The following is a 263,908-nucleotide window of genomic DNA, read 5'->3' as shown; positions in this document are numbered from 1 at the left end:
GATTTAGAAAAATCTTGCAACCCTTAATGTAATTAAATCAGGCATGTTCAATGGATGGGAAAACCCTATTAGGTGAAAAAAAAAATTAACAAACATTATTTACATGATGTCAAAAGATCATGGATACCAATTGCAAAGGAAAGATATGCCTTTATAATGGAGAGATCTGGCTGTCAAACTGAGTTTCTCTACTAGTGGGACAACCTGATATGTGACTCGTGACAAGATGCAGTATGAAGTACACATGATCATTGTGATGTATTCTTGCCAAAAAAATTTTGATGAAAATCTAATTAAATCTCTTATCTAGACTGATCTTCCTGTTTACAAGAAATACAAGGAATAGAGGAACAAGTTGAATTACATAGTAAGGAATTAAACCCAGAATTTGAGTTACTGTACATGACAGCTTGTCTGGACTTTTCAAAAAGCCAATGTAATAAAACAAAAAATGGAGTCTTCTAGATTAAGACACTCGAAATATAACCAAATGCAAGGTGTGATTCTTATTTGGGATCTGATTGAGAAAAAACAACTGTAAGGACATTTGGGGGGACACTTGGGGAAATACGAGGATAGAATTGGTATTAGATAATGTGGTATGTTTAATTTTCCTAGATATGTTGGGGGTATTGAGGTATAAAGGACAATATCCTTATTCTTAGGAGATGCATGCAAAAGTTTTCAAGTTTGTAGAGTCATGATGTTTGCAGCATATTTTCAAATAAATATGTCAAAAATTGGTCAACTGTTGTTGACTCTTCATGGAGGATATAGTTATGTTCATTGGTCATTCTCTAAACTTTTCTCTATGTTAAAATTTTAATAAAAAATTGAGGCAAAATGTGATTGGAAAAGTGATGAATATGAAACTTCCAGTCAATATTCTTCCTTTGTACTTATAAATTTCCTGTTTGAGAGTTTATCCCATATGGATATAATCATTGGAAATAACTTTGGTTGGTTCTGGTTCCACCTTATGGAATAAGCACACACCACCTTATATCTCCCACTAAATCTGACTAAAAATCCTAGAGAATGCATGGAGCCGCTGCCTGAGGATCCTGAAAAGTAATGATAGCAGGCAGATTTGGGAAGGAAACCAGATTTTGAAATAAGACCAATCTGGCACTCCCAGACATTCCTGTGGTGAGGACACTGGTGTTAGAACAGTCATCTAAACCTCTGAGAGAGGAGAACCCTTATCTCTGGTCAGAGGAACTGTGGGCCAAAAGGTTGGAAGAATCCCCACTGCTTTTCTTCTCTCATTATCTTTTTGCTACTTGGACCTGGAGGTAGATATATCCGTTAGGTGTGTACCAGAGAGGAGAACCTAAAGCCTTGGTATTTTAACCAGAAGACCAGGAATAGAAGTGGCCCCTGGGAGCTGGAATGTGTCAGGGTGGTGATAGAAAAGAAAACTCAGGAAAGCCATCTCATAAAGTTGTGTATATAATCCCAGACTCACCCCTGATCTGGACCCAGAGTCTCATTCAAAACACACAGGATATAATGCAGAATTGCACAAAGTATAAAAATCAGGAAAATTTCAACAATTCATAAGGAAAAAGAAAACAGGCACTGCCCCAAGATGACACAAATGTTGGAATTATAAAGTAGGTGTTACAAAAATGTTTCCAAAAATGTGGCCATTCTTGAATGGAAACTTCAAAATTCTCAGCAGGAAAATAGATAATATATTAAAAGGAAACAAATGGAAATTTTAGAACTGAAAACTACAGTCACAAAATTTACCAAAAAAAAAAAAATAATAATAATAATAATTGGAAGGACTTAGTAGCAGAATAGGGATGACAGGGAAAAGAGTCAGTAAACTGAAGATAGGTTGACATATATCCAAACTGAACTAGAAAGAGAAAAAAATACATGATCATATCAATTGATGCAGACAAAAATTTTGACAAAAGTATCCATTTATGATAAAAACTCAGAAAATTACAAATAAAAGAGAAATTAACCTAATAAAGGACATCTACAAAAAACTCACAACTAACATCATGCTTAATGGTGATCAAGTGAATGATGTTAAGATCAGGAACAAGTCATGATGTCCACTCTAAACACTCCTAACTGACTTCATACTGGAAGTCCTTGTAATGCAATCAGGCAAAAAAAAGGGCATTCAGGTTATAAAGGAAGAAATTAAATGGCCTCTATTCAAAGATGACATGATTGTCCACTTAGAAAATCCCAAGGAATCAACAAAAAAAGCTCTTAGAACTAATGAGTTTAACAAGGTCACAAGATGCTAGAATAACATGTAAAAATTTTTGTATTTGTGTACTAGCAATGAACAATTAGAAAATGAATTTAAACAAGATACTGCATTTGCAGTAACTCTGAAAGGAAAAGAGTGGAAAGTAAAGAAATATTGTATACAGATAAAAATACTGCAAACTACAAAATGTTGATGAATGACAAAGATCTAAATAAATGGAAAGACATACCATGTTTACAAGTTGGAAGACAATATAGTTAGTATGGCAGTTTTCATCAATTTATTCTACAGATTTAACACAATTTGAATAAAAATTTCAGTAGAATTTTTTTATAGATACAGACAAGCTGATTCTAAAATTTAAGTGGAGAGGCAAAGGAAGTAGGGTAGCCAAAACAATTTCGAAAAAGAATAAAGTTGAAGGACTCAAAATACTCAACTTTAAGTCTTACTACAAAGCTACAGTAATAAAGACACTGGTATTGGTGAAAGAATAGACATGTAGATTAATGGGACAGAAAGCGAGTCCAGAAATAGACTGGTTAAACAGACTGTGGTACATCCATATATTAGAATACCACTTAGCAATAAAAAGGTATGAACTGTTGATACATTCTACATGGATGAGTGTCAAAGGCATTATGCTATGTGAAAGAAGCCTGTCACAAAGCTTATATGCTATATGATTTCATTTATATGGCACTATGTAAAAGGCAAAAACTATAGGCACAGAGACTAGATCTGTGGTTGCCAGGGACTAGGGGTGAAGAGAGGGTTTGACTAGAAAACAATAGCACAAGAGAGTTTTCTGGGGGATAGAACTGTTATATATCCTGGTTAGTAGTACTTACACGGATCTATAGTGTGAAAGTGTTAAAACTCATAGAACTCTAAGAAAATGCAAATTTATTGTATGTAAATTTTAAACATAGTTTTTAAAAACAAGAAAAACATTTGTGTCTGTTCAGAACCTGTGCGTTTGTGTGTGTCTGCATGATGTTGCATTATACTGTGGGTGAACAATGGAGGAGCTAGGCATTTCAAGACCAAAGAGGTGAATCTTGTGCCTTAGTTAATATGACAAAAGCAACCAAGAGAAAAAAACATGAGTCTGAATTTATATCAAAATTCACAGCTAATGGAAAAGTGAAGTTGGTATAGAGTTCACTTGTAACCCTGCAAGGCCACACCTAATGAGGAAAAGTGAAGGTAGAATAGAAATCTTACAAGCGAAGGATATCACGGCCCATATGGGAAAATGGTAGGGTTTACAAGTGAAGCCACAGAAAAACTTTGTGAAGATGTTTTGGTTTCAAACACAATTCTAAGATATAGAAGGAAAATTGGTTTCAGAATCAAAAGACTTGAGTTAAAAGAGCTAGTTTTTACCACTTACTGTTGTGAACTTGGGAAAGTTTGATACCCTTTCTGGATCCTAGTTTTATATATCTGTAAAAATAACTATATAGACATATAGATATGTAGATATATAGGTATGGACCAGATGAGTTGACAGAATATTTTCATTTATGTCACTGAAATATCCTAAACCAAAGAAAACTGCCTCACCTGTCTATGTTTCTGCTGAGTGATTTTCACTCATTATTGTACCAAGAAGTTCCTACATTGAATCCCCAGCAATTAGTTACTTAATGCAAGAAGCTTTCTCACTTTTATTGATCTACATCCTGTGTCCTCTAGTGAATTCGTTCTCCCATTCCCTATCCCAACCCTTGCTCTTCCCTCTTATAAGAAAGATCTTTAAAGAAGACTGTGGCAGGATAAGTGAAAATAAACCTTGTCAGAATGAATGCAGGATGAAAATAACGCTTTCTCTCAACCCTATAATTAGTACTTAGGAGGTCCTGGTGTAAAAGATAAAGAGTTGTATGATGTCCACCAAACAAGGTGCTGGTGGCCTTTTTATGTCTTGTTGGGAGAGTAACTTGTAGAGAGATTAGTTTGCGTCATATGATTACTTGTAACACTGTTTGCTATGATAGCTTTGTACTGTTCTCCACTGCTCCACCCACTTCCCCCAGTTATTTCTTCCTTCAACCACAGAAGTCACATTTACCACACCAGAATTAACAGATATTTTAAAGGGCTTTCTTTGATAAATATAAGTTATACTTAATAACATATAGTTTTATAACTATAACAAAATTATAATATTGCTATATTATATAAATTATATTGATACTTAACAAAGTTAATGAAGGTGCTGAAACTGGAGATACACTCTGAAAACCTAGACTGGGATAAAAGTTGAACTACCTTTAAAAGGCAGGAGAAACCATGCTTATCTTGGAAAAAGCTGCTCCCTCTGGAAGGAAAATTGGTATCTTAGGGTCAGCATAACACTGCCCCTATAAGACAAAGAGGCAATCTGCTCCCACCTACAACCAGTGAAGAGATGAAAGATAGCAAGTGTAATGAAACCGAGGGAAGAATTTGCTCCCAGAGAAAAAGAAAGGCAATATCACTCTCCTTGGGTCCGGGATCCCAGCACAGCAAAAAGTTTATAAGGTGAAAGGCTATCCCAAGCAGTGCAACTGCCTATTGGTCCTCAACCTAGCATCAATATGAAATATCCTTCTCTTGATCTAGAATGTGTATGGCTCTGCAACTTGAGCTCCAAAACAGTATTGGTGATAGCTGTGCTGTAATGAACTGCATGTATATCATACTAAGCATTTATTAGTGTTGTAGATACGAGTTGTTTCTGAAATGTCATAAGTCATTCAATAGTGACTTAAAAGTTATACATTAATTTGAGTCCTGTAGCATGTAGCTGGTCTAAGATTCACCGTGGAAGACATTGTATCAGGAATCAGAAGTCAGCAAACTTCTGGGGCTAGATACTAAATATTCTAGGTTTTGTGGACCAAGAGGCAAAATCAAGGATGTTATGTAGATACTTATATTTATTGTATTGCAAGAAAGAAATTTCCACAAATTTTTAATGATGAAATTCAAAACACAACAATTGAGTACAGTTATATTTTACAAATCTTTTGTGGGAGGGGATAACTGTTTTGCTTAAAGTTAGTATTCCCTATCATTAAAATTGACTATACCAAGATAATCCAATGGGAATAGTCTTTCAACAAATGGTGCTGGGACAACTGGATGCAAAAGAATAAAGTTGGATCCCTACCTCACCATATATGAAAATTAACTCAAAATGTATCAAAGACCTAAATGTAAGAGCCAAAATGATAGAACTCTTAGAAGAAAATATAGGCATTAATCTTTGTGACCTTGGATTAGGCAATGGTTTCATAGATATGACACCAAAACCACAAAAACAAAAGAAAAATTGCATAAATTGAATATCACCAAAATTTAAAATGTCTGTGGACCAAAGGACACCATCAAGAAAGTACAAATATAGTCCATAGAATGGAAGAGAAATTTTGCAAATTATATTATCTGGTAATGTACTGTCTAGAATATATAAAGAACTACTACAACTCAATAATAAGACAAATAACTCAAATAAAAGTGGGCAAAGGATCTGAAAAGATAATTCTCCAAAGAAGATATTCAAATGGCCAAAAACACATGAAAATATACTTAACCTCATTAGCCATCAAGGAAATGTAAGTCAAAACTACAAGGAGATTCCACTTCGCACCCATGAGGATGGTTAGAATAAAAGAGAGATAATAGAAAGTGTTGACAATCATGTAGAAAAATTGGAACTCTCATACACTTCTGGTTGGAGTATAACATGGTGTTACCTCTTTGGAAAATAATTTGACATTTCCGCGAAAGCTTAAATATAGAGTTACCATATGACTCAGCAATTCCACAGCTAAGTATATACCCAAGAGAAATGAAAACATACATCCACTGAAAAATTTGTACATATATACTCATTATTCATAATAGTCAATAAATGGAAACAACCCAGTATTCACCAACTGATGAATGAATAAGTGAAATGTGGTATATTCATGCAATGGAATATTATTTGGCAAGAAAAAGAAGTGAAACACTGATATATTCTACAATATGGACCGACCTTGAAAACATTGTATTAAGTGAAGGAAGCCAGTCACAAAGGATCACGTATTGTATAGTTCCATTTATATTTGATGATAAGAATAAGCAAATCCATAGAAACAGAAAATAGGTTATTGGTTGCCAAGGGGTTGGATGGTTGGAAAAATATGAGGTGACTGCTAATGGATATGGAGTACCTTTTTGGATGATGAAAATGTTCCACAATTGATTGTACTAATGGTTGCACAACTCTGCAAATATACTAAAGAGCATTGGATTGTACACTTTAAACGGATGAATTGCATGGCATGTGAATTCTATCTTAGTAAAGTTGTAAAAAATTGATTGCAAATGCTTATCTGTTAATGTTGATCTGTAATGAAATTTTATGTATTTCATCTTTGAAAATGTTCTTTCATGTTTAGGTATTGCCAAATACAGATATCAGTCCATCAGCACATGATTTTATTTTTTTAAATTTTTTAAATTAATTTTTATTGGAGTATGGTTGCTTTACAATGTTGTGTTAGCCTCCACTGGACAGCAAAATGTATCAGCCATGCACATACAGATATCCCCTCCCTTTTGGACTTCCCTCCCATTTAGGTTACCACACTGCACTAGGTGAGTTCCCTGTGCAATACAGCATGTTCCCATCAGTTGTCCATTTTATATATAGTATCAATAATGTATATGTGTCAATCCCAGTCTCCCAATTCGAGCATATGATCTTTTTTTTTTTTTTAATTTATTAATTAATTTATTTATTTATTTTTGGCTGTGTTGGTTCTTCGTTTCTGTGCGAGGGCTTTCTCTAGTTGTGGCAAGCGGGGGCCACTCTTCATCGCGGTGCGCGGGCCTCTCACTGTCGCGGCCTCTCTTGTTGCAGAGCACAGGCTCCAGTCGCGCAGGCTCAGTACTTGTGGCTCACGGGTCTAGTTGCTCCGCGGCATGTGGGATCTTCCCAGACCAGGGCTCGAACCCGTGTCCCCTGCATTGGCAGGCAGATTCTCAACCACTGCGCCACCAGGGAAGCCCCGAGCATATGATCTTAATTGCACATATTTATTGCTTGAAAGTCATTTATAATCCATTAGATTATTCGTTTGATATTTTCCTTTTAACGTATCATTACATTGCAAATTATTTCCAATAAAAGATTAGGTGGATGCTCCTCCATTGTACTGTTAAGTGGATTTTGAAATACAGAAATTTCCTTTGCACCTGCACTGAGATAAAAAAAAAAAAGCACTGCTGAACTGAAGTTTGTGCTCAGAAACTATATCTGCAGAGAATATTTGTGGGAGTGGAGATATCACTTTTTCTTTTAAATTTTGACAGCATGGAACATGTATAAAGCACCTTAACATTACGTGTGATTCAAATATTAATTGTTGTTGAAATGACTTTACAGCAGAATAAATTTTTTTTAACATCTTTATAGGAGTATAATTGCTTTACAATGGTGTGTTAGTTTCTGCTGTATAACAAAGTGAATCAGCTATACATACGCATACATCCCCATATCTCCCCCCTTTTGCGTCTCCCTCCCACCCTCCCTATCCCACCCTCTCTAGGTGGACACAAAGCACTGCGCTGATCTCCCTGTGCTATGCGGCTACAGCAGAATAAGTTTTATATATTTTTACATATAAGCTCTCACTTGCCTTGTCATTTTAGGCAATTGAATTCATTGAGGAACATTTATTAAGTTTGCAGCAAAAGCTAATTTCCAAAGCCACGCCATGTTTAAAATAGTGAGCGAATACAATTCTCTTTCAGAAAAATTTCATCCCCAGACTTGAGGTGAAAAAAACTGCAATAAAACTTCACTACTGCTGACATTTAACTGCTATGTAGCAGAGCAAGACAGGATATTCAGCTTCTATTTCTGGAAAAAAAAAAATCACGGAACTGACAATAGTTAAGTCCACAAGAGCAAGTAAAGTTCAGTGTTGCCACTACTTGTTCAATAAGACATGATAAGCTCAAATATTTTCTGCATGTTACCTGCTGATGAATATCCACAGGTTTAAAAAAACCTTACATTTTCACAAGCTTTGTAAATTTGTTCAACTAAGCCTCCTTCTGCTCTTTACATATTTTTACTATCATCAGCTGGAACACAGCAGATTCCACTTCAGGTTATCCTGAGTATTTTTTCAACTTTAAAAATATTCTGGTTTGTTTGTAGTTGTTCCACACAGACTATAGAGGCTGATTCTTCAGTTGTTTTAAACGCAATAGTGACTCATCAAATAAACAACAATCAAGCAGTGTCATTGACACCTGTTGACTCATCAAGAGCCAAGGAAAACCACTTAAAACCATATGCCTTGGGACTTCTCTGGTGGTGCAGTGGTTAAGAATCTGCCTGCCAATGCAGGGGACACGGGTTCAATCCCTGGTGCAGGAAGATCCCACATGCTGCGGAGCAACTAAGCCCGTGTGCCACAACTACTGAGCTAGTGCCCTAGAGCCCGCGAGCCACAACTACTGAGCCTGTGTGTCACAACTACTGAGCCCGTGCACCTAGTGTTCCACAAGAAGAGAAGCCACTGCAATGAGAAGCCCGCACACCACAACGAAGAGTAGCCCCCTCTTGCCACAACTAGAGAAAGCCCACATGCAACAACGAAGACTCAATGCAGCCATAAATCAATAAATCAATAAATCAGTTTATTTTAAAAAAACCATATGCCTTATTCTTTAACTGACTATTGACATTGCTCACAATGCCCTCAACTTTTTGAACAATTGTTCTCACTGAAAGGCTTAAACAAGTTTATTTTCTCTGGACATATTTCTTTCTTTTTTTTTTTTTTAAACATCTTTATGGGAGTATAATTGCTTTACAATGGTGTGTTAGTTTCTGCTTTATAACAAAGTGAATCAGTTATACATATACATATGTTCCCGTATCTCTTCCCTCTTGCGTCTCCCTCCCTCCCACCCTCCCTATCTCACCCCTCTAGGTGGTCACAAAGCACCGACCTGATCTCCCTGTGCTATGCGGCTGCTTCACACTAGCTATCTATTTTACATTTGGTAGTGTATATATGTCCATGCCACTCTCTCACCCTGTCACATCTTACCCCTCCCCCTCCCCATATCCTCAAGTCCATTCTCTAGTAGGTCTGTGTCTTTATTCCCGTCTTGCCATTAGGTTCTTCATGACCTTTTCTTTTTTTTCCCTTAGATTCCATATATATGTGTTAGCATACTGTATTTGTTTTTCTCTTTTTGACTTACTTCACTCTGTATGACAGACTCTAACTCCATCCACCTCACTACAAATACCTCCATTTCATTTCTTTTTATGGCTGAGTAATATTCCATTGTATATATGTGCCACATCTTCTTTATCCATTCATCCGATGATGGACACTTAGGTTGCTTCCATGTCCTGGCTATTGTAAATAGAGCTGCAATGAACATTTTGGTACATGACTCTTTTTGAATTATGGTTTTCTCAGGGTATATGCCCAGTAGTGGGATTGCTGGGTCGTATGGTAGTTCTATTTTTAGTTTTTTAAGGAACCTCCATACTGTTCTCCATAGTGGCTGTATCAATTTACATTCCCACCAACAGTGCAAGAGTGTTCCCTTTTCTCCACACCCTCTCCAGCATTTATTGTTTCTAGATTTTTTGATGATGGCCATTCTGACCGGTGTGAGATGATACCTCATTGTAGTTTTGATTTGCATTTCTCTAATGATTAATGATGTTGAGCATTCTTTCATGTGTTTGTTGGCAATCTGTATATCTTCTTTGGAGAAATGTCTATTTAGGTCTTCTGCCCATTTTTGGATTGGGTTGTTTGTTTTTTTGTTATTGAGCTGCATGAGCTGCTTGTAAATCTTGGAGATTAATCCTTTGTCAGTTGCTTCATTTGCAAATATTTTCTCCCATTCTGAGGGTTGTCTTTTGGTCTTGTTTATGGTTTCCTTTGCTGTACAAAAGCTTTTACGTTTCATTATTTCTTTAGCTGCTGCAATCAAATGTGATTTAATTAACTTATCATCAGTAAACAGATTTCCTTGATTAGCTGACAAATGATCCATTCAGAAACTTACTTATGTTGCAGCCTCATTTTCAATTTTTAATTATCATGAAGAAATTATGCTGTGATGAGATATTCCATGTCAGAAATTCTTCTCTTCATTATTTCCTGGTGAGCAAGAATACTGTGTCTTCTCTATTTTTTTTCTTGCTCAGCCTGGCTAGAGGTTTATTAATTTTATTGAGCTTTTCAAAGAACCAGCTTTTGGTTTTGTTGATTTTCTTTACTGATTTCCTGTTTTCAATCTTACTGACTTCTGCTCCAGTTTTTATTATTTATTTTTCCTCTTATTTCTTTCCTTCTGCAATAAAAGTTTATATTGCTCTGTTTTCTAGTTTCCTCAGGTGAAACCTTGAATTATTGAATTATTAAACTTTCTTCTCTTGTAATATATGCATTGAAAGGTATAATTTTCCCTCTAAACACTTCTTTCACTGCATCCCACAAATTGGGTAACTTGTATTTTCACTTTCATTTAGTTCAAAGTACTTTTATTTTCTTTTGAGACTTTTCCTTTGACCCATATGCTCTTTATAGAAGTGCACTGTTTAATCTCCAAATACTTGGGGGAATTTCCAGCTGTCTTTCTATTATCAATTTCTAGTTTAATTAAGTTTTGCATGAGGGCATACTTTGTATGATTTCTATTTTTTTTTTAATTTGTCAAGGTGCATTTTATGGCTCAGAATGTGGTCCATCTTGGTGACTATTTCATGTGAGCTAGAGAAGAGTATGTATTCTGTGTTTTTGAATGAAGTATTTTATAGTGTCCATAAGATCCAGTTGATTGATGGTGCTGTTGAGTTGAACTATGTGCACACTGAATTTCTGTCTGTTGGATCTATCATTTGCTGTTGTTGAGGTCTGCAACTGTAATAGTATATATGTCTATTTCTCTTTGCAGTTCTATCAGTTTTTGCCTCACCTGTTTTGATGCTCTATTGTTAGGTGCATACACATTAAGGATTGTTATGTTTTCTTTGAGAATTTATCCCTTTATCGTTATGTAATACCCCTCTGTGTTCCTGATAATTTTCTTTGTTCTGAAGTTTGCTTTGTCTGAAATTAATATGGCTACTCCAGCTTTCTTTTGATTAGTGTTAGCATGTATATCATGCTTCATCCTTTTATTTTTATTCTGTGTGTTTATAATTAAAGTGGGTTTCTTGTAGACAATGTATAGTTGGGTCTTGTTTTTTATCCATTTGCAGTCTCTGTCTTTTAGTTGGTAGATTTAGACTATTCTCATTGAAAGTGATTATTGATATCATTGGATTAATATCTACCATGTTTGTAACTGTCTGCTATTTATTGCACTTGTTCTTTATTTCTTATTTTCCCCTCTTTTCTGCCTTTTCTGAATTTAATTGAGCATTTTATATGATTCCATTTTCTGTCCTTTTTTAGCATATCAATTGTACTACTTTTAAAAAAATTTTAGAGGTTGCCCTAGAGTTTGCAATATAGGTTTACAACTAATGTTATGTTCACTTTCAAATAATACTATACTACTACTTCACAATGTAGTACTAAAACAATATTCTCGCATCCCTAATTACATTGCTGCCATTTATTTCACTTATCCATATGCTATAATCACTCAATACATTGTTGCTCTTATTACTTCGGACAAACAGTTATCTGTTGGATCAATTAAGAATGAGAAGAATAGAAGATTTTATTTTACCTTCATCTATTCCTTCTCTGATGCTCTGCCTTTTGTTATGTAGATCTGAGTTTCTGACCTATATCATTTTCTTTCTCCTCAAAGAACTTCTTTTAACATTTTGCTCAAGGAAGGTCTTCTGGTGAAAAATCATCTCAATTTTTGTTTGTCTGAGTAACTCTGTATTTCTCCTTCACTTTTAAATAAGAATTTTACTGAATACAGAATTCTAGATTGGTGGTTTTTTTTCTTTCAGCACTTTGAATATTTCACTCCACTCTCCATGCTTTCATGGTTTGTTGTGAGAAGCTGATATCATTTTTCTTGTTCTTCTATAAATAATGTGTTTTTGCCTCTGGCATTTTTCCCTTTTTTTGTTGGTTTTCTGCAGTTTGAATGCCTAGGTAGGTGTTAGATTTGGGGGTATTGATCCTGCCTGTTCTCTGAGCTTCCTTGGTCTATGATTTAGTGTCTGTCATTTGATTTTGGAAAATTCTCAGCCACCATTACTTCAAATATTTCTTCTGCTCCATTCTCCCTTTCTTCTTCTGGTATTTCCATTATGCATATATTATACTTTTCATCTTAGATCTTCTTAGTCTTAGATCTCCTGTTCTATTGTGTGTGTGTGTGTGTGTGTGTGTGTGTGAGAGAGAGAGAGAGAGAGAGAGAGAGAGGTTATTTTTATTTTTATTGGGTAACTGTCTAGGAATAGGATTGCTAGGTCATGTTGGAAATGAATGTTTAACCTAACAGGAGGCTGCCAAACTGCTTGTCAACTAGTCATTCCATTTTGCATTATCACTCCATATCCTTACCAGCACTTGGTAATGTCTGGGTGTATTTGTTTTGCTTATTTGTTTGTTTTTCATTTTAATCATACTAATAGGTTGGTAATATTATCTCATTGTAGTTTTAAAATACATTTCTCTAATGACTAATGACTTTGATTATTTTTCACGTACTTATTTGCCATCCATTCATCTTCTTTAGTGACGAGTCTGTTCAAATCTTTGCCCAGTTTGTGGGTTTCTTTGTTTAATGCTGAGGCTGGAGAGTTTGTACATAGTCTGCAAACAAATCGCTTGTCAAATAATTGATTTGCAAATATCTTATCCCAGTTATGCAGCTTCACTTTTTATTTTTAAAGTGTCTCTAGCAAAGCAAAAGTAATCCACTGATTATATTAGAAGATCCAAGAACATTTCATAATAAGTAATAATAACCATCTTTTCCAATGCTCCAGATTACTACATCTAAAATATAGTGTGCCATGTGACAAATATGGAGCCGATATTAGAAGTCCATAAATCCTTTAAAAAATTTTATAAATCATATCTAAGGAATTTTTACCTAACCCAATGCTACAAAGATTTTCTCCTATGCTTTCTTCTAGCAGTTTTATAACTATGTGTTTTATATTTAAGTCTATGATCCACCTTGAGTTAATTTCTATATAGGGTGTGAGGTATAAGGCTTTTTTTGTTTGTTTATTGCTTCATTGATTTTTAAAATTGAGGTATAAGACATATAATGCTTTATTGTTTCTCAGTTTAGTTTAGTTTTGTTTGCACGTGGATATCCAGCTGTTTCAGCACCATTTCTTGAAAAGGACTATCCTTTCTACATTTAATTGCTTTTGTACATTTTTATTTTTTAAAATATTTATTTATTTATTTTTGGCTGTGTTGGGTCTTTGTTGCTGAACGTGGGCTTTCTCTAGTTGTGGCGAGTGGGGTCTACTCTTCATCGTGGTGCACGGGCTTCTCATTGTGGTGGCTTCTCTTGTTGTGGAAAATGGGCTCTAGGTGAGCGGGCTTCAGTGGTTGTGGCACGTGGGCTCAGTAGTTGTGGCTCGCAGGCTCAGTAGTTGTGGCGCATGAGCTTAGTTGCTCCATGGCATGTGGGATCTTCCCGGACCAGGGCTCGAACCTGTGTCCCCTGCATTGGCAGGTGGATTCTTAACCACTGCGCCACCAGGGAAGCCCGCTTTTGTACCTTTTAAAAAATCAGTTGATTATGTATGTGTGGTTCTATCTCTGGGCCCTATTCTAGTCCATTGACATACCTTTAAAGGTATGTCTTAGTTTGGGCTGCTATAACAAAACAACCACAGACTGGGCTTATAAATGGCAGACATTTATTTCTCACAGTTCTGGAGGCTGGGAGTCCAAAATCAAGGTTCCTGGCCGCTTCCAGGTTCACAGATGGCCGTCTTTTCCTTGTGTCTTCACATGGTGGGAGGTTTGAAGAAGATCCCTGGGACCTCTTTTTTTTTTTTTAACATCTTTATTGGAGTATAATTGCTTTACAATGGTGTGTTAGTTTCTACTTTATAACAAAGTGAATCAGTTATACATATACATATGTCCCCATATCTCTTCCCTCTTGCATCTCCCTCCCTCCCACCCTCCCTATCCCACCCCTCTAGGTGGCGGGACCTCTTTTATAAGGTTCCACTCATGAGGGCTCCAACCTAATGACCTAATCACCTCCCAGAGGCCTCACCTCTAAATACCATCACACTGGGGACTATGAATCTGCGGAGGGACACAAACATTCAGTCTCTAGGAGTTGGGTCTAGAGTGCCCTTTACTTAGGGCTAGAAGCTCCTGAGGCTGTCCTTCTAAGCCATCAACTGAATGCTTGGGCTTTCATCAAGGTCTCTTATCTCCAGCTGTCTGAAATTTCAGTGTCTCCCAGCTTTGTGTCAACTCCAGAATCTTCATTTATTTCACAGCTCCCAGCTACTTGATTTGCTTGTTTTCTTCAGGGACTTTTTCACCACATATCTGCAGCATATCAGCCCAAAACTCGAGAACCCTGCAGACTTCTGGAGCTACGTCTCTCTGCAGCTACCTTCTGTTCTTGTAGTTGCACCACAAATTCCTGACACCTCAGCAGCTAGCTCTGATCTTTGGTTTATGTCTTTTCAGCTCGGTAACACTGTTGTTTTCTTTTTTTTTAAATAAATAAATTATTTATTTATTTATTTTTGGCTGTGTTGGGTCTTCGTTTCTGTGTGAGGGCTTTCTCCAGTTCTGGCGAGCGGGGGCCGCTCTTCATCATGGTGCGCGGGCCTCTCACTGTCGCGGCCTCTCCCATTGCGGAGCACAGGCTCCAGACGCGCAGGCTCAGTAGTTGTGGCTCACGGGCCTAGCCGCTCTGCGGCATGTGGGATCTTCCCAGACTAGGGCTCGAACCCATGTCCCCTGCATTGGCAGGCAGATTCTTAACCACTGCACCACCAGGGAAGCCCCAACACTGTTGTTTTCTGCTTGGGCTCTTTTTCTCTTAACCATGGTCTGGAAAGTGCCTCCAGGTAAAAAGCTGGGCTATTAAGGGCTTACTTCTGTTTCCTTTCACTTAGGGATTAGAGTTCTGTGTTGCCTGTTGTCCAAAATCTGAAAAAAAAATTTTTTCTAGAGGTATAGTTTCTTTTTCTTGGAAAGCCTAGTGTAATAATACGTTCATAATTGTGGATGGTAGTGTACATGTACAGAAGTAATCCTTAAATTACAATTTTGATAAATGCTGTTAAAGAAAACCACCCACTATCACAAAAGCATTGATTAGAAAATTTTAAGTACTCCAGAGCATGGTATGAGGTCAGAGTGGGCTTCCTTGAGTAAATACTCTTAGGCAGAGATCTTGAGGCAATTGAGAAGCAGGACATGTTCTATGCAGAAAGAAGACTGTATAAGAAGGGCCTATTCCATTTTGTTCATTCTTTTTCCTCTTTGCATTTCAGTTTGGGAAGTTTCTATTCACTTATCTTCAAGCTCATTTATCTTTTCCTTGGCTCTGTCCAGTCTACTGTTGAACCCATCAAAGGCATTCTTCACTTCTGCTGCAGTGTTTTTGATTTCAGCATTTTCTTTTGATTTTTTTTTAGAGTTTCAATCTCTCTGCTTATATCATGCATCAGTTTTTACGTTGTCTACTTTCAATTTGAGTCCTTAGCATATAAATCATAGTTATTTTAAATTCCCTATGTGATAACTCCAAAATCTGTGTCCTTTCTGAGTCTGATTCTGACACTTGCTTTCTCTCTTCAGACTGTTTTCTCTTGCCTTTTAGCATGCCTTGTAATTTTTGTATCTGGTACAAAATCTGCACTTGATGTATCTGGTAAAAGGAAGTGAGGTACACAGGCTTTTGTGTTAATCTCTAGGAGCTGGGCTCCTAGACCTCTAATCCGCTGTAGCTATAGGTGCCAGAGGCTTTATTTTCCTCCAGTTTCCATGTGTGTGTGTGTGTGTGTGTGTGTGTGTGTGTGTGTGTGTGTGTGTGTTTTGTTTGTTTTTTGCTTCCCTGTTGTCTTTGGGTTTCTTCAGAATTTCTTCTTAGGGAGAGTCTGTCTTGCAGCTCTCTCAGTTGTAATCCACTATTTTTATACTGGGGCCCTAATGATGTGGTGGGAAGGTGTGGGGGAGGGGAAGCATTCTGTAATCTCATGATTAGGGACTGCCCTGGTGGTCCAGTGGGTAAAACTCCGAGCTCCCGATGCAGGGGGCCCAGGTTCAGTCCCTGGTCGGGGAACTAGATCCCGCATGCATGCTGCAACTAGTGCATGCTGCACTGCCTCTAGAAGTTTGTCAACTACCATTTAAATATTTCTATCAGTTACTGGCTCCAGAAGCTTCTGCTCCCAGTAAGCTGATCTTGGCTGCCATTCTCTGTAGTCACTTGTCACTTCAGTTTTGGGGTGACAAAATGTGCCCTCTGACCTCAATTCTCTGATGGATCTAAGAACAGTCATTGATTTTTAGACTGTTTAGCTTTTATGAGGTTGTGAGAATGGGAGTGATGGCTTCCAAACTCTTCACATGTCAGAGCTGAGACCAGAAGTCTCTCTTCTTAGCTTTCAGTCCAGCTGCCTCAGGGTTAGAAGGGAGGGGAGCTGACCAATCTGCACCTCTTTCCACCAGTTTCTCATTTTAGTTGGGTTTAAATGCTATCCTGACCTGTCACAACTGACATCATCTAGCCTGAGCTATTGCTAATAATTTCTGGGTGAATGCGGCAGAAAATGATCAGTCCAAAGCAAGGTATGGGAAGAAAGACGTAAAAGTTATAAACTCTCGCCTAACACTGTCTTCTCACTGAGGGGACTGGCTGCTCCACACCCCAAAAAGTCTTGAAAAAACAAAACAAAACAACAAAACAGAAAACAAACTAACCCTCTGCCACAGGCACACTTGTACCACTCAAAACAGCCTTCTCAGGCATTCTCATAGTATCTATGTTGATTCATCAGATCAATAATCCCGTGTCAGTTTTGTACCTACTCCAGAGTTACAGTGGGGAGGAAGCTGGAAACTCATGCTAGTTCACCATCTTGCCTGGAAATCAATAGGTTTAAAGTTAAATCATCCTTAATTTCTGGGAATAAACCTAACTTAGTCTTATAGAGCAACTTTTTGGTCCATGACTGGATATGGTCTAGTGATACTGGGGTTAGGATTTTTGCATCCATGCAATTTTCTTGTGCTTTTTTTTTTTTTTTTTTTCTGGCCCTTATCTATTTTTGGTAAGACAGTTATCTTAACTTCATGGAATAAACTGAAAAATGCTTCCTTCTGTTCCTATTACCTAGAAGAATTTGTATGATGTTAGAATTGTCTGCTTGTCTGAGCCTTGTATTTTATTTGTGGACTATTTTGAATTGCAAATTCAATACCTTTCATGATTATAATTCTAACCAGGTTTTCTATTTCTCCTTACATAAATGTTGATAAATTTTATTTTTCTAAGAATTTATTCATTTTAAATATTTTCAATTTTTTGGCATTAATTTGTTCATATTACTTATTTATAAACCTTTTAATCTCTACCTTTTCAATATTAAGTTCTGCTTTTTATTCCTAAAGTTGTTGATTTGTACGTCCTGTCTTTAATCCTTGATCATTATTACCAGAGTCGGTAAATATTAAATGAACTTTTGGCTTTGTTGATCTTTTAAAATTTCTTTTCTATTAATTAAATTCTATCCTTATAAATAATATCGGTTATTTATTTCCTTCTACTTTCTTTGGGTTTACTCTGTTACATAGTTCATTAATTTATTTTCAAACTTTTTTCTTTTCTAATTTTTGTATTTAAGACCATAAGAACCTCCAAGCACTTCCTTGACTGCATTTCACAAGTTTCGGTAAGTGGTATTCAATTATAAGTATTTCCTAATTTTCAATATGATTTTCGACCTGTGAGTTATTTAGAAGTGTGAGTTTTTGCATTTCAAATGTAGGTTTTAAATTAATTTTTAGATGTTGATTTCTAATTTAATTACCTGTATTTAGGTTAGATTAATTACTGAATCTATTCAATTTCTTATTCTTCCTTAATGGCCCTATATATCATCAATTTTCATAAATATGTCATAGTATTTGAAAAGAATGTGAGTTGTTCAATTGTTGGGAGAACAGAGATATATGTGTGTTACCTAGATCAAGCTTGTTTATTGTATTATTCAAATATTCTATATATTATTGTTTTCTTTTTACTACTGATCTATTAATTACTGAGACATGTTCAATGTTCTCCTTAGGATGGAGGCTTTGTCAATTTCTCCTTGAAGTTATGACAACTTTTGCTGTATTAACCTGGTTAATTGAAATTTTACATTTTTATAATATTTATATGATGACCTTTCTTTATCCAGTAATGTTTTTTGAAACATTAATAGTAGGAAGCCAACTATCTACATAGAATTATAATTCTTTATGTATAAAAATTTTAGTTTAAATTGATTTAGGAATAGAGAAAGAATTGTTATATTTGGGCACTTTGGTAGGAATTTAAAGGCTTTGAGTTCTCTTCTCTTTTACCAGTAAAACTTTGTGTTAAAAGTTTGCCTAATGTTATTAGAAATGGTACCTAGCCTAATCCCAACAGATAAAAATAGACAACCCTGTCTTAAAAATTGATAATGGGATTCCAGAATTGTCAGATTAGGTAATTCAGGCCAAACATCCTGTTAAAAGCAACTAAAAAGACTGAACAAGGAAAACAAAACTCTTGAAAGCATCAAATAGCTAAAAGAATATTTAGAAATTCTTAGCCAACATCAGGGAGAGGATTAGAATTCAGAGAGGTGAACCATGGCCACTGGAAAACTTAAACAACATTATCAACCAACTTGACTTGACATCAACAGAACACTCTACCCAATAATAGCAGAAAACACATTATTTTCAGACACACATGAACTATGGGTAAACCATATACAAGGCCATAAAAAAGTCTCAATACATTTAAAAAGATTGAAATAATACAAAATATGTTCTTTTTTTAACCACAGTGAAATTAAATTAGAATCAACAGAATTAAAAAATTGGGAGATACCCAAATACTTGGAAAATTTAAAACGCACTTTTAAATAATCCACAGACCAAAGAAATCACAAGTGAACTTTTAAAATATTTGAACTGAATGCAATGAAAATACAACATATCAAAATTTATGGAATGCAGCTAACATAGTTCATGAGAGAAATTTTATAACTGTAAATGCCTATATTAGAAAACAAGAAGGGTCTCAAATCAATAACATAAACATGTTATGTTAAGAAACCAGAAGAAGATAACTGCTTCTAGGTTACTGGATGACCTTGAGGCCTCGGGAGCAAGACGGTGGTTCTCTGGGGGCAGAGTGTCCTCTACGATGCCCAAGGAGACTGAGGTCTGTTCCTTCAAACCCAGTGGTCATACCTGCTCATGTCTCAGCATTTCTCCAGGACCAGCCCACCCCAGAATGTTGTGGAGCACAGCACATTCACTTGTTACCCAGCCGCCATCCTGGTTCCAAAGCTGCATCTCTACCCTGGACTGGTGAGAGGGCTGTCAGTGTTTGCTCCTGGGCCTGCTTCCAGCTGTGTATTTGAATCCTTGCTCTGCGATGGACTCCTGTCTTCAGCCCATGTTCTCCATAGTCACTGGGGCCTTGGACAAGTTGTTACTGACTCTGTCTGTTGGGTACATCGCAGAAAGCTACCAAGGCAGGCCTTTCAGACTCTCGGCTCTAAACTTTGCTGTGCCTTGTTATTTCAGCTATCATGATGTGGGCATCTGAAAGTTGTTGTCATGCTGTGGAAGCCCTGGACTTTATGACTTAATATCTTAAGAACTGGTTGTACACCTCTTTGCCTCTGCTCTGCCATGCCATTCCACTGACAATAAAGAGGAAATAACATATAAGCCATTGGTGAGACAAACCTTTATCCTAATCACATGGTTATTTTCAGAGGTTAATCTTTGAGGAAAAGGTTTGAGAGGACTTGTATCTGAGAAATTGTGAGACTGAGTTCTGCGTTCTGATGCGTTAATGGGGTTGTCTCCCAGCTTCTCACATGACTCACAGTATAACTTAACATTATATATGAGCTTTGGCCTTTTAATTTATCAACCTCTTAGAGTAAATTCAGCTTTCTTACTATCAATACATGATCAAGCTTCTATATTTGTCTTGAGAATGATGAATAAGGGAAAGACTGTTAATTCATAAGTAAAGACTTTGCAGAAAATTAAACAGTGTTTAATTTTTGAAAACTTCCTCCTCTGTTCAGTTGGTACCAGCTACTGATAGTTACATGTCCTGGGGAAACTTTAAAATTGGGAAGTGCTGATATCTCACATTACTAATTTTTAAATCATAGGAAGAAGAGTGTGGAGAGGTTCTAAATATAGGTAAGTCCCATTTAGGGAAGAGGTCCCCCTTGCTGATGTGTCAAAATACTGCAGATTCTAAACTAAGACCTGATCCTCAAATGTGTTTATTTGTCCTAAAATAACCTGTCCACAAATATAAAACTATTGGTAATAAATTATTATTTTCCCACTGTGGGACTTTCTAATGTGAAAATATGTTCTATGAAAATAAAGTTTAAAAAACGAAAATGCTGGATTAAAAAAAAGATACCAGAAGAGCAAACTAGTCTCAAGCAAGGCGAAAAAAGGAAATAGATTAGATGAAAACTGAAAATAGAAAAGCAAGAGAGAAAAATCAGTGAAACCAAAGATTGGTTCTTTGATAAGACCAACAAAATTGAAAAAGCTTGAACTAGATTAACCAAGAAAAAAAGAAAGAATACAAATTGCCAAAATAAGGAGTAAAAAGAGGATGTCATTACTGACTCTAAAACAAACAAAAAGATTATAAGGGAATACTATGAATAACTGTATGCCAACAAATTAGATAACTTAGATGAAATGGACAAATTCCTAGAAAGAAACAAACTACCAAAATTGATCCAAGAAGAAATCGACGTATAATAAGTAAAGAAACTTATTTGTAATTTAAAATCTTAGTATAAGAAAAAGCTCAGACCAGATGTCTTCACTCATGAATTCTATCAAACATAAAAATAAAAGAAATAATATCAATTCTTCACAAACTCTTCTAGAAAATAGAATAGGAGGGAACACTTCCCAACTCATTCTATGTGGCCAGCATTCTCTGATATCAAAGCCAGACATGATGAGAAAACTATGGGATATAGGTACAATCACCCTGAACAAAAAATATTAAGAAACCAAATTCAGGAATAGAGAAAAAGAATTACGGGCCATGACCAAATTGGATGTAGATCTGGAATGCAAGGTTGATTTAACATTTGAAAATCAGTTAATACAATGACAAAAGGGTAAAAGACAAAAGCCATATGATCATCTAAATAGATGCAGAAAAAGTATTTGACAAAATCCAATACCACTCATGATAAACACTCTCAGTGAACTAGGACTAGAAGGTACCTTCCTTCGTCTAAAGAAGTGTATCTACAAAAAGCCCACAGCTAGCATCATACTTCATGGTGAAAAACTGTATGCTTTTCCCATGAGATCAAGAACAAGACAAGGATACCCATTCTTGCCACTTCTATTCAGCATTGTTTGGAAGTTCTAGCCAGTCCAACGATGAAAAAAAGGAAGTCTAGCTGGAACAAGACGATGTAAAACTATATTCATAGATGGCATGATCCTGTATGTAGAAAATACTAAAGAATCCACACCAAAAACAAACAAAAGCAAAAACCAAAACTAATTAACATGTTCAGCAAGTTGGAGAACCCAAGATTAGAATAACAAAAAACTATTGTACTTCTATATACTAGTAATGAACAATCTGAAAATAAAATTAAGAAAACATATTTCTATTTACAATAGCATCGAGAGAATAAAATGCTTAGAAATAAACAAAAAATGTGCAAGACTTGTATATCAAAAACTACAAAATGTTGCTAAGAGAAATTACAGAAGATTTAAATAGACATTCTGTGTTCATGGATTGGAGGGCACAATACTGTCAAGATGTCAACTTTTCCCAAATTGATCAATAGATTCAGTGTAATCCTCTCAAATTCCAGGAGGCCTTTTTGCAAAAATTGATAAGCTGATTTAAAAATTTATGTGGGGCTTCCCTGGTGGCACAGTGGTTGAGAATCTGCCTGCCAATGCAGGGGACACGGGTTCGAGCCCTGGTCTGGGAGGATCCCACATGCCGCAGAGCAACTAGGCCCGTGAGCCACAATTGCTGAGCTTGCGCATCTGGAGCCTGTGCTCCGCAACAAGAGAGGCCGCGATAGTGAGAGGCCCGCGCACCGCGATGAAGAGTGGCCCCCACTTGCCACAACTAGAGAAAGCCCTTGCACAGAAACGAAGACCCAACACAGCCATAAATAAATAAATAAATAATTAAAATATATCATAAAAAAAAATTTATGTGGAAATATATACAAAGGACCCAGAAGAGCCAAAACAATTTTGAAAAAGAAGAACAAAGTTAAATGAGTTATACTTTCTGATTTCAAAACTTACTAAAATCCATAGTACTCAAGACAGTGTAGTACTAGTGTAAGGAAAGACATATAGATAAATGGAACAGAATTTAGAGAAAAACCTGATTTTGGAAAATATGCCAAGGAAAAGGTAGTCTTTTAACAGGGACTACAGGGAAAAGGTAGTCTTTTAACAAATGATACAGCAAGGTGGATATCCACATGCAAAAAAGATGAGTTTAGATCATAATGTCACACCACATTCAAATATTAAATCAAAATGGATCATAGCCCTAAATGTGAGAGCAAAAACTATTCAATTTTTAGGGAAAAAAAGTAAGAGGAAATTTTCATGACCTTTGGTAATTTAGTGGAGAAAGGATAATCTTTGCAAAAAACAGTGCTGCAACATTTGGATATCCATATGCAAAAAGGTGAACTTGGATCCATATTTCACTTCATATACAAAAATTAACTCAAAATATATCATAGATATAGATATAAAATCTAAGAATATAAAACTTATAGAACAAAACATATAAGAAAATCTTTGTGGCCTTAGGTTAGGCAAAGATTTCTTAGTACAACATGAAAAGTACAGTCCATGAAAGAACAAATTGATAAGTTGAACTTTATTAAAAACTTATGCTCCTCAAAATACATTGTTAAGAGAATGAGGAGATAAGCCACAAACTGGTAGAAATTTTCAAAGCATGCATCTGATAAATTACTTGTATTTATAATATATAAAGAACTCTCCAAACTAAATAAGAAAACAAATAACCCAATGAAAATTTGGCAAGATTTGACATACACCTCACTAAAGAAGATTGGTCAATCTATATCTCTCTATCATCTATCTATCTATTGATCAATCTATATCTATTTGTTGATCGAGTGATTTATCTACCTATGGCAAGTAAGGATATGAAAAGATGCTCAACATCATTATTCAGTAAGGAAATGCAAATTAAAACTACAATGAGATATCTACTAGATATCTTTTAGAATGGCTAAAATTTAAAAGATTGACCGTATCAAGTGTTGGTGACAGTGTAGATGAACTGGAAGTCTCGTATGCTGCTGGTTAAAAAGTTAGACATACACCTCCCATACGATCCAGCCATTCTACTCCTAGGTGTTTTGCTTAAAGGAATACACACACCATACAAAGACCTATACACAAATGATCATAGATCTTTGTTTGTAAAAGCCACAGTTAGAAACAACCCAAATGTCCATCAACTGCTGAATGGATAAACAAACAGTAATGTATTCATACAATGGAATACTACTCAGTAATAAAAGGGAATGAACTACTGATATATGCAATAACATGGATGAATGTAAAAAATAATTATACTGACTGGAAGCAGCAAGAGAGAGTAAATACTGTTTAATTCTATTTTTATGAAATTCTAGAAAATGAAAACTAATCTGTAGTGATACAAAGAAGATCAGTGGTTGCTTGGAGATAGGAATGAAGGGGAGGGAGATTTAAAAGGGGTGGGAAGAAACTACTGGGGGTGACGGGTATATTCACTATCTTGATTGTGGTGATAATTTCCCATTTGTATATATTTCAAAACTTGTCAAATTGTACACCTAAGTATGTGTGGTTTATTGTACATCAATTATACCTCAAAATTATTTTAAAATTAAGCTTGTATTTCCTTTTGCTTTTTTACTTATTTTTCTATTAATTCTTTTATATTTTATTAGTCCATGATGAAATGAAAGTTTTAAAAATTTATCTTTCAGCACATAGAGCTTGAGACCACTATTCTAAGGATTTGCATTGTTGGAAAGAAGGTCACTTTAAGAGGAATAATGGATTTTGGTAAATTAAGAGTGTGTGTTGAAATGTCTTGAATACTCATTAAAATAAGAGAAAAGTAGTATGTAGCTTCAAAACTAACATAGGGCTAAAATGGAATGGAAAAAAAGCACCCAATCCAAAGGAAGGCAAGAAAGAAGAGAAAAAAAATTACAGATCAGGACAAATAGCACAAAAGAAGGTAGATATAAGGACACTGGTGTCAGTGATGACATTAAATGTAATAGACTAAATGATCTAATCAAAAGATTAAAGTGTTAGATGATATTGAAAATTATATGTTTACAAAGTACAAATAGCACACATGAGATCTAGAAAATTTACAAGTAAAAGAATGGAAGAAGTTATATTGTGCAACCACTAACCAAAAAAAAAAAGCTGATATAGCTATACTAATATTAGGGGGGAAATTTTCAAATTTTTTTAAATAAAATTGATCAATTCATAAAGATGAAAGGATAATGTTACCAAAAAGAGATACAATTAGAAATTTGTATGCTCCCATTATGAGACTTCAAAATAGTAAAATAGCTTATTTTTTAAAAAGAAGGGCAAAAATGGATAAAACTGCAAGGAGAAATAGAAAAATCCACAATCAGTGGGAGGTATTAAAACAACTTTCTATCAGATTAATAGAACAAGAAGAAAACTAAGTCGAGATACAAAAGATCTGAATAATAAATTAACCAATTTGACATCACAGACATATATAGAATACTGTATTCATCAATTGCCAGTTGCAGGACTTCCCTGGTGGTCCAGTGGGTAAGACTCTGTGTTCCCAATGCAGGGGGCCCGGGTTCGATCCCTGGTCAGGGAACTAGATCCCACACTCATGCCGCAATTAAGAAGTCCGAGTGCCACAACTAAGAAGCCTGCATGCCGCAACAAAGATCCCATGTGCCACAACCAAAATAAATAAATAAATAAACAATTGCCAGTTGCATATTCTTTCAAGCACATGTGCAATAAAAACAAAAAACAAAAAAAACTGACCACATCATGGGCCATGAAGCCAGCCTCAACTAATTTCAAAGAGTTGAAATATTCCCCAAAATGTTTTCTGACCACAGTAAAATAAGCTAGAAATCTATAACAATCCATAACCAGAATACCCCCTAATGTTTGGAAATTAAGCAACATGCTTAATAACCCTTAGGTAAAAGAGGAAGTCACAATGGAAGCTAGAAACTAGTTGGAATGAAATGACAAAAAATGTATGAAATATCAAAATTTGTGGGGTGCAGCTACAACTGTATAGACAGAAATTTATAGCCATAAATGCATAGAGTTTTCAAAAAGAAAGGTGGAAAATCAGTGATCTAAGTGTTCACCTAAAGAAACTAGAAGAATCTTATTTGAACCAAGGCATTTGTTGCTTCAGTGCCCCGTGGGGCACTCACACACTGTCTTTGTGTAACTTTTATGTGTATTTGAGGTTAGTCCCTGAGGGAGCCCCCAAAGATGAAGCAAGAACAGTGTGGGGTCATGAGGTTCCGGGGGAACTGGCTACACGGCCTCTAAATGGGAGTGTACTGGGTTCCCCTGGGCTAAGAATTCACAGTGGAGTATAAACCCCTGGGTATGACCATGGCATGGCTGATCCGGGAAGATCCCACATGCCGTGGGGCAACTAAGCCCGTGTGCCACAACTACTGAGCCTGTGCTCTAGAGCCTGAGAGCCGCAACTACTGAGCCCACGTGCCGCAACTACTGAGCCCGTGCACCTACAGCCCGTGCTCCGCCACAAGAGAAGCCACCGCAATGAGAAGCCCGCGCACCGCAACAAAGAGTGGCCCCTGCTCGCCGCAACTAGAGAAAGCCCTCGTGCACCAACGAAGATGGAACGCCGCCAAAGATAAATAAATAAATAAATATTTTTTAAAAAAGGAGTCAAAACAAATTACAGCAAAGAACAAGGAGAAATACTGTGCATTCCTAAGCCACGTATAACCCCTGTACAAAGTAATAAGATTTCTGATTGTTCCCTCTCCCCGGCACTGTGTACACATTGCCTGATTCCTACTTGGTCAGGGAAGCAGAAGAAATCACCTCTTCCACCCTTCAACCTCCCTCCTCCCCAATACCTGCTAATATCAAAGAGGGCCAGAGAGCATGCACCTGTCTTTAAAAGTAGAATACTGATTGTAAGTAGGGTTACCAAATAAAATTACAAGATTCTCGGTTAAATGTGAATTTCAGAGAAACAAAAAATAACTTTTAGTATAAGTGTGTCCCATTTTCATACTCAAAAGTTATTCGCTGTTTTTCTGAATTTAAAATTTACCTCAACATCTAGTATTTTTTTCTGGAAACCCTAATTATAGGAGAGAAGGGATTGCAATCAGGGGGGAGGAGGTGTCTCCTCCTTGAGCTAAGGTTGACTTGGGAGCCTTTGGCTAAGTCGTGTTGCCTGGAGAACTGACTCCACGGGGAGCTGGGAGAGAGGTCGGTCCTTCTGCACACCTCTTGCCCATCATGGAATCCTGACTTGTGCAGCCTTGGCTCACTGCCTACTGGTGTCCCTCCACATCTCTTGGCTTTGCGAGGGAAGCATATCCTTCTGTCTGCCCAAGTTTAGGCTGGGAATGGGGGACAAGTGTAGTCAAGGTAACAAACAAACACAAGCATGATGTGCAAAAACACAGACATTTTGACTTTAATAAGTTATAAAACCAAGGAGCCAAATTTTACTATACAGAAAAACAAATGTATTGATTGCTGTCATCAGTAAGATAAAATGTTGTGATGTGAGTTCAGCACCAAGATGACCCATGTGGCAGCTGCCTGTCAGACAGGAGTACATAGTCGTAATGCTTCATATCATAAAGACTTTGCTATTGAGCACCATTATAATATACTCCAGACAAACAAACAAACAACTTTAAAGTACACATGAAAGGCTTATACATGAAATTCCATGGGTTTTCCAAAAGGAGTAGATCAGAGAGCCAGGTCCCAAAACTCCAGCACGAGTCTTCCCACGAACATGAAGTGACTCTCGGGCCCCTCAGCTGACTTTGCAGAGCAGTGGACAAAGAGGACCTATGAGTATCAACCTGGTGTTGGGAAACCTTGGCTCAAAGACATCCTCTGCCTTACCCAGGCTGCAGGAGCCTCTCAGCCAGCTCTGGAAGCTCTGGACTGTTGCTAAGCCAGCTCTCCACCTGTCTCAAGCTCAGTGGAAATTTGCAGTGTCTCAGAGTGGGTGAACACTGCCTTCATAGACAGAGAGACTTCTGAGGACCATCTAGTCTAGAGAACTCTGTGGATATATGGCCCAAGGCACTGAGTATGGCATACGGGGCCGTGGCCACCTGGCCTACAGTTTCCAGAGGGCGTCTTTCTTCCTGCAGCAGAAGACAGATCCCCCTGGGTGTGTCCCACTTGGGGCCCCTCCCTGAAGTCTTCCAGCCCCCAAGACACACAGCCCTGCTCTGCTGTGATCTGAGAAGGGAGTGTTCCCGTTCTGTGGCCCCCAAGCTGGGTAAACTGACTAATACTCTGGCTAGGGTTAGTCCGGAGCTTCCTTGACATTCTAGGACGGACCCAAGCAAGCACTGCCCAGTCCTTCAGCCCGTGAGTAGCACCAGCTGCCATGGGTTCAACCAACGAGGGAAAGCCATGGATACATTTCCTAATGATAAAGAGACAAGGGTGCAGAAGTGCTTCACACTACATCTTGTTAAAGAAGTGATACTATGAGAGAATTCAGAAAGGTTTCCTCCAGTTTGGTTCTTAGGAGCCAGCAAGCTCCTTTGAGACACCGGGATATGTATGAGCAAGTGTGGAACATGGTGGCAGAGGGGAGAGAGGTAGGCTGCGCTGGGGAGATGGGGAGGCTAGTTTTCAACCATTTGGAAGGTTAAGCATCATCCCAGATGTCCCTTCACTGTTTCTTACCCCCTTACTCTGTCCCTTAGACCACATGCAGAGGTTCACACACACACACATGCACAGGTTCCGATAAAGGTTTTTAGCACCTATCCTGAGCCTCAGTATTCTCATCCACAGAATAGGGAATGAAATAAGAAAGAGTTCTCTAAGATCTATGACTGGTGAGAATACAAAGGCTTTAGAACTTTCCTGGACATGAAAAGCTTAAGAATTACATGTCAGGCTAGGCCCAGCTAAGGAGCTAATAATGTGCTTGGGTCTTGTAATTTTGGGAAGTTTAAGCTGCATGTTCACACACACACAAAAAGTGAGCCTTGCCCACTCACTGGACTTTCCAGCAGAGTGCATGCCTCCCTCATCCTTCCAGCGCACTTGGGGAAGGGGAGAGCCTCTCTGGGGAGCCCAGGGTCTGAGGCCAGGCTGGCCAGAGGCGACAAGCAAGGCCAGGGTTAGTGAAGAAAAGAGAGGCCTGGGAGAGCCTGGGAGTGCCAGCTGGCCACCACACTCATCCTCACCACCTGCCTCACCACCTCAAAGACTGGAGTTCATGGCCTCTACTTCACTGCGCTCATCTTAGTGACTGGTCCCTTAGTAAATAAATCATCGTTTCTCCCAAGAGTCCCATGGGGCTTGTGTCTCGGTCTGCAGATTGGTAGGAAATGTCCTGCGTCTCCAGCAGGGTTGTCACCACAAGGAAAAGAAGATTCCCAATCACTTGCTCAGAAACTTGGGGCAAATGTTTTCTCCCTCCGAGTTATCCCTCCTGCCTTCCCTCATCGATGGGGGTTGTAGAACCTCTATATTCCTCTCCACCCCACACTCAACCCCAGTACAGGACATATATATATATATATATATATATATTTTTTTTTTTTTTTTTTTACATTATTCTCCCTCTTTGTTTTCCCAAAACCTTTTGGAATCAGGAATCTGACTTCATCTCCACAACACAGGAGTTGCCATCCCATGGAATATCTCTATAAGCAAGAAAAAAAAATGCTATTGATGCTATCTTTCTATTTTATTAGAACTTTCCGAGCATCTCTTTCTTCCTCATCTCATCAATGAGCTCTTGGATTCTTTGGTTCCTGGTCTTTTCGTATGGGCTCGGTCGTCGAGGGATTAGGTTGGGTGGCTGGACTTCATCCTCCAGGCCATGGATTTTGTAGGGCACATCCACAGCATTGGTTTCCGGATGGTCCTCGGTGGCACCGGTGCTGGAAGTATTGAGAGGCACCTCCAGGGGTGTGCCTGGCGGAGGCTGCACCTCCATGACTAGAGTGGGCACTGGGAGGGTGGGCATGAGCTCTTCAATGTCATTGTGCTTCCCAGAGGGTGGTTCTGTCCTGTCGTCCACATTGGTGAGGTTGTCTTGCAGGTTACAGGACTTGCAGCACAGCTTATTGTAGCCTGGGATGGAGCAATAGCGAGACAAGACTTCCATCCTACAGAACATTGACTTGTCACCTTGGCAGCGGCCCTCTGAAAGAGAAAAGTGGGACAAATAACCAAAGGACAGATAAGGGGGACCTTGTTCCCCCACAGGAAGCAGTTTTCTGGAGGAGACATTTGAAAGAGTCCAGAGACAGCACAGAGGCAAGCGAGCTCACACAGAAAGCCTGTGTGGTTTTGATATCGGGCAGCCCTTGGGCAGGGTGGATCCGGGGACTCTGCCCTTGAGTGCTGCCACACAAGCTGTGAGCAATGCTCCCCTCCTCCAAGCAGGCCCTGACTGATTGCAAATTTTTCAGTATCTCTCAAAGTTTGAGACAGAAATGAGGCCTGTCTATTCTCAGGGAGTGATTCGAAGCTCATCTTAAAGAATGGGACTTTGTCAGATCTTCCCATTTGATATCCCAGTGGTAACCCCAATGACATTCTGTGGCACAGTTTGACTCTACAGTAATTATAACAAAATTAAACCTAAAAGAACCAATTCCTAACATCCAAAAGAGCGAATCCCAGAGCCTTGGCTGTGGCCTCACCATACTCCTCCACATTTTGTTCCCATCCTCACCCAAACTCTCCAGATGATCTTTGTTTCTGAAAAGGGACTAAAGAGAAATTAAAAATCATACAGATTTATCTGGGATTTCTTCCACTTGCCTCAATTTACTTGAGAGCCTTATGTCCTGCCACTGCTGCATCCACCACATGGTCCTGCCACATTGAGCTTCTGGCCATTTTCCAAAGTGCTCCAGAACTTGATGCCTTCACATAGACTAATCCTTATGCCCATCACATCCTCCCCTTTCTTTCCCACCCAAGATCTGGTCATCCGCGGTCTGTCTTGCATGGAGAGCCCTGACTCTCTTCAGAGGCCACTGTTGTCTCTCTCTTTCCCTCTTTCCTCATGGCTGTCTTCTCCCTGGCCTGGCTCCAACCCTGGCTGCAGCTGTATTAATATGACCCATCCAACTCCTCTTGTTCTCACTCTCTGTCTTCTTCCTGAATTTCTACCCCCTTCCCTTTCCCTTAACACCTAACTCCACACACAACACAAAAATTGAGATGATTTACAAAAATTCATTCAACATAAAAGAATAAGTAATTTAACAGTATAACAGGGGATATTTGATCCATTATAAATTCCTGATCACTGACCTCAATGGGCCCAACCCTCCAACTATGTTCCCTGCTCAGTCACTCTCTATTCTTCATAATGGGCATTTCAAACTTTTCCCACATAAACCTCTGCTGTGCCCTCCTTTCCCCTCAGTCTCCCAGGTGACCTCATCTCCTACTGAAGGGAAGGAAAGAGGGGAGGTGGGAAGGAAGGTGGGAGGGAAGGGGCAGCCACTGATGGGGACCACATCTGACATGGTTACTCTGTGCACTAACACAGGGCATGTTCTACATCTGCATGTGAAGCTATGCTAGCTCACTGAAATTTCCCACAATAACAGACAGGCAGGCCCCCTCCTATTCAGGGCCTGTGGTTCTGACATCTGCCCTCTGCATGGCCATTGCTCCAGCTTATAATTTTCCCTTACAGGCTGGCAACCCACTTAGTTGGACACCAACCTCAAACTCCCGGAGCTTCAAACACTTGGATACAACAGCCTACTAGATACCCCTCAACTCCTGTGGTCCCAAAAGTGGATTCCACATGTCCGGCCCAAGCCCATGGTCTTCACTGGCGCCACCCACCTCAGAGAATGGCCCTTCATGCGCACAAGCCAGACCCCGGACATCCCCTGTCCGGTCATCTCCAGGTCTGTCAGTATTTCCCCTGATGCTCTCAGATGTGTCCACGCTCCCCTCTCTCCTGCCTCCACAGGGCCAAGCTACCTTGCCTCTTGGCTGCAACATGGTAAGAGCTTCCTTTCTGCCTGCCTGTCTCCGTTCTTCCTCCTTCTTATCTAGCTATCCTGCTGCAAGCAGAATGATGTTCTTCAGCCAGAGATGTGACCATGTCACCGTCCAGACTGAAGCCCTTGTATTGCTCCTCCATTGTTTTCAGGGCGAGGACCCGTCCCTTTCACCTCTCCAGTCTCATTCAGGCCTTGATTGCCTTGCTCTGCAGTGTGCTCTCTGTGGCCACAGGGCCTTTGCACATACTGTGCCTCCCCTCTTCCTCTTATCCCCGAGGCTCAGCTGAAACACATCTTCCTCAGGCAAGCGTCCCTTGACCTCCCTTGGAGGTTAAATCCCCCAGTATGTGGTCTTATGGTGCCATGGGTCTCCCCTTCCCAGCATTCCATCCCAGCTACCAAGTCCACATTTAGTTGTCAGATAAGGTAACTAATGCCTGACTTTTTCATTATCCTGAAAGCTCCAAAGGGCAGAGCCCCGAGCTGTATCTGGATGCTCCTTTATACCAGAGCCTAGAACAGTGAATCGAAGAATGCATAAATGTGAAAAAGACCAATGTGAATAACTGAGCAAGTCCAAAACGAGGAAATCATGGATTTTAGAATGGCAATGCTACAGGGAAGAAGAATACACAGAGGCACGTATCATCAGAGAGGGACCCAACCTGGACTCTGAGCATCTAAGTGGCCAAAATAAGGAGGAAACATGACTGGGTGCAGGACCCAGAGTATGAAGAGATAAGGACAGATAGGCTGTTTAGGAAAAGCCCTGGTCTTCCTAACCTTGAGGTGGTGAAATAGGCCCACATGTGGAGGGGAAAGGCAGATGGCCTTGTGCTGAGGGTTGATTCCAGAAATCAGACTAAAAGATGCTGAGATGTGGCTTTCAGGGTTTTAAAACCTTGGATAAAATTTTACACAGATATCCAATATCTGAGACAGATGAAACCAGAACAGTCCTGTTTGAAGCTGGGTGGGGCGTGCTCAGAGCCCCTGCTCCCTTCTCCCCTCCCGGTCCCTCTCCCCTCCCTGGCAGTCACTGAGGTAAGTGTGTGGAAACCACCATGACAGCCCTCAAGGAGACACAAGGGTGCCTTGGTAATACTAGGTGCAGCATCTCCCCCAGGCTTTGGCCATCAGCTGGGGCGGGGAGGCCAGAGGCATAGGCCTCAACAAGGATGCAGCCAGGCCTAGCCGTGCTGCTGGGACTGGGGTCACCCCTGCCACACAGACACCCTCTCCTGTCACCTGTGCCTCTTCCTTCACACAAATAACAAGCATCTCCCTCACTTGTCTTTCACCAGGCTGGGATCCGAGAAGCGGGTGTCACATCAGTCTAGGGTAAGGGTCTGCCAACCACTCTTGTGGGCCAAGTTGGTCCCTCCACCTGGTTTTGTAAACAAAGTTTCATTGGAGCAGCCCTGTTGGTGGCCTGCCCGCAGCTCTAGGCAAGGTGCCCTCAGCAGGGATTTCTCCTGATCTGTCTGGGCAAGGGGACTTAGTGGACGCAGTTCGTCAGACACAGTTGTCTTGGTCTCCTGTCTCTTGAGCTGGGAGTCTTTCAATGATCAGAGCTCTGGGCAGGCTGACCCCAGCCACAGCTACTGTGACCCCCACCCGAAGGCTGGCACCTGGAACCCGGCCCTGTGCCCTGATGCCTGTCTCCATGGTGCTGGGTGGTCGTCCTTTCTCGTGACCTCCCTCCTCCCCGGAACGGGACCCCTTCATGGGAAAGGGAGGGAGAGATGCCCCCTGGCAGGACATGGCCCAGGCTCCAGATTAGGAGGTCCCTGTTTGGACCCTGACCTGCTGTGTGGTCCTTGTCAGCAAGGGAAGTGGACACACAGGCCCTGTGGCTCCTGAGGGTAGGCCTCGGGAGACAAGGCAGGCACAGCTGAGCACACCCGTGTGTGAATGTCGCAGGCCAGGCGCTCAGACCTTCGGCTGCCCTGCCCTTCTCCCAACCCAGACTCTCCTAAGGCTAGCCCAGCCCCTACCTGGGCCAGACAGACCTGTTCCCTCCCTGAACAGGTAGCCCAAGGCTGAGAGCTGTGCCAGGAGCCAGGGCAGTGGCCTGATGGTGGCTCAGGGCACGGTGACCTGGACACTGTCTCAGCTACTAACCCCATATTCCCACTCCACAGGCTGGGATCCCAAAGACGGGGAGAAGCTCACATGGGGCCCTTTTCCCAACTGTGAGAACTTATCCACAAGGAGACAGCCAAGGTGTTCCTGCAAGGTGCTTGTTTAGCACTAAGGATTCAAAACTCAGAATGCCGGTGGGGTGTCTGCACGGGCTACTGTCACATTTTGAAAAATGCCTGAGGAGGGGGCACATGCCTCAGTGGGGGAGGGGCCCTCAGTATCTACGTTGGGCGGGTAAGGGGGACAGGAAAGTCACTGGAATCAGAAACCAAGGAAGTAATGGACCAGAACGGCACCTGCAGCCCTGCAGCGCCGTTGGTCACAGAGGTGAAGAGAAGGAGGCAGCAGCGTGCCAGACCCAAGCACCCAGTTTCACTGAACTTTTATTGAGTTTATTTGTGGGATGCATGACAGGAAGTCTTTCCACTGTTAGTAAGAGTAAAAGGTCATTATCACAGTCACTTTGGCACACACTAATGTTGTCTCATAAAAAAACCAGAAAAGCAACGACAATGGAACCTATATAATACGTCATTGAATACATACAAAACACTAATAAAATATCCCTGATAAACCAAAGTGCATATAGACAGAGAGCACGATGCTCAGGACCGTATTGCACCTTCCCAGAGTCACTCATGTCACTCGCATTGCCTAAGTCAAAGTTGGAAGTTAACAGTCATGAGAATTAGTATGTGTTACACCGAGTATTTACATAACAGTAACTAGTGCCAGGGGAGGGCTGGGCGCTGTCCAGCAGGGATGCTATGAACAGGGGACGGGGCTGGGGCGAGTGGGGGGTGACCGGCGGGAGTGCTACACTGGTCACGCCCAGGGCCAGGCCAGTCGCCCTCTGGTGTAAGGCAGCGCCGGCAGCAGAGTGCCCGAGGCTCCAACAACAGTCAGCGCCGAAGGGCCGCTGGGGCCACAGAGCGGGTCTCCTTTCCGCAGAGGTGAGCCCGTGCCTGGAGCCCTGTACAGACTGGACTGGGAAGCCTTACCCTTGACCAAAGGTGGATGAGCGGGCCGCCTCCCTCTAGATTGCACTGCCTGCCTCCTGCCTGGGTTGCTAGCAGCCAATTCTGTTACCTTTCAACTTTAAGGCATCTTCTACATAGTTTTATCTAAGCAAAAAAGCGATAAAAATTGAGGTAATTCTGTAGTTGTTCACACGGGTAGGTGGCCGCATCCACGTGAGACAGCCTTTCACTCTCTCGCGCGCCCGTGCACGGGGTCATGTGTGCACGATGACAAAGGCCATTGGAGCGAATGGACAGAGAATGGAAGTGGTGGTGTGTCCTGATGTCCCACTGTGGGGACACGACCCCTGCCTCCTCTGCTTGACCTGAACCCCCAAGGGGACAGGGTACGGGGGCCAAGGGTTGTGTGAGCTGGACACAAAGGCCACAGGAAGCAGGCCACAGTCACACGAGTCAGGAGGACACACAGCACAGGGTCAGCAGCAGCAGCAACAGCAGAGGTGGCCAGGGAGCCGCCGACACACTGCCGGAAACGGGCCGGGCGCCCAGGACGGCGACGCAAAACTGCACACCCGCGAGACCCCTCTGGCCTCGCCTCGCTGGTAGGCGGCGTTTGAAAGGGGACGGGCGGGCTCCGCCTCGACTTCCGACCCGCAGCTCCAGCCTGGAGGGATGTGGCCCCGCAAGGCGGTCACCAAATGGTCACATTCAAACTTTGGCCTCTGGCCCCTCCAGCACCGCGACAGATCTTTGCCCCTTTAAAAGCCATCACCGCGAGGTCCTGGCACCCCCACAAGAGGTCGGTGCCCCGGGCCGTGCCGCTGCAAGACTGGCCCTCCCGGCCAGGCGGCTCCAAAGGGGACAGCCGAGCACAGAGGCCGGGAGAAAACAGATTCAACCAAGAGAGTGCTCAGGAAGAATCAGGGCAGTTTTCCATAGAAAGAGAGGAGGGGAGCCCACGGCAAGCTCCACAAGGCGCAGGGCATGCACTGGAGGGCAGAGACAGAGTTATAAACGGGCCGGTTACTTGACGAGGTCTTCTGGACTGTTGAGTTGGGGTCCGGTCGGGACAGCCATTGAACTACGTAGCTCTTCTTGGAGGGATCGGAGATGTTTCCTAGAGGGAAAAGAAAGGAGTCTTGGCTGCTGGGGCACCAGGTCTGGGCACCCAACCCACCCACCCCGGGCAGAAGGGCTCCCTGGATTCTGGCATCCCAGGGAGGGGGTGACAGGAGGGCCCCAACTCCCCAGTGTGGCCTGCAAGGCCTCCCTTGGGACAGATGGGCCCCAAGCACCCTGTCCAGGCCCAGTCCTGCCTCTCCCACACCAAGCATCTGGGTCTCAGCTACGCAGAGTAGCTGCAGCTACTATCCCCACACGCAGGCCCTACCAGCGCCTCCTTATCTCTGTACTGTCCTCCAAGTCCCCACCGTGCCCTGCTCCAGGCTGAGCAGTGCCCTGACTGCTGGCTCTGGAAGTGCTGGGAACAAGTGAATCCTGGCTCTACCCCCTCCTCAGCTGGGGGAGGCACACCTGACCCCCCGAGCTCCCTGCTCCACAGAAGGGACTCATGACTGGATCTACGTCTTCAACTGTTGTGGGGACCGAAAGAGGTGACGTTTGTTCAGCACTTGGCCAGGCATCTACACGCAGCCAGCGTTCTGGTTGCTCTCCTTGCAGGGCGGCAGGCACCCCCTACTCATACAGGCACCCCCTACTCGCGTGGGCATGGGCTGAGCTCCGATGTGCAGTCACTGTGAATCCGGTTTCTGTCTCCCAGACCAAAAGGGAGTGCCAGGAAGGCAGGGATGGGCTGAGTCCATGCCATCTTTCACTAGGGTCTGGCCTGGAGATGAGCATGGCAAATGCCAGTTCCTTCCATTTCCTGCCAGAGAAAGGTCCCAGCCCAGGCCTGGGCGGGCTTAGCTTCTCCTTCAAGTTCACAGATGCTGAGTTTGACCAGTTGTGGGAAGAGCCACATTTGCCTGGACCAGCCCCCCTCCCCTGGGCTTGCTGCACACAGAAGGCTTACGGGGACAGGGGCCAAGCCTGCAGATCCTGGCCGTCTCGGGCCGCTCCTCCCGGCAGACCCCGAAGCTGTCGTCCGTGGTTCGGCAGAGCACCGGCCGTTCCTGGGTGCCGTTGCCACAGGTTACCGAACACTGCAGGCAGAGGGTTACCAGTCAGGGCCCACCTCCCACACTAGGCTGGGTCTGAAAGGGCTCCCCAAGCGGGTGACCCCACAATACGTGGGAGGTGGGGAGGCACAAAGGGTAGAGGGTGAGCTAGAGGCCTGCCCTGCCTTGCCCTAGCCCCAGGCAGCTGCCTCTATCTCCTGGGCTCTAGAGTGAGTTAGAGAGAACAAATATGCAGGGCCAGATAGGGCCTGGCACTTCTGGCTTCTCAACGAGCACCTCCCTCCTCTGGCTAGAGGAGGTCCAAGGCCCAGAAGAACTGCTATGCACTGGGGGCCACTGGGAAAGCTCTGCCTGGGTCCAGGAGGCTTCGGCAGAGGACTCTCCCTCCCTCTGGACACAAGGTTCTACACCACCAGCACCCTCACTGTGCCCTCCAGTCTCGGGCCCCCTTGGCCTCACCACATCGGGAGGGACCAGAAGGAGCAGCCATGCCCAGACTCGTGGCTCTGCTCACAACTCAGCCCAGCCCTGCCAAAGGACGATTCTCAAGTCCTCGCCTCGTGTGTGACAAAGGGTTGACTCAGCAGACCGCGTTGCTCAAAACTGCCCAGTCCCAAGAAAGGCCTATTTTCAGGACTGGCCCTTGGGCGACTCCTGGGAACCAAGTTCATGGAATGGTCTGTCTGGTAAGAGCGTTTTTGCGTGCCTGAGGCCTTGGAGCAGGCCGCACCAATTTGTTCGGTTGGTTTACACCAACAAGATGATTTATGGTGAGCATCTGCTTTCCCTCTGGGGTCTGGGGCTTCAGTAACTGATGTCAGTCACGCAGGCACCCTATGCCTACGTGACTGATCCCCAGTGAAAATCCTGGGCACCTAGACATTTGTGCCTGGTTTCCTCCAGACTTCACCGAAACACTTTTTCCCTTTGCTGATTCTACGGTGTGTGCTTTCATTGTAATAAAGCATAACCATGACTACAGCAACTTCTGAGCAAATCTTTGAGCCCAAGGCTGGTCCTGGTGACCCCTGACCCACCAGGCCCGGGGGCTGGATGTCAGTGCTCACATCAGCTCAGCCCTGCCCCCAGAATGGCTCCTCCAGCCCGAGACTATCCTTTCCAGCCCAAGTCTAAGCCCTCCCTTGCCCGTGTTTCCTCCTGCAAGTCTGACCGGCCTTCTAGCCATACCTCTGGCCCCCAGAGACAAAAGCCCAGGCTTCCCTTCATTTCCTGGAGCCCAGGCTGTCCCCAGTCTCCTGGGGGTCCAGTCCCCTGCAGTGCATGGGAGCCTCTACCCTATAGAGTAAAGATACACATTCCACTGAGTTTCCCATAGCCACGTGGAACCACGGGTGCCCTGAGACCTACGGGACATGGCCCAGGGCAAGAACTGCATCTGGGCCCAGGTGGAACGCCCTGGCCACTTCAGTCCCACCCAAGCTTGGTTTGGGGGCTGAGGACACAGGGCCGGGGCACTGCTTACCTGGGACCAGGGTCCGGCCCGCCACCGACCGGGGCAGAGCTCACGGTTGCAGGCCCGGCGGCCCTCGGGTCGGGCGTCGTTGCAGTGCTTGGTGTGCACGGAGCGGGTGGTGTTGTTGTGCAGCGGCTGAACGCAGCGCACGGAGCGAACCTGCATGCCCGTCCGCCCGCAGCTCTGACTGCATGCCTCCCACTCGCCCGTGACCCACCTGTCAGGGCAGAGCAGCACACGGTCAGCCCCCGGAGAATCAGCCTGGCTGAGGCCCTGGTGGACAGAGGCAAGGCAGCCTGCTCCTCCAGGCACATCTCTACCTACTGTCAGGAAGGCGCCCTGGAGGCTAGCTGGGCCCCTGCCTGAGGTCCTGCAGACGATGAACCCCAAGCATGCCCACGGCTGGGAGATCCTGGTTGGGGTGTGGCCATGGAGAGCCAGCCTCTGTCCCTTCTTAGGCTCCTGGCTCTGCCCTCTGACCTCAGCTTCCGCTGACATCACCAACCCTTCCGGGCAGCAGCATGGACACCCTCAGCACCTGTCCCCGAACGGCCCCCACCTGCCTTTTACCCACCATCTTCCCCACTCAGGGTCCTGCAAAAGGAACCTGGGCCCAGAAATGCAGCCCTGTCAAACCCCGGAGCCGGAGGGTCATGGCTGTGGCCATTCCAAAGCCGCAGCCTCTGGAATGAGCTGCTTGGGAAACATCTACCACAGGACCAGAAGCAAGCCCTGCACCCTCGGAGCCTCAGTTTCCCCATCTGAGCATTACCACTTGTTGTCATTTCTAAGATGCACATTATTGTTTCCGTCTAGCAGGTCTGAAGCAGGGGGGCACTGCACCGCCTGCAACTTCTTAGACTCCATAGAATGTGGTGAGTGAGAAAGAATCTGTCAAACGTCTCAGGGCATGTGAGGCCCAGAGCATCCAGGGAACCAGATCCTGCACCACCCTCCACAGGAGCCCCAGGGCTCTCCCTCCCCTCCTCTAGTGGGGCTGGGGGCCGGGGAGCCCTGGCACTCACACGGGCTGGGAGCACTCCTGCGCGTTGCAAGCCCGGCGGATGGCTTTGGGCTTCGAGAGGGAGTCGCAGAAGTCTCGGTGCACCATCTTGTGGTCCAGCCTCCGGCGGCAGCCATACTTAGTGAACTGGGACCCTGAAGACGAGAGCTCGAGGGGGCTCAGTGGGACAGTATGGGTCCTCCAGCAGGCGTGGAGGGGCGGCTCCTCAGGCCACATAGCCCCGTTCTCCCCGCCCTGCTAATGGGGTGGGGGGTCGGGCAGGGACACATCTAGCCTGGTGTTTACCCACCACCCCAGGCCAAGTGACAGTGACAGGCCAGGGAGAGTAGCCCCCTTCTCTCCTGCCCCTTGGCTGGCTTCCTGGGGCAGGAGGGAAGGTTCTATTTCCTCTCCCATTGTTTAGTCATTTACTCCACCTTGAATTAATGTGCTCTGAGGACCTGGCTAAACATGGAATACAGCCTGCAAGGCTCCTGCAGCCAGTCTAGTGTAGCAGTTCTCAACTGGTGGAGATTTTGCCCCTGGGGACATCTGGCAATGTCTGGGACACTTAGTTGTCACAACTGGGGGAGGAGATGCCACCGACATCTAACAGGTAGAGGCTGGGGATGTTGCTCAGCATCCTACAATGCACGGGACTACCCCCCACAACGGAAAATTATAGACCCCAAAATGTCAACAGTGCCAAGTCTCAAAACCTCAGCCTAGTGGGTTAGACATGAGATAATATGACTGGGCAGCCTGATCTAGCCTGGGCATCTGGGGGTGTCCCAGGAAACAGAGGATGGAGGTGCGCTGATTTAGTGGGAAAGCGGTGGAGGGGGCTCCCTGGGGAGGAGATGGCCTATGCAAAGGCCCTGAGGCAGAAGCACAGCGTGTCTAGGAAAAGCACTTAAGGCCAGTGTGGACAGGGCTGAGTGAGCAAGGGTTGGGGGTGCCAACGGCAGTGGGAGAGTCAGCAAGTTGCTTGGACCTTGGAGGCCATGAGGATAATTTTGTTTTTTATCCCAAAAGCAGAAGGAGCTTCTGAAAACTGTGATAACAGAAAGGGGTATGGTCTGATCTGCCCGTTTAATAGGTCACTCTGAGGGCAAGAGTGGACACACGGGGCCAGTTGGGTAGCGAGGATGGTGCCAGGACTGGGAAGATGGTAACAGCAGATGAGTCCAAGAGATATGCAGGAGGGAGACCCAACAGGATGTGCTGATAAAATCCAGGGGGCCGGGAGGCTCAGTGGAAGGCTGGGGTGCCATCCGCCCAGGCAGGAGAACTGGAAGAGGAGCCTTCCATCTGCCTGAGCCTGGCAGTGGGTGCCCCGCCCACTGGGCAAACTCCCTCTGTTCTCTAGGTGTGGGACCCTTCATGGCACCTGAAGGAGGTCTGTCCTGGCCACCTGCTCCTGCAGGCTGAGCTCTCTTCTCCTGCCTTTTATCTCCTCCAGCCCCCTAGGAGCAGTGACTACACTGGGCAGATCAGAACTTCCTGTCTGTCTGTTATGTCCCACCCAACTGTGGACTCTTTGAGGTCCAAGGCAGGTGGGACCTCTCTGCACCCAGCCCTGCCCCAGGGAGGAAAGGCCTTTCTGTTTTCAGAAAGGAGGGATCTTAGGAGGGATGTCTGCAGAGGGGGCCTCTTCATTGGTCTCCAGCATGGCTTGAGCCTTTCCTGTGACCTGCCTCATGATGTCACAGTAATCCATCCAAGCCAACCTCACAGCCACCTCCCGCCAGGCCAGACCTCCCTCTCACAAGGATGCAGGTGGGTGCTGGTGTCATCCAAGCCCCACACATGCCCCCTGGCTGCCCTGAGCACCTGCTCTTCCTGCCCACCCTCTGCCACCTCCCTAGTGGGGCTAGGCCCTTGTCACCCAGGCAAAGGTCACTGGCTTGGGTCTAGTGTTCTCATACCTGGCACATCCCTCATGCCAGGCAGTCAGCAGGGACCATGGGCTTAGGAAGCTCCTCATCCCGGAGACCCCTCCCGCTCGGCCCCGACCTCCTCTGGGGTCCCAACTCTGAGAAGGCCCCTCACCTCCACCGCAGGGCTTGGAGCAGGGAGACCACTTCTTCAGGGCCCACTCGTAGCCCACGGAATTGTCCTCCAGGACATTGTTGTCATCCACATTGAGCGAGTCCTCATGGATCATGTATTTGTAGGTCAGCGAGATGCGGGCGTCCCCCTGCGGGATGACCTGCCCCGGAGACGGACGTGAATGTGTCTGCCCACCACCACCCTCCCTCAGCGACCAGGTTAGGAAGGTCAGCCCGAGGAACATGCACAGCCAAGTCTCGTTATTCACGGTAGTCAGGTTCTAGAAAGTCCCGGCAAACACCGAATCTGCCAGTACTGAACTGCTGCTCGCAGGGGAACACAGCGTCAGGGCCTGCGAACCTCTGGTCGTGACAGTTTCATCAACAGTCAATGCATAAGCTTTTTCTATGTGCGTTTCTGTTTAAAGACACCTTAATTAGTACATGCCATTGATTCATTAACACTGAACTCACGGCCAGCACCCGGTTACTTGTGCCTGGACGCAGCTCATCTAACACATGCGTTCTCTCCTTAGGGCAAACCTGCAGCTTCCTGCTCAGAGGAACACCGGACCCATGCTTGGGGCCATTTTAAACAATGAGATCATCCCCCGAAAGCACGAATTGGGAGATTGGGATTGACATATATACACTAATATGTGTAAAATAGATAACTAATAAGAACCTGCTGTATAAAAAATAAATTTTTAAAATTCAAAAATAAATAAATAAAAATAATAAATAAATTAATTAATTAAAAAAATGCGAACAACATGGCAGTAAATAGAGTGTGAAAAAGACGCTTGTTTACAGTAGGAGACCTCGCCTGTTTCCGCCTCCTCACATTTTCCCCTGCTCCACTACGAGTACAGGCAGACCTCGCTTTATGGCGCTTTGTTTTACTGCGCTTCGCAGATATTACGTTTTTTTACAAATTAAACTTTTGTGGCAGCCCCACATCCAGCAAGTCTATTGGCGCCATTTGTCAACAGGATTTGCTCACTTTGTGTCTTTGGGTCACATTTTGGTAATTCCCACAATATTTCAAACTTTTTCATTATTATTACTTTTATTATGGTGATCTCTGATCAGTGATCTTTGATGTTATTATTGTAACTGATTTTTTGTTTTGTATTTTTAATCAAGGTATGTACATTGTTCTTTTTAGACCTAAGGCTATCACACACACTGAGAAACCAAAACGTTCATGTGACTTGCGTTATTGCCATATTCGCCTTACTGCAGTGGTCTGGAACCGATCCTGCAGTATCTCCTGAGGTACGCCTGTATTGATTTTGGGATTAGAAATACTTTCGGTAGGTGAATTTACCAATACAGAAATGGCAGATACTGAAGCCTGACTGTATATGCACTGACAAAGGCAGGGCACCAAAGGCGTTTCTGGGGATGAAAAGTACATGCAGCCGAGGTGAGCAGAGCAGAGCACAGCACACATGAAACACCCCGTCCCCACAGCTGCGCACCTTGGTGTGGGGCGCTGGGTCCAGATGCCTGAACCCAACCATGGTGTGCTCACCTTAACGGAGGGGCAAAAGTCACCTGAGTCTTACCTGTAGTGTTTTAACTTCTTTTACTGATAAAATATATTATGTATGCAATTAAAATTAATTTTTAAAAAGTGAATTAGGAAATCAAGCTCCCTCTGTACTTCCATCACCAGGAGCAGCCTGTGGTCCTGGACTCAGGAGACCTGGGGTCCAGTCCTGCTCAGGGACAAAGTCTAGTGTGACCTGGGTCTAGCAGTCCAATTTCCTGAGCCCCATTGGTCACCCCCAGAGAGTTGCTGGGTTTGGATACAGTGGCAGACATGAATAAGCATGATGAAAGGTGGTCATGAATGTCACCCAGAGGGGGAAACCTAATCGCTTGCAGGGGATTTTGTCTTTAGTCACCCAGGGGTTGATACAGGGCCCAGAGCCCAACTGGTGGCTCCATGTCTGTTCCTTGCTCTGACACAGAGATAGAGACCCTTGGTCCAAAAGTCAGGCCAGAGAGGCCGTTCAGAGCATGGTCCAAAGGATGCAGGGCGGCTCAGGGTTCCCAGGCACCCCTCCATCCCTTCCCTAGCAGCTACTTGCCCCCTGCCTGGGCAGCCAGGAAGCGGTGGGCCTGGCCTCTGCCTCGACTTACCAGGACAGTGATGGTCCCGTGGAGGGGGCCCATGGTCTGCAGCGTCTCCCGGCCATCCTCATCCCGGTACTCCCACTCCACACCCATGGCAATGAAGGATTTGGAGTTGGGATCCACGTCATTCTCTTCATTTAAAATGAACTTGCCTGTCTCCAGGTTCTTGATGGCTGAGAATGGCAGAAGACAGCCAGTGTCACCCAGGGGCAGAACTGCGGGAAGGCTGGCAGGGTATGCTGGTTTGAACAGGTTGGGGGAGTTACAGGGAGCAGAGCCCCTCGTCTCCCAGCTGTCTTCTGCCAGGGGCCTGTCAGTCCCACTGACAGCCCAAATCACCTTGGGAACCTGACCTGTCCTTTGTCTCTCAGCCAAAACTAGGTTTCCCTCTAACCCTGCCCTTCTGCCAGGCCCAGGGCCCTTTCCTGGATCTGTCCCTCAGGCCCTGAAGGAGATGCTACATGGCAAGGGACTCGGCAGGCATCAAGGCCACCTCCTTGCTGTCTACTTGGAACACTCAGTGGGCTCTCAGAGCCACTGCCCTCCCTGCCCCAGCCCCCTGGGTGAGGGTCATCTGCTGGACACCAGGGCACAGGGCTGGGTGAGGGCTTCCTTCCCTGGGATGAGCATACGTCCCATATGTCTCCCCACCCTGTTGGTAACTGTGGCTCGGCCTGGGTCCCCACCAGTTCCCCACAACCCAAAGAGGCCTGACCTGGCCCGGGGACCACTCAGGCCACTAGGCATCCACAAAGAATGTCTAGGAGCCGAGACTCCACTGGTCAGGAAGCCCCACGCTTCCCACAGTGGAAGGTGTCTGCTGGGGGGCTGCTGGAAGATTTTAGGTGGTGTCACAGACGGGGCACAAAATTCATGGGATCAAAGAGTGAGGAAATCATTCCCTTCACAAGTCTCCTAGAATCCCCTGAGAGTCTCAGCGGGCGCCAGGAGGTCCTCAGCTTGTCACTAACCCTCCCTCCTCTAGTGCAGGGAGAGCCCTCGGCAGGAAACAGTGTTTAGGTAGAAGTGTCTTTTTTTTCAGGGATCAACTTTTATATTTGCCTTCTACTTAAGGCAAGTGCCACTGGCTTTGCATTTTGGGATAGCAACATAAAGTCTCCTCTTAAAATAAGGAAGAAAGAAAAATTCATATTAAAAAGAGTGGTGTCTGTCTCGCGTCAGCGGCGGGGGCCAGGTGGAGGCAAGTCATGGAGCCCCTGACCCAGGCTGGCCTCCAGGGCACAGGGAGGAAGGTCGGGACCCAAATTGGGGGAAGGGACTTGTATAGGGTCCCCTCAGTGACCCCGGCATCACCTCCTACTTCAGCCTTACAACTTGGTGGGGGGCATGGATGGGTGAAGCCCCTTTGAGGAGCCCCAGGCAGCCTGGAGGAGCACAGCCCCACAGGGGCTGCCATGTGAGAAGGGGGCACTCAGAGTTGTTAGAACATCCAAATTTTCAACAGATGCCAGGAATCCCTATTCCAAAAGAATCACTTGAATTTAAAATGAAACTAAATGAAAAAATGCAAATACATCATGGGAGCCCATCTACCAGCTGGCCTTAGCAGCCACTGCTTAAGGACTTTGCCTGCCTTCCAGTGGACAGGGGGCTTTCCCCTTGGCCTCGCGATGGAGTTAGTGTGGGGAGGTGTGGCATGTCGTAAACACATGTCCCTCCACAGCTGCTGCCAGGGAAGCCCTCTGATCCCAACCCCTGGCCTCTCCATTGGGGAATGACTCCAGGAGACGTCCACCAGGTGGGCCAGGCCAGGGACAGGGGAGATGGGGCTGCAGCCACGCCTCTCAGCTGGGCCCCTGATCCCCGGAAGAGTCAGGCTGCAGATCCACCGCACTGTCTGGGCTCCGACACTCACCCAGGTGGTGGCTGGTGGTGTCTGCCTCCTGGATAAGCAGGTGTCTGGCTCCTGCCGGGATCTCAAACATCTTGATGTAACCTTTGTTGGGATGTGGGGAGACAAAGCCAAATGAGAAGGGAGAGGCCGTCGAATGCAGACAATGCCAGGAGGGCCTTGCCCTCGAAGGTGGTTCCAGAGCCCCCAATGTTTTATGGGCTCTGACTGCCCACCCAGAGAGGGGTCCACGGGAAAGGTAGCACATCCCAGCCAGCCACAGCCCTTGGCTCATCTTCAAATCCAGGCGCTCCTTCAGCCTCCTCCCTTGAAAACTTAGTGGGCATCCTCGTGAGTGTCCCTGGAGTCACACCTGGGCACGGAGCTAAGATGCCACATCCAGGAGGGAGGCCTTCAGCAAACTGCTTGCCCTCCCTGGACCTTGGCGGCTTAATCCGCAAACTGAAGACAGCCTGCTCACGTGGGGCACTGCAGAAGGCCAGCTCCTGGCACCCTGGCACCAGCTCTGAGTGGAGTCTGGCAGGTTTGTCCCATGGCCTTCTTCCAAAAGAGGTGAACCAAAGTGGCTTCTCACCATTTCGGACAGAGGCAGAGCAGTCAGCTGCTACAAGCCCACCCAGAGCACCGAAGCCAGACGGAGGTACCACTGTGGAAGGAGGCTCACCAAGCGGTCTGTTTTCCCAGAATCCACCTTGGTCAGGGACCCCAAGTTCCCCAGCCCCATCCTGTGGCCCTGTGGGGACAGGCTTACATGTCCCTAGGCCACAGGCTGCACTGACCAGCCCATCAAAGTCCTGCTGACAGGTGGCTGGGGGCAGCGAGCAAGGGAGGCCACCTGGCGACCCGAAAGCCTTGGAGGGCTGGGGAGGGTGCCCTCAAATAAAGACTTCTAAGACCCACCCTGGGCACCTATACCCCGGCATTATCCCTGTCCCCGCCCACCCTGGGGCCTGGCGCAGCTGCCCCTGACCCTCCACCTCACCCTCCCAGACTTACACCCCCTCTCCCGCAAACAGCTGAGAACCCAGTCAGAGCCACCCGGCCAGGTGCTATAGACATTCAGGCCTGGGTGCCCTGGGCAGGGGGAGGGAGGGGCGCACTCACCGAGCTTCTTGGGCGAGCGTGTGAATGTGCCCTTGACCACCTTGCAGTGGGAGTTGTCCCCTCCACACACACCACACTTGTCCTCCTGCTTGCTGGAGCCGATCACCCCATCACAGCCCACCTTCTGCAGAGGGGTGGGGAGGTGCAGTGTACACTCCAGACCCCCTCTCCCCACCTGTTCCCTCCACAGCCCAGGTCTGGGCATCCCTTCTTAGCAGTTCCTGATGCAGGGGAAGGAGAGGGGGCTTTGGAGCAAGACAGACCCTGTGTGCCCATCCAAGGACCAGCCTTTCCCCCTCACTCATCCACTCGTCTGGACAGTGTGACCTGCGGAGGGCTCTGTACAGCCTAAACAGGGCCTGGTCCTGAGGCTGTCCTGCCACAGCATGCTGGCGTCCTAATGGACATATCAGACATGGCCTCTGCTCCTTCTCCCGGCCGTCCACGCAGCGCAGCCCCAGAGGCGGTCCCTCCAGGGCTCGCACCCAAAGCTTAGGCCAAGATGTCCCTCCCTCACACTGCCCCCAGGAACAGTGTCCTCTTCAGTCTGCCTCGGGGTGTCTGGGCAGGAGGTGACAAGAGTTGGTAGGAACACTTGTGCCTTCATTCTCTCAACCAATCCTCTCAACACTGTCCACTCTAGTACCGAAAATTGTTCCACACAGAGCAGGGACGCTCCTTGCCCAGGGCCACCTGGTAGAGGCAGTAACAAATTCCGGTTCTGTAACTCTCTATAGCCCTGCCGATAGCACAGCATTCCCAGGGCCCCAGAGCTCTGCAGGGAGCAGACCCTGGGTCTGAACACACTGCCTGAGGCCACTTTCATATCCATGACCACACTCAGCAGGGAAGACAACCTCTCCTCCTAGCTGGTCTGCTCCCCGTCTGTCCTAGAGTGCACCATAGCATCACAGGTTTCCCTCTTTGCCCTGGCTGCCAGAAAGCCCAGAGCCAATTCACCCCTCAGGATCCTCCTATCCCCGCCTCTTGTGAGACTGCTTCCTTTCCCTTTGCTCTTTGATTTATTATTTTTTTTATATCTCTTTTTCGTATTTTATTTTTGCTTTTTTAAAATACTCACTTAAAAAATTTTTTTTATTGGAGTATATTTGCTTCACAATATTGTGTTAGTTTTGCTCTTTGATTTCTGACTTTTGTCTTACAAAGACCTTTGAGGGAAGGGTCTCTAGACTATGAAGGGGCTACAGAGCCACTTCCTGGCAATGCAGTCTCAGAGAAACTTCAAGTTTGTTTCCACATTTGTGACATGGAGTCAGAGCAGCAAGGCCTGCCAGGGCTGTTGATCAGATGAGAGGATATGGCCCTTGTAAACAGTCACACGTTGCCTGAAGGATGAAGCTGATGCTGAGGAGGAGGGAAGAGAAAGAGGGGAGGAGGGAGAGGAAGGGAGGGAGGGGAGAACCTCCTGTCCAGCCAGGGTGGTTGTGATATTGTGATTTATGATATATATATATATTTGGTCTTCATCCAGTTTCTGGCTAGACCTCCTAAAACCCTTGGAATTTCCTGTGGTGAGAGCCATAAAGCTGTCTTTATGGGGAGTGGGGTTGAGTAGGTGGTCAGTGACCCATTATTTAGTCAGTCATGCCTGTAATGAAGTCTCCATAACAACCCAAAAGGGTGGAGTTTGGAGAGCTTCTGGGTTGGTGAACACATGGAGATTTGGGGACAGCAGCACGCTCTGGAAGGGCCTGGAAGCTCCATTCCTTCCTACATACCTTGCCTTAAGCATCTTCCATCTGCCTGTTCCTGAGCTATATCCTTTTATAATAAACTGGTAATCCAGTAACTGTTTTTTGAGTTCTAAGAGTCACTCTAGCAAATTAATTGAACCCAAGGAGGGGGCTATTGGAACCTCCAATCTACAGCCTGTTAATCAGAAGCGCAGGTGACAACCTGGACTTGTGATTGGCATCTGAAGGCAGGGGGCCGTCTTATAGGACTGAGGCCCTAACTTGTGGCATCTGATGCTATCTCCAGGTTGGTAGTGTCAGAACTGAGTTGAATTGTAGGACACTGCCAACTAAAAATTGGCACTTGCCTTCTGCTTCTACAAGGATTAGGTCACTAGCCACTGCAGTCACTGACCTTCAACACACCTGAAAGGAGTTCAGGGTGGAGATCAGGAATGAGGCACTCTTGTGCTCTGGGAAAAACTGGCAGAACAGGCCTTCAGATAGTTAGATATTTTCAGGAGAAGATTTTATGAACCCATAAATTCTTGCATCTTCTATCTAAGAAAGCACCAAAATCATTAATGGCGACATCTGCTCCTGGTGACTAGCAGCAACCTCCTTGTGACCAGCAGCAAGCCTCTGCCACAATGTGTGCTTGACTGCACGTACCCCCTTTCACTAAAATCATGCATAATACTGACCTCCGCTTACCTCTTTGGAGCAGTTCCTCAGAGCTATAGTCCTCATTTTGCCCCAAATAAAACTTAACTAACATCTCTCACATTATGCAATTTTTTTCAGCCCACAACATCCAGCTGGTGTCAGAGAATTGCTTGTTGGACATGTGGGGGAAAATACCCCAAACTGGGATCGGAATCAGAATCTTTATGGCCTCATTTAATTCCTGATTCCCTGCTCTGTGTGTGTGTGTGTGTGTGTGTGTGTGTGTGTGTCTTTATTCTCCTGACATGTCTTTTGCTGTCATTTCGCTTTGAAACTTCCTGAGTCATTGTGTTTTGATATTCTCTCATTGACAGTGTCCACTTGGATATTAGATTCTTTTAAAAGAAGAGTTTCACATTCACATGTATTGTGAGGACTCCTACATTTCATCTTATTACTCCCATTTCCCTTGTGTGTTTTCAACCTTTCTGTCTCCTTTGTTTTCTAACTTTTGCAATGTGACCATATATAAATGTAAACATTTTCTAATTATGCAAAAATCTATCATTCTACTGTTATCTGTTCAAAATCACCATTAATGAATGAAATATCCTATTCTTCTCCAGTTGTCAATGTCAGGAGTGAAGCTCTAGACACGCCCACTAACCAAGAGGGTGAATCAGTGTTCCTACTTCCCTGTTATGTTTGTACCATACGCACAGCTGCCATCTAAAGCTACTTCCACTACTAAATGTTTCCCATGAGGGCCGTAGCCTCTCTTAATCACAGTTTTTAATATTTTCTGTGTGTTATGATGTTTTGACATCTTAAAAATCTTGCTAGTCAAGAAGAGACCGTCCCTCCCAGGGCTAGCTAGTCAGTTCTTAGGGACAGCAATGGAAGCACACCTTTCAAACACAAACCAACTGATTCCTCCCTTTATCAAACTCTCACACACTAAGCCAATATGTCTCTGCCCTAAATCATCCCAGGGTCAGATACCAGGAATCTAGAGACCACTCCTGCCAGAATTATTCAAACTGGCCAATCCCAAGCTGTTTACTCTGCCTGCCTTGCCATGGAAACCCCAATAAAAGCTTTGGCCCAGACTTTCTCCTGCTCCCTCTGCCTGCCAACTGAATCTGGTGCTTCTCCATGTGGCCCTGCACAGCATGCCATGCCCTTCCTTATTACTTAAGTAATAAGTTCTTCTTTCAATGGCACTGACTTCTCTGTGTCATCATTTGGTCACCTCCATCAATTAAAACCCCTCAGGTACAGGGGAGACACTGCTGTCTTTAAGTATTTGGTTGAGTGTTTGGAGTGTGAGCAGACTGTATGGCTTGCTCTCCCAGCTGGCTGCAGTCCTACTGAAATCACGTGCCTGGAGAGAATCCCTGAGCTTGCCTCCAGCTACTCCACACCCCACCTCCCTGCTCTTCCAGCCTCATCCGTCTCTGCCAGGGGGCCTGCAGCATTCTGCCAGGCTCTCTGCCAGGGACATCCTGAGGATGCTCGTTTCTCAGGAAGGTAAGATGAGAATCAGCCTCTTTGACACCTACAATCAGTCTCATCTACACAGAGGCTTCCAGGTGTTTCTAGGGGACGGGACAGTTCTGCACTCATGTTACTACTTTATGCCGAGTGTGCCCCACAGTTGTCTCTTGTAACAGCCTAAGATTGAAGCCAAAGACAATAAAGTAACAGAAAACACATCAGGGCATTTCTACAAAGAGCCAAACCAACGAGAGCCATGGTGGGCCACCCTGATCGAGAGTAAGCTGTCCAGTGCCCAGAGGAGTGCAAGGACATGGCAGTGCTTCACAAGGGGTCCCCCAGGGACCTTGTGCATCAAGATCACCTGGCAAAACTGGTAAAACTCATGCTCTGGGCCACAGCCTCGATCTACGTAAGCAGAATCTCTGAGGTGGAGCCCCAAGCTCCTCAGGTGGCTCCTCAGACTCAAGTCTGAGAACCCTTGTCATGGAGAGAGGCAGCAGGGAGCAGGGGGTGGGAACCAACATTTTCTGAGAGCCTGCCCTGATCTAGATGCTGTTTGCAACACTTTGCAAGCTCAACCTCAGTGAATCCTCCCAAAGCCCCAGAAAGCTGAGGCCCTGAGCTGCGGCTGCCCCTGCTCCTGTGGCACCGCACTGGCCTCGTGGCACTCACCCTGCAGTCCCCACGCACGCAGAGGCTGAAGGCGTCCTTGTAAGAACAGCGCGTCCCATCATGCACCATGCGCTTCATGGACACCACCTCCCCAGTCTCCTTGGACTCACAGTAGAGGTGGCATCTCTCTTTGGCTGGAAGGGAAGCAGAGGGGTGTTGGTGAGGAGGGCCAGCTGCACCACTCACTTTGCTTGCAGTTTCCTTCCCAAGTTTGCTAAAGGGAAGCACCCTGCAAGGAGAAACTCTCACCCAGGAGGGTCTTCTTACGATTCACCCGCCCCCCTACATGCCTGACCTGGGCCGGGAGAGAAAGCGAAAGGGGGCAGATAACTGCAACCCCCTTCGTGACCCTGTAGTGTGGGACTTAGGAAGAGCTTTTCCCAACTGAGCCAGGCTGTTGTTGGTGCAGCCAGGTCTCAGATTCCCGAGGCCCTGCCCAGAGACCCCCATATCGAGGGGAAGGGAAAATGGCTGTTTACCAGGTCTCTACCTGGAGACCCTTTTCAGTCAACCTCTGAAACACCAAATAAGATGCCCCCTGATTCAGTCTTGGGTCCCTGGCACCTTCCCTTCTCAGCATTTACCTCCGAGGTCACTATGACACCACGTCATTATTTGATTTTTCACCAGACCAAAGCCTCCCTCTGAGAGGGGGATCTGTCTGCTCTGGCACCGCCTCCTTGAATGCACACGTGGGGCTTGCAAAAGGTGCTCAGCCGGTGTGACACACATGGGGTGATGGAGGATGCTCTGCTAGCAGGCCCCAGTCCCCACTCCCCTCCTCTGCCCAATGCCTGGAAGGAACGGAAACTGTGTTTCTCCATCATTTAGTGGGAGGGGGACCCAAATGAAATACAAACACTCTCATGCTTGAAACTACCAGACTTTTCAGTTCTAGGAGCCAACAAATGCCTTTTGATGCTTAAACCAGTTCAAGTCACTTGGAACTGAGAGCGCCCACTGAAAGATGAGAGATCAGAAGTAACCTGATTCCTTGGCAGGCTCCGCCCCTGCCCTACGCCTCATGGCTGAGCCAGGGTAAAGGCGCAACGCTAGCCTTGTCCACTGGGTGGCGAGCACAGGAGCCTGGGGCCAGCTGGGCCCCGCCCTCTCCGCTACATCCTTGGCCAGGTGCAGTTGTCTGGCTCTTCTGGGATTGCAGTCCTGCTGTGAGCCCCAAGCCGGCAGCCACCCTGCCCAGGGTGGGCTCTGCTGGCATGCCCATGCAGAATCAGTGGCCCAGTGAGCCCTGGCCTGTACACTGAACGCCCACTCCCCTTAGGGCTCACCATCCCGGTGCTCATGGGGCAGCCAGTGGTGCTGGGCGTCACCATGCTCGAAGTATAGATCCCACTGCCGGCACTGCTCCTCACGGAAGTCAGCCAGGGCGTCAGGGCAGTCCTGGGAGTTGCAGAGCTGGAAATCGTAGGCAAGGCCTGAGCAGGTGCGGCCCCCATTGGCTGGGCTGGAGGAGAAAGCAGAAAGGTCTTACAGCTCGGTGCCAGGAAGAGGCCAGCACACGGGTGCCACTTGTGGGATCTGGGGGGAATCCCTGATCCTTGGGGGTCAGGGGGCAGCTCTGTTGAGTGAAGGGATGCAGCCTTGCCCTGTCCCAGCCGCAGGACCTGGGCTATCCCCCAGCCTCCAGGGCCTTGGAGCATCACTATAGAAGGCGCTGGTAATCCTCTCTCGGGGGCCCCATGGGAAGGGAGCATCTACTCAGCCCCTGTGCACCCCCCCACCCCCATCCCAGCTCCTGTAGCTGTGGCGGTGAACCAACAGTGAGCTGTAACAGGGTGTTTAGGTTCTGCTGTGCCCCCGGCCATAAGCCCCAGGGTGGTGGAGCTGGGTGAGCGTCCCCTACATCCGGGCCTGGGCCTGGGCCTCACACATGCTGGGAACTCAGAGCAATTTTGAAGTAGTGGAATCTTGCTACAAGTGTTCTTAACAAGTGTCAGGTACACAGTGGACACTCCATCTCCAGCTTTCCTCCACCTCAAGAAAACTTGGGCTGTGTTTCTGTAATTTCCTTACTTTGTTGAGAACATCAGCAGTCCACAAAGCACTAACCCCACAGGAAAGGCGCCAGCTGGTGGCCAACAGGTGCCCATGGCAGGTGGGGTGATGGGGCATGGCAGGCCAGCACCCTGGGAGGAGCTGGGGGGCTTCAGTGCTGCCATCTGCTAGGCATGGCAGAGCCAAGCAGAACCCGAGGTCCGCCCGAGACTTGGGCAAAAGTCATGTTCTGCTGTGATGATGGATGTATAGCATATAGCACTGTAGAGTGAATGATGGAAGGGGCTGGCTTCCATGAGGCTCCTTGCACAGTGCCGTGTTCTCAGGGGAAGTCGGTGGAAATAACAATCTGAGAAATTTGTGGAGAAAGAACCAAGAGGCCTCAGTGTTTGATGGGGACCATGAAAGAAAGGGTGACTTTGAGATTTACACCAGGGCCACTGATGGGACCACAGACCAATGACAACACCAACCAGGGCATCACCAGGAGGGGGTGCAGGCCTGGGTGTAGGTGTGGGGAGCCCAGGGGCATCGTGCAGCAGGAAAAAGCAGGAAGGGGTCGGACTGTCACTGGAGCCCCCGGCCAGCCCAGATGGGAGCCATACAGATTCAAATGGAAATCCATGATAATTCCAAAAGAGAATGTGAGTTGGAGAATTCAAGGGAGGCCAGGGAGGAAGAGAAATTGAAGAGCTTGAGCTCATGCTGTAGATTGTTTGCAGTTCTGCAATCAAGAGTGGCGAGGCAAAGAACACAGAGGGAACTCAATCCAGTGAGCGGGGGCCCAGTTGGGAACCTCAGGAATCTTCACACTGGCCACAGTGTCCCAGGAAAAGCTACTGAGCCAGGGAGCAGCAACTAAAGATGGGGTAGCATAAGGCCCAGCTGTCGTCTCCAGGAGGACACACGAAAGGGGAGGCCCACGGGGCGCACTGGCGTTGCTGACAAAGAGGCTGTGTGGGGCCTGTGGGCTCTGAAATGCTCTGGGCGCTGCAGCTGTGCGTATTCCCTGCGGATGCAAGTGAAGCTGGCATAAATGAACCGTGCTCAGAGCTCTGTGTGGCGCATCTGTGTTGTCTGATGGTCACTGCTGTGCACGGAATGCTGGCACTGGCCAGGGGTTAGCTACTCTCCAGGCCCAACAGTGTTTGTGAAGAGATGGAATGGCAGGCAGTTCTGACAGTTTTGCTCACGTCACTGCTGCCCCTGTCCCTTGCTGCCACCAAGAAGGCTGAACCAGCCAGAGGGGTAAGAAAATCCCTAGAGTGCGCAGGTGGGAGGGACAGAACATAGAGCACCCAGAACCTGCATGATCTCCCCCAGGGCCAGACCTGGGGGTGAGTCCCCTGTACCCCAAGAGCCCAGCATCAGGCACCACGAGGAGTCAGGGCCTGGTGGGGGGAGAGAGGGGTTGTCAGGCCAGATCTGCTCTTCTGACTGTGCACCCTGGACCAGAACCTGGAAGTCCTCACCCAGCACCCTGTAGCCTCTGAGCTTCTAACTTCTTGTCTTGTCAATCTCATCTTGAAGCAACTGTAACAGCCCCAGGGGAGCTCTGAGGATAGCACAGGGGATGGGGCCTGCCTGGGAGGCAGGATGGGGAGCATGGGTGGAGGTGGGAGTCCAGCGGGCCTTCGGGCAGCCTCTCCAGGCTGTTTCTCCCCTGGGCAGCTGGGAATGGGTGGCATGTCACTGACCCTGCCTCTTGCCTGATTGCAAACAGCTGCTCTCCTGCTCAGGCTCCCGGCATCCTGGGGCCCGAGAGAGCCCTCCTCTTTATCCCCATTGCCCCATCTCTGTTCCACCTCCTATTCTTGATGCCCTCAACCAAGAAGAGCAGAGGAGGTCGGTGTCTAGAGTAGGATGCAGGCCAAGTGGGAGGAATGGCCCTAGGCCACCAGGTCAGAAGACCAGGTTTCCAAGTCTCCAGAGCTGGCTCTGGCCCCAGCAGGCTATGTGGCATGAGCCCTCCCTTCTCTAAGTCTCAGTCCCTCCCAGGAAGATGAGACAGGGCCAGAGCTGCCTGCCCTCACACCCTCTCCAGAACTGACATCCGCAGGGGCCTTGCAGGATAGGGTTGGCTAGCAAGGGCCCTTGGGGACCGCAGCTGCCACCGAGGAAGGCTGGGAAACATCAGGGCCAACTCACTGTGGGTTGTCGCACTGACGGGTCCTGAACTTCACACCTGTGCCGCAGGTACGCGAGCAGGAGCCGAAGGGACTCCAGGCACCCCAGTTGCCATCTCGCTTGAGGATGTCAGGTGTCAGCCAGATGCAGTGTCCTTTAAAGCAGTGCTGAAAGACAGAAGGTCACATGCCCCCCACCCTTCAGCCTGCAGTGCCTGTGATGACTGCCTGGCCCTCGAGGCACAGGGAGAACAGGCCCTACTCACCCCTAGAAGCTCAGAACTTTGCTGGGAGGCATGGTAAGGTGTTGGCCCACCCAGCTTCCCCTGACCACCACCCTGGTCTCCCACCATCCTCAGTGCCTTGTTCAGCCTACTCTGTCCCCACAGCCAGAGCCCACCCCACACCGTGTCTGCAGGATGAAACCCCCAGCCTGGTGTGCCCACACAGCGCCATTCATAAAGATGTAAGCGGCACATCAACCAGTGACTCTAGAGACATGTAAGGTCTACTGTTTAAGTAAAAAAAAGCAATTTAAAAGAAATATGGAAACGAAGGATAGGTGATATGTTGACATGGTAAAAATTCATGAATATAGTAAGTAGAACACTGGAGTACAAGAAACTCAAGTCTACAACTTGAATCTATCACTCTGCTGCCCTTCCTAGTCCAGAGAGGAAGCTTATACAATTTAGGGCCCATTTGAAGAAGATTGCAAAATTAAAAATACTAAATTAGGTATAAAATGGAATATTGATTTAGAATTAGAAAATATAAAACAAAATATTTAAAAACTGACAAATACCACAAACCACCAAAAACAGAGAACAATGATTTTTTTCAAATTGATTGATGGACAGAACATTTCCTGCAGTTCTAACTATATACTCTTTCATGCCCTCTTCATATGACAATAATTTTGTAGGATTGTATTCCATAGGGAGAATAGAAAGATAATGCAGTCATTCCTCAGCAAGTTTTTTCTGTAAGGGCCAGACAGTAACTGTTTTAGTCTTTGCAGGCTACATGCTCTCTATTTCAACTATTCAACTCTGCCATTAGAGCATGAAAGTGGCTACAGACAACATATAAATGAATGGAATGGCTGCATTCCAATAAAACTTTGTTTACAAAAGCAGCAAATGGAAACTTCTAGAATGGAGCTGTAAGAAACTTGGTGAACTCTCTCCTCAGTAAAACAGCTATTTAACTGGTGAAAATTATTTTCTAAACAAACCATTTAAATTATCTGGACAACAATGACTGACTGTATAGCATAGGGAACTATATTCAATATCTTGTAATAACCTATAATGGAAAAGAATCTGAAAAAGAATATATATAACTGAATCACTTTGTTGTATACCTGAAACTAACACAATATTGTAAATCAACTATACTTCAATTAAAAAAAAATAAAGTATCTGGAAATTGTCCTAAGGTCAATACAACAAATGGAGAAAATTTACTAAATCTTGGTAAGAATAGTGAAAGTCTATACATTTGAGCCACAACCCTCTCCCATTCCTTCCCCATCTCAGTGTGATGGAGGCTTTACTGCCTAAAAGTCAGAGGTCTTTGTCTCCTCAGCTCCCAGTCTAGGGCTTTCGTTTCACCCTGGGAAAGGCAGGCCACTGGCATCTCCCATACCTCCCAACTCTGTGTTGCAGAAAATCTGTTCCAGTCAGGGAACTCCCTTTGCCCACCCAGTCCTCACTCCCAGACTGGAGGTTCTACCCCAGGTATGGCAAACCAAGAATACAGTACTCCAGTAGCCCCTTTTCTGGCTTGCTTGTAGGGCAGAGGTTCCATGCTGAAAAGGAAAAGCCAAGAAGACTAGAAGCTACTATCTCTATCCAGTGACCTATTCGTAGACCAGGAGTGTCACTCTGGAAGTGGACCACCCTGCTCCTAGCTCCAGCACAGTGGTGCAGTAGTCTTCCCAGAGGGAGAGGCAGAACTGAGAGCTCCATAGCTCACCCTAAGAGGACTAACTTTATTTGGAACAGAGCATGAGGAAGTTCATGCCTAAGGGCATTGTCAAAAACAATAGAAATCTTGGTAGTGAGCAACTAAGAGGAGGCCAGTAGCTCCACAATACTAGTAAGCAACAAGTAAAATGGTAAACCAAGGGAAAAGAAGTGTAACCAGGGAAAAGACAGCTAAGAGCCCTCCTGGAGTCTGAGCAAGCCTCAAATATTGGTAACACCCTGCCGCTGTGAAGGGTCCAGAATCTAATTGGGTCAGGCTGTAGACAAGTTGTACCCCAGGGCAACTGTATCAAAAACAATACAGCATCAGCTAGCAGCTAGTGAAAGCTAATTGGGTGTGATACCAATAGAGGCAGAACAGCCAGAAGTTTAGCTGGAAGATCAAAGAAAGAGACAAAGAGAACCTGGCTAATCCCACTGTTCTGGGGGTGGAGGTGGGAAGCTGTGTGGCCTGGGTGACTATGCATATGCCCAAGGCTGTGATCTCTGAGGGGCAATATCAGCAGCTGCATGCTGCAGGGCAAATAAAATTTATTGAAACAGTGCATCCAAGTCACTAAAGAAATAAACAGGTAAACAAGCAAACAACAGCACAACAAGGTCTAGGGGAATCAATATCCAGAGTTTCTTCAACGTATCATCTAAAATGTCCAGTTTCAACAAAAATTTCTGAGACGTGAAAAGAAACAGGAAAGTGAAATCTATACACAGGAAAGTAAGCAGGCAACAGAAGCTGCCTTTGAGGAGGCCCAAATGTTAGAATTAGCAGACAAAAATTTCAAAATAGCTATTATAAATACATTCAAAGAACAAAAGGAAACCATGTCTAAAGAACAATGCTTCACCAAATGGCATCAGGAAAGAGATAGAAACTAAAAAAACACAAACAAAAAGAAAAAAAAGAAAAAGAAATTCTGTAGTTTAAAAGTACAAAAACAAATGAAAAATTCACTAGAGGGCTTAGTAGTAGATTTGAGCTGACAGAAGACTCCATGAACTTGAATATAGATCAATAGAAATTATGCAATCTGAAGAGAAGAGGGGGAAAAAAATAAAGAAAAATGAACAGAGCCTCTGAGAAACATGGAAGACCATAAGTTCACTGAAATGTGCACAGTAAAAGTGCCAGAAGGAGAGGACACAGAGAAAGGAGTAGAAAATATTCAAAGAAATAATGGCTGAAAACTTCCAAAATTTGACTAAAAACATTAACATACACATCCAAGAAATTTAACCAAGTAAAGTAAATGCAAAGAAATCCACACCCAGACACAATATAGTCAAATATAGAAAGACAAAGGTAAAATGTCAAAAGAAGCAAAAGAAAAATGACTCACTGGAAGCCCAATAAGATTAACAGTTTGGGATTAGCAGATGCAAACTGGTATATATAGAATGGATAAACAACAAGATCCTATTGTATAGCACAGGGAGCTATATTCAATATCTGTGATAAACCATAATGGAAAAGAGTATGAAAAAGAATATATATATATATATTTGTATAACTGAGTCACTTTGCAGTACAGCAGTAACACAACATTGTAATTCAACTAAGAAATTAGAAGTATTTTGAGTTAAAAAAAGAAAACAATTCTATTTACAATAGCATGAAAAAAAAAAGAAAGAAAGAAAAAGAAAAAAACCTTAGGAATAAATTGAAGAAAAAAATGCAAAACTAGTACACTGAAAACTACAAAACATTGTTGAAAGAAACCAAAGATCTAAGGAAATGGAAAGACATCCCATGTTCATGGATCAGAGTTTAATATGGAAGCACAGTCATACCTCAGAGATACTGCTGGTTAGGTTCCAGACCACCACAATTAAGCAAATATCAAAATAAGGAGGGTCACATGAATTTTTTTGGTTTCCCATTGCATGTAAAAGTTATGTTTACACTATACTGTAGTCTATTAAGTGTGCCATTATGTCTTAAAAAAACAATGTAATATCTTAATTGAAAATATTTTATCGTTAAAAAATGCTAACCATCAACTGATAATGCAGGGCTGCCACAAACTTTCAATTTGTTAAAAAAGAAAAAAAAAAAGTAATGTCTGCAAAGCACAGTAAAGCAAAGTCCAATAAAACGAGGGATGCCTGTACTCCCCAAATTGATCTGTAGATTCAATGCAACACTTATGCTGGAATTTTGCAGAAATTGAGAAACATCTCCTAAAATTCATATCAAATGTCAAAGGATCAGAAATAGCCAAAACAATCTTTAAAAACAACAAAGTGGAAGGACTCAGACTTCCCTATTTCAAAGCTTACCACAAAACTAGAATAATCAAGACAGTGTGGCCCTGCCATAAGGACAGACAATATTATTCATGGAACAGAATGCAGAGTCCCTAAAAGAACCTTTACATATGATCAACTGATTTTTAACAAAGGTACCAAGTGATTCAATGGAAAAAGAATAGCCTCTTCAACAAATGGTGCTGAGACAACTGGATATTCACATGCAAAAGAATAACGCTGGACTCCTTTCTCACACCTTACACAAATATTAACTGAAAATGGATCATAGATCCAAATGTAAGAGCAGGAATACATCTTCTTGACCTAATGGCAATGGTTTCTTAGTTACAACACCAAAACACGAGTGACAAAAGAAAGAATATCTAAATTGGACTTCACCAAAGTTAAAAGCTTTTGTACATCAAATGATACGATCATGAAAGTGAAAAGACAACCCACATAATGGGAGAAAATATTTGCAAACCATATATCTGAGCAGTCTGATAAGGGATTTGTAACCAGAATGTATAAAGAATGATTATAACTTGATAATAAAAAGATACCTCAATTAAAAAATAAGCAAAGGATAATGAATAGACATTTATCCAAAAAAGATATATACAAGTTGCTATTAAGCCCATGAAAAGGTGCTCAAAACCACAATGAGATAACACTTCACATCCACTGGGATGGTTATAATAAAAACACAGGTAATAAGTTTTGGTGAGGATGTGGAGAAATTGTTAGTAGGAATGTAAAAAGGTACAGCTGCCTGCTTTGGGAACGAGTTTGGCAGTTTCTCAAAATGTTAAAAATAGAGTTACTATAAGAGCCAACAATTCCACTCCTAGACACATATTCAAGAAAAGTGATACATCCATGCAATAACTTGTACACGAATGTTCATAGCGGCATTTCTCATAATAGCTGAAAAGAGGTAGCAGCTCAAATGTCCATCAACTAATAAATGGATAAATAAAAAACAGTATATGTATACAATGGATTATTATAGAGCAACGAAAAGGAATAAAGTACTGACACATAATACAACCTGGATGAACCATGAAAACATTATGCTAACTGAATGAAGCTAGTCACAGAAGGATGCACATTGTACAATTCCATTTGTATGAAATGTTCAGAAGAGGCAAATCTAAGGAGACAGAAAGTAGATTAGTGATTGCCGAGGATTAAGGGGGAGGGGGGATGAATCAGAGTGACTACTAATGGTTACGGGGCTTCTCTTTGGAGTGACAAATATGTTCTAAAATTTGATTGTTGTGATGGTTTTACAACTCTGTGAATATACTGAAAACCATTGAATTGTACATTTTAAATGGATGAATTTAAATGTGAGTCACATCTTAATGAAACTGTTAGGGGAAAATAAAACAGGTGGCAGGTGGAGTTGGTATGTGTGCTCTAGCCTGCTCTGGAAGGTTGAGCGAAATATTTTTAAATTTTCAGTAATTTAGAGATGTTATTGGTGATGTTATGTGAATGTGTAGATGATCAAATTTGCTATCCAGTGTGCTTCCGGATATGGATTTCAGGGTATTTCAGGTTTTCTTGGTCAGAGCCTGATTTAAAATGCTTTTTGGATTAGCAACTCAGTAACTGTTGCTGTCAACATTCTTATTGTAGGGGCAATATTCTGAGCTTTACATTGCCTTTGATGTTGTCAACATTTCATGTCAAAATCAGAAAGAAGTTTAAATGCTTTTCCAATGTGTTCATCTGATTCCCTCCTCTTCATTAACAGCATTGTCAAACGTTTCAAGAGCCTGTTACTTATTTCTCTTTGATATTTATCTCTTCTCCTAATGAATGACTGCTTTAGTTTGATCTGAAAACTTTTTTCGTTATAATTAAATTTTTGAAGTCAGATTTATTGCTACTGATTTCTTTACTCATTTTAAACTTTTATTTATTTTCCACTGATTTTTATCTGAATTTTCTTTAATAAATATATTTGAAAATGCTAAAAGAAGGTATCTTTATACATATATCTAAATCAGAAGTCTGTCGTTTCTCCCTTACTTTATTGAAGCATTCTGAAACAAATTTCAAAATTGCAGTTAAACTAGTAACAGCTTTATCAACATTTTGAATAAACTTTTTGCATCCCATCTGCATTCAGGTTTCTCTCCTGGACTTTGAAAATTATTTTTAGTGCCCCTTGTGTTTTGTAATGTGTATGTTTGGACGTCTGGACAGTTTTTAAATAAGCGAACCATCTTATTACACTTAGCATTTCCAAAGAAGTATCCAAGTTGGATCTGTGTTAGTGCCCCATCTACAAGACAAACCCCCAAAGAAAACAAACTATTGCAAAGATAGAAGTAATCACAACCTCTAGTATATGTGAGGCCTTTTTTCTCCAATCAGTTGAGGAGACTGTGCTGAACACAGCACAGATTCCGCAACAACCCTGGGTGAGTTGGCACAGAGGCAGTAAGAATATTTCTAGAAGCTATTCTTACACCTGGATAGAAACAACAACCTAACCGTACACATAAGGTACTAAAAACCATGTAAATACACCAGTAAATATACCCCAAATACAATTTCTCCTTAGCCAAAGCCACAAAGCACCCACGGCCCCTCTAATGTCAACAGGAGAAGTGTATCAGAGGGGAAGGAGGAGTGATCCTAATTGATTATGGTCAGTGAAAATATATGACTATGTGAACACATTGTGAGGCCTGTCCCAGGGCCCTGGAAGGGGCTTATGCAAGTATGGGGCCCTGAAGCTTATACATCGTCAGCTTCATGGTAAACCCATCTCTGCTTCCTTCTCAAAACCTTCTGGGGTTCCCCACTGCTGCAGGATTTAGACTAGCCCTGTGGCCTGGCTCCTACACACCAACCCTGCTCCATCTCCCACTGCCACACCAGGCACCGGAGCGCTGACTGCTCTCTGAACAGACCACACTGTCTTTGTGAGCTCCTCTGCGAAAGAAGCCTGTAGCTCCATTTCCTTCCCCACCCCTGGAGTAATGCAGGGATCCCCCTGCAGAACAGAGACGCTCACTCCCCCAGCTGTGGAGAGCTGCTTGTTGCTCATGGCTGACAGTTGAGTCCCTTTATAGGAAATGCCCTCAGCCAAAGACAGCTGCCTAGCCCGGAGTCATGCCCTTTCCCTGGGGACAGCCATGGCCAGAGGTCAAGGTGGGGGACAACTCTGAAAAGCCAGCCCGGAGCTCTGGGCAGGGTAGGCTGAACCCACGTTGTGACCACACCACTGTTCAATGACTCTCTCTCTCTGCAGGTGTTAATCCTGACCATGCTCCTCAGGAAACACCTTGCCATCAGCTCTCTGTCTCAGAGCCCATTTCCAGGGCAGCCAAGCTCCCGTCTCCATGCCACGTTGCTCCCATGTATCCCTCCTGGTTCTCGGCTCTTGTCTCCCTAGATTTGTGCACATCTCTGCTTGGGAGCCCACCTTGCCTCTTCTTCCTTACACAGGCCTCTCACTCCTCCCAAACAGCTGAAGCACTCCCAGGCCTGCCTTTGCACCAGTCTGAGCCCATACGAGGCTCTGCAGAGGCTGCCACTCCCTGGATTCTCCTTCCCGGGCTCTGGGCAAGTGATCGAGGGCTCCACCACCACCAGGTTGGGCACCCGGCCACATGGCCAACAAGCACAGTCATGAGCTACCTGGGGTCCAGCAGGCCTGACTCCAGGTCACCAGTGATGCTGTTCACATCCTTCCCGGGCCACAGTTACCTCATCTCTCACCTCAGAGCTCCCCTCACTCAACCAGGGAAGGGAAAGACCCACAGAAATGCTTGCTAGTGTCCCCCTCAGCTGGTGGAGCAAGGGGAGGGCTGGCAGGAAAGGAGGAGGGCCCAGGCAGGGGAATGCTATGGACTGAATATTTGTGTGCCCCAAAATTCACATGTTGAAGCCTAACCCCAATGTGATGGTATTAGAATGTGGTGCCTTTGGGAGGTGATTAGGGTGGAGCCCTCATGAATGAGATTAGTGCCTTTAAAAGAAGACAAGAGAGAGATGATTTCCCTCTCCAAAATGTGAGGACAGGGAGAGAAGATGGCAGTCTGCAACCCTCACCAGAATCCGACCATGCCGACACCCTGATCTTGGATTTCCAGCCTCCAGAAGTGTAAGGAATAAGTGCCTGTTGTTTAAGCCACCCTAGTCTCTGGCTTTTTGTTATAGCAGCCCCTGTTGACTAAGACAAAGAGGATGGGAAGGGTCCTGGCACCTCTGAAGGTTGTGACGGGGCCCAGCCTCTAAATCACTGGTGGGCATGGGAACCAAGGGCCAGGGGGATGGAGGAGGCCACATAGTGGTCCCCCTGTCCCCAGTGAACAAATTGGTCCCCAGTTTGTAAATGGGGAGCTGGGCATGGGACAACTCAGGACACTCCGCAGGCCCATGGTGTGATGGATCACCTCCTCCACAGACTTGGGTCCAACCAAATGCACAGAGGCAACACACACGCACTGTAGAAAATATGAAAACAAGGCAAAGCAGAAAGACAGGAAAATCACCCTTAATTCCACCACTCAGAAGGTGTCCCTCTAATATTTGGTTTATTTCCTCCTGGATGACTATGAGCATTTATTTAAAAGAGTGCAATTATCCCAAATGAACAATTTTATACTCTGATGCTTCAGTGTTATTATAAAAGAAACATGTTTAATATTATTAAAATGCTTTATAAATGTATGTTTAAATGCCTACAAATATTTCATCCAATAGAGAGGTTTAAAAATTTTAAAGCACAAAGTCACATGTCATGCATGAGTGAATTCAGAGCCCACACGTACCCATGGACAATCCTGACCAGGGCTGCCTCTCAGGATAACTACCACGGAGAGCGCTGGTGCACCTAAGCAGGGCTGGGAACACTGCCAGGTTGGTCTGAAAGCCTGAAAGGCAGACTGTTCTTTTCAGGAAGTGCACATTTACATTTCTGAACCACTGTGGTCCTGGGTTTCCGTTCTCCACCCCCCAGCATGTCCCAAGCTGGTACCATGTGCCAGGAGCCTGGGCTGTGAGGATAACTGAGTTGGACACTTAGGTGACTCACCCGAGGGGTAAAGGATGGCTCAAGGTCACACAATGAGGAGGGAGGGAGGGACCCAGGGCTTAAACTCCCATGCCCAGACCATGGGCTGTCCCTGTTGCTAGGCCTGCCTGCCAGTTCTCGACTATGCAGCAAAACATGGGGCATCACAGGGCCTCTGCACTCTGGATAAGCACCGTGGCACATGTTTCTGAAACAGTCCTTTTGAATTCATGAAAACTTAGGGTAAGCGTTGCTTCCCCAAGACACTGTAGGTGAATGTGAGACACATGAAGGACTCCTTCCTGCCAAGACACACTGACGCAGGAGCCATCCTGACCCAGCTGGATCTGCACCCCGCCCGTGACCCTGACCCTGGCTCAGGCAAGGAGGGCAAGGTAAGCCCACAAGCCCAGCCTGCAGGGTAGAGGCACCTGGGGGGACCCTCTGTGCTTGGCCTGACCCTGCCTCCAGGGTAAACAGGGCATACACTGTGTGGCCACAGGGCACACCTGTCTGAGAGCAGATCTGAGCCATGTCCCCAGCACCCTGGACAGGGCAGGTCATGAAGCAGGCTCAGGAACAGCCATCATCAGTTCAATCAGTCCTTCCCTCTCTCCCACCATCACCCAGTCTCCTAGGGAGCCATGTGTGTTAATCAGGTCTTTTGTTTTCTGGATTCTGATGCTTTGACTTCTGGGCCTTGCTGACCCTGGGGGGACTGTCCCTCCCAGGGTTAGCCAGTTCCTAGAAATAGTAAACAACTCATCCACTAGTGCAATTTTCAAGTGCAAACCAATCAATCCAGAGCACACAGAGCCACCTCCTTCATCAGGGCTCCTAAATTCCAGGCCACCATCCTCCAGCCTAATCACTCCAGGGCCAGTCAGGTGCCAGACAACTAGGGGCAGCCCCTATGCCCCAGAGCCCACTGAAATTATTCACACCGGCCAATCCTAAGCCTGCTTACCTTGCCTTGCCATTCCTTTCTGCAGAAACTGCAGTTCCTGCCGCCCTCTGCTCTCCAACTGATCCTGATGCTTCCCTGTGTGCCCGACCGCCCCCCCTTGCCCCCCTGCCACGGTGTGGTGTGGCCCCTCCCTTTGGGATCTGTGAGGAACAAACTATCTTTTCAATGGCAATTGTCTTGATCTGTTGGCCCTACTGTACCTCAACTTTTCTACTAATACATTATACTTTAAAACATCATGCTCCTCTCATCCACCCTCCCCAGCCATCCTCACTGTGCTCCCACCCAATGAGGTCCCCCCGCCTGGAGCACTGGTCCCACTTCTCTCCACCCTTTGGGATTTGGCTGGGGTCACTGACCAGGAAGCCTCTCTGAGCTCCCGACAGGTCCCTCCCCATCCCGCTCCTCACCACCATGTCATGGCTGCCTCGTCACATTCATGGCCGACCCCCACAGACAGCGAGGTCTGATGGAGGCAGAGGGAGCCTGACACATGGATGGATGGATGAATGTGAAGCTGAGGTGACTAATCCTCAGGTCCACTGCCCACATCCATGTCCAAGATCAACAAGCTCACCTCTCCCCTCTCAGCCAAACACGCCTGCCCAAAACTCCTGATTCCATGAGAAAGCTGTGTGCCCACTGGCCCTCATTCCTCACCGACCATCCTCGCCACTTGATCTCACCAACACATGCACTCTGCACCCTTCCCACCCCATTGTGGGAACCCAGGCAGACAATGAAAAAGCCATCAAACTGAGGGGCAGGCAGTGGAGGTGGCTCATCTGTAGTCTTGTTCCTTCTCTCCAGGTCATCTCTGCGGATGGAATATAGATACATTGTTCCATCTCTGGGAAATGGTGGGTGTAGGAAACTGTGAGTAAGCAGGGGTATAATCCAGTGATGGAGGCCAAGAGGGGAGAATGCTCTTGGGATGACCCACTGTGGACATGAGGACCCCAATCAGAGCCTGAGTGCTGTGTGACCCCCTGCCAGGGGTCTTGCAACAGGGGCAGAGAGGGACGGAAAGGGACAGCTGAGCTTGGCAAAGCCCTGGTCCCTGAGATGACCTGCTATTTCTCCAACCTGCCTAGACTTTCCCCCTGTTCCCTTCTGCCTCTCCTCTCTCCTGGGCCCTGTGGCTGTTCTTGCAGGAAAGGGAGAGACAAAGGATGATTGCTTTCCAAATATAAGATTACATTGCAATAAGTAACTCATAGAGGCAGAGGATTCTGATAGGCCCCCGGGAGGTGCCCTTCCCCTCCTCCTCTCTCCCTTTGCCACTCCAGCCCCACTCCACACACACACCAGGAATCCCTCACCTAGGTTAGCTTTCTACCTATGCTCCTTGTGAACGAGGGCAGGCTGAGCTAAGCCCCAGCTCCACCCCCTCAATCAGCACAAGACTGATTTTTAATACATAAAATGATGGGGTTTTTATTGGGCTAAATGAACTAAGGGTACTACCACCAAAAAGAGTGAAAGGTCATCACCGAGTCAGTGCTTTCTGTGAGAAAGGGTACTTTGGCCATATCTGCCCACCATCCTCACCAGACCCCACGCCCACTCCCACCTCCCGCCCAGGAGAAGCGGGCCAATCAGCTGGCGGTCAGGCACTCTTTGGCCCACATTTTGTAGTGGTCAGTGTTCCTGTGGGTGAAGGCCAGCCACACACACCCCTGGGCGAGCACACTGTGCAGGGGCTGCTCCCACTCTTTCTCTCCACCCAGGGCTGGACTTGGAGGGGCAGACTGGGGAAGGAGGCCATGCTGAGCTAGTCCCATTCTCCAGTTTAGCACTTACTGGGCTCCCCACTGGGGTTATGGCAAATGTTTTGGGGCCCCGTTCCCTCCCTCGAGCTCCTGTGGGGAGCAGGGCTACGAGGTCAGCTCTGGCATTACTAAGTCCCTGGAGTATTACTAACAACATTTCATTTCCAACTTCTGACAGTCCATTAAGTCTAGGGGCACAGCTAAATCACCTGGGGCACCTCTTAAAAATACCGTTTCCCACATCTAACAGAAACATACACGTGTATGTTCATTAGCAGCACTATTCACAAATACCAAGAGGTGGAAAAAACCCAAATGTCCATCAAATGATAAACAAATGTGGTATATCCATACAGTGGAATGTTATTTGGCCATAAAAAGGAATGAAGCACTGATATCTGCTACAACACAGATGAACCTTGAAGTTATTATACTAAGTGAAAAAGGCACATATTATATCATTCCACTTATATGAAATTCCAAAATAAGCAAACCCATAGACAGAGAAAGCAGATTAGTGGTTGCCAGGAACTGGAGAGAGGAGAGAAATGGGAAGTCACTGCTTAATGAAGTCTCTTTTTGGCGTGATGAAAAGTTTTGGAAACTAGATAGTGGTGATGGTTGCACAACATTATGAATGTACTAAAAGCCACTGAAAGTGGTTAAAGTGATGAATTTTAAGTTATGTGAATTTTACCATAATTTTACAAATAAAGAACCAAACAAAACAATTCTCAGTCCTTATCCCAAATCAAAATCTTCAGGGTGGACCTGGAAATCCATATCTTTAAGAAGCTCTGCCAGGGCTTTTAAAATAAAGCAGAATTTAAGACCTGTGGTGTAGGAACCTCAGGCTCAGGTGGTTTGGGTGCCTTTCTAGGCCTGACTCTGGGGGACGTGTGCTGGAGTCCTCTCCTGGGCCTCACTGGATGCTGCTGGGTCTGCGTGTCTTCCCTGGGCTGAATCCTCCTGGGCTAGGCTTAGGCTCATCTGCATAAGCCAGCCCCCTAGCAAGTGCTTGGCCAAGGAGTGGGAGTGTGATTTCATCTGAACCAATGAGAATCAGGCCCAGAGTTTGGCCTGGAGGGAGAAGCCCTTTGTTCTGCTGCTTTGGAAGTAGGAGGTGGGAAGGTGGGAAGAGGGCCTGCAGCAGCAGGCAGGCGCTGCTGGGTGGCCATCCAGCTACCTCCAGGGACAAGTCTGCCCACCAGGGACCAAACACCAAGGCACCAGAGGATAGAAAGGCCAAGCCTGATGCTGGGCCTGAGGATCCCGTGGTCACCAGAATGTTGGCCAATATTGGCCTCAAGATGAGGTGACCCAGTCACCCACAGTGTGCAGGAGGAGATGGAAGGCTGCTGGAACCCTGAAACTGGTCCTCAGAGGAGGGGATTCCTGCAGTGGGGCTTGAAGCACATTGAGGAGATCTGAGACACCAGGTTCCCTCCCATAGAAGAAAGAGTGCACAGGGCAGAAGCTGTGGAGTGTGGGGTTATTAGAAATGAGGAAGGGGTCCCCTGAGAAGACCCCTGGCCCTACTCCGAGGGCCCTGCGGGGCCTGTCCCTGGAGATCTGTGCATGTCACAGTGCCTGCCCTCTGCCCCAACTCACCTTGCCAGGTGCACACATGGTCCCATCCAGGGGAGGCCCCTTCTTCGTCTTGCAAAAGTAGGGGTTGTCAGGGTGGCTGCACCACAGCTGCTTGCAAGGGTCAAAGGTCCGGAACTGGAAGAGAGCACCAGCAGCTAGCCAGGCCACCTCCCACTTCAGGGACCCTCCAGGGGTGCCACCCTGTCGCCCAGGGTCCTCTTGCACAGCTGCAGAGCCAGAAATGACTTGTCCACCCATGACAGGCCTGTGTGGTGCCCTGAGCTCTGTGTGATTCTGGGGCTCTGAGGACCTCGAGCAGACAGCACGGTGCTTCACATCTTTGCAGGCTGGTTGGCCTCCCCAGCCTCCAGACCTTGGTGGCTGCACCTGTCACGGAGCCTGGACAGAAGGCTGGGCACAAGTGTGCTTGGCATGAAGGCTTGGTGGCCTTCCTCTGGCCCAGGCAGGAGGGGCGGTCACTGCAGGGTCCCATGAGCACCCGCTGCTCCCCTGCTGAACACTCCACTGCCTCAATCCCTCCTAAAGCCATGTCTGGACCAGCCAGGAGGGCTCTGGGTGCCGACTGGGGAAAGAGCAGTGGGTGTGGAGGGAGAGGCTGCTGTTTTGGAGGGCTGCTCCGCCCTGTGCCAGGGAGCCACCCAACACCAGCCTCCCAGGAAGCCAGGCCAATCTGGGGCAGACTCCCCCCGCCCAGCCCTCAGAGGTGTCGTGGGCTCCGACACTCACCGCGGTACACATCATGTAGCCAAGGCCGAAGTCAAAGCGGCACTGTTCGTTCATGGAGTAGTGCAGCCCCGGGAGCTGGGGCAGCGCTGGCCAGTCGTGGGTGAAGGGGTCATCCCGCAGGCAGTCATAGGAGCTGTGAGGGGACACATGGGTGCCACAAGCTGCCTTCAGCAGGACTGGCCATCCAGCCCAGGAGGCAGCTGAGGCCCCTCATGAAGCCTCGGGGGTGGGCCTGCCTGCACACCACAGCCCTAGGCTGTGCTGCCTCAGTTTCCCTGCTGCACCTGTTTTCTTTGGCATAAACTACCCAGGACCAGGCGTCCATTAAAGGTGCAGCTGTCATAACCACTTTCCATCCAAAACCTAGCCCCCAACAATGGGATCCCCCCCGTCCTATACTGCTGTCTCCCTCTCCCCTTCCCTGCACCTCAGGCTGGAGGCGCTGAGTCCGGCACTTCGGGTTCGTCCTTGGGAGACACAGGTGGTACTCACTGCAGGTAGCGGCTCAGCTCCTGCTGGCTGCAGCGGGACCAGTGGAAGCGGTGGAAGGCTGCCTGCACCAGGGGCGCCATGATGCTGCCCAACCGCACCTCGTCACCGCAGCGGTTGCCCTGCCCATCGTGCTCCATGCCCAGCCTGTGCAGGAAGACAAGGCAGCCTCACTGGACCCTCACCTGGCCCCACTCATCTGTCAGCTCCACCCCACCCTGATGCTCGGAGGGCACCCCTAACCTCCCCGAGCTGCCCCCCCGACCTTAGTTGGCTTGGTCTGCCCTGAGCAAGGTGGTACCCATTTTCTACCAGCTAACTTTAAAGTCAGGGGCACTCTGAGGTGACAGCATCCAGCAGCAGCCCCCCTCAGGTATCCTGTCCCCAAGGCAGAGCACTGTTACATGACAGTGCAGTGGAGGCAGAGGCGTCCACAGCCCTCGCTACACACCCAGCAGCATGCACACCCAGGCGGAGTAGCTTCCCCAACTCCAGCTCTCTGCTCCTGGGGAAGGCTCCCTCAGAGCCTCAAGTTACACATCTGTAAATTGGGGTAAGAAGACCCCCCCCACCCCTCCCAGGTGCTTGAATGGCATAATGGGTGGAAAGCCCCCAGCTCCTGCCTGGGGCCTTCAGCAGAAAGTGGGCCTCCCGCTTGTCCTGTGCAGCACGGGGGCAGGACATCACATCCCAAGGGCTTTTCATACAGGGCCTGTCCCTCTCAGGGCACAGAGGAGAAGTGGGGCCCCTTGAACCCCGACCTTCCTCAGACAACAAGGATGTTGAGTCCACTTACACGTGGCCAGTCTCATGGGCCACCACGAACGCTGAGGAGAAGCCGTCCTCGTGGTTCAGGGTGCAGCTGCGGACAGGGTGGCACATCCCAGTGACAGGAGCATAGCCTGGAAGGGGACAAAGGGCGGCTCCAGCTCCCAGGCTCAGAGCCCTGCCCAAATCTAGGGGCCCTGACCCCAACACCCCCGGAGCAAATGAGCAGAGCCAACTGCCCCCGTGGCTGGCATGGCTCAGGAGACCACCCGTCCCCTCCCCCAGGGCAGCGGGCCTCAGCCCTGCCCGTCTGTGGCCACACCGCAGCCAGCTCAGTTTCCCGAGTCCAGGTCTCACCTGCTAAGACTTTCTGCCACCTCGGTAACCTCCTTCCCGCTATTCCCTTTCAGGCCACCTCCCGCGTTCCTCCCCCCGCTTGGCTGAGTGGCCTTCTGGCCCCTGGGTAGCACATTGTCTCCACACCTGCCCCTGGTGCTGCAGGAACCCTGGCCCCGGTGCCTGGCATTATACCCCGAGCCCACTCCCTCGGGACCTTCCCTGGCTCCCTCGTGGTCCATAGGTCCTTCTCTGGGTCTTCAACTGGATGGATTTCCATAGTGCAGAGAAGGCTACAGTGAGGGTGGCCCTGAGCTGTTCAGGGGCAGAGTCAGGCAAGGACAGCCAAGGTGCTACGCTGCCCTGCTGAGTCATGCAGAGGGGACTGGCTGCGTGGATTGGGGGGCAGACCAGCCACAGACGACGGGGCCCTCGGAGCCCTCGGAGCCCTTGGCCCGGCAACGCTGCACTCTGACTGAGGACATTATGAGCCACATTCCTGCTGAGGGGTCCAGGGGTCTGTTCCGGGCAAGGTGGAAAATGGGGATCGGGAGTGGGAGGGGCAGCTGCAGCAGGCCAACCCCTGACATGAGATGCCAAGGGCCCTCCAGCAGGCCTGTGGGCCCACCCCACCCCTTCAAGGGCTTCTGAAGAGCCACTGAATTCACAGGTAACAGTGAGGAGACACAGTGGGTTTTGCCAGCCCAGTTACAGTGTGTGGTCCAAGGAAGCAGTCGGGAATGGAGCCTGACAGGGAATGAAGGCAGGGCTGAGGAATGAGCCTGAACCACCCAGGCAGGAAGGCCAGGAAGGCCTCCCTGTGGCATGGCTGGTCTGTGGAAGAATGATCCCCCTTGACTAGGCTGAGCCTGATCATGGGGTGTCTTAAGATGTCCCCAGGGAAGCCAATATTCCCACCCACGGGGAGGGGGAGGGTGATGGGAGGACATGATGACCCCACCCAAATCGGAGGAAATCCAGAGAACAGGGCCTAGCCACTTGCCCCTGGACAAGATACAGAAGTACATACAGAGCTTTGTGTGCCAGAGGGGGCTTCTGTTTAGGAGCCTGGGCGTCCTAGAGGCCCACCAAGTGAGAAGCCAGCCTGTCCTCTGATAAATGGAATATTTATAAATGGAATATTTCCTGCCATATCAATAAACAAAGGATGTCACAGTCACCAATGATTGCAGCCCTCCAACATGAGCTGGTGAGGCCGTGAGGAAACTCAGGGCTGAAAAGAATACCTGCCATCTAGCAGCCATCAGACTGCAGCCACCCACTTTGGTGAGCGCTGAGGAAACTCAGGATGTGAAAATACTGGCCCCAGATAGCTAAGGTGCATATCGAAGGAATGACTTCAGTGAGCCCAGACTCTTGCATCTTCCCATACATAGAAAAGCACTAAATTCCTTACCTTGAGATATGTGGTTCTCTTTATTTAACAACAATCTTTTCATGTTCCCAATTACCTGCCCTTCGTTACAAAACTCCTCTATATCCTGGCTCCTCCCCTCGTCTCCTCAGAGCAGTTTCTCAGAGTTTTCTGAAATGCTGTCTCCCAGGCTGCAGTCCTCATTTTGCCCCCAATAACACTTAACTCGCACCTCTCACGTTGTGCATATATTCTTTTTTAAGTCAACACCCCCGACTCAGTCTCACTCTTCTGAGACCCCACAGGGAGGTCCCAGGCAACGTGCTCCCAGAGAAAAGCACAGAAGGGAAGGAAGCGTGACGGGGGAGTGCTGGTTTTAGACTTGTCTGTAAAAGCATCGTATCTAACCATTGTCTTTTTCCCTTCTAATAAACAGGAAAATCTATGTCGTAAAGCATTTTTTGCGCTGTAGATTTTGAGATGATTGTTCTCCAATCAGCGCCAGAGCAAACCTTTGTGGTCTTCTCTTCGTCCTTTGCATGCAAAGCTTGCACATGAATATGTGCCTCAGTATGAGTATTTCTCATTCACCTACATTAGCATTACATGAACCTTTAGGATCTGAAGACTTGAAAATGTATCTGTATTTTTTTCTTTATATCCTTCCCCCTTATTTTATTCTGCTGCTATTTTCTTTCTGGAAATCTTTTTAGATAGATATTGTATTTCCTGGATTGAGCCTCTACATCAACTTTTCTCTCATATTTTAATCTTTTTGGATCCGTTGACTTTTTATTTCAGCTTTTGAATTTTCTATTTTACCCACTGAGAAATGGAATATTGCTTGCCACAAAGGATGTCACAGTCATCAGCGATTGCAGCCACCACCAGTGAGCTGGTGAACCCTGAGGCAAAGAATACCTGCCATCTAGCAGCCATCAGACTGCAGCCAATCCCCACTGTGAGCCCTGAGGAAACTCTGGATGTGAAAACACAGGATACTGGCCCCAGATAACTGAGGTGCATATCAAAGGAATGAATTCAGTGAGCTCAGACTCTTGCATTTTCCCATACACAGAAAAGCAGTAAATTCCTTAACTTGAGGTTTGTAGTATTCTTTAATTAACAGTAATCTTTTGTTCCTATTACCTGCCCTTTGTTGCAAAACTCCTATATATCCTAGCTCCCCTCTCGCCTCCTCGAAGTAGTTCTCTCAGGGTTACTTGAGATGCTGCCTCCCGGGCTTGAAGTCCTAAAGATTTCTGTGACTCAACTTTTAGGTTGGGCATTTAATTTTTTAGTCGACACCGTCAAATCTTTAATTTAATGAAAAGCCTTTGTTCTCTAATTCTTCCTTGCAACCTGTTCTGGGTTTACAAATGTAGTTCCTCATTCTGGGGATATTACTTTATAAACTGTGTTTTTCCCTTCTTTAAATTATGTTTCCTCCGGCATCAGTTTTATAATTTTATTTTGCATCTTGGTCCATCCTTTTCATTCTATCGTTTTTTTAATGTCTGGTAATCCTTGGCTGCACTTTCACATTTTTAAATGAAGAATGAGGTCACTTAATACAAAGGTTGTATTGGTTTCTCTCCTATGGAACAATTCTGCTCCCTATTAGAGCTCTCACTTGGACCAAGGGCAGACAGGGTGCTCTGTCCGTCAGCTGGCCACACTGGTGTAGGGCTTGAAGGGGAGCTAGCAGCCCCCTCCCAGTGGAGAGGCACCCACACCAACTAGGAGCCGTACTCTGTGCTTGGTGGGATCTGGGGTCACACTCTCTGTTCCCACCTGCTTCCCACTGTGGTGCTGATCTGCGTGGCAAAGGGGGCAACAGTAGTGCCTCAGTGGTGTTCTATTAACATGAACTAATCCTAGCTGATCAGGGGTCACTTAAGAAGTCTTTCTATTTACGTGAATATGACAAGTGGTTGGCAGAGAGAAGCTGTAGGTTAAGAGAGCAGAACGGTGCATATGAAATAAGTCATGGAATAAAGTGCTGGAAGGAATCAGCACCTATATCAGATAAATATACTTATTTTTATAAAAAGGATCACTGCAATGATCAACTAGAAACTAATAAAAATGACTATCTGTAGAGGATGGGGGTGAGGTGAAACAGGGTCCCACTCCCCTGAATATACATTTTTATATAGGTCGTTAAAGCTCTTTCTTTTGAAGTATAATATACGCCATAAGAATGCACAAATCATAAGGACACAACTAGTGAATTATCACAAAGTGATCACACCTGTGTAGCCACCTCCCTGATCAAGAAATAAAACTGTCCCCACACTGCAGAAGCCTCTTCTTTCTTCCAACAGCGACTCCCTCCCTCCTGACCATCCTCCTGACTGTTAACACCACAGATTCGTTTTGCTCACTTCCAAACTTGAAATAAATGGAATCATAAGTATATATTCTTCTCTGACTGGCTTATTTCACTCAACATTCACTGCAAGAGATCCATCACGGTGTGGTGTGCAGCCTTGCTATATATGAAAATCTTCAATGATGATTGTAGACCTTCAATTTTTTCTTTTAGATCTGTCAGTTTTATATAGTTTGAATTTTTAAGTAAAGTTTCTTAACTTTTAAAGATTGAAAACTTATTCAAATTTGTTTTGTGAAAGCTGGAGGAAGCAAAAAATTCTGAAACCCAGCCTCAGATCCTGTCTGGTCTGAGGCTGCCAGCCCCAGACTCTGCCCATTTCACTATCTTTGATCGTCCCTGTCCCTCCCGGAGATGTAGTTTCCTGGGGGAAAGTTCAGAGTTCCTGGTGGTTTGCAAGAGCTAGGAGGTCACTAGCACTTACCCTTCCCCCTCGACACAGGCCCCCTTGCCAGCCTGAGCCAAGGTTGCCAGGGGGCCCTCGCAGGGCCAGGGGCTCACCTTGCATGCCTGAAGGCCCGAAGTCCTGCCGTGTGAGGAATATGGCGTGATCGTGGTACTCATCGTGGCCGGAGTCTGGCTTCTGCTGGAGGTAGGCCCAGCGGCAAACGTTCTCCAGACTCTGAGAGGGGTTCCCAATCTCAATGAGGCTCAGGGACTGCAGGGGCAGGAGAGACAAACAGAGGGGTTGGCGTCTGGTGGTCCTGATGGGAGCTGAGCAGACCCCATCTACTGGGGACCTGGCCCAGGTGGCGCTAAGCCCAGTCACTTCTCAAGACCCCCTCCCACTTGGCTCCATTCTCCTGAGTGGATGGAAAGGCTCCCTGGCCTTTCCACACACCTGCACGAGTTTCCACACAAAGTCACTGCACAATTTCAGGTGAGACGTGGGAGCCAAGCTCTGAGGCCATCTAAAGCCTCAAAGAGTCCATTCAGCCCACCCCACCTCCAGGGCCCCTGCATCCTATTCAGCCCCTGCTCTGTGCAGGCCCTGGCCAGGAGGCAAATGCAATGAACCTCGGTCACCCTGAAGAGCTTATATTCTTGCAGGCTCCAGGACAGGGGAGGCAGAACTCCCAGTATGGCTACAAGCCCAGAGAAGGGGAAAGGAACCCTGTGCTTTCTCCTTGATAGAAGCTATTTGCAGAAAACAACACAAGGGAGGGGAAAACCCTGCAGCAGATACAGCAAAGGAGCCACATAAGGAACAGGAGCACAGGGATAATTCCCTCAGGAGCCATGGACGGGAAGCCACTGGGAGCAACCACATTCCATTTTGTGTCATGACACATACCTACTAGCCAAGGCTGGCTGCTGGACTGGCAGCACTGCAGCCTGATCTGCACCATGGCATTGGCATTCACTCTCTCATTCAGTCTTCACAACCACCCGAAGAGGCAAGAAACTGAGGCTCAGAGATGTCAAGTAACTTGCCCCAGGTCACACAGCTAGGAAGCCTGAAACCAAAGTTTATATTCAATCCACTGCCCTCAACTTCCTCCACAAATAAAACATACACCATATCATCTCAAAATCAAGTCTCCTATAAGCTGCACTTATCTCTTTTCTCTCCACAATCCTCACAGCAGACATTCCAGTTTCTGCTCTCACCACATACTCTCACCATCAAAGTGGTTCCCTCTAGGCAGAGAGTACTGGGAATGTTCTTTTCCACTTTAAGGATACATCTGTCCATAAAGTAGAACTATGCATTCTTTGGTAGACACGTAAGCAGGTGTTTTGTCTCTTCTCTTGCATAAATATATCCATCAAGCATAGCCATATATTTCTCTTTTTGTGTATAAGTAGCAGAGAGTAAGATATAGGGTATTGTTAGTAAGCCAGCATGTTGCAGAAGAAGGAAGAACGATTCAAGGCCAGGGACGACTAGTCATTGCCAGGCATCTCGTGAGTTACCCAAGTCAATGGCTTACAAGATGGCAGACCAGTTCCCAAGTCCTGAGCACAGAGCCAATTGCTCCTGAGAGATGAGATTACTTGTTTTAATAAGATATAGTTGAGGGGCTTCCCTGGTGGCACAGTGGTAAAGAATCCGCCTGCCAATGCAGGGGACACAGGTTTGAGCCCTGGTCTGGGAAGATTCCACATGCCGCAGAGCAACTAAGCCCGTGCGCCACAACTACTGAGCCTGCACTCTAGAACCCGAGAGCCACAACTACTGAGCCCACGTGCCACAACTACTGAAGCCCACGCACCTACAGCCTGTGCTCCACAACAAGAGAAGCCACCGCAATGAGAAGCCCATGTGCCTCAACGAAGAGTAGCCCCTGCTCACCGCAACTAGAGAAAGCCCGCGCACAGCAACAAAGACCCAAAACAGCCAAAAATAAATAAAATAAAATAAATAAATTTTTTAAAAAAAGAAAAGAAAAAAAAAGATGTAGTTGAGTCCTAATGAAGTCAGTCATAGACTGGAGCGAGAGGTCTGGTGGCCAGGACCTGTTGGGCATTGGCACAGAGGTGGACAGCCCAGAGGATGCTGGAAAAGGGGAAGGGAGGTACACTCCTGCCCCTCTTGTGATTCGGAGAAGCATGTGTCGAGCTCTGGCCAATTAGCTGTGAGTAAAAGTGACTTGTGTCTCTTCCCGGTCCAAGCACTTAATTGCCCACATGAGCGCCTCCAGAGATCTCTCCTTGCTGGCATGTGAACCAGCAATGTTGAGGTGGTAGCTGCTCTGTCACCTAAGCCTTGAGTGACAATGAGACCAGAGTCCTCTGCCAATTCACAATGAACATACAAGTGTGAGTGGGAAATCAATCTTTGTTGTTGTAAGCTGCGGGGACATGGAGCTTGCTTGTTCCTGCAGCATGACACGGCCCACCCCGCCTGACACAGAAAAGGCAAAGGAAGGGGACGTGGCATCTATATCTCATCCAAGCAGGTCAGCTCAAGACCCTGCCAGGTGATCACTGCCTCCAGAAAACCTTGAGAGGCCACAGCTCTGGAGAAGGAAGTGAGTGAAAGACTCTCATTTCTAGGGAAGGACCTTTGGCTGGAATGAGAAGGAAGGGACCCTCATGGGTGGATCTGATTTGGTGCTTGAGTATGGACCCCACTGGGCTTCAGATTGCCAGCCCAAGTCCTGATCAGAGGGTGATCACAAAGGCCACTGATGACCACTTGATCAAGGATGGCCGCAGAGCCCCCACTGGAGTGGACTCCCCCCACTCCACAAAGGCCAAAACGCAGTTCAGAGCCTTGTTAGTCCATCTCCAACAAAAGGGCCTTGTTTCCCTCAGGGCCATGTCTCTCAGCCCAAACATCAGGGGATTGTTCCCCTGGTAGGTTGCAGCTACTTTTGCCTGGGCTCTTCCGACAACAGCAGCCCAGTCCCCCTTTGGTAAAATATCCTCTCTGTTAATCTGGGTCTGACCCCAGGCTCAGGGGTGGGAGGGCTCAGGCCCAGCCAACCCCACCTTGCACCTTCCCAGCACCATGATGGTTGGGGCCAAGGAGTTGGAAAGGTGTGAGACTGTGAGCCTGGAGCTGCCACCAAGGGAGGAGACCCCAGGGGAGGAAGAAGCCAGCATAGATAGAGTGGGGCCTGGGGTGGAGAGAGGTTGATTCCTGGTATCTTCACACAACCACCTGGCTCCCCCAGGCCTGAGGCCAGCCTACCCCAGGCCTGTTTATCTATTGCTACAAAATGAGTTACTTCCAAACTTTATGGTCTGAAAAACCTCAAACACTTATCTCATGGTTTCTGGGTTAGGAATCCAAAGGCAATCTAGTGGGGTCTTCTGGCTCAGGGTCTCCCATGAGAGTGCTGGCAGCTGAGACTGGGGCTGCAATCTCATCCGAAGGCTCCCCTGGGGAAGACCCGCTCCCACATTCACTCACGTGGTTACTGGCAGGATCCAGTTCCTCACGGGCACATGGACCTCACCACAGACCAGTCACATGGGGCATCTTGCTTCCCCCAGCACGAGTGACCCGAGAGATAGCATGACGGTGCACATCCAAGACAGAAGTCTCAGTCCATTTAGATGCAAATCTCAGTCCTGCCCATACCCACAGGGAGGGGACCACACCGGGGAGTGAATACCAAGATGTGGGCTCACCAGGGGCCATTCTAGAAGCTGTCTGCAGCAGATATGTGTCTCATATATTGTGTGTCAGGAAATTCCTCCCATGAAAGTCAATTTGAGTTGTGTTATTGTCACTTGCAGCTGAAAGAGCATGAGCAGGGGACTTCCTCCTTGGAGGTTCGTGGGAAGCCCAGTCAAGAGCACTGGCTGGCAAAGGAAAGCCAGTGGCTGTTCTCCAGGGTCCAGCTGGTATGTCCAACACCAGTGGGAGAGAAGCTCTGGTCACATCTTTGACAAGGAGTCAAGAGCCCAGTCAGAAAGACACACTGTGTCAGGGCCAGAGAGCAGCAATAAGGCCATGGAGTTGGGGACAGAGCCAAAGGCTGAAACAGGGTGAGAACAAACAAGCTGGGGGCTCAGAGAGAGGCCTGACTGCTCAGGGGGTGGGCTCGTGGGAAGTGCTGGGTGGGTGCTGCAAGCCCAAATGCCCACAGGCCAAGGCCGGTGATGTAAGTCAGTGAGGCACGTTGGTTCTAAGAAAAACGAGTCTGCCTTTTATTTGCCAGTTCAGAAGGGGTAAGGTTACAGAAGAGTATTTCCCTGTTATGGTAAAGAAGTTGGGGGGATAAGGAGTGGCGAGGACTGTGGCCAACCAAGGAGCCCACGCCCAGCTGAAGGGGCAACAACACTCAGCGCCTGCCCCATTGGCATGGCATGCAAGGACAGAGCCCAGGGCTGCCAGATCTGACTTCTCAGGCCAATGTTCACATTTTACAAAGAAGCGTACCTCCTGGAAAACACTGACTCAAGTTAAAATAAGTTCTGTGGACAAAAGAAAACACATCTCTCAGGTCACCAGGTTGAGAACCCTGGAAAAAAAGGCCTTAGCAGGCTGGACCTGACACTGGCACACTGGCGAGTGCCTCTTGCCTCCCAGACACCAGGCTCCTGGGTTCAGCCCAGGTTCCCAGCCCCTCTCAGCAGCCACTGTGATCTCACTGCTGCGGCAGAATAATTTATTGAAATATTGATTTGCGTTTTGTTCTTGCCTTGTCTTCCTTCCTCCACTCCAAGAAACAGCCTGCCACTTCCGTTCTCCAGCCCCATGGGGGTTTGCGCTGCAGGGTCCAGAGCAGAAGTGGTCTGGGACCCCCTCCTGGCTTTTGGGTTTTGAGGAGACTCCCCAAGGGGAGGGGCAGAGAGAAGGGCTTGGAGGGGCTACACCAGGACGAGGTGGCCCCGGGGAGGCAGGTCACAGAAAACAATGGCCAGGCGCTGGGCCCTGGGAACCTGCAGCCTAGACAGGACCCCCGAGGAGGAGGGTGAATGTCAGTGTTCCGGCATCCAAGGTGCAGAGCTGCTTGTACTTCCTATTTCTCTGCTCATGTCCCAACTTTCTCAAGGATCTGACCCATCTCAGATGGCCACCAAGGAGCTAAGGGCTGGGATCCTCATAGGGTCTGGAGAGTTCAGGAGGGTGCAGTGTGCCTTGTGCTCTGTGGCAGGTGCCAGACGCATGTGCATTTTAGAAAGAGCTCTCTGAGTCAGTGAGGAGGGAGGGGCGATGGGAGGGGGACAGTGTGGCTGCTGAGATGGATGGGGGTGTTGTCTGGTGTAATGTCAGCAGAGTCAGGACCACGGGGTGGCAGGAGATGAGCAAGAGAGGTGTCTCTGCTAGGAGAGGGAGGATGGTTTCTGGCAGTGGGGCTTGCAGAGGAAGCATGGGGAGAGGACCACACACTCGCAGGGAAAGGTGGGGTCTGCAGCATGCCGGGACACAGGCCAGGGATCATCCTTTTGGGCCCAGCTTGTTTCCTCAGTAAAAGTTCAGCAGTTTTCCTTTGGGGAGCTCTCCTGCTTCTCGGGGTGCAGCTCCTGGGGGAACAGTCCAGAGCCAGCCTGGGACTCAAGTTAGGTCAGTAGAACTGAGGTTCAAAAGAACGAAAAAACGGCTGAAGCAGGCTTGCCTAGTGGCAGCCTCCAAACAACCACCCACGAGCTTCTAGGCAGAAGCCAGCACCCCAGGCTCAGCCTTTCCTCTACCTACTTCTCCTACTTCCTGAGAGCTGTCAGCCTTCCCATAGGTTCCGCCTGCCTTGAAGGGCTCCTCACAGACAGATATGTCCAGGCAGAGGGCCCAGGAGGGAGGTCTGGGCACCCACAAGGGTCACTTGGGCTCTAGTGGGATCTCCCCATACTCCTCTGCCACCCGGCCCACATCCACAGCCCTCAGACCCCTCCATCCCGTGGCTTTGCTATGTCTCACACAGCACGTGAGCTGTAGTCCTCATCTGAGCAAGGACAGGAGACGTGTCTATTTCTCCTTCAGAAGTGATGGAGAGAGGCTGAGAGAGTTGCTATTGCAGTTAAGATTCTCACACCCAGCTCACTGGAGTCATCTGCATCCTCCTGGCCCCAAAGTCGTCTATCTGCTCCTCTCTGCATTGGCTTCTCTGCCTGTTCCCACCTGTGCTGGGCTGGGGACTGCACACAGGGCCATGGTGTTCCAGGGGGCAGCACCCCAGGCCCAGCAAGGGGGTGGCCCCAGAACCAGCCGGGATCTCACAGATCAGCCTCCCTCCTCCCAAGGGAGCCAAGGGTGCCAGCTGTCCATAGTACATGGAGCTGTTTTTACAGTACACAGGGCATTTACGCACCCTGGGGCTGGGTGGTAGCCGTAGGCTCTGCGTTCACACGTATCATCTAATTTAAACTGTATAATTTCCTTAAGATATAGATGCTGTTATTGACCTATTCTCCAGATGAGAAACCGTGTCTCAGACAACTGAAGTAACTCACCCCAAGTCCTACCGCTAGAAAGAGGTGGAGGTGGGCCTGGAAGCCACGCCACCTCTGAAGGTGTTCTGTCTGTAGGGCCATCTCCCCTAGGCAGGCGGGACAGGAAAGGAAGGGCGAGAGCTGAGGTGGCCACCAGGTGGCGCTGCAGCCGCAGGAACGGCAGCGCGGGGCCTCAGCTGGTGGGACGCCTGGATCCCAGAGCGCTGCTCTGAGACGCCAGGGCGCCGGTTCAAGGGGGACCACGGAAGCCCCTGACAGCCTCTGTGGTCCCACATTAAACAAATCAGTTAAGACCTGAGCAGAAAGTTCTGTTCTGATCACTGCTCTCTGACATTTCCATTGTTTGCTCCAGAATGAGCTGAATTACAATATTTATGCTCTTACCTCCCTCAGTCAAGGAGACAGGAGAAAAGTGGGACCAGCAGCCTGGAGACTCTGCAGGCTTGGGGGCATATCAGGGAGCCCCTCAGAACACAAACCCTGCCCACCAGGGCACCTGCAAGTGACAGGTGGGGCTCACCTGGGCAGCTCAGGGCCCTGGGGTTGGAGGCCTGCTCATCTGCCATCTGCCCTGTGTTCTTGGACAAGTTACCTCACTGTCCTGGGCTTCCCATCTGCAAAGTGGGCACAACCACAGCACCAAGCTGGGAGCTCAGGCGCTTCTGTCCATGGCGATCAGCACCCACAATGTTCTTTGTCTCTGCGCCTTGGCTCATGTCCCATGGATCCAGCTGAAGCCCACCGAAGCCTTCTCAACTGCCATGACCCCAGAGGGTCTCCTGCCCAATCCGCCCTCCCAAAGATGCACAAAACAGGACAGCGTGCACAGAGTGGAGTCCAGATCTGCTGGGTTCAAGAAAGCAGAGCTCAATTCTCAACCTTGGCACTGCTGGCCCTTGGGGCCATGTAATTCTCTGCGGTGGGGACTGTCCTGTGCACTGAAGGATGCTGAGTAGCATCCCAGCCTCTACCTGCTACATGCCATGAGCACCCCCAGGGTGGGGGGCAGCAAAATGCCCTCTGTGGGGAACCACTGGCATGGGAGACCCCTAAGGGGAGCATAGCCAAAGAGCCCGGAGCTCATGTTCCCCAGCCTGTGGAATAACAGCCCAGCCCAGCCTCCCCTGAGCAAAGCTGCTCACCACTGTGTGACCTCGGTAGGCCACTCACCTGTCCTGGCAGGTGGGGGTGACGAGGTGACTGCCCCAGAGAGCTGCTGTGAGGGTGAAGTGTGTGAGGTCACATAAGGGGCTGCAGACAGGGTCTGAGCCAAAGAGGGCACTGCAGGCTGTGACTTGCATGAATACCCTTGTTCCTGTTGTCATTGCTAGTGTGCGCTCCCCTTACAGGGGACACTAAGGCTCAGTGAGAGTAAATAGCTCACTGAAGGTCCCACAAGGATCAACAGGGCCAGAATTAACACCAAGCCCCCAGATGGGTGCAGCAGGGGCTCCCCCGAGGCTGGGGGTCTTCTCCGGGCAGCTCCGGTGTGCAAGGCGATGCCTGGAGCTCAAACCTCATGACAGGCATCTGCAACCCCAACACCAGAGAGGGCTGGAAGGCGTGATCCTTATTTCTCTGCTCAGGACTCCCATATCATCAAGGAACATTCCAGACATCCTCCCAGAAGCTGGGAAGCTATTCCAAGAGAAAGCCAGCTCAGGATTCTTCACATGAACCTTCCCAGCTCAAGCCTGTGGGGCACTTCTGGCCCTAATGCTTCCTGTTCTTCTCTGGACCCTGGAGAGTCTGGCTCAGGAGGTGGGCCACAATGACCGGGGGGGGGGTGGGGAGGGGCTGGACACCATGCCTGGCCCCCATCTGATTGGAGGTTGGGACCCAGACTCTGGGGAAACCAGGGGCTGTCCCTGGGGTGTTCTGAATCCCCTACACTGCCCCTCACACAGTCAGGGAAGCGGAGGTCCAGAGCAGGTAGGCGATGGCCCAGGACATGCAGTAAGCAGATGGTGGCACTGGGCCCTTGAACACTGAGCCCTGCCCCAGCATTCTCTTCTCTTGCCTTCCACTAAGAGACTCACAGTCAGAATTTCTCAGACCCTTCCCCTCCAATGCTGAAAAATTTCTAAGAGCATTCCATATTTTGTCTTGACCTGGTCTTTCACAACAAGATACCTTATGTTCTTTGCTTGTCCCCAAGTCTCTGATTTCCATTTGCTTTGATTTCCATCATCTTAGGAAATATTTAAAATGAGAACAGTTCAGTAGCTTTGGTGCCTTCTCAAAAAAAAAAAAAAATCAATTGAAAAGCCAGTTGCTATGCAACCCTCAAGTGTTGCCGGTGTTCTGCTCCCTGGCTGATGGCATATTGTATAAAATAAGATAATCTCTTTTCTTCTGCTGTGTTTTTTTTTTTTTTTTTTTTTAAGAAATGGAGAAAAACGTTGTTTTAGGCAAAACTTGAGATAACTCAGAGGCTTCTCATAAGCTGGAAGACAAACAACATGTCACTTGCACAAGTGCTACTGATTTTATCCCCACTGGAGCCTTGGCGAGGCCTGGGGACAGGCACAGGGGGAGCGGAGGGTAGGGAAGCTGCTCTGTTTCCATCACAGCTTGGAATAAATAACAGCATCTGAATACCGGGCCACGTTCTCCCCCAAGTCTGGGTCTCGGCCTCACAGCCCCTAGAGCGCTCCCGGCCGGGCCTTGGGGGACACAGCTCAGGCCCCTCTCCTGGCAGGGCTCCTGGCTCCAGTCACCTCGGGCTTGCTATGCTTAAAGTCTTCCAGGGACAGGGCCTCCCTCACGGACAGGAAATGCGTGGCTCCTTGAGGGGCCGCTCATCAGAATCCATCCTCTCCGTGAGCCAAACTCTACTCCCCAACCCCCGTCTAGAAGCCCCTCCTGGCTTTTCCTTGAACAAGCAGAGCTCATTCCCTTTACGTGAATCCCAGCCAGGTAGTGTTCTGCTGGGTCACCCCATCCAGGGCACCCCGTGGTGCTCACCACTCCCAAACAGTCTTGTTTACTGGTGAGTTCACGGGGAGCTGGTGCTCCAGTCCTGGGAGCAAGCAGGCAGGTCCCAGGATGCACCTGCTCAGGAGACGTGCTTCCCACTTCCCTGAGGTCCCCCAGACACCTCAGAACAGGGCCTCATCCCCAGCACTGTGCCAAGTGGAGCCTGTGACCAGTGGACACAAACTTATTGCCCTCAACGAGATAAGCACAGAAATGGGAAACTTTTATAACAGTTTGATGGAGTGACTTTATGTCTGTGGAATTTAATAATAAAAAGTCGGGGCCGGTATTTTTGTATAATCTTGGTTTTTGTCACATTTCCCTTTTCTAGAAAATTCCTTTTAGATGTACTTACAGAAATATTGGTCCGTGATGTGACCTTTGGCTCTGAGGCGTTCTGTGTGTCTGGCTTGGCGCCCTTGGCCCTGACAGCTACTCTCCATGGACTGTCACGTTCAGACTTATGGTCTGATTGCTCCAGGTCGGTGCAACGACCCCTCCTTTCCCACGGGGGTTGCTCCTGAGCCCACAGCCAAACACGCCGCACTGTCCCTGGGCTCCTATGCTCTGTGCAAGGCACAGAATGCTCCATTCCAGAGACGGTGGGCCAGCAGGTGGGGCCCCAGTCCCTCTGCATCCGGATATCTGTCTAGCGCCAGCCCTCCTGGATGTGGTTGGCCAGCCATGTCCTCCTAACTCTACTCTCCCCCTACCTGTGCTTCTGCAGTGTGTCCTCCCCAGAGAAAGTGAGATTCACACCCTGGACTCCACTCCTCCCTCACAATCCTGCCACTCGCTGGAGGAGGACCAAGTCTGGCCCTATAACTTTCTGGAATCCCCCAGGACACAGAGGCCCTGATGGGCGCCAGCCTCCCCCATGGCTTCCCGAGAAGAGGTGGGGTGGGGAGGCGGGAGAAGGTGGGCAGAGTGTGGGGTGGGCTTTGCTACAGGAGACTGGTCAGCCCCGCTGCCGTCGGGGGCCGGGGGACAGCAGAGGGGTGGCAGCATGTTGTCCTTCCCGGCCAGGCTTCAGGGGCTGGGGATGGATGTGGGGTTCTAACGCCACATCCTGGTACGTCTTTTATCTTGACATCTCTGAGGTCATCGGCAGAAGTCTAAGGCTGGTCTGCTGAGCCCGGCTGGGGTGCAGTGGGTGCAGCCAGGACTCGGTTCTGAAAGCACACATCCAGCTCCACATTCTCCCTTCCTGTCGCCTCACCATCATGGATTCCCAAACTCCTTCCCAGCGGGAAGTCACGGAGGCGAGAGGGCCTTGGTCCCCCTGTGCCCTCTCACTTCTCACTGTATTGGTCCTGGTCTCGTTGAAGCTGCTCCACTGCCCAAGTGGGCTCTGGCCACACGTCTTGTTGGCCATGGGCTCCAGGCAGCCCCGTGGCCTGCCCTCCTCCCCATACTGTCCCCAGGAAGTGTAGGCCATAGCCTCACAATGGGGCCCATGCCCGCTCCCCTTACCCTCACTCTGCTTATGGGGGACTCAGAGGGTACCAACATGGCTCAGGCAAAGCAGAACCCCTCCCTACGGGGTGGAACATAAAGGACCAGACTGGCCATGGCCATGAGGGAGGTGCTTGCAACACCTGGGTAATACAGCCTCACCTGTAGGTAAGGCCACGTACTTGTGGCACCCTGCATCCTCCCTCTGGCCAAGATGGCTCGCCCAAAGTTTCCACAGACACTCAGGTGACAGAGTTCCTAGGCAGAAGAACACAGATCCCTCTCCAAGTGCCTCCAAGCCACCACAGAGAAGAGGTGCCAAGCAAAAGCATGAAGTCCTTTCTACATCCTCCTTCAAATCAGAAATAAAATGTTGGACATGACAGAGCCCTGTGGCATGCCACTGGAGACCCTTCCCCAGGTGCTAGCATTCAGTTAAACAGAATTACTTGGACTCTACCATTTTTAAATGATTTTCAAAAAATATAAACAAATTTTCCATAATTAAAAATGCACTATTTCGATTATAAAAGAAACATCCTTATCATGATAAATTAAGAAAATCCAGTAAAGTACAAAGAAGAAAATAAAAATCCATCACCTACTACCCAGAGATAAGTACTATTCACGTTTGATGTATTCCTTCAGTCCCTTCTGTGTATATATTTGTAAACAAAATTGAGATCATACTACTGTAAGCTTATATCCTTTTTCCCAAAAAGCAAACAAACTTGACTTAATACTGTAACCATTTCCCCAGGTCCTTAAACATGCTTTGAAAATGGGATTTATTGGCAGTCTAATAATCTACCACATAGACATATCGTAATTTATTTAACTAGACCCCTATTGGCGGACAATTTAGATTGTTTCCAGTTGTTTACACTTAGAAATAAGGCCATGGCCTTTGTCTTGTTCCTAAAACTTCATCCACAGCTCTGTTAACTGCTTTGGAATAGAATCATAGAAACGAATGACTGGGGGCAAACATGAAGAACATTTTTAAGGGAAATGACGAACTGTCACATTTCCTTCCAGAAATGTGTACACATTTCCTTCCAGAAATGTGTACACATTTATACTCGTACCAGAGGAGGGTACTGCTGCATTCACCCAAGCCAGCAGTAAATCCCTCGTCTTAATCTTAACACAGCTGATGCTTTTAAAATGGTAAACTGTTTTATTTCTTTGATTAATAGTAAAGTTCAATGTTTTCTCTTTTTTTGCCGTTTGTATTTTTTCTTCAGTTAATTGCTTATGTCCATTGCCAATTTTATTTTTCCTAGGGCTCTTCATATATTAGGATATCTTTTCCATATTGCAAATGCTTTTCCTGATTGTGGTTTGCCCTTTGTGTTTTTTGATGATTTTATATTTTAAGTATTCAAATATATCTATCCTCCTCTTTACAATCCCTTCTACTGTATTTATGCCTAGGAAGTCCTTGACAATGAATATTTTCTTCTTGATATGTATGGTTTAACTAGTTGAATTTTATTGGCCTATGTTTATCATCTGATATATTTAATTTGCTATATATGAAATTTATATTTGTCATAGATTTATTTATAACACTTTATAACCATTCCATTTATATTTATCGCATGTTATTTATATGAGAGGTATTTTCAGAGCTATATATTTTATTCAGTTGATCTGTTAATGCTTATGCAAATATAGTATATTTTAATTATTTTTGTTTTACAAGGTGTTTGAAGTAAATCCTTTTTATTTGCTTGGCTTTCAAGGTTTTCCCAGCCATTCTTGACTGTTTATGCTTCTAGATGAATCTTAGAATCATTTCATCAAGTTGCCAATTATTAATCTGGGAAAAGTCAACATCACTACTATACCCAGTGTTCCCATAAGGAACAGCATTTGTCTCTTCATTTATTTTTATTTTTTTCCTATCATTAACAATGTGCAATTTTCTTCCTATACATAGGTCTTATACCTGTCTTGTTAGGACTATTCCAGGTATTTTATATTTTTGGTAACTATCGTAAAGGGAACTTTTCTTTCCCTATTATCTTTACTACCAGGGCATTGTGGGTTCACACAGAAATTATTGGGTTTTGTGTAATTATCTTATATTTGGCCATGTCACTATACTCCTTGGTTTTCTGATGGATTCTTTTAGGTTTTCCAGGCACATAATTATTAGCAAACAATTATAATTTTATCTTTTCTCCTCTGATACTGGTTTCACGTCATACGACATTGTCCAGAATTCCAAAACCTCAGTAACAAAGTTATGTGTCTCTTTCTTGTTGCCAATTTTACTGTAACTGTTTCGTAAGAGCAGCATGTCCCAAAGCAAATTCTGTAGAATGTTGATTCCATGAGGAAAAGGGTTCTGTTGAGAAATAGTTTGGAGAAACCATGCATACTGATCCATCTCCTAGAGAGTCACCCTGCACATTTTCATAGTAAAGTCTCTGAGAAATTCTGCTGTCAGGAATACCTGTTTTACTTTGTTTTATAAGCATTTCCCAGACTCATTTGACCATGGAACCCCTCTATTCTCCTGTGAAAACATCTATGAACATCCTGAGAATTAGCTATGCAGAACACTTTTAGGGACAATGTGCTTCTTTTTCTACCTTTAAATAAAATTTGGGTTGTCAAGTTACCATCTGTTACTAGTTTCACAGATCTTTTAAAAACCATGAGATACCCTCTCAGTTCCTATGGAGCTGATCACACTCCTTGCCCTGCTGGTGCCTTCAGCAGAGCCCCCTGGGGCTCTTTCTCAGGTGCCCCCGACTCGGTGTGCTTCTCTGTGCACCCCCATCCATGCTTTTGCAAAGGATGCTCATCTCTTCTCTCCAGGCTCCAGCTCCCCATGCCAGCATCTCCCTGGATATCTCCACTGGGATGGCACAAAGCACCTCAAACTCAGCACGTCTCCCCTGAGCTCACCGCCTTTCTCTCCCACATGCCACTGCCCCCCGGCTCCGTGCTCTCCATTTCAGGCGTTGGCATTATCATCTACCAGGTTGCCCAAGGCACGGACTCAGTGTCCCTCCACCTTCACCCGCGTAGCACCCACCCGCTCCTGGTTTGGCCTCCTAAAGTTCTCTTTCATCTTCTCTCCTTTCTCCACCCTGTGGCCACGGTCCCAGGACAGCTCACTACCGTCCTCCCTTTGATGCCACCCACCCTCTCCTAAGCCACCGCTCCCTGTGCTGGTCCTTCCCCCTTTCACTCCCTCCCCGTGGATGAAAAGTCACTGCCTCCAGTCGCTTGCCCTAACCTCTAAATAAGATTGCCTGCCCCCCTTGCCCTGACCAAGTCCCTCAGCCCTCAGTTGTAACTGTTTCCTTGTCTGCACCTCTGCTCTAGAGCAGCCCCTGAGGTCAGGGACCACGTCAGTGACACGGCACAGTGCTTGGCACAAAAAAACCCTCAAAAAGTATTTGTTAGGGACTTCCCTAATGGTTCAGTGGCTAAGACTCTGCGCTCCCAATGCAGGAGGCCCGGGTTCGATCCCTGGTTGGGGAACTAGATCCCACATGCCTCAACTAAAGATCCCGCATGCCCGACTAAAGATCCCACATGCCGCGCATGATCCTGTGCTAAGACCCAGCGCAACCAAATAAATAAATAAATAATTTTTTAAAAAGTATTTGTTAGATGACGAGCTTTGTCATTAGGCAAATGGATGTGATGAATTATACGAACAGACTTTCTAATATTAAACAATCATCACATTCCTAGAATAAACCCTATTTTATCATGGTGAGAGTTTCTCTTTATGCATTATTGAATTAAATGCTTAAAGCCTCAGGAATTTTTACATCTATTTTTAGAAGTGAAACAGGTCTGTACTTTGTCTTAGATATGCTACCTTTGGCAACTTTGTGTGTAGGAATCATGTTGGCTATAAAGATAAATTGGGTGGATTTCAGAACATATATATATATATTCTGAAAGTTTATGTGGTATTGCATTATCTTTGCTTAATAATTCCTTGCAAATGAATAAGAACAGACTGGCAAAAACAGATTATCTGACTCTCTATTTAGAGGTAATTTTAAGATAACTTTGAAAACAGAGAAGAATTTGAGTTCCCACCATGGTTATGAGGCTTATTGTGGTATTTTCTACATTTTAGGAGTCAGCTTTGAAATATTCCCATTTCCCCAGGAAATCCTTGTTTCCCAGGATTTCCAGGTCCCTGACAGAGATTCTCAAAATCTCACCTTCAGGTTTTCTACCTGGTTTCTACCAGGTTTCTACCTGCCTATGACACTTCAGGAAAGAAGAACAAGAAGAAACAGCTTTGGGTGGGGGCAATTTAGCACAGAGCCTGTCAGGAAGTAGTTAGAATAAACAAGGCTTTGTTCCATTGAGTAATCAACACTGGGAGAAGGAGACAGACAGTTTTTAGGCGAAATAAGAGCCAAAGCTTTGCCAGTGCTGGTAAGCAATTAACCGTGCACAATTCTCCAATTTTTCTTTTTAGTGCCCAGACCACTTGGTGGCTCTCCTCCCCTTCCTACCCCACAACGTGAAGTTTCCCATGTCCCCTCTCCAGAGGTAGAAAGTGGGGAGCTGGCTGGATATAATCATGCCCATCCCTCACACTACAAACCTGCAAATTCCTCAGACCCTGGAGGATGCTAAGGGGGGGGTCTCAGGCCAGGAACGGAGGGACTGGTAGGACCCGGCCTGAGGAGGGGAAGGGATGGTGAACATGTTGATGGCTGCTCCAGTGGGGATGGGCAAAGTCCCATGGGACATTCCAAGGACGGAGGCTGGAACTATATCACTGGGCCTGGGCCACCCCAGCCTTCCCTGGCTGTGTACTGTGTCTGCATGCCTAGAGTGCACCGCCATGCCACAAACCTGCCTGCTTACCTGCAGAAGAAGGTGTGCACACTCCTCCTCCGTTGACCACCACTGGGTGTCAGAGTCGAGGGGTGGGGAGAAGGCCCAGGTGGAGATCTCCCAACAGCTGCCTAGGGCAGCAACCTCCCCCAAAGCTTTCTCTTCAGCTGGGATAAGCATCCCGCTGTGGGTTGCATTATACGCACTCTTTCTTTTAGTTTATGCTTCCTCTCTTTTCTTCTAGACTGAATATGCCAGAGATTTGCTTTTTCCAAGGTTCTCCTCTCGATTGATCCTATTGTTTCTTTCTATTTTCTAATGTATTGATTTCTGCTTTTTTCTGAACTATTTCCTTATTTTTACTTTCTTTAGGTTTTTGGTTTTGGGTGGTTGTTACCATCTGTTCTAACTTACCGAGCTGAATACAGGGTTAACTTGTTTTCATTCACTCTGTGTGATCTTGGAAAGCACCTGCCTATGAATACAGCTTTGGCCACACCCCATAGGTTTTGATCTGTAGTACTCTTGTTTTCATTAGTTTTCCCAATAGTCTGCAACTGAGGCTCTAATATTATTCTTCTTAGGAGATTTTCTTTTTTCAAAGAGACTGGATTTATTCTTTTTATATATCCCTTCCCTCCACCTAGTTTTAGAGCACTGAGTCAGAGAATAGCCCAAACCATTTTTGCTGTATAAAATTCACTAAAATTTTCTTTATGACCTAAAGTACTTCTGTAATTTTTAAATGTTCTATGATTCCTCAAAAAGAAGGCACATTTTTCCATAGGGCAAGGGGAAAAAATGATATAACTACTAATTTAACTTTATTCGTTATATTATTTGAAACTCCTATGCCTTTTTTTTAACTTTAATAAAATATTTTCTTTACTCCAATATATCCAAAACATTATTTCATTAATATCAAATTATTAAGAAAGTATTTTACATCTCTCCTTTTTTTTTTTTTTTTTTTGTACTAAGTCTTTGAAACCAGGCATATGTTTTATACTTACAGAACATCTCAGTTTGGACTAAGTACATTTCAAGTGCTCAGTAGCCACATGTGTCTAGTGCCTGCTGGACTGGACAGTGCAGCTCTAGATGGAAGATATCAATGCAGGGATACTGTCTCTTAAAAATCATGAAAATTTGTTATTGGCTATAAATGACTGAATAACTTATTAAAGAAAGCTTGAACTGAGAAGGCTTTTTTTTTTTTTAAATTAACAAGGATACTGGAGATAGGGGAAACTCCTATGCCTTTTAAAATGTAATCTGTTAAAGGGTATGAAAAGGGTATGAAAGACTCCTGCAGTTAGGTTTTTGCAAATTTCTCCCTTCATCTGACAGTCCGTTTTGGTATACTTTATGTTCTCCATGGGGCATGAAGGACCATGACTGCTATCCTCACTGTGGTCGCTTCCATCACTTTAGAGTGACACACTTCCCAGGGTAGGAAGAGTGGGCTCAAGGTCCACTGTTCCTAGAATTTGACCAGCCATAAAGTCCTTCATTGTCATTTCTGTACTGCAGGCCTTGTACATTGTGTGCAGTTCGATTTTATTTTGTGAGACTGAGATTCTCTCTCTTTGAGTAGAGGAGTTAACCCTTCGCATAATTTACTATGCCTGATGTGCCTCATCTTATTATGACTTGACTTTCTTCATACTGCATGGGGTCAGACCACGGAGTCCATGATTTGGCTTCCAGGGTGAGAAGCTGGACTCCTAAGGAGCCAAATACCACTGGCTACTCATGCCGCTGAACTGCCTTAAACCTCAGTGTCCTTATCTGGGATCTCATAGCTCCACCTCCCCATCTGTCCTTGGACTAAGTGAGATAATTTCGTGTAAAGTGTTCCCGAGCTGCCTGGCACAGGCACTTGCTCAGTCCACACTGGCCGGCACCATGGGGCTCCTTCCTTCCTCACCAGCTCTCCTTTCAGGCACCCCCTTATTTTTCCATCTCAGGTCTTTGTGTCTGGAGGCTTTCTAATCCTGGTGCATAGACCCGTGCATGCTGCTAGGAAAGACGGTTCCAAGTTTGACAGCAAAGGGAAGTAAGAAGGGCAAGACTGCTCAGTTAGAACAGCAGCTACGTGGCATGAGAAGAGGAGGACACGGGTTGTTTCTGATGTTTTGACATCCAGGGCCTTGCTGACCTGGGAGGAACTGCTCCTCCCAGGGTCAGCCAATTCCTAGAGACAGTAAACAACTCATTCTGGATCATATGCTCTTCAAATGCAAACCAACCAATTCAGAGTCCACACCCCCAGCCACCTCCTTCATTGGGGTCTCACACTCCAGCCCACTATCCCCTGTGCAAATCACTAGGGCCAGGTACCAGACAACTAGGGGCAGCCCCAATGCTCCAGAGCCCGCTGAGAATTATTCACACTGGCCAATCTTAAGCCTGCTTACCCCGCCTCACCTGGTCCTTCCTGAGGAAACCACAATAAAGGTGCTCGCCCACAGTTTCCCTCTCCTTCCCTAGGCCTCCTGACCAACCATGGTGTTTCCCCGTGCGGCCCTGCATGGCCAGAAACTGTGGGTAAAAGACCATGGCAGACACCTCCTGATCTGTTGGTGTCACCAAACTTGAATAATAACAAAATCTAAATTTTAGCCTCCAGGCAAGATAGTGGGGGGGCGGGGGGGGCGAGGGGGGGCGAGGCTGGTGTGACTTTAGGGCAGCCGCACCTTTTTCGGCAAGATCTCAACACTTTGGATGTTACCAAGTTGATGCCACTTTCACATGAAGTTATCAGCAGACAGTCCACAATTAATATAGGTACAATTGGTCATGTAGCTCATGGGAAATCTAGGGTTGTAAAAGCTATTTCTGGAGTTCACACTGTCAGGTTCAAAAATGAACTAGAAAGAAATATTACAATCAAACTTGGCTATGCTAATGCTAAGATATATAAACTTGACGACCCAAGTTGTCCTCGGCAAGAATGTTATAGATCCTGTGGAAGTAGTACACCTGATGAGTTTCCTACAGACATTCCAGGGACCAAAGGGAGCTTCAAATTATTCAGACGTGTTTCCTTTGTTGACTGTCCTGGCCACGATAGTTTGATGGCTATTCTGCTGAACGGTGCTGCAGTGATGGATGCAGCTCTTCTGTTGATAGCTGGTAACAAGTCTTGTCCTCAGCCTCAGACTTTCGAACACCTGGCTGCTATAGAAATCATGAAACTGAAGCATATTTTGATTCTACAAAATAAAATTGATTTGGTAAAAGAAAGCCAGGCTAAAGAACAGTATGAACAGATCCTTGCATTTGTACAAGGTACAGTAGCAGAAGGAGCTCCTATTATTCCAATTTCTGCTCAGCTAAAATACAATATTGAAGTTGTCTGCGAGTACATAGTAAAGAAAATTCCAGTACCCCCAAGAGACTTTACTTCAGAACCCCGACTTATTGTTATTAGATCCTTTGATGTCAACAAACCTGGCTGTGAGGTTGATGACCTTAAGGGGGGTGTAGTTGGTGGTAGTATTCTAAAAGGAGTATTAAAGGTGGGCCAGGAGATAGAAGTCAGACCTGGTATTGTTTCCAAAGATAGTGAAGGAAAACTCATGTGTAAACCCATCTTTTCCAAAATTGTATCGCTTTTTGCAGAGCATAATGATCTTCAGTATGCTGCTCCAGGAGGTCTTATTGGAGTTGGAACAAAAATTGACCCCACTTTGTGCCGGGCTGACAGAATGGCGCAGTTGGAGCTTTACCTGAAATCCTCACAGAATTGGAAATTTCCTGTTCCCTGCTTAGACGGCTTCTAGGTGTACGCACTGAAGGAGACAAGAAAGCAGCAAAAGTGCAAAAGCTGTCTAAGAATGAAGTGCTTATGGTGAACATAGGATCCCTGTCGACAGGAGGAAGAGTTAGTGCAGTCAAAGCTGATTTGGGCAAAATCGTTTTGACTAATCCTGTGTGCACAGAAGTAGGAGAAAAAAATTGCCCTTAGCCAAAGAGTTGAGAAACACTGGCGTTTAATTGGTTGGGGTCAAATAAGAAGAGGAGTGACAATCAAGCCAACAGTAGATGATGACTGAAGAATTAAATAATAGATTTGGATGGAGTTGGAATTTCTCTTAACAATCTAGGGGTATATTTTCAAAGCAATAGTGAGGAATTAGTTGCATAGCTCATTACCTTAGGAGTAGCTGTAAGGTTATTCTCATTTTTTGGTGATGAAAATTTAACCTCTAGTACTAAAATAGGGTCTACAATAAATGTAAAAATTGGCATAATGTTGGATTGAACCTACATTTTACCAGAAATTAATCATTCCCAAATAATGTCTAATTTATACATCAGCACAGGTTTGAAAGGAAACTGCTACAACCAGCCTTTGCTGTAGTGCACATACCACTGAACCTGTTTGAAATAAAATTTTTCTTCTTAAAAAAAAAACCCTAAATTTTAAAAGGAGTGAGGCTGAAAGGAGGGTAGGCGTGGCTCACAAGCTCCTTGTTTCTTGTAGGAACCACAGGGCAGCCAGGGAGAGGCAGGGTGGTTTTGGCCAACTCAAAGGCTTTTATAGGAGGCCTGCACCCCACTGGAGGGCCCAATTCATCCCACAGAGGTAGGGGCTCTGGTATGTCTGGAAGGCACCAGCCTGCAGTGCCCACTCACCTTCCCGTAGCTCAGCAGGATTATCCGCACAAGGACGACATTGATGTGGGCCCCCAAGGACTCATCGTGATAAATTTCATTGACCTGAAAGACAATCAGTGACGTGTCAGCAGAAACCACAGGCCCAAGGACCAGCTCTGGCTTTGCAAATGGCATCACCACCCAGCTAGGCCCCAGGCCAGAACCCTGGGACCCAGCCCCACTCTTTCCTCTTTGCCACACTTTATACCCAGGCATCACCATCAACTCTGAATCCATCCCTTCCTTTCCCTCTGCTCCTCCTGCCCCCCTTACAGCCAACCCAACCCCTGCCAGGATATTGCCTCTCTCTCCTCAGCAGCCCCTCCCACCAACTCAGGGATTCTCCACCTGGAGCCTACACTGGGATGGGGACCCTGACCACTGTAAATGCAACATGGCCTTTCCTTCAAGGGTGAACACAGGCCACAAACCCCAGTGGCAGGGGCAATGCCAGGACTGTCACTGGCAGAAATCACTCCTCAGTTGCTGCTGGTGGTTGTGAAATGTTGTCTACACTCATCACAGCTTGGAAAGGGGGGTCATTTTAGACACATCACCAGATCTAATTTTTAATGTGTTAATTTAAGAACAGATATTGCTATATCACAAAGGTGCTTTCTGTGTTCTGTTTTGATAACTGCGGCTCATATTAGTGGCTTCATTTGTATTTCCTCACTCTTTTATTATCATGTATTTTATTTTTTACATTTACAAACATTATTGGAGCAGGTGCCCATGGGCCTCACCAGATGTCAAAGGGGTCCACTGCACAAGAAAGGTGAGGAACCCTCCCTTCCCCACAGCACAGCCAGCATGACTTTCTGGAAACACTGGTCAGGTTAACCCTGGGCTCAGGGCCGACAAAGCCTTCCTTCCCACCCTCACACGCTCTCAGGATCTTACCTGGAGCAGCCGCCTCGTTGCCACCCACTTCATTCGTTCGCTTCCTGACAAAACCCTACTCTTCTGGAGGCCCAGCCTCGTGGCTGCTTCCTCCTGGAAGGGCCCCCAGGTCTGATCTGCTTCCCAGCGAGCACCAGGGTCCATTGCTTCCTGAGCTCTCTGTGTCCCCAACGGGACTGTGCGTTGCATGGTCACCTGTATTTTCCCTGCATGTCTCCAGCACCCAGGACGCAGCAGCTCACAGCAGATACTCAGGACACACTCGTCAAAAGAACCGATCCACTCATACCATCACTCAGTGGAGAGGCACGAACTGGCCATGCAACCCCTCCCTGTATGCAGACCGAGCCCAGGGGCTGCTGACCTACCCTTTGTGAGGGTAGACCCCGCCAAGCATGCCTCCCAGAGCTCACTCTGTCATCTCAGGCCAGTGCCATACTCCTCCTGAATCCCAGCTTTTAGAAATTCTATCTGAGCAATGGTAATTGCTACCTATAAACAGTAGGAAAACCCTTTGGGAAATCTGAGAGTTAGCAAGGAAAATCAATTCGTGATGGATGGGACAGGCAGGCACATGGGGCATGCTAGACAAGGAGCCTGGTGGCTACTGTCACCGTTGCTGTGTGTTGAGATGGCACCAATGGGAAGGCAGAGCTAATATGCACGGCAGGGTCCAGGGAGGCCACCAGCCAGCCCTAAGTGCGGCCCCTGCCGGAAGCCTCCTGCCCACAAATCTACCTTCCAATTATAATTTGTTTCTCTGCCCCGACCTGGCTTTCCTTCAGGGAAGGGACGACTGACAGCCCTATGGGATGGTCACTGTGACTCGGTGCATGAGTCTGGAGAGGGTGGACGCTGGCACTGAGAGCCACCTGCCAGACAAGGTGACACCTGCAGCTGACAAGGTGGAGCCCTGAGAGGCTCTGCCAACTCACCCCTGCCAGGCCTTCCCTTCTGTACAACAAGGATGACAGTCCCCATGTCACAAAGCTTTGTGAGGACTAGACTTCCGCACATGCATGACGGAATGATGTTGGTGAAAACAGGAAAACTGTATTAGTCACTGCTGCTAAGTCATATCGCCCCGCAGCCCCCCATGAGGTCACGGTGACCGGGTGCACACCCCCTAAACACAGAGGTCCTTGCCCACTTTTGAGGGTCAAACTAGACTTTTTGGTCCACAGTGAGACAATAGCCCTAAAAACTACTTTTTCTTAAGAGAGAGGATTTTTTTGTCTCCAAAGTATCGCTTTATCTCTCACAAGCAGAGCCTCGCCAATTTGGCTCACGGAGTTTGACTGAAAGTCGTGGTGTAGAAAGGAAGAAGGCAGTGACACAGGGAGGTCCTGCTGCATCTGGGGCTGGGTTGGGGAGGGCGGGCAGGAGAGGAGAGAGGGAAGAGAGACAGGAGTGAATGGCCAGCTTCACTTTACTCCCTTCAACTCTGACTCCCAGGTCATGCTTCGAGTGGGGGGTCGGGGGGGGGCAGAGAGTGTAAAAACAGCCCCGATGTTTGGGAAGAAGATGAAAACAGAGAGAGCTTGAACCTGCTCTCTGGGACCTGGGAGGGGACAGGTTCATGTCAAGGAGGGGTGGCTTCAGAGAGCTGAAATGGAGTCCAGCTCCCAGCTATGCCTAGGGCATCCAGGGACAGTGGCAGGATAGATTGTTATTTGGAAGGAATTCAGGGCTGAGTTCAAAGAATTACCTCATTTTATGCTCCCAACAGCCCTTTGAGGCCAGAGGAGGGGTGTCAGCCCCGCCTGAGAGATGAGGAAGCTGAGGCTGGTCCCCAAGGGAGGAAGGAGATGCAGGGCTTCTTCTCAGTTCCTGGCCCAGACCCTGCCCATCGGGGCCCAGGATCCTCCTGTTCTCCTGGTCCCACCACTGGAGCCGATGGCAGCCATTCTCATCTCGGGTAAGGGGTCTTGTGTCCTTCTTGGATGCTGGGCAGGTCTGACCCTGACTCCTGATTCGAGAGACAGGAGGGCGCCAGAACCCTAGGATCCCCACCACCAGGAGCTGGACTCTGCAAGGCAGAGGCCCATCTCCTGCTGGGGGTGAGGGCCAGGCAGTCAGAGCCAGGGGGTGTCAGGCTGCTGAGCGAGGACCCAGCTGGGGAAGCTCTGTCTTCTGAGCTGCCCATCAGCCACCAGCTCCTGTCAATTGGGCTGGGCACCCTGACTCTGGCCTCAGAGACCAACTGGGCCTCCGGGACTACTGAGGAGCTAGACAAGGCACGTCTGGAGCACGCCCAGCAGATAGCCAGCAAGGAGGCCAGACCTGCTCTCGAGATGCCCCAGCCCTGCCCTCCCTGGTAGCCTTCCACTGTGGTGCACCTTTCACTGTTTTCTCCTAGGAAGCCTCCGCCCTTCCACACAGCGACACAGCTGCACACAGTTTGCTCCTCTTAGGGAGGAAGGGCTTCGAGCTGGGTGTGCCCCAGCCTCGCCCTACAGCACAGGCACCTCTTGGCAGCTGCTGGACCTTCTGGGTGGTCCCCAACCTGGATTCCCACTCACAAGCCCTCCCGGTGGCCTCACCTGAGGCCCGGCCCCCCGCAGCCCCCTCCCAAGCAGGTGGGACCCCCACGGTGACCAGGTGGCCTGGGACGTCTTCTTGCTCATTACGGTGGTATGGTAGAATCCCCCCACCTGCAAACGGGTTCCCCTCTGGTGTCTGGCTCCCAATCCCCACGTTGCGACTCATCAGGAACAGAAAGGCCAGAATGCAGGGCTTGTGGGCCATGGAGGAGGTTGGCTCTGTTGAGGAGTGGGCCCTGTCCTGCCCCGCCAGGGCCATGCCAACTTTTCAGGGGGCTGTGAAATTGCCATAGCCCCCTGAGGCCAGCTGCATCCCACTCTCCACAGGATGCTGCCGGTGAGGCCAGAAGCCAGCAGGGCCCGCTGTGGTGTAGAGACCCCCGGGAATAAGTAAGATGCCCAGTAAAACACTTGCCTCCATAATAGGGACACAGCTACAACATTTCTGCCAAGCAGAGAGCTAACAGACATGGCACAAAGAGACACAAAGACAGAAGGCTGCTTCCAAACATCTCCCTCCCAACTTCCCTTCCTCCCCTGACTCCCATTCCATCTCCTCCACAGGCAGACAAGGAAGCAGCACCTTCCCACCTCGTGTCCCCCCACCCACGCATCATTCTTCACGATGGTCGCCACTCAGGAAAGGTCTGACCTCCTGCTTCTTCTGCCTGAAACCCTCAATGGTTCCCCGGTGCCTTCAGGAACAGGCCTCAGCCCTCAGCCTGGCACTTGGGGCCCTCTCTAAGCTGGCCCTGGCTGGCTTCTCTGAGCTCCACTTCAGCTACTTTCCTCCAGGAACCCTCACTCCTGACAGCTCTGTCTTCTCGGAAGCCAGCCGCCCTCTCCTGCTGCTTGTGCGATGGTTCATACCTGGAGTTCCCTCTCCAGCCTCTGAATTCTTGAAATACAAGAGCATTTGAAAAAACAAAGAGCAATCGATGTATTTCAAAGGAGGAGGGCAGTTACCACCTTGGTACCCTCCCCCTACCGCCACCACAGGGCCTTCCCACTGCAACTGGGATAAAATCAAAGCCCTGCTCCCTCTTCTCAGGTTGCCCTCACCTTGGTCACCATGGTCCAGTCACTGACCTGTGAGCTCCTTATGCAGGGAGCCCATCCCTACCTCAGGGCCTTTGCACTTGCTGTGCCCTAGGGTTTCTCATCCTCCTCCCCCAGCACGACTGTCCCCTGTTCAAAGTGAGCCCTCAAAGTAGTTGCTCCCAGACTGGACTATGCACTTGATGTGGAGGCACCCCTCCTCCTCGGTCACTGCTGTGTCCCTAGCAGTGTCGAGCACACAGTAGGTGCTCAGTAAAGAGTTCTGAATGGATGAATGAGTGAATAACGTTGGTAAACGTGCAACAAGAGGAAATGGGCAAAATGTGTGACAGCAGCAGGGTGCACGATGCCCTGTAATGATCAAAAACCCAGCTAAGTGCCCAAGTGCCTCCCCACCCCCACCTGCCCTCCCGAGGCCTGTGTGCTCACCTCTGCCCAGACCGCAGGAGGAGGGGAAGCAGGGACAACGTCCTTGAGCCCTGTCTGAGAAATTGATCCTGGAATCTTTAAACCTTGGGGAAAAGGTTCAAAGCCGCAGCCCTTCTCTGTGCAGAGAGAGGCCAAGAGCTCTCTTGTTTGGGGAAATACATCGTAATGCACCTTTTGCTTATGCAAAGATGCAGCCAAGTTTCTGTTCTGGAATAGACAATAAGGAAGGACACAGGCTCTGCATGATAATGTAAAAGTTTGCTTTCTTTGTGGCAGAGTTCTGCCCTGGGCGACCAGTGAGCCCTGGCAGGTGCCCTGAGGCTGCTGGGCAGAGGTGACTTTCTCCCCTGCCAGGGTAGAGGGACAGGTCAGGACAGAGGGGGCTGGTCCAGGTCGTGGGGCTCCTACTGAGGCAGGCAGGGGCAGAGAGGCTGTTTGGGTTCCCAACCCTTACGCCCAACTTTCAGGAAAGTTACCACCTCTTCCCCTGAGCCAAGCTTTGGCAACTAAGAAGGAGCCCAAGCACCCTGGGAGGAGAAGCCAGGCCTGGAGGAGTCAGTCGTGAGGCTTCAGAGAGGTAGGCACGTAGCCCGTTTTGCTTTGTGGCTTCTCCAGGAACCCTTGACATAACTGGGAAGAAGGCTGGTCTCTCTGAGCCCCCCAGGAGAAGGCTTGGACCGCCACGGTGGAGGTGGAGGTGAAGAAAGTGCTGTAGAACCTGGGGCAGAAAGTCTGCGGGCTTCCAGTGAGTATTTTCATTCGTGTGCATCTCAAGACACATAAACGGGACTGCAAAAGCCCAGTCTCATTGTGAGAATAAACATTCCCTTTGCAGATCTTCTTTACCACTCGTTTCTCAGCAAATGCTTCATAGGCAAAGCAAGAACAAACTGGCCTCTGCTCAAAATATCAAACTGTCATGAAATGCAAATGGGCAGGACAGGAATTACTAAGGTTGTACTGTGCACAAAAATGGGAGGCAGGTGGAGCCCCTTCTTCAGCCCCCAGGACCCCCACTGTGACCCCTCTCACGAAGGTGAAACCGTTCAGTCCCCAATCCTGCATGAGGCCACACTCTCCTGGGCCTGGGGACATCTCTGCAGGTCCCCAGGGTGGGGACGGGCTCCTCCACCCCCAGGCAAGTAGGTCGATGCCTAGAATCTAGGTTGGAGGCTCAACAAATGTTTACTGTGCAAATGAAGGAACAAAGCTGTCTTAAACAACTGCCCATGTTGGCACTGATTACTTCCAAGAAGCTGCCCATACCTCGTCACTTCATCAGGTTGCATGGGTTTCAGGGTGGGCTCGGCCACCATCTTACCCTGTGACTTGGGCTTGGTACTTTGCCTGTTTGAGCCTCAGTTTCCTCATCTGTGAAATGGAGGCAATACTAGTTCTAGCCCCTCAGGCAGTATCGAGGACCGACCTCAACACTATATTTAAAGCATCCAGCAAAATTCCAGGCACACAGCACAGACTCAGTAGAGCTGTCATCAACTGATAGAAGGTCAAATACCCTGAGTCCTTTCTCTGGGCCCACCCTGGGCTCTCCTCAGGGCCACCAGGAAAGGCCTGCCTGGACTGCAGTGCACAGCCAGGCTGTTTTCCAGAGCCCATGCCGGGACTCACCAGGTATCCGTGTGTGACCCAGACCTGGGGTTCTCCCTGCCAGCTCCACCACAGGGTAACCACCAGCCACACCACCACTTGGGGCCCAACCTTCCCACTCACCACCCGAGAACTCATCAGAAAGGGATAATGCCGCAGAACAGGGAAGGACGGACCCTGCTGAGGCCGCAGGACACAGAATGACTCATCTGAGGCCAAAGGCTAGAGCCCACTGTCCCCCCAAGGCCAGTTTGGAGGGCACTGACAGGAAGCAGCAGAGAGAAGGCAGGGATCTTGATTCTTGTTGGCAGCGGCCCTGGCCCTGGAGAGCCCTGGATGTCACCCATGAGCTCCTCAGCCCTCCCTGACCAGAGCCCTGAGGGCCTGGCTTGGAGTCTCCTCCAGAGGAAGCACTCCAGGGAGGCCCCTGGTGGCGACACCTCATGGCATCCTCACCGGCCCCCCACCCCATCCCTGTCTCAGAGCCTGTGAGCAAGACCCCACCCCTGTGATGTGAGCAACTGGGCACCGGCATGTCATTTGAAAAAACTATGATTTTTCGTCCCTCCTATAATTCATATTCTTCTGCTTCCCTATCACCATGTGACCCAAGGAAAGAAAGAGGGAAAATGCCACCATGTGACCCAAGGAAAGAAAGAGGGAAAATGCCACCATGGGGAGGGGGGCCATGGCACCTGGGAGGTCCCTGGGGAGGGGAACAGGGGAGAAGCAACTGCCCTGGTTGATGTAGGTTAGGGGAGGAGGCTGAGGAGAGGCAGGAAGTCAGACCCAGGGTTATGGCCCCCCACCCCTGCTGCTGCTCCTCACACACCTTTAGGGTCAAACATAGATCCTGAGAGCTACGGGCCCTGCTCCCCCCTTGGACCCTAAGATGAGACCACATCGCAAGAGCAGAGTCCGCTCCCAAGGTGGCTCTAGCAGGAGGTGAGAAATGGGAGGGGCTCCTGTGAGTAAACTGGCCTCAGTAGTGGCCTGGAACCACCCCCCCCCCAGCCCCTGAGAGGTGTGTGTGGGCTTCAGAAGCTCCTGCCTATGCTGGTTGGGGTGGGAGAGGCTTCAGAGTGGATGGGTCATCACGGCACCAGACCTGGACCAGGTGGGGCTCAGCATACCTGAGCAATCGAGGTAAAGAGTCTGGGGCCAGACCTGACAGCAAAAATGGCGAGGACTCAGGCCAGCCTCTCCCCACTACCACTAGGGCCCCAGGGTCCCCCACGTGATGAGGAAGAAAGGAGGGATCCTGCCTACCAGGCACTGACACAGAACAGACTAAGGAAACCCTGACCGTTCACACTGTCACCTGTGCCTTTGGCAAAGGCAAGGGGCTCACCAGGAAAGGTGAACCTCCCAGCAAAATTCGCAAGCTTCAGAGCAACCCTCCTTGCAGCGTCACAGCTCACTGCCAGAGTTGTCTGCTGCGAATATATCCCTCCTCCAGAGTGAAATCCCTTAGCACGATTCCTAACCCCCAGAATGTAAGGAGCCACCTCGGAACACAGTGGGAAACACTCCTGTCCTCCGTGCAGCACATGGCCCCTCGCACCACGAGATTCTGTTTGAGTCGCTGCACTCTCTTGCCAGCCTCTGTCCCCGGGCAGGGCAGTGTGTTAACCACCTGGGCCCAGGCTGGGAATGGGCGCCCGGAAGCGTGGAAGAAGAGAACAAATAGGCAGCTGAGAAGTTGGATGAACATACCCTGCTACACAGGGAGCCCAGAACCAAAGGCAGAGGGGTTGAGTTCTCGGACACGCAAGTACCTGCCCCAGGTCACTTCAGGGTCAGAAGGGCCACGGGAGCCCACAGGGCCCGTCTCATTGCTAGGCATGAGGACTGCCCCACCCCCGCACCTGGCTGCTTCCCACTCACTCTGCCGTGTACAGTGGACATTCCCCCAGAGCTTGCTAGGCTCACTTGGATGCTGCTCTCCTCCAGGCCGTTCCCTCTGCTGCACCATCACGGCCTCATATCCCTTCATTTGTTTGTTAGTCTGCTAATTGCCACCTCCCTCCACTGGGCCTGTCTGTGCCCACTGAGAGCTGGGGGCTCTTCTGCATCCTTAGCTGTTGCATCCTCAATGCCTAGAACCCAGCTGGCTGCCAAAGCTTCAGGATCAATCCAAGCTCCCCCGTTCTGGCCAGCTCTACCCTCCGAGGCCTCCCTGTCCTGCACCCCCATGACTGTCCCACTCCAGGCCTCCCGTTCCCAGGACACGCTGAAGGTCTACACAGAACTACACCCTCCCCACCTTGTCCACTTCGGAAGTGCCAGCTTGTGGTCAACCAGCTCAAGGCTCACCTCGGCTCCGACCTCCCCAGCCAGGCCCTTGTCCTTCCGGCTGCGCTAAGGCAAGCCAGTGTGTCCCCAAGAGAGCCAAGCTTCTCGAGGACAAGAGCTGGGCTGGTTTGGCAGATGACGTGGATGAAGGAACAACGGCTGCACCTCGTTGGTCAGCTCTGACCTTCCCAGACCTGTGCCAGGTGCCTTCTCACAGCACTACCTTTCACCTTCTGCACCCTGCAAGTGAGCATTACTACCTCTGTTTACCTACTGGGGAACAGAGGCTCAGAGAAACTGGGAGATTCACCCACGTGAGCATGTGTGGGAACCAGGGCAAAGGCTCTGGGGAGCAATTTGGCAAATCTGCTGAAATTAAAACTGTACATTCCTACGACCTGGTGATTCAAACTTCCAGCATCTATGGTGGAGACAAACAGCTTTGAGCATCAAGGAAGAAGGGACAAGAACACTTATGCTACTGGTACTTCTTTTCCATGGACAGATAAAGCTTATTTTTTTAAAAAATATTTATTTATTTATTATTTTGGCTGCACTGGGTCTGAGTTGCGGCATGCGGGATCTTTTAGTTGCAGCATGTGGGCTCTTAGTTGCAGCATACACGTGGGATCTAGTTCCCTGACCGGGGACTGAACCCAGGCCCCCTGCATTGGGAGCACAGAGTCTTACACACTGGACCACCAGGAAAGTCCCAGATAGAGCCTATTTTTTATGGGAGTCAGTGGGACCACAGTCACTCTATGAGAATTCATTTACTCATTGATTTGTTCATTCACAAGACATTTCCTCAACACCTACTCTGTGCCTGGCTCTTCACCAGGTGCTGAACATGCAAAACCGGGTAAGCAGACCCTCTGAATCTGACATTAAATTTCTGGCATCTTTGTGTGAACCCCTAACCCCCCTGAGACATGCCACCAAAGGGCCCCCTGGGCAGTGGAGAACTCAAGGGTCACTCAGCTACAACTCCTGCAGCACAGGGGGCAGCCAAGGAGGAGCCTGGATGGGAGGGACAGCCAGATGGGAAGTGGTGCTCTCTGCTCTTCTGGCTCGGCTGTCACCTCCTTGCTGGAGCTTGCGGGAGACAAGCTCTGCAGCTGCCCAGAGCTGTCACCAAGGAGTGACACTACCCGGCCCTCCTCGTTCGGGGGACTCTCACTCCTGCTTTGACAACTGCCAGCTCCCCCAGGGAGGCCAAGGACAGGCTGCTCTGAGGCTTCCCTCATCAGCTGTCAGGGGGCTTCCCAGAGTGGGGAGGGAGGTGTGGGGGAGTCCAGGGGGCAGGAGAGTGCTGCACACTTCAGGGAAGAAGAGGCAGAGGTAAGGACAGGCCTCGGCTCCCCCTATCAGAACGTTCTCCGCCTGCATCATCATCCCTGGGAGGAGGGGGCATCTACTGTCCACCCCCGTCCCCAATGGAATGTGACTTCATGCAGGCAGGATCTCAGGCCTGCTAACACGACATTCCCAGCACCTAGAACTGTTGTCTGGTACATAGCAGGTGTTCTAGAGACATGCACTAAGTGAATGAGTGGGTGGGTGGGTGAACAAACCCTAGAGAGAACAGGAAGACACAACAGATGAAGAAGCCAAGGGGAAAAGCCAGGAGAGTCATAGATGGAAAAGACAGTCAGGGCCGTGGGTAGCGTGGAGAGGAATGGCACCCAGGCCATACAGGTATGGGAATCCCATCTGCCACACTCTACCTGTGCCACCCAGCCTCTCTGAGCCTCAGTGACCTTACCCAGGAAAGGGAACCTCACAGGGCCACTGGGGCAACGTAGAGCCATCATATAAGTGCCTCCTTGCCTGAGGCCAGCATGTGTGAAAACTGAGCCTTGTAGGCCATAGGGAGAGGCATTTCCAATAGTAAAAGGCATGAACCCCAAAATCCCTAAGAGAGATGTTTCTGTCTCTTTAGACCCCAAAGCAAACTCATGACTCCCCTGACAGTATGTTGTTGGATCCCAGGCCACTTAGCCCAGCACAGAAGGCTTTGCCAACCTCATTCCTGCCTCTCCCCAAGCACCCTACACTCCGGTCGGGCCCAACCTTGCACTGTGATGTGGAGATGCCGCTGAGCCTTTACACCATGCTCCCCTCCTAGTCAACTCTGCCTCTGCATTAGGGGCAGCGTGAGGGGCCCTCATCTGAGGCACCCTTCCCTGTGACCCTGTGGTACTTGCATGATCAGCAGGCATATTAACCAGGATGAAATTACGTATTCCTTGCCCTGCTCCCCACCCCTCCCGTGCTCCAATCTCTCTGAGCATAGGGACACGACTGCCCGCTTCTGCACCCCAGTGCCCAGAGTGGGGCCCATTTAGACCAGGGTTCTGAGAGTGCCCAAGGAGCGAATACATGACCGGGGACAGCTCACACTTGAGGCATGCTCTCCATGTGCCCAGAGCGCCACTAAGCACTTTTCTGGTGTTTAACTCAAGCCATGCTCACAACAGCCCTAGGAGGTGGCACTAATTATCCCCTGATCACGGCATACAGCAGGGCAGGGCAGGCAGTCACTTCCTTTCTTCTAGGCCTGAAGGAACAATCCACCCGCTGACCGACCAGTCACGTTCTGATTCACTAGTGCAGTATGAGGTCTTAATTTCAATTTGTTGCCAACGTTGAAAAGTAATTAGATTTCCTGTAAAAGTTGGATTTCCAGCTTCTCGGCGGGGTGGGGTGGGGAGCTCACAAGAGTGTGCCTGTTTATTCCCAAATGACCACAAGTGAATGGAACCCAGGAGGGGATCTCCAGAGGTGTAGACTCTCCTGTCGCCCCAGTCCCCACCACTCCCTATTGTCCACAGCCTGGACACCCTGATTAGGCCTCCTGCCTGGCTCCTGTCAGCATCTGAGAGCGCCCTCTTCTAAGTACTGTATCAGCCTCACACACTGCTGGCCCTGATAGCCGTACTTCCTGGTGGCACAAGGGCCATGCTCTCAGGCCAGCGGGACAAGCATGAGCAACAGGAACAGCGCCAGGAACGTCCAGCTGTGGCCACAGCACCAGCAGACCCTGGGGCCTGGGGAGCTGCCGTATGACAGTGGGAACTTCTTCTCCCCATCCTCACATCCTTTGCTATGGCCAGACCCAAACCCAAATGTGTCCCTCTTGCCCCCGGAGCCCTGCTTGCTTCCCTTCAGCTTAAGGGAACCAAGTTTTAGTGTCCAGTTTCAGAGATGTTTTTCTCTTCCCCAGGAACCAGAGCCAGAGACACGTGAATGGGACTTGGGTCTGCATTTTCCCCCTGGCGGGTTTGCAGCTCTGTGGCCAGTTCACGAGATCACCCCCAAGACAGCAGAAAACATTCCTGTCCTGTCGCTGCCTTCCCCACTATCACTACGTGTCCCCAGCATTCTTGGAAGTTGATGAGAACTGGAGCCCATGTGCCTCTGATTGTTTGCAAATCCTGGCAAGGCTTTGGTGAGCCCAGGCCAATTTCTGGATTAAATTAGAAAAGAAAAGAGGGAAAATATCTGAATCCTGGCACAGACAGAAATCATTCAATAAAAAATGTTTAAGAACATACTGTACAGAGGACTGATCCCACACTAGGAAGGGTCAAAGGGTATGGCGTCGGCTCTGAAAGCTCAGAAGCCCCTTTGGATCCCACGTTCTCCATGAGCCTAAGGAGTGTGTCTGCCCCTGACAGAAGAGATGCTTGGGGTGGAGGGGGTGGGGCAGGAATTCTTCCAGAACATGAGCAGTTAGCCCAGGTGGGAGGGGCAGCTCTGCTGGCCCAGAAATCTTGCTCCTCCTACTATGTTGTTTTAAAATGCTCTCTCAGGTGCTTTAAAAAGAATCCCCAAAGTGACCTCACAGACCCATTCAGCTGGCAAAGCTGGGGTGGGGGTGGGCTGGGGTCTGAGCAGGCAGAGGGTGGAGCTCAGCTCAAGTGTGAGGTCCCTGCAATGGCCAGCAAGAAAGGGCTGCTCTGGCTGCAGGGGCTCAGAGGCCTGAAGAGGGAGAGAGGGAGCTTGTCTCCGGGGGGTACCTCTTGTCAGTGAGTGTGCCGGTCTTTATGGATCAGAGTGTGTGGGAGGTTTAAAGATGAAGAAACCAAGTTCAGGGCAAGGCAGGAACTTTGCCAGGTAGGTAAAAGCCAGGATTAGGATGCAACTGCTTCTGACTCCATGGCTGGTCCTCATTCTATGCTCAATGCTTCCCTAACACGTATGCCTACGTGCACTGACAACAGTGGGAGGCAAATGCAACTATAAAGTGCTGGGGCCACAGCTCAAGGTGGGCATTAAGCAAGTAGAAGATTTCTTTACACCCTGATAGCGAATACTTCTTGAGAGCCAGATAGTGGCTTTGTGGGCCGTATGGTCTCTGTCCCAACTGCTCAGCTCCACCATTGTAGTACAAAAGCAGCCATAGACAATTCATAAATGAATGGCATGGCCACGTCCCAATAAAACTTTATTTTCAAAAACAGATGATGGGCCGGATTTGGGCTATAGTTTTGGCAACCCTTCTTTAGATGCTCCAGTTTATCTTGAAAAATTCAGGCGAATTTTGCTTTAACTCAGTAATATGTCCCAGTTTACCTTCATATAAAATTGATGTTTTAAAATGCTTGCCATTCGGAAAAAGTGGCACTTTAGGGGAAGACACCTCACATCTGTACCCGTGGCCTCAGCAGCCTCTGGCAGGCCTCCTGAGGGGACGTGCTCCCAGGAGCAAAGAGCCGTCTTCTGGGGCAGGTCATCCCCCAACACACTGGCCTGCCTCATATCTAGAAGGAGTGCAAGCGGACCAACAGCTCAGTCAGGCAGCAGCGCTAGGTCTCTATGGATCCTGAGAGCCCGAGCAACCACCAAGGCCTTTGGTTGCTCAGGGAAGAGTAGGATTGAAATTAATGCTTTAGTTAAATGCTATAAGCCATATAGGAAGCACTAGTCTTGTGCCTAAGTTTTATATTTCTTGAAGTCTTGGCATGAATAGGTTTTACTTTTAAAAGTGCATTTGTAAACAAATTACTTTAATAATGGCTCTCAAGTCTTCCCCGAAGGCATTCCTCCCTGGCCTCCCATTCACCTGAGCCCAGAGAAGATCCACTGTCCACGCCTGACAAGGTAACTGGAGGTGCCGCGAACATGAGGGCTGTGTCACTGCATGGCTCCTTGGGGTGCCAGGCTCGCACTGCCACAGCACTGAGTTTGCAAGCACAGACTAGCTCAAGGGCTGGCACCAGAGTCAGCAGCAGGCACATTCAGGAGTGCTGACTGCCTCCCAGCCTGGGAGCTCCAGGCAAGGCAGGAAGCCCGTTTCCAAGGAAGAGGGGTCAACAGGACCGCAGTTCCCAGTGCAGAGGGGGGCCCAGGCAGGGGGGCGTTCCTTGTCCTCAGGGCTGAGCCTGGTGAAGGTCAGAAGATGAGCCAGAGTTGAAGACTCGGGAGGAGCAGGAACGGGATGGTGGCAGGGGGAGGCCAGCGCTGGAGAGGCACACCTAAGTAGGGGACCAAGGCGGGACCCAGCAGCAGTGTGGGGCATGGGCCTTGGAGGAGCCAGCATGGCCGGAGGGGCCGCACATCTGCCAGTGCTCCCAGCTCCATCCTCACAGCCTACTGGTGGTGGGATCGAGACCCCCTGCTCCCTCAAACATGTGGATGAGGCTCTCCGGCAGCCTTCCCCAAGGGGTCCCAGCCTCTCTGGCCAAGTTAAACGACCCTGGGCCCAGGACACAGGGCTTCATCCTGGGTTTGCCAGCAGTCTCAAGGCTATGGTGTACAAGAGGTAAAAATCAGTGCAGAGGGCCCCAAGGGATGAGGCCTCAGCCCACAGCCTGGCCTCAGTGCTCAGAAGGCACCAGCTTTCTTCATCTGGGCAGAGAGCCGAGAGCGGTAGTAGATTTGAGCTGAGCCTCCAGACGAGTAGAGGATGGGGATGGGCCATAAGAATGGGCCCTGAGGCAGGAAGCACAGGCTCAGGTTCCTGGGTTCAGGGGCAAGTGACCAGGGCCCATGCCCAGGAGGGCTCTGCACTTGGGCTTAACGCTCTGTGGTTACCATCTTGAAATTCATCATTTTACCTTTGAATTTGTGTTTTTTGAGTGAAATCCGCTGGGACAGGGAAGCCTTGTCTCACACGTGGTCCCACTTCCACAGGACAGGCTCCTGGCTTCCTACTCCCCACTCAGTGACCACTGCAGGGGCCTGCATGCAGGTGCAGAGAGGGTCAGGTGGACACATGTGCCCTGGGGCATCTTGGGGCAGGGCATGACCTGGGTTGGGGCGGCCGGCCCGTGGGAAGGGGAGATGCCCTGTGTTCTTTCAGTTGCAGCTGTCGGGAGACAGGACAGGCAGCTGTCAGGCCGCGGGGGCACACCCTGCATCGCTGGCCAGGACCGGGGCCCTCAGGGAGTGCTCCCTCATGGCTCCACTCCTGGGGGGGCCTCTCTTCCTCCTCCCAACCTTCTTAAGTCTGGCTGGTGCTTTGTTTGAACTTCTGGTCAGCCTGAGGCACCCTTCGGGCACAAGCCATAAAGTACAAATCTGTTTAATTTTGGTGATTCCCCATGCTAGTTAAATGTTCTAATATCTGCATTTAAAACAGGCCTTGTACAATATAAAGATGAATGGTAAAATGCATGATTATAATTAAAAATCCTAACTTTTCTTCAGTTAGAGTGATAATAAACAGAAAATTTTAAAATCTTGACAAGTTGAAAGACTGTATACGAAAGGAAAAGGCTTTGTATATGTACCTTTTATGACACTTTTTCCTGCTCTTTGAATAAGAGAACCACATTTTCAATTTGCACTTGGCCCAGGGAGTTTTGTACCCAGGAGACATTCTGGGTGTGGGGTTGCCGCAGATGAATGCACAGCAAGAATGGTCAGGTGGTCAGTGAGGGCTGGGGTTTGGGAAATGATGCTGCTGACAACAGGCCACGGGAGTCACTGTTGGGGGCAACCAGAAAGGAACTCCAGAAGATTAACTTCTGGAGAGGGCATGAAATGCCAAAGACAGCCCCCAAGGGAAAAACCAGGGAGGAAAAGATCTCAGGACACGACTACACACAAAAATGTAAGCAATCAACGAACCAACCCCAAACAAAATAAAACAAAAGGCAAACAACAAAACTGGGGAAAACATTTCCCACACAAACATCAGATAAAAAATTAACCTATTTCAATATAACAGTTCTTCAGATTAACACAAAAGAAGCTAAAGTCCCAGTGGAATAAAGAACATGAATAGGTCAATCATAAAAATATAAGATGATCACTGTTTTAAAAAATATATATATTTTTAAATGGGACCTCATTACCATCAAATACCTACACCTTACCACAAAAAGTATACCCCTGTTGTAGCTATCAAACTGCCGCAGCTAAAAAGGATTTGGCGGTGTGAAGAGGTGAGGAGATGGGCATTTACTCAATGGAACATGAATAGGTGAAAATGAACAGAAAACTTTCTGACATAGAAAGCTTTAAACTGCACATAACTGCTGACCAAGAATTGTACTTTTAGGAACTTAGTTTAAGGAAATAGTAAAGGATGAGTAATAGTTTCAGCTATAATGATATTCATTACTCTTAGTGGCCAAATTAAGATCTAAAAGGGAAATAAATTTTGTTACATGAGTCATATAAATAATCAATTACCTAAAAAGTATGCTACAGTCACGTGGTGCAATGTTATGCCATCATTAAAATGAAGTACTAGGCAATAATTGATAGGAGAAAACATTCACAAACCTATATGAATATATTCTAATTTTCCATCATAAATAGTATATGGTACATGTTAAATACAGCATATTTTAATAAACAAAGAATGTTACTTTTTTAGATTTGAGGAAGAAAAGAAGGAAACTGGACCTCGAAAGAGGTGCTTGAATAGGTTGGTGAGAGGGTTCTGAACACCATGAGACCCTTTCTACATCCAGATGGCTCTCTCGAAATGCTCAGCAAATATTTCCAACCCTTCTGACCCTCCAGAGTCTGAGATGGAAAGAGGGATGGATTAATTCCCATTTTCCTATGAAAAAAGGGCATTAATGTCTTGCTCATTAATGTTGGAAGGAAGTAGCACCTCTAGCAATTTCCTACTGCCCTTAGAGTCACATCCAAGTCCCTCTATTGACTGGCCTTCCTTGCCTCCAACTTCCCCTCTTACTTGGGCCCCTTGTTCCCCACATTGGCCCTATTTCACAGCTGACATAGAGTTGATGCCCAGTAAACATTTGCCGATCGTACTGTATGGGCAGGAGCTGTGTGTATTAGAATAGGACGGGCTGTGTTGCAGTTAACAGAGAATCTACCACATTTCAGTAGCTTAATACTGTGAAGGCTGGTGTGTGTTTCCTTGCACACATCACAGGCTTATGCAGGTTGGGCGGCCCTGCCCCATTTTGTGGCTGCAGCTACTGGGACATGTGACTTCCAAGGTCACTGTGGCAGGGAGAGAGAGAGAGGGAGTGGACACACTGGCTCTCAACTGCCTTGGCCAAGAGGCGACCTATGTCATTTCCTTCCACACAGGCCGTTAGCTAAAACTAGCCACACAGCCCCAAAAATGAGGTGCAAGGGAGGCTGGGAAATGGAAGGGAGGGGAGCATGTGGATATTTGATGAACCTGAAATGTCGGTGTCACACCAGGACCCACGTCCCAGCCCAGGGTCTGCCACAAAGAGACCCCAAAGGGAGTCCTGCAAGCTGAATAACTGAACGATGAGGGAGACAAAGCTGGCTTAGAACTTCCAGGGCTGAGCCACGCCGACACCTGGCCCGACACCTTGGCCTCTGCTTCTCCTTGGAGCCCACATTCCCCAGGTCTTTTGCCATCGGGACCCCCACCAGACCCTCCTCCCAGGGCCTCTGTGACCTCCCTCAGGGGACAGACTGTCCGCCCAGGGCTGGCCCCGAGCCTTGGGAGCTGGGAATACTTCCATCCTGGTCCTGGCTGTCCTCACTGCTGACCAAATGCCTCACTTGGAGTACAGTCTGGGCCGGCTGCCGCCACATCTGTCCTCCACGTTGCTGCTTTGGCTCCAAATGCTGGGAAGCCCCAAGACCAGCTGTGCGCTTATAAGAAGAGGGAGCCCTACCCTGGCCAGGCCTTGTAGGGTCACATGGGGCTCTGGCTGCGGCTTCAGGTGGGCCAGCACCTACAGGGTCTAAAGGCCCCCACACCCAGGGCCACCCACGCCGCCATTTAGCTCCATGTGCTGGTCAAGTTCAGAGGAAGGGCACAGCAGGCAGAAAGTAGAATGGTGCTTCCCAAGGGCTGGGGGGGGGGGCAATGGGAGTTATTGTTTAACGGGTACAGAGTGTCAGTTTTGTAAGATGAAGAGAGTTCTGGAGATGGGTGGTGGTGATGGGTGCATAATAATGTGAGTATACGTAATGTCACTGAACTGCTCCCTTATAAACAGTGAAGATGGTAAATTTTATATATTTTTTCATAATTAAAATTTAAAAAAAATTTTTTTAAAAATTCTATTGGAACGTAATTAAATTAAAATTTCAGTTCTTCAATTACACGCCACATTTCAAGCACTCAAGGGTCAGGGTGGCTAGCGGCTGTTGTATTGGGCACGCAGAATTAGAGCATTTCCAGCAATGCAGAAAGTTCTATTGGACAGCACTGCTAAAGAAGCTCATCTTTTCTCAAATATTCCTGCCTCCTAAATCCCCCTCCTCCCCAAGACCACCAAAGGGCTCATGTGCCTTAGATCATCCCCAGAGACTCTTCCCAGGGCATGCACGTACCCTGGATGAAGACACTGAGCCTTAGAGGGTATTGTCAAGGCAACACAGGATCCAAGCAGGAGGCCTCATCTCCCTCAACCACACTGCACTCTTACGGTGGGAGCTCAGGTTGGAGGTACAGATACCCCCCACTGCCGTGTCTCCCTGAGCCCAGGAGTGTCCACCAGGCCCTCTGCCTCTGCAGGACCAGCCGCTGTGCCTGGAACAAGCATCACTTGCCGGATGCAAAAGGGGAAAAAAGACACGGCCCAAGTACTCTTTCTCAGCTCCTCCGATTCATCTCCTAAAACCCCTTTCTGTTATGATCACATTTGTTTCAATTTAAGAATTTTTATATTTCTCATGCTTTTCAAGAAACTAACCAAACCACACCCTTATCCAAAATTGAGGTGCAGTTGGATCACGGGGGTGTAAATGAATAAATTGAAGTTAACTGGCAAAACCAAGACAAAGTTCTAGACTTCCTCCTACCAGCTCATGGGCATAAGGTGTGTGCAACAGAGGGACCCTCCACACCAGGGAAAAGACGGATTTGACCCACCAGCCTCAGGAAGACACTCAGAGTCCTTGCCATACTTGTCAAGAATAATTCTAAACCTGCTGTCGCTAAACTAAATATTGTCATCGTCACGATAGTAAAACCACATTTATTTAGAGACTGTAAAGCACGTTCACCTTCATCATCTCATTTAATCCTCACCGACAACTCAAGATGAAAATTATTGCCCATTTTAAAGATGAGAAAACCAAGGCTTAGAAGACTGAAGCCCATTCTCAGTGACATAACTGGTAGTGGTGGGGTCAGGGGTAACCCAGGTGCAAAATAATAAGAGATCTATATCTGGTCTCTGCCCCTCGTTCCTGGCACAGACCTCCTAAAACACTTGTAATTTCCTTAATGATAGGGGTGAGAGGAGCATCTTTTGTTATTCATAATGTGCCCCTTTCAACCTTACCTGAGTTTATGTTAATGAAGCGATTCTTGGTGGGTCCCTAGATAGTTCAGGATGGGGGCTGGTAGCCAGAGGAACCAACTGTGTGATTAGAGAGTTGGAACTTTCAGCCCCACCCCCAAGTTTCAGGGAGGAGAGAAAAGCTGGAGATTGAGTTCAATCACCCATGGCCAGTGATTTCACCAATCATGCCTGCAAAATAAAACCTCCATAAAAACCCTAAACAATGAAGTTCGGAGAGCTTCCAGGTTGGTGAACACATCGAGTTGCTGGGATGGTGGTGCATCCAGAGAGGCCATGGAAGCTCCATGCACCTTCCGCATGCCTTGCCCTATGCATTCTTCCATTTGGCTGTTCCTCAGTTGTGTGCTTTATAATAAACCGATGATAGTAAGTAAAGTGGTTTCCTGAGTTCTGTGAACTGTTCTAGCAAATTATTGAACCTGAGGAGCTGGTTGGTAAGAAGCACAGCTGACAACCTGGGAGTTGAGCTCGGCATTTGAAGTGGGGCCCATCTTATGAGACTGAGCTCTTACTCTGTGGGGTGTATGCTAATTCCAGTGTGAAGAAACAAGTAGTTTTCCTTTACCAGGATTCAGGACTCTCGAATTCCACAACCAGTCCTTTTGTCCACTGGGTTGGAGGGCAGTATAATACTTGGGGAAAGACATATATTTTGAAGGCAGACAAGATTTTATATCTACCAATTTTATAGAGTTAGTGTGAAGATTTCCAAAGATAATGCATGGTAAGTCACTAGCACAAGCCTGGCACACAGAGTCACATATTAAGAGCTCAATATTTGTAGTCATCATGGTATTATTATTACTATTATTATATTAAAGGTACTTTTCAAAAATAAGTGAGATTAAGTGTGACAACACTCTCCAAAATAAAATAACATCTGCAAACGTTAACAGACTTCGGCCCTGCTTTGCAGATGAGATGGCTGCATTCCAGAGGGTCAATGACTTACCTAAGGCAGGTGGAGAGGAAGACAGGCCGGCAGGCAGGGGTCTCCTGGTCCAGTGACCAGCTCACTCATATCCTCCTTCTTGCCCCTGACCTATCTCTTCACTAGGGCTCTGGGAGGTCTTGCCCAAGGACCAGCTGAGTTCCCAGGGGCTCACCATGGCCCAGGAAGCAGAGCTGAGAACCAGGCCAGGAGTAAATGTCCTGCCCCCTTACTGCTCGCCACCAGCTGGACCTCTGGAGGACCCAGTTCACTGACAGGCTGGGGAGCAGCCCTGCTGCTTTAGAGCTCCCTATCCCCTGGGCTTCCCTGCCCACCTCCAGCCCCCTGCAAGCCCAGGCTTCCTTCCACAAATCCACTCCTCCCACAATGCTCGGCCCACAGCGTGTCCTGGTTGCAGGCCCACTGCATCTCCCTCCAACCCTTAATATTCTCCCAGCAGGGCTCAACTGAGGCACCAGCCAATGAGGGGCAGGACCTCCACACCACCCCGGGCAGAGGCAGGAACTGCATTTTCTACAAGGTCAGCATCCTATACCTTCTGGGGTGGAAGGGGCTGGAATGAGGGGAGGGTAACAGCTTAATCTCTCAGGATTGGGTAGACAGCGCAGGTGTCCCGTGGTGCCACAGGAGGCTTAGGTGGCACCCAGTCACCCAGTTAAGGAGCCCAACCTCACAGGGAGAAACGGATGCTCTCTTCCATCTTCACTTCCTCTAACTACCTCAAGGAGAAACCTCGGATGGGTGTCGGTCTGTCTGTCCTCCTCTCTAACACACACTAATCTCCCATTTGAACATCGTGGGCTGTGGTGCAGACCCGGCAGAAGGCAGGACTGTCTAGCTGGATTTGAATAACATTGCTTTACATTTTACTTCTAGGTTACCTTTACAATAAAGCAAGGTTGCCTTTGTAAATAATTTTAAGTTTTAAAAAAAGTCAGTTGATTTACAGGAAAATACACAGCCTATACCATGTGGGTATGATGAAAAATTAAGAAAACTGGTACACAGATGACGAGTTTCTGGAAAACTGCCTTAGCATGTAAATAGCCTTGCCAAGTCAGAACCAGCCCCCTCCACCCGCCCTTTGCAGAGGAGAAAACTGAGCTTCAACAAAATAGATGGGAGGGTCACCTTTTCTCACCTATAGACCCAGACAGCCTCCCTGTGACCATGTCACTCATCCCGCAGCTCCACCAGGAAACCGTGGCAAGCACAGTTGCCCTGGCCCGCCTGCACCCCTAGCCTCCCAGCCCCGCCCCCAGTGCCCTGCCCCTGCCACCCCACCCCCACTCACAATGTTCATGAGGGTGAGCAGGTACTTCTGCACATGCTCCTTCCCGTGGAACTGGACCACAGAGTCGTCCACACCCAGCAGGACCTCGATGTTGTAGTCGTCGTCGGCAGCATGCCTGCGCACCCTCTGCCTGGAGCTGTTGACTCGCTCCTCCAGGATGCCCAGGGCATGGCTGAGGCTGTCCAGGCTGCTCAGGGAGGTCCCTGGAAGGAGAGAGGACACAGCCTGTAGCAGCAGCCCAGGCTCACCAGGGACACTGCAGCAGGACAAAACCCTACTCAGACGCAACTCGGCACCTGCCAGGTGCCAGCTTGGCCATCAACTTGTCATCATCACAGCACCCTAACCGAGGGCATTTCTGTCCCCATTTCACAAACTGAGGTTCAGAGAGGGCAGCAGTGATGTACCAAGTCAGCTCAGACCCAGCAGCATGCAAACCCACAGCTCGGCCATCACAGAGGCCAGGTTCGGCACCCAGCAATGAACAGAGAGAGTGGGAAGCTGGATGGGCAGGGTGGACTCTTTTCACCCATTCACACTCTCGCACACTCCCAAAGGGCCACCCAGTGCCAAAGAGCTGGTCTCCCAGGCTGGTCTCCCCATTTATAACCGGGGAAACTGAGGCCCAGCCCAGGTGGTATGTGTTTCACAGTGTCTTTTCAGACAGCTCCCCTTCTGGAACTTTCTGCTCAGTCCCTGGCTGGAGCTAGGTCCCTCATCTCCGTGCCAGGCCTGCCCACTCAACTCCTGGATTGGGGCCAAGGCATGGGTGCCCCCCGACCCCAGAACTGTGCCTGCCCCTGATGCCAAGTGCCAAAGAGATGAAAGGTTGCCTGACTGAATCATGCAAGAACCAGGATGAGCCCCTCTTATGACAACTCCCCCACAGTCTGCCTGGCAGGGGCTCACTCCGTCCCCCACAGGCTAAACACCTGGCTCAGAGCGGGGCAGACCATCTGGGGCATGGGGCCTTAGGGGCCGCAGCTGAGGGGCCCAGGACCCCAGGATGCCATTGCACCATCTGCAGAGCTGCAGCATCTGTCTCAATCCCCTTCTACTTTCCCACTGGGCCTGGAGCCCACCATGGACCAGAGACCTGACCCCTACCTCTCAGGACTGCAGCTGAGCTGGCCAGGCTGACCTTCAGCATCGCTGGCAGCCACAGACCACACTGTCCAATTAGTCCCAGTGCCAAAGCCTCTGGAAGCCCCTCACAACCCTGCACTGGTCTCTGTGTCCACGCCAGGTCCTTGACCCCAGGGTCTGCCCCTCCTTGGCACTCCTGGTGGGGGGAGGAACAGGTGTGTCTCAGAGACTCTTGCCCTGGGAAGGACCTAGGACGTCAGGTTATCATGACATCACCAAAGAGTCTTCCAGAACAATTCTTCTCACTTGTCCCCTAAGCTCTTGTCCACAGCCTCCTCTGGAGGCACAGTGAGGCAGCCAGGCCCTCCGAATATGTCTCCTCACCCAGTGCTGACAACAGGCCTCTTTGATGTGCATTATTGCCTCCATTTTACAGACCAGAAGACTGAGAGAGCCCCCCAGCCAGCCAGAAGCTCTCTTCTTTACCCCTGCTGTCTGTTAGGTTTCAGGCACAAACCTGCAACCTGGCTACGGAAGGAAAAGAGGAGGTGAAGGAGCAGCAGAGGGGGAAGGGCTGCACAGAAAAGAGGAACGGGCTAGGGCCAGCGCTGAGCGTCTGCTGGCATTCCTTACCTCCTGGGGTCCTTGTGCCCCCGCCCCAGCCCTGTAGTCCCCCAAGTCCCCCCAGTATGCACAGGCACACACACACTCCACACACACGCACACACATGCACACGGCAGGCACTGCCCAGGGCCACTCCAGGGAGAGCGCCAGTGCAGAGCTCGCACTTCTGCTGGGCTGTCTGGAGATGATTCAGGGCCATCCTTGCTGCTCCCAGGGGAGACATCAGCTACTTAAACCTGACAGTGGGTTTGAGGAATTGCTACTCTATTTTTACACATTTATTTCTTTGCATTTTCAACAAGCAGGGACAGCTCACCTTCAGAACCACCTTGGGAAGCAGAAAGATGGTAATTTCCATAAAAAACTCTTCCCAGGGAAAAGGCTGGATGTTACCCTCTGCCCCTGTCAAGCCAGGGGTCACTGACAGGTGGTCCCTGAGCAAAACCAGACCATGGGGGTGCCTGTTAGGGCCATGTGGTGTTTTTTAAATACCTTATTTGGTTGACAGTATTTCAAAATTTGGAGATTTCATGTTAAAACCTGGAATAGCCAGCTTGTCTGAGAAATTAAGAAATGGAGTCACTGTAGAGGGGGAGGGGAGTTTACACTGAGCTGTGGAGTGACGACCATGCCTGGAAACAGGACACAGGGGTCCGCCGCCTGGCCTGCCGCCCTTGCTGCCCACTTAACCTCTGAAGGCATCAGAGTGTGCCCCCAACCCTAACCCAAGAAGTCACCGTGCAGTGACTCCTCCTGACATTTTCTGGGGGAGGGAATGGGGCTGCCATCAAGCCAGGGCTGGCTGGGGTACATCTTGTAGCTGCTTCTGCTGAGGAAGCTCAGTTTTTAACTAAATTGTATGTTACAGGCCCATTAAAAACAGCAATGTTTTCTAAGAATGCATTAGAAATGTTAATTTCACCACAAGCATAATTATTGTTACCATTATTATCTCGATCATGATAATCTTAGAGGGTGGCTTGGACATTACGCTCTAGAACACCCCTCCAAGGCCCAGCCCCAGTAGAGATGTGCCCAAATCCAAAGTAAAGTGCAGATGAAGGGAGGAAGACAGGCCCTCTCGGGGCACCTCGAAGGTGACAGCCCCACCCTGCAGTCGGGTCCCTGGAAGCCCCAGCCCTGCTCAGGCCTGGCAGGACGTAGGGAACAGCTCCAAGGTCAGCAGGGTCTGCCAGGCGCCCAGACATGGGGCCACATGAGTGTTGATGGGACCCAGCAGCCAGGCTGACGTTCCACCTTGTCATTCTTGGATGTCTCCTCAGTTTGCCTACAATGGGCCCCATCCTAAAGGCTAAGTAGGCCACGCAGAGATCCCAACCACACTCTGGTTCTAGCGGGCCTATCCCTCAGGCTGAGTCCTGCTTAGGCCCTCAGCTGGCTGCCTAGTGACTCCCTGAAACCAATCTCGGCCTTCAGGGCCTGCCCACCTGCACTGAGTTGCCTACTTGGTCTAAAGGCCTCCACTCCTCTCAGTCCCTCAGACCACTCTGTCACCCTCCCCTCCTCCCCCTGGAGCTCTTGCATGTTTGTAACTGGCCCACTGACGAGCAGTCGGCACTGCCCATCTCCTGCTGAGGTGGGAGGACGGTGCTGCCCTGGCTCCTGACTCAATCGCCCTCTGTGCACAGCCTCCCCACAAGGAGAAGCCGCTGGTTCCCCCTGGGTGGCTGATCCATGGTAGATGGGAGAAGACTGGACCCTGGCAGGCCAAGGCTTCCCTGAGCGGAGGTGTCTATGGCAGGACCCTATCTTCTCAATGGGTAACCGCAGGGATTTTAGTTCCTGGAATTCCCTGTGCTGGGGAGACCTTTCTGGACGGTTCATGTCTCAGGCAAAGGATGACACAACAGGAAGCTTCCAAAAGCTGTCCCTCGTTTTAGAGTCTCTACAGTGGGTTGGACAGAATTCCTCAAAGAGTCAATAACAGTCTGTGGAGAGGACGGAATAGGGGAAGCAGAATTGCATCCAGGGCATCCTGAAGTGCCTGCCCTCCAGGGCAACAAGTGGGTCACAGCAGCCACAGCCCCTGGATCACACACCCCTGCATCTGGTGGCAGGGTGGGGCATGTGCACAGCCCCTCACAGTAACAAACCTCCACTATGTCCAGCAGCCATCTGATCCTCACAGCAAATGCGAGGCTCCTCACCATCCTCATTACTGTCCCCATTTTAGCATCAAGGAACCCCAGGAAGATTAAGTGACTCAGACAAGTCACACCACAGAGAAGGGGCTGGAACCCAGCCCAAGTCATGTCATCCAAAGTTGTTAATGTGCCCCAGAGTGACCTGTGTACTTCACCAGCACCAAGGGATGGTGTGGGAAAACTGAAACTGATGGAAAGAAGCATGTTTATTCCCGAGAAGAGAAACCCCAGGGACCTGAGTCTGTAAATGCCAGGGGAGCATCATGCAGCAAGTGCTGGCTCTGTAGGTTCAAGGGTGCCTGGGTGTTTGCTGTCCCTGTGCAAATCCCACGCCCAGGCCTTTGCTGCACTGGCCTCTCCTAGGATGTCCTTTCTGCTGCTGCTGCTGCTGCTACCCAAATTTAGCCTTCCTATTGCTAGGGGAACCACTGACCAGAACTGCCCACCCTGGCCAGGTACCCATTTGCATGAGATGTTTTACGACAGGAGGTCCCGGTAAGAAACACGGAACTAACAAGCCACCACCAACTGGAAGAATTCGGGAAAGGTCAAAAGGAGATGCCAGTCCATATGTCCTACCAACCTCTCAGATTCCTCCTCGCTGGAATCCATCTTGGCTGAGTGATGCGTGGGCCACCAGGAAGGACCTTGAGTCAGAATGATTGGCCAGAGACGACCCAGAAACTAATTCCATCACCGTAAAACCTGAGACTGCGAGCCACATGGCAGAGCAGTTCTCCTGGGTTCCCTTACCCTCCTGCTCTCCACCGGGCTGCCCCTTCCCAATAAAGTCTCTTGCTTTGTCAGCATGTGTGTCTCGTCGGACAATTCATTTCCGAGTGTTAGACAAGAGCCCACTCTCGGGCCCTGGAAGGGGTCCCCCTTCCTGCAACACTATCAGGTCCAGCATAAGCCCCCCCCAAAAGGTCTAGAGGGAAGGGGATCCGCAGCCCTTGGTGCCAGGGACCCATCGCCTCCTGCAGTGGACTCAGATGTGTTGGTCCCCCTCTGCCTCCCCGCTCAGGGCCAGCTGCACATCGACAAGGGGAGGAGGGGCACGGAGCCTTGAGACGCCACTGCTCAGTGATGGGAAAGACTGCTGTCCCCTCTCCATGGAATGATCTTCCCCTCATTCCTCACTGGGCTTACTCCCTCTCATCCTCCAGGTGTCAGCTGAAATGTCCCCTCTTCAGGGCAACTTGCCTTATTTCATCCTAAATTAAAACAGGCTCTCCCTTACCCCCGTGTCTTCCTTCATGGAACATACCACCATTTGCAGTTCGAATGTCATTTGTGAATTTACTTGGGCATTATCTGTCTTCTCCACTTGAGTGGAGGACCCCTCGGAAGACAGGGGCCAAGGGTCTTGTATGCCTCGGAGCCTCACAGATAATTGCAGGGCTGTGAGGGGTAGGAGCCAGTGCAGAGATACAATGGGAGGGAGCACAGGGCCAGCAGTGGGGAGGCGGGGGGGTGCCCTTGGGAGCTGGGAGCTGGGCTGGAAGGAGAGGCAGGTACAGCAGGGCCAGGAAGCCCAGGCTGGGGGCGGCGGAGGTGGGTGGGCAGCAGGAGCAAAAGTAAGGTGGCTGGCAAAGGAGCAGGAGCTAGCACAAAATCCTGCTGTAAATTACTTATACAAGGTGTAACTAAAACAAAATTACCCAGGAGGAGTTCAAACAAACGGGGTGAAGAGAGAGTTACCATGTAATTGCCAACAAAAAGCAACCGGGCGTAACGATATTCATGAGATAAAATATAATCCAAGACATTAAAGGGACAAACTGATAAACAATTCATTGAGAAGATATAAAAGATATGAACTTTTTTCACCTAACAGAGCTTCAACCTGATACAAAGAGAAATAGGCAAAGCCACAGTTCTATGTGCATTTTAATACATTTATTCCAGAAAAAAACAGATGAATTAGATAAAACATTAGGCAGGATTTGCATTACTGTAGAAGATTTGAATTACTAAAACAACCTAATGTTTAAGCCCAACAACCAGAAAATGTGTCCTGTTCAAGCACATGCAGAACAAGTTCCAAATTTGACTGTACGTTAGGACAAAAAGGAAACTCAAAAATCATGTCCACAGCCGCTACTGTAGAGCAAAATCAGAGAAAACAAGAAGGAAGACCCTCAAACCCTAAACACCAGAAATTAAAAACACAGTTCTAATAAGCCTAGACTAAATAGAGAATATACACTCTAACTGTTGGCTCAAGTAGAAAACTTGAATAAACCTTAGAAGAAATGGAAAAAAGCAGTCAAAGAAAAGCCCAGAAGGTTTTATAGAAGAGTTTTACCAAACCTACAAGAAATAGTTAATTCTCATCTTACATAGAATCAGTATGCAAAGATCAATACCTTTCTTGTACATAACAGTGACCAGCTAGGAAAGAGAATGGGAAAAGAGGTTTATTGACTATAGGAACAAACCCCACAAAATATCTAGATATTTTGTATAAACAAAAATAAGGAATGTATGAAGACTACACAGAGAGTAATACAATATAGTCAAAGCTCTCCCCAAAAACAAAAGAAGACCTCAGTAACTGGAGACACAATGACACTATCCTGGATTGCAGGTTGATTCTCCTCCAAATTAATCTATAAATTTAACACAATCTCCATCAAAAAACTGTTAAAATCCAACAGAATAATTCCGAAGTTCAACTGGAAGACTACATATGAGAGAATAGCCAGAAAAAATATTAAAAAAGAATAATAACAAGGAGGTATTTACCTTTCAAATTTTCAGAAGACACTACAAAATAACATTAATTAGATCATAGTGGTACGAGTGTCATGAAAAGACAGATTTTGGAACTGAATACAGTGTCTAAACACAAATCCAAGCATAGGAGGGACCTTGAGTAAATATGGTGCATTGAACACATACATCTAATTTTGCTCCTCCCTGGAACCCCATTACAACTTTAGAAAAGGGATGATTTTTTTTTTTTAATCACAGGCCTACAAGGACAGGGGGAGCAGGAGAGGAAGAAAATAACAGAACTGTTGTAAGCTGGAAAGCGGGTGGCCACGTGGCGATGGACTTAGTATATCTGAGAAGCTGGCCAAGACTCTTCCAGTCTGTACCGCAGAATCCTCCAAAGGCACCAAGTACCCCTGGAAGTGGGATGATGGGTGGATTGAAATAAGGACTAGTTGATGGCTAATGCCAAATCCCCTCCCCACACCCTGTGTCCCAGTAACAGCCCAATAACTAACACTGCATTGGTCTGGAAGCTCATTCTCTCTCAAAAAGGTGGAAAAGAAGGTTTCTGGGCTGCAGGCACCAGGTGTAGTTGAGAGCACAGGTACCATGCTAAGAACAGGAAAATGAAATGAATGCTGAGACACTAGCCCACTTCCACAATCCACTCCCAGAATGTTGGTAGTCAAGCCTTTACCCCTCAGGCAGGAAGTTGGGAGGAGGCTTCTCTAGGGAATCTGACCAAAGACCAAAAGGCAATATTACTGTCCATGGTTCCCCCAACTACCTGCATCAAGGTCCCAGTCACCTCTTTTGTTGCCCAACCTTACACAGGAGCAGCCAGCCAAGGATCTCCAGCTCTCTGGGATAAGCCCCAGACTCGACAGATGGAGACCAACAGCACAACAATCAAAATGAAGAAAATGGAGGAAAAAGAGACTACCTAGGAAGGTGGGGAAATCTATAATTAGTGACCCCTGAGAGCTAGAAGGAAATATCACATTCACTAAACAAGAACAAAATGAGAACAATCAAAAGGGTTCTTTGAAATTAAAAACATTTCAGCAGAAATAAAAAATCTTAATGAAAGGATTAGGAAGACAAAGTTGAAAAATCTCCCAGAAAGTAAAACAGTAAGACCAAGAGACTTGAACCATCAGGAAAAAAGATAAGAAAATTGGAGGACCAGACCAGAGGTGTATCATCCATATAATAGAAGCTCCATAAAGAAAGGAGAGGGACTTCCCTGGTGGTGCAGAGGTTAAGAATCCACCCGCCAATGCAGGGCACACGGGTTCGAGACCTGGTCCGGGAAGATCCCACGTGCTGTGGAGCAACTAAGCCCATGCACCACAACTACTGAGCCTGCGGTCTAGAGCCCATGTGCCACAACTACTGAAGCCCCCGCGCCTACAGCCCGTGCTCTGCAACAAGAGAAGCCACCGCAATGAGAAGCCCATGCACCGCAACGAAGAGTAGCCCCCGCTCGCTGCAACTAGAAAAAGCCTGCGCACAGCAACGAAGACCCAATGCAGCCAAAAATAAATAAATTAATGAATTAATTTTTTTTAAAAAAGGAGAAAACAGAAAGGAAAGAATTAATGAAATTACTCAAGAAAATTTCCTACAACTAAAAGGTGCTCCCAGACTGAAAGGGCCCAGTTAGCACCCAACACAGTAGATGAAAACAGACCAGCACCATGGCACATCATCATGAAATTTCAGAACACAAGGAAGAGTCTACAAACTTTCACAGAGAATAAGAGGGGGCCGGGGGAAGCAGTTACAGAAGAGGTCACAAAGGATTGGAAGCAGAATGGCTGTAGACTGCCCCAAACCAGCATTAGAAGCAGGAAAACAATAGAGCAAAGCCTTCAAAATTTCTATACCCAGACAAGTTCTCAACAAGTATGATAGATATTTCCAGACAAGTAAGTTGTCTAAAGTTTTATCTGTCCAGCACCCCTTTGAAGGTACTGAAGGATGTGCTCCTTCAAAACAAAAGAGGTAACCAAGAAAGTGGAAGACTAGAGATACAGGAAACCCAACACGAGAGAGGAGGAGGGAATCCCCTGGAGGATGGTGAAAGGTGATCCCAAGGTGGCAGCTCTGCAGCAGCTGTGGAGGGCAACTGAGCCACACTGCAGCAGTGTGACCTGGCACATGGACTGTCATCACCAAGACCCCCCTTCCATCAGGCCATCTTCTTAACCCGAGGACAGAACGCCCAGGAGAACCTGGGCCAGCTTCTCATCAGTACTTGGCTTGTCTTGACCATGTGCTAATGAGGGTCTCTCCCCTCAAGCTCTGCTGAGGACACACATATCACTCACAGAAGTTTCCAGCTTTTCCCTGAGAGCAGGAGGTAGACCACGGTGGGCTCAGATATAGAAAGGACAGAGCAGCCCACTCTCACTGACCGGACTTCTGCTGCATGTCCAGCACCTGGTCTATACCTCAGCCTTGCCAGGCACCCGACTTTGGAGAGCCCAGTGTTTTCCAAGACTCACTTGTGACCTTGCTCGTGAGTTCCCCAGAAAGGGCCTTGTCACCTCCCAGAGAAGCGGAAGTCAGACCAAGACCCAAGACTGCTCCACTCACCTCCTCCTGGAGCCTCTGCCCAGCGGGGACAGTGCTGCCCGCTCCTGGCATGGCTGGTGTGTGCTTGCCCTTAGTTTTAATATTAATCACCTTTGGGGGGCGGAGTCAAGATAGCGGACAAGATAGTGGAATTCATGTCTCTGCACAACTAGGGCACCTACCAGGCACCAGTGGGGGACCATGGACACCTAAGGGGATGGGAGGAACCCCCAGTGGCCGGGTAGGACGTGGGCCGTGCTGGGTAGTGGGGGAGGAGAAGTGGAGTCGGGATGGGACTGGCGCCCCTGAGGGGTGGCTGGGGGAGGGGAAGGGATCCCACACCTGAATGGGGAAATTGGGGGAACACTGGGAGGGCAGAGGATCAAAAGGGAGCGTGGCCAGATTTCCCCTGCCCACTTGGGTCCCGGGAGCCTGCTGAGATCCTGGCCCTGATCCTCTGCCCACCTAGGCCCCCTCCAGCCGTGTGGGTTCTGAAGGAGTGGGAGGGAGGGAAAGGGGAGCAAAAGTAAAGGCCGGACCTGGCAGGACTGGCACCCCTGGGGGCGGCTGGGGGAGGGAAGGAGTTCCTATACCCAGCGGGACCCAGCGGGACCCAGCCATGGTTAGGGGTAGAGCAGGGATGAGGGAGACCCTGGGGGAGACCATGGGGGGGGCGGAGGAACAGAAGGGAACGTGGCCAGCGCTTTCCCCATCCACTTAGGCACCAGGGAGCCTCTTGGGCTCCGGGGCCTAAACCTCTGCCCTCAGAGCCTCCCTCCTGCCATGCAGAGCCCAAGCCCCGCCCCTACACCCCTACCAGGGCCCTACCTCTACACTGGGAGACCCCTTCTGAGACCCCCTCCAACACGCTGGGCCCAAACCCCACCCACACACCCTCACCCAGGGCCTTACCTCCAAACTCCAGAACTCCACACTCAGGAGGCCGTCCTTTGGAGCTGCTGCCTCTCCCCTTCCACACAGGTCCTAAGCAGAGGCGCTGCCCCATGCTTGAACATCACCCACCTAGGCCCCGCCCCCAAGGCCTTTTCCTGCTGGTTGGGTCCTGAGCCTAGGCCCCGCCCCACACTCAAATGTCACCCCCCTGCCTAAGTTCCACCCCCACCTAAACGCCACCTCCCATAGCCAAGGCTTTTTTTTTTTTCTTCTTTTTTCCTCTTTTAGATTGGGGTTCTGTTTTACCTTGTTGATTCATTTATATTTTTATATTTCTAATAAATCTTTTATTTTTCTAATTTTATTTTATTCTTTATACTTTGTTATTGTTCTGCTCCTTTTGGCTTGTTCCCCCCCCCCCTTATTTTTTCTTTTTTCTGTTGTGGTTTTATTTTACCTTTTTGCAGTTGTTTCAATTATATTTTTATTTTTCCTAATATATTTTTTATCTTTCTAATTTTATTTTGTTTTTTATTCTTTGTTATTGTATTGCTCCTTTTTTTTTCTTTTCTTTTTTTTTTTGCAATGCCACACAGCTTGTGGGATCTTGGTTCCCAAGCCGGAGGTCGGGCCCGAGCTCCTGTGGTAGGAGCTCCGAGCCCAAACCGCTGGACTAACTGAGAGCCTCAGACCCCAGGAAATATTAATCGGAGTGAGGCCTCCCAGAGGTCCTCATCTCAGCAACCAAGACCCAGTTCTATCCAACTGCCTGCAAACTCCAGTGCTGGATGCCTCAGGCCAAACAACCAGTAAGACAGGAATACAGCCCACCCATCAAAAAAAAAAAAATATGTTACAGACAAAGGAGCAAGGTAAAAACCTACAAGACCAAATAAATGAAGATGAGATAAGCAACCTACCTGAAAAAGAATTCAGAGTAATGATAGTAAAGATGATCCAAAATCTTGGAAACAAAATGGAGAAAATACAAGAAACATTCAACAAGGATCTAGAAGAACAAAAGAGCAAACAAACAGCAATGAACAACACAATAACTGAAATTAAAAACACTCTAGAAGGAATCAATAGCAGAATAACTGAGGCAGAAGAATGGATAAGTGAGCTGGAAGATAAAATGGTGGAAATAACTGCCAGGGAGCAGAATAAAGAAAAAAGAATGAAAAGAATTGAGGACAGGGACTTGCCTGGTGGCACAGTGGTTAAGAATCTGCCAATGCAGGGGACATGGGTTTGAGCCCTGGTCCGGGAAGATCCCACATGCCACAGAGCAACTAAGCCCATGCATCACGACTACTGAGGCTGCGCTCTAGAGCCTGTGCTCTGCAACAAGAGAAGCCACCACAATGAGAAGGCTACATACCGCGAGGAAGAGTAGCCCCCACTCGCCACAACTAGAGAAAGCCCTCGTGCAGCAATGAAGACCCAATGCAGCCAAAAAAACAATTTTTTTAATAAATTAATAAATAAATTTTAAAAAGAAAGAATTGAGGACAGTCTCAGAGACATCTGGGACAACATTAAATGCACCAACATTAAAATTATAGGGGTCCCAGAAGAAGAAGAGAAAAAGAAAGGGTCTGAGAAAATATTTGAAGAGATTATAGTCGAAAACTTCCCTAACATGGGAAAGGAAATAGTCAATCAAGTCCAGGAAGCACAGAGAGTCCCATACAGGATAAACCCAAAGACAAACCTGCCGAGACACGTATTAATCAAACTATCAAAAATTAAATACAAAGAAAAAAACATTAAAAGCAGCAAGGGAAAAGCAACAAATAAAATACAAGGGAATCCCCATAAGGTTAACAGCTGATCTTTCAGCAAAAACTCTGCAATCCAGAAGGAAGTGGCAGGACACATTTAAAGGGATGAAAGGGGAAAACCTACAGCCAAGATTACTCTACCCAGCAAGGATCTCATTCAGATTCGATGGAGAAATCAAAAGCTTTACAGACAAGCAAAAGCTAAGAGAATTCAGCACCACCAAACCAGCTTTACAACAAATGCTAAAGGAATTTCTCTAAGCAGAAAACACAAGAGAAGAAAAAGACCCACAAAAACAAACCCAAATCAATTAAGAAAATGGTAATAGGAATGCACATAGTGATAATCACCTTGAATGTAAATAGATTAAATGCTCCAACCAAAAGACACAGACTGGCTGAATGGATACAAAAGCAAGACCTTTATATATGCTGTCTACAAGAGACCCACTTCAGACCTAGGGACACATATAGACTGAAAGTGAGGGGATGGAAAAAGATATCCCATGCAAATGGAAATCACAAGAAAGCTGGAGTAGCAATACTCATATCAGATAAAATAGACTTTAAAATAAAGTCTGTTAAAAGAGATAAGGAAGGACACCACATAATGATCAAGGGATCGATCCAAGAAGAAAACATAACAATTATAAATATGTATGCACCTAACATAGGAGCACCTCAATACATAAGGCAAATGCTAACAGCCATAAAAGGAGAAATTGACAGTAACACAATAATAGTGGGGGACTTTAACACCCCACTTACACCAATAGACAGATCATCCAGGCAGAAAATAAATAAGGAAACACAAGCTTTAAATGACACAATAGACCAGATAGACTTAACTGATATTTTTAGGACATTCCACCCGAAAGTGGAAGAATACACTTTCTTCTCAAGTGCACACAGAACGTTCTCCAGAATAGACCACATTTTGGGTCACAAATCAAACCTTGGAAAATTTAAGAAATTGAAGTTGTATCAAGAATCTTTTTTGACCACAACGCTATGAGATTAGAAATCAATTACAGGAAAAAAACAGTAAAAAACAAATACATGGAGGCTAAACAGTGCACAGCTAAATAACCAAGAGATCACTGAAGAAATCAGAGAGGAAATCAAAAAGTACCTAGAAACAAATGACAATGAAAACACGACGATCCAAAACATATGGGATGCAGCAAAAGCCGTTCTAAGAGGGAAGTTCATAGCAAATCAAGCTCACTTAAAGAAACAAGAAAAATCTCAAATAAACAATCTAACCTTACACCTAAAGCAACTAGAAAAAGAAGAACAAAGAAAACCCAAAATTAGTAGAAGGAAAGAAATCATAAAGATCAGAGCAGAAATAAATGAAATAGAAACAAAGAAAACACTAGCAAAGGTCAATAAAACTAAAAGCTGGTTCTTTGAGAAGATAAACAAAATTGATAAACCTTTAGCCAGACTCATGAAGAAAAAAAGGGAGAGGACAGAAATGCATAAAATTAGAAATGAAAAAGGAGAGATTACAACTGACACCACAGAAATACAAAAGATCATAAGAGACTGCTACAAGCAACTATATGCCAAAAAAATGGACAACATGAAAGAAATGGACAAATTCCTGGAAAAGTACAACCTTCCAAGACTGAACCAGGAAGAATTAGAAAATATAAATAGACCAATCACAGGTAATGAAATCAAAACTGTAATTAAAAATCTTCCAACAAACAAAAGTCCAGGACCAGATGGATTCACAGGCTAATTCTATCAAACATTTAGAGAAGAGTTCACACCTATCCTTCTCAAACTCTTCCAAAAAATTGCAGAGGGAGGAACACTCCCAAACTCATTCTACAAGGCCACCACCACCCTGATACCAAAACCAGACAAAGATATCACAAAAAAAGAAAATTATAGACCAACATCAGTGATGAACATAGATGAAAAAATCCTCAACAAAATACTAGCAAACAGAATCCAACAGCACATTAAAAGGATCGTACACCATGATCAAGTGGGATTAATACCAAGGATGCAAGGATTCTTCAATATATGCAAAACAATCAATGTGACACACCATATTAACAAATTAAAAAATAAAAACCATATGGTCATCTCAATAGATGCCGAAAAAGCTTTGACAAAATTCAACATCCATTTATGGTAAAAACTCTCCAGAAAGTGGGCATAGAGGGAACCTACCTCAACATAATAAAGGCCATATATGACAAACCCACAGCAAACATCATTCTCAATGGTGAAAAACTGAAAGCATTTCCTCTAAGATCAGGAAGAAGACAAGGATGTCCACTCTCGCCACTATTATTCAACACAGTATTGCAAGTCCTAGCCACAGAAATCAGAGAAGAAAAAGAAATAAAAGGAATACAAATTGGAAAAGAAGTGAAACTGTCACTGTTTGCCAATGACATGATAGTATACATAGAACATCCTAAAGATGCCACCAGAAAACTACTAGAACTAATCAATGAATTTGGTAAGGTTGCAGGGTACAAAATTAATGCACAGATATCTCTTGCATTCCTATACACTAACAACAAAAGATCAGAAAGAGAAATTAAGGAAACAATCCCATTTACCATCGCAACAATAAGAATAAAATACCTAGGAACAAACCTACCTAAGGAGGCAAAAGACCTGTACTCAGAAAACTATAAAACACTGATGAAAGAAATCAAAGATAATATAAACAGATGGAGAGATATACCAGGCTCCTGGATTGGAAGAGTCAATATTGTGAAAATGACTATACTACCCAAAGCAATCTACAGGTTCAATGCAATCCCTATCAAATTACCAATGGCATTTTTCATAGAACTAGAACAAGAAATTTTACAATTTGTATGGAAACACAAAAGATCCCAAATAGCCAAAGCAATCTTGAGAAAGAAAAACGGAGCTGGAGGAATCAGGTTCCCTGACTTCAGACTATACTACAAAGCTACAGTAATCAAGACACTATGGTACTGGCACAGAAACAGAAATATAGATCAGTGGAACAAGATAGAAAGCCCAGAGATAAACCCACACACATATGGTCACTTTATCTTTGATAAAGGAGGCAAGAATATACAATGGAGAAAAGACAGCCTCTTCAATAAGTGGTGCTGGGAAAAATGGACCGCTACATGTAAAAGAATGAAATTAGAACACACCCTAACACCATACACAAAAAATAAACTCAAAATGGATTAAAGACCTAAATGTAAGGCCAGACACTATAAAACTCTTAGTTGGAAAACATAGGCAGAACATTGTATGACATAAATCACAGCAAGATCCTTTTTTACCCACCTCCTAGAGTAAGGGAAATAAAAACAAAAATAAACGAATGGGACCTAATGAAACTTAAAAGCTTTTGCACAGCAAGGGAAACCATAAACAAGATGAAAAGACAACCCTCAGAATGGGAGAAAATATTTGCAAATGAAGCAACTAACAAAGGATTAATCTCCAAAATATACAAGCAGCTCATGCAGCTCAATATCACAAAAACAAACAACCCAATCCAAAAATGGGCAGAAGACCTAAATAGACTTTTCTCCAAAGAAGACATACAGATTGCCAACAAACATATGAAACGATGCTCAACGTCACTAATCATTAGAGAAATGCAAATCAAAACCACAATGAGGTATCACCTCACACTGGTAAGAATGGCCATCATTAAAAAATCTACAAACAGTAAATGCTGGAGAGGGTGTGGAGAAAAGGGAACCCTCCTGCACTGTTGGTGGGAATGTAAATTGATATAGCCACTATGGAGAACAGTTTGGAGGTTCCTTAAAAAACTAAGAATAGAACTACCATACGACCCAGCAATCCCACTACTGGGCATATACCCTGAGAAAACCATAATTCAAAAAGAGACATGTACCACAATGTTCATTTCAGCACTATTTACAATAGCCAGGACATGGAAGCAACCTAAATGTCCATCAATAGATGACTGGATAAAGATGTGGCACATATATACAATGGAATATTACTGAGCCATAAAAAGGCATGAAATTGAGTTATTTGTAGTGAGGTGGATGGACAGAGAATCTGTCATACAGAGTGAAGTAAGTCAGAAAGAGAAAAACAAATACCGTATGCTAACGCATATATATGGAATTTTAAAAAGCGGTACTGATGAACCTAGTGGCAGGGCAGAAATAAAGACGCAGACATAGAGAACGGACTTGAGGACACAGGGAGGGGGAAGGGTAAGTTGGGACGAAGTGAGAGAGTAGCATTGACATATATACACTACCAAATGTAAAATGGATGGCTAGTGGGAAGCTGCTACATAGCACAGGGAGATCAGCTCGGTGCTTTGTGACCACCTAGAAGGGTGGGATAGGGAGGGTGGGAGGGAGGCTCAAGAGGGAGGGGATATGGGGATATATGTATACATACAGCTGATTCACTTTGCTGTACAGCAGAAACTAACACAACATTGGAAAGCAATTATACTCCAATAAAGATGTGAAAGAATATTAATCACCTTTGATATTCATTTATATGTAAATTTTAAATAGCTGATCAAATAATAAAATAGTGAGTAAACTGGATGACTTGGTAAATGGTGGAAGTGGAGCCGGTGTGGACATCCTGGCAATCTGGCAATACTTACTCAACAATGTGTAAGAACCTGATAGCCCAATAATTTCACTCTACGTCCTAAAGACATAGGGTGTCCTTAGGACATCCCAGTCCCCTCCCTGGACTTACCCTTGCCCCATGGGCAATTTTTCTCTCCCCTGGACTAGGCACGCAGATGGTCAAGCTCACACAGGTCTCTCAGGCGGCAACTGAGAGCTGTTCATGGCAATGTTGTCTGGGTATGTTGGGGGGAGTTGGAGGCAACCTGGGTGTCATCAGTGGGCGAGAGAGGCAAACGCGGCATGTGCACTCCACACAGTGCCACGCAGAGGTTTGAAGTTTGACATCCACATAGACAGATGGATCTTAGAAACAGTCAGAATGAGATACAATGCAGCACCATTTGTCAATTAAAAACACTGTCAAAGACCAACACTGAGTTTGCAAAAATATACACTAACAAAAGGATACCTTTTGATCACCTTAGAATGGTTGCTCATTGCAAGGGAAAAGGAGAGAAAGCTGGTTGTGGAGATAAATGGTTACTTTTTTTTTAATGATGTTGGGACAACTGGTTAGATAAAGGAGGAAAAGATCAAACCCTGGCTTCACACCTTAAGCGAAAACCAGTTCCTGGCCGATTGGTGACCTGGGATGATGAAAATGAAGTCATAAAATTGCTGGAAGAAAGTTCAGCTAAATGCTTTTTTATGATCTCCGTGTTAGGCAGGCTGTGAACTCCAAGGCCGGTACACTTTCCAGGTCCCCCTACGACTGCCCATTGCCCATGAGCAGTTTTCACACCCGTGGCCTCTGCTGGACAAGCACATGGGTGGATGGGTGGGCTTGCTGAGGGCCCTGCTATGTGGATGAGAACAAATCACTCTCCCTTCCCCAGTGCTCGCTCAGGCACCCCTGAAGCTCGAATCCCTACAACCGCCCTGCAGAGCAGAAACTGCCGCATTGTGAAGAAGGCGAGAGTGACACTTATGGAACTAGACCAGGGTCAGAGGCAAGCCCAGCTCTCCTTCCACAACCAGTGCAGGCCCCTGCAGGGGCAGTGGACCGGGCCCAGGGTCCTGGGCACCAGCAGCCCAGAGGAGTACACTGGCACCTCCACCTAGGGGAGGTCATCTGCAGGAAAGTCATCCTCTCTATTTATTAATGACAGAGAGACAAGCCCTCTGTGACTGCAAATTCCCCTAAAGATGATCATTAAGATAAAATATGTTTACATAGAAGCATAATTAGGACACAGCAAAAGCCCTGTTTGGAAGCAAGCTGGCTCTTTGGAGGCTCTGGGAGCAGAAAGAGACTCAGCCCCACGGGGGCCATCAGCACAGAGCCCCACTGGTGAGCTTTATTAAAAGAAGCTCATTAGGATTATTTCATCCCAGCCCTTTCTAACTTTATTACCAAATCGGAATTAATTTTTGCAACTCTGGCAGCCAGTATCATTTTTATGACTCGAGGTGGAGAGGAGGAGGGGGAGGGCTGCTGGGGCCAGGCCAGCCCCTCGGCACTTGTCCATCAGGGCCACACCAGTAACAGCTGCACCGAATCTGAGACAAGAGCTGGAAGATGCATAAATTGTCTGGAGTCCAGGCTTGCTTACCCTTCTAGCACCTCCAAGGGGAAATGGGAGCTCTTGAGAAGGGAAACTGCCCCCAGGGCATGCCCTCCCAGGAATGGGGCAATGATGCTCCTCGGTGGTGGACATAAAACACCTGGCCTGGGCTTCCCTGGTGGCGCAGTGGTTGAGAATCTGCCTGCCAATGCAGGGGACACGGGTTCGAGCCCGGGTTCGAGCCCTGGTCTGGGAAGATCCCACATGCCGCAGAGCGACTAGGCCCGTGAGCCACAATTGCTGAGCCTGCGCGTCTGGAGCCTGTGCTCTGCAACAAGAGAGGCCGCGATAGTGAGAGGCCCGCGCACTGCGATGAAGAGTGGCCCCCGCTTGACACAACTAGAGAAAGCCCTCGCACAGAAACGAAGACCCAACACAGCCATAAATAAATAAATAAATAAAACAAAAAAAAACCCACCTGGCCTGCCCAGCACCCCCCTGCCTTGCTGGAGGTGAACAGAGCCATCTAGAGCTGTGCTGCATGGTGACCCACCCCTTCTCTGGGTGCTGCTCCCTGATTTTCCTTTGGTGAACCACTCCCCCTCCCAGTCCACATGGCTCAGGGGGAGCCAACCCCGCTGTACCCCCAGGTCCAGGAGCGCCCACATGGCCCAGACTGGCCAATGAACCCCAATGCCAAGCATTTGTTGGAGTATCTGGGAAGACACCCTCTCCTTTCTCTCTGCTGGGATTGCTGAGGTGTACAAAGTGGGACAGGGGCTGCTGGGCACTGCTTCCTCCCAGGAGAAGCAGAGCTGAGAGATGAAGGGAACAGGTGCTACTCTTTAGGTCCCTATTTCAGCTGTACCTGAAGCTGATATACCCCTGGACTCTCCAGCTCTTTGAGTCGATTCATTTGGATTTCTGTCTTGAAACCACAAGAGTCCTGACATACCCCGCCCGCCCCCACACACACACATCACATGCACTGGCCTAAGCTAGACACCATCTTTTGGTTTTGTAGCCAGAGTGCCCTCAGACTGTTAGTATCACATGGTGCTGCCCTGTTGCACCTCCTACTTTTAGAGTGACCCCAGTGTAGATGGGGCAGAGAAAGTCCACTGTGAATTTAAGGTATGTGGTCGAGAGAAAGGGGCCAGGATCCGGTTCAGCCCTCCACAGATACGTATCCTTGGGAAGTGAGGGTGCCTGCAGAAGTGTTGAGGCCACTGAGGTTAGGCCCAAACCGGCGGAGCCGCCTGAATGGCCAGGAGCTCCTTGCAGCAGGGCCCGGGGCCTGCCATCCTCAGCCCTCACACAGCCCTGGCCTGCTCTACACTCCCGCACCAGCTGAATGGCCTAGGCTCCTCTGCACCTGCTCGCCCCCCCCGAATCATGCTCCAGTCACCTTCTGAAGCCCACCCAGCCCCAGGGACACATGAGGCCTCCTTCAGCAACCAGGCCCCTGGGGTCCGGGGACTAAGAGTCCTTCCCTGGTGAGCTCTTGCACACGGCCAAGGCAGGCAGGTCCCTAAAACCAGCCTCAGCCTCCAGGGCACCAAAGTCCTTTCTGCGGCAGTCGGCTGAGGGAAGGGAAACTGCCCCCGAGTTACCTCTATACTGCCTCTCACCAGCACTCAGCAGCCAGATGGCGGGATACAATGGAGAGGCTGGCAGATCGTTTAATGAAAATATTTACTGTGAACTTCAGAACAAAACACAGACACCCACAGGTCCCAACAGAAGGGAGGATTCCCTGGGATTTCGCTTTGAATGTAGGGGAAGTGAGAGGCTGGCAAGCGGGGCGCTGATGGCCAACGTCGAGGGGCCACGGTCCTCATAGTTTCTGTGTCCAGGCACAGCTTGTACAAGTGCGTCACTGACAGGGAAATCCCTGTCGCCAGCCCCACACGCATCCCAGAGTCCTAGATTTGGACATTCAGCGACCTCCTAGGCATCGCTCCCTGGAAGGCCCTCAGGCACCCCACATTCAGAATTCCAGGACTGAATGCCTCCTCCACGCCCCACCCCACCCCTTCAGTTGCAGTGCCCACCTGGGGCCATGGCACCTGCAGGGCACCAGGCCCACACCAGGATCAGGGACTGCCTCTCCCGAACCCACACAGTCGGCTCCATCCTCATCCTAAGGGTCTCTGAACCTGCCCCCACCCCCATCCCTCTGTCATTGCCCTAGTTCATGCCTCCACCAGGAACCAGCTACTCAGTCTTTGGATTCTCCAAATCCAAGTTCCAAGGCATTTCTCTCCAGCTGCCAACCTGTTTCTCCTATTGGGCCCTTCATCTTTTCAGATATTGAGCCCCATGTCATGCAGGGTGGGCAACGACACTGCAGGGTGGTGCTCCTGGTGCTTTGAGAGGGGCCTGGTGCCAACAGATGCAGCAGGTGCAGGGTGCTGCAGAGCCCTGCTCAAGGCCCTCTCCTGCCAGACCAGGATCGTGGATGCAGGAACTCTCAGCAGCCTGTCCATGCCCCCACCCCCAGCCCGGGGCATTGTCTCCTGTTCCCTGCCACCTGCTGTACCCCTCCTGGCCCAACCTGGAGCCTGTCACACAGAGGGGCTGGGGCCAGGACAAACGGCTCCCCCCAGCTGATGTTGGGACTCAGGGTGGCAATGCAGGATGAGCCACACTGTAGCACCAAGCCACCTTCCAGGAGGGAGAATTCTCCAGACACCCCCATCAGCAGCGTGATGGGAAAAGGCCTCCCACTGTTGACGATGAAGATGTCATCGGCAACATCGGGGCTTTACGGACATCCCTTATTTATTCTTCACAGCAGCCCCGTGGAGCCGGGCTGGACTTCCTCCTATGCAGATGGAGGGACAAGCCCAGGAAGGTCATGCTCCAGCCACCGCCTCATGGCATCAAGGGCGGCAGGTAAGGTGTCTGACCCCAGAATCCAGCCCACTGCACCTGAACCCCGGACAGCACCACTCAGAGCCAGCTGCACTGGGGCTGGTAGACAAGAGGCAGCTGAAAGCTCCAGGGGTACCCCGCCAAGCTGGAGACCTCGTCCCACAGCCACACCCACCATGACCCTGTAGCACAAAGACCCACACTCCGCCTCACCGTGTCCACTCACAGCCCTGAGGTATGGGGCTCTAACAAGGACCGAGAGGCAGGACGGCGTTTCCTTGGCAGCATAAAGTAGCCTTAGCTGCTCAGCATCCCTGCCCGCCTCACTCTTTGTATTGTTGGAGTTTTGCTCTGAACTGGAACTTTTAGATGTTTTAAAGGAGAGTGTGTGCTGGACGGTAGGAGGGAGACGCCGAGGGCCCATATTCAGGACCACCACACTCAGTGGTGCCCTGCACAATTCTGGGGGTGAGGCTGCCCTTCGCATGGACTCCGCTCATAAGTGCATGCTCGGTGGGTGCACAAGCATGGGGCCCCACTGCTTTAAAACCTTTCAGTGGACTTCCCTGGCGGTCCAGTGGTTATGACTCCGTGCTTCCACTGCAGGGGGCACAAGTTCGATCCCTGGTCGGGGAACTAAGATCCTGCATGCCGCGCGACCAAAAAAAAAAAAAAAAATCTTTCCGTGTACTGAGCAGGAAAATGGACAGAATGATTCCAAAGATCCCAGGTTGGGCAAGGCTGAGGGAGCAGGGATTTCTGACAGGAGAGATGGTCTGCTGCCTGAGGTTCCTCGTGTCCATTCCTGTCCAGGGCCTGCTCAGAGAGCAGAGCCAGTGACCAGGGACTGCCCCTGCCACCCTCATGCCTGGGGCCAGAAGGACAGTGGGGCAGCCCTGGAGGGTGAGGCCTTTTGACTGACATTCGGGGAGATCCATGGGACTCTCCACGCCCTCGGCCTCTAGGTGGGCAAGGGACCTGGAGGAGTGGGCACCTTGGGTCTGCCCAGAAAAGCAGTCCGCAGAGGGCTGGTGCTCATCCTTTCTTGCACGCTGCTGGCCCAGGAACTGGGAGCCTGCAGCCCCCAGCCTCCCAGCGAGTGCCAGGGATATGTCGGCCCTCCCTCCCCAGGCAGGCTCGGCCTTCCTCTCTATCTTTCTGGCCTTTCTCTATCCTCCACCAGCAAGAGACCCACCTCTGCCATGGGTAAATCCCAAGGTGCAGAGACTGAAGAGATGGCACTGAGAGGCCCCCGGTTCAGCCGGCCGTGGGCCCCAGCCATATCACCCAGGCCTGCAGATACTGGGTTTTCCTCCTGTTGTCTTCCTGCGTGAGCTCGGTGGGTTCAGAAGTCTGTGGGGCTGGGGAGGGAACACTGATTAGCCCTGATGGACCCCACATGCCCCTCTCCCGTGAAGCTCCCTGCCTTGAAAGGCCACAGCCTGCGGTCACTGAGGAGGAACTCCCTGGAGACCTGGGACTGCCGTGCTTCCATGGTGGTCATGGAGGGACACTCCCCGTGCTCCCTACACAGTGCCAAGCCTCCTGTCAGACAACGGTGTCGACAGGGCTTAATTTGATCAGTCCCATCTAAAGAAGGGAGGAAATGAGAAATCAGAGCAAGTGCTGCACACTGTAAATTTAATCCATGATGCAGCCTCACATGGGCCTTTCCTAACAGACTGGGAGGAGCGGGGGATGCACTCCAATTTCGAGTCCCGTGGCCACCAAGGGCTGCCCTTTCTGCAGACAGGATGGCGCAGGGCCAGTTCACCAGGCCCCTGGTTGCCCTGGACACCCCAAGGGCTCCAGAGAACAGGCCGGTGGCTGGGCGTGCAGAGACTACAAGAAACATCACGTTCTAGTTTAAAACGTCTGGGGTTTCCTTTCCTGATTTAAAAGCAGATGTGACCCAGCCAGGGTCTGTGCAAGTCAGCTCCTGGACCACAGTGCTCCTGCCTGGCCCTGCAGGGCACCGGGGCCACCATCACAGCTGTGTGTGTTGTGGACTGCACAGGGCACCCAGCCAGTGCAGCACGCAGATACCAAGAGGGCTGCTGGGGCCTGCTGCTCCCATCTCCTGCAGCTCCAAGTAGGACAGGAAGGTCCTATATGACCCCACCCCGGCCCACCTGCCCGTCTCCACTTGCTGGCTTCTCCCACCCCTAAAGCTTGCACACGCTGCTCCCTGGGGCAGAAACAGCCAGAGTGCCAGACCCAGCTACCACTGTCTGCCTGGCAAATCCTGCTCCTCCCTGAAGGTCCAGCGCCAGCCTTCCTCCTGTTTGGGAAGTTCCTGACTGGCTGCCCCTCCCTATGCCCTCCACCAGGCTGAGTTAGTGGCTTCTTCCCTGGCCCCCCAAACCTACGTTTTCATTCATTCATTCATTGGTTCATTCACTCCTCCAGTATTTCAGTCCCAGTGATCTGCCAGGCCCCTTTTACCTGAAGAATCACCTCCACTAAAGCCCTCTGGGGCTACGTCACCTTCACAGACTTGCTGACTTGCTCTCACTTGTTCCCTGACACACACACATTCACACACGTGCACACAGGTGCACACACGCACTCACACACACACACGCACACATGTTCATTCACAACACACACACACACTCTGTGGGGAATTCCTGGAAGACTGAGGCCCCCTTTGACCTCTCTCCGGGTCTCCAGACACCCCTAGGGGCTCAGCAAAAACAAATCAATAAGCCGGGGGCCAAAACCACTGTTGGATACATGGAAAACGACTGTCTCTCTTACGCTATGTCTGAGCAACTGAGGCTGGGAGAGCCCGAGGGGCTGCAGGCATGGAAGAAGCCACAGCCAGCATTTCCTTGGTAGGAGCAGTTGCAGGCAGCACCTTGAAGGGAGGTGCGTCTACTTCTTTCCTGGCCATGGTTTATGGGAGTAAAGAACGGGGGCGGCCGGGAGGTTAGGGGCTGATAGGTGCTATACGTTCACGCCAGCTTGGCCGTGCAGTGGGTGCTGCTGTTACTGACCTTCCCTCTTCTCCTGGGAGAGCCACTGCCATGGCTGCTGGCACATCTCGACAGCCTGCAGGAGCCATCTGAGAACATACCGCCGGCCCCAGCCACGGGCCACACGTCACTCCAAAGTGATCCTCACTGGGGCTCCCCAGCCCTCAGGGTCCCCGCTGTGCCAGCGGCAAGGATTTGGTGCCTGCAGGGCCGGCAGGTGGCTAGGCTGGGCATGTCACAATGTCCCCTTTCTCTCTTTGACCAAGACACACCTTGTTTACATATTGAACAGAGAGAAATGGTCTGTATTTCCAGAAAGAAATATGTTCTCCCATTTTTCCTGGAAACAGGGGGACCTCTTGGCTTATCTCTTGTTTTTTTCACTCTTAACTGCGAAATATTGCTCCCCTAAGAGAAGCCAGGTGGGAGTGCCGCCTTGGGCCAGGTATGAGGGGGCACAGCGGGGGCAGGGAGGGGTGGGGGAGGTGGGGGGGTGGAATGGCCAGAAGGCAGTGGCTAGGAGAGTGTAGGTCTGTGTTACTGGCCCTTATGTTTATAAAGAAGTCTGAAATCTGGATTTGCATGTGAAGTCTCTGTTCTTTAGATATCAAAAGGCAATTAAAAACAATGTGAGCCCTGCACTGCCTGATGAAACCAGCCAAAGCTGGGCTCCCACGTCAGTCTGCGACCTCAGCTCCACAACAGGCACGCCCATTTCCTAGGAGCCCCTCCTACCTGCCTGGGAAGGCTGTGGGATGGTCAGGGTCTAATAAGCCAGACTGAGTCTACGGTCCGCAGCCTCACGGTGGGTGAAACTTCATGGCCCAAAGCTTCACCCACTGTTTACCAGAGTCCCTTTCTCCTTGAAGCCGGGTTCTGGTGGCTGTGATTTGTTGTGGGATCTTCACACAAGGACTCAATATACACCCGCTGGTTATCCACACAGCAACAAACACTCAGTGTGCCCCAGGCTGTTCCTCTCTCAGGGGTCTTGGCTCAGTCCCACACACAGCCAAGGAATCACCCAACATCACGTGCACTACACACAAAGGCTTGATGTCCTTAAAAAGTAAAGTGCTCTTTCAAGTCAACAAGAAGCAGCCCAGCAATCCAAAAGGAACATGGGCAAGTGGTATGAATGGACAGCTCAGAAAAGAAAATCAAGCAGCTTTTAACTATATGAAAAGATGTCCAACCTCACCCTTAATAAAAGAAATACCTGCTCAGATTGCCAAAATTAAAATGTGTGGATCAGGGGCACGTGTTGGTAGAAATATATCTCGGTGTGGTGAGTGAGGGAAGCCATAAGCAGGGTGTGGCATGGAAAGCCAAGGAGGGGTGAAGCCAGGGAGGAAGGCGGAGGGGCAGAAGCCATCAGAAAGGCCACTATGTGAAGGAGCCGGGCCTCATCTGGAGGACATGGCAAGAGAAGTGGCAGCTTCTGTAGGAGGTGGAATGGGGCAGCGGGTGGATACGGCATGTGGACAAGCACACAGAGGGCTGAGAGGCAGCATCACTGCTGCGATGTGATTCAGGGAGCGGGGGACTGAACTGGGCGCCCCGCTACCCTGGGAAGCCCTTTGCAGCAGGGGGAACCTTGGGAGGAGTCACGTGGAAGAGGGGAGGCCAGTTGGGGCATGTTGGGCCTGAGGCTCCTGAAGGGCCCCAAAGACAGATGTCCACTAAGCACTTGAGTATGAGGGGTCTGGGGCACAGAAAGAGGGCTGGGCTGGACGGTGGTCTGGGGTTCTGGGTGTATGTAAGCCACGGGGTTTGGCTTCCGGGATGCATAAGCGGAAGGACATGAAAGTGACTGCAAACAGGCAGACAGAGAGTGAGGAGCATCATTACTGACTCCTGCCCACTCCCCAGGATCCTGTCTGGGCACCAGCCCGCTGTCCTGTCCTCTCCAGCCTGGGGGCCCAGATGGGGGCCGCCTCACCACAGTGCACGCCTCCAGCAGCACGGGCCGGGCAGGGGCTCCCTCTACCCACCACGGTCCAAGGCCAGCCTGGGTGTGAGATGGAAGGAGTCCCTGCCACAGGTCCCGGCTCTCAGCCCAGCGTGGCTGCTTCCTTGCATCTGGCTATCTGATGCCTCTCAGAGCAGCAAGTGTGCCCATGGCTGAAGCACCCACCAGACATGTCTGGGTCTGCCAGCCCCGCCCTTGGCACCAGCAGGATCCCAACCAACCAAACCCAGGTGGTGTTCACTGCACTGCCAGGCTGATCCTGAGCATCTCCAGGAGACCCCAGAGGTGGTGCCTTCACACCTGTTACCTGGTTCAAGGTCTACAACCACTCAACCTTGTACCCCGTCCAAGGTGAGCACTGGGTCTCATAGTCTGGATGGAAGTCTTAGCAGTGAGCACTGACCCTGGCCAGACAAACTCTGCCAGTCCAGCGAGACCCCGTGCTCCCTGCCCACACCTGAGAGGCACCCTGGGTTCCAATCCCAGCAAGGCCACCTCCCAGCTGTGAGACGTGGCTAAGCCACACCCTCTCTGGGCCTAGGTTTCCCCATCTGAAAAATAGGCATAATGATCTTGGCAACAGCCCACAGAGTACATGTTCAATGCACATAAAACAGCTGAGGCTCAGGGAAAGTGAGGGGGCCTTAAAGGCCCTCTGTCAGAGAATTGAGGGAAAGAAGGCGACAGCCAGAGAGTCAGATTCAAATGGTTTGGAACTGAGCAAAATATGGGAATTGGTCACAAACATCAGACCCCTGTTTCTTCCTCCACCGGTCAGTGGTATCCAGCCTGGCCTGGGCCTCCAATTGCTGCCAGCAAAAGCTCTTTTGAGGGGTCCTGCCCCCAAGTGGGGCTCAGGGGCAGCATCCCCCTAGGTCCATCCCTCCAGGAAACCCTCCTTCCCAGGCTGCTCTTGAAATCACCTCCAAGAAGAATCACTTCTGCTTCCAAAGACATCCCCAGGCAGGAAATGGGCCGCAGGCACCACGAATGTTTAATTACATTAATTGTCCAAGTTCAATGCATATCATCAGTCTTTAGGTACTTTATGGGAAATTGTAATTAAGTGTGAAATGGCTCGTTTTTACAACTCCCCTTTCTCACCCTTTTCCAGGCTGCTGGGAGCCCCTGCCTGCCTGCCAGGCTCTCTCACTAATGCTCACCTTCTTTCTTTCTCGTTTAATTTTCTGACCATTTCTCTTGACATGCTTGCCCCACACATTCCTGTGCCTTGGAACACATACACCAAGCACCATAATTACTTAACTATAAACCTCTTGTGGAAATTTGCTTTTGACTTTGTTAGAAAGCACTGTAATCAAGTCCCTGAGAGTTCCAATCGATGGGCTGGCCTGTCGGAGGAAATACACTGCAGGATTAAGTGGTTCAGCAAGAGGAGGTCCAGGTGGGCAGGCGGGGCCGGCTAGCAGGCAAGGTGGGCAGGTGGAGGGACTAGAAAGTACGGCCTGGCCCTCTCTGGGCCAGTGGGCATCACGAGTGCTCAACCAGATACTCACAAGGCATGGACCCTAAAATGCTCCCCTGGGCTCTGCTGTGACAAGCACGGGCAGGTCTTGAGGCATGTACACGAGGATCTATCCAGGGCCTGCTCCTGCAGAGGCCAGAGGGAGACCTGGAATCAGATACACATCAAATATACACCTGTGACGTTATGCCAGGAGGCTGTGCATACAGGTGCACAGAGAGGGTGGGGTTTGGAGGGGAAGACCTGGGGTCCCTTCTCTGGAACCCCTGCCTGTTGGAGACCATGGACTTGGTTGGCACTGGTGCCTGGCAGTGTGTTTGCATCTGGTACAAGACTTCCTTTATTTCATGCACACACTTAAAATGTACCTCTGTGGCACTTCTTCACCTTTTAATACAGTGGGGCTTTCAAAAAATGAAAGGGAGTCAGGCACATCCCAGTCCATAGCCACGTACCCTGTGCATGGACCCACACTCTTGCACACACATGTCCTTCCTCACGCGGAGACCCCTGGGTGCTGAGCAGGTGCCATGGACCAGACACCAAGGTTTGGGGGACTGATCAGCATCTCCCCTTTCCTGGAGCAGCACCCTAATTTTGTTCCCAGGAATCCCTGGTCCCTCATGTGCATACAGCCTTCCTCTAGAAGGGCGTCCCTCTCTCACTGGACACCCTCTTGAGCCAGGCGGGTCAGGAGACAAAAAAGCTGTGGAGTCACCAAAAAGGGCTCATAGCTGTCGAGCCCCTCCTGCAGTGAGGACCCAAGCTGCCTGGCTCCCAGGTCCTTCTCCAGCCTGGCCCCCTGGCTCCCCACTGATTCTGGGGGTGTCTCATTCTCCCAGGGCAGTCAGACTCCATTCATGCTGTCTGCCACCAGAAAACCTCCCTGCTGAACAGGCGTCCACAGCAGGCCCCCAGAGACATCACTTCCCTACAGCCCAGGCACCTTGGGACTTAACCCCCACTCTATAGGGAATTCTGCACGTGCTGCATCTCATCTCCCAGGTAGGAAGTCCTGGGTGAAATCTGCCAGCTCTGCATGGCTAAACTCAGAGAGGGAGTGAAGCTGGATCCCCACAGGAGACAGAGTTCGGGTGACTCTGGCCCCCCACGCCCGGATCTGTTCACCACGGAGGGCTGCGCATCCTCTGAGCTTTACACTCACTCTCCGCTCCCCTCCTTCCTGCCTGCTGCCTCCACCTACAGGACCATGTGAAGGCTGAAGGTGCCTGCCCATCTGCAGCCTGCACTGCCCTCGGGCTCCAGTCCCGCTACCTAGCTGCCTGCAACTGCCCCTGAGCACCTCCACGTCAACAAGCCCCAGGAGAACTGGCGCCTCTCCTACCCCAATCCTGGCAGATGCCGCTCATTGCCCATCTTCCCTCCACAACCAAGAACTCATCACATCCCTGGCACCTTTCCCCTCTGTTCCTCGAAATCTGCCCCTTCTCCTCCTCGGGGGGGTGAGGTCACGCCTCATTACCTCTACCTGGTTGGCAGCAGCCTCTACACAGACCTGACCACCTCTGTAGGCCCTGCAGTGGTTCCCGGGCAACCCAGACCCCCCAGGAGTGGGAGCCTCACTGGCCAGGGACTGCTGACGGGCCTGACGCTGTGCCAGCCCCTGCCACCCTGTCACCGATTATGCTGGTCTCCAGCTGAGGGCCCTGCAATGCATTTACAGCCGTGGGTCCTAGAAAACACTGCTTACTCTGCCTGGAATGTCCACCCCTGCCTTTTCTGGCAGACTCCTATTCAGTCTTTAAAATCCAGCCCCATGATCAGTTCATCGCCCCTGCAAACAGAGAAAGTCACTCCCGTTTCTAGACTCTCATAGTTCCCTGCACTTTCCTCTGTTAAAACACTGATCACAAGGAATTGTTAAATTCACGAGCTCCTGAAGGAAAAGCATGTGTTGGATTCATCTCTGGACCACCAGAGCTAGCCGAGAGGAAGATCTCAGTGAAGGCTTATGCATGACAGGATGAAGGAATCAACAAAGAGCAAGAAAAAGAGCCTGCCCTCATGTCACGGGACACCATGAAATGCTCAGGGTGTGTGAAACAGAGAGAGGTCCCTCGTGCCTATGGAACCAAGTGCCCATCTCTCTGTGTGTGTCCAAGTTCTGCCAACTGTGACTGGCCCAGGCCAAGTGCAAATCAGATGGACACCAAAGAGAATCAGCTGGGAGGCCTTAAAGAAATTCACCTGCCCTTTGTCTCAGCCTGTTGGGGTTGGTGCTGCCCAAAGTTCTAGGTAACGGAGGAGAGGGCCTGCTTCCCATCCTGAGCCCAGGTGTCCACCCAGGGCCACTGGAAGGGCTCGGGTGCCAGGCCTTGCCTTGGCAGGGAAAGGGGAGGGGGAAGGGAAGCAGGAAGAAGGGTGGACCACCTCTTCCCAAACCTCAGATAGAATCCAGTCCTGGGACTTCTCTTGTGGCGCAGTGGTTAAGAATCCGCCTGCCAATGCAGGGGACACGGGTTCGAGCCCTGGTCCGGGAAGATCCCACATGCCGCGGAGCAACTAAACCCGTGTGCCACAACTACTGACCCCGCTCACCACGACTATTGGGCCCACTCACCACAACTCCTGAGCCCGCGCGCCTAGAGCCCGTGCTCTGCAACAAGAGAAGCAACTGCAATGAGAAGCACACACACCGCAGCGAAGAGTAGCCCCTGCTCGCTGCAACTAGAGAAAGCCCGCGTGCAGCAACGAAGACCCAAGACAGCCAAAAGTAAACTAAAAAAAAAAAAAAAGAAGAATCCAGTACTGACGCCCACCAGTTTGGTCTTGTCTATTTCTGGACCCCCCCCCCCACCCAACCGCATGAACCGTGTGAGTCCAGGCAGAGGTCTTACTAGTCCCAATAGTAGTCCCTAGTAAATCCTAGAGTAGATCCCTCTGCACCAGGATTGCTCCAACAGTGCTCCCCACCCACCATGGCACACATCGCCCCTCATCTGGTTCAGCCCTTCTCAGACATCTTTCAGCCTCAGCCCTGCCTCCTGTCACCTCTGTGCCCACCAGCCCTAGTCCTGGTCCCAGCTGCCCTCCTGTTCCAGCTGCACTGATCAGACAGGAAAAGCCTCTGCCCCCAGCCCTGAAATGGTGCTCAGCCATGAAGCCCCCCTTCCACACCCTAGCTTCCAGGTATCACTGGTCCTTGCATCCTGCCCAGCCCTCTGCCCAGGGTTGGCTTGACTCTGGTAGGGGGAGCAGCTGCCCCGGGAGAGAAAGAAAATGGAGGGCAGAGAGATTGGGAGTGCCAGGGCCAAGAAGGTGGGGGTGGGGGTAGGTAGGTTACAAAATATTCTAGTGGTCAAGGTAGCTCTCACTGAAAGAGGGCACGTGGGCAAAGACCTGAATGAAGGGAGGGAGGGAGTCATGGGAGCATCTGATGAAAGAGCATCCAGGAAGGAGGGAGAGCCTGTGCCGGGCAGGGAGGCCAGGAGGAAAATAGGATCAGAGAGGCAAGGGGGCCAGATCACCCAGGGTGGGTGATGGTAAAGACCATGTCTGAAGGCATCAGAGAACCGGTGGGAAGTTTTGCAGAACTCGACCCTCTGTCAAATGAGCTCCCGTGATGGTGCGGGTTTGTCGCACTGTGAGGCAGAAGCTCCAGCTCCCTGTGCCTTGCTGCCCTCCACCCGGCAGCCACTGCTGTGAGAGGCACTGACACAAGCCTTGGTCACTGCTGTGGAAACTATAAACAGTCTCAAATTTAGAGCTCACGTCCCATCTCTTCTGGGGCTTTTTGTCCAGAAAGGGAAGTGGAACTCCTGGCACTACTTGATAGACTTCCCAGAGCACAACTCGGATGCACGCAGCCCAAGTTGGAAGGGGGGTCTCAGGTTCGGTGAAGGAGGAGCAAACCCAATTCTCAGCAGAATTGGGTGGGATGACTTAGCTTGAGTCTTGGTTTTGCTGACAGATGGACTTGGCTGTATCGATGAGGTAAACCCAGGCCCTTTGCGGGAGCTGCTGGAGAACAATGATGTCCCTTGGCCAAGAAGAAACTGAAGTGTGAGAGGAAAAGTGTGAGAGGGTGTGAACCCTCCAGAGGCGGAGGCCAGGCCGCTGCAGGCTGGGCTGAGCAGCAAGTCTCATCACCATGTCAACCAAGACAGTGTGCAGACACTCGGAAACTCCTTAGGACAGTGTGGACACTTCCTCGTCCCAGGCAGCCCTCCTATGTGACCCCAACCAGAGACCAGTGCTTGCGCCCCAGGCAGCCTCCGTGAGGCACGCCTGCCAGAGATGACCTCACACTCGTGGAAAGTGAGGCCACAGCAAATCAGCCCAGCGAGGCATCCCCTCCTCCAGCAGAGCCAGGGGGGGATCGGTCTGTTATACTGCACTTTTGTGAGTCAGAGTTTTCAGTCTTATTGCCATCAAAACAGATCAAAATCAATATCATGTCCAAAATAACGTGAAAATTGCTGTGTCAAAGGCCATTCTGTAATTTTAATTTATTAAAGTCGAATGATAGCAGCCTCTTAGAGAAGTTTGCTTTGGGGCGAGATTTAAGTTTGCTCTTTCTTTTACTTGTGCAATTTGCATTTGTTTCAGTGTTTCAGGAAGTGACCAATCATCTTGCATGAAAAGTGCAGTTAAAGGAGCTATAACTCTCAAAAAGTTTGTTTTTAAGTTCTGAGTATGTGAAAGAGATTTACAGCAGGTGAAAATTAATTGTACACAAAATTGTGTGTGTACCTGTCTGTGTGCATTTTTTAAAAGAGGCAACTAGAGGCTATTTGTTAATTTTTCAAGCCAGCACCCCTCTTTCTGTTGGGGGAAGAGCCCCTTCCTGGGTCAGGAAGTTCACAGCACAAGCCTGGGGCTGCTTATGTGGAAAGCCAACTTGAGGGAATGTCTGTGCAGAAGACAGCCAAGTCAGGAAACAGAGGGAGAGACAGAGCCTTGGCAGCGTCCTTTGGGCCAGCTGTGCACACCGTCTCAATCTTGTGTGCCAGTACATTTCCTTTTTTGGCTTAATTAGATTTGTGTCTCCGTCACTTACACTTTGAAGGACCCCGACAGATGCAGGGTCCTCTATCTTCCTCACTGCTGTGGCCCTAAGAAAGATTAAGAATGACCTGTCCCAAATTCCACTTCTAGAATGGTGGTGTGAGAAATCCCATGGACCCATTTCTCAGCAAAACAACAATAACTGGTGAAACTAGTTAAAAAGAAAACCAACAACAATAATCTAAAGTCTCTGGAAATTGTCCTAAGGGCATAGAGCAAATGAAGAAACATCATTTATTCAAGAAATCTACTGAATCTTGGTTTTAAAAAAAAAACTCAGTAAGAACAGCAAGAGTCTGTGGCACTTGAACCATAACCCACTCCCTACTCTCCCCACCCCATCCCATCCTCACCAAATCAAAGGGAAGCTCCACCATGATGGGTGGATGTGGCCAAGAAGACAGAGCTTCCTCTCCCATCAGATTCCAGTCAACGGATACAGTATCTCACTGGAATAGGCTGGCCACCAACTCCAAGTGGCAGAGGCAAAATTCCTGGTGAGTCTGGCTGAAAGGTCAGTGGCTCCCTTCCTCCACTCAACCCTCACTCAAAGGGAAGAGGCTCTACTACAGGTGCAGCAAAGTGATAATACTGGGGTCCCAATCCTCACCCCAGCTTGTTTGTAGGAAAAAGATTCCATGTTGGGAAAGGCAAACTAAGAAGCTCGGAGGCTACTTCCCCTGCCTAGCATGGGGGCAGTGGCTCACAGATTTTCACTGGAGAAAGACAGTTCCTAAGAACAGAACACTCTGAAACTCTCCCCAAAAGGCTGACTTTATTTGAATCAGGGTGTGGACAAGTTCAAGCCTGAGCATGCTCTCAACAACAATACAGATTTTGGTGGTAAGCATATAAGATGAGGCTGGTAGCTCTATGAGAGCAACAAGCTAAACGTAAGCCCGATAATTTTCTAAAGAGAATCAGGAAAATAGACAGTTATGAAGCCTCCTCCTACAGGTAGAAGAGATCTCAAAGACTTGTCTCAAAAACTAGCCCTACTAAAATTCAATTGGACCAGACTATAAAGCAATTTATTGTTCCCAGGCATTGTCAAAAATAATAATCAGGCATCAATTAGTGGAGCCTAACAGCTGGGGGTGATACCAAATGAGGCAGAGAGCCAACAGAGAGATGAGAGAGAGAGAGAGAGAGTGTGTGTCAAAGAGCCCCGCTAAAGCCACTATTGTCCCAGGGTGACTGTGCACATGCTCAAGGCTGTGCCCTCTGAGGAGCAACATCAGAGGCTTCATACTGCCGGGGAACTAGACTTCACTACAATAGTCTAGCCAGGTCAAGAAACAAACAAGCAAACATCAACCAGAATAAGCCCCAGAGTAGGGGAGGAGAATCAGCATCCAGAGTTGTTATAATGCATTACCTAAAATGTCCAGTTTTTAAAAACCAGAGAGAGAGAGAGAGAGAGAGAAGGAGAGAAATGCAAAGAAAAGAGAAAGTGTGATCCAAATACAGGAACAAAAAGTGGGCAACAGAAACTGCCTGTGAGAGGGCCCAGATGTTAGATTTAACAAAGATTTCAAGGGAGCCATTTTAAATACATTTAAAAAACTAAAGGAAATCAAGCGTACAGAAGTAAAGGAGCTACGTATTATGACAATGTCTCATCAACTAAAGAATGTCAATAAAGAGATAGAAATTATAGGGACTTCCCTGGTGGTCCAGCGGATAAGACTCTACGTTCCCAATGCACAGGGCCAGGGTTCAATCCCTGGTCAGGAAACTAGATCCCGCATGTCACGACTAAGAGCCTGCATGTCGCAACTAAAAGATACCGCATGCCGCAACTAAAGATCCCACATGCCGCAACTAAAGATCCCACATGCCACAACTAAAGATTCTGCAGGCTGCAACTAAAGATCCCACACACCACAACTAAAGATCCCACAGGCTGCAACTGAAGATCTCACATGCTGCAACAAGATCCCACATGCCGCAACTAAGACCCAGTACAGCTAAATAAATAAATAAATATTTTTTAGAAAACAGAGAGATAGAAATGATAAAAAAAGAACCAAATGGGAATTCTGGAGTTGAAAAGTACAATTAGCAAAGGGCACAAGAGTATATTTGAACTGGCAGAAGACATTTATGTGAATTGAAGGACAGAGAGAAAAAGAATGAAGAAAAGTGAATAGAACCTAAGAGAAAGGGGGAACATTGTTAAGGACACTACATGCATAATGGAAGTACCAAAAGGAGAAGACAGAGAGAAAGGCATGGAAGAAAATAGAAGAAATAGTGGCTGAAAAATTCCTAAATTTGATGGAAAATATTATCTATCTAGCCAAAAACCCCAAAAAACTCCAAGTAGGACAAATGCAAAGAGATCCACACCCAGAGACATCATAGTGAAAATGCTGAAATACAATGACAAAGAGAAAAATGTGAAAGCAGCAAGAGAAACAACTTGCCACGCATAAGGGAGCCCCAGTAGGATTCACAGTTGACTTCTCATCAGAAGTAATGGAAACCAGAAGGGAAGAGGAGTGGCATATTCAAAGTGCTGAAAGAAAAATATCCATCAATCAAGAAACACACCCAGCAAAGCTATCTTTCATAAAATGAAGTCATGAAATATAGGCAGTCCCAGGTAAACAAAAACTGAGCGAACTTGTTGTAAGTACTTACAAGACATCTTAAAGGAAGTTCTTCAGGCTGAAAGTAAGTGACTCCAGATATTGATTCAAATTCTCACAAAAAACCAAAGAGCACTGGTAAAGGTAACTATACAATTATAAAGACAGTATAAATGTATATTTCTTCTTTCTTCCCTTAACTGACTTAAAAAGCAATTTTATAAAACAATATGCATATAATTGTATTGTTGGGTCTGTGTCATATAGAAATGTAATTTGACAATAAGAGCACAAAGAAGGTAGATGGGAACAAAGTCATGCTGAAGTAAGGAAATGATACCATATGGCAACTTGAATCCACAGCAGCAAAATGAAAAGAGTAAGAAATGGTAAATAAAATGGTTAATGTAACAAACTATAAATATATATACTTGTTCTCCTTTCTTTTCTCAGCTTCTTCAAGCATAAAATTATATAAAATAATAATTATAACAACGTGTTGTTGGGTTTGTAAAATATACAGATGTGTATATTTTATGTGTAAAATATACAAATGTGTGGTAGGAAGAATTACGGCCCTTGAAAGATGCCCATGTGTAATTCCCAGAACCTATGTATATGTAAGGTTATACGGTAAAGGGAAATTAAGGTTGCAAATCAGATGACTTTAAGATAGTGAAATTTTCCTGGATTAGCCAGGTGAGCCCAATGTAATAACAAGGGTCCTTAAAGGTGGAAGAGAGAGGCAGAAGAGAGAGAACCAGAGAAATGACAGCATGAGAAGTACTTGGCCTGATGTTACTGGCTTGAAGTTGGAGGCAAGGGGACATAAGCCAAGGAATGCAGGTGGCCTCCGGAAGCTGGAAGGGGCAAGTAAACAGATTCTCCCCTAAAGTCTCTAGAAGGAACAAAGCCCTGCCAATATCTTGATTTTAGCCCAGTGAGACTCATTTCAGACTTCTGACCTCCAGAACTGTAAGTCAATAAGACTGTATTATTTAAGCCACTAAATTTGTGGTAATTTGTTAGAGCAGCAATAGAAAACTAATATAGGGACTTCCCCGGTGGCGCAGTGGTTAAGAATCCACCTGCCAATGCAGAGGACACAGGTTCGAGCCTTGGTCCGGGAAGATCCCACATGCCGCGGAGCAACTAAGCCCGTGCGTCACAACTACTGAGCCCATGCTCTAGAGCCCACGATCCACAACTACTGAGCCCACGTGCCACAACTACTGAAGCCTGCATGCCTAGAGCCCATGCTCCGCAACAGAGAAGCCACCACAGTGAGAAGCTCACGCACCACAACAAAGAGTAGATCCCGGTTGCCGCAACTAGAGAAAGCCCATGCACAGCAATGAAGACCCAATGCAGCCAAAAAATAAATTAATTTTAAAAAAAAGGAAAGAAAGAAAATTAATATAAGATGTATAGGAACAATAGTTCAAAGAGGGTAAGGAGAAATAGAGCTACATAGGAGTAACATTTCATAGCTCACTGGAATTAAGTTAACATAAATCTGAAGTCCATTCTGATAAGATGTATATAGTAAGGGAGAGGACATCACTAAAATAGCAGAGTAGGGAACTCCAAAAATCTGTCCCTCCACAAAAGCAATAAATAACCTGGTAAAATCTGTCAGAATCAACTTTTTTGGAACTCCAGAATTTGATAAAAAATTTACAAGGGAAATGCTTAATGAAGAAAGACACTGCTGAATTTCAGTAAGAGAGTGCTGTGGCATTTTAATTTACCCACTTACCATCCCCTACTCCCCACCTCAAAGCTGGCCATGAAGAAGGCAGCCCACATTCCTGGGGCAGGTTGTTGGTACCAGTGAGAGCAATATGAACCTTATTCCCAAAGAATTGTGATTTTGTGTTTTGACCTATCTGGTGGTTCCTTGAAAGATCAGCTCAAGGGCTTGCTTTTGTTTCTCCTGCTTTGGAGCTTCCCCAGGGCTGAAGTGGATTCCTGGGTAGTGTTTGTTGAAAGCATTTAAAGGCAAATGTATTAGCCACAGCCACTTGGGACAAGGGACAACAGTCAGGGCAATGCAAGCAATACACAAATCAAAGAGCCTGGGAAGGAAGAGGCTGGGGAAGGAGATACTTGGAGAAATAAGGTCTTTGGAAAACTCCCACATATACCAAGGAATCTGGAAGGCCACACACATACCTAGGGCTAGACACATGCCCAAACAGCCCTGAGAAGACCCAAAGCTTTCACCTCTGGTTGACCCTTATGTTCCATGCAGTAGGAAATGAAGGTTAAGACAGAGTTTAAATAGTTAAATAGGCTAAGCATTGAAGGAGTGCTGCCACACAGAGCCCATCTGGAAAGACTGAAAGAGTATTATTTCTCCTTTGGCCCAGGGTATTTACCGAAATCTGTCAAACCACTAGCTAACAGGACAGAGATTTCAATGGCCACACACAACAAAGGGTACAGACTTTTAAAAAAATAGTTTAGAAAAGTCACTAGGCAAACAACAAAAACCCACAACAAGCCACAACAAACCCTGGGGAGGGAGGCAAATCTGATTTCCAGAGTTGCCACATTATAATACTCAAAATGTTCAGTTTCCAGCAAAAACTTATGAGGCATGCAAAGAAACAAGAAAGTATGGCCCATTCTCAGGAAAAAAAGAAATTAAGAGAAACTTTCCCTGAGGAAGTCCAGACACTGGACTTAACTTTAAATCAACCATCTTAAATATGCTCAAATAGCTAAAGGAAACCATGGACAAAGACCTAAAGCAAACCAGGAGAAAGATGTCTCACCAAATAGAGAATGTCAATATAGAGGTAGAAATTAGAAAAAGTACCAAAAGAAATTCTGAAGTTGAAAAGTGTAATAACTAAAATGAAAAATTCACTAGATAGGTTCAACAACAGATGTGAGCAAATCTGTAAACTTAAAGATAGGCCACTTACCCAGTATGAGGAGCAGAAGGAAAAAAGAATGAAGAAAAGTGAACAGAATCTAGGAGACCTGTGGGAAACCCCCATGTGCACCAACATACACTTAATGGGAGTCCCAGAAAGAGAGGCAAGAGAGAAAGGACAGAAAGAATATTTAAAGAAATAATGGTCAAAAATTTCCCAAATTTGATAAAACATGAATCTACACAGCTAAGGATCTCCAAGTTGGATAAACTCAAAGAGATACATTCTGAGACACATTATAATCAAATTGTCAAAAATCAAAGTCAAAAAGAGAATATTAACAGCAACAAGAGAGAAGCAACTCCACACTTACAAGGGATCTTCAATGAGATTAACAGCTTATTTCTCATCAGAAACTATGGAGGGATGATAGAAACAGTGGGATGACATATTGATATTTAAAGTGCTGAAAGAAAAACATTGTCAAGCAAGAATTCTATATCCAGCAAAACTATTCTTCAAAAATGAAGGAGAAATTAAGACATTACCAGATAAACAAAAACTGAGGGAGTCTATTACTAATCAGCCTGCCATCCAAGAAATGTTGAAGGAAGTCTTTCCAGTTAAAATAAATGGGCACTAGACAATAACTCCAATCTATATGAAAAATAAAGAACAACATATTCTTGGTTTGTAACTCCTCTTTTTTTCCTATGTTATTTAACAGACAAATGCATAAAACAACAGTTATCTATGTTAAAGGGCATGCAATATATAAAGATGTAATTTGTGACAATAATATCATAAAAGGTGGGGGAGACCAAGGTGTATAGGAGCATAGTTTTTGTATATTGTTGAAACTAAGTTGGTATTCATTCAAACTAAATTGTTATACATTTAAGATAATAATTATAATCCCCAGGGTTACCACTAAGAAAATGACTTAAAAATATACAGATAAGGAAACAGAAGAGACACACAACAGTACAATAGAAAAAATAAATTAAACACAAAAAAGCACTACTGGTGGAACTGAGGAACAAAAAGATATGACATATAGAAAACAAATAGCAAATGGCAGAAGTAAGCCCTTCCTTATCAGTAATTACTTCAAAGGTAAATGAATTAAACTCTTCAATTAAAAGGCAGAGACTGGCAAAATGGATATTTTAAAAAACCACGATCCAGCTACATGCTGTCTATAAGAGACCCAATTTTGATCCAAATACACAAATAGGTCAAAGTGAAAGGTTGGAAGAACAAATTTCATGCAAATAGAAAGCAAAAAGAGATCTGGGGTAGCTATACTAATATCAGACAAAATAGACTTTTAGTAAAAAATGTTTATAACAAAGAAGAACATCATATATTGACGAAAGGACCAATCCATCAAGAAGGTATAAAAATGATAAACACATATGCATCTAACAACAAAGTTCCAAAATATACGAAGAAAACAATGACAGAATTGAAGGGAGAAATAGACAGTTCTACATTAATAGTTGGAGAAGACTTCAATACTCCACTTTTTTTTTTTTAAAAGGTTAGTGCTTAATTTTTTTTTTTTAATATAAATTTATTTATTTATTTATTTTTAGGTGTGTTGGGTCTTCATTTCTGTGCGAGGGCTTTCTCCAGTTGCGGCAAGCGGGGGCCATTCTTCATCGCGGTTCGTGGGCCTCTCACTATCGCGGCCTCTCTTGTTGCGGAGCACGGGCTCCAGACGCGCAGGCTCAGTAGTTGTGGCTCACGGGCCTAGTTGCTCCATGGCATGTGGGATCTTCCCAGACCAAGGCTCGAACCCGTGTCCCTGCATTGGCAGGCAGATTCTCAACCACTGCTTCACCAGGGAAGCCCCACTTTCTTTTTTTTTAAATTGGACTATAGTTGATGTACAATATTATATGTTACAAATGTACAATATAGTGATTCACAATTTTTAAAGGTTATGCTCCATTTATAGTTTTTATAAACACACTCCACTTTCAATAATGGATAGAACAACCATCCAGAAAATCAGTAAGAAAATAGAGGACTTGAACAACACTATAAACCAACTAGACCTAACAGACATACACAGAGCACCCCACCCCAAAACAGCAGGCTATACATCCTTCTCATATACAATGGAACTTTCTCCAAAAGACCATATGTTAGGCCACAAAATAAGTCTCAATAAAGTTTGAAAGACTGAATTTAAATGAAGTATCTTCTCCAGCCACAATGGAATAAAATTAGAAATCAGTAACAACAAAAACTGGAAGAATTCACAAACATATGTAAATTAAGCAACACACTCTTAAACAACCAGTGGGTCAAATAAGAAATTACCAAGGGAATTAGAAAATATCTTGAGAGAAATACAACATACCCAAAGCTTATGGGATATAGCAAATGCAGTACTCATCAGAAAATCTATAGCTGTAAACTCCTACATTAAAAAAATAAAGATCTCAAATCAATAACTAACTTACAGCTTAAGGAACTAGAAGAAGGAGAGCAAACTAAAACCAAGGCTGGCAGAAGAAAGGAAATAATATAGATTAAAACAGACATAAACAAAATATAGAATAGAAAAACAATAGGAAGAATCAATGGAACCAAAAGTTGGTTCTTTGAAATTGACAAAATTTAGCTAGACTGACCAAGATAAAGAGAGAGAAGGCTCAAATTACTAAAATCAGAAACAAAAGCGGGGACATTACTACTGACTTTATAGAAATAAAAAGAATTATAAGAGAATACTATGAACAATTATATAGTAACAAATTAGATAACCTAGATGAAATGAAAATAATCCCTGGAAACACACAAATCACCAAAATCAACTCAAGGATTAATAGAAGATGTGAACAGATCTATAACAGAAGAGACAAAATTAGTATTGAAAAATCCCCAATAAAGAAAACCCAGGACCGGACTGCTTCACTGGTAAATTCTACCAATCATTTAAAGAAGAATTAACACCAATCCTTGTCAAACTCTTCCAAAAAATCTCACCACGACCATGTGAGATTTATTCCAGGAATGAAAGAGTGGTTCAAAATACAAAAATCAATCAACGTAATACACCACATTAACAGAATGGAGGAAAATAAAACAAATGATCATCTCAATTGATGCAGAAAAAGCATTTGGCAAAATCTAACACCCTTCATGATAAAAACACTTAATAGACTAGGAATAGTAGGGAACTCCCTCAACATGACAAAAGGCATGCTAAAACCCACAACTAACATCATACTCAATGGTAAAAGACTGAAAGCTTTTCCTCTAAGATCAGGAAGCAGACAAGGAAGCCCACTTTTGCTACTGCTATTCAACATAATACTAGAAGTTCTAGCCAGAGCAATTAGGCACGAAAAAGAAATAAAAGGTATCTAACTGGAAAGGAAGAAAGTAAAACTTCTTGAGGGGAAATGGGAAATAAGTGCTGAGTAAGAGGTTTCTTTGGGGGGCAATGAAAATGTTCAGTAGTTGACTGTGATGATGGTTGCACAACTCTGTGACTACCCCAAAACTCATAGAATTGTATACTTAGAATGGGTGAATTATAGCATATGAATCATATCTCAATAAGCCTATTATAAAGAAAAAGTAAAAGAATAACCTGCCCCTTGACCTCCGATTTCTCTGAGACATTCCCAGTCAGGACCAGACCCCAGGTGATACTTGGTGGTGACCCACATGACCACCCACACTTCAAGCACCAGCTAATGAGGCCTCTTGGTCCTTCTTTGTGGCTGTTCAGTGCTGCACAGTGCAAAGTCGTGGGAGGCCACTGGGTTAGTTGAGTTCTCACCACAAAGGGGGGTGAGTCCTTCTGGTGAGAGACAAGTACACTCTTCCTCACCATACTAACTCCCTCATACAAACAGCTTCTGCTTGTGTTCCAACAGCTGCAGTCATCCCATGGGCACCTTCCATTCTGCCCTCACAGGTGGCTTCTGCCAGAGGGGTCCTGGCTGACTGAACAAGAAAGACCCAGAGATATCCAGGGTTCTCCAGGGGGACAGGCAAAGACCTCATCAGCTTGTCCTCTCTCTCATCAACTCCTGGGGGCTCAGGAAGTACCTAAAGCTAGTGTAGCAGAAAGAGCCCACTTTCTGCATCAGACAGGCCTAGGTTCAAGTCCCAGCTCCTTCAAGTGCCATCTCTGAGCCTCCCATTTCCAACCCATTTATGGGGTCCTTCCCATCTCTCCAGGCCCTTGTGAAACATCGTGAACTGTGTTATGTGAAAAGAACATCCACATGATACTGGAAGTAAAGCTGTGTAAAATCTCGGCAGCCAGGGAAGGTTTGAGCTTGCTATCCCAGAAAAGCCTCAGGAATTGTATTTCTGCCAATTAGGGATTCACTTCAACACAGACCCAATGCGGAAATTATTCTCCAGCCAAAAGAAGCAGAACTCAAACCCTCTCCGCCGCCTCCCCAGTTTCTGGATAAAACCAACAGGCCAGGGCCTGAGAACATCACGTCCTCAGACGAGAGACAGAAACCTGCACAAGGAGAGGCTGGTTCCTGTTAATGAGGAATAAGCAGCAGGCCTTCTCAGGCATCCACACAGGAGCCCTGAGATGAAGTCTGAGAACTCACAGTGAGCTGAGCACACATCCATAGACCTAGAAATGTTTTGAGGATGGTAACCGGCCCTGACATCACCCCCCACCAATCCCCAGGAAAGGGGACATCATGCTCAGGACACGTTGGAAAACAGTCTGGCACTTTTCTCAAAAGGATAAAAGTAGAGTTACCATATGACCCAGCAATTCTAGGTTTGTACCCAATAGTAATGAAAATATATGTCAACACAAAAACTCATAGAGGAGAAAACAGCCCCGGGGGAGGTATTGTGTGCAGAGGTGGCTCCCCGGTCCCTGGGAACAGGGCCTGGGGCTGAGGCTCAGTTCCTGCCCAGAATCAGGTTGGCCATTCTCCCCGAGTCACCTTTGTCATCCCCCGTTAAATGAGGTGAAAGACCCCTCCAAGGGCTGTTTAAAAGAAGGCAGGGCTCATAAAAGAGGGGCACAGGCCCAATTTAGGCTACCGACATGTTTTGAATGGCCCACATCATATTTTTTTAATGCAGAAATTTCTTGCAGAATTGCAAATTTCTGACTTCTCTTGAAAAACCAAAAGATCTGGCAACACTGACCCTGCATCCTTGTAACAGCAACGATCATCAGAACAGAGAGGTTTTCTGGTTCATTGATTTCTGATCTTATCTTGTATTATCTTTCCCCTTCCACTTCCTTTGGGTAACTTTTGCTTTTTTCTAACTTCTTATATTGGAAATTTATTTCTTTAATTTGCAGTTTTTTTCTTTTCTAATGTAAATTTCCATCCAAGTTTTGATACTTAGTGCTTTTATTATCATTCAGTTTTAAGTATCCTTGAAGTTTCATTATTATTCCTTCTTTGATCCATGAATTACTTGAATTTTTTTATTTCCAAATAATGGGGATTTTTATTTGGGGGGTTATTAATTTCTAGCTTACAGGCATGATGGTGAGGGAACAGGACCTGCATCATAATTATTCTTTTAATTTTCATGAGACTTGCACTTAATTGATCAATTTTTTTTCATGGGAGTTATACATGTGCTTGAGAAGAATAAGGGACCTCTACTCATCAGATGTAAAATCTATCTACTTCCATTAAATCAAGCTCGTTATTTGTGTTATTCAGAACTTTCTTGTCTTTGCTGATTTTCTGTCGACTTAATCCAACACTAATTGGAAAAAAATGGCTGAAATCTCCCAAAATGATGATAGATTCGTCAATTCCTCTATTTCTAACAAAGTTTACATCAAATACATTGAGGCTGCTTTATTGAATGAGTGAACCTTTAAAACTATTCTGTCGCCTTGGGGAAATGAACCTGTCCTCATTAGATCGTGACCCATCCTTCCCTGAAAATGCCTCGAGTCCATGGAGTCTGAGATTGATGTGACAGCCTGCCTTTGGTTGCCTGATATTTTCCTTTCTTTTCCTTTCAACCTTTTCCTGCCTTTGCACTCGTAGCTCTGGTGATAGCACAGAGCTGGATTTTAGATTTTGGGTTTTGGTTTGATTTTGTTTCTCTAATATGACAACATCTGTCTTTGAACAGGTGAGTTTAATCCATTTACATTTACTCTGATAACTGATCAATTTAGATTTGTTTCTCCCATATTCCTCTATTATTCTGTCTCATTGTTTTGGCTTCCCTGTTCTCCTTTCTAACTCTTCTTTAAAAAATGATACCCCCTTTTCTCTAACACACCCTTGCATGGCTATGCTGGCTGGCCAGGCCCAGACTGCAGCCCATGGACATGTGCATACATGTGCACACACAGACACACAACGTCCACACCAGCTCCAGATCTGAATACCAGCACCAGGTTGGCCTCCGTGGGGGGGCTGTCATAGTTTTGGTATTTTCTCTTTGGGAATGGGGGTGTAGTGGGGGTTGGTGGTGTTATTTCTCAGATTCCACGTTTCCCGGTTTAGAGCTTGTCCAGAGCTGATCCGTGCCAGTGCGAGCATGTCATCTTGGCAGGAACCTCAAGGGCCACTTCAGAGTCAACACAGAACTCATTTCAGGAGTGTGGAGGAGGCCACTCCTTCGATGGAAATGTGCTGGATTTTTTTTTTTTACCACAGTCCCCACTGCTCCCTACTGTGTCATGCCCCTGGGCTTCATAAAAGCACGTTGCTGCCTATTTTAGGCATGTGAGATGCAGGCAGGCCCTGAACCCTGCCCCAGCAGGGTCTTCCTTCTGCCGCTGAGTGCTACTTTGTGGATTCAAAGAACAGCAGCAGTAGTAGCATTTTACATTCATGTCACTGGGCACCTTATACTCCCATGAAGAGGGGCCCTGGAACTACACACCCTCCCTGGGGACTGGCTTATAAAATGTATGTGACAGAGCCTTAAACTCAATGTTTTCTGAAGAAATAAGTAAAGCTCCTTCATGCCTGTTTCTGGAGAGTACTTGGAATCAATAGAGAAGTGGTTATAGTCATAGGCAAGTCAGAAGAAAGAGCCAGGAGGCTGGTCCACTGCCCCTGCCAGGAGCCTGAAGAGTGGTCAGTGTCACAGGCATGAGGCTCTAGAAGACACAGCACGACCACCTGCCCAGAAGAGCCAGGGCACGGGCAAGGGCATCAGAGACCCACAAGGGACAAGATCGAGCTGGCACGGCATGGGGTAAACCATGGGCTTGCACACCAGCAAAACAGGTTATTTTAAAAGGCCAGGAGTAAAGCCAGACCCAGAAGGCCACATATTGTGTGAGTTCATTTAAATGAAGTGTCCAGAATAGGCAGATCCATAGAGACAGGAAGTCAATTAATAGTTGCCAGAGGCTGAGGGGAGGGGGGAGGGGGAGTGACTGCTAGTGGGAGTGGGTACAGGGTTTCCATCTGGGGGGATGAAAATGTTCTGGAACTAAATGGTACTGATAGTTGCACAACGTTGTGAATCTTCTAAAAGACACTGGACTATATACATTTTTAAATGGTTAAAATGTTGCATCCTATGTTTCATGAATTTTATGTCACAAAAAAATAAAGCCCAGGGGGAGCAACTCAAATGTTAACAGGAGTCCAGGGGAGACAGAAATGAGTGACACCAGCGGGAAGGCTGCAAATCAAGCCCTAAGAATACTCTCTACGCCAACAGGTCTCGCACACACTGCCTCTCACAGGCCCTCTCTGCTTGGCTGTCCTATATCAACTTGTGATAGCATCGAAGGCCCAGAGAAATATATTTTGACTAAAAAAACCAAAAGACAACAGGGCACGATGATGAAGGATCCCGAGCCCCAGACTCCAGGCCAGGGAGTCAGTGGAAATGGTGGGGACTGGGAAAGGAGCACACGTTCCCCCACCCAGGGGCCCTCAGCACCCACCCACTGGAGACACAAGGGAGGGTAGTGCAGGCCCGGTGCTGCCAGGGGTCCTGATCTCTCATGGAAAGCTGGAAATCCGTATGTGTATATAAATCCTCTTAAATATTAGTTCAGTTTGTTCAGTTTATTGTGTGTCACTGTGACAAACATACCACAGGGTCCGACAAGCCGTATGGCTGGCAGTTCGCATTTTCCGCTCAGTGTATAAGGTCCTGGGTGCACGGGGAAGGCTCTGATGAGAGGTTCTACCATGTTTCAGGACTACCCAGTGCCACATTCTCCAGGAAGCCTGTCTTGGTGCAGCAGGCAGAGTCAATGACGCCCCCCAACACTCCCCCAGGGCCTCAGTGCCCCCTCTGCATCAGGACCCATGGCCCCGCACTGCACCTGCTCCCCTCACCTGACCTGACAAGGCAGGAGGGCAAAATGGTCTGGCCCAAGACTGCCCCACCCAGAGCCTGCCTGAAATGGGCACGGGACAGCAGTCCAGCAACCATCTGCTGAAAAAATGTAGTGTGGGTGGCAACCTGAGAAGGAGCCTGACGGTCTGGTGTGGGGCTTCCCTTCTGCTCAAGGCAACACTTCAGTGCTCAGCACACACCAGGCCCACACTGGGCTCTTCACAAATTTGATGGGGACTAATCCTCCCAACAACCCTACCAGGTGGAAATCCCCTACCTCCATTTTTCTGATGAGGAAACAGAGGCACAGAGGTGGAGGGAGAAGCCAGGATTTAAACCAGGTAGCAAGACCTCAGAGTCTGTGCTTTGAGCTAGCACACCCTGCTCTTGTCTCTGGAGCCCTAGCACAGCCACTTGGCCTTGGGGCCTGGCAGCCACGCTCCGATGAGCTTCCTGGAGCTCACCCCACCAGGGTAACATTAGCTGCTCGTGCCCTGGGCCTCTACAGCGTGTTAGCGGCACTTGTCATGGTTCATCCCCTTCTCTGCCTCTCCTCTAAACCAGGACTCCTCAGAAGCAGAGACCAGATTGTGCATGTGCAATGCTCAGCACAGGGCTGGCACAGGGGTGCTTGCAAACACTTGTTGGATGGATGGATGGACGGACAAATGGATGGATGAGTGAGTGAATAAACTAATGAGTGAGTGAATGAATTAGTGAGTAAATGAATGAGTGAATGAATGGATGAGTGAATGAGTGAATGAGCAAGTGAATGAATGGACTCTGACACTGGAAAGTGAATTCTTTGCGTCCATGACAACTGAATCAGGGAACAAAGTCAGGGGCAGAAATGGTGGCAGTGCGATTTCTAGGCATTTTACGGGTAGAACTGGTTAGGCTTGTTCACAGATTAGCTCCAGAGGGTGAGGGAGGGGCTGAAGATAATAGCCCAGGACACCTTCTTTGGGGATCAGCAATGCCAAGGCAGTCACTGAAGCTGGACAGGAGAAGGAGCCTGCCCATCAGGGAGGGGAGATTCACACTTGAATTCAGCTGCTGTGCACTCAGTTTAGGCCAGGCCTGCAGGGCTCTCCATCCCTGAAATTGGAATCCACAGTAACTCAAAGCAGCCAGAGCCTGAGGAGGGAGCAGAGGACTGCTCAATGGCTCAGAACTGGGGCTTGGATTTGGGCCTGGGGGTGTCTGACTCAAGACTGGGGCATCACAGCCTCCTGGCCAAAACCTCCAGGAGGGCTCTGGGGTGTGGGTCTGAGGCTGGGGAGACGGGACAGGGCTGGAGCAGCTGATGTGGCCTCTGGGTCTGAGAGTTGGCTGGATTTAGATCAACCTTCTCCCCCACCTTCCCTCCATCCACGTCCCCCCACTACTGCTTCCTCTCCTGAGAGCCAGCCAGGTCCCAGCTCAGAGCAGGCTGGCAAATCCCTGAGGCAGGGCTGGCTCCCAAAGACAGTGCAACTGGGACCCGTTCTGCCTCCTCTCAAGGCACAGCAGGTGGGAAAACCACTGTGTTCCCAGGGAATTGGCCTTCGGCCACTGCGGGAGCCACACGTGACACAAACACGAATTACACAAGAAGCCAGAATCTCCCTCTCTCCTGCTGCCAGCATCCAAGGGGAGCAGGTGATTCTGCAGAAGCAGATGCGGGGCCAGGCTGCCAGGGCCTGGAACACGCGGGCACAATCGTCCTCTACCCACCAGGCCACCAGCCCCAGAAAGCCCCTGTGCACAGAAGCTCCCAGGCCAATCTGGCAGGCCCAGGAGCTGCCTACGTCCCCACACATAAGCTTTGGCAAATCACCCCATCAGTTCCCCGTCACTGTCCCCCAGTGCCTCCCACAGCTTGGCCTGTGCCCACCATGGTGAGTGCCCTCAGAGGCTGTCCTTCTTCCTGCAGAGACCTGGAGGGTCTTGTTCTGCCCTCAGAGTACTGCAGCCCCACGTCCCCTTCAGGTGGGAGCACAGGTGCCTCTCGCTCAGGCTGAGGTCCAACAGCCAGCTCGGCCCAGGGCACAGGGAGTCCCTATGCCCCAGGTTGTCTAGTCCTGTGACCCCTCACTTGGGTCTTGGGTGCCCAAAGGGAAAAGGACCTGGGAAACCCCTCAGGGTCCCAAGGTTCATTCCATGAAGATGTAGATGTGTCTGAGCTGTGCATGTGTGTGCACACACGTGTGCATGTGTGTGCACACGTGTGTGCATATGTACACTTCTGTGTGTACATGTGTGTGTGAGAGACAGAGAGTTTGTGAGTGTATAACTACCCACCAGAGGTCATCTTTGTCCTGGAGTCTCTCTCCTTTGCCAACGAGGGCAGGTGGGGCCAACGTGAGGCAGGCGGCCAGACAGGAAAAACTGGGGAGAAGAGGTCTGGCACCGCCCTCTAAATACTGTCTTCAGGAACAGGCCCAGGGTTGCTGGGCCTTCTGATCTTTCTGAGAAACTGAAAATTGAGAATTTAATGTGAAACCTCCTGACTTTTAAGTGTACTCTCACAGTTTTTGAAGACATTGTGTAAATCAAATAACACATGCGGGGAGGGGGGTAGGTTACGGGGATACAGCCTATAAGCTAACAGATGAGCCTGGCTTTGGTCCAATGCCCCTGATTTTATAAATGGGGAAACTGAGGTTGGGCCAGAGCAGGGACCAACAAGCCAGGGTCATGCTGAGCCCCTCGGCTCCCTCACTCCCTCTGGGCCACCATAGCCCTTGGGGAGCACCCACACGTTCCAGGAACTGAAGACACCAAGAGAGGGGGACTCGGGCCCTGGCGCCTGCTGTCTCTGTCACCAAGGGCCCAAACTGAGTTTTCTGAGGTAGCCCAAGGTGGGTTCTCTTCTCGGCATGTGAAGACCTTGTGTCCTTCCCAGTCCAAGGTCCCAGGACAAGGACAAGCCCTGTTTTGTCCTACTGGTGACTTTGCCAAGAATGTAAGTAGCTTCTGGGACACAGCCCAGAAGAGAGGAGCTCAGTCATTTGACCAGAGTCCTTTATTTATTTATTTATTTATTTATTTATGTGGCTGCGTCAGGTCTTAGTTGTGACATGTGGGGTCTCCATTGTGGCATGTGGGGTCTTTTGTTGCGGCAGGCAGGTTTCTCTCTAGTTGTGTCGTGTGGGGTCCAGAGTACGAAGGCTCAGTAGTTGTGGCATGTGGGCTCAGTAGTTGCGATGTGAGGGCTTAGTTGCCCCGCGGCATGTGGGATCATAGTTCCCTGACCAGGGATCGAACCCGCGTCCCCTGCATTGGAAGGTGGATTCTTAACCACTGGACCACCAGGGAAGTCCCCGACCAGAGTCCTCTAGCACCTACAACTGATCTTTGCTCCCCAAGCTGCAGGGACCCTGAGAAGGGACGAGCATGCTGGGGAAGCAGAACCTCAGGCCCCTGGAACTCGGCACCAAGATGCAATGAGCACAGGGTCTGTCCCCTCAGCCCCATGTGGCCTGGCCAGTGGGGCGGGGCGGCCCCAGCACCTGATGGGCAGGGGGCCCATCTCCAGGGGTCTGGGGTCTGATCCCAACCAAACCCCTCCCCCCCCGCCCAGACTCTGTCTGGAGGCCTGGGATGGAGCCTCCCCAGCCACACGCCCTTCCCACTAATGCTCTGCAGATGGGCTTCCCCAGCGGCCTCCAAGAAAAACACAACGACAGCAGATCTCTCCTCACAGAAACGGAACCGCTGGAAAGGTCTCTCGCAACGTTCCCGAAAGGAAAATAAAAATTCCTCTGAAGTGCATTTCAACTCCGTGGCATCACCCGCCACATCGAGAGCTTGGTCCCAGCCACGCAGGGCCACCGTGGGCTTGGGTTCCCAGGCACTGAAGCCATCCTGTGACCCTCTCACCCATGCTGCTGCCAGGGGCCTGCTTGGCTCACACACAGCTTTTGAAAATTTTGAATTAGCTGCCAACATTTGAAAATGAAAATGTTTTACATAAAATCACAATTTCTGGCTACTCCTGAGAAACCGGAATCCCTCCTGCGACTGACTCCACATTGGCCTGCACCCCAGCGATGCTGGCATTGGAGACCCCTGCAGAAATATGCCCCTCGCTGCCCTCCACAGATACCTGACCCCAGGCTCTGCGCAAGGTGGCAAGGAGATGAGCTCTTGTCCTTGGGGGTTCTGGCCCATCCGGGGTCCGTGTCGCTGCCAACCCAGCCCACCCCTCCTGAGCCTGGGCACTGGGCACACTATGCCTGCACTCCAGCCTGTGGCTGCCCACAACTGTGGCTCTGGGTTGGGTGGGTGGGGTCGAGCAAGCCATCACTCCCCTTGTCCCCAACCTGAGCCCGCTTGAGCCCCCGGACCCAAACAATCTGTACTGAACTTCAGTCAACTTGACCCCCTGAATCCCACTTCCCACAGGCCACTAGGGGCTCGCACCTGGGGGCTCTGGGGATCCCAGGGCAGCCCTTGGTCCCTCACTCTGTTGGACATCAGCAGACTGGCCTGGTGCCCCGGCTCTTTGTTTCCCTGACTCCATCACCTGCCAAGCCTACTTGTCTCCCTATGCCTGTCCAGCCCTGGCCCCGGCCCACGAACCACCAAAGCACTGAGAATAAAGAGGGTGATACTGGCCCCTGTGGCACACCCCACAGAGTCCCTGCAGTTGGCCAAAGAAAAGCTCCAGGCCCAAGGCAGCATTTCTCCTCAGCCAGGAATCTGCAGATGGCATTTTTACTCGTCCCAAACATGAGTTCAGAGAGATCTGGATAGAAGCCTTAAAAAAAAAAAAAAAAAGCCCAGAAACACAAAGACCTTCCCAGGCCTGGACCTCAGCAAAGATGATTCTGGCAAGCATCACCAACCTGGATCTGCAGGGCCAGGGTGGGGCAGAGGTAGGGATGGGAGGGGCCTGGCTGGGAGCTGTGGTTCTGGCTCCTCCCTGATCCTGGGAGGACCCTGCGAGCCTGGATAGGAATGTGGTTCTGCCCAGTGGGCAGCAACCCCCTCTGACCACCATGGGGAATACCTAACAGGACCCCCAAGACCCTTGCTGCTCTATCGCTCCATGTTGCATCTGGCCATCCCTCTCCACTCCCAGGGCCACCCTGCCCAGGCCACAGTCTCTCTCCGGGCTCATGGCGGCAGCCTCCTCCTGGCTTCGTGCCTCTTCTCCTCTCACCCTCCTCCAAAGTAACCAGGCCACGCTGCTTCTCTACTTACAGCAGAGGACCACCCCTCCACACCAAGACAGCCCACCTCGGACCCCTCTGCCCTCACCAGTCCCTCCTGCTGGACCCCCAAACAGGCTAAGTCCACTGCCCTCAGGACACTCGCCCCTGCTGCCCCCACCCCCCTCCTCTCCTAGTGAACTGCAATCCACACTTCAGATCTCAACTCCAGCCTCCAGTTACTGTGTGGTCACTTTGTGGCATCTCCCACTGTTTCTAACTGTGCAGGCATTTGCAGACCCACCAGTTCACCATGAGCTGTATGACGCTGGGCTTGGGGATGCTGTGTCTGTCTGGTTCCCAGGGTTCAGTGCCTGGCCCAGTGCCAGGCCCTGTGTGGGCCATAAGTAAATATCAGTTGAATGAATTGAACAAATGAGTACATGGATATGGTTTTCCATGGGGCATATGTGGAAAGACAACAGCATGGTCTTTGAATGGTAGCCAGAGTGTGCTGGGCGCAGTGAGGCTGACCTTCCCCTGGCCCCCAGGCACTGTTGCCCGGCTCATCTCCCCAGTGCAGCAGTGAAGGCGCACAACCACATGACATCCCAGGGGGCCTGAGGCCCCAGCAACGTCCCACCTGCACAAACCCAAGAATCCAAAGCCAGGAGTGTAAGAGCTATTGGAACAATAAAAGTGGGCTTCAGTGGCAAGCCCTCAAATGCCTGCCAGGGACAACAGCTTCCTCAGGAATGACAAACGTGTGGCCAGGCTTTCCAGGCAGCCGAGTTCCTTCTTTCTTTTCATGGATATTTAAGCACCAACTATGTGCCAGGCAACCCACCCAATGCTGGGAATTTTGCAGCAAGCAAAAGATTCTCCCCACAGCTGATGTGCTAAATGACCTGAGACACTTCCTCACTCACCCTCTCTGGGCCTCAGTTCCTGCAGCCAGTAGGCAGAGACTCAGGGCTCGGAAAGCCCCAGGTGTCCCAAAGATGGCCAGCCTTCAGGTGGGGCCCAGGCTTTGGGGGGTGGACAGGAGATGCTGCACAGGGGGCCAGGCAGTCCTGGCTCCCAGCCTGCTCCTCCCTGCCCACACAAGAGTGGACAGCCTGGCTTCAACTGTGGCTCTACAACTCATGAGCTGTGACAGTCAGCACCTCAGTTTCCTCATCTATAACGTGAGCACAATGATGGCATCAACCAAGCCCATGGAGTCATTACAAGAATCCATGAGATGATGTGCCTGCAGCGCTCTGGGGACACCTGCACAGGTGAGCTCCACCAATGCTGCGTTCTCCTCTGCCTGGTACTCTCATTATTGCTCACACAGCAGTGCTCCTGGGCCCGCTTCTCTGCCTGCTCCCAGGGCTGCCATACAGATTAAATGACACACAGATGCAGAGCGCCTGTCCTCACACAGGCCCTCAATAAAGGTACATGTCCCCAAACGACCGACCGGCTCCAATGGGGGAAAAGACTCACCCACAGACTGGGCTATGGAAACACTGGCTTTTGTGCAACAAAAACTAACAAAACTGAAAAGGAAAAGGGAAATACAGCCTGGGGAAAAGGCTTGTATCAAACATGACAGAAAGTCGATATCTAAAGCAGATAAAGGGCTTATCCCGATATAAAGGACCCCAGGAGATGAACAGGCAAAGGACTTAAACAGGAAGAGGAGACATACAAAGTAATCAAATGCGGGGAGATCATTCATCCTTGCCAACCATCAAAGCAGCACAAATTAAAGCAAAAAGCAGCACTGCTTCACTGCTGGATCAGCAAAGTATCAGCCAGCAAAGCCCCTGTGCTGGTAAGGACTTAGTGTCTCTGGGAGCTGCGGTGGGAAACCAGTCTGGCTCTGCCCCAGAACTGTGAGTCTGTCGCGCTTGGATCCCATAATTATTTCGGTCACACAGCAAGTACTCCCTGTTTACAGCCAGGGCTCTAGGGTGTCCGGGCTGGCTCAGGCCGTACCCTGCAGGGTCAGCAACAGACACCTATTCACAGGAGAAGAACTGAGGCCCCCTGGCCAGGAGGTCCCCAAATTCAAATTCCAAGAGAGGATGCACAAAGGGCAGGGTCATTACTACCATCCAGGCTGTGTGAGCAGCTGGTCAGCAGTGCCCCCAGCCCACTGGGTGGACAGCAGACCTCTGCCTGGAGGGCCTGAGAAACAGGCACACAGCCCATCATGCCCACTCTCACAAGCTTCCATCCACCCCAGCAGGTCCAGGCCCCCTCGCCAAAGTGGCAGGCTGGGAAGGAGGACCTGGACTACCAAAGAGGCCAGGACACATGCACGTCCAAGGGACCCTAGACTTTACACTATGCCCAGCTACCCCGTCCCACAGAGCAGGGCCTCTGACTCCCGGGGCAAGAGCAGCTGTGAGCACACCCCAGAGCCTGTCCACCTGTATGGGGTCAAGTCTGGGATCCCTGTCCCCTTCCACGAGAGTCTGGAAGCCAAATGGGCTTGGCCCATGGCCAGCACTACCTCTCCTGGGAAATCCCTTCCTCTGAGCCAGGGCAGCAAGGAACAGCAGGAGGGGCACAGCTCTGAAGTCTGAGGATTGGGCCCCAATTCTGGCTTCTGCACTTGGCCGGGCCGCCTGACCTGCCTCTCCTCCCCCAGCATCCCCACCTCAGGCTGTGTCACAACCATCCACCATCCTCCCAGTAGCTCAGGCCTTTCAAAAGCCAGGAGCCATCCTCGATCCTTCCCTCACACCCACGTCCTGTGAGCCCTACCTCCAAAAGCATCCTGAAATCATCTACCTGGCCATCTGTCATCGGCCACCAGGACCACCCAGGACTCCCCACGGACCTTCCTGTGGCCACTCTCCCCACTGAGAGTCCTCCAAAGGCTCCCCACTGCGAGGAGAATAAGACCTCACCTCCTCCATGACTGGACACAATCCAGCCCTCCCCACCTCTCCAGGCCCAGCCCTTCTTCTCTCCCCATTAATCCCTCAGTGCCAGGCATGTGGCCCTCTTTCTGCCCCTCGGCCACACTGGGGTGACTCCTGCCTCAGAGAGTGCCAAGTGTTTCTGTCCCCTCTGTCTGGATCAGTCTCGCAGGCTGGGCCCTCCCACCAGCCAGGAGCATCTTGTCTCTGACCCAGAAAACCTCCCCCCGACTCAGTCTACCCTTTCCTGGCTTTTGCTTTGTTCACGGCTTTACCCCTCTCTGCAGCAGTGGGCAGGGTGCCTGCCCTGAGCCTGAGTGCCCCATCAAGGAGTACTACTGTTACTCTTATTGTTCCCCCCACGACTGGGAACATCACTAGGCGCCTGGTCCCTTCCAGTCCAGGTCAGCCCCACCCTCCTCCCCATGCAAGCCCAGCTCCCAGGCCACCTCCTCCACCAGGTCCTGGCCCTGGACTCCCCTGAATCCTGTGCCATCCTACAAGCTATCACCTGAGCCCTGACCTCATACCAAGTGTGCACCTTCATCTTGCCTGGACACCCCTCGAAAGGTACCCCAGCTGGACTCTGCCACCAGGCTCCCCCATGAGCTTCAGTCATACTGCCTGCGCCCTTGCTCCAGGTCAAGGTGAAGCCCACACCCCAAGACTGAGCCCAGGCCAGTGGAGCCAGGTCAAGAGCTCTGGGAGAAACATCCCAACTCAAGAATCCAGCCCAAGTTCCAAACGTGTGCGCGTGAGTATGTGTGGGCGAAAGAGAGGGCCAGACTGAGGGAGAGAAGAATAAAGCCTGAGCTGGGGAGGGAGAGAGAGCCAGACACCAACACTTCCGTCTAATTGCATGACCTTTTCCCAGCTCAGAGTTCCTTCAGGGCCAAGTGCACAGCGCTGCTTGGTATTAATCTGAAAGAGAAATAGGTCAAGGAAAGTTGGAAATTTTTATAGAAAACACTTCAGGCTTGGAGCTGGCTGAAGTGTTTGCCAACCTGCAGAGAATTCTTAGAAGAAACAGGCCTTGGTCAGAGGTCTCCGACTGGTACAAACTGGCAGAGTTTGGACCTCGGGCCCAAACCCAGCTTCTGAGCTATGCCTGGCCTCACTGTTTCTGGGGAAGGGGCTTCTCTCCCCTCCATACGTCCCTAGAGCTGTCTCCGCAGCCCGATCCCTCTTACGCTGGGACCCAGCGCCTCTCACCTGTCATCAGGGCCCACCGCGTCTCCAAGAGGCCTCTGTCCAGGGACCCATTGTGGGACACCTGTCCCTCTGTCCCCCATCTTGTAGATACAGCATGCAGAAAGCCCAGCTCTCTTTCACAATTGTCCCATGGGCTGTGGAGGGAGCCTTGTCAGGGTCCCGATGGATGTTCGGGCCCAGCTGCTCCCACCCTGGCAGGCCGGCCGACACATGTGAAGCACAAATGCCACAGACATGTAAAGTTGCCACTGGAGACATCATGTCTCTCCCTGAAACATCCCGGTCTGCTGTGCTGGGGACCTGCAAAGAGCAGACCCGCAGAGCCCACGGCCGATGTGACAACCAGGCACACCACTCTTGCTAATTAAACTCCAGACGCACCCAGAGCAGAGCACAGCTTTGCTCCTGAGACGCTGTGTTATCTGGAAGCCAGGCATGGTTACCACGTGCCGACAGAAAGCTCTTTGGGGGACATTCACTACACAATCCAAGGGGAAGAAAGAAAGCGTATCAGTGAATTGTGTCTGAGGAGAGGAGCTGAGCTCGTGGGCTGTCTGTGCCAGCCAGGTCGAGTATCGTCACAGACTGCATCGGGGCAGCAGGGAGGAGGGGGGCACACCAGGCAAGTCTCCACTGCAGGATGAGGTGGGCCCAAGCCCTTGCCTGGTTGCAGGCATCACCTCTGCCTTCACAGCCCCTGGGCAGAGCCCCCAGGCCGCAGACCCCAGTCAGAAAGTCCCCCAGCTCAGCCGACAGCTCTGGAGTGGTCTCCTAAGTCTGACCCCAGACAGCATCAGGCCTCAGAGAATGTGCAGCCTCGGCTGTCCCAGCGCTGGCCCCCCGCCCACCTCCCCGGCATGTGGCCACATCACCACACTGGCATCTCCAACAGCTGTGCAGGGGGCCGGCCGCAAGCAGCAGGAGCACCGAGGCCTCTGCCAAGGATGCACTCAGCTCTGAAACACGCCCCCCGGCAGTTGTCGGGCCAACTGCCTCGGGTTTCACAATCGGTGCTTCTCTTTGGGTTTCCTCTCATCCCCAAGCTGTAGGCACAGCTCAGGGGTGGAATGAGGAGGAGGAACTGAGAAGGCCCTGGGCATCTAGCACTGAGGTGCCCAGACTTTTAGCTGCAATTCAGTGAGCTGGCAATGGCCGGCTGGGCAGGGCACGGGTCAAGTCCAGTGGGAGAGCCCCTGGGTCACCACCTGAAAGTGCCAGGCCAGGCCCCAGGCTCCTGCAAATGGCTCAGGAAGTACCTGGGTTGGGGACACAGAGAGAGGTCCCAGCACTTGGACTCTGGCCAGATCTGGGACTCAGGGTGCAAAGCCTGCCGAGGGCCTCTCTTCCACTTCTGCCAGGACCTCAGCCTTCAACACTTTGATATCACGTAGGCTGAATCATGGCCCCTGGGATGTCACATCCTAATCCCCAGAACCAGTGAGTATAGCCTTATATGGCTAAAGAGACTCTGCAGATGTTTATTAACGATCTGTGTTTCCCTCTGTTAATGCATTTCCTATTTGCCTCTTAATATCTGTGGCTCAGTTGTTTTTTCAGATAATTTGTAATTCTTTATATTGATCTCTGGGAGCTCTTTATATAGTTAGGATATTAAACTTTTGTTACATCTGTTATAAGTAAAAAAAAAAAAAGAGACTCTTGTTTTTTTTAACTGCATCACATCAAGAGATGTGATGCAGGTAAGGATCTTGAAATGAGAAAATTCTCCTGGATTATCCCGGTGAGCCAAATGTAATCACAAGTGTCTTTATAAAAGGGAAATGGAGAGAAACTTACTACAGATTAGAGGACACTGTGACCACAGAGCAGAGGTTGGAGTGATGCAGCCACAAGCCAAGGAATGCCGGCAGCCACCAGAAGCTGGGAGAGGCAAGGAACAGATTCCCCTCTCGAGCCTCCAGAGGGAACCAGCCCTGTTGACACCTTGATTTTAGCCCCTTAAGATCCATTTTGGACTTCTAACCTCCAGAACTGTAAGAGAATAAATCTGTGTTTTTTTAAGCCACTGAGTTTATGGTAACTTGTTACAGTGCCAACAGGACACTAAGACATAAACCGCTATAGCACAGAAAGCCTCCCGAATCTGGTTTCCAGCAAGTTAGTGCCCCCTCCACATCGCCTACCCCGTTATCCACCCCTCACCCACCACCAGGCCTCACCCTTGACTGGGCCCTCTCCCTTATGACTCATACACACTGCATCACCAAGGTACGCCTGGCAACCCACTACCACCAAGTGGAGCCTTGCCCACTTCCCACCCATGGCCTGTCCTGACAGGGCTGCTCTCTCCCTGCACCATCGCTCTGGCCTCCCTGCCTCCAGCCTGGACCGCAGCAGGCTGGCTGAAATACAGCACTATCTGTCAGGCCCCTTCCCTGCTGGGGCTGCCTGCAGGACATCACACAGCCTCTGCGAGCTCCCAGCATCAGCTCTAGCCCTCTGGCTCCTGCCCTGAGGGCCTACATGAGCTTCACTCCTGGTTCCTCAGCAGCCCAGAAAACTATGTGGCTCAAGGCAATGGGACAGGGCAGAGACACGCAGCAGGTCAGGAGGGGAGGAAGGGCTGCGGGCCGCCGGGTGGAGACTGTGCGGGTTGGCCACGCTTGGCCACGTGGAGAAGCCACGGCAGCACTGGCACCCTGCCCTTCCCTCCTCACAGGCTTTCCTTGGCAGCAGCAGGGCAGAGCGCTCCTGAGGGCAGCATGCCTCCTCTGCCCGCCAGGGAGGACGCCACAGCCTGACAGCAGCGGGCAAAGGCTTGGCACTGGCTGTTTCCGAGAAGGAGGCAGCCAAGGTCACAGACACTGAGCTGTCTGGCTTCTCTTCCTTCAGCCCAGGGCCAAGTGCAAGGCAGGGTGGGAGACACTGCAGCCCAGCAGCAGCTCGTGGGACGGGGTACCACCTGCCTAGCAGGAGCTCACAGCCCTTCCTTGGTCCCAAGGCCATGCCCAGGGACTGCAGGAGGCCTGTGGTGGAGGGCAAAGGACACGTCCACCTCTGCCTCTCATAAAGCACATGTGGCCAATGGGGGTCATGTTTTATTTGGCCCATATGGTGCTTTTCAGAAATTTGAAGCAACAATTTAAAATCAGGAGGGTTCAAATAAAAGTTCTAATGTCTGGATTCTCTTGACAGTAAGAGGATTGGCTGCCCCAGGCCCACAGTCCCACCAGGTCTTGGTCAGGGGAGCTGAGGAGGGTCTGCCCCTGTGGACGAAGTCTGTCATCTGTGCTGTGCCCACGGTGAGGCCAGGGCCAAATGCCATGTGCCACTGCACTCACATTGCCGTTTCCATTTTAGCAGAGACATTCTCTCTGTGTCCGTGTTTATATCAAAAGCAGGAAAATTAACGCCAAGCCAAGGGTGGGTGTAATTCTTTTTCTTACCCTCTGCCATTGTCCTCATTGGCATTGCCTGCTGGGCGCTGCAGGTCTCTTGAGTTTGCAGCCCTTGTCTTGGGATGGCAGGACTTCTTGTAAATGTGCCTGACAGAGAGACCACATGCCCAGTATGTGACCCAGGGGTCTTTCCCACCCAGTGGGGACTTTCCCAGAGTCCCAAGTTCAGCCCCCCTTGGTGTGACCAGCAAGGCCGCATCTCCGCGCACTTGGTCTTACGGTCAGACCAGCCATAGCACACCAGGCCCCACAGTCTGGCTGAGATGGCACTAGGGTCCAGCAGAGGCAGAAGAGGGGCAAGGGGTCTGCCTGGGCTGTGCCTGAGCACTGTCCCCTGAGAAGGAGTGAAGGATACCTGCAGTGTCGCTCCTCCACGGATGTGCACCCCATTCATTGCATAGCCAGCCTTGAAAGGGAGGCTGATTTGCTTCCTGTATAAGCTGAATGGTGGCCCCCAAAGATACCAGGTTCTAATCACTAGGACCTGTGAATGCTATCTTATATGGCAAAAAAGGACTTTGTAGATGTTATTAGATTACGGATCTTGAGAGGTGGAGATCATTCTGATTATCAGGGTGAATCCCAATGCCATTACCTGCATCCTTTATAAGAGGGAGGCAGAGGGAGATTGATATCACACAGAAGAGGAGGAGGTGATGTGACCACGAAGGCAGAGATTGGAGTGATGCAGCCACAAGCCAAGGAATGCCAGCAGCCACCAGAAGCTGGGAGAGGCAACGAACAGATTTGCCTTAGAGCCTCCAGAGGGAACCAGCCCTGCTGACACCTTGATTTCAGCCCAGTGACACTGACCGACTTCAGACTTCTGCCCTCCCAAACTACGAGAGAATGAAGTGCTGTTGTTTTAAGCTGCCCAGTTGGTGGTAATGTGTCATAGCAGCCTGAGACTCAGAGGGGCATGACATGCCAGGATCACCCAGTGCAAGCTGTGAGCAGGGCTTCCAGGCTGGGCTGTGCTCCTTATCCTGTACCCACTGGCCCTGGCTCCCCCTCAACAACCCCAGACAGTGTCAACAGATGGCAGCCAGGGCGGTGCTCAGGCAGTGGCCTAGAACTGGGAGTGAGGCTCTCTCCATGCTTGTATACAAATGCAAACACGCATGCATGCACACACGTGAAAACACCAGGGAGGCCAATTTTACACAGCACACCTCCCAACATACGGCCCTGGGCACAGGGCTGGCTCTGGGGAAGGCTGAGAAAGGGACTCAGGGTGCTGGGGAAAGGTCCGGTCCAGCAGAGGCCTGGAGATGCCTGAACCTCCTCTCCCCAAAAGGCCACACTGGCACCCTGGCCTTGGAGCCCTGCCCTTCTGGCCCAGCCAGGCTCCCAGGCCCAGCAGAGCCAAGCAGAGACACTTCTGCAACACCTGTGAGTCCAGTGAGGGAAAAAAAGTCATCCTGGTCTCCTTCAGTCCCTTGCCCACCCCGGTACCCTCCTCCAGGGCCTGAGGGTGACATTGTTGTGGGCTAAGCTGCCCAGTGCAACCTCCAACCGTGGCCTGAGTCCTGGAAGACGCGCTAAAAGCATCATTTTCCATCCTTTCCCTGGGCAGTCTGCAACCCAGTAGCTGACCTAAGATGATGGAGACCGTTAGTAACAATGATGCTCTGAGGGTCCGGGAGCCCCTGAGACCACCCCAGGAAGCCTGTTGGCTGCTCAGGGAAAACAGGGCAATGGCAGCGTGTCTCAATGCTCTGGAAGAGCTGTGTACAACACACGCTCCCACAAACACCCCACCCCACAGGCCCCCTCACCCATACCCTCACCACCCTCCACAGGCACCCCCACCCCAACTCGCACACCCACACCCAGCCAGATGCTAACCTCCCAGACCAGGAGGCCCAGGACAGGTGTTTCCCCTTCCCCTTCCTCCGAGGACCCATTATATCCATTGTCCATTGATAAATGGCCAGGGTATTTCAAACCTGCTTCCAGAAGTTGCCCTGCGGGGGCAGGAGGAAGCTTCCAGTCAGTACCTCCTGCCTTCTTTGGCCAAAGCCACATTGACACATCAGGGTTCCCATCAGAATTCACCAGAAGAAAGGGTCTCTTAGCCTTATACACACTCACTCACACTCACATCCTGAAAGCCTTTGCATGGAGGTCCTGGTGTTCTGTGCCCAGTAGGCCATGTCCTCTTGCAGGAAAGAGCACGGAGCAAACATGCTCAGCCAAGGACACTCCTTTTACATATCTCCCAGCTGCCACCGTGGGCCCTGACAAGGCCTGGGGCTGACGGAGAGCAAGACTGTCGGGGGTCACTGTGGGCCCTCAGACCAGCTCCAGCATAAAATGTATCTGGACCACCTCCAGTCAGTGAGTGGGCCTCAGCCCTGGGCCCAGTGGAAACAATCAGGCACATGCAGGGAGAAATGTGCTCTCTGTGGACAAGTCACCCACACAGGGTCACGCTGACACTGGGCAGGGACATCAAGGAAAGGGGGTCTGGCGCCAGACTCTGGGCCTGTGGCCGAGACTTACTGCCCTCGGCCCACAGCCTTCAGCCTACACACCCACAGCCCCGGGCTGAGGTCTAGAGCTCACCCCACCCCATTTCAGTGCAGCCTCAGCCCCAGACCCATGCAATTGGCCTTCCCTCTTCTAAGGTCAATGGTTTCTGGGCTTATTCTGAGTTTGAAATTCCTTTCCTGTGTTCTGAGTTCCAAGCTCTCACGAGAGATAGCCGGATGAGAAGGTTGGGGCAAGGATTCAAGAGAAGATGCCAAAAGGCCAACAGAAGCCCAGGAAATAAGGCAAGGCCGGTCAGGCCATGAAGGAGGGCTGTCATGTTCAGGAGATAGGTACCACATTGAATTTGGGATTGGCACCCTGGCCCAGGGCACCTGGCAGCCTCACTGTGCAGGCTCCACCTCACCCAGCCTAAGTGGGCCCCCAGGGAACCCCCTGAATCTTCCGGTAGAGGCCAGCCCAGAAGCACCAAGCCCAAAGTGGCCAGGTCCTCAGCTCTATGAGACACAGGCATTTCTAATCCCACAGGACAGATGAGAAGGCAGAGGCCAGAGGCCCAAACTTGCCCAAGGGCAGACAGCCAGCGAGGAGCAACACCAGGGCCCTGATCCCTGGTCTGGGGCACTTCCCCTGCCCCATTTCCACTCCTGCCCTCACCCAATGGGATTACTCTCCATTCCCCCCCATGCAGAGAAGCCCAAGGGTGGGAAAGAGGTAGGAGGGGCCGAAGCTGGGGAAGGCCAGACAGGCAGCGCCTGGGGTGCCCCCTCCACTGTTGGCAGGAGACCTACAATTCATCATCTGGGAAGAAGGGGCAGCTGGAAGTATTGATCGGCTCTAGAGAGCACTGGGATTCCTGATGGGACAATTCCTTTGCAAAAGTATCTGATACCATTCCTTGAAATTAGAATGGTGCCTTGCCAGGCTGCACCCAATTGATCTGTCAGCTGGGAACTCAGAGAGACCTAAATTAAATGAGCCAAGGCTGCTTGGGGCAATGGGGGTGTCTCAGCTAATCACAGCACGGCTGGGCTGGCCCAGTAGGTCCTCCGGGGCTCACTGTAAACATGCAGATGAGCCTGACTCAAGACCCAGGCCTCAGTGCCCTGCCTGCTGCCACCTGCCCTGGCCATGGGCGAGCGCAGCCAGGAATCTAGAACCCGAAACTGAGGGCTAAGCCCACCCTGCAAGAGCCAAGCACAGATCCTGGGCACGGCCAGGACCACAGCCAGACCCCAACCTGGCCTCACTGAAGCCCGGGACCTGAGATCCTGAGAATGCTGGGGAGGTTTGGGCTGAGGGTAGGTGTGTCCTCCTGGAGGGCTCTGAGAGGCTGCACCGCCTGCCCAGTAGCTCCTTCCACGCTCCTGGGCCCAGAGCACACTTTGATTCTAAGCTGAAAAAGATAAAACCACATGAGTCTGTGCATAGGTTGCTGAGGCTGCTGGGAGCACCTCTGGGGTCTTTGTGGAGCACTTCCCTCCCCTCCTGGCATCTGAGTTGTCTCCCAGAGGGAGCAGGGTCCAATTGGGGCCAAAGAAGCACTCAGGGCCTTTCTCTGTGAGCAGCCAGGGAGGTGTGGTCACCACTGCAGGGAAAGCACAGCACAGAGGCAGGGGAAAGAGGCTGGGGATGGGGGTGAGGGGGCGGCAGACATCTTCTTCAGAGGCATAGGCTCAGAGACACGGGCGCGGGACTCAGGCCGGGGTACAGGCCTGGTCTGGGTCTTGCCTCCTCCCTGACACTTGCCAGCCCTCAGGCAGCCAAAGGTTAGACCCTCAGGCAGCCTTTACTGCCTGCTGTGGAGGCCTCAGACCTACAAGCTTATGGCCCACATACACCCAAAGCAGAGGTCCCTGACCCAGCATCCCAGCACGCCCACTGTGCTATGCGGTCAGCAAGGGTGGGTCTCAGCCTTGGCCTGGGACCAGAGCTACAGAAAGGGTGCCTGCATTCCCCAGGGGGGTCATTCAGTGTCCACCATGCAACCCTCCCACCGGCAGCAGCCTTACCTGTGTCCAGGGCCTGTGGCCCCCCCAGAGGAGGGGGTCTGGAGGTGGGCAGCCGGCGATACACCACATGCACACGGCCCTGCTCAGCCTCGTTTGCCGCCAGACCCTTCTCCAGGGGCTCGATAAAAAACTCCTCCTCCTCCATACGGATCAGGCCAGCCTGCAGGGCAAAGATGAAACTGTTCAAATTCCCAGCGCACAGCAGACCAACGAGGAGAAGCAGTGAGGAGGGCCGCAGAGAGCAGAGCCTCCAACCTGGCTGAGCAGGGCCCAGTGAACCCTGCCCAGCACCCCAGCTAGGTGCTAGCCTTGAACCCCAGGCTGGGAAGGGCACAAACAGGTGGCCCTAGAGGCCCCATCATTCCAGAGGCTCCACTTCCAGCCACCAAGGCCAGAGCCATTTAGGGGTGATGAACCCTGTCTGAGGAAGGGGTTCTTGCCTGGGTTATCCCCCACCTTCACCCCCAGGAGCCCAAAGGCCAAGACAAAGGCCAAAGCTGTCAGCCGGGGACTGAATCTGCCACAGATATGTTCAGTTAGACCCAAAGAGTGTTTTCAAAGTTCTGAACCCGACACTCAAAATGATGAGATTTCATGTTTCAAAAATGGAATTCCATCTTTCCTTGGAAAATGCAGGCTCTGACCACAGTGCATGGCACCCAGCAGTGGACACCACGGATGGAGCACGCACCACTGCAGCTGGCCACAGTCCCCACCGTCTATCCTTGTATCCACAACAGTCACCAGCCCAGACTCTACAGCAACTGAAGCCTCCCCCAAAACTGGCTATGGCTCTTCCATGCTGCAAAGCCCTCGATGAACCCTTGTCCCCATCAGGATTCAGGCTACTCTGTACTCTGGCATCCAAGGCTCTCAGTCTGCCACTGTCCTCTTTGCCCCCAGCTCACACACCTCACACCAGTCGCTGAAACAGTCCTGTCCTTCCAATACAGTGCACACTGCCTGGCCTTCAGGCTCCTGAACCCAGGAAGCCCTCAGCTTGGAAGGCCCTGCTCCTGCCCCCAGCCTTGGCCATCCGGTAAACTCTAATTCTCCCTTCAGTGCTTGGCTCAGATCCACCAAATGCCATGCCCCAACTGCAGGTACATGGCCCTGCCTTCCCCTTGAGGCCATCCTGCCATCACTGCCCCATCCAGCTCCCACACTTTTGATTTTTTGGTCCATTATCCATAAACCAATAGTCTTACACTAGGAGTCCCCACTGTGTCAACCTGCAGATGTATTTCCTTTAGATCACACACTTATGACCCACTCGGGGTTTAGGGGTTTTTTAAAACCACTTTTTTGAGGCATGACTGACATGTAAAAAGATGTACATAGTTAATATATACAACTCAGTGAGTTTGGGAATGAGTATACATTCATGAAACCATCACCACCATGAAGGCCATAAACATATCCATCACCTCTCACAGTATCCTCCCACCCTTTTTATTGTTATCATTTTTTTGTGGTAAGAACGCTACATGTAATATCAACCATCTTAGCAAATTTTAAGTATGTGACATTTTTTTGATAGAATATTGTTAGTTATAGGCACTGTGCTATATAAAAGATCTCCAGAACTTACTTATCTTGCATAACTGAAATTCTGTACTCTTTGACAATCACCTCCCATTTCCTCCTCCCTCCAGCCCCTGGCAATCACCATCTGACACTCTACTTCTATGAGTTTGACCATTCTAGATTCTACACGTAAGTGAGATCTTGCAGTATTTGTCTTTCTGTGTCTAGTTTATTTCACTTAGCATAATATCCTCCAGTTTCAGCCATTTTGTCGCAAATGGCAGGATCTCCTTCTTTATAAAGGCTGAATAATATTCCATTGTACATATGTACCACATTTCTTTATCCATTTGTCATCCACAGATAGACATTTGGGTTGTTTCCATGTCCATTGTGAATAATGCTGTAATAAACATGGGAGTACAGATATCTCTTCAGTATCCTGTTTTCATTTTCTTTGGGCACATTGCCAGAAGTGGGATTGTTGGTCACATGGTAGTTCTATTTTTAATTTTTTGAGGAACTTCCATATTGGTTTCCATAGTGACTAAACCAATTTTCATTCCCATCAACAGTGCACAAGGGTTCCCTTTCTCCACATCCTCACCAACACTTGTTATCTCTTGTCTTTTTGATAACTATTCTAACAGATGTGGCATGATATCTCATTGTGGTTTTAACTTGTGTTTCCCTGATGATTAGTAATGTTGAGCACCTTTTTTACATACTTATTGCCCATTTGTATGTCTTCTTTGGAAAAATGTTTGTTTGGGTCCTTTGCCCACTTTAAATTTATATATATATATATGGCTTTTGAGTTGTATGAGTTCCTTCTATATTTTGGATATTAATCCCTTATCCAATAAGAGGTTTGCAAATATTTTCTCTCATTCTCTAGGTTGCCTTTTCATGTTGTTGATAGTTCCTTTGCTATGCAGAAGTTTTATAGTGTGATGTAGTCCCACTTGTTGATTTTTGCTTTTATTGCTTATGCTTTGGTGTAATAGCCAAAAAATCATTGGCAAGACCAATGCCAAGGAGCTTTTCCCCTATGTATTCTTCTAAGAGTTTTATGGTCTCAGGTCTTAGGTTTAAGTCTTTAATCCATTTCCAAATTAATCCAGTTAATTTTTGTGAGTGATGTAGGACAGGGGTCCAATTTCATTCTTTTGCATGTGAATATTCAGTTTTCCCAGCACCATTTATTGAAAAGACCATCTTTTCACATTAATTATTCTTGGCTCCCTTGTCAAATATAAGTTGACTGTATATGCATAGGATTATTTCTGGGGTCTTGATTCTGTTCCCTTGGTCTATGTATCTGTTTTTATGTCAGGACCATACTGTTTTGATTACTATAGCTTTGTAATATAGTTTGAAATCAGGAAGTGTGATGCCTCCAACTTTGTTCTGTCTCAAGATTGCTTTGGCTATTTGAGGTCTTTTGTGGTTCCATAAAAATTTTAGGATTGCTTTTTCTATTGGAATTTGTAATTTTGATAGGGACTGCATTGAATCTACAAATGGTTGGGGGCACTATGGATATTTTAACAATATTAACTCTTCTGATCCATGAACACAGTATATCTTTCCATTTATTTGTGTCTTCTTCAATATCTTTAATCAGTATCTTATAGTTTTCGGTGCACAGATCTTTCACTTCTTTGGGTAAATTTATCCCTAAGTATTTTACTATATTAGATGCTATTGTAAATGGAAATGTTTCCTTTATTTTTTTTTCAGATAGTTCACTATTAGTGTATAGAAATGCAACTGATTTTTGTATGTTGATTCTGTATCCTAAAACTTTACTGAATTTGTTAATTAGTTCTAACAGTTCTTTTGGTGGAGTCTTTAGAATTTTCTACATACAGGATCATGTCATAAGGAAACAGGGATAATTTTACTACTTCTTTTCCTATTTGGATGTCTTTTATTTCTTTTTCTTGCTCTGGCAAGAAAGCAAGTTCCAGTACTATTTTGAATAGGAGTGGTGAGAATGGGCACCCTTGTCTTATTCATGATCTTAGAGAGAAAGCTTTCAACTATTCACCACTGAGTATGATATTAGCTATGGGCTGCCACATATGGTCTTTATTATGTTGAGATATGTTCCTTCTATACTTAATTTGTTTAGAGTTTTTATCATGAAAGATGTTGAATTTTGTCAAGTGCTTTTTCTGCACCTATTGAAATGTTCATATAAATTTTATTTTTCATTCTATTAATGTGGTATATCACATCTATTGATTTGCATATGTCGAACCAACCTTGCATCCCAGGGATGAATCCCACTTGATCATGGTGTATAATCTTTTTAACGTGCTGTTGAATTCGGTTTGCTAATATTTTGTCAAGAATTTTTTCATCTATATTCATCAGGGATATTCGCCTGTAGTTTTCTTTTCTTATAGTGTCCTTATCTGGCTTTGGTATTAGGATAATGCTGGCCTCACAAAAAATTGAGTTTAGGAGTGTTCCCTCCTCTTTAAATTTTTGGAAGAGTTTGAGAAGGGTTGACATTAATTCTTCAGTAAAGGTTTGGTAGAATTTACCCGTGAAATCATGTAGTCTTGGGCTTTTCCTTGTTTGGAGATTTTTGATTACTGATTCAATCTCCTTACTCATTATTGGTCTGTTCAGATTATCTATTTCTTCATGATTCAGTCTTGGTAGGTTGTATGATTCTAGTAATTTATCCATTTCTTCTAGGTTGGTCAATTTGTTGGTGTATACGTATTCATAGTAGTCTCTTATGATCCTTTATATTTCTGTAATATCAGCTGTAATGTCTCCTCTTTCATTTATTATGAGTCTTCTCTTTTTCTTGGTAAGTCTAGCTAAAGGTTTGTCAATTTTATTTTTTCAAAAAAACCAAATCTTAGTTTTGTTTATATTTTTCACTGTTTTTCTATTTTCTATTTCACTTATTGCTACTTTGATCTTTGTTACCTCCTTCCTTCTGCTAACTTTGGGCTTAGTTTGTTCATCTTTTCCTAGTTCCTTGAGATATAAAGTTAGGTTGTTTATTTGAGATCTTTCTTTTTTATTGTAGGCATTTATTGCTATAAACTTTCCTCTCAGAACTGCTTTTGCTGTGTCACATAAGTTTTGGTATGCTGTGTTTCCATTTTTGTTTGTTTCAAGATATTTTCTTTATCCCATTTTGATTTCTTCTTTGACCCAGTGGTTGTTCAGGAGTGTATTAATTTCTGTGTATTGTGAATTTTCCAGTTTTCCTCCTGTTACTGATTTCTAGTTTCATACCACTGTAGTCAGAAAAGTTACTTGGTATGATTTCAGTCTTTTAAATTTGCTAAGACTCGTTTTTTGACCTAATAATATATGACCTATCCTGGAAATTGTTGCATGCAGCCTTGAAAAAATGTGTATCCTGCTACTGTTGGGTGGAATGTTCTGTTAAATATCTGTTAAGTCCATTTGGCCTACAGTATAGCTCAAGTCCGATGTTTTCTTATTGATTTTCTGTCTGGATGATCTATCCATTGCTGAAAGTGGGGCACTGAAGTCTCCTACTGTTATTGTATTGTTGTCTATTTCTCCTTTCAGAACTATTACTATTTGATTAATATATTTAGGTGCTTTGATGTTGGGTGCATATATATTTACAATTGTTATATTCTCATGATGAATTACCACTTTATCATTGTATAATGATCTTCTTTGTTTCTCCTTACAGTTTTTTGACTTAGTCTGTTTTGTCTTATGTAAGTATAGCTTACCCCTGCTCTCTTTTGGTTTCCCTTTGCATGGAATATCTTTTTCCATCCCTTCACTTTGAGCTTATGTGTGTCCTTAAAGCTGAAGTGAATCTCTTGTTGGCAGCATATAGTTGGGTCTTGTTTTTTTATTTTGTTTTGTTTGTCTGTTTGTTTGTTTTAATCTATTCAGCCACTCTATATCTTTTGATCGGAGAATTTAGCCCACTTACATTTAAAGTAATTATTGATAAGTAAGGACTTACCAAAGCCATCTTGTTAATTATTTTCTGACTTTTTTGTAATTCCTTTCTTCCTCTCTTGCTGTCTTCCTTTGTGAATTGATGACTTTCTGTAGTGGTGTACTTTGATTCCCTTCTCTATATCTTGTGTGTATACAGGTTTTTGTTTTTTGGTTACTCTGAGGCTTACTTGAAACATCTTAGAGATATAACAGTTTATTTTAAGTTAATAACAATTTAATTTCAATTGCATGCAAAAACCCTGTACTTTTATTCCTCACCTCCACATTTTATGTTTTTGACATTACAATTTACATCTTTTTATATTGTGTATCCATTAACAAATCTTCGTAGCTATAGCTATTTGTAATACTTTGGTTCTTTAACCTGTATACTAGAGTTAAGTAGTTAACACACCACCATATTACAGAATTAGAGTATTCTAAATTTGACTATATACCTACCTTTACCAGTGTGTTATATATATTCATGTGTTTTCATATTACTAATTAGTGTCATTTTGCTTCAGCTTAAAGAACTCCTTTCAGCATTTCTCATAAAGCAGATCTAGTAGTAATGAACTCTCTTTTTGTTTGTTTGGGAAAGTCTTTATCTTGCTTTCATTTCTGAAAGACACTTTGCCAAGTAAAGCATTCTTTGTTGGTAGTTTTTTCCTTTCAGCACTTTGAATATATCATTCTACTCTCTCCTGGCCTGCAAGGTTTCTGCTGAGAAATCCACTCATGGCCTTATTGGGATTCTCTTGTATGAGAGAAATTTTTTCTCTTGCTACTTTTAAAATGATCTCTTTGTCTTTGCTTTTAGATAGTTTATTATAATGTGTCTTGGAGAAGATCATTTTAGGGTGACCTAGTAGCTTCATGAACTTAGATGTCTAAATCTCTCTCCAAGGTTTGGGAAGTTCTCAGCTACTGTTTCTTTAAATAAACCTTTTCCACTTTCTCCCCCTATTCTCCTTCTTGGGCTTCAATAATGCATAGATTGTTTCTCTTAATGAGTCCCATAGGTTTCCTCATTCCTTTTCATTCTTTTTTCTTTTTGCTCTGCTGATTAGATAATTTCAAATGATCTGTCTTCTAGTTCACTGATTTTCTCTTCTGCTTGGTCCAGCTGGTGTTGATGCTCTCTTTTGAATTCTTCAGTCATTGTATTCTTCAGCTCCAAAGTTTTGTTTGGTTCTTTTTATGTTTTCTATTTCTTTGTTGAAATTTTCATTTTGTTCTTGTATTGTTTTCCTGATTTCATTAAATTGTTTATCTGTGTTATCTTGTAGCTTTCTGAACATCTTTAGAACAATAATTTTGATTTTTTTATCAGGCAATTCATGTATCTCATTTCTTTTGGGGCAGTTACTGGAAATTTACTGTGTTCCTTTGATGATGTGATGTTTCCCCAATTCTTCAAAATCCTTGTGCCTTGCATAGCTTTCTGCACATTTCCGGATTTTATGGACTGACTTCAGTAAGAAAGACCTTCACCTTCAGTGGGGTCAGGGGCACACTGGATCTAGTGATGCAGAGCACCAAGTCTGGGGAGTATGGTGGCTCTGGGTCCAGAGGAGAGGTGATGTCTCATTGGCTCAGGCTGCTAGATCCATGACATCAAAAATTGTGTGGTCCTTGGTGACAACTGCTGCAGGGAGTCCACAATGGCTGCAAGGACTCTTGAGGTCTTCAGTGGGGCCTCCAGGTCCAGCAGCTAGGGACCAGGGCATGCAGTGGTGGTGGCCAGAACCAGTAGTATGCACATACACAGCTGCAGGGGCCAGTTGCAGGTGCCTGGGTAGTAGCAGTGTCCAGTTGCAGACACATTCATGACAAGGGTCAGGGCCAGCAGGAAGGACAAGTGTCAACTGTGGGCACACTAGCAGCTACCTGAGCCCTGGCTGTTGATGTGCACTCTTAGGGCTGCAGGGTCTCACCATGGGGGCACACATGGCAGTGGAGGCTGGTGATGGGAATCAGGTTGATGGCATACATGTGCACAGCTGGAGGCTAGTCCTGAGTGTATGCACAGTGGTAGGGGTCAACCATAGTGGTCTAGGCTGGCGTTTTGCACTTATGCAGCTGCAGAGGCCTGGGCCAGTTGCCCGTGCAGATCCTTGTTGAGGGCGGGGGTGGGGATGGAGGAAGCAAGAGGGCTCAGGTGCCTGGTGTCTGTGAATGCAAAAACCTGTAGAGCAAAACCTCAGCTCTAAAATCTGCAGGAGGTTTGCAGCAGCTGTGCTGGCCATTGGTTTCTTCAGTGGTGAAAGCTGCTGGGGTCCTCTGCAGAGCAGGCCACAAAGAACCATGGTCGCTCCCACTACATGGCTGGTGGGAGCCCCTGTCCTTCTTCCTTATTCCTAGCTGTTTCTATTCATCTCACCTTTGCTGGTCTCTGGGTGGGGTGAAACCAAAGTGGGTCCTTTGTGCAGTGCCCAAAGAGGCTAGGGAAACTGGTTGCTCACCCCACTCTCCCTTTCCTGGTGAGGGAAACTCTTTCTTGCTGGGGATGACAGGGTGATGCAGGCAGAATGAAGCTGTCTTCCCTCTCTTCTTGTGCAGTTATTCTCAAGTTTTTTGTTCCACTGTGTTACTGAAGTTTCTTAAGTGGACTCCTGAGCTCTCCTAGAGTTGTTTTTGTTCATGGATAGCTGTTTAATTATTCATCTTTGTTGGGGGATGGAGGCTGGGGTCCCCTAACACATCAACTTAGTGACTTCACTCAGGGGTTTTTAAAAGCTTGAATTAGTTGCTCTGACTTAAGAATCAGAGGGTTCCACGTAAATGAGCAGATTTCCAGATTCTCTCAGAACATCAGAAAGGCCGGCATTTCCTGTTGTCCATCCGCTTAGCTGGCAGTGGCCAGAGGTCCCCTTTAGGGTTCTCCCCTTGAGCCTCCAGAGGGAATACAGCCCTGCCAGCACCTACTTAGGCCTCCAGACCTGTGAGAGAGAAAGTTTCTGTTGTTTTCAGTAATTTCCAGCAGCTGCAGGAAACTAATACATGGTCCCGGTGGGTAGTGGGATGAAGTGGGTGGCCATTCTCTGAACAGCACAGGATGAGGCGCAAGAGCTGTAGACCCCTGGGGACACAGGTTTAAGGCATCTTGAACTTCTGGGGAAGGGGTCCAGGACAAAGAGGAAGGGCAGGAGCCAGAGCGATGAGGGCCAAGACTGGGACACCAAGGTCACCAGACTGTGGGAAGATAGAGGAGAGGAAAGACCCATGGGAACCCTGCAAGCCCCCACACTCTGACTCATCCCTGGGTCCCAGGGCCCTTCCAGGCCTGGAGAGGGTGAGCAAATGTTTGCAAGATGAGTAAATAAATGACCCCAAAACTGCAGGACGTGTTCTCTGAGAGAGAGACAGATGACAGGGTGAGTATACTGTGGGCCATCCCCTTCTACTGGCACATGGTTAAGAGTGTTTACAATAGCAAACATTTCTCTATGCAGCCATTGATGTTTCCCATGTTTGTGGTTTGGGGGAAGACTGGTGTCTCAAACCCCTCTAATTAATGGAATCCATTCAAGGACATGTGGCAGGCAGGGTGGCAGCAGGTGAACGGTCTGGGAGTCTGGTGTTCTGAGTTCCCGGCACCATTTCTGTCTGGCCAGGTTGCCTCGGCCCAGGTGCCAAAGCTCCTGGGCCTCCAATTACTCCCCTGTAAAGGGGGGCGGTTCTCCCTCCCCTCATGTGGTTGCTGCAGGAACATATGCAGCCTGGGAGGCACTCAGAACCAGGGCACACGTAGGAAGCACTCTGCAACCCAAGTGATGTCATCCACCTGCTTGCTTTCCAAAGGAGAAAACTGAGACTGAGGGGCGGGAAGGCCTGCCAGGGACACACGGGATCTAGGAATCAAACCCCAGACCCCAGATGGAATGACTATCTCCTGGGTGGAGACCAGGCCTATCCTGACAATTAAGGCAGGGCACTGGGGCATCAGGGTCCAGCAGCGCAGCCCCCTCTTCTGGAGGGGCACTTGTACCCCAGGCTTAGAGCCATCTATGCCACAGGCCCAGCATCCTGGGGTTGTTCTGGAGGGACCCAGCGTGACAATGACCCAGAAGCCAATCTGGTGAGGAGCAGTCCTCTCTGGCCTGAGAGACCCCAGGACAATTTGGAGTCTCCCTGTACACAGGAATCGGGTTCTTCTCCTTGACTGGCCTTCTGGTGAAAGGCCGCTGGGCTGATGAAAGGGCACTGGATCTCTTTGATGCTGACCTCTACCTTGCTGTTGTCAGGAAGCCAGGGCCCAAGTTGGCCAAGCTGCCTGGCAGGGACCCTCCCAAGGGCTCATCTGAAGGGCAGTGAAGTGCCCTGAGATAAATCGGAAGTATGGCACCAGTTTACTCAGGTTTCCTCATGCAGCCAGAGACTTCAAACTGAGAGTTCTCTCATGGAGAAGTTAAATCCCTCACCAGCATCAGCCCGTCTCTGACAAGTACTATGGAACATACCTGGGGGTCACACTGATGAACATGGATGGCACCTGCCCCAAGAACAGAAGCTGACCACTTGAGACCAGTGGATGACCATCCCAGACCAGCATTCGGTCACCCTGAGGCCAGAGGCTGCCCACCTCAAGACCAGCACTGACCATCCCAGGAGCAATGGATGACCACCTGAGCCCAGCGGCTGATCACCCCTCAAGGCCATTGGCCAGAGTACTGCCTGGTGAGGGGCTCTCCACAAAGAAAGCAGGGTTCCTTTTATTGCCTGATTTTCAAGCATTTTAGTATGCATGCCAGGAATAATCTGTCTGAAAAACTGCAAAAGAAAATTGACAAGAGGACAAGGTACAGAACGTGGGCTATGTTTTGCTGAGTTTTTTCCAGGACTTTGATTTTCCTGCTGCCAGTGGTAAGTATATCTGGTTTTACATGTAATTTTTATTAATAAGAATCAGTTTCTTCTCCCCACTTGGTAAATATTAAAGAAGTCTCTGAAGCACACTGAGATGAAGGGCATTCAATCAGGACCCTGCCCGTGTCTGTCCAGCCTGGTGTTCCACGGAGGGGCTGACACCCAGACCCTGGCTCTCACCTGAAATCCACTCTGCTCTTGAACTCTGTGACTGTCAGCCTAACCTGGCCAAGAGGGAGGCTCACGGGAGGACTCTATTCTCGAACCTCAGGTGCCACCACAGGGGCCTGGAACCTGGTAGTTCTTTGGTCATCAAATCAAATCACTAGTTCTCAGATCTTGGTGAATTATAAGATGACTGCCCTACCTCCTCCTTCCTCTATGCCCTGTTCCTTTGCTGTTTGGTTTTTTACTTTTTTTTTTTAAGCTGCACCGCACGGCTTGTGGCATCTTAGTTCCCCGACCAGGGATTGAACCTGGGCCCCGGCAGTGAAAGCACCAAGTGCTCACCACTGGACCACCAGGGAATTCCCTGCTGTTTGGTTTTTGATGAAGTAGTCACTAGAAATGGAAACTAAAAGTTAAACATTTATCAGAATCAAGAGGCTTGACAGATATCCTCTGTTACTTTGAATTTTAAAGCACCAGAGACACTGACACTCTCAGTGTTGGGGTCTCACAGGCAAGCAAGTGTGCATCCTGTTCCTATGTGTGAGGTGCCCAGTTTGCCGTCCCCACTGGTTCCTTCAGTGGAAGCCACAGGCTGCAGCATGTGGCAGGCACCTGCGTGTGTGTGATGGGGACCAGGTCTGTCACTCAGCCTTGTCATTCTTGCAACCTCTGGCACCAAGACTGTCAGGTGTCTGTCAAGGTTGCAGAAGTGACAAACAAGAATAGAGAGAAAAAAAGAAGTTGGTCCAAAAACAGAAGGATCTAGATTTTGACAGAGGACAAGACAGCATGCATCTGCATCAGCTCACATTCGCCCCAAACTCAACCTTGCTCTGATACACATGCATGTGCGCGCGCGCACACACACACACACACACACACACACACTCTTGCCACAGGAATTCCCCCAAAATGCTGGCATCTGGTAAGATTCCTGCTCCTGGAGATATTTTAGCTCTGAGAGAACTGTATCCTTTCTTCCATTCTTCCTTTTGGTAATGAACCCATGAGATTCAGTTGGGCACCAGCCTCCCCTGCAGGGAGAGAGGCCATATGGCCAGCCCTGGTCTGATGATGGTGTAGTGGCAACACTGCCAAAACGGGGTCTGCCACTTCCAGGGCATCTCACCCAGCCTGCTTGGGCACTCTTTCCCCTCCCAGCTCCCTGGGAAGACAAGGGCAACCCTGGAAGCTTGATGGGGAGGGGACTGGACCCCAACCGCTGACCCCTCATAGGCATTAGAACGAAATCCCATCGGATTTAAGCCACTCCATCCTAGCTAGTAAGGGCTCCTTCACAGTTCAGCATCACAGCAGATGTTTTGCATATTGACTTTTCCAAAAGTAGCACCAGCCATCTCTTGGGGGGAACTGGTCACTAGCAAGTGACAGCAATTCCATGGAGTCATTTGTCTTCTCCCCTGCGTCTCTGTCAGCTACTGTTCTAACCCTTCCAGAACATCACCTTCTGGAGCGGTCTGTCTATGGATGCCCTTGCCTCCCCTGTTCTCTGCCTCATTTGGTGGACCCACGGGGCCTTGCCATGTGCCATCCACACCCCTCCTTCCTCTTGGGAAGCCATTCCTCCTCCTGGTATGTAGGCCACGGCTTGTCCTCCCAGTTCAGAGGGGAAGCTATGGTTGGAACTGGGCCTTGCAGGGTTCTACTGAGCTGAGTGACCACAAACAGAGTCATCCCTGAGCGCCACAGAGCCCCGACCAGTTCACTTGACAGGTCCTGCCCCTTCTTGGAACTGGTTTCAGGACCTCTGGATCCTTTGCTCCAGAAAGTCCCTCTTTTGCCCTAAGATGGCCAGAGTCAGTTTCTGAGGCTCAAAACCATGAAGCCCTGTGCTCAGCCAGGTGCTAAGGAAGGCCGGACTCCACTTTGAAGGGCAGGGTGGAGGGAGAGATGGCCACAGGGAGCAATCACTGGATGCAGAGCCAGGAGACCTGGCTCCAAATCCTGGTCTTGGGCCAGCCCTGTTCCCGCTGCAGCCCCCTTAACTGAAAAGTGAGGAGCGGAGCCAGATGACCTGCAAATTAGGGGCGTGGTGGCACCTGTGTGACCCCTGGGCTTCAGTCCCCGCCGTAAGCCAGGTGTTCTACAGGAGCCTTCAAATACAGTGTGAATTCAACCCCCCCTAAAATTCTTTAAGGCAAAACATTTCATTTCCAGAGGACTCTAAGGTTCAAAGAAGTTAAACTACTGCTCAGATTTCCCAGCGGGGCAGGAACAGGCTCGGGAACATAGCCTTGCCCTCCCAACACTGGCCCCCAGCAGATCCAGCAGGAAGGGCACCAAACCCCAGCGTTCTCTTCACCACCATCGCAGTTTTTGCCTTACTCAACTTTGTTAAATTCTAGCTCGATATTCCTAACTGCTAAGACTCTGAGCCTGAATCCTGATCTCTCTCCTTATGAACAAGTACAGAGGTGTTAAAGATCTGTTGGTATCAAACTGAGACTATCCTTGACTCAATCAGAAAACTTAAAATAGAGTTGAAAAGGGAATAATTTTCTCACTATGAAACTCATGCTTTTTAAAATATATAACAGCTTTACTGGGCTATAATTCACATATCATGCAATTCATTCACTTACACTGTACAATTCAACTATCACCACAATCGATTTTACAACATTTTCAAAACACCCCAAAAAGAAACCCCGTACACATCTACGGTCACTCCCCCTTTTCTCCCAATACCCCCACCGACCCTGCTGCCACGCACCAGCCCCTGCAACCGCTAATCTACTTTCTTTCTCTATGGATTTGCTTATTCTGGACACTTCATATAAATCGAATCATATAGTATGTGATCTTTTGTGACTGGTTTCATTCACCTAGTAAAATGTTTTCAAGATTCCTAATAATGTCAGTACTTAAATTCATTTTTATTGTCCAATAATACTCCATTTTACAGATATACCACATTTTATTTACCCATTCACTGGTTGACAGACATTTGGGTTGTTTCCACTTTTTGGCTTTAATGAATAATGCTGCTTTGAACATGTAAGCACAAGTTTTTGTGTGGACATATGTTTTCATTTTTCTTGAGCACAGATCTAGGAATGGAATTGTTGGGTTATATGGTAACTCTGTGCCAGACTGTTTCCCAAACGAGCTGCACCATTTTACATTCCCACCAGCAGTGTATGAGGGTTCCAATTTCTCCACGTCCTCACCAACAGTTGTTATTATCTACCTTTTTTCTCCTAGCCATCCCCATGTGTATGGAGTGATATCCCATTGTGGTTTTGATTAAAATTTTCCTGATAACTAAGGATGCTGGGCATCTTTTCACGTGCTTATTGGCCATTTGTTTCTCTTCTTTGGAAAAATGACTACTTAGACTCACTGTTCATCTTTTAATCGGATTAAGTTCCTTTTTGAATTGTGAGAGTTCTTTATATATTCTAGATACAATTCCTTATTAGATATGCAATGTGCAAATGTTTTCTATCATTCTGTAGGTTATCTTTTGACTTTCTTGATGGTGTTCTTTGAAGCTTTAAAGGACATTCATAAAGTCCACCTTATCTATTTTTTCTTTTTTCATTTGTGTGATCTTGGTGTCATATCTAAGGCTTTGCCTAACCCAAAATAATAAAGATTTACTCCTATATTTTTTAAGAGTTTTATAGTTTTAGATCTTATATTTAGATCTATGATCCATTTTGAGTTAATCTTTCTATGGTATGAGGTAGGGATTCAACTTCATTCTTTTGCTTGTGGATATCCAGTTGTCCCAGCACCATTTGTTGAAAAGACTATTCTTTCCTCCACTGATGTCTTGGCACTCTTGTCAAAAATCAATGTGAAGTTATTTCTGGATTCTCAGTTCTATTTCATTGATCTATATGTTTATCATTCTGCCAGTACCACACAGTCTTGACTACTGTAACTTTGTAGTAAGTTTTGAAATCAGAAAGTGAGTTCTCTAACCTCATTCTTCTTTTTCAACATTATTTTGACTATTTTGGGTTTCTTGTATCTTCATATGAATTTTAGTTTGTCAATTCCTGACAAGAAGCCAACTGGGATTGTGACAGAATACAATGTTTTTTAATCTCATGTTTGGTGCCACATTAATTCACCTCTTATGCTAACCCTCGAGGAATGCTTGCTTAGAGAGAACACTGCATTAGAAACCAAGAGATTGGGATGGGAACCTTAATTCTGCAGACTAACCAGATATGTGACCTTGAGCAAATCAGAGCCTTAGGAAGCTGCAGTGTATAGAGGCACTGTGCTCACCTCTACTGCTAGAGAGAATCCTCTCAATAGCATCCACCTCAGCTCCACTTTACATCTCTCTCCATCATTCTTCACCTGTCACTTAATGCAGCCCAGACTTGAATTAAAAATCTAAAATCTAGTCCCCACAAGTAGGGAAATCACAGGTTAAAATACCAGAATTGACCTCTTCATCCATTCCACTGTGATAATTATGGTTACAAACCAGAAGTCATTTACCATATATTCTGGAAAGGAAATCTATGCAATGTAAAAATAATTCATAATTTGACTTTAATAACGTGGGGCAAAAACTGTCAAACAAGTAAGCAAAAATGAAAGAAAAGGGTAGAGGAGGTAGAAGAAGTAGTTTAACTGCATTAATTTCTTAAATTTCCATAGAAGAATCAATAGTTACTGACAAGCTGCTAAAGTTGATAGCCATAAGTTTAGGAATACTAAAAAAGCCACAATTAGAAAAATTAATATATTCCTTCCGAATAACTGAAGATGGAGAACAGATCATACAGCAAATAGAAAAACAGCAAAAAAAAGCATAAAAACAAAAAAAAATAAGTAAGCTGACAGAAGTAACAACAAATATATCTGTTATAACAATAAAAGTAAATGGTCAGATTACTTCCAAAAATCTCTATGACTTGCCAAAAAAAAAAAAACAACAACAAAAAAGGCCAGGCCAAAAGAGTTTTACAGGTGAGACTTTTCACCACTTAAGGAACAAATATATCCATGTCATATTGTTGACTAAGGAAGGCAGGCCCAACTCCAGTATGATGATGCACTTATGTAAAGTCATCTGTGTCTCCGTGCCTAATGCCAGCACAGCCTAACAATGCAGGGCAAGCCCACCAAGTCACTCGGCTTTGATTCAAATGCTGCCTTCAGCACTGGCTAACTGTGGACTCTGAGCTTCAGTGTTGCCAGGGTACAATAAGGATAATAGAAGTATTTGCACAGTTGGTTTGAGGGTTAAACCAGATAAAGTACCTGGCACACTGCATAATAAACTAGCCCGACATCATCATTATTAGTAAGATGAAATGAGAGTTGTCTGGACACACATATAACAAAGAGTTAACAGTGTCAAGGTTTGGAGTGAGTTTTGCTTTTTTATTAGTATTTTCTGTAGTTTTTGAGGTTTTTTGTTTTTTTGTTTTTTTTTTAACAAAAGGCACACATCAAAACTGACAATTTGTTTAAAGAAAGGAGCAGGGAAGGGGGAAAGGGGCAGGGAGAGAAAGATAAGGGAGAAAAAAATAGGATACACAAGATGCTGACAAGAACCCTTCACAGAGACCAAAGTAGGGCCTGGCCAGTCGGTCTTCTCACTAAATCAGGCAGCACCAGGATGTCTCCCACGGGAGCTGGCCTGTCCAGTCTGTGAGAGTCCACACCAGTGCCAGGGAGGGCCTCCAGGAGCTGGTCTCCCAGCCTGGCCAAGAGAGAGGGGTCAGCAGGTCAGGCCCAGACCCCAGGACCACAACAGGCCTGCCCATCCATCACAAGACCTGACAACCGTCCCTGCCAGATGCTCTGGCTGACATTTCCCAGGTCTTGCTCAGCATGAAGACTGTGTCGGGGAATGTCCCCAGTCACAAATTAACATTCACATAAATAACAGGGCGCTCGCCACTGAAGAAGAAAAATGACTCTTGCTGTAGGAACATTTGCCAAAATATCAAAAAGTGGAATTTTTCTTTCTGAGCTCCCATATCTCACCAGCTGGGCCCCAGCAGACTGTGGCCTTGAGACTCAAGGTGGAAGTGAGCTAACAGGATAAGGTCCAAGTTCCTTGATCAACGTCAAGGTCTGTCAACAGACGCTCCCCTGCGCTGGCACCCAACCCTAGGGCATCCCAGCCTGCATAACACACACACCACCAGCTAGAACCCAACACATTTGCACTGCTGTCCCAGCAGGCCTCCCTGCCTCCTTGGAGGCCATGCACACCCTGCCCTTCCTCCCATCCTCCGACTTGGCTGGGACCAGCATGTCTGAGCCCCACCACCACCCCCAGCCTGGTCCAGACAGGGTCTGGTCGGGGGCTGGGGAGCTGGGGCACTTGTCTAGCAGCACCGATGTCTGTTTTTTTCCTAGATGTGTGTTATTTGAGGTGCTGAGGACTGCTATGAAGGGGCTAATATCCCCATAAGCAATGTTACTGGTGACAGGGGCCCTGGGCCAAGGTGTCACCAACCACCTGTACCCATAAAGCCCCAGACCCTGCACACACTTTCACTCAGTCATCCTGGACCTCCAGGAGACTCACGCTGGCAAGCAAAGCCCACAAGGCTCACGTGCCTGGCAACCCCAGGACTACCCCTTGGCATTCAAACTGCCTCACTCCACACCTGCCAGCTCCGATGCTCCAGGAGAAAGCTTTTGACACACATCCTCCCACAAGATGCCAGGGCCAGCACCTCCTCCATTACCTCTGCCTTAGTCTGCTCAGGCTGCCTCAACAAAATACTGCAGTCTGGGTGACTTCAACAGCAGAAATTTATCTTCTCACAGTCGCGGAGGCTGGAAGTCAGAGATCAAGATATCAGGAGGGTTATCAGCAGGGCTGGTTTCTTCTGAGGCCTCTCTCCTTGGCTTTTAGGTGGCCATCTTCTCCTTGTGTCCTCACATGGTCACCCCTCTATGTGTGTCTGTGTCCAAATTTCCTCTTAATAAGGAAGTCACATTGGATTAGGGCCCCACCCACATGACCTCAATGTAACTTAGTTAACACCTGGAAAGACCTTATCTCCTGTTTGGGAGTCACATTCTGAGGTACCGGGGGTTAGGACCTCAACATATGAATGGGGGTTGAGGGGACACAATTTAGCCCAGAACAGCCTCCGTGCACCAATGCTGCTCAGATTCAGAGCTGGCTGCTGGCAGGGGTGCCAGGTGGTCCCTGGGCCCAGAATGACAGAGCTGGGCAGGTCTGCTGCTCAGGGAGTGACTCTGGGCAGCAGAAAGGAGGGTCACCCCCTGAGTCACACCCAAGTGGGCCAGCATTCAGGCAAGTTGGAGCACACCCAAGGCTGGCCTCGTGGGACTCCTGACACTCCCTCCTTCTAGAGTGGACATTCTCACTCCCGTGAGACAGAGCAGTGAGCGCAGGCCCAAGGGGATGGGAATGCTGCACAGCCAGATAAGCACATGCGAGGACCCTGCCTTCCAACCCAACTCCCTTTCTGGGAACCAGAGGGAGCCTCGCTCCAGAGCCCCACTTGGGGCAGCTCCAGGGTGGCATCGATCCTCCACTCTTGCAGAGAGGAGCTAAGGCTCCTGCCAAGGGGCTCCCCACATGCCCACAGCACCCCAGAATTTTATGGGCTCCCAAGGCTGAGCCCACCCAGTTGTGGAAGACATGGGGATGTAATTCTAGATGGGCAGAACATCTGAAGATGCAACGCCCCTTCCAGAAAGGAAACCCTCAGTTCCAGGGGCCCAGGAGGCAGTGTCCTTCTCCTTCCCACATGGGATGCTGCTCCAGGAGGATCCACTTGGCCAGAGGGGAGACACGGGCTCACCAATGGTCCAGTGGCCTGGCTGATGGACGAAAGTTGGTTTGGTGGGCCGGGCTGCTACCCAGGTTGCTGTGGGGCAGCTAGACTCTATGGGAAGCCTACAGCCTCAACCCAGAATCCCCTTAACACAGATCTGGTTGGGGTGGGGGCGGGGTGGGGGAAGGGTGGTAGCAGCCAGGGCCACAGCAGGAAGCAGGGACACTTTTTTTTTTTTTAATTTTATTTATTTATTTATGGCTGTGTTGGGTCTTCGTTTCTGTGCGAGGGCTTTCTCTAGTTGCAGCAAGTGGGGGTCACTCTTCATCGCGGTGCGCGGGCCTCTCACTATCGCAGCCTCTCGTGTTGTGGAGCACAGGCTCCAGACGCGCAGGCTCAGCAATTGTGGCTCACGGGCCTAGTTGCTCCGCGGCATGTGGGATCTTCCCAGACCAGGGCTCGAACCCGTGTCCCCTGCATTGGCAGGCAGACTCTCAACCACTGCGCCACCAGGGAAGCCCAGGGACACTAGGTCTTGCTCAGAGCAGCAAGGGGAAGATGCACTGCCCAGCGGATGTGTCCCTCAGAGACACAAAAACCCTTGCAGGGAAAACACAGGCTACCACTCAGACCCCAAAGCAAGTCCCTGTGCTCCACTGTGCAGCACTGGCTCAGCCTTCCTCTTCCTGAGCCTCAGTTTCCCCAAAGGTAGAAGGCAATGTCACAAGGGTAAGGCTGGGGGGTGTCCTATTTGCCCACAACTGCTGGGCACCCAGGTCTTGAAGTTTTCCAGGCAGAGGAGCCTGGCTTTCCGTGCTCACCACAGGCCATCGCCTCCCTGGGTCTCTGGGCAACCAGCCCCTCTCCGGGCACCTCAGGCCTCATGCTCACAGAGAACCTGGCACCCTGCCCGACTTTGGTTTCTTTCGAATCCGGCTTCTTTTCCAGCTCGGATCTCTAGGGCTTGCAGTGGTATCCGGGGCAGGCTGACCGCCAACCGTCCTCTGCCCGCCTGCCCAGCTGCTTCTCCCGGGCGGGCAGCCCTGCCAGGGCCCAAGGCTTTCCACTGTCCCTTCTTGTCCAGATTTCCCAAAACAAAAATCAGGCCACGCCATCTGATGAAGGATCTTGTCTGGTTTATTTATGGGGAAAGACAGGGCTATAAGGGCCAGGTTCTCTGGGCTGTGGCCAGGCTACTCCACAGGCCCTCAGATGCTGCCTGTGCTGCATCCTCCCTTGTCAAGCATTGAGGTCTTGGGTTAGGGCCCGGGCCCCAGCACCAGTGACCTTGAGATGTTTATTAATTCCAGAGCCAGGATGGCAGCCCATATGTCCCTGGGCCCTTCTGTGAGTTGTCACTGCCTAGACATGGGGCCTGAGCAGCAGGGCCAGCAATGACCAAAGGCACTACATCCAAAATAAAGGCAGGCTCAGTGGGCCCACTGTGACTGGACACCGCGGGGAATTCAGGGGAAGTTCCCACATGGAATCAAGTGCCCCGTAGGCTCCTGCTCCCAACAGGGGACCACCAGGTGTTGCACTGGGAGACAGTGGTAGAGTCCCAGAGTATAAAAGGTGACATCAGACAGATGTCTGGTCCCCTTCCTACTCCAAATTCACCCATGGAAACCCGGGCATGGCATGGCATGGCACACACACACGGCAACACAGCCTGCCCACCGGCAGCGCCCAGCCTGGCTCTTGGGGTCTCCGCTGGAAGCCGGCAGGAGAGCTGACAGCAGCTCCGAGCAGGTACAGACCACACGTATCCCAGGCCAACCCTAAGAGGAGACTGCTGCACCAGCCATCTCTCACCGCCCTGGGAGTGCCTCCCCTCCTTCACGGCTCCACTCACAACAATGCTCCCTCTTCAAAGACAGCTTGCCTCACCACCCCACGTGAAATGATGCAGCCACTGTGGGAAACAGTATGGCGGTTCCTCAAAATTAAAAATAGAACTACCGTATGACCCAGAAACTCCACTTCTGAGTATGTACCCAAAAGAATTGAAAGCAGGGTCTCAAAGAGATATTTGTACACCCATGTTCACAGCAACATTATTCACAATAGCTAAAATGGAGAAGCAGCCCAAGTGTCCCTCAACGGATTAATGGATAGCAAAATATGGCATATACGTACAATGGAATATTATTCAGCTTTAAAAAGAAAGGAGATTCTGACACATGCTACAACCTGGATGGACCTTGAGGACATTAGGCTAAGTGAGACCAGACAATCACAAAAATACAGATACTGTACGAATTCACTTATATCCTAGAGACAGAAAGCAGAACAGTGGTTGCTAGGGGCTGGGAGGAATGGGGAAGTGGGGAGTTATTGTTTAATGGGTATAGAGTTTTGGTTTCACAAGATGAAAAGAGTTACAGGGATGGATGGTGGTAATAGGTGCACAAAAATATGAATGTATTTAACACCACTGAGCTGTGCTCTTAAAAACGGTTTAAGATGGTAAAGCTTAGGTTAAGTGTATTCTACCATAATGAAAAAACAACTTTTTAAATCATACCCAAGCATGTCAAAAGGATAGAGGATCCAACTTGAAAGTGCTCTCATTTGCCAAATCTGGGATAACTTTAACAAAATAACAAATAATAATAGTAACAGGTTATAACCCATAGAATAAAATACATATCCACAAGTCCATACTGGTATAAATAAATAACTGAATAATAAATAAATGGGGAGGAAGAGCAGTTCTTCCTCACAGTGGAATGCAATTAACAAATGTAGAAGAAATGATGGAGACAGAAAATCACCAAGGTAAACACCACAGTAAGGATCGTCGCAGATAAGAATCACCCACGGGTGCTAAAATCAGTGGGTGAAAATATGACGAGAAACAGAATGCTTGCATAATCTCCAAGTACCTCCTCACAAGATATTTATGAATTCAAAAGGAAAAACCAGTAAGTTTACAGAGGAGAACCCCACAGATGAGGGCGGCAGGGGGAGTTCTCAAAGTGATGAGGATTATTGTCTCCAGCAGCAAGACAATTCGACATCGTGTGGCACAATGCAAAGCCAACATCTCTTCTGTGATATTGCTGCCCCAAACGCATAACTCAGTCTAACCTGAGGAAACACCAGACAACCCCAGGTGCAGGCCCATTCTACAAAATAACTGACCAGTCCTCTTCAAAAGAGCTGGGGCCAGGAATGAGAGACTGAGGAGATATCTCAGGCAGGAGAACACCTCAGAGACACAACAACTAAATGCCACATGGGATCCTGCATGGGATCCCAAACCACAAAACGGACAGGAGTCAGAAAATATGTGAAATTCAGATGCAGTCTGGATTCTAAGTGATGACACAACATTGTTCAAGGTGAACCTCCTGGTTTCAATCATCGTTCCAAGTCACAGACACATTAACATAGCGAAGCTTGGGGGAAGGGCACACAGGAAATCTCTACGCTGTTTCTGCAACTTTGCTCTATGTCTAAAGCTATTTTAAAATAAAAAGCTTAAACACATAAAATGGCATGCACCCCAGGCCGTTCTTGGCACCCTCTGGCTAGTTTATTCTTCACTGATCACTAGATACTTGCTGGGCGTGTGTTGGCTGCCTCTCCCCTGGAACAGACATACCGGGCTTCTCTGCAGCATCCAGAGTCTAGTAGTAGGCCCCGCCAGAGTGGTGAGGTCCAGGGGACAGGGCAGCGAGTGCAAAGGCCCTGAGGAGGAAGTAAGCCTGGCATGTTCCACAAACACCAAGGAAAACTCTGTGGCCAAAGCAGTGCTCTCAGGCAGAGGCCTACACCTGACCAGTACCCACATGCGCCCTGTTGCTGCCCTCTGGACACTCTCCAACCCTCTTTCGTGCACAGGCAGCCCACCAGGTGCCCCAGGAACTCCAGGACTCATGTCTGAGAGGTTGTCCCAGGGTCCCGGGCAAGCAAGTCGCTCCCACTAGCTGAAGGGGTATTTCCTTCATGGATGTGCATGGGTCTGAGCCACCAGAGCAGTGCTGACAGTCTCCTTTTGGTGACTCTCCTTCACATCAGACACAGAGTGAGTCCAGAGCTCTAGGCTCTGGTGCCAATGGCCTGGCCTTCCATTTGAGATGCATGTGTAGGCTCGGGCATTGGCTCTCATCCACCCGTGCTTCAGCTTCAGTGGCACCTCCAGTCCTCAGCACCCAGCGGCAGGCATCCTTTGCCCTGTGTGCCCAGGGTGGTGGCTCACAGACCCCAGGCCACGTGTGGGCAGGCCTCGGGGGCTGACCACACCCATCGGCTTTGAGGGCTTTGGAAGCTCTTGCCCTGAGTCCTCTCTTGCATCTGAACCACGCTGAATGCCACACACTCTCACAGGTTGGTCTGCCGAGGGATGGCAAGCCTTGCACAGATGGGGCAGCTCTTCTATCTGCTGGTGGCAGCGTGCAGAAGGCAGGGAGGAGATCCTAGTCTAGGGTGCTGCAGGATAACAGCCCAAGGACTGTAAGGAAGATGTAGCTGGATGTGTGGTTCCTCGCTTACACTATAAAGTTCCAAACGGTAAATTTAGTATGACCAGAAAAGCACAATGGTTCACATTTTCCTGCATACCCTGGGTCAGAACTGAACTGGTGGTCATCATCAACAAAGCACCAGAGCGCCACAGAAGCCAGCATTCCCAGACGGATGGATGAAACTGAGTCAACAGAAACACCGTACGTAACCAGCACTAAATACAGAGAATTTTCGGGAATGTGGAATCACGAGATCTCTAGCATCTCTACATAAACAGGTTTCATAGAGCCATGCACCGTGAGTAATAACCACATTGCTATTTTTCCCCTCACTGTGGGAGATACATGAAATTAGATAGGAACAGAACACTCAACAATAAAGAAAACAAATAGATGCTTCCTGGACCCAAACAGGAAGAGACAGTGAGTGCACACTAAGAAGGATCTTTGCTGCATGGATTGGATAGTAAACAAACAGGCTGCCACCCCTTCTTCCCCATTCCTCTACATCTGCATCAATATATCACAATACCCCCACATGGGCTCGTGGATCTTGGAATATACTTTAATCAAATTGTTTATATAGACAAGGGCCCTGAAAAAAATATCTTCCCAGGACCCCTGGACACCCTAGAGACAGCCATACCTCTGGAAACAGTTTAGAAGAATTGTTAATAAGGAGCCTGGGTGGGGAGAGGTGGGAACCAGCTCACCCACTGTGACGCTCTCTTCCTGGAATGTACCTCTGAGACAGAAGAACCACAGTGTGGCCAACCCGACCCCCGAGCCCCACCCTGGAGCCCTGACCACTGCCCACGCAGCTCCTGAGGCTCCAGCTGGGGATCTCCAAGGCACCCCATTTCCAAGTCTCCATCACCAGTCCCCAAGCCTTGCCTTTAATTCCCTTCTGCTTAAGTAAGGTGGGATCTTCCTGACACTGCTAACCTCTGTTCCCGTCTTCCTAGAGGCTGTCAGGAGCTCTGAGCACCAAAGGTCCCCAGCCACGCCCCCTGCAGCCCCTGGCACTGTGACCTCACCAGTGAGGCCCGTGGCTTCTCTTTCACACACACGGAGTAAGTGCCAACCCACAGCCTCCCTCCTTGTTTACAGAGAGGTAGATGCGGGAAAATAGTCTGGCCCCTCATCCCCCTGCTCTCCCAAAAAAGGGGGCACGACATTCATGGTGTTGCTTTGTCCCTACAGACGCGCACTTCTTCGAAAAGTGCTAATCTTCACAAAAGAGTCCGGGGCGCTATGCGTCCCTCTAAGTAAGTCAGATTAATTAGCCAATTCACACATGAGGAGCCTCTTATTCTTGCAGGCTTTGTTTACAGGTCAGAAATTAGACTTGAAGCGAAAACTGACATCTCAATGTGAACAGTGTTTTCCCTCATAATATGGTGACTCAGGGCCCTGGGCTCAGACATATGTGGGACATCGCCTTCCCTTCACCGTGGACCAGAGTGTGGCAATGGCCGTGACATGGAGGGACATTAGTTTTCCATGGCTGTGGACCAGAATGTGCCAATGGTCTGATAGGACCCAGGCCAGGATGGGAACTGGAAGTTGCTCTCCAGAGTTGTCTTGTTTTGTTTAGTTGTTTGTTTCTTTAGGTGTTGGTGCATCCTGAGCACTCAGCCTAATCCCTGGGACACGGGTGTGTGGTGCTGATGAAGGTGTGTAGCCTGTAGCCAGAGCTGACAGCCCAGAAACACATCCATCCAGCCAATTATTTTCAGTTAATGCTCTTTTCCTTAGCAACTCGATCCCATGAACAGGGATGAGGCGAGCCTGACTGGGAGCTCCACCTACCTTCTGAGCGTGGTCCTAGCAGGACCACGCCTGGGGATGCTGGGCCCAGCCTGGCCCAGGGATGCCAAGCTGCCCCAGCCGGTCTGGTCTGCTCGGCAGAGCCTCAGGCGGACAGTTTGTGGAGCTCAGGAGTGGTGACCCTGGTACACCCATGGTACCACAGGCTCTGGGAAGTGGCAGGGCTGCCCCAGGCCCTGGCCCTGTCCCCACCAGCAACATCGCTGCAGCCAAACCCACAGGGTGGCCTCAGCACAGCGTCCCAGCTTCTAAGGCAGGCTTGCTGGCCGAGTGGGGAGGGATATAGAGTCAGCAGGAAATGTTAAGATTATCCCTGAATAGCCCTCAATTCCCCCATCAGGTTGCGTAGATGTGGGTTTTGTAGACACTCAATATGATAACTGTTTTTCACACAAATGTGGAGACCCACCGAGGCAGTCTAAAGAAGGAAGAAAAGAAACTCCATGTGCAGACGTCCAGTGCTGCTACCCTTTCTGTCTGCCCGTCACTACTGCCTCCCAGGTGATCAGGGCAGGGGTGGGAGCTGGGAGGGCTCCTGCTGGCTGCATGGTGCATTGGTTTCTGCTCCAAAACCAGGCCTCTAGCACCCTCCTGGAGGCTGCTGGTTGGTTTGTCATCCTCACAATGCGACAGCATCCAGCAAAAGGTGCTGAATAAATAGGCTCTGGATTGGGAAGGAAGGCTAACTTTGAAAAGACAGAGAGAATGTGGCCCCGGCTTCTCTCCTTTCAGGTTGAAACTCGGGGCTGGTTGCTCTCCTTCTGCCACCCAACCCGCTTCACCTCTGTCCTGTCCTGCGCTGGAGGCTGACAGGGTGGGTGGCCTCTCTCCGGCTATCTTGGCAAAGGGAGGTGCCAACAGGAAGTCGGGGGCTGGAGAGAGGCTTTTCTCTCTGCTTGGCCCTGCAGGTCCAGCAGCAGTCCCGGCTCCCACTGTCGGTGGTCCCTGAGCTCCACCCACCCTGTGGGTTCCCTAATCCTGCCCAAGGCTCAATGAGGTATGCCAGTGGACTCCCAGGTCCTCCGGGACCCTGGCTGACGGGCATTCCCACAGAGCCGTACTGTCTCACGGTGCTGGTCCCATCTCTCCGGTTCAGGATGGGACTCCACCACGCCAGCCCAATTCCCACCCTGAAGCACACAGGGTTAGCCTGCTCCCTGCAACCATGACAGACTCAGGCAGACAGAATCCAAGGCCCGCCCAGAACACTCTGAGCGAGGCACACAACCCCCCCACCTCACCCCCCCCCACCGCCCCCGCCACCACTGCTGCTGTGGGTGGTCCCAGACAGGAGGAAAGAGTCAGAGTGGGATGACTGGGTGCTCTGAAAGGAATTTAGGGACGGCCCATTGAGGCCACCCTCCACACACAGGCCCTAAACATTCAGTTGTTTCCAACTGAAACAACTTGATAGATCTGTGCTGGGAACGAGGGGGTGTGTAGACCACGGGCCTAGGGAGGAGGCTGCCCCATGAAGAGGGAAGGACCCTCCAACCCAGGACACCCCATCCCAGGAGGAAACACCCTGCTGGGCAGTGGTCTGGGGACCATACACGTGGCTCACAGACCTGCCAAGGATATCACGCCCCGTGAAGAGGGTCACCGTTCTGGCTACAAGAGGGATGCCTCGCCACCAGGAGGACCCCCAGCCAGCCGGGGAGGAAGGAGAATGAACTGGTAGACAGGGAAGGCTTAAGCCAGAAGCAGCAACGCAAACAACTGCCCAGGACTACACAGGTCTACATCATCCTAGAACAGTTGTGAAACTTAACACAGAAATCAAAGACAGCTATTGAAATAGAAGATGCATATTAATTTTTTAAAAAGTAGTGATAACAAGTATAAGAAATCCATATTCTATCCACAGTGAAATCAGTTGGGTTTGTATATGGTTGGAAGTGAGATGCTCCAGTCCTTTTGAACAGAAACAGTCCACGGCTTTGTTTAATTCTTAAGGCAACTTAAGTTTAAGAAGGTTTTAAAAACTGAAAGATAAAAGCTAGCAGGATAATAACAGGATGTGTATCTTATAAGAAGTCATCACTGCAGAAGGGAACAAAGTAGAAAACATAGTCTAGATAACAAAAGATAAGAAAAGAATTTAAAAACCATGAATTAACAAATCTTTGCTGAGACCTAAGGAAGGGAAGACGCAGGCTGAGGCCCAGGGCAGAAAGGAGCTGGGCAGAGCTGAGTTGTGACATTCGCAGGCTGGGGAGGGGGAGGCGAGACAGCGGGAGGGCTGCTGGGCCCTGGCCAGAGCTGTGGGATTTCCTCTGAGAGCAGTGGCCTCCAACAGAGGATGTTCAGGAGGGGAGGGTGATCTGACGCGGCTGTGGAAGGGCCAGCTTCGAGGCACCCTTTGGAGGCAGCATGAGGAGACTTGCTAAGGACCAGTGGTAGGGCAGGGACGGTGGAGATCAAGACCAAGGCTAAGCCCCCCAGTGGAAGCCCCTGCGTGGGAGTGCCATTACCGAGATGGTGAAAGCTCAGGATTGGAGGCAGGACTGGAGCCTTGTTTTTGGTTTGATTTGGGGGTTGAGGATGAAGGAGCTGGGTGGGAGGAGTCAAGTCCTCCATTCTGGAATTACTGCCCTCATGAGTGGGCGAGCAGGCACATAGAGTCAAGACCGACCTCAGGGAAAGGCCAGCCAAGCCATCAAATGCTGGAGGATGGTCACGATGGCTCTGGGAGGAGGTGCAGGGAAAGGAGAAGGGGTCAAGCCCCCAGGACTCCCGCCATGGCCAGGTGGGTAGAAGAGGGCCAGTGGAGTGGGAAGAAAGCCAGGAGCCAGGGGTGCCGAGGTCAACACTGTGATGGCAGGGAGGGAGCGTGGGAGGCCTGAGACATGGGACAGATGAATGACCACACCCCGTGGTCGGTGGGGACCGTGTCTGGACACTTTCGATGATGCAAGGTGGCAGTGGAGGAAGTGGAGGATGGAGGCAACGCTTCTGAGAAAGCGGGGAACTGGCCAGTAACCCCAGGGACTATGGTTTAGCAGCAGTACCAGGGCCTAATGTGCCCTGAAGTGGGAAATGGCCTTCAAGGGGGAACTAAGGGAGAGACAGAGAGCAGCTTCTGAGCAGGTGGGCTGACAGGGCCCTGGAGCAGGGGGAGGGGCCATCCCACCAGGAGGGGACACTGCCAGCCTGAGGCCTGCAGTCAGGAATTTAAAGGTAGATCCTTCAGCTAGATTGGAGAGTTTCTCCTGCTTACAGGCAGGAAAGTAAGGGGGTGGGATAGGGTTTGGCCCAGCGATTCATTAAAGAAGACAAGGGGGCCTTCCCTGGTGGCGCAGTGGTTGAGAGTCTGCCTGCTAATGCAGGGGAAACGGGTTCGGGCCCTGGTCTGGGAAGATCCCACATGCCGCGGAGCGACTAGGCCCGTGAGCCACAATTACTGAGCCTGCGTGTCTGGAGCCTGTGCTCCGCAACAAAAGAGGCCGCGACAGTGAGAGGCCCGCGCACCGCGATGAAGAGTGGCCCCCGCTTGCCGCAGCTAGAGAAAGCCCTCGCACAGAAACGAAGACCCAACACAGCCAAAAAAATTAATTAATTAACTAATTAATTAATTAATAAAAGACTAGAACCTCTGCCCTGGCGGCTCTTTAAAAAAAAAAAAAAAGAAGAAGACAAGGACCGGGGAGGCGTAAGCATAAAGAGGAGCAGTGGCGGGCGTCCAGATTGGATGAGGAAGGACAAGAAGACAGGGCAGGTGGAGCTGGGCTGGGCTGGGCAGACAGGGTCCTGAGAGGGCAGGATAGAGGTAAGGGGGGAGGGGGGGCAGCTACAAAGTGAGGGTCAGGGTGCAACGTCTGGTGAGACCAGCTCCCCTGTGTGCTCCTGGGGGTTGGGGGACAAGTCACACTTATAGATACAGGCCAAGAAACAATGAAAACATCAAGACCACATGGATCACTAATAACTAGCAATGGGTTTACCTTCCGGTTAAAGATCGATCAGTTTGGGTTTTTTTCTGTTTTATTGAGATATAATTGGCATGCAGTACTGTACAAGTTCAAGGTGTACAGCATAATGACTTGACATACATATATTTCGAAATGATCGCCACAATAAGTCTGGTTAACATCCATCACCGCATATATTGGGCTGGCCAAAAAGTTCGTTCGGGTTTTGCTGTAACATCTCACGGCAAAACCCAAATGAAACTTTTGGCCAGCCCAATAGTTACAAAAATTTTTTTTCCTTGTGATTAGGTTCAGTTTAAGTTTTAAAAAATAAATGACAATGCTGTTTAAAAAAATAAGTAAAAATGCCAAAAGATAGACAAAGAAAATGTACTCAGAGAAAGCAAGGGATCTTTAATATCATAAACAGAGAATTCAGATCAAGAAGTATGAAATATCTCTGAGACCCCTGTTTTACTGACAATTCGTGGTGAAAATAGCCACAAAGTTTGCAAAGCAAGTAATGCAGCATCTGCCACTGTTGGAAATATGAGGAGAGAATGACAAAAAGATGGTGTTGGTGGGACTTTCATGGCATGTCTCAGCTGATGACAGATCTTCTGACAGGAGCAGAGAGGCACAGGTTATTTTAATAACGAAACAAGTAGGGCTGATTTATGAGTGGACGTGACAACTTATGACTGAAAGCATATGGAAGCATTTATAAAAATTGATCCAGCTGCTCCAGCCAGCCCAGGCTAAAAGCCCTGATCTGTCACCCTGGCCCCCCAAGCCCCTCATCCTCAACCTCCCAACCCCCTGCCTCACAAAGCCACAACCTAGACCCCCACCAGATGCTGCTTCTCAAGAGGCAAGGGGCTGTCCCCACCTGGCCCCTCTCCTGCCTACGCTCCCTGGCCAGAGGTTCCGCACCCCCCAGCAGAGCCTGCCAGGCCTGTCTCTTGACCTGCCCTCCTCACACCCACTGCCCCAACATTCAGAGCCTGGACTGTGTCCTAGGGCCCTCTCTCAAGAGCCCCGGCTCTGGCATCATGGGGCATAATGCCCAACTCTCCACCCACCAACTGATGAAACCGCTAGTGGCATGGCCCCCTCACCCCCTTTTATGCAGTCTCATAGGAGGAGGAATTCCTCTGAGCCAAGACAACCCACAATGCTCCACCACCCTGACTTGTCCAAGAATTGCATGGCATTCCTTGTCCCTCGCCCAGCTGCATCTTCAGGCACCTCCACTCCAGGACTCCTTTCTCTCAGGCCAGCAGCACACCGGGGTCTGTCTCTCCAATTCTAAGCAAGAAAACCCTGCCTCTCCCTCCAGTTACCACCAAAACCTCTGTTCCCCCTCACCCACCCTTCCCAGCATGCTGGCCTGTGTTGGCCCTAGATCTACATCTCCTACCCTGCACGCCGAACACCCATGTCCTCTGCCCAACCTTCAGGGACTTCTCACTACTCTCTTTGAGCTTCTCTCTGGCCCCCTTTGGTTTCCATGGCACCAGAGGCTACAGGTTCCCTCTTACTGCATTCGTCTTGTAACATAGAATGTGCATTTCCTTGAAAGCCCCCTAACATTTACAAAGCTGAGCAAACACCAGAGACAAGGGCAATTTCAGAAATTCCCAAAGGCTCATAGCACCCAGGTTGTCTGCCATGCTCATAACTCAGAATGTGTTGGCCTGGACCACGGCATCTCTGCCAAGTCTCCATGGAGACTGGTTCTTCTCCTTCCTCTGGAGTTTGGCAGCTGAGGAAGTTGCCCAAAGCTCCATGGAGCCTGGGGTGCTGGCTGGGAACTATGGATGTCCAGACACCTGGCAGGAGGGTGCAGACAGGCTCTCTGGAACTGAGATAGAATCCAGAGATGCCCAGAAGTGTTTGATCGTGTTGGGGTGGAAGTAGAAGCAGGCTCTTGCAGGAAACTGAGTCTGGGATGGCTAGAGGTGGGTGTCACTGAATGGGTGAAGAAACCTGATTTAAACCCACAGGCACTGAGATCTAAAAACACTTGGCTTGTACTAGGAAGTAACATCAAAGGAACAACCTAACACCCAACCACTTGGAAGTTTTTTAAACTTTCCCCTAAATAACTCAGGTTATTCAAATCAAAAGCACAAATACTTTTTTAAATGACAATGAGAATTCAGCATAACAAAGTTAGTAGGTAAGAACAAAGCTGCCACCAGAAGCAAATTCACAGCCTCAAATGCTCCATAATTATAGGAACAGAATGATAATAAATGAAGTGGACACTCGAGAAGGCAGAAAGAAGAAAAATGAACCTAAAGTAAATAATTAAAATAACATGTGTGATATGAATCCCATTTATGAAAAACTACATATATGTAAAAAGAAAGGAAAATGGTCTCCAAAATATCAGTGGTGGCTACATTCATTTCTGTGGCTGGTGTAACAAATTACTGCAAACACACCTTATTATTCTACAGTTCTAGAGGTCAGAAGTCCAACATGGGTCTCACTGGGCTAAAATCAAGGTGTTGGCAGGGCTAAGTTCCCTCCCGAAGCTCTAGGAGAGAATCTGTTTCCTTGCCTTTTCCAGCTTCTAGAGGCTACCACATTCCTTGGCTTGTGGTCCCTTCCTCCATCCTTAAAGCCAGCATCTTCAAATCTCTCTCTCACTCTGATCTCCTCTTCTGCCTCCCTCTTCCATGTTTAAGAAGACTTGTGATTACATTGGGGTACTGGACAATCCAGGAGAGCCTCCTTACCGTGAACTCAGCTGATTAAAACCTCACTTCTACCTGCACCATTGATTCCCCCTTGCCACATAACAGAACATGTCCACAGGTCCCAGAGACTTGGACATGGGCTCTTTGGAGGCTATTACTCTGCTTCCCATAGTGGCTGTCTCAAAACGGTAGGATTTCGTGTTTTTAATCTTCTTCCTTATACTTCTCTACACTGTTTGATGTTTTTGGTTTACAATAAGCATATATTTATATGCTCAAAAAATAACTTTTAATGGTGAACATAACAGAAAACCAAAAAAAAAAAAAGGAAAGAAAGAAGAAATAATAACATCCTCTTACAGGCCCCAATGATGTTGCTTTTGCAACACCATTTTTGGCTGGTTTTCTTGTCCTCCTCCCCTGACTGTGACCTGCCTAAGGACAGGACAGACCCCATTCTGTGTCCCTAGCACCAAGCAAAGGCATTTTTTTTTTAGCACAGCAGGCTTAAGCAAACGTTTCTTGAACTTAGGGTAAATCCCTTTATCAAAAAGACTCTGGTTCTGGGGGAATGATGTGCACACTCAGAAACGCAGTTCAAAGCCAAGATCCAAATAAACACAATGATATTATTGAAAAGGCCTCATACATAAAACTTAATTCAGAAGCAATCTGGGTAGGGCAATCCAGCAGACAGAGAAAGTGTTATTGCTTGGGCTCTGGAAAAAACCCTCCCTCTGTACAGAGCCAGAATAGAGATGCTAAAAGCCAGAAGGCCCCACAGAGCACAAGCCTTCTGGAAATCACTTAACTCCTCACCCTGGCCAAAAAGGACACATTGGTCCCACTGCAAGAACATCCCACTGTGACCTGGGATAGGCTCTGGGGGCCTAGCCTATCCCTGCCCCCCCAAGGAAAAGCCCTAGAAAGCAGAGGGCATTGCTCAGAGGCTCAACCTGACTGTGCCATCCCTGAATCCCCCAGGCTGGAAGAAAGAGCAAACTGGGCCCAGCTGAGACCTGTATGAGGTTTCTAGACCAAATCCCTGCCCTGTCACTTCTGAGCTATTTGACCTTTTTTAGCCTCAGTGTTTTTACATGTAAAATGGCATAATATTACCTACTTTACAGAGTTGTTAAGGAATAAAAACAAGATGATGAAGGCAAAGTTAGTGAGCTCAGCATCATTATTCCCATTTTACAGATTGGGAAGCTGAAGTAAGGTTACATGATTCTTTCAGGGTCAGACAGCTAATGACTGGCTGACCCAGGTCTGCTGACCCCAAAGCTGACTCTTCCCCCACCAAACACTGTGACGGGGGTCCCCAGAGGCTTGCCCTGTGGCTCATGGATGCCACCCAGATGCAAAGCTGTACAGAGACCTCCCTCCTCACGGTAGCACCTGAGTATCTGAGGGACTGAAGTGGATTTAAAGTGTCTCCTTCATGAATGCTTTGGGTTTGGGTATGCTGAATTCTGGATTTGATGCAGAACTTGAATCCAACCCACTTCCTGGGAAAGGAATATAAATTAAGACAGAACCCCCTGGAAGTGCCCTCTTACCCAGTGGAGGCTTTAAGAGGGAGGGAACAGCCAGAGTCCTAGACAACAGTGGGGGATGCTGGGGAGAGGAGAAAGAAAAAGCCTCCTACAGCTCCAGACAAGCTGGGCCCACACACCCAGCCTGTTGGCACCCTCTGAAGCAACCCAGGCTCTGGGTTCAGGGACTCCCTGCAAAGAGCCTGGAAAGTCAGGCCCACCCAGCATGGCCCTTCAGCCAGCCTCTGGCCAGTTTTAGGAAGGAAAGCGTAGAGTGAATTGAAAGCCCATGCAAGCATCGCTTGGGGCAGAGCCCTCAGCAGAGGCTGGGTTGCCAGGATGTCTGCCTCTTACCCAACCACATTTATGAAAATAGATGGGGTGGTCAGGCCAGGGTACCCCAAGCTGAGGTCACCAAGATTCTCAACAGAGGAGAGCTGCCTCCTACTGGGGTCCTCTGGACCAGGTAGGATCCCCGAGGGCCTGGGGTCCAGGGCATCTAGCTCCCCAAACCAACCTTGACAGCAACACCATATAGATGTATGCACACACATGGCCAACATCTGTGACCTGGGGCTGGATGCAGACCATGGGCACCACCTCCTAGTGGCGAAAATGGGCAGCAAACAAGCAAGCAGGAAATAGGGAAATATAAGAGAGTGACAGAACCATGAAGACAACAGTGCAGGGCAATGTCGTGGGAATGGGGGCAGGGAGAGGTTCCCAGAAGAGGTGACATTGGAGCTGAGGCCCAAATGACAAGGAGCCAGCTATTCAGAGATCTAGGGAAGCAGGTTCCAGGCAGAGGGAACAGCAAATGCAAATGCCCTGTGGCCAGAATGAACCTGACATGTTTGAGGAAGGGAAAGAAGGCCAATGTGATTGGACGGTGGGCAGGTCATGAGGTCATGAGTGGTGGTCCAGACAGATGGAGTAGAGTCTCGTCAGCTGTGGTTAGTTCCCATTTCTCCTCTCTGTAGTGGGAAGCCCCCGGGAGGTCTTAGGCAGGGCCTGATGAGATCTGATTCCCATCTCATTTGCTCTGGGCGTGCTGTAAGAATTGCAGGGCAGCAAGTATGAAAGCAGGGGGTCAGTGAGGAAGAGGTACAAAGCCTCCCTCCCCTCTCTCTATGAAATGCCCTTACCCAGGTAACTAGTCATGCCTGTGTTTCTGTGGATAAAGTCCCACCCCAGATTATAACTACCCAACACACAAAAGGTCTCCTAAGAGTGAGGTTCCAGTTCTGGTTCCAGGTAAGATGGAGTAAGCACACTTCGCCTTGTCTCTCCCGCTGAATGCAGCTACATAATATGGACTGAAGGCATGGAGCAGCTATTTGAGGACTCTGAAAAGTAAACAATAACATGCAACTGGAGGAAGAAGACCAGAATCTGAAGTACCACGAAACTGACAGTGAGTTTACTATTTTTTTAATCTCCCAGTGTCTCTCAGTCTGGATACGAGGCAGGTGAAACCCCAGTGGGCACTGGGGTGCAGACAGAGAGAGCTGAGAGAAGCCCTCTAGTTGCGGCTCAAGGAGAGAGAAAGGACCTCGTAACACGCAGAGTGGGGGAAATCCCCCATTTTTCTTTTTTATTTCCCTTTTCTCTTCTCCATTCTCTCACACTCCAGTCCTTGGCAGCGCACTCAAAAAAATATGAGAGAGGGGAGCCTTACTCTCTGATTAGAGTAACTGTGGTCCTAGGAAGGTGAAGCAAACACCTGTTGCTCTTTTCTTTCTGTGTCCTCTCATGCAGTTGCAGGAAGTGTGCAACAGAGCAGGGTAAAGAGAGCCCCAACTTTCTGGCCAGAAAGCCTTAGGGAGCACCAGGAAACTGGAAAATACTAGGGAGATGGTGGACAAAGTGGAGCTTGGGAAACTGATGTCATAAGTTGTTTATAATCTCCTGGGCTCACCCCTGAGCTGTGCATCCATGGATCCGACTCTAAACAACACACTACAGGCTTTGGGAACTGAATTATGAGACAAAACAATGCCCAGATCCCAGACTGGCCAGTGGATGGTGCACACATGGGACTGATACAAATAGCACTGCAGAGCCTTCAAAAATGGACCTGACATTGAAACCACAATCCATAGAAGGCAGGTTGCAACTTGCAGTCTGAACCTAGCTGGGTCAATTATCTAATAAAATAAAAATATCGACCTTCTCCACAGAACTTAAATAAGACCATGGCATTTAAATAAAACCAAAAGTTTCATAGCATAGTATCAAAATGTCCAGGATCCAGTCCAAAATAACTTGGCATCTGAAGAACCAGGAAAATCTCAACTTGCATAGGAAAAAACAATTGACAGATATCAACACTGAGATAACACATATGTTGGAATTATCTGACAAAGATTTTTAGGCAGCTGTCATAAAAAGTCTCTATAACGTAAGGGCAAAAACTCTTGCTGTGAATGGAAAGATAGTCTCAGCAAGAAATATAAGATATAAAATAAAGAACAAAATCGAAACTTTATAACTGAAAAATACAATAACCAAAAAAAAAAAAAACACCTCACTGAATAGGCTCAACAGCAGAATGGAGATAACAGAGGAATGAGTCAACAGTGAACTTGAAGACAGATTCACAGAAATTATCCAATTTGAACAGCAGAGAGAAAAAATATTTTTATAATGAAAAGAGCCTTAGGGACCTGTGATAAAATACCCAAAGAATCTAACATTGATGTCATCAGTGTTTCAGAAGAGAAAGAGTACAGTAATAAAAAATAATTGAACAAATAATGGCTGAAAACTTCCCAAATTTGGTGAAAGATACAAACTTACAGATTCAACAGCACAGTGAACCTCAAACAGGATAAATCCAAAGAATTCTACTCTTACATGTTATAATCAAAATTTGAAAACTATAGACAAAAGGAAAGTCTTGAAAGCAGCCAAAGAAAAACAGTACATTACTTATAGGGGGAAAAATGATTCAAATTAGCACAGATTTCTCATCAAAACCATGGAGTCTAAAGGAAGTGGGAAAACATTTTTAACATGCTGAAAGAAAAGAACTACCAACACAGAATTCTATTTCCAGCAAAAATATCCTTCAAGAATTATGGAGACATAAAGACATTCTCAGAGGAAGAAAAACTAAGAGAACTTATTGCCAGTAGACCTACCCTAAAATAGTTGCCTAAGGAAGTTCTTCAGACAGAAGGGAAATGATACTAGAAGAAAATTTTGAACATCAGGAATAAGGGAAGAACAATGGAAATAGTAAATATCTGGAAAAATATAATAGACTATTATAAGTAAGAATTATAATATTGTCTGATGGCGAGGTCGCTGTATGTATTTGTATAAAACACAACTAGAACAGAAAGGAGGTAGAGTAGAGGGACCTATATGATGCTAAAGTTTCAACATTCAAATTGAAGTTGTAAAAATACTGGTTCTAAGTAGACAGTGAAAAGTTAAGTATGTTTATTGTAATCCCTAGAGCAACCACTAAAACAACTACACAAAGAGTTACAGTCAAACACAAAGATAAGTTTAAATACTAAAAAATGTTCAATAGTTAGAAATATAAGAGCAAAATAAACCCAAAGCAAGCAGAAGGAAGGAAATAAAAATTAGAGTAAAAAAATCAATGAACCTGAATACACAAAAATAATAGAGAAAAATCAATAAAGCCAAAAACTAGTTCTTTGTAAAGATCAATGAAATTGATAAATCTCTATCAAGACTAACATTTTTTAAAAAAGGAAAGAGCATATAAATTAACAATAATCAGGAATTTTTTAAAGGATATCACTAAGGACTTCATAGGCATTAAAAAGATAAAGGAACACTACAAACAAATCTGTGCACATAATTCAACTTTGATGAAATTCATGATTTCATCAAAAACCACAAACTACCAAAACTCACCCCAAGATAAAGTAGAAAACCTGAAAGTCCTATAACTATCAAAGAAATTGAACTCACAGTCTAAAAGCTTCCAAAAAAGAAATCTTCAGGCCCAGACTATTTTACTGGCAAATTCTACCAAATATTTAAGGAAGAAATGTCACCAATGCTACACAATCTCTTTTAGAAAATAGAAGAGGAGGGAACACTTCTCAACTCCTTTTATGAAGCCAATATTACCCTGATACTAAAACCAGACAAAGATAGTTCAGGGGAAAACAATTATAGACCAATTTCCCTCAAGAACATACATGCAAAAATCCAAAACAAAAATTGGTGAATCTAATCTAGCAATGAATAAAAAGTATAATACATCACAAACAAGAATTTTTCCTGGAATGTAGGCTGGTACAATATTTTAAAGTCAATGTAATCTACCATATTAACAGACTAAAAAAGAAAAAACACATTGTCATATCAACTGATGCAGAAAAAGAATTTGATAAAATTCAACATTCATTTTTGAGTAAAAATTTTAAACTCTCAGCTAACTAATTTAGAAAAGAACTTTCTCAACCTGATAAAGAGCATCTACCAATAAACCCTAAAGTTAACACGATAATCATGAAAGACTGAATATTTTACCCCCTAAGACAGGAAACATTCTCCCTACTCTTATTCAACATTGTACTGGAAGTCCTAGACAGTGCAGTAAGGCAAGAAAAATAAATACAAGGCATACAGATTGGAAGGGAAGAAATACAACTGTCCCTATTCCCAGATAACGTGATTGTATATCTAAAAAATCTCAAAGAATCTATAACAGGAAATTCTAGAAATAACAAATGAGTTTAGTAAGGTAACAGGATACAAGGTCAAAAAACAATAAATCAATCATATGTCTATATGCCAGGAATAAACTCTTGGAGACAAAAAAAAAGTAAGCCATTTACAACACTTAAAAACAAAATACTTAGATATAAATCTAAAATACATATGCAGGATTTGTATCCTGAAAACTAAAAAATGCTTATAAAAAGAAATTTTAAAGGAACTAAATAAATGAAGAGATATACTATGTTCATGGATTGAAAAACTCAAAATAGTGAAGATGTCAGTACTCTGTAAATTGGTCTATAGATTTAAGGCAATTCCAACAAACATATGAGCAGGACTTTTTACAGATATAGACAAAATTATTCTAAAATTTATATGGAAAAGCAAAGGAACTAGAATTAGCTATGACAATTTTGAAAAAGAAGAATAAAGTGGGGCCCATCACTCTGCCCAATATCAAAGCCATTAGGCTATAGGCAATTTAGCTATAATAATCAAGACAGTGTGGTGCTGGCAAAAGGATAGACACAGAGATCAATGAAGTTGAGGTTGATGGGGGTTCTGCAGACAGAAAATATGGCCAGGACCCGGGTGTATGTCCCCAGAAAACTGTAATCATGCACCTCAGCCGAGGGCCACAACTTCCAAGGTGGTGCAGCTAGCAGTGAGAGACATGGCACAAGGAGGGTGGTGCTGACTCTGATTTGGAACAAGCCAGAGCAGATAGGTCTGAGATGGCTCTGGAATCCTACCACACTCACTCGTCGGCTTTCTCAGGAACTGTCCTGAGTGAGGCCAGGGAAAATATAACTTGTGCTTACAAATGCCCATGAGTGAACCTTGTCTGTGAGCTTCACTAGTGTCCTAAGGAGGGACAGGAGGTTGATAACCACTGGATGGCAGGGCCAAGTCTCCCACAGCTCACACCCAGGGCCTGTGTGCTTGGCCTCTGCCTCTCGAGCCCTATCACATTCTACACCCCTCCACACTTGGGGTTCAGAAAGCTAAAAATCTGGCTGCCTCTGCACAGCTTCTGGAATACCCTGATGCTCATCCCCACTTGGCAAACTCCTACTCAACCTTCAGGGCCCAACTCCAATGTCCCCCTCCTCCTTCTACAGACACAACCTTGGGCCTAGACAGAAAGTGGGAGGAAGAGCAGGGCAAGGAGGGCAGTAAGGAGAAAATTCAGTGAGCAAATAATGTGCTGTGGGAGAGGCTAGAAACAGCCCCCTCAGTGCCCCTACTCCCCATGCACAGGAAAGCCAGACCTGCAAGACCCAGCCCACCACACCAAATTTCTGATCATTAAAACACCCACATGCTCTGTTCCAGCAGTTCCACGCATGATATCTACCCTACAGACACAACTGCCACCTCAGAGCACCAGGAGACGGGCTCACTGAGCTTCGTTTTTAATGGCAAAAAGCTGGAAATGACCCAAGTACCCAACCACAGGGGCCCATTAAATATTCTGTGAGGTATCCACATGATACAATGCTGGGTGAGGGGTTATAAAATGAGTTCAATCTCTGCACATCAACATGGCGAGGTCCCCGGGATATACTTTTGAGTGAAAAATGCAAATTACAAGATGACAATTATAGAATGTGTTTTAAATACATATGTAATATTTTTAAAGGAAGGAGAGAAATATACAAACAATTCTATGTATTTTTCTCAAAGTGCATTTAGGAGCATGTAAACACATAGAAAAAGATCTAGAAAGATATTTTTCTAGGGCTTCCATTCTCTCAAAGGGGTGGGGGCCAAAAGTCTGGGCGGGCCAGCCAGGGCTTTGGCCTAATCTGCACAGCTGTAGGCTTTACAAAAAGAACATATTCAAATGACTTGGGTGACTAAAATATAATGAGAGCAGATGAATTCACTGCAATTAGAATTATTTTCAAAAGAGAAAACCCTGCCGTGAAATCTCCAAGGCTGACCCTGGTGGTCAGGGCCCCGTAGGGTGAGGCCGGGGTGCACACACAGGATTCCCAGTCCTCACCCTCATGAGATGAGATGGCACTGGCACAGGAGACAGGAAGGCTCAGTGCAGGGGCCCCACCCAGGCCACAGGGCACAGTTAGATTTGTCTGGGAGCTTAGAACACACACATGCACACACGCTCACACGTGCATACACACATCATCACACTCATGCGCACATACATACAAACACACACCACACACATACATATCATCATAATCACACTCACATACACACATACTCAAATACACGCACTCACATGGATGTACATATATAAACGTACACCCACATACACACATTCACAGTGCACAGTCTCACACACATACCACTTAAACACAGGCACATAGACATACACCACAAATTTATGCTCACACACCACTCACATGTGCAAACACACACTCACAGGCACATAAGCACACCACTCAAACAGATGCTTGCACACTCTCTCAGGGCCCACACTCATGCTTGCTCACATACACATTCACACACACCCAACACTCACAGACCCTTGGGGCCAGGGCAGCCTATGAGCAGGAAGAGGCCCCAGAGTGCTCTTCCAAGCCTATGTTCCTGCGGGAAAGAAGATACCCAGGGAACAGGCTGCAGGGAAAGCAGGGAGCCCCTGCTCCATCCTCCAGCCTCGCTGGACTGCTAATCTCTAGAGCCAGGCCCCATGCTAGCAGAAAGCCATGCAGATGAACCTGACCTTGGAACTGACACTCCAGGAGGAACAAAGCTGTGAGATGGTCTCCTGTAGCACCAAGTGCTCCTGCAGGTGCTGGGACAGTATTCTGCACTGGAGACTCTCAGGAAGGGCCCCTCTGAGGACACAGCACTTGTCCTGGGACAAGGCCCAACTGGATCTAGGGTCCTAGGGCCTCAGGGAGCATAGCTGGGCAAGAGGCCTGAAGGCATATAGGGGTCAGCCAGCTGCCAGGTAGGGGATGAGCTGAGAGGCCCATCCCAGGAAGCCAGTCCCACCCTTGTTATATCCCCAGAAGCTTCAACCCTGGGCCTGAGTCCTTGGGGCTGGTGGGAGAGCCCAGTTCATAGCAGAGGATGAGCATTCACCAGGGACAACAAAGGGAGGTGAACCCTGAGATGAGCCAGCGGCCAGCCAGCCTGAGCCCAGCCCAAACTCCCACTGCCAGCATGGGGCAAACACTGGCACCCACACAGCACCCTTGCCTCCAGGTCACCTGTCCCTGCTGTGCACTGCCGTCCACCCCAGCAGATGCTGTGAGGGTATCACTACCCTCCACGAAGCCCAACAGCCATCCCAGGGTTCCAGCACCAGACTGGCCCAGGGGAGGCATTGCTCATCATGCGAGGAAAGCTCTGTGACACAGCAGAAGCTTTGCTCAACAGCTTAAGGAGCCCAGTCCTGGAGCCCACCACTCTGCAGTGGCTTCCCGGGCCAGGCTGCACTGTTTGCTGACAGCACCATGGAGCACTCCAGTCTGGGAGCCAGGGCACACTGAGCCCATGTGACCTCATTCTCCACAAAGTTGCCCAATGGAATCTCTGAAACATGAATCAGACCTGTCCCCAAATCCTCCAGAGGCTTCCCACAACATGACTGCTCTGTCAGCTGACTTCTCCTTCACTCAAAGTTCCTGCCACAGATATCTTCTTTCTGTCCTTAGCACGCTTCAACTTAGTTCCTGCCCCAGGGCCTTTACACCTGCTGTTCCTTTGACCTGAAAGTCCAGGTCTCAACTCAAATGTCTCCTCCTCAGAAGGACCTTGGCTATAAGTGCTCCTTCCCTGTCACACTATATTCCGCCATCCTGTTCTATTTTTTTCATAACACCATTTCCCAATAATCGACATGCGGGTTCTTTACTGGGTCACTGTCTGCTCCCCAACCAGAAGACCCCAGGAGAGTGGAGTCTTCCTTGCTGGACCCGCAGCCCCCAGACCAGTGCCTAGCACCTCAGAGGTGGTCAATAAATATGGGAAAGTCGCTTCACCTTTGGAGCCTCCATTTCCCCTACTTGCATGGGGCTTCCTTCTCAAGGTCACTGTCTCACACAATGGGCCAAGTTCACTGCCTTCTGGCATGAGCAGGGCATACACAAGAGGAAGTGTAAAAGAAATGTTTATATTGAGAATTCTGGTGCTCTGATTTCTCTCTGGTGTATAAAACATTCGGGTTGCTTGCTTGGAGGTGGGAAGACAGGCATTGGGAGTTGTCTGACATGGATTATCTTAGCAGCAGGAGAATCTGAAGGGATGTCGGGAGGCACCAGGACCATCTGACAAATGACCGCCTCGGGGATCCGCAGAACTCAGCAGCGCCGGGAGAAAGCACTTGAAATGTCAGCTGGAAAGGCCAAGCACACCAGCTGGCAGGGGAGCTGCGTAGCCCCACGAGCAGGCAGAAGGTAGGCATCAGGCAGCCACCACTGCTCCCAGAGCAAGGGTGCAGGAGGGCAAGGGGTCTTGGAAATCCCTGCGATGTGATAACCACCCACTGCAGACCCCACGCAATAGATCACCTCATTTTCTTTTTCTAGACAAATACTTGGAAGGAATTTTTAACTGTATTCACAGAATAAATTCTCTCAAAATGTGCATCGATGGGGAGGGAGGGGGTGAAGCCTCAAGCCCTCCCAGAGAAGTGCCTCTTCCTGGGGGTGGTGGGCCCAGTGAGTGTGTCAGCAGCCCCAGACCACAGTGTGTCACCTGGGAGCTTGTTAGAAATGAGGAATCCCAGCTCCACCACAGACCCGAGAACCAGAACCTACATTATTGCAAGTTCCTAGGTGATCTGATGCTTATTAAAGTCTGGGACATAGTTACCTTTAAGGGTGTGTGTGTGTGTTGTGAGAGCACCTGAAATCTACCCTCTTAGCAATTTTCCAGTATTCAGTACAGTATTATTAACTATAATGTGCATGCTGTACATTAGATCTCTGCACTTATTCATCCTGCATAACTGCAACTTTACACCTCTGACCAACATCTTCCCATTTCCTCCACCACCTCAGCCCCTGGTAACCACTGTTCTACTGTCTGCTTCTATGTATTTGACTTTTTTAGATTCCACATATCAGTGAGATCATGCAGTGTTTTTCTTTCTCTGTCTGGCTTATTTCACTTAGCATAATGTCTTCCAGGTTCATCCACGTTGTCACAAATGGCAGGATCTCCTTCTATTTTTAAGAACAAATAATATTCCCATATATATATATATATATATATATATATATATATATATATGTCACAATTCTTTTTTTTTTTTAATTTATTTATTTATTTATTTTTGGCTGTGTTGGGTCTTCATTTCTGTGCAAGGGCTCTCTCCAGTTGCGGCGAGCGGGGGCCACTCTTCATCGCAGTGCGCGGGCCTCTCACTGTCGTGGCCTCTCCCGCTGCGGAGCACAGGCTCCAGACGCACAGGCTCAGTAGTTGTGGCCCACGGGCCTAGCCGCTCCGCGGCATGTGGGATCTTCCCGGACCGGGGCACGAACCCGTGTCCCCTGCATTCGCAGGTGGACTCCCAACCACTGCGCCACCAGGGAAGCCCCTGTCACAATTCTTTATCCATCCATTTGTCTGTATGATTACTGGAATAATCATTTCACTATGTATACGTGTATCAAATCATCATGTGTACCTTAAATATATACAATTTTTATTTAAAAACAAATAAAATTTAATTTAAAATAAGTCTGGGACATGCCACTCTACACTCTCCAGGGCCCCTTGAAGATCAGCAGAGGGCCCCTGGAGGAGCCTGGGCTGCTGAACCAACCCTGCGCCTCACCAGCTGTGTGGCCTGGGTAGTGAAGCTCTCCCTGCTCACCGAGTCTCACTTACCCCAGCAGTAAAATGAGAGGAATCTCTCGGGCTGGCAAAGGCCCAAGGGAGAGGAGGGCCAAGGAGAGGAAGCTGGAGAAGCGGGAGCCCCAGGGCCTTGGTTGGCCTCCTGGTGATGGTAAGAGGGCCAACACACCACACCAAGGCCACACTGTGGGGTCAGGGAGGCCTTATCCTGGACAGGCTGCCCACCCTCACCACACAGCACCCAGGACCAAGCCACCCACCTGCCCCAGCCCGCTGCCGCCCACCAGCTAGCTCATTCCTCGTGGCCTTTGGCCCCTCTCTTCCACCTTGAGGTAGGGCCAAGGACCCCCCTGAGGGCAGGACCAGTGCTTGCTGTCCACCGGCTCAACAGCAACAGGAAAAAATTCTTCCAAACCAGATTATATAAGGGAAAGATGCATATGTTCAACAGATGTTTGCCCAGATGCCGATCCTCCCCAACCCCTCTGATTAGGAAAGCCTTGCCCACTTCCGCTCAGGGCCCAGCCCTCCCAGCCCAGGAGGAGCTGGCCTCTGGCTGAACACGCCTCTGGTTCTGCACTGTCCTGAGCTGGGCTGTAAGCCCAGCCCCTCTCCGAGTGCTCTCACTGCTCTCAGTAACCCAAGGGCAGGCGCGGGCCCTGCACAGAGACGTAGTGAGTGGCCAGGGTCAGCCAGCTGCGAGCAACACACAAAGAATCAGACATAAACCTGTCGGCAAAGGCCCAGCCACAGAGAAGAATGTGAACAGTGGACACCTTGCCGTGCAGAAGAAGTAGAGACGACAGAAGGGGCACTGGGACCCCGATCACACTAAGGGAGGTCTCTAGACCTCCCTCGCATACTCTTATATTAATGGGCATCCTCACATTCACACACACTCACACCCACACATGCACTCACACACTCAGACACACACACATACACTCAAAATGCATTCTCACGCTTGCATGTATCCTCACATCCATTCACACCCACACATGCACACACACACTCATACACCACACAGAGCCAGAGGGGGAGCCAGAGGGGTCCCTGACCAGAGCCAGGGTGTCAGCTCTGGGACTAGGGGTTCCCGACCAGAACCTGATGAGGGCTCGCTGCACCCAGCACACACACTGCCACCCATGACCCACCCCTGAGTGCCTTGCTTCTGCACCCACTCAGAGCAGGCAGGGCTATGCCAAAGCCAGGCCCAGGGATGGCACTTCCTGGGCTCCGGGCCCCTTCCTGTCCCCGCCAGGTCGGCCCCTGTCCTTGTCTCACTCAGCTCTTGGGAAGCACCTCTCACCAGCCATCTGGGGCTTGGCTGGGCCTCAGCCTCCTGGCTGCCACGTCTCACTCAGAGCTGGGCAGGCGCCAACTCTGAGCTAAGTGAGTGCGGGCAGTGGAAGGGGGGTGCAGGGAACTGGGCAGGGACAGGGCTGCTCCTCCTCCCTCATCGTGGCCAGAACAGACACTGTTTTCCCATCCCTTTTGAAATAAGAGCAATAAGTCCACCGGGCTTTACTCAGAGCCCACGGGCTCACAAGCCCTCCTGTGTGCTCGTCCCTCCGCAGGCCCCAGGCCATGTCCCTCCTCTCATGGCATGTACTCTGCCACATCCCCACTGGATTATGGCCCCATTTTATAGATAAGGGAAACAAAGCCTTTAGAGGCCAATGTGCCTGCCAGGTCACAGAGCCCATCGGGGGTGACCCCGGCCAGAAGCCAACCCCCGGCTCTGGGGGCTGCTCCCTTCCACCTGGCCCTCATGGCCTCTGTACACCCAGGTCATGTCCTGTCCCAGCCTCCATGCCAGCCGACTCTTCACCCAGTGGTCCGAGGTCCCCACACCTCCCTGTGCCAGGGCCAACCAAGAGCCACAGGAACACAGGACGCTCCCTCAGCATGGCCCTAGGAGCCTAAAGCCCAGCCTATCCAGACAGAAACTCTCCTCTTCCTCTCCACCCTGCTCCTCCCCTCCCTGGGAGCCTAATCACAGTCAGCCACGTGCCCTCCTCCCAGTCATGCAAGCCAGGAGCCTGGAAGTTGTCCTGGATTCCTCCTCCCTCCCACTTATGTCCCCAAGACTCAACCCTACCACTTCCCAGTTATCTGCCACCACCACAACCACCCCTCCTCTCCCTGTCCCTGACTCAGCACAAGCCTCACATCTCTCTCTTCTATTCCTCCAAGGGCCTCAACTCAGGCCCTGTCCGTCTGGCACAGCCTCTACCCCACCCCAGAGAGCTCTTCCCAAGATGCACATCACAAGGTGACCATGGATAAGACTAAATACCCCACATTCTGGAATGCACTGAGACCAGATCACCGTGCAAGGGTCATGTCAAGGTCCTGAGGCCAGCTGACTGCACTCCTGTCAGTAAAGTGGAGGTGTCCCCAAGTGCATTCATTCCTGCCACTGTTAATCCAGGGAGCCGGGATCAAGGGTCAGGAAATGGGAGCTGGGGTCAGGAGGTGCACACAGGGGTGGGAAGAAAGCCAGGTCTGGGGACATTCCTCCCCACCTCCCTTGTCCCATTCACAAGAAGGGACGTGAGCCCTCCACCCACATAACCAGCCATGGTCATACTCCCTAGGGAATAAGAGGTCCATCTGATCTGAGTAGTACTGCTTTAAAAGAAAAGCCATGCCCAGAACAGCCTACTGATGAGGGAAAATTGAAATAAAGATAATATGTATTCTCAAAGAGATAACAAACAACATTGGGAACACAGAGCAGGAATGAGCAGCTACAAAAAAACCTGGTTAGGACAAATGTTTATAATTGGAAAAAGACCTAGTCACTGTACAGAATAGCACAAAGAATGAGCCAACCAACCAACTCAGAAGCTGAGGGTGTGGTGGGAGCACTCACTCTGGATGCTCAGGTATCAAGACAGAGAAGGCATATGAGAAAACTTAAACGATGTAGATGAACCCACATCGTCCACATGAAGTACAAAAGGGGAGAGAAAGAAGAAACATTTGAAGAAATAATGGCCAAGAATTTCCCAAAATTAGATGAAAGATTTCCACTTCAGTGGATTCACAGAGAGCTGATCAAGACATATCTAAGGAAAAAACCCACCTAGACACATTATCATGAAACCCAAGAATATCAAAGACAAAGAGAAAGTTCTGACAGCTCCCAGAGAGAAAGAGCAGATCGATACAGAGGAAAGCGTCTTCAGACATGAAACTCTAGGATCAGAACCAAGCACCAGTGGCGACAGACAAGAGACAAGCATCAGGAAGTAATATTTGCAAAGAATTCAAGAAAAGGATCTCATGTGGTGGGGTGCGGGGATGAAGGACACAGCCCATACCCTGAGGCCAGGGTAACAGCAGAGGCAGCAGAGAACAGCCAAGTCCCCTCAGGAGGGTGGGCAGTGGCAGAGGCCACACCAGAGCAGAAGAGACCCAGAGACCCAGGGGGTCAGCACCTTGGGGGACACTTTAGCAGGTGGAATGCGGGGCCTCTGAGAGAGTCCCAGCCACTGCGTCAGAGGACTCACACCGCCGTGAGCACGTGAGGTTCCTGCCTAAGTCCCTTAGGGGTTCCCACCCACAGAACACCCCCTCGCTCCCTGGGATTTCAGACCCGCCGGATGCTGTCTCCAGGACACTGTGTGCTCCCAGAGAACACTGCCTCTTCACAGTTTCCACAAGGTCTGGGCAAAGAAAGGATGGAGAAACGTGGTTGAATAAAGGACGGGAGAGGAAGGAAGGAAAGAGAAAGAAGAAGGAGGGAAGAGGGAAGGAGGAAACCACCAAAGGAAGGAAAGAAAGAAATTCCAGCTAACTCTCAGCAACATACAAGTGCAGTAATGCAAGGACAAAAGCAGAGCCCCACCCTCCTGCCAGCTCTGCCCAGAGGCCACCTGTGGGCCACTGGAGCCAGCCTGCAGCCAGCAGCCGTCAGCCCTTCCCCCCAGCGCCTTGGTTTCTTTCTTCCTGATGGCTACCTGATAATTCCTCATAAACCTGTGCTTGGGCTCCGGCTTGAGCCGTCCTTGTCCCTGAAGTCCCTGGCAGAGCAGCTGACATCACAATACAATATCACACCGCGGGGCCAGCCTGCTCAGGTGGTGCACTTCTGACCCCAATTTCTGTCACCAATGCAACAGGGAGGGAGCATGAAGACCCCAAAAGCCCAGAGCACAGCTTCACATAGAGAGAGAGAGACACAAACAGGTGGGTGTCCAAGGAGGCGATGACACTGGTCCACAGTGAACCTCGTCCACAGGGAGGGAGACCCCAGGGACACAAAGGAGCTGAGTGGGCGTGCCTCCCCACTTTTCTCACATCACCCTGCTGCCACCCAACTGTCCAGAGGGGAGGCCAACTGCGGGAAGGAAACAGGATCTCACGCCTTGGACCAGAGCCAAGAGCTCTGTGGCCATCGAGGACCACTGGGCTCACTGGCTGGACACGCACACTGGGACTTTCCAGGAATGCTGTTGGCATTCAACACCACGTGCCCCAATAATTACAGGGAAACCTCACTTACTTTCTTGTATTAATTACACAAGTATTACGTAAACATACTCTCCTGGGCATCACTGGTGTGTCTACCTGCACACCCTTGTCCACCCCTGTGCCCACGCCTCCACTTCACTCCTCGAGGCTGCTCTGCTCAACTCGGGGTATGCAGTTCATTTGACCTTTCTCCTCCAGACGGACACGGTGGTACTTTAAGGTGTCTTATCTCGCAGGATGGTGCCCTGCGCGTCTGCGTCTCGGGGAGATCTCAAGGCCTGGAGCACAGGGTGGGCGTCCACCCAGTGGGTGTCCCTCGCCCCCATACACAGCAGACCAGCCTCCTCGCTGCTGCCTACCCACAGGTGACTAGCAGCACCGCAGCACTGGGGTAATTGATGTTTCTCTAACAGCCAGTGCAACTCAGAGCTTATGCTTGTTAGGGAAACATCCCTCTCAGCACACATCTCACTGAGGACCTGCCATGTGGCCAGTACCAGGCAGGATGCCCTGGCCAGGTGAGGAGAGTGGTGCAGGCACGCAGGGTGGAGATAGGGCTGGGCCACAGTGAGCAGGAGGTGGGTGTAGACCGAGGCTTTCTGGGGTCCTTGGGGGCCTTGCCCAAGGCTGACACAGAGCTGGGACATGAAGAATGGGCAACAGGTAGTCCAATCCCTGCCCCCCAGCAGGATCCCCACTCGCAAGCCCTCCCCAGGTCTCGAGCAGGCTGATCCTGGGCCAGATGGCTGCCCTGGCCACTAGAAAAGGGCCCTCCCTGGACCAGGCAGATGGGGCAGGCCAGCCCTTCTGCCCTCCTAGCTCAGAGCCCCACCCCAGGCCCCACAGGGCCCAGCCTGGCATGGCCACCCAGACGGAGATCCTGGGCTAACACATCCCCAGCAGAAAGGGCCATTCATCTCTGAGCTTAACTAGCCTCTTCCAATTAGTGAAGAATAAAATGGCAGCATTAACTCTGAAGAATTGCAATGTAAGATTATTAATTAAATGCACTGCTGCTGAGCCTCCCCTCACAGGAGGCCAAGCCCTCATTAAAACGGCATGAGACTGAAGCCAGGAGAGGGAGCAGAGGCAGAGGGGGAGCCAGACATGAGATGGGGAGAGGAAGAGACAGCGGCGAGGGAGAGACATGGGGCCGGCAGGGCCAGGAAGGCCATGGGCCCTGTCGCGGGGAGGGGCCCCACCACAAACGCCTTTTGGAGAATGTGCCTGCTACAGCTGCTTCCAGTCCTTTCTCAGCAAGATTGCGAGGGGGGAATAAACCAAGTGCACGCTGTAGGTGCTCCAGCAACACTGGGCCTCCTCTCTTTGAAACTGAACAGTGAGAGACAATGGGCACAGCCCAGCAGCTGGCATTCGTTCCCATGCGGCAGAGGACAGCTCCCGCCCTGGATGCGGGTTCGGGGGCAACCCTGAGGCCCCTTGGCTCAGGCTGGAGCTGTCCTCCAGGGCAACTTCCTGGGAGGAGCACTGATGTTACTCTCTTGGGCCCTGAGACGTTGAGCCCTGGCCTCTTCTGGGGGAGAGGCCTGAAGGGCCATCCAGGAAGGTCAGACCCCAACCCAAAGGAGCAGGTCACAGAACCAGCCACTGGGCAGGAAAGCCTTCTTCAACTGTGCACTTGGGGAATGGGTCGATGTTTGCCATGTTGACTTTGCTTTCCCCCTGCATGTTATTTCTCTTCTGTTTTCCTCCAGCCACGAGTGAGGTCTTGTGAAAGATTATAGGTTGTTCTCAGTTATGACTGCAGGTGCCCAGCAGCTATGCCCTTTGACACGTACACGTGCACCACACACATGCATGTACACCCAGGTGCACTCCCACATGCCTCACACATGCATCCACATGCACCACACAGGCACTTGTACACATGTATCACATGCACACATGTGCGCCCACACAACACATTACACGTGTGCACACATCCATCACACGTACATGTGTTTACACATACACATGTGCATGCATGTGTCATTCCTGCACAGGTGTCACACATGCACCTACATGCACTCGCATGCACATACGCTCACCCTGTTAGCTACTCTTGGCCTCTTTATCTGCTTACCTATTTTCACGGTTCTTACCACTCTCTGAAATGTTCATTCCTGTCTCCCCTCCTCTACCCTGCCCACATTCATCCAGCAGAATAAAACCCCCCACCCTCTGCCAAGCAGGGCTGTGCCCGTCTTTTCAGCGACAGTCACACAAAGCATGTCTGCAGGATGGGCTCAGCCCCCGTGAGCCTCTCCTGGGCAGCGTGGTCACGCCTGGCTCCCCAGCACTCTTGCCTGTCTCTCTGCTGGCCAGCACCTTCCTATCCAATGTACCCCACCTCACGCTGGCCCTGATAATTCCTGGTCTCTGGTTCCTGAGGTAGGCGGACCGCCCTGCCTGGCCCTGGTGTGTGTTGTTCTGCATTCAGCCCACTCTAGCTGCCCAGCCTGAAGGTTCCCAAGGCGGCCAGTGGTCGGTCAACCTCCCCCAGCCTAATACTCTCCTTCCAGGGCCGGCCAACTCCCAGGAGAGCTGCACAGCCTCGTTGGCAACCTCGGTGTCCCTGCCCTGCCCAGTGAGTGAGGGGAGGCCACAGAGGAAACTCCCTCCTGCCCTCTATCCTCATCCTTCTCTTTCCTTCCATCCTTTGGGGCAGCAACTGCCTCCTCCAGCCATCTAGGGCTCCCAATCCCAGCCCCGCCTCTTCCTTGGGAACCTCAGGCCTGCCTAGAGTCCACGGCCTTCCTTCTGATAACAGATCCCTGTGTTTGTCGGGAGCCACTCCCCGCTGCCTCCCCCCAGGTCACATGGGGGGAAAGGGGGCACATGACCCAGGCCAGGCCAACCCAACCGCAGTAAACACAGCTCAGGGATGAGGACTTGACACTAGTCCATCAGATTAAATCCAGAAACTATTGCTGTAACTACTAGAAAAGAAGAGCTGTTTCCCCTGGGGTTGTTAAACTGTACGAATGTGAGGTAGCCCCTGCCTGCAGCCTTTTTTTCCTGCATGAATAAAAGAGCATGAATGAAATTAACACTGAGGGGAGTAGAGCCAAGAGCTGGAGAAAAGTAAGAGACTAAAACTTTATTTGGTTACCTGGATCCAGCCATACCTGAAGCTAGGCGGCCCTGTATTTTTTTTCAGACTTATTAACCAATAAATTCTTCTTTCTTTAAGCCAATTTCATTTGGATTTCTGACACTTGCAGAATAACTCCTGACTAATACACCCGTTCTCTTCCATATCTTCAAACTTTCCCTGTCTCCTAAATCCTCGTCCTCCATCTATGACCAAACTTAAGCCAACTAAAATCCTTTGAGCATGTAACCACGGTGACAGATATTAACGAGACTTATTTTGATAATCATTTTGCAATATATAAAAAGTTGAATCATTATATTGTACACCTGTAACTAACATAATATTGTATGTCAATTATACCTCAATAAAAAAATTAAAATTAAAAAAAAATTTTTTAAGTGTCCAAAAAAAAAAATTCCTCTGTACAAAGAGGCAGAGGTCAAACACACATATACATATGTGCACATGTGACTACTACATGCACATATGTACATTCAAATCTTTCAAAAAGGAAAAGACCTCTTCACCCGGACATCTCCCCCGGCTACAGCATCTGTCCCCATGATGCACCCTCTTTCCTCCATTTCCTTACCTCTCCCTGGCCCCTCCCCTGGTCAGTCTCACTTCCACCCGCTCACCACACCCTGGCCCAGACGTCTGCAAAGCCCCCTCTCTGATGATGGACCTCACGCACACTGCATCTGGGAGCCTCCTGCCTCACCGAGCCCCACGCTCTTAAATCTCTCTCATCCATTAGCACAGGAGCGCACCCTGTGTGTCTCAGGTGTCCACTGCCTCCCCCACTTGTCCCCGAGGTGGTGAAGGGCCAGGCAGTGTCCTCCTCCTGCCTTTCTCTCCTTTGGTGCTCACCCTCCCTAGGCAATGGCACCCTCAGCCCTCTGCACAGACAGCTCCCTCGTGAGCTCTGCCCAGACTCTGCTCCTACACATAGAACCTGCACTTCTAACTGCCTCAGGACTCCTCCTGGGAAACTGCCCCAGCTACACGCTCTCCTCCAAGCTGCTCCTCCTTCCCAGCCAGCGCACCTCTCACCCTTCCTCCCACCCACCCAGGTCAGAGGCCTGGGAGTGTTCCTCCTCATCTTCTCCCTCACCTCCCGGGTCCACATCTGCCAGCACCCAGGGACACTGGCCTCTCCACATTTCCTAAATAGATTCTGCTGCCTCTGGCCCAAACATTAAGGCAGAACATAAAATAATCCAGAAATATGTTCATTTTATATATACATATATATATATATATATATAGAACAAAAGCAGGTTACAGGATGTACAATACGGCCTTTTTTTATGTTTGTACACATGTGCATATATGTGCAAAACACACAGTAAAATGTTGATGGGATTACAAGGTATTTCAATTTTCTTCCTTTGGTTTATTTATGCATTCTGCTTTCAATGCACAGGCACTCTTGGATTTAAGACAGACAGAAAAAAAACCCATTGTAAACCATTTAAAACCATCCCAGTACCGCTGGTGCCGGGCCTCCCAAGATCTGATGGGAGATGTACACGTGGGGAGAGGACCAGAGGCTGTGCCCCCAGCCCATCCCCTCCTTGGATTAGTCCTCACTTGCAGCCTCATGGTTGAAGCCCTGGAGGCTCCAAGAAGTGAAGTGACCTGCCTGAGGTCACACAGGAGTGAGCACGGAGCCCTGTCCTCCCTCCACCACCAGGTCCAACCTGGTTGCACAGTGATGGTTGCACACCCATCACTACAGGCTGTGAGCTATCTCCTCAATTTGGGGCCACCCCTGAAGCAATCCCGGGGCTCCCGCAGGCCGTGAAATAGAGCTGCATTGCCACATAAGACACCCAGGGGACACGGGGAGCCAATTCTAGATGGCTCAGCAAGGCCGCCACCAACCACAGAGTCAGAGAAGCCTCTGGCTGCCTCTGAAATACAAGAAGCAGGACAGGAGGCCCCTCTGGGAGACAAGGACCTTGGCAGCTCCACGGGCAGGTGGGGCCCAGGCCAGGCGGGGTATTAACCCAAGCACAGCATTTGAGGAGCTGGAGTGGTTAGAGCTCCTTCCAGCGGGGGCCTGAGAAGGAGCGCCACGGGGAGAGTTGGTCTCTCATATATAAGCTGAAGCCTGATTCTCAACTGCAGGTGTCCCCAAGGAAAGGTGCCTGGCAAGGCTTCTCCCAGTCATGGGCGCTCTCCCTCCTCAGTGCCCGCATGGGGCCAGGAGGACTGGATCCTGCCCATAGACATGGACAAGCAGGAGGCAGAACCCAAGTCTCCCAGGCTGAGCCCACCATCCCAGAGCCAGGACCCATGGCCCCCACACAGCCGAGGAACCCTCAGCAGCCCCGTGGCTGGCAGGGGCTGCACAAGAAGTGACAGAGGCCCAGTGCCCTCAGCTGGTGGCAGGGAGCTGGGTCTGTGTGCCTGACGTAAAATCCATTGGCAGTCCCCTGCTGACAAGCCTGTGGTGGTGTTCCCTCCTAAGCAGCTGTGAAGGGAAATGACCTGGCAAGCGGGAAGACAGTGAAGGGAGGGGGTCCCCAGCAGTCGAGGAGGGCCTGGGCCCCTCACCTTCCAGCTGCAGGACTCCCAAGCCAGAGTCACAGAGAACACCTGGGGGGAGGAAACAGTAGCAGGACATCACCCCTCACAGCAGGCCGAGAGCAGAGCAGGACAGCAGCCACCTTGATCTGGACACTCCATCCCGCCACAGGCCACAGCACTCACCAAGGTCTTTCCGCGCCACTGTACCAGGTGCCAGGCACTGGCACCCACAGCAAGAAGTCTACCACTGCCCTCGGGGAGCTTCCTGATGGCTCTTAAAGCAGCCGACATTTCCTTCCACCCTGGGTGGAGGCAGCAAGCCCAGAAGAAGTAGCAAAACCTGTGCCCATCACGACAGCCATGACCGGGCTATGCGTCTCTCACTCCCGCTGGTGTGGATGAGACCAAGTGGCGTTTACACAACAGCACGATTCAAATGACAGAGGTTGTGACACATGCAGCTGGGTCTTGTTATTTCATGCATTAATTGAAAAGCACATGAAACACTGGTACACAAATGTTCATGGTGGCACTATATATAAGAGCCAAAATGTGGAAACAACCCAAATGTCCACTGATTGATGAATGGATTTTAAAAATTGTGGTCTATCCATACCATGGAATATTATTTATCCATAAAAAGTAAGGAAGTTCTGACACATGCTACAACATGGAAGAACCTTGAAAACAAAAGGACAAATATTGTGTGATTCCATTTATACAGAGAGTTCAGTATAAGCAAGTCTATAGAGTCAGAAGGTAGATTAGTGGTTCTCAGGGACTGGGGGGACAGGGCAACTGGGGGCGATAGCCAAAGGGTATGGGGTTTCTTTTGGGGGTGATGAACGTGTTCTAAAACTGATGGGTGATGGTTGCACAACTCTGTAAACACACTAAAGCCGTTGAATTTTATTTTAAATGGGTGAAATGTATGGTATGTGAATTATATCTCAATAAACCATTACCAAAAAAAAAAAAAGCATGATGACAATAAAAAATTTTAAAGCACATGTACTGCTGTATTATAAATTGTTTTCAATGTTAACAGCTTTCTTTCAATAGTATTGGTGTTCTTTGTATTTTAAATTATGCTTTAAAAACATTACTCTTTTTTTTAAATTATTTATTTGGCTGCGTTGGGTCTTAGTTGCAGCACACGGGATCTTTCGTTGTGGCACGTGGGCTCTAGAGCGCTCAGGCTCAGTAGTTATGGCGCGGGCTTAGTTGCCCTGAGGCACGTGAGATCTTAGTTCCCTGACCAGGGATCGAACTCTCGTCCCCTGCATTGGAAGGCGGATTCTTAACCACTGGACCACCAGGGAAGTCCCCAAAACGTTATTCTGATAAAGGGTCCATGGGCCTCAACAGACTGCTAAGGTTCATGACACAGAAGGAGTCTGTAGGCCAGAAAATGGGTGCTGTGATGCAGCTGTGTCACCTGCCATGACACAGAGAAGAGGCAATGCCTCCTGGAACAGGGATGGTGAGGAGTCGGCCAGGCGTGTGGGATTCCCAGCACTTAAGACAAAGGCACAGAGGTCCTTGGAGACCCCCCACTCCACCTGCTCTGCCAGTGCAACCCCAGATGGGCCCACAGAGTCCCAGCTTCCTTGCCCAATCGCACCCTTGACTTGTCTTAGGCCCCAGTTAAAACTTCTCACCCTCAGATTGTTTTTAGTTTTAACTGCAGCCCAATCAGCTCCCTCCTAGTGCTGCGACAAGGGCTATTTTCAACATGGGCAGAGCCTACATTCCCATACCTTGATGGGAATGTATGATCTTTGAAAGCTCTTGTCCCAGGCCCACAGGATGGAAGAGAGGGAGGTGGGTAAACTAAGTCAGAAATGCTGACTGGTCACGAGGGGTCTTGAATGCTGGTCTCCGGGCCTGTGCTTTACCCAGCGGATGAAGAAGAGCCATTGGAGGCACTCGGGGGAAGGCACGGCAAGGCAGACAAGAGCAGGAGAAATGGGAGGGAGGAGCAGGGGCAAGATGGGCAGCACTCTGGGAGACAGAGAAGGCAGTGGGCCCCTGCTGTTCCCCCACCAACAGCAGTCTGGCTTTCCTCTGCATACCCAGCACTCCCTGTCCGTGTCCCAGCGCTTCAGACCATAGACTCTACCCCCCGGAGCCAGCGGACAAGTGACCAGGCCTGGCCAGTGGAAGCCCTGCTCCCTGCCCTGGCCACAGTGATTGCTCAAAGCTTGACTCATGACCTAGCCTAAGCCAATAAGAACCAGACTCAGGATGCTTGCTGAAACCCCAGGGGAAAAGAAGGTCTTTCTGCTGGGCTGGCAGCTGGTGCCAGGTGAGCCTGCAGCCCCTTCCTGGGGAGAGCCTGCTGAGGCCAAGCCAAGGAGGAGGGAAGTGGAGCTGAAACAGGGCAGAAGGCCTGAGCATCCCTTTCTGGCCTGAGTTGGTTCTCATTGGGTTTTCTATACTTGCAGTGGCAGGGGTCTAGACCTGGGGATGGCCTTCTGGAAGGGACAGGGCAGCAGCACCAGCTGCACAGGTGTTGGTGAAAGCACAGGAGCAACGGCTCAGCCTCTCGGTCACACCCTCCAGATTCACGTCCAAAGAAGAGATTAGGGGACAGGCTCTCCCCCTCAGGGGATGGTGGGAGGAAAGGACATGTGCGCCCCCTTCCCTGGCCAATGGCTCCAGACAGCTCTTCACCCCCAAACCTGCTCCTCCGTCTTACAGAGTCCACTCACCAACCTGCCCTGCATTTCCCCTCCCCAGCCTGCCTGCCAACAAGACACTCTTCTCTCCTTCCAGGCTGGAAATCTTTCCCACATCCTGGCTAATTGTATTCAGGTGGGGAGGATTTGGTGGAAGAAATGGCGCGTGTGTGTGTGTGCGTGTGTGTGTGTGTGTGTGTGTGTGTGTGTGCCTCCACCCCCAGCCCTGGCAGCTGCCCCAGGAATGCTGTGTCGGCAGGAAGGCACGGAGGACCCTGGGTTGCAGTCTGTGTCCTGACGGGCTCTCAGTGATGTCAGCGGCTCTTGGCCTCGTCCAGTAAACATCTGTTCTCCTTATTCTAACCCAGGAATTCCATTTCAGAATAGTCACGGCCTCATCTGGCAACATGTCCCAGGCTGGTTATGGCCTGGGGCGGGGAGAGCATCCTACCCAGGGGCCTGCCGGCCCCCAGCCCTGCCTCCCCACTCCACCCACCCAGCCCAAGCCCAGCCCACGGAGCACTCAGAAGTGATGGATATCTGCACTGCACTTCATGCGTCTCCAAGTACTTTCACACTTTGGTTCCTCCTAACAGCACCATAAGGAAAATACTACCTCGTAGTAACAAGGGCCATTCGCTACTAAGTGCCAGCCGTGGGCCTCACTTCACTGAATCCTCATAATAACCCACCAGACGGTTTGCTGCCATCAAATTTACCTTTCACAGGTGAGAAATAGGAGGCTCTGCGAGTGAGGGAGCCAGAATCAAACATGGGGCGGGACCGCATCTGACTAGCCCACCGGGCCTCACACAGAGACAATGGTCCGTAAGCCTGAGACCGAGGTGGGAGGAAGAAACGACCAGCCGTAGAACCCCTCCGGCATCCACCTCAACATCAGAGAAATGCTCAGGTGCCAACACAGGGCCCACGCAGGAAATGAAGGTGACTGAGGCGGGGTGGGGTGTGACCACAGGGAGCAGCAGAGACCGTAGTGCTGAGGCTGTGAGATCCCTCTGGAGGGCTCTGGCCCTGCTCAGTTCCAGCCCTCTGGAATACAGGCCTAACAGCTCTCCCAGGTCCTCCAGAGAAACTGGAAATCTGGAGCTCTGTGAGAAATTTGTCAAACACTGGGAAGGCCAAACAAAACTCATCTGTGGGTGGACATGGCACACAGCCCGCCAGTTTGCAAACTCCGCCCTGCACGATGAGAACACTTAAGTTCAGAAATTATTACACTGCAAAGGGGCAAGGCAGGAACTCAAAACGGGGTTTCAAAGTTCAGATTCATTCATTCCGTTCAGAGTTTCAGGTTATACATCTGGATCTACCTGCCAGCCCTCCCCTGAAAGTGTCTCACTGAACCACTTCCCCAGCTGAAACTCAGGACAGTCTTTCAAAGACAGTCATTTTCCTGCCAGCCCTGCAAACAATCCTGCCCGGGTGCACAGCTCCTTGGCTGTAGGGGACACCTAACAGGCCACACTGGGCTGAGAGAGACTCCCTGACCTAATGGCGGGCCTAATGGGGGCCCACCAGTCACTGCTACTCATCCCCCCCAAAACCACCACACATCCATGTTCTATGCTCAAGCTCTACTTGATACAAGACCAGGAAAAGAAAAGTAGCTCCACCAAGGGTAAGTGAAGACGGGAGATCACTTCCACCCAGACTTGTCCACTTTAGGTCCACTGTCCACAGCATTCGCAGAAAGAGAAGCAGGACCTGGTCCTGCTCTCCCGTAGACGGCGGCAGGCCAGATGCTCTGAAGACATGGTTGTGGCTCCCACACAAAATTACTAAAATTCAATTTTATACTCTAACCAACGTAATAAGACATAAAATGAATAAATATTGAAAAAGATGCGAAAATATTATGAATTGCAGAAATAACTGCATACTTAGAAAATCCTCTCCTGCAAAAATAATCCCCCAAAAAGGACAAACATAATAATATGGAAGTTCATGAAAATGCCTAGATGCGAAATAAATATGGAAACTTGCATATCTAGAGTGCAAACATGGGAAACATCCAATCGAGAGATTTATTTTAAAAGGATTTTTTGTGATTATCCATGTTTTGCATCTGTGCCACTATGATAATGGAAGATTGATTTTGCTGAAGCGCAAGAGGAAGATGCAAGTCATTGGGAGCAAATGAGAAGGAGCCGGTGAGGCCTGATGGGGCTTGAGTTTGCTAGGTCAACGATGGCTGTCGTGTGTTTAGCTGCAATTGTGCAAATGCATATATAATTTGTACTCACGTGCTGTTTTTATTTCCGTTGGCTCTTTGGGAATGAAAGTGTCTAAACTCTGAGAATATTATTAATCTGGAACAAGTAGGTCCCAGGTATTCTGAGTAAATGATCACCTGCTGTATCCTAGATTAAAAATGTTCCTAGACATCTATAATAACCTACTATAAAATATAATGGAAAAGATCCTATTCACAATGGCAATAAAATTCTAACTCTTGGTAGTAAATAAGGGATATATTTTAAAAGATTTGAGTTAATGTTCTTATTTCCCTGAGAAAATTAATCGTCATGAAGATGTCATTCACTTGTTCAGTAAAGATTTGCTGAGGCCCTGCTGTATGCTGGACACTAATTTAAGCATGCAATATCATCCAAAATAAAGATCCTCTTATGATATTGTTTAAAACGATAGAAAACAAACCCAAAATCCATTTGAAAAATGGACAAAAATAGCCATTTTAAGTCACGATGGTGATGCTTGCCCTATTAGGTATCACAACATATTGTTAGGCAAAAGTAATTAAAAGACCCTACTCCTGGTGCAAGAAGAAGAGCAGAAAGGCCAGAAATAAGCCAGATCACCTCCATGAACTTCATAGTTAGGGAATATGCACCCCAAAGTCAGGAGGAAGGGTGAATTAGTAAATGAATGGTGCTGAGACCCCAGAGAGGCAATTTAGAAAAAATAAATACTTAAAACCAATACCTTATACAGTACAGGAAACACACTTCACTGGAATTAAAGAAGTTAAATATTTAAAATTCAAATCAGAAAAAAATCAAAACCTATGAAGCACTTCTTTGAAAGGCTGATTATATTCTATAGCCTAAATAAACAGAAGAAATCAACAGGAAGGGCCTGGCAGAGGTGACCAGAAGAAATGAAAGTCAGCAAGGTAAAATAAGAAAGGAAACTTCATGAATATAAATCTGCCCAAGATAACAAAGGGTTAATGTTTAGCCCCAAGGAGGACCAGCCAGCTTCAGAAGAGGAAAAGGCGTGTGGGGGAGGGGGGAGGAGGGGGAGGAGGTTGCTGAGGAGCAACCACCAGTCATCACAGAAATACAAGTTTCAGCAACAATAGGATCATATCCACACCCATATAATTAACCCAAAGCAAATGCCCAGGGCTGAGGGGCCCAGCCCAACCCCTGCACTCAGGAGCCGAGCTCATTCCACTGGAACCAAGGAGCACCTTCAGGTTGGGGAGGACTTCGAGGACCCTGCCCCCGAGCAGGACAAGCTGACGCCTGGACAGAGCCTACCATCTGCCCTCCCCCATCATGCCCAGTCCCAGAATATCCACCCAGGTCACCAGAGCCATCATCCACGGACAGCAGCCCCCTGCGACTGGCCCTGGCTTTGGTTCTTGTACTCCAAATGCAGACCCAGGAGCTCCTCAGAGAGAAGAATGAAGCAAGTCCAGTGAACTTGATGGTGGGGGCAGATGTCTGGCACACCCTTCCTGTCCCTCTGGTGTCCACCACTCAGCTTTGGCCACCCTCTGCCTTCTACTCCATCCACTCCCAGACACTGAGCAGAAGCCAACCTCATTCGTCCCCTTGCCCGGATGCCCTTGCGCAGGACACCACCTGCACAACCTTCTATGGCAGCCCTGGGGCAGAACACAGCTTGGTCCGACCAGCCTCCCTAGTAAGGACACAGTCAGCAAGGGCCTGGGCACCCTGGCAGGAAAGATGGCACCCAAAGGCCAGGCCACACTATCTGAAGTGGGGGCTACTCCAGCAAGGCAGAGCGAGGCCTTGACCTCATTTTCTGGGAAGTGCACCAAGAAGTCAGCCCTCCCCCGGTAGCAATTAACCCTGCTTGTGTGGATGCTGGGTGGGGGGGTGATGTGTACCTCTGAGGATAGCAGGGGCTGGATCCAGAGCTCCAACTACAGCAGAAGGAGCCTAGGCTCTGGACTTTGTGTGACCTGAGCTAGGTCATTGCCCCCCTCTCTGAGCCCTGCTTTCCTCCAAGTACAGCGGGATAATGTCGCCTTCCCTGAGTGTGCCTGTTGCCGGTGGGAGCTTGTGAGCATCACAGGAGGTGACTGTAAATAGGACAATGCAGGCGCAGCCTGGGGCCAGAGATGAAGAGCCCACTGCCCAGGATGACGTCATCCAGGGTGACGAAGGGGGCTCCCCTCACTCTGGGAAAGAAGGGGAGGACAGAGAGAAGAGAGAGGAGGGAAAGGAAGGGAGGGGGAGGGAGGGAGTGGAAAGAAGGGAGGAAAGAGAAGAGGGAGGGAGGGGTGGAGTGAGGAGGGAAGGGGAGGATGAGGGAAGAGAGAAAGAGACAGAAGGGAAGCAAGGGACAAGAGGGAGGGGAGGGAGGGGTAAGGCGGGGAAGAGAGAGGGAGAGAAGGGATGCCAGGGGCCTGTGAGCCAGGACCCAGCACTACCCCCAAACCCTCCACCTCTCCCTGTTTGGGAGCTGCTCAGGAGACACAGGCCCGCCCTCTGTCAGCTGAGCTGAGCCCAGGGCCAGGACCTCTCCTTGCTCTGTGCATGCGGGTCTCAGACAAGCCACTCCAGGCTGTGACGGACCCACGCACCCGGACGCCCAGACCCCAGCTTGGAGCTAGTGAGCTCAGGCCAGTGGCTAATGGTCAGCCGGCGGGTGCAGAGAGCAGAAGGGAGGGGATAAGGTTGGGAGCCTCACAGGGCCTGCGGTCTGGTTGGGGGGGCTTCAAGGAGGAGGACGCCCCTGTGCCTACCCTGCTGACAGGATCTGCGGCATCAGTGCCCACTGAGTTCCACGTGCCTGCAGCGTGCAGAGCCAGCCTTTGGGATGGCCATGCAAGGGAGGGTGTCCTCCCTCTGCCAGACTCTGAATTCCTAGGTGAGGGAGCAGAGAGGGTCAGGAGCCACCACCCCAAAGGCAGCTCCCCTGGTCCCACGCCGCCTGGAGGCCTGGCCGTCCCTCTTGGCCAACATCTCCTTTCGCCCCAATCTCCCCACGACATTCCTTTGGACTGAGGCCAGCCAGCCTCATTCCCTGTCACTCCCTCACAGACAGACGCCCTCCGAGGCAGGTGGCATCGCAAGTAGGGAAACTGAGGGTCACAGGCCAGCAAAAGAAGTGCAGGGTCCCAAACCCGGTTCTGTCCAACCTCACACCTCCTGACCCCCAGGTCCTGCCCAGGTCTGATGAGTCAGAATCTCTCAGCGTGAGGCCTAGGCACAGGCATTGTTCAAAGCTGCCCAAAACCCACGCCTGTCTGTGGGCAGACAGATAACATGATGGAAAACAAATTTATTTTTACAGGCCACAGATTTCCTCTAGGGGGCAACAGTCTTTGGAAAAAGACCTTCTAGAAGCATGTGGGAATAAAGGTAACAGCGGGATGTAGGGGGCCTGGGTCAGCAGGTACCAGTGACTCAGAAAGGGGGACAAAGTCTTCTGTAAGACTCAGGAGAGGAGGAGCCAGGAGGCTTGCCCCAGAGAAATTGGAGGATGGGAGAGACATCACTGAGAGGAGGGGAACCTGCCGTCAAAGTGACAATTCCCCCACAGATGGGCTTTCTAAGAACCAGTCCCTGTTCTACAGGGAACCATCTGCACGGCTGGGCAGTGCAGCCTCCTCCACCTTCCTCGGCAAAGCTCCCCGCACCCCACAAACGCTTCCTGTGAGTGGCTGACAGCTGTACACAGGGGCTGGCTTGTATTCTGGGCCAGCAAGCTTGCAACTGAGGGGACCCGGCAGCAGCCCTGAGGTCCAGGACAGCAGGAGACACAGCCCCTGGGAACTGCAATGCCTTTACCCTTCAAGGAGGGTGGTGGCAGTGTGAGGGTTAGACACATTTTATCTAGATTTCAGCTCCTTTGCTGATGAAAACTAGAATTCAAAGGATACTGCCTTCGCATGAAATCCATCTTAGTCCACGAGCAAGCAGAGAAACGCCAGGGGCGTCCCCATCAGAGGCAGGCGCAGAAAGGGATACGCAAAGCCACTGCTGTTACTTAACGTTACTCCAAAGGTTCTAGATGGCACAGATTGAAAACGAGCCTCCAGAATTACCACAGTCTACAGATAGGACAACTGTATACACAGAAAACCCAAGGGAATTCACAAAGATGTATTAGAATTAATGAGTTCAAAAAAAAAGAATTAATGAGTTCAATCAAGCATCCTGATAAAAGATAATTATATAAAAATCAATAGCCATCCTGTATACCAGCGATAGATGGAAATGATTCAATTCACAATGGCAAAAAGAAAAATATCCTTGAAATGGCCGTGATTTAAAACAATAGGTGACCCATATAAAAAAATGTGTAATACTTTACGAAGCAACATCAAAGCAGAATTAAATCGACTGAAAAATACACCATGTTCCTGGTAAATACTACAAATTTTGTCCATTCCTCCTTTAATTGGTTTCTAAGTTTAATTTAATGTCAATCAAATTCACAAGGGATTTTTCTAACCTGACAAAACAATTCTAAAATTCAATTGAAACAATAAACAGATGTGACCAGCCAAGAAAATTTTGCAAAAGAATAACAGCGAAATGGGGAGTATCCAGCCAGATGTTTCAAAGCAGCACTACCCAACAGAAATGTAATATGTCGCATGTAGCCATGTTAAAAAAAAAAGGTGAAATTAATTTCAGCAATATATTTTACTTAACCCAACACATCCAGGCTATTATCATTTTAACCTGTAATCAATACTTTAAATTTATCAATTAGATATTTTATTTTATTTATTCTTTTTTTGGGTACTAAGTCTTTGAATTCTGGAGTATACTTTACACTCAAGAGCACCTCTCAGTTCAGACCAGCCACATCTCAAATAGCCAACAGCCTCAAGTGGCTTGTAGCTACCACAGTAGTGAACAGCACAGCTGTCAAGTAGCCAGTACTTTAGATATTAGAGATTTAAAGCTCTTATAATGAGCAGAATTCAGTACTGGTACAAGAAGAGGCTGAAAGAAAAAAAGAATTTATCTGTGATATCAGACCTGAGGTTTCATTTGCAACTGACTGGAGACAGTATGTGGCATAATTCATTTAAAAAATTATACATACTCACAGCTCTTGAGCCAGTTTCTATCATACCTCCAGAGGCTCTGTCTCAATCAGACTGGCCACCGCTGAGCCTTAGACATACCTTGCATGAAACATAAATACACCCTATTTGCCATGTGGTTCCAATCCCTGTTTTCAAAGGAGAAATATCCAGGTTCAAAGATGAATCTCTTTTTGTTGTCGTTGTTATTTTTGGGCTGTGCCGTGTGTTAGTTGCGGCACGCGGGATCCTTGTTGTGGCATGCGGGATCCTCGTTGCGGCACACGGGATCCTCGTTGTGGCACGCGGGCTTAGTTGCCCCGCGGCATGTGGGATCTTAGTTCCCCGACCAGGGATCGAACCTGCATCCCACCAGGGAAGTCCCTCAAAGATAAATCTTTGAATGTTCTGCTCACAGAGCCGGCAAGGGCTTTTCCCTCCAGTCTGAACAGCCCAGTCTCTGCCGCTGCCCTGCTTCCCTAGCATGGGAATTATGTGCCAGCTCTTAGGCCCTGAAATCACTTGTAACATCATCATAATAATAAAACTATGTGTCTGGGACTCTAAGACACCCATTTTTCACATTTACCACATCCAAACTCAGGATGAAATCAATGGGTCTTATCACTGCCGGCAGCTGGCAGCAGCCATGGGGTGGCTGGCATTGCCTGGCACACACCAACTCCGCCATAGTGTTTTGTATTGCCATTACTTCGCTTGAGTTACTTATAGGGTCAACATTTCGTGTGTTGAGACCTTTGCCGCCCAAAATGTCTTCAAGAAGTCACACTGTGATGCAAAAAATTACAGTGTGTGCAGAAAAGCACGGAGACGACAGAGTGTGTAGCTTTGGCATCCGTGAGGAATGTCCCTGGAGGAAGGACTGTAACCTCGTTCCTTTACCAAAGAGAGGAAGACACCCAGAAGTGGACGAAGCCAGTCACACACTAAGGAAGCAAAGTGAGCAAGCCAGGAAAAACAGCCCACCACTCAGAGCAACTAGAGGCGGGGTGGCTGGTGCCTACACCTCACGGGACTGCAGTTAAGGTGCAGTGGTGTGGTTTAGTTGGGAGTGTCCCCTCTTTCTTGTGGCGCCCTATAATTGATGGCATCTTAGATGCAATGAAACACAGAAACAGCCAACACTTCCCAAACCCGGGGCCTGGGCTAAGTGCACCCACCCTTCCAAAGCCCAGCGAGGTTGGCAATCCAAGGAACTGATGTTCGGCAGTGTTTGTGGCCCTTGTCCAGGCTGCCCAGCTGCGCAGGGCAAAGCTGACCATGTGACATGGCAGCCTCCAGCCCACACTAAGTCCGCTGCTCACCATGGTGATCACTGAAATGTAAAGGGCAGGGTAGGGCAGTGCAGAGCCTGCCTGAGCCTTGGTCCTAGACGCTAGGGTTTCCTCTGCCTCGGAGCAGAAGCTGTGTGCCCCGCTCCACAGGCCCTGGAGTAGACATGCAGTGTAATTGAAATTCATGGATCAGCCTGAGGAGCCGGCTCCAGGCTCAGTAATAACTTCTCCATATTAATGGCAGCACAGCAGACCCAGTGGACAGCTGACATTTAATATGAAACATACGCAGCAGAGCAAGAGGCTCCTACCTGGGCCCTCCCATTCCAGCATGCCTGCCACTGTGGGGAGGGGGGGCCCAAGGCGGCGCCAAGATTCAGGGGGCTGGAGTCATCCCCTCAGTACCTCCATCCCACCTCAGTCCCCTCCCCTGCAGGAAACCCCTGCCAAGAACATACATGACCACACATGCACACTCACACTTGAATACACACACTCGCACACATGCTTACTTAAATGCACACAGGCATACGCAGATACCCACACACACTCACATACACACACATCATACTCATACAGATATGCATACACATGCACACATTTCCACATACATATACACACACATCCCATGTATAGGAACATGCACACACATTCACATACACCAGCAGCCTGCTGTGTTCTGGCAGCAACACAAAACCCCCCAGCCTGCCCGAGTGCAGGAGGGCAGTAGGGGTAGTCAAGGACTCATCTGCCTACCAGTATAGACCCATGGTCCCAAGAGAGTCCCCATGCCTACTTGACCCTACAGATCTCAGAGACCAGAATGAGGAGGCCCAGGCCACAGCTCAGGCCACCACACAGCGAAGCCATCCTCTATGCTGAGTGGACACACCAGGCCATGGCGGGGGGGTGCGGGGGGGCATCCCTGTGGCTCAGAGCGGATGAGCCCTTCGATGACTCCTCTACTCACGCAGGTTGTGGCGTTTGTGGTCCTCACAGCAGGTCTGGGTGAAGACCCAGCCTTCCCCCGCCTCCCAGCTGATGCTGGGTCACTCCTCACTCACTAAATGCTGGGCATATGGGGGGATGGGCAGTCAAGGCTGGCCATCAGGCAGGGGAAACCTGAAACCTGCCAACACCTGAAGGAGCAGCATCCTTACACTCGGGAACCAATGCCAGAAACACACAACCAGGCAGTGGAGTCAGGGCAGGGATGGCAATGTGACAGAAGATGGTGCAGAAAGAGCTGGCCTCCTTGGGCTGAGGCTCAGAGATCGGTGACCAACTATGCTGGCCTTCATGAGGGGTCTAGTCGGGCTTCACTATGCTCCTGCGTGATGCATTGCTGGGCCACAGTGATTGGCTATGGAAAGGTCCCATGACCTAAGCCTGTCCGTTCAGAGTGAAGTCAGAACTGTGGCAGGAACCTCCAAAAAGTAGTCTGTTTCCCTTTTGCACCTGGTTATACCTGGGGGATGTGAGGGGTGTGGGTCCAACTACAGCCAATGGTCCACCAAGGAACAGAGTCACACTGGGGAGAGGGAGCTGGGCGAGCAGGGGCGCCACGCCACCCCTGAATTACCTACCCAATCCCACCAGTCCTCAGATGCCTTTTGTGTGTGTGTGGTAAAATACATATAACAGGGACTTCCCTGGTGGTGCAGTGGATAAGACTCTGTGCTTCCAATGCAGGGGGCCTGGGTTCAATCCCTGGTCAGGGAACTAGATCCCACAGGCATGCCGCAACTAAGAGCTTGCATGCCACAACTAAGGAGCCGATGAGCCACAACTAAGGAGCCTACCTGCCACAACTAAGGAGTCACATACTACAACTAAGGAGCCAGTGAGCCACAACTAAGGAGCCCACGAGCCGCAACTAAGACCCGGCACAACCAAATAAATAAATATTAAAAAATAAAATAAAATACGTATAACATAAAATTTACCATCTTAACCACTTTTAAGTGAACAATTCAGTGGTATTAAATATATTCATAATGTTGTGCAATGATCACCACCATCCATCTCCAGAACTCTTTCCTTCTTGTAAAACTGAAGTTCTGTACCCACGAAACAACAACGCCCCATCTCCCTCCTTCAGCCCCTGACAACCTCCACTCTACCCCCTGTCTCTAAGATTTGGACAACTGTAAGTGCCTTCAGATACCATATTTGCTGAAGCCTGTTGAGTCTGGGTTTCAGACCACAGACATGCCTACACCATTCTGAGGGGCCACCATGAGGTGGGCAGGGGCCGTGGGCTGCTGCTCTGTCACCCCTAGCACAAACCCCTGACAAGCCAGCCTCCACCATGGCAGCCACAGGTCAGTGCACATCCCTCCCCAGTCCCAGCAGGGAAGAGCCCCTGCGAAGCCCCTTCCCTCCCGCCAAACGGCACTCAGTGAGAAGTGGTGAGGAAGCCAGACAGGAGGTTGTGGATGCCCCAGAAGAGGGCATGGGGTAGCTGTGATGAAGTAAGGCTGGGTTCTCAGCAAGTTCTCAAAGACAGCCCCTGCCTGCAGGGAGCCCTGGCCCATCTAACGATCCTGCTGCCAGCATAGCTCTCAACATTTCCACATATGCCTCTGGAGGCCCGGTCAGGGGACCTCAGAGCTCACTGGATTCACACTGGATTCATCTGCCCACGTGATATCAGCAGACTCAGAAAAGCAGCTTCTCTGAAGAAACATCCATAGGTCTGGCAACAAGGAGCCCATGCTCCTGAGGGCCAACAATCTATCAAGGGAGGCAGGGCATAGACTAGCCAGGGTCCCCACCTCTCCATCAGCCTGATCCCCTCAACTGGTCCCCATTTGGCCCCTAAGAAACCCAGAGTTGCCCTAGAAGGGTCTCAGAAATAATTGATCCAGCCCCACTTGTCACTGGACAAACCGAGGCTCATGGTGGGAGTATTTGCCCAGAGTTGCACGATGACCTGCCAGAGCCCAGTCCAAGGTCTCTTCACCACCCCCATCCCTCCTCCAAACAGGCTCAGAGTGGCTTCCCTCCTTACGTAGTTTCATTTAGACCACAGGTTTTGAACTCACGTTTCATGAACCCCAAAGAGGGAGCAAGAAAACTGTGCAAAACCACATGTGTGCACAAGTGCTTTCCTGTAGGAAAGGAAGCAGAGCTTTTGGCCATTCTCCAAGGGGGCCTACCCCACTGAGTGTGGACATTCTGGGGTCTGCAGCAAAGCATACAAGGAGAGGTGGGCCATCCCTGGGCATGGGGCACAGGGTCTTAGGGGGCAAGGAACTTCACAGGCTTCCAGCCCCCACTCCCCAGGCACACTCATTTCATGGTCCCTAGCTGAGCTCCCCCCAGGTGCAGCTGGGCCCTGTGGGCCCAGGTACAAGTTGCCCATAGTACAAGTTACCAAAGAAGCATGGGGTACAACGTGGCATGTGAATGTATAGGACAGCTTCCTGGATGAAGTGCCATTTAGCTGAGACCTACAGAGTGAGCCAGGTAAAGAGGGAGGGATAAGAGTGGTCCAGGCGAGGGCACAGCCTGTGCAAAGACCCTAGGATGGGAGTGTCCAGTGGTGGAGAAACTGAAAGCTTGATGTGACTGGAGCACAGGCATGAGGCGGGACACAGTGACAGATGAGGCTGAAGGCTACTGGGTCAGGTCATGGGAGGCCTTGTATGCCAGGCCAGTGGGTTTGAATTTTTTTTCTGAGTTTGGATTTTTTTTAAGGGCAATAAGAACCACTTAAGACCACCACTTAAGAAAGACTTAAGACCACTTAAGACCACCACTTAAGAAAGGTCTTAAGCAAAGGAGTGACATGATTGAATGTGTGGTTTACAAAAATCAGTCTGGCAGCTGTTGGGGGAAAGAGTTGCTCCAATTTGGAGTGGCTAAGGATCACATGGGCAAAAGTCGGGGCTTGGAGTTAAGTGTGGTGGAAAGATGGGAACTGGGATGAAGTCCAGAGATGTCTAGGATGATGACTGGCTGGATGTGGCGGTCATGGAGTGGGAAGGGAAGGGCGATCCTGGGATTCCTGCCCAAGTGAAGGGTGAGGTCTGGAAGAGAGTAGAGAGACCTGTGTTCCATTTCAGAAGCATGGGGTCACTCAGGGAAAGAGCTCCCAAGGCAGCTGGGCAGGCAAGTCTGGAGCACAGGAAGAGATTCGGGCCAGATGTAGGGCCTGAAGTCTGGGTGGAGAGTGGCAGCCCAGCACACTGGTCCTTCCTCTTGCTTTTATGATAAAACCCCAATCCATTCCAGAGTTTGGGGATCTGACCCTCACTCTCAACCCCAAAGAGGGGCAAGAGACTCTGGCCAGGCCCACATCACAGTGATTGATTTAAAGGTGGGCCTATAACCTAAGTAGGACCCATTAGAACCCTCCCCAGGACTCTAGCAAGAACCATCCAAAAAGGAGTGCTCTCCATTTCCAAGAGATCGCAACCATGGAAGACAAGTTAAGCCAGGAGCTGCTGGTGGACCCCACATGGGGAGAGCCATCCTGAGATGAACACAGACACTGACAGAGCTGAAAGGCAGAAAGCATGTTCTAAAAGCAGCCCTGAATCCGCTAGATCCAGCCATGCCTGAAGCTGGAACTCCTCAGGACCCCAAGGATAACTGGGCCCATGACATCCTTTGTTTGTTTCATCCAAGTTGGTTTTCTGCCACTTAAACTGAACGAGTCTTAAACAACAAGGAGAATTATAAGCCATGGAGGAGGCTGAGAGCACCCTGGGCAGCTGTGTAGATTGCCAAGAGCAGGGGCCAAGCAGGTACCTCTGCTCCTCTGACCTGAGCAGCCCCAACACCCAGGGAACCCGGACGCTCCCGCAGCCCCTCTTTGGTGTTCCTGAGACCTTCTCATTGCCCTCCAGGCAGTGCCAAGGTGAGGTGAAAGGTAGGAAGACCCTACAAAGGGCAGCTGCAAGTCCCACACACCTCTCACCCCCAGCCCTGCAGCCCAAGCCTGCTGTACCTGCCCTCCGCATTCCAGCACCTGAACCTGCTGGAGCCCAGTGTGTGGCCTAAAAGACAGCAGCCTTTTTAGGAAAAATGAAACTCAATTCAGTCCCTTAGGCCAGGAAATGACTTCTCTCTGTGGCCCTTAGTGATTTTTAATGCCCATCAAGACTATACAGAGCAGGTGCCTGGCCAGGATGGCAACCCAGCAGGGGAGCGCCAGCCCACAAGGCAGCAGCCCTTGAGCCTGCCTCACAGAGTCACTGCCCAGCCCATGGACGCTTCCACCGATGGCCTTGCCAACCAGAAACACCAGGCCAGAGAGGTCCCCTGAGCTGCACTGTGTGAGGAAGACAGAGGTACGGCAGGGTGCTTCCATCCTACTGGAGTCCCCACTGCCATCACCTAGCCACGAGGACTCAGGCCACCTGAAAGGAGCTGCAGCCCAGAGCAAGTCAGCCGCAAGTCACCAAGCCACTTGGCCACCAGACCTGCTCCCAGCTCCCACTCACTGACACTGACAACAGTCAATGCCGCTAACTGAGAAGATCTCCAGGAGTTGACTAGAAATGTTTTAAAGAAATGCATTTCTCCATTTTTATTCTTTTTGTTGGTGTGCAAAAAACGCAGTAACAGGTAGTGAGCTGGGCTTGGAACCAAACAGACATGAGTTTAAATACAGACTGCAAAGCTTGAAGTAAGCTATCTCGGTTTATTCATCTGTAAAATGGGGATAATATCAGCATACACCATAGGGTGCTGTGAGGATTAATCAAGGTGATATAGCATAAGGTGCTCAGAAGAAAGCCTGGCACATAATAAGGGCACAGTAAACTGTGACGTTCTGTTATTACTTTTTATGTCAACAGGCTTCTCATTGGGTTTTTAATGAGCATGTAAGAATGATGTGACATTAGTACACTTATCATGTGGCCTGAGAGGTACTAGAAAACTCTTTCATAGCAATGAGATATACAAGAATCCTTTGTTAAGCATTACTTTCTCATGCATTGTGAAAAGGCAAATGTTAACCTTTCCCTGTGAATATGATGAACAATACCTGTCTAGTGACCATAAAAGAACCTGGAAACTACACCTACCAACCTCTCTGGAAATAAAGTATATGGTATGTCTTATGAAGCATGTGGCATTTCCTGAGTCTGTACCTCTACCTGACTCTAGTAGAATTTTCACCTTGGCACACCCAGGTTCCAACCTCATATCATTATAGGGAGCAGCACCCCTTGCGCTCTCCATCCATGGGGTTCTACAAGCCTCATGTCCTGATTCTCATGGGAGCATCTGGCCCCAGCCTGAAGAGAGTGCTACCCAGGACTCAGCTGGAATTATCAGAAAAAGATGCCAGCCAGCACCGGTGGGGCCCCTTGACTTACCACAGAAGGACTCTACCTGAGAACAAAGCCAACACATAAGAAGGCAGAGGCAAGAGACAGCAAGAGTTCTAATGACAGGAGCACCTGGATCCAGCCATGCCTAAAGACTGACCATTATGTGAGCTGCTAACTGCCCGTTTCTGTTTAAACTAATTTGACTTGAGTTTTCCTTCGCTTGTGACTGAAAGGATGCCGACCATAAGAATCCCCTCGTGCTGAATAGATTAGGAGACTCCTGTCCACAGAAAACAAAGCTACTACTGCCTTCCTTTAAGGCAGAGAAACAAATTCGGGGCCAAGCAAGTATATGAGCAAATGTGTGTCCCAGGCCAGGAGCAGGACGATAGGCCTGAAAGGGCCTATGGCTCTTGGGAGAGGCTTGTCCCACCTAAGCATCTAAACTTAAGCTGTAAGACCACAGCTGCCTGCTGTGACCCTGCTCCATGGTTTCTCCACACGTCTTCCAGGAAGGCTAGTTCCACATGTTCTGCAGAGAAGGTGTTGATGGTCCCATCTGCATGGGAAGTACTGCATTACACGGAGTTCAAGAGGTTTCTTTATTACAGAACTTCTCAGAGAACCCAGTGGGCCTCCTTAAATCTCCCAGGCTGAAAGCAAAGGTGCAGCGTTTCCCACACCAGTTGTCCACTGAACCGCATTTGCTCAGAGAAACTTGTGGTGTAATCCTGTAGTACTCCTTTGCAGTAATGGAGGTGTAGCGCTTTGCTTCTCAAAGGGCAGTCCCGAAGCCCAGGAGCACAAGCCTGGTAGCTTATTAAAAATGCAGAACCTTGAACCCCACCCCAGACATACTGACTCAGAATCTGAATTTTAACAAGATCCTTGGGGATCTGCACACACTGCAGCCTGACACACCTGCTTCAGTGTGTTTCACTATCTATGAAGGAAGAGCAGGGCTGCAGAGGAAGGGGTACTGTGTGGCATGGCTGCTGGGAGGATGAGATGCATGTAGCCTTGTAAGGACTATTGAGAGGGAGTGCCTAGGGATTACAGCTTCTATTACTACACCTCAGGGGCTTCTACCCACCCAGACTTGGGAGCACAATGGCAGAAGGGGCTGGACAGAACCAGGCCAGACTCCTGCCACCACAGGCTGTGTGGCCTTGGGCAAGTCACTCAACCTTCCAGAACCTCAGCTGCCCATCTGTAAACCAGGGATGAAGAATCCTCCCCCACAGGGTCTCTGTGGACCAGAAACATGACGTTTAAACCCCGGGCCCTTAGCAAGTGGGCCTATCACTGATGCACAGAGGGACTTAACGGGCTAAGGAATTAAGTGGTATAAGGTCAGAACAGACACACACACATGAAGAAGAAAGAAGGAAAAAGAGAAGAAGAACTAATGATGCTGCCCCACTATCTCAAGGCCAGTTTTCACTGACAACATTCAAGGCCATTCAGGCAGACGCCAGTCCCTCTTCCATCTCCAGTCTTCTCTCCAGCTGTGTCTGGCACTTCTGCCGGTGTGTGTCCAGTACATGTGACATCTCACTGCACCTGTTCTGACCAAGCCGATACACACCTGGTACTTCTCTGCATATGCTCTTCCCTCTGTGCCTTTGCCCCCGGCAACTCATTCTTCAAATAGCCGCCAGGAGCATGCTTTCCAAGCCCTGACCAGAGTGGGCCCCAGCCCATCAGCTGAGCATGTGTGCCCCAGGTGGGCACCAGGCCAGCTACATATCTGACCAGCACAGTGGACAACGGCGCTAGGAGGTGCTGGCTGAACAAACAAATCACAGAATGAATGATACATGGACAAAGCCTCCCTGAAATGCTCTCCATCAAGTATTACTTAGCACACAGGAGTTGGCCCAGCAACAGACTACCTCCATGTCAACTCCCCCACCCCAGCCCAGGCCACCCCCCGAGCCCCCAGCACCAATTTCCTTCTATTTAGGAAATTCACCTCCAGTGTAAAATGAGATGCACGTATGAGGTCCATGGCAGCCGCAGAGGCAACAAGGATATAAAAGCCTGCACCGTGTTAACCCAACTCCTCCAAGGACATTTATAGTTGTTTGCAGTACGCCCAGGTTCTAACTAAATCCAGCCAAAGGCAGTGATTTTCCGAAGCAACAAGTGACATTTCCTGTGTCTCCATAAAAAGAACGCCAGCGGTTGTGGGGCTCTGTGTAATTGCTGGCTCTGCAGCCTGCAGGGCAAGACTGAGGACAGGGGGCTTGGGGGCCAGCAGGACTGGGAGAGAGGCCACTTGCTCAGAGTAGGAGTCCCCTGAGCAGCAATTAGAGTGGAACCCATGGTGGGCGGCTTCAGATGTCTGGCCAGCACAGCCAGCCTGACCACCACACACCCAATCCAAAATAGAAAACTGCAGTGGCTTCTGCCACGTGCCAGGCCTCAGGGTGGCCGGATGGAGCACCGCCAATGTCAGCCTCCTCCCTGAGCATTGATCCAGGCTTCCTCCGAGGACCCCTTATGCCAGGCCATGGTCCCCCTAGGCCCTCAGAAGCAGGAGAACTTCCCAGGGCTCTGGTCACACTGAGTGGCCCAGGCAGTCCCAAAAGGGACCCACTCCCCAGCCTCTCCTGTCCTTCAGGGGCTGCCCATGGGCACCAGAGCCTGCATTTCCAAATGCTCCCCTTGGCTCAAAATAGAGAGAGAAAACCAACTTTTCAAATAACCAGCTGAAGTCCAACAGGAAACCACAGCATAAAAATCAGTGGTTCCCAGTCAGCCAGGGGGCAGAGGGATAACTGGGTATTTCAGCACCACTGCCTGCTCCCTAGGCTGGCACCACTTGCACACACAGAAACGAGAAGACCAACTGCCAGCACACATGCCCCCACACAAATATCACACATGCCACAATGCACAGCAACACACTCAACAGACACGGACACACAAATGAACAGAAACCTGCAGATACACACATGGACAAGACACAATGGCACATTCACATGTTCACACAAGTACACAGGTACTCAGATACTCGTACCCATTCCAAAACACATGTGCAGATGCACGCACTCAGAGATATACACACACCTGGATGCAAGATGAAGACCTGTGCCTGCAGGCATAAAAGGGAGACCACACTTTGCTACTTGATAAGTGCTTTGGAAATGTGGCCTTCCCCCTGCATAAATCACCCTCTCTGTCCAATCAAAACAACTTGCCTTCCAGCCAACCCCTTCAGTCTGTACCCAGTGGTCCCTAAGCACAGGGGTGCAGAGAAGGTCCTCAGTACAGGCTTTGCCCTCCCAGGGGGCTCCCAGATAAACGGCTTCCAAAGCCCAGGCGAGGGCAATGGACAGAAAGAAGGGAGAGATGTGCGTACTCACCAGCCCGTCGCAGTTGCTGAGCGCCACAGAGGAGGCTTCAGCCAGGCCGGCCACGTCTCCGACATAGAGGCAGGTCCCAAGCAGGGGCTCCACGCGGGTGGCGCCTGACTCGCCCTGCCACTCCACCGTGGCCCCGGGCGCCACGAGGCGGGCATTGGGCCGCAGCCGCAGGTGCAGGTCTCGGCCGAAGACCGTGACATTGTAGAAGAGGCGGCCGCCAGGGTCCTCCTCGCTGCCTCCAGAGAAACCCGGGATCTGGACAGGGGCAGCCCTGCGGGCCCGTACCCCAGCCTGCGCCGTCGCCGCCGACACCACGTGGGACACCAAGAGGCCCTGAGCGTCAGTGCGCACCGGCACCGCCAGGATGCGCTCCGCTCCGTGCCCCTGGGGCCAGCCTGCAATGGGAAGGGACGTTAGACCAGTCGAGACCTGGGAACCCCAGGGCCCCGCCACCGAGTCCAGCGTCCTCACAAACCCCTCCCCCACTGAGAAGGGAAGGGCATTCCGCTAGGCAACCCCCAGAAACTAGCCTGCACCTCCCCGGCCTTCTTCCAACTGGAAAGGGGCGTTAACAGGGCCGCCACTCCCGACCCCCGCTGACCCTGGGCCGACCCCCTCTGGAACCCTCCCAGCCAAGAGCTCCGCACCCTGCCCCGTTCCGGGTTGGGGCTCCGCGGCTCCTCACAGTTCCCCAGGGGACGGCCCGGTCAGAGCATCCTCCGCCCCTTGAACCTACCGTCCTCGGCAGTACGTGGGGCTGCTCTGAAGCCATTCCCGGCTGGCCCCCTACCCGTGTGCCTCTACCCCTTCAGCAGTCCCCGCCGCCCGACTGCCCTCACCGCTCGCCTCCGGAGCGGCGAGGACTCGGCTCCTCCGGGCACTGGCGGCCTGTCCTCCGTGTACAGCTCCGGGTTAGCCCGCTACCGGCCCCCCTCCCCGCGTGCCCGAGGGCAGGGAGGGTGAAGGAGGGTCCCTCAGATCTTCGAGGATCCCCTCCGGGTCGCCCCAACCAATCCTCAGGGCCCAAGGCGGCGCGCTCCGCACCCGACTCCTCCCGAGCGTCCCCGGACGCGAGCCGGGGCGCCGCCTCGCCCTGGCTCCCCCGGACCCGCTGGGGCTGGCGCTGCGCTCTCCGCCGCGGGGCTTTCCCGGCCCTCCGTCTCCACGCTCCGCGTCCCGGCAGCCGTGAGCGCTCCGAGGCTCCCCGCAGCCCGAGACGCCCAGGTGCGCCGCAGGGCGCCCCCTGCGCGGCCAATCCGGCCCCGAAGTTGGCCAACTTGGCCCCGGGCGGGGCGCGCGGAGTTTGCCCAAGTCAGGCTGGACGACGCCTGGGGAGGGGGCGGTGGGGCACGCGGGGCGGGGAGGAGCCCGGCCGACTGGGGTCGCGAGGCGTGAGGGCCGCGCCGCACCTACCTGGGGGGTCGGCGGCGGCGGCGAGCCGGGCGTCCGCGGGCAGCGGCGGTAGCAGGAGCGGCAGCAGTAGCAGCAGCAGCAGCGCGGGGCAGAGCAGGCGGCGAGCGGCTCCCGCCGGCGGATCCATGGCAGCCGGACTGCAGCCGGGGCCCCGCACTCGCAGCCGGCGCGAAAGTTCCCCGCGCGCCGCCCAGCCCACATCTGGGGGCAGCTGGAGCCGCCCGCAGCTGCAGCACCGCAGGGCGCGGGGCGGAGGAGGCGAGGCGCGGAGAGGAGGGCGGGGGAGAGCGGAGGGAGGCGGGGAGAGGGAAGGAGCGAGAGAGCGAGGGAGGCGGGAGGGAGGGAGAAGGCGAGCGAGGGGGAGGGCGGGGACGGCGGGCGCCTCAGCCTGCGGTGACCCGGCGCTTCTTGGCGCGGCCGCCGCCGCCGCCGCCGCCACCGCCCGCTCCCCTCGTCGCGCCGTCGCCGCCGCGCTTCCCGGCTCGTAGCGAAGCAGAGACACCCCGAGGCGGCGGCGTAAAAGCGCCGCGGGCCGGGTCGGGAGAGCCCCGCTGCTGGCCACCCTCTGCGGCGCCCCGCGCACTCGTGGCGCGAAACCTCGGAGGAGCTAAAGCCCGCCCGAGCATCCCCACCCAGAGTCCTCAGAGCACCCGGGTCCCAACCGTCAGCCCTGGGGCGCGAGGGGCCGCCTCTCCCTCTCTGTGCGCCCTGGGGCAGGATAGGGAACAGAGCTGGGAAGGGGTGGGGAGGCCTGATTACTGGTCCATGGGTCTGAGCCAGGCCTTTTGACCAGTTGGAGACCCCAGAGGCTGAAAACCAGTTTTACAAGGAGGGTGCATGCACCACAAGAGCCACCCCAAAGATCAACTTTTACCCTTACAGAGAGAGGCAAGTTTCCCTCAGTCTCCAGCTCCTCTTTGCCTGAAGTCCCTCTTCCCTTCCATCTGCCTCCCCAACCCTCCATTGCAGCCTCTGAGCACAGTCTCCTCCACCTAGACCGGGTCTCCGCCTGCTAGAGCTCAGTCAGGTTGCCTCCCTCACCTGTCCTGAATCCTACATGGGATTCTAGACGCCTGGTCTTTGCACACCCCCAGGCTCTGCCTGAAATAGCCTCTCTACGCTCTGCCCACCTTTCCCAACTCAGCATCCAAGGCATCCCTCTCCATCCTGGAGCCAGTTTGCTGTCAAAACCCATTCCCAGCTGGACTCCCTCCTCTCCAGCACAATCCTCATTGCCTGTCCTACAAAGTCTGCTGTCCCCCAGCACAATGACCTTCCCTCCCCTTGGGAACCCACTCCCAAGCATGTGTCTGTGGGAACACCTCTGCTATGTGACCCCAGACTTCTGCCTCACTTCCCTGGAGGGTGGACGCCTGTCCCTTTGGATTTTCTCATTCACCCTGCCCCAGGTCTGTGTGGCCAGGGCTTTGGCGCTGGCCTTGGTCAGGCAGGGCCTGATGACTCAGGTCCCTCCCTGCCCACCAGAAGGGCCCAGTCTTTTGGGTAAAACACATGACTTACACAACTTGCTCTAGCTGTGATTTCATATTCTCAGTTCCATCATTTTCAGGACCCGTCATTTTCAGAGGGCACTGAAGCTTGATGGCCATCTTCACCTGGAAGCTTTCCTCTGTGACACCTGAGGGTGCCCAAGACAGGATCCAGCCCCCAGGCATGGTGAACATCTGTTGTCAGTGTTAAAAATGGTAACATTTCACATAAGAATTTAGACTTCTGACTTCTTTTGAGAAATTGGAAAGTGTGACCACACTGGGCCTGCATTTCTGCTTATCAGCCATTAAGTGGGGCAAGTGCCCTTCAGGTTGCTGTAGGTTCCCTTCCCTTACCCCCAGCAGGCATCCACTTTTGTGACCTCTGATGGTTCCAGAGAAAGTGGATGGTGATCAGTGTATGGGAAGAGAGATGACTCCAGAGCCAGGTATCCTGGAGGACTTCCCATAAGAAGTGGCATGGGTTGAACCCTGAAGGCTGAGGAAGCCAGGCAGCCCAGAGCTGGGTCCAGCTAGGTGCTGTCTTGGAACCCATGACACTTCCACTCATTACCCCTGTGGCTGTCTTGCTTTCATCCGCCTCAAAAGATGAATGAGACCCAAGCAGCAGCCTCACCTATTTGATGAGGGTGATGTTCTACTACCTCACTTGCTTCCCTGCCAGGTTTATGGTGATTACCATAATCCTCCTACCACCACCATTATTTCTTTATACTGTACTTAAGTTTTTAAAGGATACTTTAAATCACTACCGTAAATGGGAAAGCCAACATCTTGCCATAAATCAAAGATAACTGCCAAAAAAAAATATATGAAACAAAAAGCTGTTATCAAATTGTAAATACTATTGCCTGCAAAAGGCACAGAGGCTGAAGCTGATTAACATGTGTTGGAAAAGTGGTGAGACAGACTAGAAGAGTCCCTTTCCTTTGATGAAATCAGAAGGACAAAAGGAGAATTGAAAATGACCGACTCTCTCACTTCGCGAGTCGATGATATTTTCTGATGGGTCCATGTAAAAAAATTATCTTGCACACTTTGGAAAACCAGCTCTAGAATATCTTTTTGGAAAGAAGGTTTGTCTCTCTGACACTCCTGAGTCACTCCTGGCAACTGTTCCTTCCCAAATTACCCCCACCTTCTTGGGGCTCCACCCAGACAGAGACCCCTCATGAGTGGAAGGCAGACCACGACCCTTAACCATCCCATCTTTAGTCCCTACAATGACACCCCTCTAGGCTGAGTGGAAGAACCAAGCACACATGCATCAAAATTTATGGTTGAATCCTCCATGTAGGGGGCCCTTGTGGACTCATCCCAGCTTGCTGATCACTTGTCCTCAGCTCAAAAAAAAAAAAAAAAGAGTCACCCCTACTTCTTCAAACCTCCATGGTTCAGATCTCTCTTCTTCCTCTTATGGAAAATGCTACCCCACCCACTGGTGCTTGCCTCTCTGTTCCCCCTTCTTCTACTCCAGGTGAAAGTGGAACACAGAAATCCCCAGTGGTTCTTTGTTCAAGTCTACTTATTCAGTCTAGATCCCAAAGACAACCCAAGGACCACAGAACAAACTCAGCTGGAACACTTACTAAGTGCATGTCATGTGTGTTTGATTTTAATTGAACTTGAGTGTCCTTAGGTCTGGCTTGCACTCTGCTACTTGACAGTCCCTACCACTCCCTATTGTCCTATACCTGCCTTTTGCTCATGGTTTTTACCAGTCTGATCCCTGAAGGACGAGTTGCAACGCTGATCTAGAACAGCCCCATGTTGTGGGGAAGGGATGAGAACAACTCAGGGTGAGCTTAAGCCCTCCAGTCCCTTTAAAATCTTCCCAACAACGTGAGGAGCAGAAAGAGATGGGCACCTTTCCTGGTCATCTTGGGTGTCACAAATCACCACGCGTGCCTCCGAGCAGGAACGTTAAGAAAGATTTCTTGCCCTGTGCCTGCCCAAGCTCTCTGGTGGGAGCAGTGCCCTGCGTTATTCTGAAAAGGAGAAGCAGGGCTCTCAGCCCATCTCTGACTTCCGGGCCACATGTGCCAGCACAGACTTCATCAGAGCCATTCCTGTCCCCTGGCGGCCCCACGGAAACTAGAAGTGCTTCTGCCCTTTGACGAGGTCACCATCCTTGGCAGGACCTGCCCGCACTGCAGGCTACAAGCAGATGGAAGTAGTGAGGGTTCGTTGTCCTCTCTCCCGACAAGCAAGCTCCCGGGGGTTGTGGGAAGGGATCTAGACTTTTCTAGTCCTCTGGGGACCCGTATGCTGAGCATAACAAGCCGTGAGGACTTGGTGACCTTGTCAAAGGGCCTCTGAAGACAGCAGTTCTGCCCCCCTCTGCTATTGGCAAACAGCGGGTGCAGTGGCCCCGTCAGATGCACAGGCAGAGTTCTGGCCAGGAGCAGCCTTGGGAAGCAATAATGCTAATTAAACAGAATATGGCAGCCAGGTGGCCTTTGGGGGTGTGGTTCTCGCAGTTTCTTGAGCATCCCCGGACAGGGATCTGTGTCAGGCAAAAGAGGAAATGTAGGTGGTGTCCAGGCAACAATTGTTTTCATTGCCATGTTTCACACAGAGGTGTCCCACCCCCATTGCAGTCAGTTCTGCCTGGAAGTAAAAAGCAAGGTTATTGAGGTTTGGAGGCTTGGGGATCCCAGCTCATTCAACACTTCTACATGGAGACACAAGCTGGAGACTCAGGCTCAATCTAAGCAGTAACGACCTGGGGAAAGATAAAGCTCAGTGCCCACCTGTGACTGTCAACATGTGCTCAACGTGGCAGAGAGGCAGCAGGGCCCAAGATTTTTCAAGGAGATGTCTGGATGTGGCAGGTAGTGAGGTCCTGGGTCTACTTGGATCAGGGTCTAGCTGTGTCTTGCCTCTCAGAGAGGTCAGGAGGGACATTTGGTCCAGGTTTCCCATTTGAGAAAGGCCTCTGGGTCCCTTAAGATGCCCCTGGATGCAAGTAACCCAGCCTGCTTAAACCATAAGGAAATGCGGGAGGTCTGCGGGTATGGCAGCTCTGGAGCTCAACCAAGTAGCAGGATGACCAAACCACATGCAGGTGTCCTCCCCTCTCCCAGATGGACCAGCTGACTCCCCTCTGATCTGTGGGCCAAGACTGGCTCACATGCCCATTGCCGAACCAGCTGCTGACAAGGGGCGGGGGTGTTACTGGAACAAGCCTGGATTAACAATCTGGGGCAGAAGCATGTTAGGGGTCAGCCCCAATGCCCCCCAGCACTTCGCTTGCCCTTATGTCCAAATGAGAGCATGGCACAGTCCCCAGCTTACCCCCTGTCTGTTGAAAGAAAATGTTCTTCACTGGACTTTATGTTTACCTCCCATTCCCAGATGACATAATCTACAGAGCCTGGAGAATTAATTTCTTTACATATAAATCCTGTATGTAACTTGTGAAGGACACAATCCTATTACACTGTGGCATCTTGTGTTCAAATCCTTTGTAAGTTTAACTGGACATTTCCTCACTTACAATCCGGGGAATGTCAACTGGTGGCCCTGGCCAATGCCTTGCTAAACCCCAGGATCCCTGGCCTCCAGAGCTTTATTCTCTTTCGATTGCCTTCCCTTTGTGTCAAGTTCCTTCCACTGCAGTCCTGCCTAACCCTGCAGGGTTCATGGCATCTAGGATGTGGGCCTTAAAGAGGCCAGAGCTTCTGGCTGGGGCTGGCAGTAGCACTAACCATGGAATCCAAAGGCCAAGACCCAGTGGGAAGAAATTCTGGATGCAGGGTTGAGGGCCTTTGGCCATCACTGCTGCTGTTGGAGACTCCCTGGGGACCCTCTGCTCCTCGGGGGGGTGCTAGGAGGCCTCTCCCTCACCAAAGTCCCCATCGCTAGCAGGAGGGTGCTTCTTGACTATCTCCCTCCCAGTTTCAGATGGTTCCTCCTCTGCAGAAATGCTGAGACCCGACACAAAGTCTGCAGGATATTTAAAGTGGAGCCCATGGAAGAACGGGTCACCTCTGCTCCCTGCAAATTAGTGTCCCCATCTTTTGATCATTCAAAAAAGAGAGATATGCCTGTATCTTTTCTGCAATGTTTTAAAGTTTTTTTTGTTTTGGGTAAGATAAATTGTCCCTTGCAGGCTCTCTGCGAATCTGGCTCCAGGCTGCCCCTCAGAAAAGGGCTTTACCCTTCACACTGTCCCCAAATCCTCTGGCCACTCCTCAGGGCCAGTCCCAATGGATGCCACTCTCTCTTCACACACGTGACTCCTCTTCACCTATGTCCCAGCCCCACCCATCCTGGGCAATCTTACCCTTTCCCATGGGTTCAAGAGTCTATTCACAGACCACCCCAGCCAGGTCCATCCACCTGTAAATACGGTAACCCCTAGGCATCTCCATCAAGGTGTCTCAGAGACCCAGCTCCTCACAGCCCCCATCTCCACCCCACCCGCAGCCTCCTGGGCTCACATCTGGCACCTCTTCTCCCTCCTGGGCCCCAGGGGCATCTGAGGCCCTTCCTTTTCCTTACCCCCACAACAAAGCAGTCACCGCTCCATCTACCATCTCATTAGGAAAAGGAATCTGCCCCTCTTCCCTGCCACTCCCTCTAGCCCAGACCTGGCCACCTCTCTCTGGCACAGTGGCAACACCCTTAGGATCACGCCTGAAATTGAGCTGTTGAGTCTAGTGATTTTCTCTCCCGAAAGTCAGATGGGGCATCTCCGGCCCCTTGCACACTGTGATCGCACATGGTGCCCAGTCTCTCCACTGCCCATTTCCTCATCTGCAGGGCTGGGACCACACGCCTTCCTCCCAGGGTCAGGCTTGGGGCCTGGCACACCCTCATTTTCAATGCAGGATGAATGTGAGAGCCCCCAATGCACACTGGCAGCTGAAAACATAGATATTACTTTAGAATAACAAGGCAGATCTCCTAATGAGAGTGTTCCCTCCCACACGCTGTCAGTGTTGCCATCCTGGGCAGTGGAGGCCTTGCTCCCTGAGGGCTGCTGAGAGGGGAATTTCATGATGGCTCTGCAGCATAGTTGATTTCAACTCCTCATAGCAGCCCTGCGACAGGCTGCTCGGGCTCTGTCAGTCACTTTCCAGTCACGTGACCTTGAGAAACTTATTTATCCTCCCCATGCCTCAGTTTCTTAAACTGTATAATGGGCAGAGTAATAGCACCTACTTCACAGAGTGGCTTGGAGAATTAAATGATTTAACACAATATGAAGCCCTCCATACCTTAGCTAGTTTTGCTCTCCATCACTCCCTGTACCCAGCTGTACGTAGTTCAGCGTTGGCCTATAGATGCAAAGCTGTGTGGATTGGAAATTTTCCAAAGTATTTTGACCACGTGCTTTTTTCATATCATCACTGACTTTAGAACTAAACCTTGGCTATACTGCAGGACATGGGTGGCTGGGATGCCATGGCCTAATAAGGAACCTTGCTGAAGAATTGCAGGAAATACTGTGATTGACAAAAAACAGCCTGGCACATAGTGGGCACTCAGTAAATATTTGCAGAGTGAATTAAAAAAAATAAGATAAATTTCAAAGATAGATGCTATGAAGAAAATAAAAAGAGGTTCATGATGTAGAATGCATGGGACAAGGGAGAGGAAGATGGGGGAAAGCTGAAAGCTGATCAGGGAGAAGTTACCAGGAAAGGGCAATCTAAGCAATGAGCATCTCAAGCAGAG

The 263,908-nt window shown here is 48.9% G+C and overlaps 2 protein-coding genes across 3 annotated transcripts; one reads left to right on the top strand and one right to left on the bottom strand.

The window, feature by feature from the left end:
- Positions 1-27,272: 27,272 nt before the first annotated feature.
- On the bottom strand, positions 27,273-256,925 carry ADAMTS2 (ADAM metallopeptidase with thrombospondin type 1 motif 2). Of its 2 annotated transcripts, XM_061190082.1 has the most exons (23): positions 256,713-256,925; positions 255,300-255,694; positions 181,027-181,186; positions 176,510-176,608; positions 117,699-117,901; positions 95,865-95,948; positions 75,606-75,762; positions 71,027-71,132; positions 70,234-70,377; positions 69,742-69,874; positions 69,016-69,129; positions 55,412-55,557; positions 52,537-52,712; positions 51,248-51,381; positions 46,716-46,839; positions 45,615-45,695; positions 43,745-43,911; positions 41,595-41,754; positions 39,565-39,697; positions 38,549-38,756; positions 36,960-37,089; positions 35,955-36,044; positions 27,273-29,970 (listed from the first exon to the last, which is right to left on the bottom strand). In XM_061190082.1, exons 1-23 carry the CDS (start codon positions 256,837-256,839, stop codon positions 29,513-29,515), a joined length of 3,729 nt encoding a protein of 1,242 aa, XP_061046065.1. In that variant the 5' UTR covers positions 256,840-256,925; the 3' UTR covers positions 27,273-29,512. The 2 variants fall into 2 exon arrangements, with proteins under 2 accessions (XP_061046065.1, XP_061046066.1); XM_061190083.1 differs by lacking the exon at positions 176,510-176,608.
- On the top strand, positions 93,729-95,278 carry LOC133089545 (eukaryotic translation initiation factor 2 subunit 3-like). Its single transcript, XM_061187605.1, is given in 3 exon segments — positions 93,729-93,741; positions 93,846-94,931; positions 94,934-95,278. Coding segments are annotated over 3 exon segments (1,359 nt in total). The 3' UTR covers positions 95,194-95,278.
- Positions 256,926-263,908: the final 6,983 nt, after the last annotated feature.

The sequence above is a fragment of the Eubalaena glacialis genome, chromosome 4 (assembly GCF_028564815.1).
Source record: "Eubalaena glacialis isolate mEubGla1 chromosome 4, mEubGla1.1.hap2.+ XY, whole genome shotgun sequence".
NCBI classification, from domain to species: Eukaryota; Metazoa; Chordata; class Mammalia; order Artiodactyla; family Balaenidae; genus Eubalaena; species Eubalaena glacialis.
This window is presented reverse-complemented; position numbering and strand designations above follow the sequence as displayed.

Bases quoted from the DNA above. Each gene is read 5' to 3' on its own strand.
- ADAMTS2 (XM_061190082.1), bottom strand. From the start codon at position 256,839: ATGGATCCGCCGGCGGGAGCCGCTCGCCGCCTGCTCTGCCCCGCGCTG. The intron at 176,609-181,026 runs GTAAGGCTGCTG...TCTCTCTGTCAG, and splicing joins GCCACAGGCCCTGGACACAG to GCACATTTACAAGAAGTCCT. The intron at 51,382-52,536 runs GTGAGCCCTAAG...CTTCCCTTCCAG, and splicing joins GCCCCATGAGCACCGGGATG to CCAAAGAGAGATGCCACCTC.